At 43.7% G+C, this 258767-nt stretch overlaps 4 protein-coding genes, 1 long non-coding RNA gene and 1 other non-coding gene across 14 annotated transcripts; 3 read left to right on the forward strand and 3 right to left on the reverse strand.

Annotated features, from left to right (window-relative positions):
• Positions 1-2429: 2429 nt before the first annotated feature.
• Positions 2430-106315, reverse strand: VPS35L (VPS35 endosomal protein sorting factor like). Its single transcript, XM_060172866.1, has 31 exons — positions 106163-106315; positions 99634-99733; positions 99091-99258; positions 94478-94600; positions 93535-93559; positions 90391-90467; positions 86055-86183; positions 78110-78194; positions 77299-77358; positions 70797-70893; positions 70097-70144; positions 67978-68071; positions 63762-63839; positions 62686-62808; positions 52076-52122; positions 51105-51216; positions 49996-50112; positions 46085-46138; positions 45109-45189; positions 43731-43793; positions 43360-43445; positions 40419-40499; positions 38347-38410; positions 36049-36147; positions 31250-31327; positions 29905-30019; positions 15080-15219; positions 9779-9944; positions 8663-8781; positions 3655-3801; positions 2430-3068 (listed from the first exon to the last, which is right to left on the reverse strand). The coding sequence occupies exons 1-31, from the start codon at positions 106264-106266 to the stop codon at positions 2970-2972; spliced, it is 2979 nt and encodes a 992-aa protein (XP_060028849.1). The 5' UTR covers positions 106267-106315; the 3' UTR covers positions 2430-2969.
• On the forward strand, positions 31648-39667 carry LOC132533088 (uncharacterized). The gene is made up of 2 exons (XR_009544974.1): positions 31648-31844; positions 39442-39667. It is a non-coding gene; the product is annotated as an uncharacterized LOC132533088 (long non-coding RNA).
• A 2707-nt stretch (positions 106316-109022) lies between the features above and the next one.
• CCP110 (centriolar coiled-coil protein 110) lies at positions 109023-141599 on the reverse strand. Of its 6 annotated transcripts, XR_009544971.1 has the most exons (17): positions 141384-141598; positions 138408-138565; positions 134093-134245; positions 131076-131204; positions 124393-126022; positions 122507-122637; positions 121201-121372; positions 120496-120635; positions 119732-119848; positions 118615-118716; positions 117671-117787; positions 115452-115525; positions 114474-114536; positions 113665-113724; positions 113068-113153; positions 111939-112079; positions 109023-110344 (listed from the first exon to the last, which is right to left on the reverse strand). XR_009544971.1 is itself a non-coding variant. In XM_016185346.2 (16 exons), the coding sequence occupies exons 3-16, from the start codon at positions 134228-134230 to the stop codon at positions 110292-110294; spliced, it is 3009 nt and encodes a 1002-aa protein (XP_016040832.2). In that variant the 5' UTR covers positions 134231-134245; positions 138408-138565; positions 141384-141599; the 3' UTR covers positions 109023-110291. The 6 variants fall into 6 exon arrangements, 5 of the variants coding, with proteins under 5 accessions (XP_016040832.2, XP_016040830.1, XP_007516607.1 ...); XM_016185346.2 differs by lacking the exon at positions 111939-112079 and having other exon boundaries at positions 122507-122634; positions 141384-141599; XM_016185344.2 differs by lacking the exon at positions 111939-112079.
• A 3032-nt stretch (positions 141600-144631) lies between these two features.
• GDE1 (glycerophosphodiester phosphodiesterase 1) lies at positions 144632-169605 on the forward strand. Of its 3 annotated transcripts, none has more exons than XM_007516544.3 (6): positions 144632-145053; positions 151893-152068; positions 157604-157709; positions 160222-160314; positions 166128-166339; positions 168968-169605. In XM_007516544.3, exons 1-6 carry the CDS (start codon positions 144793-144795, stop codon positions 169113-169115), a joined length of 996 nt encoding a protein of 331 aa, XP_007516606.1. In that variant the 5' UTR covers positions 144632-144792; the 3' UTR covers positions 169116-169605. The 3 variants fall into 3 exon arrangements, with proteins under 3 accessions (XP_007516606.1, XP_016040820.1, XP_060028839.1); XM_060172856.1 differs by having other exon boundaries at positions 144915-145053; positions 151897-152068; XM_016185334.2 differs by lacking the exon at positions 160222-160314.
• A 637-nt stretch (positions 169606-170242) lies between these two features.
• On the reverse strand, positions 170243-215242 carry TMC5 (transmembrane channel like 5). Of its 2 annotated transcripts, XM_007516583.3 has the most exons (20): positions 214455-215242; positions 212111-212247; positions 209662-209751; positions 200951-201050; positions 198293-198380; positions 196320-196568; positions 195188-195339; positions 193946-194090; positions 192734-192889; positions 190588-190739; positions 190408-190486; positions 189071-189168; positions 185901-185996; positions 183428-183503; positions 182031-182164; positions 181505-181678; positions 179104-179182; positions 175495-175599; positions 174418-174460; positions 170243-172782 (listed from the first exon to the last, which is right to left on the reverse strand). In XM_007516583.3, exons 1-20 carry the CDS (start codon positions 215207-215209, stop codon positions 172736-172738), a joined length of 2955 nt encoding a protein of 984 aa, XP_007516645.3. In that variant the 5' UTR covers positions 215210-215242; the 3' UTR covers positions 170243-172735. The 2 variants fall into 2 exon arrangements, with proteins under 2 accessions (XP_007516645.3, XP_060028841.1); XM_060172858.1 differs by lacking the exons at positions 209662-209751; positions 212111-212247; positions 214455-215242 and adding an exon at positions 204643-204999 and having other exon boundaries at positions 170245-172782.
• Positions 194517-194624, forward strand: LOC132533224 (U6 spliceosomal RNA). Its single transcript, XR_009545130.1, has one exon. It is a non-coding gene; the product is annotated as a U6 spliceosomal RNA (small nuclear RNA).
• Positions 215243-258767: the final 43525 nt, after the last annotated feature.

The raw sequence follows: 258767 nt of genomic DNA on the forward strand, positions 1-258767 counted from the left end.
TTGGGAGCATTTGATCTGAGCTTCTGATGTGAGCTGAGCTCAAGAACAGCCCTGCTTCTCAGACTTGACTGTTTCTCCCTGGAGGGTTTCCCAAGCTGCTTCCCTCCTTTCAGTTGTCCTTATCTAGAAGTCTCCAAACACTCATTTTTTTTTTTTTGTTTTTAGATTTTATTTATTGATTGATGAGAAAGATAGGAGGAGAGAAAGAACCAGACATCACTCCGGTACATGTGAGAGTCAAGCGCTTTATCCACTGTGCCACCTCTCGCACCACAAACACTCATGTTTTATTTATTTTTGTCTGTTTTTTTTTTTTTATTTTTTTTTAAGGCAGTAACTAGGGTCAAAGCCAGGGCTAAAGGCTGGCAAGGCACATACTTTATCACTGAGCCACCTCCTTGGCCCCTAGCCCCCTGGTTCTTAACCTCTTGATTCCTTTCAATGATTCCAGTGCCTCAGCCCACCAGGCCCTGCCCTGAAACCATCATTCCATAGTCTGTCAAATAGATACTGTTCCCCCTCAAGAGAAACTGCACATACAGCTCTAACTAGTCAGGCTTGTGGTCTGCAAAACACACGCACACTCTTCTGTTTCATTGTGGCGGAACCTTGGAATGTTAGGTCAGGAAATAAAAGGAATTTAAGGTCACTAATCAGCACAGAGGAGATAACATAATGGCTTTGCTAAAACAATCTCATGCCTGAGGCTCCTAGGTTCCAGATTCAATCCCCCATACCACCATAAGCCAGAGCTGAGCAGTGCTCCAGTTAAAAAAAAAAAAAAAGTAAATAAGCTAACTAATCAGCTGGCCTTAAAATAAGATTGTCCTAGATTATATGGGAAGAGGGCAGCAGAGAATCAAATGTTAGATTTGTAAGAAAGTGTGGCCAGGGGGAAAGGAATCGCTGGTTTTGAAGATGAGGAAGGGGTCATGAGCCCAGAAACACATTAGGTCTCTCAACACTAGAGAGAGAAGGAAGCCTGTTTTGTTTTGTTTTGTTTTCTAGAAGGAGCACACCCTTGCTAGCACCATTTTATCCCAGCAGGCCCCTTTATAGACTTCAGCCGACAGAGCCGTAAACAGACGATGTAACTGTTGTATTAACAGTGAACCTCTGGCAATATGTTAAAGCAGCCACAAAATTATGAATACAGGTCCTCGGTTTTGCTCATTTACTTTATCTCCTAACATCTTTGGATTTTCTGCTCCATTCTTCCTAAGATTGTCAACTTCATCCTGTGTAGTTTTCAGAGCTTGTTAATGGTAATGGGCTGGAGGAAACCACACGAGAATGCACAAAATCCAAGGCTTCCCTGGGGCCCAGTGACAGGTGATCCAGAAGCTTCCTCTAGTGTAAGGTATAGGTGCCCTGTCCAACCTCAGATTACCATAAAGGCATTTCTCATACAGGCTGTCCAGTGGTTATAGCTCTCAGAGTAGAAGAAATCACTAAAAAGGCACAATTTAACATAGCAAGAGTGATAATGTGAAATACTTTCAATGGAGACAATTTGGTGAAATAAAAACTATTTGGGGTATTTGAGTCATACGATCATTGGTTTCTGAATTTCTCTGTTCAATTCAGTAAAGGGAAAAAAGGGCCATGCATACACACACACACACACACACACATGCATGTATGTATATATTGGGATGTCAGAAAAGTCATGATGTATTTTTTTTCTATGTAAAAAATGCATTTTTTGGGGGGGCTGGGCAGTGGTGCACCCAGTTAAGCGCTCATAGTACTATGCACAAGGACATGGGTTTGAGCCCTTCTCCCCCACCAGCTGCTGGGACACTTCACAAGCAGTGAAGCAGATCTGCAGGTATCTATCTGTCTTCCTCCCTGTGTTCCCCACCCCTCTCATTTTCTCTGTCCTGTCACTAAAATGGAACAACCTAATATATATTTAAATAAGAGAAAGAGAAATCAGAGCACTGCTCAGTACTAGTATATGCAGCAACAGGATTTGAACCTGGATCTGCATGCATACAAGTCCTGCACTCTACCACTAAGCAATCTCCACAGCTGTACCTGCTGTTCTCCAGAGCTCCTGATCAACAGGATTAAATTGGTCAACAAACAAACAAAACCATAGCCTATTTTCAATCTCAAATTATTTAATAACATGAGTAAATATAATTGATACTTAAAAATTATTTTATTCTCTCCTACTTCAAGATTAACTGCATAAACTATAGTCATGCCTTTCACAGAGCAGAGACAAAATGCCATCTGTACCCAGAGTACACCTTCCCCGAGTCAGTGATTCAGGCCACTTTCAGTCTATAACCTGGGTGCATTTTCCTGAGTCGGGTTCAGTCAACATATACGTGTTAGAACCACATGCTGTTTAGAAATGAGCCCTGCAAAGCTGCTCTCTTCTGGATGAAGCCGAGAGTAATTAACGAGCAGTCATGAACTTAAGTGCTCTTTCAGAGGTTTATTCATTTGCAATTTAATTCCCGTGGAAGCCAATGGGGATCCTTACATCTGACCTTTCTCCTCTGATCCACTGACATACTCCAAGCCCCATACCAAGGATGATTTTGATGGAAGGGGGAGTTTCGACTGAGCCAAATCTCCTAAGTGGTTTGGGCAACATTCAACCCCAGATTTGACTAAAGAGAGGGAATCATGAGCTTTGTAAGTGAGCTGGTTTTCAAGGTCTGTTTTTCCAAACTGGAAAATGGACACCTTCCAGAAGGATGGCACATGTGGTCCCCTGTCCTCTGGCTGAAGGCCCAGCACATCTCCATTCGCAGAGGTGTCGCAGGCCCCCATGTGAAGGTAACAGGCGCTGCTGCTCCTGGAGAGGCTGCCTTCGGTGCGCTGACACTTTCCACCTCAGTGTGATCTGAGCAGAGGCCAAAATGCAAGCCTATGTGTACATGTGTCAAAACAAAATAGAAAAATAGATCTTTCTGGACTTGATGGGCAAGGAGCACTGGACAGCTCTGGAGTCAGGTCCTCGTTTGCAGGGGGAGCCTGAGGGCCAGCTCAGTCAGGTGGCCCATGTCTGGCTGTTTGCTTTGCTTCTTGATGTATTCCAGAGTTTTCACCTAGGAAGAAAAAAAGACCATTTCCTTTCTGCCTTAAAATTCTTTATCCTGGGAGTCGGGCTGTAGCGCAGCAGATTAAGTGCATGTGGCGAAAAGCAGCGCAAGGACTGGCTTAAGGATCCCGATTCCAGCCCTGGCTCTCCACCTGCAGGGGAGTTGCTTCACAGGCGGTGAAGCAGGTCTGCAGGTGTCTATCTTTCTCTCCCCCTCTCTGTCTTCCCCTCCTCTCTCCACTTCTCTCTGTCCTATTCAACAATGATGACATCAATAACTACAACAACAATAAAAAAACAAGATTTAACAAAAGAGAAACAATTTTTTTTTAATTCTCTATCCTTGGAGCCCCAGGCCATAATAAATTGTCTATGAGTTTACATCATCTTAACAGACCAATTTGTCTTTAGGAGAGTAAAACAGGGGAGCAAGAGAACCCAGGTTCCATCCTTGGCACATGGACAGGGAAAAAAGAACAGAACTCTTGGGCCTGGCCTTTCTAGAATGGAAGTCTGAACTGTGGTGGCCAGGCCCTGAGGCTGTGTTAAGATCAGCTGTGCTCCAGCTGCCTCCCAGCCCCCCCGGCACTCACCATGGTCCGGGTGTCTGCACAGCCATGCCTCTGGGCCAGGTGCCACAGGTTGACAGACAGCTGGTTAAGTCTGTTGTTACGCAGGTCCCCGTGGGCCAAGATGCTGTTAAAGAATGAAAGACCCAGCAAGCTCTGGCGCTTCAGGGCCTGGAACACAAAAGGGAGGTCAGGTTATGCCTGGCACCAGCGGTGGGTCACACAGACTGAGCCCCAGCTTCTCATCTGGGAGATAGAGCAAGGCCCACCTTGCTCTATCGGGGGAGAGGACTCGGTAGATGGTGTTGGAAAGCACTTGGCTCAGTGCTTCCCACGTGAGCAGCATTCATGATAAGAAGCAGAAGTGGGTGAAGCTGGCACACCACCCCACGCACAGGCAGTCAAGGAATGAACCTCAACTCAGCTACAGTGAGGTGCCATCTTTACTGCACAGATGGGAGACGGAGGACTGAGGATGGAGATGCTGATGCAGGTCCTTCAGGTGTGACCTCAAATCAAGCAGACTGAAGCTGCAGTCCCTCTGGGTGCTGGTACTAAATGGCACAAAGCAGCCTCCGTGAATGAGGCCCTCATGCTTGGTGCCTGCACCTGGTTTGTCCAGCCCCCCCCCCCCCCCCCCCGGTATGGACAGGATGCGTGGCAATCAGAACACTTCCAGAGAACATACTCGAGCACCCCAGCTAGGAGGTGCAGGGCAGGGATCTGAGCTCCGTCTGAGTCCAGAACCTACACTGGTACCCTCCACCCCCACGCCCCACCCCATTCCCACAGTGCCACATTAGGAACTCTGGTTCTGAAGGCTTGCCAAAAAGCAGCTGTTGCCTGAAGCAGGCATCATCTGGTCTGGTTTAAGCTAAAACATTTTTCTTCTGGGTGGCTAAAACCAACCTACAAGTATTCACCCATCCATCCTTCATTCTACAATTATTTCACATGGAATAGCAGAACTTCTGCTAAGTGCTGAGTCAACATACGCCCCTCCTGCTGTCCTTCCCCCAAGTGAGAAATTAGAGCAAGCCTGTGCATGTACACTGCCAAAGCTTCGCACACGGCTGGGTGAAGCTGGATGAGTAACAAGGTAGAGACAGAGTCCCCTCGAAACTGAGCCTGCCTTGTCAACAGGCTGGGCCAGGCGGCAGTCACTGAGCCGACTGAGCAGTGTAACTCTCAAGGAGTGGGTCCATGTTGTGTGGAGCCTAACCCCCGGCTCCTTTGTCTAACCATGATGCAGTTCTGCTCAGCTGATCAGAAAACCTAGGCAAAGGTCACCACTATGCAATGGGTCCCAACCAATCTGAAAGGGCAGAAGGCCCCGTTCTCCTCTGAGATCTGGAGACCCAAGCCAAAGGGAAATTCACTTTCAGGATCAGCTAGGAGTCTTTCCCTGAGAGACGTATTTCCACTGCATTTCACTTGAAGTGGGGGAGAGATTTTCAAAAATAAAGAAGACCCAGTCAGGGCCCTGGCGTTGGTACACCTGGTTAAGTGCACATGTTATGATGTGCAAGGACCAGAGTTCAAGGCCCCGGTCCCTATCTGCAAAGAGAAAGTTTCATGAGTGGTAAAGCAGTGCTGCAGCTGTCTCTCTCTCCCCCTCTCTACACCTTCCACCCCTCTCAATTTCTGTTTCTATCCAATAAATAAATAAATTTTTAAAAAGACCAAATCTAACTGGCTATTTCTCCACCATGTTTTGTAGCTTCTCAATCAGCTTTTTTTTTAAAAAAATTTATTTATTTATTCCCTTTCGTTGCCCTTGTTTTATTGTTGTAGTTGTTATTGATGTCATCATTGTTAGATAGGACAGAGAGAAATGGAGAGAGGAGGGGAAGACAGAGGGGGAGATAGACACCTGAAGACCTGCTTCACTGCCTGTGAAACAACTCCCCTGCAGGTGGGGAGCTGGGGGCTTGAACCGGGATCCTTATGCTGGTCCTCAATCAGCTTTTTAATAGTAACAAAAAGCTCAATTCACGTGTGCTTGAAATGCACAGTCCATTAAAAATGCAAGTGTGTTGGGGGTTGGGCAGTAGCACAGCAGGTTAAGTGCACATGGTATGAAGTGTTCGAGCCCCTGGCTCCCTACCTGCAGGGGGTTGCTTCATGGGTGATGAAGCAGGTCTACAGGTGTCTGTCTTTTTCTTCCCTTCTGTCTCCCCATCTCTCTCAATTTCTCTTTGTCCTATCCAACAACAACAGCAATAAAAACAACAACAAGGGCAACAAAATGGGAAAAATGGCCTCCAGGAGCAGTGGATTTGTAGTGCAGGCACTGAGCTCCAGCAATAACCCTGGAGGCAAAAAAAAAAAAAAAAAGTGTGTTAAGCGCACAAGGCATGAACTGAAAGGACCGACATAAGGATCCCGGTTCCCCACCTGCATGGGGGTGGGGGGTTGGGAGGTGTCACTTCACAGGCAGTGAAGCAGGTCTGCAGGTATCTTTCTCTCCTCCTCTGTCTTCCCCTCCTCACTCGATTTCTCTCTGTCCTGTCCAACAATAGCAATGGCACCAATAATAATAACAATAAGGGCAATAAAAAGGGGAAAATGGCCACCAGGAACAGTGGATTTGTACCGCAGGCACCGAGCCCCAGCAATAACCCTGGAGACAAAAATGAAGAAAAAAAAAAAAATGCAAGTGTGGAGATGGGAGAAGTGTACCTGTCACTATACTACTCCCCACCACCAAGCAGTAATAAAAGCAGAAAACCAGAACCAAATCTGGAACTTGAATACACAATCATACCACCACCTCTTTCCACAGAGGCTTTAAATTTGAAAAGAGCGTCTTTCTCTTCCTCTGAGAACTGTCATTTCCAGGAAGCTCTAAAGGGCCTGGCGTGTTTCCTGGCTACACCACACCCAAACAAGCAACTTCATAAAGCTCCGGATAGAAATAGTGTTGGCCTGGCATGTGGACTTGGGGAAGCAGGGCTGCTATGGCTAATAGGAGAGGAGCCCCCCGGCCTCCAGGACTGGCATCAGCAATGAACTCTGGGTAGAGAGAAATCTAACTGGCTATTCCTGGTCCAGACTCTAGAGGACTCCACCTGTGGGGTCCCCAGCACCCCATGGCCAGCTGTGCTCTACCATATCTTGCACTGTGACAATGAAGGATGGCAGGTTCTTTCTGCTCAGCCCACCATCTTTTTTCTAACAAAGGAGTGTGTGTGGACAGACATTTCTGGTATCTATGGGAGGTGAGACATTCCTGGAAAATCTTCCAGCTGTGCTCTTCTTCCAGAATTCTATCTCAGAAGCACTGTCACCATCAACCCCCGCCCCCCTCCCCCAGGAAAAAGTTAAGCATTATATGAAAATAGTCCAAATGGGGAGTCAGGCGCAGGTGGCGCAAAGCACAAGGACTGGCCTAAGGATCCCAGTTCGAACCCCTGGCTCCCCACCTACAGGGGAGTCGCTTCACTAGCAATGAAGCAGATCTGCAGGTATCTATCTTTCACTCCCCCTGTCTCCCTCCTCTCTCCATTTCTCTCTGTCCTATCCAACAACAATGACATCAATAAAAACAACGATAATAACTACAACAATAAAACAAGGGCAACAAAAGGGAATAAATAAATAAACAGAAAAGAAAATAGTCCAAATGATCTAGTTCTTAGCATTGTTTTTCTGATGAGCTTGAGGGTTCTAGAATAGGTCTTTGAGGTTCTCAGTGGCCACCTCTGATTAGACCCAGCCTGTAAGCAGTGGTGAGGAGAGCTCTATTTGGAAGTGACACAGCAAGCTTTTCTTGGCTACAACTTGACAAATAGCGAGCACTTCAGGGCTAAAGGGTGGCAGCCAAGCCCACCTCACTGAATGCTGTGCAGAGAAGATGAACCAACACACGAGTATAATGAGGTAGGAGAAGCAACTGACTTCTGTGGTTAGACTAAAGTAACCGCACGCCACCTCCTCAAAGTGTGAAGGCCAGGGCTGGGCAGGGCAGTGCGGAGGTTGATTGTTGAGGCTTGGCAGGGCCCTGGAGGTGGCTGAGTGAATGTGTGAGGCCCTGGATTCAGTCCCCATCAGGTGCTGTCATAGCACCATGGACAGCGCCAAGGGAGAAACTAGAGCTCCACAGAAACTGGAGTGGTGCTGTGGTGTCTCTCCCTTGTTACTATCTAAACTTAATAACTGGGGTGGGGGAGATAGCATAATGGATACGCAAGAAGAGTTCTATGCCTAAGGCTCTGAGGTCCTAGGTTCAATCCCATTTACTAACATAGGCCAGAACTGAGCATTGCTCTGGTTTTTCTCTCTTTCTCTCCTTGTATCTTTTCTCTCTGTAGCTCTCTCTAAAATATAGAGAAAGAGCAGGAGGAGGGGGATGAGGAAGGAGAAGGAGGAGGAGCAGGAGGAAGAGGAGGAAGAAAAAAACTGGGCCAAGGAGGCAGTTTCGTGCCTGTGAGAGGCCCAGGGTTCATTCCCTGCGCATCTGGGTGGGAACCCTGCAGTTCTAGTGCCAGAGAGAGCCAGGGGCTCTGGAGAAACTTCTCTGAACCTGTTTCCCTTTCTGTCCAATGAAGACAAACATGGGACCTACATCTTGTAAAGCTGCTGAAGATATCAAAGAGCTGACAAAAAAAGGTGTGGCGAGAACATGCTACCATTCGTTCAACAAGCACTGGCTGGGCACCTGCCCTATGCCAGGCTCTGCTGGGGGAGCAGGAGGGGGAGGTCCTTGTGGGAAGTGACAGGCAGACCCAAGACCTGTCTCAGGTCTGGCTGTGCAGGCTGATTTCTGGGATTAATGACACAAAGTCTGTCTTCCTTGGAGCTGAGCTGCTGAGTGGAGAGGCAGATCACAGGCAAGCACACACTGACCGTCTTGGAGAGGCTCCTTTCAGGCAACCAGAGAAGCAGGAGAGGCCCTGAATACTCAACAAGCAGTCAGCCCATAAACACATTACTCACACCAGAGTTTGCCGAACAATCCAGTCTTCTCCCCACCCCACCCCCACCCCTGGAGTTGCTATGACAGGGGCGGGGACAGGCAGAGGACACCCACCTCATCCTTAGCCAGCATTTTCAGATGCTCCAGAATCTGAGCCATCACGGTCTCACACAGCTTGTTGTTTTCAGCCAGAAATTTGGCGTCTCCCCCATAGAGGCTGTCATTGGAGTCAACTGATGGAGCAAACAAGAACAGTGTGACACTCGAGCTCCCAGTCAGCCTTCATGGCAGGAAACCTTGGCTGGCAGGTGGAAACAGTGACACTTTCCCACTGGACTTGGGGCTTTGGGACTCAGAGCACCCTGGCCTTCTGGCCGGTGTGAGCCAGACACCAGGGATACGGATGCTGAGTGGCCCTATGGCCTCTGCATGGAGGAGGCAACGAGAACTCTAATGCCCCTCAGAGAAGCTGCCAACACCGAGCCCCTTGTGGGCCAGGCGGTCAGGTGGACTGAGCCCTTCACACCTGCCGGACCAGCACCTAGACATGAGTGACATTCTTATTGTCTTTTGATGGAGGGGAAAGCAAGGCTCAGAGATGGCCCTAACTCTGATCCCAAGCCATCAGCTATCATGCCAAAGCCAGAGCATCATGCAGCATTGAACTCAGTTGCCTGCCCTCTCTCCCCACCTCAAAAGTCCAAAAGATGGGCCATAGAGCTCTCCATGAGCATGGCTCAGAAGGAGGGACTAAACAGTCCACAGCTGGGTTATGAAAGCAAAGACTCAAACCCACACTTGCTCATGAATGTTCACGGCAGCTTAGAGGTGGAAACAACACACATCTCCAGTGACAAGTGAGCAGAGAACATGCTCACACAGTATATGCATTAACCAGGTGTGCCACCACCCAGCCCTGGCAGTTACTTATTTTTAAATTTGTTTTTCATTCTTTTAATTTCAGACAGAGAGAGAGGGAGAGACAGATGGCACATTTCAACCACCATGGAGCAACCCTAATGCAGTGGTTAGAAGACTCAAACCTGGGGCCTTGTGCAGGGTAAAAGCACGTCCTCTCCGGTGAGCCCCTCCCAACCCCACAGAATCTGTATTCATAAGGGCTGCCCCAGGAAAGCTCACACTAGGCAAATTTCAAGAGGCCCTGGATGAGTTCCCGGCATTTTCCACTGGGAAAGAGAAGGCTCAGCATTCGTGAAGCATGAACCGTACCTTTGTCTATGTGGTAGAGGTAGGTCTCCTGGCTCATGGCAGCCAGCAGGTGCAGGACGCAGGTGTAGATGCGGATCTTGTCATCACTGTGGTCCTCCCAGGTGTAGTCCTGGATCACGTTGAGGAGCTCGCGAACAAGAAACAGGACACCATACTCGGGATGATCCTAGCAGAGAACCAAGGAAGGATAAATAAGTTACTGGGGCCTCACACTATATGGCATCACCATTCCTGGGCCAACATTTCCATTCTGGACAGAGAGAAAGAGACTTCAGCACCATACTACCATCCATGGAGCTTCCTCCAGTGCTCTGGTGCTTTCATATGGCACTGGGTATTGAACCCAGGGCTTCACGCATGTTAAGGCATGTGCCCTACTGAGTGAGCTGTCTTCTGGCCCCAGATATGAAGGAAGGAGAAAATCAAGACAGAAACACAGGTCTCTCTCTTTAGCAGCTGTAGTGCCAGCTACTTGATGAAGTTAAAGTTCACTCGTAAACTGGTTAAAAATACCGAGGTGGGAGTTGGGCGGTAGCGCAGTGGGTTAAGCGCAGGTGACGCAAAGCGCAAGGACCGGCGGAAGGATCCCGGTTGGAGCCTCTGGCTCCCCACCTGCAGGGGAGTCGCTTCACAGGCAGTGAAGCAGGTCTGCAGGTGTCTGTCTTTCTCTCCCCCTCTCTGTCTTCCCCTCCTCTCTCCATTTCTCTCTGTCCTATCCAACAACGAACGACATCAACAACAACAACAATAACTACAACAGTAAAACAACAAGGGCAACAAAAGGGAATAAACAAATAAATATTAAAAAAAAAAATACCGAGGTACGTGACAAAAAGCTGACCGTCCCACAGTCAACAGGCTCCAGGCAGTGTTTAGAGCCTCTCTTTTTGGGCCCAAGGACTAAGAAAGCAAAGTCACCTGCAAGCTTAGTGGCCTGTTTCTGACATGACCCTCTTACGACTATGTACTTAGCCATAAAGACTCCTGTTCCCCCAATTAAGGGAGTGTAAGACTGCCAGCTCAGACCACAATGATTACTGTCACCACCAAAGGCACCAACTTTAGAGCTGTATGCTTTAAAATGTTCAGTGACATTAACAGCTAACTCAAGAATATTCTCTGAGACCCAGAAAATAGTCAAGGAAAAAGAAAGCACAGGGGTATGAGATACCACTGGCATCTCTCACAGCCCTGTGTTTTCTTTTCTGGCTAAGTGTAGCTGCTGAGAAACACTTAGACATCCCTTGACTATTCTCTGGGTCTGTCCTCAGAGGCACGTGTGAGCAGGCATGTGTGATACTGTGGAACACGTTCCCCCCACCCAGTTCAATGTTCTATTCTTTAGTATTTTGAAAGAGAAAGAGGGAGAGAGAGAGAGAGAGGAAGGGGAAGAGGAAAGAGAGAGAGAGGAGACATTATAGCACTGCTCCATCCACAGTACTTCTATGTGGTACCAGGGCTTGAACCTTGAAACTAGGCCTCAAGTACAGTAAGGCTTACACTCACCCTATCAGGGGAGCTATTACTCTGGCCTCAAAAGTGATATATATGTATATTAATTTTATTTGAACACTGCTCAGCCCTGGTTTATGGTGGTACAACGGATTGAACCTGGCACTTTGAAGCCTCAGGCATGAGAGTCTCTTTGCATAACCATTATGCTATTCCCCCCCCCTCCAACACCCCACCCTGCAGTGGTACTTTCAATGGGGGAAAATGAGGTTAAGAGTCAGGAGATGAGTACAGATGTAAATATTAACAGGGACTACTGTCATAATCTGGGCAAGAAAGAGCGTGTGTGACATTGGCATCTGCCAGTCTCAAATCATATCCATCAAGCTGCCCATGACGAGGTCTGCCTTCCATTTAAAGTCCACTCCGCTGCCAACTTCCTCCTGCTTCTCCTTGCTAACAGCTGTTTCTAACTAGCCTGTTTTGTTCTGCTGCATGGATGTTCAAAACTACTTTTTTGTTTGAGGATCTGCCTTGGAAAGAGACAATCATCTAAATGCTCCAGTTCTTTCATTTGAATATGAACACTACTATTATGGGAGTTGACTCAACGCACCTTCCAAAAGGTGGGCAGAGGGGGTAATGGAGATGTAAAGATTTATAGTAAACTATTCCCAGGAGCTTCTGCACAAAGCCCGAAGAGGAGAGAGATTATTTCTAACCTTCTGAACAAGGAAAACAGTTTCTACATGATAACCATGCTTCAGTGGCTATGACATTTGTTTAAAAATTCTACTCCGGTGACTCAAAGCCAACAACTGAAGCAAGGCAAGACAGATTTTTTTTTTTTTTTTTTTTTTTTTTTTGTCTTATGGAGGAGAAAAAGGTCCTAGGGAGTGAATGTTGATTTTCCCTGGTGTCCCTGGCAAGGTGGCATCACGAGGGCATCTGGGACAACCTCAAACCTCTCTCCAACCTGGGAGGATAGAGCACCCAGCACCCAACTTTGCAGTAATCCTGATTCTGTGTGTCATCACTAAAATAAATAAATAAATAAAGTTGGAACTCAGCTTTATAAAACAATGAAACCTTCTCATTTGCTACGACACTGACGGAACTGAAGGGAATCATGCTAAGTGAAAGGAGACAAATACCAGATGACCTCACCCCTAGAAAGGACGTGAGAAACAAAGCAAGAGAAACAGACCAAGCAGTGCACCAGTAAGCTAGGATCTATTTCAGCAGCTCCCGGGGGAGTCAAAAGGGGGGAATTGGGGTGCTGGTAGGAGCTGGGGGCCCAGTGCCCTACAGTGGAGCGTCAGAAAAATGTGGCAGAGGCTAAGGTGTGCTGTCACCTACACAGGGGAGATGTGAGACAATGGCCACTTAAAGCAGAATTTCTTCAACTAATAAAGAAAGGGGGGGGGAGGTCCGGGAGGTGGTGCAGTGAATAAGGCATTGGACTCTCAAGTATGAGGTCTTGAGTTGATCCCGGAAGCACATGTACCAGAGTGATATCTGGTTCTTTCTCTCTCTCCTATCTTGCTCATTAATAAATGAATAAAATATTTTTAAAAAGAGAGAAAGAAAGAAAGAAAAAAAGAAAGTAAGAACACAGGAAGTTGGAGGGAAGAGCAAGGAAGGTAAGAGGGCACTGGGGCAAATGCACGGAGGACAGGGAGAGGGAGGACTGGGAGGGCAGAAGATGGAGAATGGAAGCTGGTGGTGGCCAGCTCACTCTGTGGAGCCTACCAGGAGCTATGGTCCCAGCAGCCCTCTCTGTCTTTGCAGCCTCCTGGTGGCCTTCTAGCCTACCCTTTCCTTTGTACTAGTCACCGCCTGGGTCTCTTCCCAACAGGCTCTGCCCAGGCTCCCTCTATCCAGAATGCCTTCCTCTTCCCACCTCTGCACTTAGAAAGCCACCAATTAACTTACTTAATTACTGATGTTCCCTAGGATCTAAGCTCAAGTGGCACTTCCTCAGGAACATCCCTGACCTGTGCTCCTTCAGGATGGAGGGTCTCAGGTCCCTGTAGTTCCTCTGGCACCAAAATGACTGTAATTAGTATAGCACTGTTTTCTCCTCCTCCTCTTCCTCTTCCTACTTCTCCTCCTCCTTCTTCTTTTTCTCCTTCTTCTTCTTCTTCTTCTTCTTCTTCTCTCTCTCTCTCTCCCCCCACTCATTGAGGATATATTTCTCTCTTCACTCATTTCTCAGGTCAATAGATATTTATAGAGTGCATGCAATGAATGAAGCTTAGAACCTAGAGGCTTTGTTGGGCTCCTGGCTGGATCTCTTCACAGAGGTAAGAAGCGGGGCAGACCCTGCCGCCACAGTGCCCTGTGTGATTAGTGCCAGAAAAATGGATGTAATGGCACTTCCATGTCCTACAAATTTCAATTAAAAATTCTGTCAAAACTAGGCTCCCAAAACTGTGCCACTGAACTTGTTCAGTCAATTCTGCTTTACTTCTGCTACCAAATGTTGTTAACAGAAATGTAATAGTTCAATTACAGAAGGAAGTCTCCAAATACAAACAGCAAGCGGGAAGCTTCTGATGGCTGTAGAATCAGCACTGCTAGCTGCAGAAGGAGGACTGTCCTGAGGAATGCTTCCTTCTGCATCTGTAGGTCTGAATAAAACTGGCCAGGTACTCTATTTGGTCTAAAATAACTTCAGATTTGTTAATTTAAAAAATGAAAAAAACAAACCATAAACAGAACTACTGGAGGCTGGGAGATGGCTAACCAGGAGAATATACATTTTACCATAAACAAGAACCAGGCTTGATCCCCCAGATGCCACACAAGAGCACTTACATCTATAAACCACTATACACCTATTTGATAGATGAGGAAACTATAGCCCAGAAATGTTTCTTATTTGTCTGAGACTTAGGGCTGGCAGGAAGGGGATCTGGATAGAACTCCAACCTAGATAACCTGATCCTGAGTCCTATGCCCTTAATCACCTCATTGTATACACAGACTCAAGTAACATGCCCTAGAGGTAGGCTGAATAGAACATACATACTCTGGGGAGATGGGCGGTAGCACAACGGATTAAGCGCACGTGGCACAAAGCCCAAGAACCGGAGTAAGGATCCTGGTTTGAGCCCCCGGTTCCCCACCTGCAGGGGATTCATTTCACAGGCAGTGAAACAGGTGTGCAGGTGTCTATCTTTCTGTCCCCTTCTCTGTCTCCCCCCCTCTCCCCATTTCTCTCTGTCCTATCCAACAATGATGACATCAAAAACAACAACAACTACAACAATAAAACAAGGGCAACAAAAGGGAATAAATAAATAAATATTAAAAAAAAAAAGAACAAACATACTCTGGTCAAACAGTTGATGAGAAAAACATCTAGACACAGAGAGAATGTCCCTGCAGTTCTAGGGCTAAGAATGAACACAGAGCAGATCACAGAAGCCACCACTTAGATTTCTTTTTCTTTTTTTTTTTATTTAGATTTCTTCTTTTTTTTTTTTGCCTCCAGGGTTATTGCTGGGGTTCAGTGCCTGCACCATGAATCCACTGCTCCTGGAGGCCATTTTTCCCCCTTTTGTTGTCCCTGTTGTTGTAGCCTTGTTGTAGTTATTATTGCTATTGTTGATGTCGTTTGTTGTTGGGTAGGACAGAGAGAAATGGAGAGAGGAGGGGAAGACAGAAAGACAGACACCTACAGACCTGCTTCACCGCCTGTGAAGCCACTCCCCTGCAGATGGGGAGCCAAGGGCTCCAACCAGGATCCTTACGCTGGTCCTTGCACTTTGTGCCACATGCGCTTAACCCGCTGCACTACCGCCCAACACCCCACTTAGTTTTCTTGTGGGGAAACATACGTACCGGTACAATTAATAAAGTAGAGAAGAAGTTGCAGAGAAATTCCAGAAGGAATGATTCCGATGGCCGCATCTTTCCATCAATATTAATCATCTTTGGAACTTCTGGAACAAGGCTTATAGCAGCTTTGAAAAGTGCATCAGCTGCAAGACAAGAAAAGTCTGGGTATGAGAACTGGAAACTTTAGGGTGTGTTTCTGCTTCACACAGCCTGTAGACCAGTTCTCAGAAGCACAAAGAACCTTGGTCAACTTGGTGTATATAGTTAAGGGAGACAAGCAGGAGGCAAAGTCTTACAGAAATCACCAGCTGACCTGGATGGGGTGACTTAATCCTGCTCCCACATGAGGAAAAGTCTGTCACCAGGCCTATCCCACAGATGGCCCCGAAGGTGTACAAAGAGAAGAGACTGGTCCTGCGACAGCAGTGGGCCTACAAACCTACTGGCCCCAAGTCTCTTCAGGAAGTAACAACACGTCTATCTAAGGGAACACACACACACACACACACACACACACACACACACACACACACACACACACACACACACACACCCCTCTCTTTAATATTTCACTGTTTTATTGATTTTAACCATAGCACTGCTCAGTTCTGCTGGGGATTGAATCTGGCACACCTCTATATTGCCTCAGGCATGCAAGTCTTTTGCAGAACCATTATGTTATATATCTCTCTCTTTTAATGTTATCTCTCTCTCTCTTTCTCTCTTTTAAAACAAGAGCACTGCTCAGCTTTGGCTTATGGTGGTGTGGGGGATTGAACCTGGGACTTTGTATCCTCAGGCACAAGAGTCTGTTTGCATAACCATTATGCTATCTACCCCTGCCTGCCCCTCTCTCTCTCTCTCTCTTTCTTTCTTTCTCTCTCTCTCTTTCTCTCTCTCTCTCTCTCTCTCTCATTTCCATCCTGGTATCACAGGAGCTCAGTGCCTGCATGATAAATCCACCTCACCCATTTTGTCCTTTTTTTTTTTTTCTAACTCATTTGATAAGACAGACAGGAAATGAGAGGAGATGGGGAGATAGAGAGGGAGAGGGAGAGAGATACACCTACAGCACTTGCTTTATTGCTTGTGAAGCTTTCCCTCTACAGTGGGGAGAGGGTGCTTGAACCCAGGTCTTTGTATATAGTAATGTGCACACGGATCTGGGTGTGCCCATTATGTTATCTCTTAGTCAGCCCTTTAGAGACTGCTGATTGGGTAGCACTCCTGAGTCATCATTGAGAAATGAAGATACTTTAAAAACTATAAAGTACTCTGCAAAACAAGATGATTTCAAAGGGTTAGAGAAGGAAAGGTAGAGGGGAAGAAACTGGAGAAAGGGCAGAAAGAGATGGGAGGAAGGAAAGGGAGAGGCAGAGAGGTCTATGTTTGTCCTTGGCTTTTGCTTTCTGTTTTTCTTTTAGAGAGTTCCTTTAGGGGTGGGAGTAGATAGCATAATGGTTATGCAAAGAGAGTCTCATGACTGAGGCTCCAAAGTCGCAGGTTCAATCCCCCACACCACCTTAAGCCAGAGCTGAGCAGTGTTCTGGTTAAAAAAAAAAAAAAAAAAAAAAAAAAGTTCTTTTAGAACTGCCAAAGCATTAACCATGAGAAAAAAAAGCCTTAAAGCATACAGAACACCGACCTGACAAACAAAATGTTCAGCTACCAAACAAGATCAAACATCTGTATGGTCTAGACACACCTGTGCTGCAAAACAACTCCCAGTGGTGCGGAAAGCACTGTGCTGGAGGGCAGCACCCTGAATCAAAACTGGAACCGAAGGCAACTCAACAGCAGAGGCCCTCGGAGGGTGATGATGCTGGAGAGTGGGCCTCTGTGTTCCACCTTCCACACTTTTAATGGACTCTTCTCAGGACTTCCTAGATAAAGTCACCACACTCCGATTAGCCCTACTCACAGCTGGCACTTAATAATTCTGCTAATTGGAGAGTGTGGTGTGGTTTCAAGTCCATTCAGGTTTTAAGAGATAGCCCACAAAGGAAGTCTCTGGAACAGAGGTGACTTTATCTAGGAAGTACCTGGGTATTGTGGGCACACAGGATGATAGGAAGAAAGTCAGAGCAAGAGTTCAGAAGGCAGTGTGGTGATGAGAAAACAGTCACCACACTAACTCACTCCTACTTTCTGGGATCTTACTGTGCACCAAAGAGGACATGACACAGCTGGTGCCAATCTTTTTGGCTGGAAAGGCTGAATGCAGGGGGCTCTGGGAAAAGGTCATGGGCATCAGTTCTGGTGGATAAATTTAGCCCCCAGAGCGAGCCAGAGTCAGCAGGGGCTGCCGTGTCAGCCTACAGAGAGTGAAAGGGCACTTTTCATGGGGCCCATAGGAACTCCCAGGCCAGAGCCTGAATACCTTTCATCTATTTCTTATTTGAACTGTTTGTCTTTTCCTTATATATTAACAGGTCCTGGCTTTCAGGAGCTTAGATCCTTAGTCCCCACGCAGCCCTATCTGGAAGGTACCATTATTTCCATCCCCAGATAAGGAAATAAGCTCCAAAGGTGGGTGGCCAGGTTCAAGTTGCTGAGGGAGGGTGAAAGATTGAGTTGAGCACATTTCAAGGCCACCCCCGCCGCCACCACTGAAAAGCATCAGATCTGGGTCTCTGAAAAGACATACAAGCCTGCAAATCATATTATCTGCTATGGGGTTGTGAGGAACTTCTGGAAAAACAATAAACCAAGTAACCAGGTTTTAAAAAATGGACAAAAGAGTTTAAGTAGACATTTCTCCAAAGAAAATGTGCAAATGATCAATAAGATCTGACGATACAACAGATTTCAAGATGCCAGTCCTACACACACACACACACACACAAACACACACAAACACAGCTCTGTGCAAAGAGTTCTTTGAAAGCCAAGTGATAAAGAAAACTTTATGCAAAGAGACTCTCATGCCTAAGGCTCCTAAGTCCCAGGTTCAATCCCTTGTACCATCATAAACCAGAGCTTAGCAGTATTCTGGTAAAAAAAAAAAAAAAGAAAAGAAAAAAGAAAAAGAAAAGCTCACCTCAGCCTGCATTTCTGATCTAGTTCTTAACAACTTCACCCTGAGGTTTGTGATTTCTGGATCTGCCATGTTAACAAGCTTTGCAATACAAAAGGCATCTTACACTGAGTTGAGGAGTAGGTTGGGGAAGGGGTTCCTTCCAGGTGGGTTGGGTGGAGCCCCCCCCCAAATTGAAATACTGTACTCTTCCCACAGTGTAGTGCCCGTGAATATCACAGTACCCACTTTGAGTGGCCATGTATCTCAAGCAAAGAACATTTTGCAGCTTAGTTAAGTTGACCACCCTCATAAGAGAAAAAGGAAAACTGAAGGGCTCAAGAGACAGCAGAGCTGTTTAGCACACCCCCACCCACCATCACACACAAACCTCGGCCCTGTGTGAGCCACAGCAACTCTTACTTACTTGAAAGTGTCAGGCAAGGACCCTGGGAACTTAGACCCTCATACCAACTGGACCTCCCAGGTCTGGCTGTCTGCCTTGGCCCCTTGGCTCCCCAAGCCCTGAAAACACTCTGTCCTTAACAAAATGAGGTTACAAGTTCTTCTTTGCAACTATGAGAGAATTCTGCCCAGAACAACTTGGAAGACCATTTACTTATTCTATTTATGTGTTTGTTACGAAGTGGCTGGGAGAAAAGCACCTATTATCATGCCTCATTAGAGAGAAAAAGCTCGGAGCGGTGTTCAGTGCCTCACCCACTTCTCCTGGTTCTCAAGGAGGGAGAGAATATAAACAGTGATTTAAAGGCCAGGTAGGCAGTGCTCCAGAGCAAGGTTATTTCTATCCTCTGATGTGTCTCATATATAAACTCTTGATCAGGGGACTTCTCCACTGTATCATAGTAATTGCAACTCAAACCTTACTGCATCTTAGTTTAGAGGTCAGAATAATCATGTCAGCCTCACAGAACACTCTATTTTGTGGCTATTAAGAGCCATGATAGACAATCAACAAGGACCAAGGTTCAAGCCCCCGGTCCCCACCTACAGAGGGAAAGCTTTGCAAATGGCGAAGCAGTGCTGTAGGTGTCTCTCTCCCTCCATATCTCCCCCTTCCTTCTTGATTTCTGGCTGTCTCTATCCAATAAATAAAGATAAAAAATTTTTTTTAAAAAGACATTTTTCTATATTTTAGTAGGCACATGCTAGGTGGAAGACTTCATATTAAAGAAAATAAATTTAAAGAATAGCTTATTTTGGATTTCCAGAAAGCATGGTTTATGGAGTAGCCGCAATCAGACCTTCACTCTCCCAGAAACAACTATTGTGCACAAGAGATGGAATTGGACACATAATCTACAACTGAAAAAATCCACAGCCTCAGAACATGCCCATACTTCTTGAAATTCCTTCTCTACGATTCCTTACCACCATACCTACTTTGTCAACTTCAACCAAATCACTACGAGTGCTGCCACCCTGCATTATGCTGCAACTGAAATCCTACTGTGGACTATAACCAGAGATACCAGCCTGAGAAGTCAACCTCGCAACTCTTCAAATCTGGTGAGACCTTTTCTAACACATGGGACTACCTACATCCAAGTCATGCCACCTTCCAGACACCAAGTCACAGATGCTACCATGACTCCATCCCGACTTCTCTGGGCAGACAACCTCACCACCTCACCAATGTGTCCTGGACCCTCACGTCTCCAGAGTTCTGGTCCAGGACACATTGGTGAGGTTCTATCTAGGGAAAGATAGAAACAGGCTGGGATTATGGATCAACCTGTCAATGCCCATACTCAGCAGAGAAGCAGCTACAGAAGCCAGAACTCCTACCTTCTGCTCCCCATAAACAACCTTAATCCACACTCCCAGTGGGGAGAAGTGACAGGATGAAGATAAGAGGACTCTGAACTCCAGCTCCATCGGCACCCAGAGAGAGAGAAGGAAAAGGAGAGGGACATATGGAGGTAGCTTTGATGTCATGAGTGGCTTGGAGGGGAAGAGAGGATTGAATCAGAAAGAGAAGGGGCAACTATGTATAAATGTGGAGAGATAGTTGTAGAGAAGATGATTGGCCTATGTCCACACCTTTAGGGGAACTGTGGTGGATTGCAGCGGGGAGAGTGAAGATTCAAAACTCTGGTGGTGGGAATGGTGTGGATTCAAACCCCTGTCAACATGTAATTCTATAATATATATAAATAAATAAATAAAAAAAAAAGAAAGACAAAACAGTTTCACATTTTTAAGACCCACAGAGGGACAGGAGGTAGTTCAGTGGGAACAGGGCAGGACTAGCACCACTGAAGTCACTTCTGGAGAGCTGTACACACCTTCCAGGTCTGGGGGTGCTGCACTGTAGCCACAGGCATTGAGGCAGGAAGGTTTCACTCTGACTAGTCACCCCACAAAGTAGGTGATGCTGCAGGTTCTTTGCCAGGCTCTCGAAGTGTTTGCCCTGTGTACTAAGCCTTTCTGAGCTCCTACAGATTCTCAGAGGTCTGCGGGCAATCAAGGGCAGGGCCCCCTGGAGAGCCGAGTGTGTGTGTGGTGCTCTGCAGACACCTGCTTGAACAACAGGGCTGCGGGCCCAAAGAGACCAAGACATTGTCACCTGGATGCTGACTGGCTGTTGCCTGCAAGAGCAAAACCCCAGAAAAAGTCCAGAGACATTTTTCTAAAAGGAGTTTGGGGGGGGGGGGGAATAGAGGGAGGATGGAAATATAATTTGTAGTATTAAAAAAAAAAGAATGCTGAAGAGTCACTTCAAAGAATGGATGGTTCAGTGTGCAGACATGCTGGGTGGGAAAGAAGTCAAGATTTACTGATGAGTGAAAAAAAGCAATTGGAAAACCTTGTAGAAGATACAATCCCACCTCCACAGGGAGGAGATTACATGCATATATAAAATACAGATAGAGAGGCTGGGTGGTGGCGCACCTGCTTGAGTGCACATGTTACAATACACAAGGATCCAGATTTGAGCCCCTGGTCCCCACCTCCAGGGCGAATGCTTTGCAAGTGGTGAAGCAGTGTTACAGGTGTCTCTGTCTCTCCCTCACTATCACACCATTCCCTCTCAATTTCTGGCTGTCTCTATCCAATAAGATAAAAATAATTTTTAAAAATTAAAAATAAATAAAATACAGATAGATAGGGAAGGACGGACGACTGGCAGGTAAGAGAGGCAGAGGACTCGTAAGAATGAGTAAGTTTTTAAGATTCATTTATTTCTGAGAGAAAGAGAGAGAGGAGAGAACTTACCAGAGCAATGCTTAGTTCTGGTTTATGGTGGTGCTGTGGATTACATTTGGGACCTATGGGCATCATGCATATTAATACTATGCTCTGACACAATGAGCTACTTCCTGGGCTGGAAAGTGAATGAGAGAATCTATATATTCTTTCTTTTTTATATTATTATTATCATTATCATTATTTACCAGAACACTGCTCAGCTCTGGCTAATGGGAGTGCTGGGGATTGAACCTAACTTTTGGTGCCTCAGGAATGAAAGTTTTTCTGCATAACCATTATACTATCTCCCCAGCCCTGAATATGTTTTCTTTTTAAGTTTATCTATTACAGAAAGAGAGAAAGATAGGAGGAAACCAAAGCATTATTCTGGCACGTGCAGTAGTGGGGACTGAACTCAGGACCTCATGTCTGGGAGTCTAACACTATCTATTGGATAGATCCTCCTTATCTCAATTATGGTCCTTTGTTTCCTAAATAAGTCTATCTAGTATTCAGCCAATAGCAACTATTCTCCTGTAGCCACCATCACCCAGGATTAGAGATGAAACTTTTTTTTAATTATCTTTAAAAAATTTTTTTTTATATTTACCTATTTATTCCCTTTTTGTTTCATTGTTGTAGTTATTATTATTGATGTCATTGTTGTTGGATAGGACAGAGAGAAATGGAGAGAGGAGGGGAAGACAGAGAGAAGGAGAGAAAGAGATTCATCTGCAGACCTGCTTCACCACCTGTGAAGGGACTCCCCTGCAGGTGGGGAGCCGGGGGCTTGAACTGGGATCCTTATGCCAGTCCTTGTGCTTTGCGCCACCTGCGCTTAACCTGCTACTCTACCGCTCGACTCCCGAGATGAAACTTTCTCTTGTGGTTTAGAGCACTCTCAGCTAACTATGAGGAGGCACAGTGGTTGAGAGAACATTTGCTGATAGACCAGGGCTATGTCACTCATCTGAGCCTCAGTTTCCCCCTCTGTAAAGTGAGCCCGAGCAGCCTAACAAATAATACATAACAAAGCTAAACTGCTTTATAGTTTTCTCATTAGTTGGGCCCCAAATTATTCCTATTCTAGCTCTTAATCATTCCTTCCCAAAACATTGTTTTTTCCAACCTCCAGGCCTTTGCTTTAGCTGCTGCTTCCACTCAGAATGTTCTCTGCTGTACGTCAGCCTATATTGACACTTCTCCCCACAACCTTTACCTTCTAGGCTCTGCCAAGCCAAGCGTCATTTCTCTCTCCTCTAAGAGTCCTTGGTGCATTTGGAGAACATTGTGTAGGCCACTCACAACACTGCTGTGAAGAGCTACAAACATACTCACTCTCTCTGTAAACATGTCATGGCAGGCAGTGCATTCAGGGACTTGTCTGTAAAAACAACCAAGTGACGCTGACAGGAGGGAGGAAACTAGAGATGGCCACGATGATAAGTTAAGGAACTTTTGGGGGTTCCACTGCAGGTTCCACTAATAGTTCCCACCCACCAAGGGCCCTCAGGCTCCCTGCAGGGGACAGATCCTCTGTACTCAATGTTAATGTCCAACAAGTACAACCTGCTTGGTTCACAGACACATGGGGGTGGGGGGGTGTCATAGTTTGAGAAAAGCCACATCAGACATTCTGCAGAGGATGGTCTGCCCACAGAACTAGTACGTAGGACTTTAAGTATAAACCCCAAAGACTCAATAAATCAACAGAGGCCACTTTTCTTGTTCACAAGCAATTTCTTACTCTGCAGGAGGAGAAACTAAGAAACTCTACTTCTCTTTCATGCTGTCTCTTTGGCTACACCCAGTGCTAGGGTTTGTGGTGGCCAGGGGCTTCATTCTTCGTTCACCAGGTTTCAGCCTGTCCTGCGTGCTCTCAGTGCTCTCACAGATCAAATCAGCACAACTTCAACGAGCCCCAGCACTGTGTGATCCTAATTTGTTTCCTTTTATGTTAAATATGAAAATGCGGGCTTTGATGGCACTGTCCCCTAAACAACAGGGTGGCTTAGCAGTTATACCTACAAGGGGAAAGGCTTGGTATCATTCTACCTTTAACAACATCATTGATACTTACCTAGCATTGTTCCCATTCATTCATTCATTCACTCAAAGTCTGCTGAGTTTCCACATGGTAGGCAAGGTGCCAGGAAAGCAATGATAAGACAGATAAGAACTTGTGGAGTAAAGAAGACAATTCCTTATCTAGTTACTTGTTAAGTGACTACAGTGATAAGGACTAGGAGGCAAAGGGTAAGGTGTATAACTAACAGGTCTTACAGATTACCTGGGCAGCCTTTCTGTTTGTCTGGAGACAGGGAGACTAAGCATGGCTTTCTTTCTTCCTTCCTTTCCTTTCCTGTTTTGTTTTGTTTTGTTTTTTACTTATTAACATGGGGGGGGGGAGCAGAGTACCACTCTGGCATATGCAATGCTGGGAGTCAAACTCAGGACCTCATGCTCCAACTTTTTAGCTACCCTACCACCTCCAGGGCTGCCATAGAGGCTTCTGAACTGAGCTTTAAAAGTTGAAGATACAAATAAACAAACAAAAAGAAAATAAAAACTGAAAGGGTCAGGGAGCTAGCCCAGTGATTAGAGCACAGGACATACAGGCTTGAGGGCTTAGATTCTATCCTACCATGTACTTAAGCTGAACACTCTCACTTTCTTGTAAATAAATATGTAAATCTTTTTTTTTGGGGGGGGGTTCAGTAAAATCTTAAAAGGGAGGAGGAGAGAAAGCTGTGGAAGGGAAAAGCATAATGATTTTTTTAAAAAAATATTTATTCCCTTTTGTTGCCCTTGTTGTACTGCAGTTATTGTTGTTATTGATGTTGTCATAGTTGTTGGCTAGGACAGAGAGAAATGGAGAGAGGAGGGGAAGACAGAGACGGGGAGAGAAAGATAGACACCTGCAGACCTGCTTCACCATCAGTGAAGCGACTCCCCTGCAGGTGGGGAGCTGGGGGCTTGAACTGAGATCCTTCCGCTTTGCGCCATTTGTGCTTATCCCTCTGCGCTACCACCCAACTCCCAAGGGAAAAGCATTATTATTAACAGCAACAGTCCATGTTTTAACCACTATTTTGTTTTAACTGTTCTGTGGTTTTAATCTTTGCAAGAAGTGCAGACCTTTTATTTTCAGGATAACCCTAGCGGCTAATGTTGAAGCCAAGGGCAGTTTTCCTGCAGATTTCTCAAGCTTTTGTATGTGAGAAGCCTGTTGGCTTGCAGAACCCTGAAGCCCTGGAGTTTTCCCTGTATACAGTGAGCTCCTAAAGCCCCAGAGTGCACTCTTCTCTTCTGAGAGACAGTTCTGCTAAGTTAACATTCGCTGTGCAGCTACTGTGTGCCAGTGGACCAAGCAATCTCAGTACATTTTCTCATTCGGTCCACACTGAGAGGAGTCATTGTCATAACCCCTGCTTTACTGATGGGCACACTAAAGCACAGAAAGGCCCATTTAACCAAAGGCATCCTTCAGGTCTGGCAGAGTCGGGGTGGGAACCACTCCATCCAAGTGCAAGGTCTGGCGCAAGGATCCCGGTTCAAGCCTCTGGCTCCCCACCTGCAGGGGGGTCGTTTCACGGGCAGTGAAGCAGGTCTGCAGGTGCCTATCTTTCTCTCTCCCTCTTTGTCTCCCCCTCCTTTCTCGATTTCTCTGTCCTACCCAACAACAATGACAGCAATGGTAACAATAACAACAACAAGGGCAACAAAATGGTCCCCAGGAGCAGCAGATTTATAGTGCAGGCACCCAGCCCCAGCAATAACCCTGGAGGCAAAAGATACATATATCTTAAGATATATATATATATAGTATATATAAATGTACATATTTATATATATTACATATATTTTATTTGATTTGACAGGACAGAAAGAAATTGAGAGGGGAGGAGGAGATAGAAAGAGAAAGAGGGAAAAAAAAGAAAGAGAAAGAAAAAAAAAAGAACCTGCAGCACTGCTTCACCACTCATGAGACTTCTTTCCTGCAGGTGGGGGTGGGGGCTTGAATTTGGGTCTTTGCACATGGTAATGTATGTACCACCACCTAGTCCTTCCTTTTTTTTTTTTTTTTTTAATTTTACTAATGACTTAATATTGATTTACAACACTATGTGATGACGGGTGCACCATTCCAGCCACCAGAGTTCTGTGTCCCATTCCCTCCACTGGAAACATCAGTAGTTCTCCCTAGGTCACAGATATGTGTTGATTCCATAAGAGTCTCTTTGCATAACCATTATACTGCTCCCTACAGCTATCTCCTTTCTTTTCTAATTGAATAGAGACAAAGTAAAATTGAGAGGGAAGGGGGAGATACAGAGGAAGAGAGAAACAGACACCCTCATGATTGCTCTACCACTCCATGAAGCTTCCCCCCTGCAGGTGGGGACCAGGGCCTTGAGCCTGGGTTCTTGAGCACTTTGATACTTTTGCTCAATTGGGTGTGCCACTGCTTAGCCCCTCTCCTTTCTGAGGTTAGAAATTGTCAAGATATAAACAGAGAATCTGTTCTTGCTGTGCCCTGGTAATCATCTTCCAGAACCAGAATGAAAAGAACCACTGATAAATGAGGTCAAGAAGTTATTCAGTGAAGAGAAAGAAAGAAAGAAAGAAAGAAAGAAAAGAAAAGAAAAGATAGGATAGTCAGGCCTCTCTCCAGGCCACCTCTAGGTGAGAAAAACCAAGGAACCCTAACACCCACCCGAATCAAGAGCTCAGCCTTGGGCTGGACCAGTCCAGATAAAGAAGATACAACTGAGGTTGGACCAAGGGAGGCCACAAAATGAACAGGGGCAGGTGGGATTGGGGAGTGTTTTATAACCAGCTGATAAAGGGGATGTTCAGGGTGGCAAACAACAGAGGCTCATTTCCACATGCTTCATTTAATTTATATTTAGCCTTCCGATCCTCAGTAATTGAATGTATTATTAATTTTGGCCAACAACTGCTGTGTGTGGTTTTCAGGACAAGCAAAGGCTTTTAAGGCTGAGTACCATGGCAGTGAGAGACTTGAGTAAAAGTCATCAGATAAATTATTAAACATAAGTGGATGCTGCATTTCTGCACCTAAGCAGTAGGTTAGATGGAGGGGTGAGGCAACTGAGGAGTTGGGGCTCTAACATCAAGGGTGCTAACTTTAAGAGCACAGGGTACTGAGCTGTGCCTACACTGTGGATCTCTGGGTGTGGACTGTGGACTGAGGCCTTTCCAGCACAGACCATCAGGGAAAATGCCGTTCACACCTCTCCTCAAACAGTTCTTGGGAGGAGTAAATCCTTTTTGGGGGAGAAGATTTAACTTGAAATCTTTCATTGTTTTTACTAGCATGAGTGGTCAGGGAAATTACTCAGTGGTTAGAGCACAGGACTAGCATGCCTTGGGCCGAGGGTTCAATCCCAAGGACTACTTAAGCTAGAGTAGCACTCTGAACTTTCTCATGAAATAAAGTATTTTTAAAATATTTTATTTATTTATTAATGAGAGGGACAGGAGGGGAGAGAGAGAAAGAACCAGGCATCACTCTGTTACATGTTACATCGAACTCAGGACCTCATGCTTGAGAGTCCAACGCTTTATCCATTGCACCACCCCTGGGACCACGAAATAAGGTATTTTTTAAGTAAGGCTATAGAGGACAGAGAGATAGCTCCATTGGGTAGGGCTCGAGTCCTGATACCACATGGGAGTGTCACGGCACTGGGGGAGGCTCCTATGCTATGATGTTTGTCTTTCTCTGAGTGAAATGAAGTCAGCCCTGGAGGAGTAAAATCATGCATGCACAAGGTTGTGGCTCCTAAAATGTTCATTAATAAATACAAGTAAACAGTAGTTTGGGGGGGAGATAGCATAATGGTTATGCAAAAACACTTTCTTTCATGCCTGAGGCATAGAGGTTTCAGGTTCAATCCCCAACACCACCATATAAGCCAGAGCTAAGCAGTGCTCTGTTTAAGAAATAACCACTTTAAAACTAACAAATAAACAGCATGAACAGTAGAGTGTACACTTTGTATATCTGAAGGCCTGGGTTTGATCTCTGGTACACACACAAAAATCATATGAAGTCCTATAAGAAGGCATCATTACAATAAGCATGTCTGGGATCTACAACCTTTATACTCATAGGCCTTACTTTATAAAGCTGGGAAAATTAAGATCTAGGCTTCTAGAACCTCCACGTGCAGGTCAAAGCTGTTACCTGCCTCTCACACTCCTTTCCACACTGCAGGGAGGCACTCACTCCCATGTGGGCCAATTGTTCCTCAACATTCTAGAAGACACAGACACCCAGTTGATGAGAAGATTCCAAAGTCTAAAAGTCTAACTAACCTGACCAGTCTCATCTGCACTTCGCACAAAATCAGGTTGTCAACTATGGCCATTAACCTCTGTTTCTTTTTTTAAATGTTTTATTTAAAAGAGAGAGAGATACAGACACAGATAGAAAGCCATAGAGAGAGAGATCAAAGCACTGCTCTCAACTCTGGCTAATGGTGGTGCTGGGAATTGAACCTGGGACCTCAGAGCCTCAGGCATGAACTTCTGTTTTACTGTTTTTTGCTCACCCATCACAGTTTCTCAAAGTAGACACAGGAAGAAACACTACGGTTATGGACATCCAATCAATGAAGATAAATGCCTGCTTCCATGGGATCTACACTCCCGGTGAGAGAGGGGCATCCAAACCATAAGAACCCACAAGGAGGGAGCTGGGTGGTAGCGCAGTAGGTTAAGTGCAAGCGCAAGGACCGGTATAAGGATCCCGGTTCGAGCCCCCGGCTCCCCACCTTCAGGGGAGTCGCTTCACAGGTGGTGAAGCAGGTCTGCAGGTATCTTTCTCTCCTGCTCGCTGTCTTCCCCTCCTCTCTCCATTTCTCTCTGTCCTATCCAACAACAACAACATCAATAATAACAACAATAATCACAACAATAAAACAAGGGAATAAATAAATAAATATTAAAAAAAAAAAAAAGAACCCACAGGGAAAGGCACATGAGTGCGATGAGAACACGTGAGTTGGCACATGGACAGGAAAGGCGTCCCTAAAGAAGTGAGGTTTGAGTCTTGATCTCATCTGCCTGGCTAAGAAATAAATAAATAAAAGCAAGTATCTGGTAGAAAGCTCCCTTTAGAAGGAAGGGACGACGGATGCAGACTCAATTGGAAGACAGCTGACTATATCCAAGAACAGAAAGGGCTGGTGTGGATGACACAGCGTCTTTATGGGACGAGTGCATACAGCCAGCCAACAAGCTACAGACTTGTGGAAATTACAGGCAAGGTGTGAGGGTTAATTGCAAACACAGTGGGAAGCTGCTGGAGTCTCTAGGAGGCAGGAGCAAAACCGAGCAGAGTCTCAACAGGTTGTTGGAGAGCAATCCTGTTGGAAGACTTCAGGGCCCAGAGGTGCCCCAGTTGAATCAAGACACTGATCAAGATGCCCCACCCCAGAGGGTTCCACCCAAATCAGTGAATGTCGAATCGATGGCCTTAGCCTAGCTGAAGTCAGGAGTGAGGAAGGGGAGCAGGGGAGGACACAATCACTGATAATCACTCCCCGACTTGAAACTGTGCTCTAACCCTTGAATCATTTGCAGATGTTTTCTAACTGCTAGCACTCCACATGCAGGAAGTCCTCAACGAATCTGGTGGGTTCTAAGAGACTTTCAGTGAGACAGCTTATAAGGAGATGGATTTTCCCAAAGAAGCAATCTGCCCACCCATTTTCTGTTAGGCTCACCTCCCCATCACTCAAATGACCCTGGCCAGGGTCACCTCCAAAATATACCACACAAGCACTCCTGCCTCCTACAGCTAAGACACTGAGAAATGGGTCTTACGCAGAAATTTTACTCCCAACAACAGGCTGTCAACTATTCCTCCTTGACTGATTAGATTCTATTTGGCTGTTTCTGGAGTTTCCATTAAATATCAACAACGGAAAATGAGCGTGTGCCTGCTGTGATTAGTCAGCCCTAACATCTATCTTCCCTACACACTGAGCCTCAAACATCTCAGTTCCCCAAGTCTGGATTGTGGCCGACATAAGGAGGTGCTTATAGGAAAATATCCAAGTTCTATAATCAGATTTTACAAATGTGTACATTCCCAGTGTACTTCTTACTAAAGAAACATTTAACACTCATCATTTACTGATCACTTTTTTTTTTCTTTGCCTCTGGGGGTAACACCAGCACTATTAACCCACTGTGCCTGGCAGCCCCGCCCCATTTTGCTTGATAGAACAGAGAGAAATTGAGAGAGGAGAAGGAAATAAAGAGATAGAGAGGAAGACAGACACCCGCAGACTTGCTTCACTACTTGTGAAGCATTCCCTCTGCAGGTGAGGTGCCAGGGGCTTGAACCTGGATCCTAGCACAGGTCCTTGCACTTAGTACTATGTGTGATTAGCCAGATGCACCACCACCCGGCCCCTCACTTTTTTTTTTCTTTCACAAATTTTAAGAATAACAGTAAGAGTAGACACACACACACACACACGCACGCACGCACGCACGCACGCACGCGCGAGTTTTCCTATACAGCCAGGAAGGGCTCATGAGGAGAGAATGAAGGGCTTACCTTGGGAGAGGCACTGGTTCGCCAAGGCAACCTGGCCAGAATGCAGGTAGAGATTGAGGCGGGTGAAGATCCCCACCAGGGAGGGAATGGTGATGAAGCAGTAGGCAACACAGGCCTGGAGGAGCGGAAGGGAGACAAAGCAGGTTATGCTAGCAACACCATCACAGTATATAGGGACTTTTTTCATATTTATTTATTCCCTTTTGTTGCCCTTTTTTTTTTTTTTATGATTGTTGTTATTGATGTCATTATTGTTGGATAGGACAGAGAGAAATGGAGAGAGGAGGGGAAGACAGAGAGGGGAAAAGAAAGATAGACACCTGCAAACCTGCTTCACTGCTTGTGAGGCGACTCCCCTGCAAGTGGGGAGCTGGTGGCTGGAACCGAAATCCTTACGCCGGTCCTTGCCACCTGCACTTAACCCGCTGTGCTACCACCCGACTCCCTATATGGACTTTTTTTTCAGTTGTCATAGATTTCAAGCAGTAACCCTTCCTCCATGCCCCATTTAGAGCTGCAATTTCCCTCTCTTGTTTCTTGCTATCTTTTTGGGAGGAGGGAAGGCAAGAGCAAGCGATGGGGTATAAAAGATAACCCCTCAAACTGTACCCTGTAATCTAACAATCTTGTAACCCTCTATTAATAACAGATTTTAAAATGGCAGAAGAAGAGGAAGAGAAAGAAGGAGGAGAAGGAGAATGGAAAAAGAAGCCCTCATGCAACACCACTCAGGAAGTAGAGGTAACAGCTACTACTGACCAGTTAAGAAACAGCTATTTAAATCAATTACCTAAAAACCCAGCAGTTATTAGAAGAGGAAATAGCAAAAAAAAAAAAAAAAAAAAAAAAAAAAGTTTGAGTGACTGATTCTGAGGAGAGATAGAGACAGGAAGGGCAATGCTGAGAAACATCTTCTGCACTGCCATCTTTTGGATATGGTTTCATTTTTTAAATCTTGTGTGCGTATTATTTTGACAGCAGTGCCTCAAGAGTCTAAATGGTTTTTCAACATTGTGAAACTAGAGAAGAAAGAGGCAGCAGGCCTTCTGGTCAAACGCACAGGCTGCAGAGAGAGCTCTGTTGGCACCAGAACTGCAAATCCCTATCTTAACCATCTCCCCTTGAGATACAGCAAAAGTCAGACTCTTTTGATGGTTTCTTTTGAGAACATTAAGAAAGCTGGTTAGTCCAAGGGAAAATTAATCTGGAAAATCAATACTAAAAACCACCCATATCTTGTGGGTTTGTCTTTTTTTTTTTTTTTTCTGGGAATAGCAATTTAAAACTTGCAAACAAAACAGTCTACTGGAGTTCAAAGTCTGTATGTCTTATCTCTGGAACATACCCGAACAAATGCAGCGGTCTTTCTGGAATGATTTCCTCTCATTACTTTTCTTGTTTCCATTGCCAAGCGGTTTACACTCTGGATTTGACAATAAATAGAAAAGGTAGTAAAGTGATGGCTGATTAAGATTAACGTCATCCACAGAAATTTGGGACATTAACTGCATTGAAGTCAATGAGAACAAACAAATTGGGAACAAGACTGGTTAGCACCGAACCCTGAAATGCCAAAGGAGTCACGGGCCCCTGATTCAACCTCAGCTTGAGCAAATATCTTCAAGAGTTAAGGACAAAAGGTGCTCAGTGAGTTAGTCAGGCCCAATCCACTGGCAGAATAAATGACCATTTTTTTCCCTAGCTTAATGAATAGCCAGGGTTCATTGCCTCCGTTTCCAGAAATCCCACACACCAAGCTGAAGAATTTAGAGATCTTGAGAGAAACCTCCAGGTCTGAAAACATCACACCATTTGCTTCTGCAAATCGAACAAGAAACCACAAGGATGGAGACAAGAGTATCTACATCATCAGTAAGGAGACCAGGAGCTATTTAAGAGCTGTGTACTCACCAACTCATTTAGTCCTGCAGGCCTACGAGGTGGGTGCTATTTCCTCCTCACCTGGCTACTACAGAAGAAACCTCTCTCTTGTTTTGGTCTTCAGTTTGGTGTTCAGAGAGAACCAGATAACCAGATTGCTCTCAGGTTGGGGAGACAGCATAATGGTTCTGCAAGACATTCCCACCTAAAGCTCTGAGGACCCAGGCTCAATGCCCAGCACCATCATATGCCAGAGTTGAGCATTGCTCGGTCTCTCTCTGTATCTCTCTCTCTCTCATTAAAATAAAAATAAAGCGTTTTTTTTTTTAAATGTTCTCTGGGCTAGAGAGAGCTTACTAGGGAGGGTGCCTGTTTTGCCACGTGTGTAGTGCAGGTTCAAGGCCCTGTGGCACCAAGGAAAGCTCTGGTGCTGTGGTGTCACTAGTCTTTCAGGGGTTCTTGCTCTGTATTGTTTCTCCAGTGGAAGGGAAAGCAGCCCAGGACGAATGATACTGTGCATGTGCAACACCCTGGGGTGGGGGAGAACGCTCTCCATGAAGTTAGGAAGCAACAGAGCCTTTAGGAACCTTTCCACAAAAATGACAAGTCTGGACGTCTGGTTCCCAAACTGTGTCCCTTGACAACTCTGGGCATTGCAGCAAACTCGCGCACGTGCCAAGTTTTGTTGTTCTGTTTTTTTAAATATTTATTTATTTATTTCCTTCTGTTGCCCTTGTTGTTTTATTGTTGTAGTTATTGATGTCATCATTGTTGGACAGGAAGGAGAGAAATGAAGAGAGATGGGGGAGAGAAATATAGACACCTGCAGACCTGCTTCATCGCTTGTGAAGTGACCCCCCCCCCCCCCGCAGGTGGGGAGCCAGGGGCTTGAGCCAGGATCCTTACGTCCTTGCACTTTGCACCACATGCACTTAACCCACTACACTACTGCCCGTTTTTAAGAAAAGAGCAAAGCTGAAGGCAGACTGCTATAGTGCACCCGCACGAAGCCGCTCACAGATGAACACCAGATGCATGGCAGTCCCTGTGGTGACAGCTTATCTCTGAGAAATGGAGCTTTTGGCAGCTGCTGAGCAATTACTGTGCAATCAGCAAGGGGGAAGAAGCCGTCAAGGAACAGGAAATCGGGGTAGTCGTGTCTCATGAGGCTCCCAGGCTTGGGAAGCAGGACAGTGCCAGTAGGTAGGCAGAATTCATGAGGAAGTAATCATAGTTATTTAAGATCAAAACAAGAATTTTTTCCATTTCTGTGTGTTGCATGTTGCCAGGCAGAGATACTGTCTCAGCCTAATTTCTTCCCCCATGCACATTTTTTTTTTTATTGGATAGAGACAGCCAGAAATCAAGAGGGTTGGGGGGGGGGGGTCAGGCGGTGGCGCAGTGGTAAAGCGCATGTGGCGCAAAGCGCAGGGACCGGCGTAAGGATCCCGGTTCGAGCCCCCGGCTCCCCACCTGCAGGGGAGTCGCTTCACAGGCGGTGAAGCAGGTCTGCAGGTGTCTATCTTTTTCTCCCCCTCTCTGTCTTCCCCTCCTCTCTCCATTTCTCTCTGTCCTATCCAACAACGAATTGCGTCAGCAAGAGCAATAATAATAACCACACCGAAGCTACAACAAGGGCAACAAAATGGGAGGGAAAATGGCCTCCAGGAGCGGTGGATTCATGGTGCAGGCACTGAGCCCAGCAATAACCCTGGAGGAGGAAAAAAAAAAATAAAAAAGAGGGTTGGGGGAGATAGAGGAGAAAAAGAGATACCTGCAGTACTGGTTCACCACTTGCGAAGCTTTCTCCCGGCAAGTGGGGACCAGGGGCTTGAACTCAGATCCTTGTGCATTGTAATGTGTGCACTCATCCAGGTGTGCTACCGCCTGCCTGCCTTTTTTTGTTTTGTTTTTTTGGCCATTAGGGTTTCACTGAGACTCTGCACCTATGTGATTCCATGGCTCCTGCACCTATGTGATTCCATGGCTCCTTTATTTTTAATTTTTTAAAATTATTTACTTATTTATTCTCTTTTGTTGCCCTTGTTTTATTGTTGTAGTTGTTGGATAGGACAGAGAGAAATGGAGAGAGAAGGGGAAGACAGAGGGGGGTTGAGAAAGATAGACACCTGTAGACCTGCTTCACCACTTGTGAACCAACTCCCCTGCAGGTGGGGAGCGGTGGGGAGCCGGGGACTTGAACCAGGATTCTTATGCCAGTCCTTGCATATTTTTTTTCTTTTGCAGACAGGGGGTGAGAGACAAAGAGGGAGAGCAAGAGAGAAACGGCAACACATCACTGTCCCAGCCCTTGTGAAGACTCCCCCTTTGCATGGTGCTTCTATGTAGTGGCCAGAAGCACGAACCCAGGTCCCATGCATAGGAAAATATGCACTCTACCAGATGTGCTGTCCTATTGGCCCCCTGAGCCTGCAATCTTTATCTTGTGGTCTGGGGGCAGCATGAGGGTTACTGAAAGGTGCCTTGGTCCAAGGAAGTTGGGTCTCTGGTCAGGTGACAAGGGACTCTAGATGAGTATTTCTATAATCAGTGCAATTCAGTTCTTAGCAGCTGGTATACAGAAATGAAAATATAAAAAAAAGAAAAAGGCGTCAATAAAACCAAAGTAAAGCATAGGTTTGCCAGAAGAAGAAGAAGAAGAAGAAAACAAAAAACTTTAGGGTTTCGAAGACAGCATAATGTTTATGCAAAAGACTTTCATGCCTGAGGCTCTGAGGTCCCAGGTTTAATTCCCAGCACCATCATAAATCAGAGCTGAGTAGTGCTCTGGTCTTTAAAGACAAGCAAACAAGCAAACCCACTTTCCTCGGGAACAGGAACAATACAAGTCCAGAAGAACACTAGATAAAAACTGCCTAGATGGGAGTCAGTGGTAGCACAGCGGGTTAAGTGCACATGGCACAAAGCACAAGGGCCGGCATAAGGATACCGGTTCGAGCCGCCGGCTCCCCACCTGGAGTAGGTCGCTTCACAAGCAGTGAAGCAGGTCTGCAGGTGTCTTTCTCTCCTCCTCTCTGTCTTCCCCTTCTCTCTCCATTTCTCTCTGTCCTATCCAACAACAACAACAGCTATAACAATGACAACTACAACAAGCACAACAACAAGGGCAACAAAATGGGAAAAATAGCCTCCAGGAGCAGTGGATTTGTAGTGCAGGCACCAAGCCCCAGCAATAACACTGGAGGCAAAAAAAAAAAAAAAAAAAAGCCTGGTAGCCAGGGAGGCGAATAAAGCATGAGGCCCCAAATTCAATCCCTGGCACCACATGTGCTGCAGTGATTCTCTGACTCTGGTCCTTCTCTCTCACTTATGAAATAAATGAATCTTTAAAAATAAAAATCAAGGGGAGTCGGGCTGTAGCGCAGCGGGTTAAGCGCAGGTGGCGCAAAGCACAAGGACCGGCATAAGGATCCCGGTTCGAACCCCGGCTCCCCACCTGCAGGGGAATCGCTTCACCTGCAGGCGGTGAAGCAGGTCTGCAGGTGTCTATCTTTCTCTCCTCCTCTCTGTCTTCCCCTCCCTCTCTCCATTTCTCTGTCCTATCCAACAACAACAACAATAATAACTACAACAATAAAACAACAAGGGCAACAAAAGGAAAAAAAATCAATAAAATATTTAAAAATAAATAAATAAATAAATAAAAATAAAAATCAAGGGGCCAGGCAGTAGCTCAGCAGGTTAAGTGCATATGGCGCAAAGCGCAATGACCAGTGTAAGGATCCTGGTTCAAGCCCCTGGCTCCCCACCTGCAGGGGAGTCACTTCACAAGCAGATCTTTTTCTTTCTCCTCTATTTTCCCCTCCTCCCTCAATCTCTCTCTGTCCTATCCAACAACAATAATAGCAATGGCAACAACAACAACAAGAGCAACAAAATGGGAAAAATGTCCTCCAGGAGCAGTGGATTTGTAGTTCAGGCACTGAGCCCCAGTGATAACCCTTGAGGCAAAATAAATAAATAAATAATAAATAAATAAAATCAACCCTATTAAAGGAAAAAACAAAAGAAAAAAGCAAAACCCATGAGACAGGGAGCAAGTTCAGCTGGTAGAGCAGGACTGGCATGTTGGAAGCTCCTGGTTTGATGCCTGGAGTCACATACCGGAGGGGAGCTCTGGTATCATTTTCTCTCTGAGGTAAAACTTTCTCATATGAAATAATTCTTTTTAATTGGTGCTGGGAATCTATATAAAGAATGAGCAGATGTTTATTGAGAGAACCAATGAATGAAAATGCTTACATGAATCAACTGCACAAGGACCGGTTCCAGATTGCAGAACATCGACCTGGCCTCCACATAGAAACTTAGTTGTTGTTCAAAATCACGGCCAAAGGAAACCTAGAATCACGGATAAAGATGCTGATGTCACCATTAGACAAAGGTGCATACACAGCTGAAAAAAAAGAAGAATACGCTGAGGATGGGCCACTAATCACCGCAAGATCTCAAATGGGTGTCAAGGGTACACAGGCAAACACACACTGGAATATGCTCTAGCTTTCCATTATTTCACAAGGCCCATCAGTGAGATACAATTATCACCACCTCACCTTTATAGTATAAGCACTGAAGCAGAGATACAAAGACCAAAGGGTGTAAAGCAGAATTTCAGAACTTGAGTGGGGTTTCCTAAGCTGTAAGGAAACCACTGGAGAGGAAATCATGGAATTCTGGTTGTCATCTGGGGCCTTTTCACAGGACATAATTCTGGCTACTTGAAACCATTTGCTTGAAGGCTTCCCTAATAAAAGCCACACCTTCCTGCTTCCTGATGGGAATCCCAACCTCAGCAGTTCACTAGTGGCAGTTTCTCCACTGTTGAAAAGTCCCGTCTTTACCTTCTTCTCCAAATTTATGAAGATCTGGGAAGGAAGGACAGACTTTACTGCTGCAGCAATCACTTTCATCCAGAGGTGGTTTAACTTTGCTATTTCCATCCCAGCTTTCAGATTTCACAGCTTCTTCTTCTTCTAGCATTTGCCCTTCTTCCGTAGCCAGTCAACAGCGTCAGGTTGAGCCTGATGTAAAGTTTCAAGACCTCCTTTGAATCTGGAGAGGTGGCAGTCGTTGACTATGTGGGTCATAGTCTGTCTGCAGCCACAGGGGCAACTTATTTCACAGCTTATTCCCTCCAATTCTTTTCCATTACGGCTTGATGGTTTTCAGGCAAAGCCACAGAAGGATAACTACCATGTGTCCAACATGTAAATCAAGGGCACAGGAGCAGCACCTGGATTAAGCCGCAGGTACAGTTCCTGCTGCCGGAACTGAAAGGCGAAGCCTGCATGGCCTTCAAAGTTGAGTCTAATGACCCCTCCATTGTGGAGGAGACACACTGTTGGGAATATCTTCATCTTACCATTTTGGTAAGCCTTTGTTTTGATGTTTCTGTTGAAACAGGATGCTGGCGGCAGCTGGTCTTTCAGTTTTGTGGACTGACGGTGAAGGCAAGGAGTTTTTCTAGAGAGGCTTGGATGATGCTTTCCTGAGAAGGCTGCCACCACTCCTGCTCTGCTTGTCCTTTGGTGGTATCCCTTGGATGCTTCTCCTATGGAGGTGGAATCTACTTTCCCACCCCTCCAAGGGGCTGGCCCTGTGACTTGCTGTGACCAACGGCACCCAACACCTCAGCTATAAAATGTCCTGTAGCTTCTGCTGGTATCCGCACCACCTATGAGCTCAGCTAAGACACTGACTGGTGAGGGCACAGGAGAGAAATGAGCCGTGGGGATGAGAAACTAGGTTCCCCAGCCAACAGCCAACACCGAGCCCACCCAGACATGTGAAGGAGACTGGAGTGTCTTGGGCCCTCCAGTCTCAGTCCTACTACCCAGAGCAGCCTGGTGGATGAACCAGCCAGCGTGAGGAAGTCTGAGACTTAAAACACAGTTGATATTTAAAGCCACAAAATTCTAGAGCTAGTTCTTACATACACTGACTAGCTTGAATGGGTGGAGAACGGACATCCTGCTGTAATTTCACACTAGGGGCCTATTTGAGAGGGGCCTTTCCAGTTTGGGGGCTGCCCAGGTATACATGCTGTCCTGCTATGCCCACTTCCTTTTATATCAGCAGTTCCTTCAGGGATGGATCAGTGTCTGGTTTAATTCAGAAGACACCACCCTAGGACTTCTGCTAGTCTTTCCTGCTAGACTATGGGGGATGTGGGAACCTAGAGCCTTATAGGAAATAAGCTGACACCAAGAGACCAAAAGCACACAGACAGGAGGTCCCAGTGACACCACAGAGACTCCATGTCCAGCTTCTCCCCAGAAGCAGAACATACTGGACTTTTGATTATAGGAGCCACAACGTCACGCTGTGTGTCCCCTGCTTACTTTTTTCTTAATCCCATTTGTCTTGGCTTTCTTTCCTCCCAGGGGAATGCTGGCTAATGTAAGACCTTTTCTAATTTCATCTTATCTGGATAAAAATGAAAAGCACTAGGGAACATAATGTTAACCGCTTTCACCAGAATAAAGATAAACAATGACATCACATTTCCACGCGCCCTGAAATTTCTTCCCTAATACTCACCATTTTTATAAATCCATTAATCAAATGTGCCAGCATTCTTTTCTCATCCTCAAGAGTGAGTGCACTAAAATCAATAATTGTGCATAATTAAGACTGAGGTAGCAAATGAACGTTTCTAAAGAAAAAACTGCCTCAGGAAGAAGCAATATTTACCAAGGACATTTTGCATTTTCTAGATCAAAAAATTTCCGGCAGACTTATGTGCTTCTTTGGGTGAAAATATTAACATCTAAATTAACTAAGTAATCTAATTTAACACAGTTTAAATGTGTTTCTTTATCTCAAAGTTGATGGCCTTAAGATGCATTTATTAAAAGCAAAAAAGAAGGTAGGTAGCCTTCTCTTCTTGGAATCTGAGTAACAAGCTCAACATCTGCATTTCAGAGAGGCTGTGTTGAACATTATACAAAAAGTCAAATGTATCAGATCTGAATGATATTTTACAGTCTATACCGTCTCATCACCACTGGGTCTTCTTCCCATTATTGTTTATGATATTTGCTTTATCACACACATTCCATTCCCCTCCACACTCATCAATCCTTCTTATCTGGAGGATGTATATTAAAGGAAATAACAGCTCTCCATCACTTCCATTCTATAGCAATTTAGCATAAATACAAGTAAGGAAAGGTCAAGTTCTTACAGTTTTGTTTTAGTCAATGGGAGCCTACACACATTTCTTGATTTTATTTTTAAAAGATTCTAAGGGGTTCAGAGATACCTCAGCCTGTTAGAGCTCAAAATTTATATGGCCAAGTCCCCAGAGGCTCTAGGTTCAATTCTGGCACTGCCATATGTGAGAGCTGAGCAATGATCTGGTTCTTCCTCCCCACCTCCCAAATCATAAATCGATTTAAAAAAAAAAAAAGGTGCTAAGACTGTAGAGAAAATAGCAAAAAATGGTTTTTTTTTGCATGCTGGTTTATTACAGATGAAAATAACCAGGCAAAAATTATAAAACAATGTCCCTTTCACACTTTGAGACTCCTTTTCCCTAGCCCTCTTTGTAGTTAGGTATGGCCATATGACAGTTCCCAGCAATGGGATGAACATGTGGTTGATGCAGAACTCTTCCATATTGTGTCCCTATAGGGAAACTGCCCTACTTCAGTGCCTGCAGGTTTCAAGTGGACATGGGCCAGATAAGCATCTGGAGGACAGCATTCCAAAAGGACACCAGAGCAAAAGACTGAAGGAATCTGATCCCTAGATGATGCTCTAAGACAGAGCTACTCTCTCCCTACCTTCTGGTCTCACACTTCCAACAAGAGAAAAATAAATCTTTTTTACCCAACCTGAAAACCAGTATCCAACAATATGCATGTCTTTCTGAATGTGTCTTGTACCTTCATTTCTACTTTTTTGTTTTTGTCCAGCCAACATCTATTGGTTCCATTTATTAGGGAAAGTTTTGGTATTTGGGTTTTTGTAACTGTCCATGGAGCTGAAGCATGGAGTTATGAAAATAAATACGATTCATCTTGCTGATGATCAAGTTCCAAAACAATTTTCTCAATTCTTGTAACATTTTCCAGTAAATCAAATGGCTTTTATAAAAATTCTTTGGAGACTAAAATTAAAACAAAACAACTAAACAGCCAAGAAGTGATCATTTGATCTAAACATATAGCTAGAGGCTAGGTCTGAGCTCTGAGATGCTGAGCAAATAATGTCCTTCATGTGAGGAGTAGAAGCAATTTCATTTGAATTTCAAATAATCAACTAAGAGTGAAAAAGAAATATAACAGCTATGTCACTGGATGAGTGAACTCATTATTATACTATCTGCTGCTCTCTGGAAATCTCCAGGAAACACAGAGTTTGAGTTCACTTGGATAACCACCCCCCCTTTCCCCCCAACAGAAATCCCTTTGTCAAAACATCTGCCATCTCATTTTCTCAGCCTCCCTCCTTTCCTGGATTGGAATGTTCTCGTTAGCAAGAATGTTAATAGACCACGTAAAATAGTATTATTCATAGTGTCAGCTTAAGGCAGTGATTCCCTGATGCACAGCAGTGTGGTACTAAGATCTAATCTATGTTCTGTTCCTGCTGTAAGTGTGTCTTACTTCACAGAGTCGTGCATGGTCTTGCAAATGTGCAAAAGGGCATTCAGGATGACAGGGTCCTTAGTAGGCTCCTGCTGTTGCCTAAGAGATAAATAAAGACAGTGGTAAAAGCTACATCCAGTGAGAGCAGGGAAAGCACAGTTCTCATCTATGGAGCAGATGGGAGATGCAGCAAATTATCTGGTTGACATTTAACACGGCCCGATTCTCCAGTAATGAGCAATGTTCCGGTTGTCTCTTAATTCTTCTTTAAATAACGAGTTTGCCTTTCTATATACACTGCCACCTCGCCTAACTTCAGCATCATGGTAAACTGCTACACTTCCTAAGCCTGGCAAAGGGCAAACCTGTTTATTCACTGTGTTCCCAGAACCTTCGGAGGCTCTCCACAACTTTTCCACAAATGCATTGAGTACCAAGGAAAATACTTCATTTGGATTCCCAAATAATAAAAAGGAGAAGGTAACAAATCTTTATTTAGGTAAAATAGGTTTATTTGTTCCAAGCATAAGGAATGAATCTTTTAAAAAGATCACATAAGAAAATCTTAAAATACATATTCAAGTAACATCTAACTGAATTTTTCAAACTGTAGTTTTTTGAATTTCAAGTTTTTAAATTCATACACACAGGGCTGGGTGGTGGTGCACCTGGTTAAGTGCACACATTATAGAGCATAAGGACCTTGGTTCAAGCCCCCAATCCCCACGTGCAGAGGGGAAGCTTTATAGGAGATAAAGCAGTGCTGCAGGTGTCTCTCTGTCTCCCTCTCTATCTTTCACTTCCCTCTTGATTACTTTTATTTATTTATTTATTTATTCCCTTTTGTTGCCCTTGTTTTTTTTTTAAATGTTGTAGTTATTATTGTTGTTGTTATTGATGTTGTTGTTGTTGGATAAGACAGAGAGAAATTGAGACAGGAGGGGAAGACAGAGAGGGGGAGAGAAAGATAGACACCTGCAGACCTGCTTCACTGCTTGTGAAGCTAATCCCCTGCAGGTGGGGAGCCTCTCATTAAACTAAAATAAATCTTTAAAAATCACACCCACAGCCAACAACTATACTGTAAACTAGTAACCCCCCAATAATATGATAAAAGAAAAAAATTATGCCCACATATCTAATAAAGTAACTGCTTTTTCCATTTACATTGCTTATATTTAGTTATTGTGACAGCACAATAAAATTATTATTAGAAAAAAATTATTAGAAAAATTATACCCACATATCTAATAGTTAAAGTAGCTGCTTTTTCAATTCACACTGCTTATATTCAGTTATTGTGACAGAAACTGGAGCACTGCTCAGCTCCAGCAGGAGGTGTTATGAGGGATTAAGCCTGTATTCTAAAAGGCTGAGTTTTCTCCTTGGCCCAGAACTAATCTGTGTTATCTCTCTTGTTCACGCTCTCTTCCTCCCTTTCTTTGTCCAGATTAACCTTGTTCTGCAAAATAACTTACTACATGGCCCATAGTAAATAAAATTTAAAATATACAACTTAAAAAAAAAATAGGGTGGGGAGACAGCATAATGGTTATGCAAAGACACTGTCATGCCTGAGGCCCCAAAGTCCCAAATTCAATCCCCCACACCACCATAAGCCAAAGTTGAGCAGTGCTCTGGTAAAACAAACAAACAAATAATATTTACAGTAAAATAATATTTACAGTGCTCATTTGGACAGCACTGAAGGAAGCTTTGCTGCTATGGTCTCTTTCACTCTCCCTGTGTCTGTTTCCAGCTAAAAATAAATAAATAAGTCTTTTAAAATAATAAATAAACAAAAACATAAATAAATAAAATGTTCCATTCTGTGTACCACTGACAATAATTTCAAGTACCACCAGAAGTAGGCAGGTTGGAGAAATGGAGATTCAATCAATACAATAAAAGGAATTAAATTTTAAAACCCATCACAGGGTTGGGGAGTCAGCATCATGGTTATACAAATGGTCTTGATGCCTAAAGCTCTGAGCTCCCAGGTTCAGTCCCTAGCACCACCACAATCCAGAGCTGACCAGTGCTCTAGTCTCTCTGTATCTTTCTCTTTGTAGCTCACTTTCATTAAACATATACATAAATATAATTTAATATATAAATATTTTAAAAAGAAAACTGACCACAATTTAATTTTTTTTAATGACTTATTTATTTATTAGTAAGAGACAGAAAGGAGAGAGAAAGAGCCAGGGTATCACTCTGACCCATGTGATGCCAGAGATAGAACTCAGGACCTCCTGAGTTAGGGACTTTTCCTGTGACTGCTCTTTATTTATTTATTTATTTATTTATTTATTTTTGCCTCCAGGGTTATTGTGGGGGCTCAGTGCCTGCACCATGAATCCACTGCTCCTGGAGGCCATTTTCCCCCCTTTTGTTGCCCTTGTTGTTGTAGCCTTGTTGTGGTTATTATTGTTGCTGATGTCGTTCATTGTTGGATAGCACAGAGAGAAATGGAGAGAGGAGGGGAAGAGAGAGGGGGAGGAGAGAAAGATAGACACCTGCAGACCTGCTTCACCGCCTGTGAAGCAACTCCCCTGCAGGTGAGGAGCTGGGAGCTTGAACCAGGATCCTTACACGAGTCCTTGCGCTTTGCACCATGTGCACTTAACCTGCTGTGCTACCACCCAACCCCATGACTGCTCCTTTTCATATGGTTTTCCATTCTGTGTTACTTTAGGTGTGACACACACATACACACAGCCTCGAACTTCTTTTTTTTTTTTTTTTTTACCAGAACCCTGCTCAGTTCTGGCTTATGGTGGTGCTGGGGATTGAACCTCAGACCTCAGAGCCTCAGGCTTGAAAGGCTTTTGCATAATCTTTATGCTGTCTCCCCAGCCCAGCCTCAAACTTCTAAGAGCATCTACTGATTTCTTATCAACAGATTTCACAGGGGTATTAGGAATCAAAGCTTCTGATAACAGTGTGCTATACTTACTTGATAAAAACTTCCATGATGCATTTGCAAACCTCCACCCGCACACTCTCTTTTTGGAACATGTCCAGAAATGGGAGAAACTTTTCCTAAAAATAAAAAAAGCACTCTGCATGCAATTCAGACAACTCACTGGAAGAAATACTAAAGATAGTGTTTTCCCTTCAGTCTGTGTATGTTATTTTTTCCAATACTGCTTAAATTGTAAAGACACAAATTCTTAAGTGGTTTGAATCTAAAAGTGCCCATAAAAGAAAATGTAAAGTATGTCTTTTGGCCTAGTGCGCCATGAAAGAATTATTGAGACATTCAGGAATCTCCGATTCTGAGAAAAATTACTAAGAAAATTAAAATAATTAATAAATGTCACCTACCACTGAGAAAAGAACTGAGAAATCATGAAAGTGGGCAATCACTTTCTTAATTATTGACTGGAGCTGCAAAACAAAACAGACAACGTATCTCAGTTAATAAGGCATGGATTTCTAAGAGAGAGCAGTTCTTTTTAGTAATCTGCCATTATAATCACAATGAGGAACCTCTTATTGCTCAATGAACAGGGAAAGAATAGGTTAGGCTAGGTCTTGTCTCAATTTGTGATTGTCATCTGTAGTCTTGGGGAAGCAACCTATTAGCCAACGACTTCCTCTTCCGTAAAAGGGAGAACAAAGCAACAAGGCAAGTGTCATGTGGCAAAGTGACATGATACTTGCACTTACCCTTATATGACTGAAGAAAACATCCAATCCAAATGCATTTATTTATTTTTTTAAGAATTTATTTATTCATGAGAAAGATAGGAGGAGAGAAAGAACCAGACATCACTCTGGCACATGTGCTGCCAGGGATCAAACTCAAGACGTCATGCTTGAGAGTCCAATGCTTTATCCACTGTGCCACCTCCTGGACCACAAATGCATGCATTTCTATGCATATACGAATACAAACTGTAGTTATGACAAAGGTGACCTCACACATGCTAACAAGCAGATGATTTTGGTAAAGAATAAAATAGTGGGAGCTCTCTGACCTATTTTCTCTATGTCCCTGTAAGCCTGAATGTATTTCCAAAGAAAAGGTCAGTTTAACTGAGAAATGCAAGCAACCATGCTGAAGGGTGCCAACTAACTGTGCCAGGACTTCCGGTACCACACCGCACCCTCACAATCACCCTGAGGACAGGAACTTCTACCATTCCCAAGTTACAGGTGAGAAAACTAAATCCCAACAGGACTATGCAGGTGGGCAAAGGCCGCATGGGTAGGACATGGCTGAGTAAGGATTCAAACTCAGGGTGACCCAAACAATATGGCTGTTCAACTGACCACAACAAAGCCCCATGATACAGCACATGCCTCCCACGTGTGAGGCCCAGAGTTTGATCCCCAGTATAGAACTAAATGAATACATAAAATGAAATAGGGACCAGGAAATGACTTAGCTGGGAGAGTCCACACCTTGATATGGGGAAGCCCTGGGTCTGAGCTCCAGCACCACATGGGAGTACTGTCGACAGCACTGGGGATCTCCACTGATGTTAGACCAAAGCTGTGATATCTCTCCTCTCTCTTTTTCTCCCTCCCTCTCTCAGATAAGTATAGAAAAGTGGCTCATGGAAATCACTCAGTGGTACCATTCATATGTGAGGCATATGAGCCACACACACAAATAACAACACCACATACAGATAATAATTGATACAAAATATAAAAACTCCTCATGGTGTGTCACTGAGAAATGCAAGTCTGTTACCTGTGGGTAGGAGTCTTCAAAGGCCCGGTCTGGCGTCATGTGCTTGATGACATCAGCCAAAACAGTGTTCACCTCTCGCTTCTACACAGGGAAGAGAATTCAAGTCCTTGTTAGATGCTGACCTTTTTTCTAATGCTGTTCACACACCTTCCAGGAAACAGTTTCACCAAATTCTCTGCCACCCACCACAGCTTCCTAAGTATGGCTAAGTCACCACAAGTCAGGACCAAGACCCCATCCTCAAAGGCCCAGTGTCCTCATCCCACGCTGATTTCCCTGGGAGTTGGTAAAACTGTAAAGGGCTGTGACACATTCTGCCCGTTGGTCCCAGGACTCTCCTCGCAGACATCAGGGACTGCTGGCCACTTTACTTTCAAACTCCTGAATAGTGCTCAGCCACCCATAGCGCAGCCACAGCCCAGTGCCTGCGTTCACATGCCTGTGAGTGCTGAGTGGTGTCTGCATTCAAAGAACAGTGTTTTGTGATTACAAATATTTAGAGGATCACATTTCAGAGGGTCAACAATGTGCCCACTCACATGTTGTCTGTGGCTGTTCTGGTACTGCAATGGCAGAGTCAGACACATGTGTCAAAGGTCATTCAGTTATAAAACCTCAAACACTTCCTACTGGGTCCTCCATGGGAGAAGTGTGCTGGTTTCTAGTCTCTGTAAGGGACACAGCCAAGTCTCCTGGTTGGTACCTATGAGACTGGGTGGCTCATGGGGGGAAGTGCCTAGCACACAGCATACTGCAGCCTATGGTGAGAAAAACTACGTGCTCTACAAACACAGCACTTCCCAGATTTATAAGTGAACACAGAACGCTTACGTTTGGATATGGGTAATATAGTTCCCTCATTCGATATAACAAAGGGGCAATACTTATAAACGTCAGAACAACCATTGTTGTAAAATGCCCAAGCTGGCTATATTAGTATCAGCATAAAAACAAAGAATTCCTTCAAAATCCATACCGTGAAATGCTTGCAGGTATACTCTACCCACACTTCAGCACAGTTGACATAATCCTACAAAGGAAGACGAAAGATGCCATTATAACAAGAACACCATGGCTAGGGTGCAGGAGATAGCATAATGGTTATGCAAAAAAGACTCTTATGCCTGAGGTTTCAAAGTCCCCTGCACCACTATAAGCCAGAGCTGAGCAGTACTCTGGTAAGTTATAAAGAAAACCTAAAAAAAAAAAAAAAATTATGGTTATTTGAAAAGGCCAAATTTATTTATTTATTTAAAAAAAATTTTATATTTATTTTCCCTTTTGCTGCTCTTGTTGTTTTTCACTGTTGCTATAGTTATTGTTGTTGTTACTGATGTCGTTGTTGTTGGATAGGACAGAGAGAAATGGAAAGAGGAGGGGAAGACAGAGAGGGGGGAGCAGGAGAGACACCTGCAGATCTGCTTCACCGCTTGTGAAGCAACTCCCCTGCAGGTGGGGAGGCGGAGGCTTGGACCCAGATCCTTACTCTGGTCCTTGTGCTTTGCACCATGTGCACTTAACCCACTGCACTACCACCCGACTCCCTATTTATTTATTTATTTACCATTTTTTAATACCAGAGCACTAATCTGCTCTGACTTATAGTGGTGCCAAGGATTGAACTTGTGACTTCAGAACCTCAGGCATGAGAGTATCTTTACATTATGCTAAAAAAAAAAAATTTTTAAGTAAAAATAAAATTTAAAAAAAAAGTAATTTGAAAAAATACCATGTATGACCCGTGGCAAAGCTCACCAAGTTGCAATCCTTCAAGGGCCTCCCTAGTTAAAAGTTGACAAGTGTGGCCAGGAGCTAGCTCACCTGATAGAGCATGACCTGCAAAGTGTGAGACTCAGGTTCCAGTCCCAGCACCACATGGGAGCACATGGGTGGCACTGAGGGAACTCTGTGAATGGTGGAGCAATGCTGTGGTATCTCTTCTCTCTATCTAAAATAAAGAATGAAAAAGCTGACCTGGGGAAGCCGCTCAGTAGTGGTTGTTGTTCATGTGAGAGGTCTCAAGATCACATTAAAACAAGGGAGTGGGGGAGGGAGAGGGGGGATAAGTGATAGGATTTTTTTTTCCCCCTCAAGGTTAGGAATGATGAGGCTTGGTACCTGCGCCTACTTCATCATTCGTGGTGGCCACATTTTTTTTTTAAATATTTATTTATTCCCTTTTGTTGCCCTTGTTGTTTTTTTATTGTTGTCATCGTTGTTGGATAGGACAGAGAGAAATGGAGAGAGGAGGGGAAGACAGAGAGCGGGAGAGAAAGACACCTGCAGACCTGCTTCACCGCTTGTGAAGCGACTCCCCTGCAGGTGGGGAGCCAGGGGCTCAAACCAGGATCCTTACGCCTGACTCCCTCACTTTTTTTTTTTAATTATCTTTAATTGATAGAGATAGCCAGAAATCAAAGGTGTGTGTGTGTGTGTGTGTGTGTGTGTGTGTGTATGTGTGTGTGTGTATGTGTGTGTGTGTGAGAGAGAGAGATGGAGAGACAGCTGCAGCACTGCTTTACCACTCACAAAGCTTTCCCCCTGCAGGTAGGGACCAGGGGCTCAAACCCAGGTCCTTGCACATTGTAACATGTGCGCTCAACATGGTACGCCACCACCTCGCCCTCACCTTTTTTTTTTTTAAATGCAGGGGGGTGGGATAGAGAGGGAGGGAGAGAAACACAAAGCTGCTCTGCTGCTCAAGAAGCTTGGCCTCTACAGGTGGGCACCAGAGGCCTGAACTTAGGTCATCAGGTACTCTAATAGGTAAGTCACCACCTGGCCCCACGTAATAGGGAATTTAAAAAAAATGGTATTGAGGAGATTAATGGGGTACAGTTAATAGTAAATACAGTTGTTGGTACATGTGTAAAATTTCTCAGTTTTCTGTACATAGTAGGAATTTTAAGAGTGGTTTCTCTACACAGGAATCTAGCTTACTAGTCTATTCTACTCTGAAGGTGAGGTATGAAAAAAAAAAGCTAAGTTTCCTGAAACTGGTTACACCTCCATTCTAGGATTTCACTTGAGCCAAATGAGAAATCTGGAGGTTCTGGCATGCTTGGAGAACAGGAAGAATGCCAGGGCAGCAGAGCTGACTGTGGGGAGTCCACACCACCCCTCAGTGAAAAACCTGACAGCAGATCTAGTTAGGACTACACTTTGCCTCAAGTGTGATTTTTGCATGTCCTACAAGGGAAAAAAACAATGCAGATTCCAGCCTTTAAAAAAATAAACAAACCATTTGTCCTGTAGAGGGCTGATATGTATACTTGTAAAAAGGTTAAGAAAATTCAAGGCTTTAATGAAGAAATATGTTAGATTCCAGTGAGAGGGAGCCCATGGGGACAGAACAAGATGATTATGGAATTGATAATGACAACTTGGTAAGGCTGGATGCCCAGGGCAAAACTCAGCTGGGAAACAAATGATCAAGAAAAAAATGATACAGTATAGATATACCACTTCTGTTCTGCCTCTTCATGGAAAAGAAATAGAGGAGAAATCAGCTATCTCAATTACAGAGGCATGCCAGAAATACTGTAAGTTAAATGACATGCATATGAAGTTAAAGACTAGAGAAAGCAGTAAAGACTTCTGGTGTAAGGTTTTGCTTTGAACCACCAAAGTAAAGTTACCATGGATAGTCTCAGATGCTTTTGAATTAAGTATCCTTAATGGTATTTTCACTAGACAAACAGAGTTAGGTTAAAGGTAGAATTCCAGAACAGCTGGAATGTAGTGAGCATTTTGCTAAACTTGACCTAGGTATAGACTTTCAGAATGAAGTTCCTAATTTTCCTAAATCATACTATTGTTCTGAATATACCGTTGTTAATGTGGTGGTTTTGTAGTGTGTTTATAATTGAGCTCCTCTGCAATACTTCCTCCTCAGAAAACATCAAATGTTACATACCTATACTTGGCTACTTGCTATGTTATGCACTTACTGTGTCCTCTGCAAAATCTGTATGTTGAAATCCTAACCCCAAATGATGGCATTAGAGCTGGGGTCTACATGACTGGGATTGGGGTATGAGGGTGGAGCCCTCATGAACGGGATTAGGGCCTTTGCAGAAGTAGCCCTAGACAGCTCTCTTGCCCATGTGCTACCATTGGAAGAGGCAAAGTTCAAAGTCTGCACCTCAGAATAGAGCCCTTTTCAGAATCCAGCTTTAAAAAGATGCTAATATAAATTTTAAAATACATGCCTTTGAAGTTATCTCTAAGACGTAGTCTGCTGGAATAAGATGGTGGGAGGGTCAGAGAAGGCACGGAGGACCCCAGCACACAATGGCGGAGGAAGACTAGGTTGGTGGTGAGAATGGTGCATTTACACTTATTTTGGAAAGATGAGAAATTACACCTATATGACAAGTGGCTTATAAATCATTACTTCCCACATAAAACAATAACAAAAAGAAATATAACAGTTATCTATTATGAATCAACAAATATAATTTCTTTAAAAAAATTTTTTTATTATATATTTTTTTCCCTTTGTTGCCCTTATTATTTTCATTATTGTTGTTGATGTCGTTGTTGAATAGGATAGAGAGAAATGGAGAGAGGAGGGGAGAAGACAAAGAGGGGGAGAGAAAGACACCTGCAGACCTGCTTCACAGCCTGTGAAGCGACTCCCCTGCAGGTGGGGAGCCAGGGGCTCGAACCGGGATCCTTACTCCAGTCCTTGCGCTTTGTGCTATGTGTGCTTAACCGCTGCGCTACCGCCAGACTCCCAAATATTATAATTTCTAAAAGTAGATTTCTTAGGAAAAACAAAACAGAGTTATGGTCAGTTAACAGATTTTTTTTTTTTAAAGAAAGGACATATGAAACAACTTGGACAAAAAAGTCAATCTAAGGGATATCTAATCACTCACTCACCTGTGGATTCTTCAGCTTAGTGATAACTTTCCAAGCTTCGTTGAGAATCTGAAGTCGGTCACCCTCAGGAGGATCCGCCAAGGCCAAGTTTAACCCCAGCGAGCGAAAAAGAAGATGCTAAGAAAAATAGCAAGCCATTACCATCCTGGAGACTTCTCAGTGTAACTTGAGGCTTTAAGGAAAAGGTTGTCGCATCTAACTGGCCTTAAGCCCAACCTCCTAAGGACCTCTTTCTGAAGCTCTGCCACAGACTTCTGCAAAATACACTGAGAAGCTCCAACAACAACAAAAAAAAGCCTGCCTCTGTGCCAGTCTAACTTGAGAGCCCAGACATTCTGCTGGATGAAGCGTCTCATAATGACTGAAGTTGGGGCTGGGCAGTGGAGCACCTGGTTTAGCACAAACATTACCATGCGCAAGGATCCAGGTTCAAGCCCCTGCTCCCCACCTGCAGGAAGGAGGTTTCACCAGTGGTGAAGCAAGTACTGCAAGTGTCTCTGTATCGTTCCTCCTCTTTCTTCCTCTCCTCTCAGAATATCTCTCTATCCTATCAAATAAAGGGGAAAAATGGTCACAGGGAGCGGTGGATTCATAGGCAGGCACTGAACACCAGCAATAACCCTGGTGGTAGTAAAAAAAAAAAAAAAGCATATATATTTTTTCAAGTGACAGAGCATATATTGATAAAGGCTAGGGGCCAGATGGTGGTGCACCTGGTTGAGCGCACATGTTACAAGGTGCAAGGATCCAGGTTCGAGCCCCCCAGTCCCTACTTGGCAGGGTAAAGCTTTGTAAGTGGTAAAGCAGCGCTATAGGTGCTTCTCTTCCTCTCTATTTCTTCCTTCCTTCTTGATTTCTATCTCTACCCAGTAAATAAATAAAGATGATAAAGAGGCGAGACCATGATCTCTCCAGGATAATTTGGAGTGAGTGGATTTGGTGAAGACTCTCTGAGGCCTGACTCAAAGGCAAGACATGTATCTTAATAATCCCCAGTGATAACTCTTCCCAGTCTGTCCTTCACAGAGACCTCACTTGCTTTCCTGCTGCCCACACTGTTCCCCAACACTGGGATGAAGAGAGAGGGTTACTGGGGAAATACTCCCTACCTTGGGGAATCCAGACTCATCACATTCTTTAATCATGCCAATGAAATCCATGGACCTGGTGGCAATGAACTCAGCCCGGAAAGCTGACATCACGGAATTCAGCAGCAAGGCACTGTTAGAAAAGACAGACAGACAGAGACACACATAACACAAGACAGATTTTTCAGCAGGGCTTCCCAACAATGACAATCACTTCGGTTTCAGAGTCTGGAATGTTTCAGGATGGGGGTAGATAGCACAGTGGTTATACAAAGAGACTCTCATGCCTGAGGCTCCAAAGTCCCAGGTTCAATACCAGGCACCAACATAAGCCAGAGCTGAGTAGTGCTCTGGTTTAAAAAAAAAAAAAAAATGTCTCCAAGAAAGATGATTAAAGACCTTTAATGGTAGGCTGGGGGTTGGGAGGAGATGAGTACAGAAGACAGCAGACATACATAGACTTTTAAGAATATCTGAAATTTGACAAATGATGAATTGCCTGGATGAGTGGAGGATGGATGGATGTATGGATGTATGGATGGATGGATGGAAAGGTAAATGAGGGAAAGATCAAATCCACTTAAAAGTAGAGTAAGCCTTCAATGAACTGGTGCACTAATAAAATGAAACATTAAGTAACACTGATCCAAGTTGAAAATGCATGTCCATCTTTCCTCTGAAAAGCATGGCTCAGAGAAACAGGGACACAGGAATGAAATCCACCCACCCTAGGCTTCTCACATCTACTGCCAGGAGGAAGAAAGGAGACCAAGGGGTGACCCCCATCCACCCCTTGATCAAGTTCATCCTGGCCCTCCCATTATTACAGTGGAAGAGAGTGAGCATAGAAAGGCCAGGCGATGGCCCAGCATCACAAAGCTCAGAAAGCAGAGACAGCACCCAAAGCTCCCTGCTTCCTGCCCTTCCACTGGTCCTCCCATTCATGGAAGCAGGCAATTGTCATTGTCAAACTCATGTTTTCAAATACTTACTTATTTCCTAATTTCTTGCACCTCTCCATCATCTCAGTTAACAGAGCCTAGTAAGTAAATAAAAAAGGAAAATAATCAAATAATTAAGATGTGATTTTTTTTAAAGCACCAGTTCCATCCATTTTGTCCCAGAGGACACAATATCATCTTTTTTTTTTTTTTGCAGAATAGTGTTCCATCAAGTATATAGCCCATAACTTCTTGAGGCAGGCATCAGGTCATTATGCTTAGTGAAATAAAGAGATGGAGGATAACAATGTTTTCACTCATATGTAGAAGCTGATACACATCAACTTGCAAAAACAAACTAACAGCCTGAAGCAAACCACTTGTAAGACTTTGTGAGAACTCTGGTGGTTATCTTTGGGATGGTGGGAGGTTGGGGACACAGAACTTTGGGGTGGGTGCAGTGTGAAACTATCAAAGGATTCAGGGTGGGGCAGGTGGTGGTGGACCTGGTTAAATGCACACATTGCAGTGTGGAGGGGCCCAGGTTCAAGCCCCTAAACTCCATCTGAAGGGAGAAAGCTTCACAAGTGAAGCAGAGCTGCAGGTGTCTCTCTGTTTCTTTCCCTCTCTGGCTCCCTCCTTAATTTCTGTCTCTATCCAATAATGAAAGTTAAAAGGAGAAAAACTAACAAAATTTGAAGGAATAATATAATGTTTGCAAAATACATTATTTAAAAAAGAGTCTATGTTAAGTGTTGTGGTTATTTAAAAAAAAAAAAAAAGCATCAAGCTGGAGAATCTAAAACAACAATTTCCACAGAGAGGTTTCCAAAGCAATGCTCTAAAGTAAAAGTGACCTATGCGGTCTGTTTACATAATTCTCAGCACCTAGCACAGGAGAGTAAGAGGAGAAACTCTCTTTCATGGCACTTAGGATAATGGGTAAGAACTGGGGCCCTGGCATAAAGCATGCTTGGGTTTAAGTCCAGTGTCACCAATAACCAACAGCTTAACCTTGGGCTGGCCACCAGCCTTGGTGATTCCTGGGTTGCCTGGTCCTCAGGCAGATGATACAGGACAACCATCCCACCTGAAGTACTAGGCCAGGGTCCTTGTACTAGTCCTAGTGGGAGGAAGCTCTAGAACGCTGATGAGGACAGTTACTTTGCTCCCCGTCTCGCCTAGGAACTCCCTATCTTCCTCCCCATTTAGTGAGGTACCTGTGGAATTCATTCATTCACTCATTTTCTTTCTCTGAGGTAAAAACAAGAGACCAGAGCACCACTCAGCTCTGTCGTACAGCTCTGTCGATGGAGACTGAACCTGGGGCCTCAGGACTGTGAGTCCTGTGTTCTAACACTGGGCTATCTTCTTGACACTCCATGGCATTCTCAGTAGAAGACTGAGCCAGTCTTGGTGGAGACCTGTCACAGTGAGCACGCTCTGCCCTCTCCTGGTCACCCAACAGGCAGGCTCTCTATTCTCCCATTTCACAGACGAGAAAGCTACAGAACAGTGACCTGCCGAGACCAAGATGACACAACAAGGCAGACATGACCAAAGCAGCTGATAGCCAAAGCTGGGCTTTTCACATTTCTTCTCCATGCACTTTGAAACCCATTTTTCCCCCAAAGGAAGTAGATACTTTTGTGGTATACTAAGAATGGCCTTAGAGCTCTCTTAAGTCAATTATGTCTCTTTAAAAGAGCTCTAGTGTTTTAAAAATAAATCAATGACAGAAGAATTCTCTTGGGGAGTGGTTAGGAGAAGGTCCTGGAAGGTCCAGACAAAGTCGACCTCATGACTAGAGGTCTTATAACCACAGCCTTGACAGTTAAGTGTTCACCAGGCACTGGGCTCCATCCCCTCCTTTTAACCAAAGCATTGCTCAGCTCTGGTTTATGGTGGTCAGGGGCCTCAGGCATTTTGGGTTTTGGAGCCTCAGGCATGACAGTCTCTTTGCATAACCATTATGCTATCTACCCACCCTCAGTACTTCTCAAGTACTTCTCAAGTACTTTCCAGAACAGTCCATGGATCCATGGAAATTATTCCCATATGTGTATGGAGGGGTGGAGATAGGGTAAGCCACTTCTTTGTAAAATGTAGAAAAGATATTTATAGAGACTGGGCAGTAGCACACCGGGTTAAGTGCACACACTGTGAAGAGCACGGACTGTTTAAGGATCCTGGTTCAAGCCCTCAGCTCCCCACCTACAGGGAGGTCGCTTCCCTCTCTGTCTACCCCTCCTCTCTCAATTTCTCTCTGTCCTATGCAACAGCAGCAACAACAATGGAAAAAGGATGGACACCAGGAACAGTGGGTTCATAGTGCAGGCATTGAGCCTCAGCGATAACCCTGAAGGCAAATAAATAAATTAATCAAATTAAATAAAAAGAAATTTGTATAAAAAGAAAAATAAAATAAATATTTAGTATAATTCTTTCCTGCTGTGTCCCTTTGTGACTGAGATATTTACCTGATTTAAGGTAACAGTTGACTGTGGAGCTCCTATCATTGCTCCCCCCCAAGAATCCTGACTTGATTCATATTTCTGTCTCTTCTTCCCAATATCAGATTGGGTTCTATTGTGGAGTGAGTTATGTTTCCTTAAAAACTGATACATTGGGAGTCCAGTGGTAGCGCAGTGGGTTAAGGGCACGTGGCGCCAAACTCAAGGACTGGCATAAGGATCCAGGTTCGAGCCCCCGGATCTCCACCTGCAGGAAATCGCTTCACAAGCAGTGAAGCAGGTCTGCAGGTGTCTATCTTTCTCTTCCCCTCTCTGTCGTCCCCTCCTCTCTCCATTTCTCTCTGTCCTATCCAACAACGATGGCATCAATAACAACAATAACTACAACAATAAAATAACAAGGGCAACAAAAGGGAATAAATAAATATTTTTAAAAAAACTGATACATTGGGAGTCGGGCTGTAGTGCAGCGGGCTAAGTGCAGATGGCGCAAAGCACAAGGACCGGCATAAGGATCCCGGTTCAAACCCCGGCTCCCCACCTACAGGGGAGTCGCTTCACAGGCGGTGAAGCAGGTCTGCAGGTGTCTATCTTTCTCTCCTCCTCTCTGTCTTCCCCTCCCTCTCTCCATTTCTCTCTGTCCTATCCAACAACAACAACAATAATAACTACAACAATAAAACAACAAGGGCAACAAAAGGGAATAAATAAATAAAATAAATATTTAAAAAAAACTGATACATTAGAATCCCAACACCCAACCTGACTGTGTTTGGAGAAAGGGTTAAGGAATCAATGAGCAAGGAATGAATCATAACGATAAAGCCCTAACCCAACACTACTGAGTCCTTCCCTTGTCCCTACAAGCAGAAGAGAAACTAGGAGGACAGAGAAATGACCCTGTGACAGTCAACTCCTTGGAGTTGACTCACCAGAAATCAACTCTCCTGGCACCTTGGTTTTGGCCTCCCAGCCTCCAGACTGTAATGAAGTCTGAGTATTTGAGGTCCCTGCAAAATTCAAGCTGGAACCTAACTCCCAAGGTGATATTTGGAGGTGGGACCTTTGGGGGGGGGGTTTATGAGGTCATGAGTATGAAGCCCTCATAAATGACATCAGTGTCCTTATGAAAATGACCCAAGAATGTTCCCTTGTTCCCACTGACATCCAAGGACTGAGCAAGAAGACATGACTGTGAGGGGCAGGAAGTGATCTCTTATCAGATACAGAACCTGTATCTAGCCTCCACAACTGTGAGAAACAATTGCCTGTTGCTTACAAGCCATGCAGGTTGCGGTATTTTGTAACAGAAGCTTGAAAAATTAAGACACGTGGTGCAGGAGGTGGTGCAGTGGATAAAGCATTGGATTCTCAACCATGAAGACTTGAGTTCAAACCCTGGCAGCAAATGTACCAGAGTGATGTCTGGTTCTTTCTCTCTCTCTGCCTATCTTTCTCATGAATAAATAAGTTCTTTAAAAAAGAAAAAAGAAAAAAAAATTAAGACATAATCTGAGTTAATACAGAGCTAGATCAATCATGGTGGTCACCCCCCAGCCAACGGTGGGTAAAACATGGACATAAAATCCAGTTTTATGAGATCAGGCTTCAAAGAAAGCCTCTCATTTTTGTAACCAGGAACCCCTAGACCTGAAGATTCCCCTATTTCTGCCTTCTGTGCTGTCACACCAGGAGTGGCTGAGCCACTTTGCCGCTATTTGGGGACAATGGAGCATCGAGATAGACAGAACCCACCTGCTTTACAGCCTGCGCTAGTGTGATTAAACACTGAATTATTTTTGCAGGGGCAGTGACGTGTCTATCCCTTGCAGTCAGAAGCATCCCTGCTGCTGACAAAACTGACAGTGTTGCCAATGATTACCTTACCTAGTTATGGGTTATTTATATTTGAAAAGTCTTTTCTTTAATGTGGTGCTAGATAAAGAAGCCAAGGCCTCGTGTATGAGCCATAATGCTAATGAGCCAACCTGGCCCAATTTTTTCATTATTTATTTCTCAGAGTGTGTGTGTTTAGGGCAAGGGTGTGATGTGGGGCAAGGGGAGAAAAGGAAAGACTCCACAACACTGTTCTGTCATCCATGGAGCTCCCCAAAATGCTGTCCACGGTGCTGCCATGTGATGCCAAGGCTTGACTGAACCCAAGGCCTCACTTATGGAAAACACATGCCCTAGTAGGTGACCTATCTCCTGGCACCTAAAAGTCCTTCTTGAGGACCATTATCAAAGCAATTTCCAGAAGGACTGAGAAAGAGATATCCCGCACAGTATCATGTAGTATTTCCCAATACACACAATCAACACCTACTCATGGAGCGAATTCAATGTATGAATCACTGTTTGAAGCACTGCGGACATGGTGACAGGAACACCAGACAGAAACTCAGACCCTCATGTGACTTATTCTCTCTCACAAGCATGTACACACACATATACACAGAGAGAGAGAAAGAGAGAGAGAGAGAGAGAGAGGGAGAATGTCTTGATCCGCCACTTCTGAAAAGAAGAACCAGGGCAAATGCCAACATAAACATTCTGGCCATTAGATAACACAGATACTTTGAAAGCTCTTGATCTCACGAGAGGATAGCATTAAATATGCATTCAAGAATATAACTCCTGAAAAAGGCTCTCTTGCATTACAGGAATAAATACACCCAAAAGTATCCAGGGAGCCAGATGTTATAGATCTCTAGCAGGTCTGTTAAAGGTTATTAATTTTTTTTTTCTGAGAAGTGACAGAATTGATTATCTTTGGCAAGCACAAGATGAACAACAGCTCGAACCAGACTGAGATCGAAACAGGCCTCTTGGCAGAGAAAAAACAAGAAAAACTTGCAGCTCAGTGTCAGTCTGCAGACTAGCACTGGAATTGGAGCATTCAGAAGCTTCGTCAAGCCTCTACATTTCACTTTTTTATATAACATTCTTATAAAAATAAGAAAGGAATGCTTCTGGACAACAGTGACCATGCAGTAAGATGTGAATATTCTTGTCCCAATTCCCACTTCCAAGGGTCCCCCAGGGCCAACATTATGGTGCTTATCTTTTTTTTTTTTTTGCCTCCAGGGTTATTGCTGGGGTTCAGTGCCTGCATCATGAATCCACTGCTCCTGGAGGCCATTTTTTTCTCCTTTTGTTGGCCTTGTTGTTGTAGCCTTGTTGCGGTTCTTATTGTTGTTGATGTCGTTCGTTGTTGGATAGGACAGAGAGAAATGGAGAGAGGAGGGTAAGACAGAGAGGGAGAAAGAAAGATAGACACCTGCAGACCTGCTTTACCACCTGTGAAGTGACTCCCCTGCAGGTGGGGAGCCGGGGGCTCAAACCAGGGTCCTTACACTGCTCCTTGCACTTTGTGCCATGTGCGCCTAACCTGCTGCGTTACCGCCCGACCCCCGGTGCTTATCTTTCTAAACCTTTGTCTGCACCCTATGAATATATAAGCTGCTATTATAGCTGGTTCTATTTCACAAAAAGTGGACAATCTTACACCACACTGGCCTGAAACCTGGCTTTTTTTTTTTTTAACTCTGGAATCTAGTAGAGTGACAATTTACTGTGTGTGAAATCCTGGGTTTGAAGTCCTGCATCATGTTACAGCACAATGGATTGCATGGGGGAGGGGGGTGCTGGGGGAGCACCATGGATGGTGGTATGGTGTCTCTTCTCTCTCCCTCTCTTTTCTCTTGGAGGTGGGGGCTGGGGCTTGAACCTGCGTCTTTGCGCATTGTGACATGTGCACTCAACCAGGTGTGCTACCACCCGGCCCCCAAACTAGCTTCTTTAGCAAAGCTAGTCTCTCCTTATAATATCTCTGACCTGCCTGTTGGCACATGTCCCTTCCCTCATTGGGCCTTCATTGCCCGGCTTGTCTCCTGACCTGTCCCCAAACTCCCACCTCCTTTCACTTTACCAGGCCTAAGTCAGCCAGCACTGCAGTGCTAACCTTTTCTTCCTTCTGCCACTGATGGGACCAGGTGTTGATATACCCAGTAGAATTCCCATGTTACCATGTACAAAATCCTGGGTTCAAGTTCCCTGGTGCCCACCTGCAGGGGGAAGCTTCACAAGGGGTAGAACAATGCCACAAGTGTCTCCCTTTTTCTCTGTATCGCTCTGTCTCTCACCCTCTATCAGAAAGGAAAAGTAGAATGGTGGAGTCATGCAGGCACTGAGCCCCAGCAATTACTCTGGTGACTAAAAAAAAAAAAAAAAAAAGAACTATACTGACCTCAGAAGTCAAGACTTTTTTTTTTTCCTCCTCTGCCTCCCCTACCAGCCCCAACAATCAAAATGCTGCAGAAAATACAGAGAGGTTTGCCAAGCGATTTGTTTTCACAGCCCTCAAGTGGGTTTGCTTTTTGTCTGTGTGGAATGTGCCTGAAATACAGGGCATAAATCTGGGTCCTTTAGTTTTTGTCTTGCTTTGTTTTGTTTTCCCTCACTCTCCTTTCTGGAAAATGATGGAACCCAGTGTTGTATGCTTTATATTCGGTTCTAGTTCTCCCCCGCCAAGAGAATTAGATCAGTCCAGTTAATTTCGCGGGCCCGCTTGGCCCCGCCCCTAGAAAACCCGCCAGAGTTCCAGAGAGACAGCGTTCCTGGGTTCCTGAGTTCCAGAGAAAGAGAGAGTGCTTGTGCCGCCGCAAAGAGACAGCCGAGTTCTGTTTGGTGATTAGTTTGTCTTAGTTTATGAATCGTTGTTCCTGAATAAAGAAATACAGCTTCCCTGCCCAGCCGTTGTCTCCGCGTCTCTGTTACCCGCCTGTGAAGCTAACCCGGCCGGCAAGAGCCTACGAATTTTAACAACAACCCAGGATTGCACACAGACACATTACCACTGAGTCATCACCCCACCCAACTGTTTTCTGTTTTCAGTGTGGGGAAGGGGAGGGAAAACACATGTAAAGAGCACTGATGCACTATCTAAGGAGTTTTCCCTGATGTTCCATGAGGTGCTGGGGATAGAACCCAAAGCTTCACGCAGGTGAAGCAGATATTGAATAAACTTTACTAGTGAGCCATCTCCCCAGTCCAAGTCACTCTAAATTTATTTTACTTTACTCTAACAGCAATGAAAAAAATCCTTTTTGGTGGCCAGGAGATAGCTCCACTGGAGAACATAGAACTCACATGCTTGAGGCTCCTTCTGTGCCAAAGTAGTGCTCTAGCTTCTCTCTCTCTTTTCCCTCCCTCTCTCTCTCTTGAATCTATCTCATAAGGAATAAATAACATTATTCTTTTCTTTATTTTAAATTTTTTTTATTTTCCCTTTCGTTACCCTTGTTTTTTATTGTTGTTGTAGTTATTATTGTTATTGGTTACTGATGTCATCGTTGTTAGATAGGACAGAGAGAAATGGAGAGAGGAAGGGAAGACAGAGAGGGGGAGAGAAAGACAGACACCTGCAGACCTGCTTCACCACCTGTGAAGCGACTCCCTACAGGTGGGGAGCCGGGGGCTCTAACCGGGATCCTTATGCCGGTCCTTGCGCTTTGCGCCATGTGCACTTAACCCACTGCGCTACCACCCGACTCCCATAAATGACATAAATCTTAATCCATTAAAAAAAAAAAAAGCTTCTTCAAATAATCACTTCTTGATTTGAGGAGCAGAGAGAAATTTTGGATTTCAGTTTTGATTTAAAAGATTAGAAATCAGACATTGGAGTTGAAGGCCTCTCCCTTCTTCCTAGGTCACTCCCCACTCCTTTTCCCATCTCACTTGACTGTCCTCAAAGTTACCGACTGCTGCAGCCAAACTCAGCAATCCCATTTCACACACACACTCACACACACACACACACACACACACACACACACACACACACTCAGCTCTAACTCCCTGGAAGACATGCTCCGGCCACTGTCAAGAGCTCCTAGGCATCACACTTCATATGACTTAACACTCCTTTCCACACTGACATGAATTCTGCATTTTGAAAATGACAGAGAGAGAAAGAGTATGTGTGTGTGTGTGTGTGTGTGTGTGTGTGTGTGTGTGTGATGAGACACCATACATTTCTTACTGAAGTGCCCCAAGATTCAGAGTTTATTATTATTCAGGTGACCTAATTTTTTAATCACTTCTTCTCAGGCAGTAATGATTTCCTAGAGTCTTACTCCCCAGGAAAGCTCTCTCTGCAGCATCTGCCCTCCTCTGAGAGTACCGGTGCTTAAAATAAAAGGAAGACTATCATGTGACAAGTGCCTTTTGTTTTTAATCCCATTCTGTCTTTCATTAAAATGAGGGGGGAAAAAATAAGTGTTCTCGTTTTCATTAGTCCAGTGCATATGTTTCAGTCAGTCAGCGGAACAGGCTCTCTGGCTAGTCAAGTTCATGTTCCCACTTTCTGGGAGCTGAGATTCTGCTGAAGATAAGAGAGAATGCCCAGCAGACCTTCAAACAGCCTTCCATTCATTCTGGCCTGATTTAAAATCAGTTTACTTTGCAGTTGGGGAAAAAAAAAATGACCTGAAATATAAGATATCCCTCCTTTTCTGTTTTTACTTTAGAACTTGGAAAGTTAAACTGTAAGTAATACCTTTGCTGAAAAGCTATAAAATACACATTGGCCATAAAAGTAAGAGAAGATGAACCCTCATCTCTGCTGGCTGCCAGCAATTATTTTGTCAAATGGCCTTCCAGAGTCTCTTGTGAAGACAGAAGTCAGGTCTGCAAGCCTGGCCACCGAACAAACATTCCAGTACTGGGCAGAACACTCCACTGAGCACAGAAAGGGATCGTCCTGCTTAATCTATGCAACAGACCAGCAAGCAGGGGTGATTTCACAGAGGGAGAAGAGGACTCCAGAGTGGTCTGGGACCAGGGACTCTGCTGTGTATCCTGATGACTAAAGGCACCAGAGGTGAGATTCAGACTCAGCACCCGGCTCCAGAGCCCACACGAAATACTGGGTCACACTGCCACGTGGAACACACACAACATGTTTGACCTCCTTCTTCCCCTCAGCAATGTATTGTCAACTCCTGCATCAGTACAGACAGACCCTCATCAAGGGTCCCCACCATTTTAAATGGTCCCATAACATTCCATGGGAGTCACAGAGCATGACTTAATCAAGTCCCTTTTGATGGTTGTCTCCAAAGTTGCACCAGTGTGAACAAACCTACTCAGTGCACGTGTGCATGTGTGCGCGCACACGCATATAAAAGTGTACCTATTCATTTGATTTGTCCAATTGTTTCTATGGAATAGTCTTAAAAGTGGGGCTTCCTGATCAAAATGATGCCCTTTTTCTCTGTAGGGGTTTCCGATATGTACAGCTTACAGGAAGAGGCAGGTTGTGTCTGAATTCTGCTCTCCTCAATGTAGTGTGCTTTGCAGCAAGACTCCCTGTCTCTTCCCCACAGAACACATTCTCAAACATCAATGAAAAGACAAGAGATTCTCCTTTTGTCACAGTTATTATGACAACTTGAACTAGTGTTTCTGATGAAACTGCTGCTCAGTTTCAGAGAAGGGGGAAAGGGGAGTATTCTGCTATGATTCTGCTTCCACTTTAGCTGCTGACAACGCTTTGATCGTAGACAAAGGAAACAAAAGGAAAGCAATTACGTGACTGAGTTTCACTTTCCTTCTGTAAAACTTGAGAAATATCACATGATCTACTAATATGATTAGATTATTACAAACACAAACAGGGGCCAGTGAAGGTTAACAAAGAAGCAATGAAGCTGCTGGCCCTGCAGTCAAATTCCAGGGCTCCGGTCACCACTCCTTTCCAGCTGTGTGGCTTCATGTAGGTATTTGGTCTGAGCCTCCATATCCACCCTCAAGGATGTCAAACAGGACTATCTAGGAAAAGTGCCGAGCCACGACTTGGGGGCCCTCCTGAAAAGCTAGCTAGTTAGCATTTCTGCTGCTGATCTTACACAAAAGGCCCAGCTTTGCAGGGGAGGCTGTAAAGTGGGAGAGCACAGGACTTGCACATACAAGGTTCTGAGCTCAGTCTCCACATCTGCTAGACTGATGCTCTGGTTCTCTCTCCAATAAAGGGACAAATCTTAAAAAGGCAAGGGAAGTCCCTGTTTATGGTATGGAGCCTGCCGATATAAGATCACTATGCCAGGGAGGTGGGAGGAGACTGGGGGACCCCAGCATTCTGTCCCAGTGGTGAATGTCAACCTGAAGCCACCATGTAGTTACCTCTGGAGCATGGTAGGAAATGCACTGGAAGATCCAATCCATGGCGGGAGAGTACAAGGGGAGGTAGGATGGAAGTTCCACCCCCTGGATCACCAGCTGGTTCTGGACCGTGTCCCCATGGATCTGCAGGAGACCAAATAAACACTCAGCCACGAGGGCAAAGTCACTTAACAAACAGTCTGTAACTCAGAGTCGACTTGTAAACATTCAGATGGCCTCAAGAGAAATAGCCTAGTTTCTCAGCTGTTTTTTTTTTTTCCTGCTTCACCACCTGTGAAGTGACTCCCCTGCAGGTAAGAAGGCGGGGGTGGGGGGGGGGGGGGCTCGAACTGGGATTCCTAAGCCAGTCCTTGTGCTTTGCACCACGTGCACTTAACCCGCTGTGCTACCACCCGACTCCCTCAGCTGTTTTTTTTTTTTTTTTTTTTTTTTTTTTTAACCAGAAACACACACAGTTACCCATATCCCAAGCTGAGCTGTTTGGAGAATGTGGACCTAATAAAATGGAGGAACCTGGGAGTCAGGCGATAGTGCAGCGGTTAAGCGCAGGTGGTGCAAGCACAAAGACTGGTGTAAAGATCCCGGTTCCAGTCCCCGGCTCCCCACCTGCAGGGGAGTCGCTTCACAGGTGGTGAAGCAGGTCTGCAGGTGTCTATCTTTCTCCCCCCCCTCTGTCTTCCCCTTCTCTCTCCATTTCTCTCTGTCCTATCCAACAACATCAATAACAACAACAACAATGAAAAATAACAAGGGCAACAAAAGGGAAAATAAATAAATATTTTAAAAAAATTTTTAAATGGAAGAACCTGATTTTAAAAAAAAAGAGCCAGCAGCTGCTGAGAAGGAAGACAGATCAACAGGAGACACTTCCTGTTAACACATGCATATTAATTCTCAGGGCTCCTTCAAGACAATCAACACATTTTAATTGTTGGTAGCAGAAGTGTGGGTGTCATTTTCTAAGGTTCACACATTTCCAGAGCTTTCAGGCAACCTCAGCTTAGGAAGCCAACTGGTTTTACACATTCATGACCATGAAACAGTTCGGCAGATGAGCTGTTCTTGTGTTCTCTTACCTGCTTGAACGTAAGGAGGAAGTCGAAAAAGTTCTTATTTAGGCTTTCCTTGAGGTGTGGAGCTACCTCCATGCCCACCTACAACCAAAGCAGAATGTGGTTACCTTGACTGTGGGAAAACAGACGGTGAGCTGTTATTCACCCTGTAATGACATCTCTTCGAATTAAAAATATACTGAGAGAGATCTAGGTAGGGGAAGTCCAGAAAGTTAAGTTCCTTTCTTTTCTTTTTGTTTGTCTCTCTTCTGCCTCAATAATTATGTGCTGCTTTTCTAAAGAAAACCACAGACGCTATTTTTAAAGGGGGGAGGGGGAGAGGCAACATTTGCAGTAATCATCTCTGCAGTTTCCAAAAGGTAACAAAACTATTTCTGAATTGATGGCCAAGGGAACAAATCAATACCACAGTATAGGAGAATGTACTCCCCAAGACTGTCCACGCTATTCTTTTCTGCTCCGAAAAGCGGTAACACACACACACACACACACACACACACACACACACACACACACGGCTCTGCTTTTGATTAAATGAAGCAAGAGAAGATATTCTGGTATGCAAGAGACTCAGCCTGGCCTTGCTAAATCTACAATTTGCCCTGTGTTGGGCAGTCATGCAGACAAACATCAGTCTTAATATATTTTAGTCAACAGTATATAAAACAAGAAGGAAGGGTTAACAACACGATAATCCACCGGCTTCTGTGCTGTTTACAAAGCAGACAGTAACATTTCCAGCTGTAGAACTTTGCTCATCGTAGAGAAGGCTGGCTCTGGAAAAAGTAAAGGAGTGATACAGGGAGGCGAGCTTCTGTGTTTGAACGTACCATCAGGGGGGGCCAGGTAGTGATGCACCTGAGTGAGCACGCATATTACCGTGTGCAAGGACCCGGGTTCAATCCCAGCTCCCCACCTGCAGCGAGATGCTTCATAAGCGACGAAGCAGGTCTGCAGGTGTCGATCTTTCTCTCTCCCTCTCTAAATGTCCCTCTCCTTTTAATTTCTCTATCCTATCAAGGAAAATAGAAAGGAAAAAGGGGTGAGCACTGGAAGCTGTGGATTCCTAGTGTAGGATCCAAGCCAGAGTGATAATCCTGGTGGCAAAAACAATGAATGAATGAATGAATGAATAAATAAATAAAAGGTAGCATCAGAATGTTCCTTACAGTGAGACTCCTCAAACACTTCAAAGTCAAACTGCTGCCTTAGCAGAAAAACAACTTTGTAAAAGAAGTTGTTTCTTTTTTTTTTTTTATTTTTCAAAATTTAAAAAAATATTTATTTATTCCGTTTTGTTGCCCTTGTTGTTTTATTGTTGTAGTTATTATTGTTGTTATTGGTGTTGTCGTTGGATAGGACAGAGAGAAATGGAGAGAGGAGGGGAAGACAGAGAGGGGGAGAGAAAGACAGACACCTACAGACCTGCTTCACCACCTGTGAAGCAACACCCCCCGCAGGTGGGGAGCCAGGGGCTCAAACTGGGATCCTTATGTCGGTCCTTGCACTTTGTGCCATGTGCACTTAACCCGATGCACTTCCACCCAACTCCCATTTCTTCTTCTTCTTTTTTTTCTTTTTTTTGTCACTAGGGTTATCATTGAGCTTCAGCGCCCACATGACTCCACTGCTTCCTATGGCTATTATTTTTCTTTCTTCAAGTTGAGAGCTAGAGGCAGGGAAAGAGAGACAGAGAGGGAGAGGCACTCCAGCATACCTCCACCTCTCATGAAGATTTCTCTCTGCAGACACTCCGATGTGACAGCTCGAGGCTCAAGCCTGGGTCCCCTCACATGGTAAGCTCTTCTGCTCTACTGGGGAGTCACCTGCCAGCCCCTTGGAAGTTTCTTCAAAGGGGGTCAGATTTTTTTTTCCTGACATTCACTTGCCTCCTCCCACACACCTCCACCTAGAGGCTGTGAAAATGAATGATAATAATGCTTTTGACATGGCTGGGAAAAAATTCTTTTGGAAAGTCATGTGAAATCCACTGGGGCATTACATTCCAAGGGCTGCTCTATGGGATGCTTCCAAAGACAAGAGTGTAGATAAAAAATCAATAAAAAATGATAAAAAACAAAACTACCAACACCACATTGTCAGATCCAGTTCTACTGTGTTCCGATTCTATTGTCTTTCCCTCCACTTAATCATATTGTAGAAAAGGTCTTAATTATCCGTTAGGCGATAACAAAGACAGGCCTGGTGGACAAGCAGTGGAGATGAGCTGAAGGGGCCGTGACTTAGAAGAGGAATTAATCACACTTTCCTTTAATAAAACATTGTGAGCTCCCCCACACCCTGCCCACTCACTGCTTCTGGCTTGTTTATCTCTTTCCCCATCAAACCAAATGAGCAGCTTGGGAATCTGCTTGGATATGAAAGATTCCCACCCAGAGCAGCGAGGCCAGTGCCTCTGGATTTCCGCCTGCTGTTCCCACTTGCCTGGCATACACTCCTGAGCTCTGAGCTGGGGAACTGGACTTGTGTGTGTGTATGTTTGGGGGGGGTGGGGTCAAACCTTCTTCCAGGACCAAGAGGATCATGGTGGAGCTGGATGCAACCCCTCCTGAGTGCAGGGGTGGTGGGGTCAGCGGACAGGTCCCTTTCCCTGGCTAAGGCGATTGACCTACTGATGGACAAGTGACCTGAGGTGTCCCACTGAAAATCAGTGGGCTGCAAGGACTGGGGAAAAGCCTTTCTGCTGGACTTCCCCACTTGGAGGAGGGGGCTCTGGAGCTGCTGTAGGGCTTTTGATCTTGAGTTTGTTCTGAGCCTCTAGCAGGGAAGCAGCTTCTCATTTACCCTTGACAGAAGACCATCGTCTCTATTAGGGGAACGTCATCCTTTTTGAATGCATACAGTGCTATGAGAGGAACACAAAAGAGCAGCAAGGGCAGGAGGGGACACCTGCCTCACCAGCCAGATCCACAAGGGGAAAGGCCAGGCAGTGGCATACCTGATAGAGTACATATAGTGTTATGCATAAGGACCTCAGCTCAAGCCCCTGGGCCCCACCTACAGTAGGGATGCTTCACAAGTAGTGAAGCAGGTATGCAGGTGTCTACCTTTCTCTCTCCTTCTCTGTCTCCCCGTCTCCTCTCTATTTCTCTCTGTCCTATCGAATAAAATGGAAAGAAAAGAAAAAAAAAAAAAAGGAAGAAGAAATGGCCGCCAGGAGCACTGAATCCCAGCAACTGGAGGCAAAAAATAAGTAAGTAAATAAAAGGCCACTGGCTGGTAGAGTCACCATCTAGGCATGCAAGCCCCAGTGATAATCTTGGTGGAAAAATAAATAAAACAAAGGTGAGTGATACTGATGACACTTGCTAGCAGCACAACCAGGAAAACTGACAAGGCAAAGCCCCTGCGTGAACTGAAGTAAAGGACCATGGACCCAGGCCAGCTCGGCCAGGCCCTGGGTTTGAATCCTGACACCTCACAGGTGCCCCAGGGACAGCACTAGAGAGGAGCTTCATGGATGGTGGAGTAGTGCTGTGGTATCTCTCCCTCTCTCAGACACAGAATGAAAATTGGCCAACTTTGCCAAAGGGAGAACCTGGTTTCATTCCCTGGCATCCCACAGGAATTCTCCACGGGCTGCATTCTTCGTCAACAAGAAACCCAACAGCTGTTTTAAATAGAAGCTTTGCCGGGCTTCAAGAAGAGAAGGGCCCAGTGATCTAAAACGGGGAGTCCTTATCCACCACAGCAAGTTCTGTAGCCCTTCCTAGCCAGAAGATACAGACCCCTACGCTTGTCACCCCTATGCTGCCTCTCCCTGCTAGATAGCCCTCACCAACAGCACTGAGCCAACCCATTCAGACAAGGATGGGAGGAGAGAAAAAAAAAAAAAAAAAAAGCACCACTCAACGATCAAACTCCTGCTATGAAAGCAGGCAGCCCATCGGCAGAAAGGCCTAAGGGAGCCGCCTTCCCAACAAGACCCAAGAAACAATTAAGTTTGCAAACCAGTTCATTTGTAAGAAGATGACCTCGGACTCCACCTAATTAAGAGCACCAGTAAGTGGGTCTACTTTAAAATTATTTTGTAAAAGGGATCTGAAAGCTCAGCTTTCAGGGAAGAAGCCGGGCTCTAAAATTAGCAGCCAATAAGGGCCTTCCAGGTGGTGGATGGGGGCGGGGTTTCTGGGGTGAATAAGGAGACAAGAAGCATCCACATTTAGGGGAGCTTCTGGGCCACTGTGGGGTCCCTTACCCGGCACAGGTAGGCCCGAGCGTACACCGACACCAGCGGGTCTCCGATCCCTCGGATCATGCACGTCAGCCGGGGCAGACACTCCGAGATGCCCCTGTCAGAGAGAGACAAGGACAGTGTTACACCCCAGTGAGAGCTCTTGGCCCCAGGGGACAAAGCCACCTCCTAAATCCAGGCAGGGGAAAAGGTCATGGGCAAAACCGTAGCAAGAATGTCTCCTGGATAAAAACCCTTCATCAAAAGGCTTTCCTTCAACTTACCTACCTGCTCGGTGCTGGAGTCTTCACTGTGCTCATCTACCAGAACCCCCCACCCCAATGATTTCCCAGCCACTGCTCAGCCCAGGCTCTTTCTGATATCCTGCTTTCTTCCTCTGGCAGCAACTTCACCACCCCAGGCAAGCCCTCTGCTAGATTCTACCTCCTGGCACCACAAGTTGGCTCCTCTGTCACTGTGAATTGTGGTGGCTTTCTTTCTACAGTGACATGAGGCTTCCTTCTGCCTCAAGCTGACAGGGGTAGGGGGTGTGGGGCAAAGTAATTGGTTGTTCAGCATCCATGGACTGTCCCATCACACCCCCCACCACACAAACAAACAAACAATAACCCTAGGCATCCCTAGAGTTAACCTAGACAGATATGGCATACTTTGTAAATCTGATCCAAAAGCATGCCTGCAGAGCCCGGCAGGTCACTCCCTGGCTTCGGGCGTCCGTTATCTAGCAGCTAGCTCAGCTCAGCTCTGCAGGACCTGCCAGAGATGCTGTCCCCAAGCTCTGGCAACTAATGTCAAAACAAGGTCTGAGGTGACACAGAGTAAGTAGCATGTGCCTCAGGAACAAAGGCTTTTTTTGCTTCTTCTATTTCTTTCTTTCTTTCTTCTTTCTCTCTTTCTTTCTTTCTTTTTGTATTAGCTTTATTTGATAGAGACAGCAAGAAATTGAGAGGAAGGGGGATACAGACAGGGAAAGAGACAGACACCTGCAGTATTGCTTCACCGCTTATGAAGCTTTCTCCCTATAGGTGGGGACCAGGGGCTTGAACCTGGGTCCTTGTGCCTTGTAACATGTGCACTCAACCAGGTGCACCACCACCTGGCCCCCTTCTTCTTCTATTTTTAAAAAATATACTGATGCCTTTAAAAGATTTATTTCAAGGGTCTGGGCAGCGGCACATTCGGTAGAATGTACATGTTTCAATGTGCAAGGACCCAGGTTCAAGCCCCCTGTCCTCACCTGTAGAGGAGCAGCTTCAGGAGTGGTGAACAAGTGCTTCAGGTTTCTCTCTTTCTGTTTCACTGTTTCCCTTTTCCCTCTCAATTTCTCGCTGTCTCTATCCAATAAATTAGTTCAATTAAAAAGTTTATTTCCTATGAGATAAGAGAAAACTTCATAAGATATAAAGAGAACACCACTCAGATAAGTGCGGCACCAGGATCAAACTAAGAGCCTCAGGAACGGAAGTCCTAGGTTCTACTGGATGACCTGCGGAATTCCTCTGCCAGCTGTCATTTATGTTCATGGTCATCTTGGAGACCAGCAGCCAGCCCTGAGTGCAGAGCTGGGAGACAGCACATGACAGTGTTCAGGATTTACATGCAAGGGGTCCCTAGTTCAATCCCAGACACCACCAAATAGCCAGAGCTGAGTGGTGCTCTGGTTTGCAGGGGGGTGGGGAGGAATGACCTTGAGTGTGGACCCAATAGGCACCAGGTCCTGTTAGGTCTGTGTGTGCAGGTCAGTGGATACTCACAGACCTCTTCTTAGGGCCTGTGTCACAGATGAAGAGACTGAGGACTCTAAGAAGCTAAGTACCTTGCTCAGTAGCACGCAGCTACTAATTAACAGCAGAGCCAGGATTCTCCCCAGGGTTATTCAATTGACCTCCCCGGCTTTAATCTTCTGCATAAAATGGAGATTAAAGTGGCATCTCTACTTCATAAAGTTTTCATTTGGATTAAACGACAAAGCACATGGAAACTGCTTAGCACCAGATGTGCTCCCCACTAAGTACTCAGTGACTGATGGCCGCTGCTACGTTATCATTAGAGAGAGAGAGAGTTCACCTGTGTGAGGAAGCTTTGGAAATGTTAGGGTTCTAGAAATGAAGAAGAGCCTTACGTTTTGGACAGAAACTTGTTGCACTTCAGGATGGACGTTTCCACGTAACTACAGAAACCTTCTGTGAAGGAAAACAGTGTCCAGTCTGTCTGTTCCCTTGGGGGTGGGGGTGGCGACAAGAAACAATTCACCAACAGAACTAGGTGTGTCCTGGCAGGGAGACAGGGCCTGGCATGAAGTTAACAAGAGGCCTGCGGTTTCTCTATTTGGCTTCCAAGGCTCCCTGCTTCTTCAGAACGAGATTTGGAAAATGTTACATGCTGATTCATGCTTGCACGATGAAATGTAAATGGGGTTTTGAGCGTTTCCATCCCTGGCTTTCTAGGGGTGGGGGTGGGGGTGGGGATGGGGGTGGGTGGGGAAAGGAGGAATGACTTGAGATAACTGAGATCCCATTTGTGTATATGTTGGATTCTCAGTCTTTAATCTTGGCAGCCAAGTCCGCGCAGAAAAACTTAACTCTGTTCCTTTCAAGTTCCTGGCACTGTTTAATTGGGAGAATTACTGTAGGAATGTTCCACATGGAAACAAAAGCCTGGGACATGGCATCATGTCCGAAGTGAAAAGGAGTCGCTGTCTTGAGGCAGCAGGAGGCGAGGGGATGATGGGATGGAATTCCCAGGCATCCCACCACATGGCTCCTGTTAGTGACTCGACTCTTCCAGCCTATCTCTGAAACCATTGGACAAGCAAAGGATACAATCTCGGGATCAGTTCCCTGATGGATGCAATCTTGAAAAACCAATTCAAGCATGTTTCCTTGGCAGTGTCATTTACATTCTCTGGAGAGAAGTGATCTGGAAAATAAAAGCAATGCCCATCAGTCCCCCCCTCATCTTTGGGAACTGCTACAGCAGCTATGGGACCTGGGACAGGACAGGGCAGGACAATGTGACAAAGGAGCAGACAGGAGGGCTCTCCTAGCCTGCCTCTCCTTCCCGATAGTCTTCTGAAGACAGAGGCTTCCATGGTGCTTTGCAGATGTTCCCCCCCCCCAACCCCACAACAGCCTAGTACTTTTTTTTTTTTTTAACCAGAGCACTGCTCAGCTCTGGCTTATGGTGGTGTGGGGGATTGAACCTGGGACTTGAGAGCCTTAGGCATGGAAGTCTCTTTGCATAACCATTATGCTATACCCCCCACCCAGCCTAGTATTTTTTTTATTTGAAGTTATTTTATTCTTATTATTCATGAGAAAGATGACAGAGAGAGAGAAAGAACCAGACATCACTCTGGTACATGTGCTGCCGGGGACTGAACTCGGGACCTCGTGCTTGAGAATCCAACGCTTCATCCACTGAGCTACTCCCGGACCACACCAGCCTAGTATTTTTGTGATCTTTCATCATCATCTTTCACAGGTGCTGAGGCCAAGGCACAGAGAAGTTTAGTAACTTGCCTGGGACACACTAAGTCCATGTAGGAGCTAGAATTCAACAGGTGACCCACCAGCCCTGACCTCTTCTGGCTCTTGTCCCCAATCCTGATTTAACAAGCACTTTCAAAAGGAGGGGACGAGAGGCCAGGAAACAGCTCACCAAGTAAGTGCCCACCTTTTTATGCACTTTTTATGGAGACCCCAGTTCCAGCCCCACGTATAATGCAGGAGCACCTGCCTCAAAAGATGCTTCATGAATGGTGGAGTGGATTTGTGGTCTTGCTTATTCTCTCCCTCTCTGTGTCTCTGTCTGAAATTTTAAAAGGGGGGTGGGATTCAGCAGGAGTGCTGGAATCCTGCAGGTACAAAGCACGAGCAATGAAAGGAAAAAGGAAAAAGAAAATAGAAGAGAGTACAGGAAAAAGCTGGAAAAAAAATAAAAAACACCCCAACTCATCAGTACCAAGAGGGCCAATGCTGAACTCTTGCATAGAAATTATTTCTTGGGAGTTGGGCGGTAGCACAACGCGTTAAGCGCAGGTTGCACAAAGCGCAGAGACCAGCCTAAGGATCTCGGTTCAAGCCCCCGGCTCCCCACCTGCAAGAGAGTTGCTTCACAGGTGGTGAAGCAGGTCTGCAGGTGTCTGTCTTTCTCTCCCCCCCTCTGTCTTCCTCTCCTCTCTCCATTTCTCTCTGTCCTATCCAATAATAACGACATCAACAATAACAGCAATAATAACTACAACAACAATAAAAAACAAGGGCAACAAAAGGGAAAATAAATAAATATAAAAAAATTTTTAAAAAGGAATTATTTCTTTGGAAGGGTGTTTACAAATTATAGCCCAACCCCACTCCTCTGGACGTGTTTATATTCTGAGAGGTCATCAAACAAAGAGGAAGTTAATTGCTTTAGAATTCAGCAAATGCATGTGAGCGGTGTGTGTTCTCCTCTTGCTCTGCAGGAAACCATGCTTTGGCCTTGACTCTGTTCTCTGCATCCTGGAGGTGCCAGGGTCAAGGTGACCGTAACTCCCAGGGAAGCAAACCTCTGGGTACTTCTCCAGCAGAGAAGCCTCTAGTCCCGACTGCAGAGACTATGAACTGCAGACTAGGGTTTCTCTATTTGAAGGTGTTCAGGCAGGCTTCAGACATCAGAGAACTACCTGCTGGCCATCTTCTTTTTTTTCAGTTTGTTTTAGATAAAGACAGAAAGGTAGAAGTACGTGGGGGGGGGGGCAGAGGGAAGAGACCACTCACTGAAACTTCTTTTAATGTGCTGGGGGCGGGGCTCAAACTCCGGCGGAGCCCAGGGCCGAACAGTGAATTTGGCCAGCCCTCTCCTGGCCATTTTCAGAGGGAAGGAGATTACCTGTTTTCCCCAGCCTGGCCTGAACCCAGACACAGAAATCAACAGCTTTTCAAGTTCCCAGATTGGAGAGGCAAAGATAAGAGTTGTTCACTTTACGAGTGAGGGCATGGAGGTTCTCTGATGAGTGGGCTGGTAGGGATTTAGACTGGCTGAGAGAGCAGGAGCCACACCCAAGGCAAGATCACTATTGTGCAGCGCAGACTAACAACACCCTGCCTTTACCAGCATGGCAAGCTGCTCTCCCAGAGAGAGAGTGAAAGAGAGAGAGAGGAAGGAGGGGACTGAGTAAAACAATGATGTGCCGTGGGGCCTTAACATCTTACAGGCAGCCAAACATCCCAGTGATGCCACAGATGACGGTTCAGTTAACGGTACCTGCGACAGATGCTGACACTCAGTGGGGAAGAGGCCCTAGATGCAGGCAAAAGGAGTAGGGCAAGCAAACAAGTAAGAGAAAAATTGCTCATAGTCAAGACTCGGAGAGCTGTAAGAATAGGTACTGGAGTGAGAGTGACGTGTGTGTGTGTGTGTGTGTGTGTGTGTGTGTGTGTGTGTGTGTGTGTGTGTGTGTGGCGGGGGGTAAGTGGGAGATTATGAGAGACACTGGTCAGAGAAGGTTCTTGCACAGGTAGCATTTGAGCAGAACTCTTGAGTTATAAAAATATCTGAGTTATAGCTCAGATATGTAGGAAATGTATTCCAGGGAGAGGAGAGTGCTACAGTCCTGAGGGAGACCAAGGAACAGCAAAGGTAGCCAGCCAGTGTGGGGAGCAGGAAGGCAGACAGGCATCACGAGCCAAGGTGGCCCCCAGGTGAAGGGGTTGAGAGACTTCCTGGGTGCTACAGAAACTCCCCCAAAGCTTCTTACATCCTTACTGCACTGCTAAAAGGAGAAATAACCCTGAACTGGGAAATGACTCCAAAAGGTTCTTCACTGGAACAAAGGACCAAGGTTTCTCCTTCAAGTTTCTATTTTGTTTATTTATTTTACTTATTTCATTTGATAGGACAGAGAGAATTTGAGAGAAAAGGGGAGAGGGAGAAATACCTGCAGCCCTACTTCACTGCTCATGAAGCTTCCACCCTGCAGGTGGGGACCAGGGGCTTGAACCTGGGTCCTTGAGTGTTGTAACACATGCACTTAATCAGGTGCACCATCTCCAGTCCCTAGCACTTCCTTTTCTATAGGGTGCTTCTTAGGTAGACCTTGAACTTCTGTGGGCATTTGGGCAGGATGATGGAGACTCAGGGAGTCAGTTCTCTTCTTTTTTGGCTAAGTCTTTCCCAGGGTCTCTTTACGTAACTGCATATGGGAATGCCACATCATCTTGTTGTGGGCTCGAAAGGCCAGGTCACCTCGGGACACGTTTCACCCAGATGCAGCCTTCCTCAGCCAAGGCAGGGACTAAAGATGGGGAAACTGACAGCAGCAGACGAAAGCCATGACAGGACAAACCCAAGATACTGTTCCCAAGATGGAAACGAAATCATGCTATTCCTCAGAAGTCTCAGCACTCAGGCTGGATTAGGGCAGGCTGGGGAGTCACTGGATCTAGAGCTCTGCCTTTTCCAAGAGCCTGGGGAGACTGGCATCTTTCCAGTCCCGTGAGACTCACAGACCTAAAGGTAAAGGCCTTAAACATAAAATTCACTAGCCAGGATTTGATTGCCATGTACAATTTCTTTTTCCTTTTCTTCTTTTTTATTTTTAATGGTTTGTACATGCACAACATTTCTCAGTTTTCTTTTTTTTTAATATTTTATTTATTTATATTCTCTTTTGTTGTCCTTGTTGTTTTTCGTTGTTGTTGTAGTTATTGTTATTGATGTTGTCGTTGTTAGATAGGACAGAGAGAAATGGAGAGAGGAGGGGAAGACAGAGAGGGGCAGAGAAAGATAGACACCTGCAGACCTACTTCACCGCTTGTGAAGCGACTCCCCTGCAGGTGGGGAGCCGGGGGCTCGAACCGGGATCCTTATGCCGACCTTGTGCTTTGCGCCACCTGCGCTTAACCCGCTGAGCTACAGCCCGACTCCCTCTCAGTTTTCTTTTATTGCTGTAGGTATTGTTGTTGTTATTGATGTCATCATTGTTGGGTAGGACACAGAGAAATGGAGACAGGAAGGGAAGACAGAGAGGGGGAGAGAAAGACAGACACCTGCAGACCTGCTTCACCGCCTGTGAAGCGACTCCCCTGCAGGTGGGGAGCTGGGGGCTGGAACCGGGATCTTTATTCCGGTCCTTGCGCTTTGCGCCACCTGCGCTTAACCCGCTGCGCTACCGCCATACTCCCCTTCTTTTTTTATTGCCACCGGGGTTATTGCTGGGGCTCAGTGCCTGTGCTACAAATCCACTGTTTCTGGTGGCCTTTTTCCCCCCCTTTCTATTTTTACTTGACAGGACAGAGAGAAAATGAGAGGGAAGGGGAGACAGAGAGGGAGAGAGAAAGGTAAGACACCTACAGACCTGCCTCACCACTCACGAAGCATGCCCCAGCAGATGGGGATTGGGAGGGCTTGAACCCAGGTCCTTGCGCATAGTGTTATTTGCACTTAGTCAGGTATGCCACCACCTGGTCACTGTGTGACTTCTTTAGGCATTCTTGAAGTCATTTCTTCAAGTCAGTCTGCAGGGCGGGGCCAGAAATCAGTGCAGACGGTGATAAGGGGAAAGGGAGTCAGACTTGCTCTGACTTGCGCGGAGAGCACAGGCTGTGAAGAGAGCCGGCAGGCAGAGGAAACTGCTGCGGAGAGTCCCGTGTTGGCAGACACACCCTCATCATTTATCCAATAAGAGAAAGCCATAACCTGGTCGGCTCGCTATAACCCCGAGCATTTAAAATCAATTGGCAGTAAACTTAATGCAGGCAGGAGTCGGGCGGTAGCGCAGCGGGTTAAGCACATGTGGCGCAAAGCACAAGCAAGGACCGGTCTAAGGATCCCAGTTCGAGCCCCCGGCTCCCCACCTGCAGGGGAGTCACTTCACAAACGTTGAAGTAGATCTGCAGCTGTCTACCTTTCTCTCCTCTCTTGTCTTCCCCTCCTCTCTCCATTTCTCTGTCCTATTCAACAACGACAACAATAATACTTACAACAATAAAGCAACAAGGGCAACAAAAGGGAATAAATAAATACATTTTAAAAAAATGAAAAAAAACTTAATGCAGGCATCACTTGAATAGGCTGCATATTCAAAGTACCTGATATTATTGATATATTTGACTATATATACACACACACACACAGTTTCAGGATCACACACTTCAGTCTACCTGTTTTTTTCTTTTTTAAATATTTATATTTATTTATTTTCCCTTTTTGTTGCCCTTGCTTTTAATTGTTGTTGTAGTAGTTATTGTTGTTATTGATGTCGTCATTGTTAGATAGGACAGAGAGAAATGGAGCGAGGAGGGGAAGACAGAGAGGAGGAGAGAGAGATAGACACCTGCAGACCTGCTTTACTGCCTGTGAAGCGACTCCCCTGCAGGTGGGGAGCTGGGAGCACGAAGCGGGATCCTTACACCATTTTTTAATATTTTTAAATTTTATTTATTCCCTTTTGTTTCCCTTGTTTTTTTTATTGTTGTAGTTATTATTGTTCTTGTTATTGATGTCGTTGTTGTTGGATAGGACAGAGAGAAATGGAGAGAGGAGGGGAATACAGAGAGGGGGAGAGAAAGACAGACACCTGCAGACCTGCTTCACTGCTTGTGAAGCGACTCCCCTGCAGGTGGGGAGCTGGGAACTAAAACTGGGATCCTTATGTTAGTCCTTGTGCTTTGCACCACGTGCACTTAACCCACTGCACTACCACCCTACTCCCCAGTCTATTTGTTTTTTAAAGCAGTTTGCCTCTTAGAAAAACAGATAGGAAGATACTAAGATGTCAAGCAGGGGATGACCCGGTCAAGCACACACTTTGCCATGTCCAAAGACCTGGGTTAGAGCCCCTGGAATCACCTGAGAGCACCATGCAAAGGGGAAGGAAGCTTCATGAACAGTGAAGCAGTGCTGTGGTGTCTCTCTTCTCTCTCACCTCTATCTGGGGGAAAAAAGAGGGGGGGGTAGGTGGGGAGGCGTCCACCAGGAGTGGTGAACTCATGCAAGTGTGAAGGCCCAGCAACAAAAAAGAAATATCAAGGAGAGAGGAAATAAGTTGGTGTGAAAGTTTAGCTGAATCTATCGTGATCCCTTTTCATTCCTGTGAATGAGGGAATTCAAACTACCTGCCCAAACTCCCAGTTTGAAGGGGAAAAAAAAAAACAGTTGAAAAGAATCTCCTGACGCTTTTAGAAGTCGGAAAGGATCAGAAGCCAGCACAGGTGTTTCTTTTACATCAACCTGACAAAAAGCAGTAACAATGGCAGCCTTCTCTATCCTGCTAGAATGCAGGCTTGCTATGAGCTGAAGGCGACGCCAGAGCAGTGACACAGGAAAAAGTGGTGGCATTACCTGGTAAGACACTACGGTTATCCACACACATGGAGAAGATGCGCTCGTACACCAGCTTGCCTGCGGAGAAAAGGACATACCAGGTGAGCAGCCCTGAGTCAGGAGCAAATGCTAAACATGAGCTAATTGAAGACACAGAGATTATTTCTGGTATTATACTGCCACCTAGTGGCTAAACTTTAAGTCGCATATTTATCTCACTTTACTTTTTTTTTTTTTTTTTTTAAAGATTATTAATGAGCATGGAGGGAAGAAAAGAGTGAGCTTGAGCACCACTCTGGCACGTGTGATGCTGCTGGGGATTGAAGTCAGGATCTCATGCTTGAGAATTCAATGATTTAACCACTGCACCACCACCCTGGTTGCTAGTTTTTTTAAATATATATCTTATTTATTTATTAATTGAATAGAGACAGAGAGAAAGGGGAGGAAATAGACAGGAAGAGAGACAGAGAGACACCTGCAGCCCTGCTTCACCACTTGTGAAGCTTTCCCTCTGCGGGTGGGGGCCAGAGGCTTGAACCTGGGTCCTCCTGCACTGTAATGTGTGCGCTTAACCAGGTGCGCCACTGCCTGGTCCCCAGGTTGCTAGTTTTTGTAAAAGGGGTTTCTGACTTCCTGAGAGCCAGGAAAAGGGGTCATTCTCCTCCTGGCAGAATCTTTTCTGAAACTGAGGACTAGAGGAGCCTTAAGCACCTCAATTCATTCGAAAATCATTCTGCACAACCCCTATGCCATCTCCCAGCCCACAAGAGAACCTCTAGCCTCAGCGGCACACTCCCTAGATATAAATGAGGCTAACAGAACTTACCAAAGGTATCGAGTATGTCAGTGATGAGGACAAATTTGCTGGGGTAGAACTGGATAACACTGGTGTCTGAAAGAAGCTTGGAACACTGGAGAGAGAGAGAGAAAGAGAAGTACTTACTCTGCCATGTCTGACACGGCTAACAAGCTTCAGGCCTGGAGAACCAACGATTTCTTTTCTTTCTTTTAATCCTTTTATTTAATTTCTTTATTATTGGGTAAAGACAGAGAGAAACTGAGAGGGGAGGGGAGATAGAGAGGCAGTGAGACACCTGCAGCCCTGCTTCTCCATTCATGAAGCTTCCCTCTGCAGGGGGCCTGAACCCAGGTCTTTGCGCACTGTAACGTGTGCATTCAACCAGATGTGCCACCGCGTGGTTCAGAAGCAACCACTTCTATACACATCTAGGTGCCCACCCCACACCTGGCCTGGAGAAAAGAAGCAAAAGGCTGAGCTTTGGACCGAGGGAGACGGACGCCACTAGGGGAATGAGGGATGCCTCTCCTGACGGTGTGCTTGGAGGGCTCGAGATGTGTGCCAACTGCTTTACAGCTTGGCTTCTTCTGGTTATCTCAAGATGGTTATTCATTTTACTCCATGAAATCAGCCCATAAGTCAGTCTCCAAGTTTCTTTTTTCATTGTTGTTGTAGTTGTTGTCATTGTTAGATAGGACAGAGAGAAATGGAGAGAGGAAGGGAAGACAGAGAGGGGGAGAGAAAGACAGACACCTGCAGACCTGCTTCACCGCCTGTGAAGGGACTCCCCTGTAGGTGGGAAGCCGGGGGCTCAAACCGGGATCCTTATGCCAGTCCTTATGCTTTGTGCCACGTGCGCTTAACCTGCTGCGCTATCGCCTGACTCCCATCTCCAAGTTTCTTAAGCTGCCAGCTATGATTATTCACGGTTCCTTCTGAGTTTCCCTCCAAAAGGAGACATGACATGCCTCAAAGAGTCCGTGTTTCTCAGGGGCGAGCTTCACCAACGCCGGGAACATTTCGGCTTTGCAGGGAATTGTTGCAGCCTTTTTTTTTTTTTTAATTTATTGATTTTTCCCTTTTGTTGCCCTTGTTGTTTTTTATTATTGTTTTTTTTAACGTGCTCTAACATACCAACTTTAATGAGATGCTCTATGCTTATGTGTTTGTAAATAAAAATTGAAACAAAATTACAATTGAAATTTTTGAAAGCCAGGAGTATCTAGTTATAATACCCTATCAAGTGATGTTTCAAAAATAGTTATCCTATGTTTTTGGGGTTTTTTAATGTTTATTTTATTTATTTATTCCCTTTTGTTGCCCTTGTTGTTTTACTGTTGTAGTCATCGTTGTTGAATCGGACAGAGCGAAATGAAAAGAGGAGGGGAAGACAGAGGGGAAGAGAAAGATAGACACCTTCAGATCTGCTTCACTGCTTGTGAAGCGACTCCCCTGCAGGTGGGGAGCCGGGGGCTCAAACCGGGATCCTTAAGCCAGTCCTTGCACTTTGCTCTACATGTGCTTAACCCACTGCGCTACTGCCCGACTCCCTGTTCCAGCCTTTTGCCGTCACTCAGCCCAGTGGACCATCAGCTGGCTTGGAACTCATGATGCAAGAATACAGCTGTACAGCAAGGCTCCTAGGTACCCCAGAATCAACCAGGCTTAGCATCACCAGGGGAAGACAGCAGGGGTAGCACACAGAACTTGCATTTGAGAGGCCCTCGGCTCCACCCCCAACACTACAGGAGTTAAGCAGTGTGCTGGGCAATTGATAATATAATCAAAAGCAAACAAATAAGCAAAAACCAATGGCTACTTTGAAGAACTGAATTTGACATTCTCTAGCGTCAACAATGCCAAAAATCATATACAGAGCGAAGTAACATTGTCGTTTTATCATTCTAACACTGACACTCAGAGAAAAAAATGCCACTGAAAAGTGAAAGAAAAAAAGAGTGGCTGGAAGGTAGCTATGTGGCACACAGAACTTACACACACATGAGTTCCCAGGTTTGATCCCCAGCACTGCATAGGCCAGTGCAGAATCCAATTCTGGTATCTCTCTGACTCATGAAAATTTTAAAAGGATAAAATTGTTTCTAAAGTGAAGAATATCTAGACCTGTAGCAAGGGTCCAGCACCATGTCTAACTGTTGAGACATCCTCATCCAGCCTAAATGTCACCAGGGAGCAGGGAGGGGACAGAAAACTTTGGGGCTGACATCCAACGTGGCATGTGGATGGTGTGGCATTCTCATCCCCTGGTTCTCTGCTTGCAATTCTTCAGGTGTCCTTTATAGGAGCTCCAACTTCAACAAGGACCCCAGGAGACTCGGGGGCTGGGAAAAAGACAAACAACTCCAATCCCTAGACACTGTTTATAATCGGCAACTCTGGGTCCCTAAGGGCTGGGACATGGCCTGAGCTCTGAGCCTCTCCAAGAGGGAGAGGCTGCCCGCTGGTGAAGTGAGAGAGAGATCAAACCCAAGATGTCAAGTCAACACAGCTGGGGTTTCCAGACATCTGTGCATTGTCTTTTCTCACAGCACACATTATGGACAGGCAGAACCGATGGTATTTAAAAAAAAAAAATTTATCTATTTATGTCTTTATTTGGGGGAAGGGAGTAAGAGTTTAGCTAAGTGAGGCATGCAACAAAAAAAAGTAAAAGAGATTCAACTGCCCATATGGTGTTGGGATTGGGAAATTACTTAGAAGGAGAAACCAAGCAAATCAAAAGTCAAAGGAGTTTCTCTCTCTCTCTCTCTCATATTTATTTATTAATGATCTATAATGATCTATATGATTTACAATCTCTCTCATATTTATTTATTAATGAGAAAGAGGAAGAGAGAGAGAGAGAGAACTAGAGCATCACTGGCACACACAAAGCTGGGGATCAAACTCAGGACCTGAGTTTGACTTTTGTTGTCACATGTGCCAGAGTGCTGCTCTGGTCTGGTTCTCTCTCACTTTCACTAGTAAGCAAACAAGTCTAAAGAAAAGGAAGTCCTAAAAGCCAAAGCAAAAGACGAGTAACACAGTGGGAAATGAGCAAAAGGAATCAACAAGACATTTTCAGATGTGCGGCAGACAAAAAGATGCTCAGCCGTGTTCCAGTGAAGGAATTAACTAATTCAAATCACAGTAAAATGTGATATTCCTGCCTCCTAAATTAGAAAGGGTTAAGGAAGTCTGTGCAAACCACCTGGTGATGGGAAGCTGGACCGCACAGTCTCTCACGCCCTGCCAGGTATGTACACAGGCCCAACTTCACCACTCAGAGAGTGACCTGGAGCTTTCTGGTCAGTCTGAGAAGCACAGTGGGACCTTTACCTAGGAAAACACTGTCCAGGGGCACCAGCACACGGGTCTAAGAGGTTCACAGCAACACAGTTCACAGTAACAGAAACAGAATCCGAGTAAAGGTTACATACCATGGACTCACTGCTGTGAAGATGCCAATCTCTTCAGCTGATCTACAGTGTCAACATACTCCTAGAAAAGCCCTAGAGAAGGGCTGTTTGGTTTTCATTTCTTTTTTTTCTTCTTTTCTTTTAAGAAATTGGCAAGAACAGCAGATGTATGGAGGTAGAAGGCAGACCCAGAGTTTCCTAGGGCTGGGATGGCAGTGGGTTTGACTGCAGATAAGCTTAAGAGAACTGGGGGACATGGGGATGTAAAATGTTTGAAAGGGGGGTTGTCGGGCGGTAGCGCAGTGGGTTAAGCGCACATGGCGCAAAGTGCAAGGACCGGCATAAGGACCCCAGTTCGAGCCCCCGGCTCCCCACCTGCAGGGGAATTGCTTCACAGGTGGTGAAGCAGATCTGCAGGTGTCTGTATTTCTCTCCCTCTCTCTGTCTTCCCCTCCTCTCCATTTCTCTCTGTCCTATCCAACAACAACAACATCAATAATAACTACAACAATAAAAAAACAAAGGGCAACAAAAGGGAAAATAAAAAAATTAAAATGTTTGAAAGAGGGGCCAGGTGGTGGCACACCTGATTGAGCTCACGTTACAATGTGCAAGTATCTGAGTTCAAGCCCCCAGTCCCTACCTGCAGGAGGAAAGCTTTGCAAGTGGTGAAGCAGTGCTGCAGGGGTCTTTCTTTCTATCTCTCCCTCCCTCTCAATCTCCCCCTTCCCTCTACATTTCTGTCTTTATCTAATTAATAAAGATAATAAATTTAAAAAATTTTTTTTTTATTATTTATTTTATTTATTCCCTTTTGTTGCCCTTGATGTTTTATTGTTGTAGTTATTATTGTTGTTGTCGTTGTTGGATAGGACAGAGAGAAATGGAGAGAGGGAGGGGAAGACAGAGAGGAGGAGAGAAAGACAGACACCTGCAGACCTGCTTCACCGCCTGTGAAGCGACTCCCCTGCAGGTGGGGAGCCGGGGTTCGAACCAGGATCCTTATGCCGGATAATAAATTTTTTAATGTTTTGAAAGGCAGATTACACAACAGTTGGACTCTAAAAAAAATAATTGAATTGTACACTTAGTAGTGGATCTTATGACAGTTAAGTTATCCCTCTCTCTCTAATTTTTTATTTATTTCTGAGAGAGAGAGAGGAAAAAAAAAAACAGAGCAGTGTTCAGCTCAGGTATATAGTGGTGTGGGGGATTGAACCTGGGACTCTGGAACCTCAAACATGAGAGTCTGATTGTGTAACCATTATGCTATCTTCCCCCGCCCAGTAAGTTATATCTCAATAAAACTACAATAGGACAGCCCTAAGGCTGAGTGAATAAGAGGACCTGTGCTCATCATTTCATTGTACTCCATCCTTCAACTATCTCATTTAGAGTTAAAAAAAAAAAAAAGGGGAAGAAAGAGGGGGAAAAAAAGCAGTCTTTATCGTAAATCAAATAGTTACTATTCCCCAGATGTGGAGTTCAACACTCTCACAGTGATTTTCTTTGAGAAGACCCAAATTAAATCTTCTCCAGATGTAAAGCTCTCAGAAGTCACAGTTCTATATCACAATACTCTCCAGACAGATGTTGCCAATGTAAATATTTTGAAGAAGCGCTTGTGAGCTGAGCTATTTTCTCACTTGGGCTACTCAGCAAGCCACCCTTGTCGTGTGTATTCAGGATGAGAGGTTCCCTTCTTCAAGAATATTTACTTTGTAAATGAACAATAGTGATTGAAAGGAAATGGGCTGTCAGGAAACACATACACACACAAAGAATAACAACAAACAGCACCCCCCCATACCAAGAACCATCTTAAAAGACTTCATGTGTCCAGTGTAAAGATTCCCAGACTCTCTGAACCCTCTCTCTAGAGAAACAGGTGAGAAAACAAATGTCGCCATGACCCTGAAGAAGACAGGAATCAGCCCTTTTAAACACGACTATTCAGAAGTCTTTTACTTGCTCTACTCTGAAAATCACAATGCCTAACTTATTGCTTTAACTGTGTGCTATGACCACATTTGCCCAAGATAAGCTAACAATCAAGAAACTTGCTCTTCCAAGAGTGGTCACCAGATCAACAAAGATTCAACAACTTTACAATCATAACACTGCAAACAGGTATTTTTGTCATCTGATTATGCAGAATACGACCTACAAATGCATCTACAACTGTTAGTCCAAAAGACACAGGATTTGTTCTAGGAAACCCAAGAGACAGTCAACCTCTAGTCTATACAAATCATACATGTGCCAGGGCCAACCACACAGCCCAGCTGGAATCATTCATCCTATCGTCTCGAGTGAATTTCCATGAATTGTGCACTGTGCAATGTGTGCAACTGCATGTGGTGACCAGAAGATTAGCCAACTCAAAAGCACAACTTCATAATGATGGCCTTTCAAAGGAAACAGATAAAGATGGAACAAAATTTTAAAAAGTAGGGTAAGAAAGACCCTGACAGCAGGACTCTGAAGAGCCCTAATTATCTGCAAAAGTGTATCAGATAGAAAACTGTAAAAGGGGAGTCGGGCGGTAGCGCAGCGGGTTAAGCGCAAAGCGCAGGGACCAGTGTAAAGATCCCAGTTCGAGCCCCTGGCTCCCCACCTGTAGGGGAGTCGCTTCACAGGCGGTGAAGCAGGTCTGCAGGTGTCTATCTTTCTCTCCCCCCCTGTCTTCCCCTCCTCTCTCCATTTCTCTCTGTCCTATCCAACAACAGCGACATCAATAATAACTACAACAATAAAACAAGGGCAACAAAAGGGAATAAATAAATAAATATTTAAAAAATTAATAACGTCATCAAAATGAATATACTACCCAGAGCCATCTACAAATTTAATGCTGTCCCCATCAAGATCCCAAGCACATTTTTTAGGAGAATAGAACAAATGCTACAAATGTTTATCTGGAAACAGAAAAGACCTAGAATTGCCAAAACAATCTTGAGAAAAAAGAACAGAACCAAAGGCATCACACTCCCAGATCTCAAATTGTATTATAGGGCCATTGTCATCAAAACTGCTTGGTACTGGCACATGAATAGACATACTGACCAGTGGAATAGAATAGAGAGCCCAGAAGTGTGCCCCCACTCCTATGGACATCTAATCTTTGACAAAGGGGCCCAGACTATTAAATGGGGAAAGCAGAGTCTCTTCAACAAATGGTGTTGGAAAAAATAGGTTGAAACATGCAGAAGAATGAAACTGAACCACTATATTTCACCAAATACAAAAGTAAATTCCAAGTGGATCAAGGACTTGGATGTTAGACCACAAACTATCAGATACTTAGAGGAAAATATTGGCAAAACTCTTTTCCGCATAAATTTTAAAGACATCTTCAATGAAACGAATCCAATTACAAAGAAGACTAAGACAAGCATAAACCTATGGGACTACATCAAATTAAAAAGCTTCTGCACAGCAAAAGAAACCACTACCCAAACCAAGAGAGCCCTCACAGAATGGGAGAAGATCTTTACATGCCATACATCAGACAAGAGGCTAATAACCAGAATATATAAAGAACTTGCAAATCTCATCAATAAGACAGTAAATAACTCCATCCAAAAATGGGGGGAGGACATAGACAGAATATTCACCACAGAAGAGATCCAAAAGGCCGAGAAACACATGAAAACATGCTCCAAGTCTCTGATTGTCAGAGAAATGCAAATAAAGACAACAATGAGATACCACTTTACTCCTGTGAGAATGTCATACATCAGAAAAGGTAACAGCAGCAAATGCTGGAGAGGGTGTGGGGTCAAAGGAACCCTCCTACACTGCTGGTGGGAATGTCAATAGGTCCAGCCTCTGTGGAGAACAGTCTGGAAAACTCTCAGAAGGCTAGACCCTATGACCCTGTAATTCCTCTCCTGGGGATATAGCCTAAGGAACCCAACACACACATCCAAAAAGATCTGTGTACACATATGTTCTTAACAGCACAATTTATAATAGCCAAAACCTGGAAGCAACCCAGGTGTCCAACAACAGATGAGTGGCTGAGCAAGTTGTGGTATATCTACACAATGGAATACTACTCAGCTATAAAAAATGGTGGCTTCACCATTTTCAGCTGATCTTGGATGGACCTTGAAAAATTCATGTTATGTGAAATAAGTCAGAAACAGAAGGATGAATATGGGATGATCTCACTCTCAGGCAGAAGTTGAAAAAGATCAGAAGAGAAAACACAAGTAGAACCTGAACTGGAATTGGCATATTGCACCAAAGTAAAAGACTCCAGAGTGGGTGGGTGGGGAGAATACAGGTCCAAGAAGGATGACAGAGGACCTAACAGGGTTGTATTGTTATATGGAAAACTGGGAAATTTTATGCATGTACAAACTATTGTATTTACTGTTGAATGCAAAACATTAATTCCCCAATAAAGAAATTTAAAAAAAATTAATAAACAAGGGTAACAAAAGGGAAAATAAATAAATAAATAAATATTTTATGAAAGTAAAATAAAATAAAAAAAGAAAGAAAGAAAGCTGTGAAAGGAAAAAATAAAAATCACAAGATCTGACCTGGATGACTATTTTGAGAGCTTTCACTTTCTGGTCTGAGGCCCAGGCATCCTTCAGCGACTGGTTGAGCTCCTCAATGCGGTTCACATAATCCTGTTGAGTCAAATTCAACAGCTCTTTCTGGGATCCCTGTGGACAGAAAGTAAGAAGGCTGTAGGCGTTGAAAGAAAAACACTGTTTGGCCACCATCTCCACAAGCAATACCCAGTACTGACTGACCTTCCAAATCTGAGTTTTCTGCATGGTCCCACCAGGACTGACAGTTATGTTTTGTGATTAAAGAGGTTCCTTGAGTTTTCTGCAAAGTTGGGCCCAGTGTGGTGGCAGAGAGAATGGCTTCAGAGGGAAGTCAGACAGACCTAAGCCAACTGCCAGCTCAGCCACTTAGTAGCTGTGACAATCGGGGTGAGTTGCTTTCCCAGAGCCTCACCTCATGTGTGTTAAGAAGACTTAAGTCAGCAAAGTGATTGGGTCCACCTTGTGCCAGGATTGGTATACCAGATGCTCAGGATACAAAAGCAAGCAAAAAATATATTTGGGGGTTGTCAGAAAAGTTAAAATGCATTTTTGTATAGGAAAACATAGAAAAGGGGGGCAGGCAGTGGCACACCAGGTTCAGCACACACTGCCATGTGTCAGGACCCAGGTTCAAGCCCCCTCTCCTCACCTGCAGAGGGGATATTTCATAACTGATAAAGCAGGTATGCAGGTGTTTCTCTTTCTCCCTCTCTAGCTTCTCCTCCCCTCTCAATTTCTCTCTGTCCTATCAAATAAAATAAAAATAAATATAAAAGGAAAAATGACTGCCAGAAGCAATGAATTTATTGTGCAGGCACCAAGACCCAATGATAACCTGGTGGGAATAAAAAAATTAAAAATTAAAAAAAAAAAAACCAAAGAAAAGCATAGAAAAAGATGTCATGACTTCTTGAAAACTCAGTATTTCTAGCTGGGGAAATAAGCTTAACTGGTAGAACACAAAACACGCATGACTGGGACTTCCAGTTCAATCTCCTGCTTCACAGACACCAGAGTGGTGCTGACTGTCCCTCACATGAAAACCCCAATCACATATGAAATAAATGTGGAAAACAGCTCATGTTGACAGCGTTTGTGGCACTAATAGAGTTTCAGGTACGGAGTGAGATGGACACGAACAGATAAATGTTGAAGAGGAAACAATTCTATGAAAACACATCTAGAGCCTGTTGTAAGAAAAGATGGTTGTTTCTACACCACTGAGGAAAACAAATGCTGGTGGCCACTGTGCCACCGAGACGCACCCCTACTTCAGGGATATACAGATGTCAGGATGGAAGAGACAGATTAGCTAGGTGCATGGTCAAGAAGCGCTTCCTGGAGGAAGTAGTGTTTGATATGACTCTGATGGCTGTACAGGTGTTAACTAGCCCAGGGTGAGGGTGTTGGTGAAAGAGAGCAGACTACTGTCCTCAGCACTTTGTCTTCAGCATCTTAGCTTATTTTAATAACTTTTACTATTAGTATTGGTTCACAAAACCATAAAGTTGCCGGGGTAGAGTTTCACACCATAGACGTGTATGTGTGTGTGTGTGTGTGTGTGTGTGTGTGTGTGTGACTGCCACCCAAGTTCCTGTACCTTCCCCCTTTCACCTCTTTACTGACCTCACTCAGTATAATCACCTCCATTTCCATCATACACCAGATATACGGTAACTCAGTTAATCCTTGTCACTGCAACCCCATTTCACAATGGGGTAAACTAAGTCCCAAAGCTGCTAAGGACCTTACCCCCAAGTTCCAGAATTACCTAGCAGGTAGAGGTAGGAATCAAACCCAGGAAAGTCTGGCTCTAAGGGTCTGTCCTCTTACCCAACATGCTCTGCTGCTTATATATAACTGACATTCTGGAGGAGTCAGCACCCCTGTCTCCAGGGCCCAGGTTATCCAGGCTGCTGTGCTGAATCGCGACTGGGAGACCCATGTATCAGACCTGGTGAGAGGCCTGGATCTACACAAGAACTCAGTACCATACTTAGCAGGTAGGATCCCGTCAAAAGAAGTCAGGAGTCTGGATCTGCATGTTTTAATAGTTGGTATTGTTAAAACGTATGTATTGTTTCATTTATTTTTCTTCATGTATTTATTAACCAATGAAAGAGAGAATCAGAGCATCACCCTGGTACATGTAACACGGAATCAAACTCAAAACCTCATACTTGAGGCTCCAAGGTATTATCCACTGTGCTACACACCCAGACTATGACATTATCTTAGTAGACAAAGAACGGGCTAGAGTCGTACTCTGGTCATGCATGGTGCTGGGGATCATGCAAGTTGGAGCCTCAGACTTGCAAACCACACACTCTACCTATTGAATCACCTTTCTTGCTACAAACTTGATAAGTAAAAAATTAAAAGAGAGAGAGATGATATTTTTATGGGAGAGAGAGATAATGAGAGAGAAACCAGTACCACTCAGCTGTGGCATGTAGCAATGCCAGGAGTTGACCCTGGTATCTCTGGGGCCTCAGGAAGCAACCCCTGTGCTCTGGTGCTGAGTGAATGATCACCTGGCCCTGCATACATTTACCAACTGCCTATTTTTTTTTAAAGTTCTATTTATTCGTTTATTGGAGAGAGACAGAGAAAATTGAGAGGGAAGGGGGAGATAAAGCGGGAGAAGGGGAAACACTGCAGCACTCCTTAACACTTGTGAAGCTTCCCCCCTGCAGGTGGGGACTGGGGGCTTTAACTCGGGTCCTTGTACACTGTAACAGGTGAGCGTTTATAAACCAAGTGTGCCACCACCTGGCACCCCCAACTGTCAACTTTTTCAAAGATTAGTTCTTTTTTTTTCTGTTAAATATTTTATTTATTTATTTATTTATTCCCTTTTGTTGCCCTTGTTGTTTTACTGTTATAGTTATTGTTGTTGTTGTTGTTGTTGATGTCGTTCGTTGTTGGATAGGACAGAGAGAAATGGAGAGAGGAGGGGAAGACAATGAAGGGGAGAAAAAGATAGACACCTGCAGACCTGCTTCACTGCCTGTAAAGTGACTCCTCTGCAGGTGGGGAGCCAGGGGCTCATTGAACCGGGATGCTTACAGTGGTCCTTGCACTTTGCACCACTTGCGCTTAACCTGCTACACTACCTCCCGACTCCCAGATTAGTTCTTATAAGAAAGACCAGAGCACTGCTCAGCCCTGGCTTCTGGTGGTGCTGGGGATTGAACCTGGACTTCTAAGCCTCAGACATGGAAGTCTGATGTTCCACCATTCCATGATCTCACCAGCCCACCTGTGCCCATTTTTCAGAGCTGGGAAATGAGTCACTCTTTTTTTTTTTGGTCTCCAGGGTTATAACTGGGGTTCTGTGCCCGCACCATGAATCCACTGCTCCTGGAGGCTATTTTCTTCCCTTTTTGTGGCCCTTGTTGTTTTATCATTGTTGTGGTTATTATTATTGTTGTTATTGATAAGACAAAGAAATGGAAAGAGGAGGGAAGACAGAGAGGGGGAGAGAAAGATAGACACCTGCAGACCTGCTTCACCACTTGTGAAGTGACCCCCCTGCAGGTGGGGAGCCGGGGCCTTAAACCAAGATCCTTACACCGGTCCTTGTGCTCTGCACCATGTGCGCTTAACCCACTGCGCTACTGCCTGACCCCCATGAGTTACTCTTTTTTTTTTCAGTTAAACTTTTTTAATCCATGGGATGAAATATGTAATAAGAGATAATTTGGGGGTAATTAGAACTAGTTTAAAATGTAAGGTTTTTAAAAAATATTTATTTATTCCCTTTTGTTGCCCTTATTTTTTTTATTGTTGTAGTCATTGTTGTTGTTGATGTTGTCGTTGTTGGATAGAACAGAGATAAGTGGAGAGAGGAGGGGAAGACAGAGGGGAGAAAGATAAACACCTGCAGATCTGCTTCACCGCCTGTGAAGCGCATGAGTCACTCTTTTAAAAGCATTTGTAGGGTGTGAAAGGGTGTCACCCTGAGGGGGCTGCCATGTGTGACCTCTGCAGCAAGGTCCAAGCCCCGGATGCTGCCAGGATGCTGCCCAGGAAGACACTCGAGCTGGCTCTGCCCATGACTCCTGTCCCCAGACAACCCGGCTTTGCTCAGTTGTCCTAGTGAGCAAAAGATGCCTTGAGGAAGCTGGCCCTGGGCTGTGAGCTCAGCCAAGCGCACCACTGGCATCTTTCCCTGGCTGGGGGTGCAGCGTCTCAGGGGGACCAGCACAAGGTGCAGCTTGAGAATTAATCAGGGAGCAGCCACTGAGATTGATGTCACCTGGCAGAGGACTCGAAAGCACCGCCCCTCCCTGTGCTTGGCCAGCAACCTGCTCACCTCCTCAAAGTCATCCAATTCCTCTAGCCGCGTCCGCACTTTCTCTGACATTGCAGATGTGGTGGCTCCAGCTCGGCCTGCACAGAAGGATGTGTGTCACACATGGCTTTCCTCTGACCCCAACACCCCCTGAGGCAGGCATCTTTCAGGTTACACTTTATCACAAAGAAAGTGGCCAGAAGTGGTCCAGGAGGTGGCGAAGTGGCTAAGGCACTAGACTCTCAAGCATGAGGTCCTGAGTTCAATCCCTGGCAACACATGTACCAGAGTAATGTCTGGATCTTTCTCTCCTATCTTTCTCATTAATAAAAAAATAAAATATTAAAAAAAAAAAAAAAAAGAAAGTGGCCAGAAAACAGTCTCCTTACAGAAGACACCCTGAGGTTCTGAAAACCCATCCTTACATAATCCATGTCCCACCAGCAACACTTCTGCTTAGACGCTGGCCCTGTGAGCAGACGGGTCCCCAAAAGGTGACCAGTGCATTCAGCATTGACAAACCTTTTCCTGTACCACTTATTTATTCCTAAAGAAAGGCCTTCTAGAGAAGGATGCCAGAAATCTGTCATGTCTTTGTTGCCTAGGAACAAAAGGCCCTCTTAGACTCCTGCTCACAGAGTGGAATTGTGTCCTTACAGAGACAAAACAACAGCCTCACTGTCCGCCCAGAGGTGGGGACACTCGGGCTTCAAAGCCCTTCTCCAAGCAAACAGAACAAAGCTGTGTCTCCTTCTCCATCTGTCGGTGTCACTCTTCCCAGTGGCAAGGACTGGAGGACCGAGATGAAGGACTCCAGGCTCTGGTCCAGCCTCTGATTTCAGAACCCACTTCCAATAGTAAGGGGACTTGTGCTCTACATCTGAGTTCCCTTACTCCTGCCTGCCAAAGTCACCCTCACTGGCTGCAGCTGACTGTCTGTTGAGCACCGGTTTCTCGCTAGGATCAGCTGAGAACATGGCACAACTATTTAACTGCCAGCAACTACTAGAGTAATCTCCAAATAATTTGCTTTAACTTTAAAAAAAAAAAAATCTTAATTCTATTCTTTTCTTTATTCTGCAATGCAACACATAAATACGCACATGTTTAAATAAACAGATAATTGTAAGTTTTTGCTAGCCACTACCCAGCTCATATATTTTGTTTCTCTCATGTGCCATTTTCCGCCTTCCTTCCTCCCTTTATGTCTCTTCTCTCTTTCTTTCTTTCTTTCTTTCTTTCTCTCTCTCTCTTCCTTCCTTCCTTCCTTCCTTCCTTTCTTTCTTTCTTGTTGCCACCGGGTTATCACTAGGCTTGGTGCCTGCAAAATGAATCCACTGCTCTCAGTGGCTATTTTCTCCCCATATTCTTTTTTTCCATTTCATATGTAAGAGAAACTGACAAGGGAGAGGTAGAGAGGGAGAGAGAGAGACAGAGATAGAGTGAGAGAAACACTTGCAAACCTCTTCACTACTTGTGACACTTCCCTCTGGTAGCTGGAAATCAGGGACTCGAACTCGAGTCCTTGTGCATGATACCTGCATTCACACTGGTGTGCCACTGCCTGGCCCTACCATTTACTTTTGGCCTACAGAATACCACTTCCCAATTTCTGATCTAGGTAGTAACCTGGTAGTAGAGTACTAGGTCAAAGCGATGATCATCTTCAACTTAAAAAGATGATGTGGGGGAGTCGGGCTGTAGCGCAGCGGGTTAAGCGCACGTGGCGCAAAGCACAAGGACCGGCATAAGAATCCCGGTTCGAACCCCGGCTCCCCACCTGCAGGGGAGTCGCTTCACAGGCGGTGAAGCAGGTCTGCAGGTGTCTATCTTTCTCTCCTCCTCTCTGTCTTCCCCTCCTCTCTCCATTTCTCTCTGTCCTATCCAACAATGACAACAACAATAATAACTACAACAATAAAACAACAAGGACAACAAAAGGGAATAAATAAAATAAATATTAAAAAAAAAATTAAAAAAAAAAAAGATGTTGTGGGGGCAGGGGTAGATAGCATAATGGTTATACAAACAGACTCTCATGCCTGAGGCTCCAAAGTCCCAGGTTCAATCCCCTGCACCACTGTAAGCCAGAGCTGAGCAGTGCTCCAGCAATAAAAAAAAAAAAAAAAAAAATTAAAAAAAAAGATGATGTGGGCCTGGAGAGACAACAGAATGATCCTCCAAAAGATTTTCATGCCTGAGACTCCAAGGCCCCAGGTTGAACCCCCAGCACCATTATAAGGCAGAGCTGAGCAGTGCTCTGGGTCTTTCTCTCTACATCTCATTCTCACTAAAATAAGATAAATACATAAATGCATAATATTTAAAAATAAGATAATGTGTGTATGGGTTTTTTTTTTTTTTTCCCCATCTTATTAGATAGGACAAGAACAACTGAGAGAGAAAGGGGAGATAGGGAGTAAGATCAGACACCAGCAGACCTGCTTCTCCACTTGTGAAGCATTCCCCCTGCAGGTGGGGAGCCGGGGCTCGAATGAGGGTCCTTGTGCACAGTACTATGAGCTCTGAACCAGGTGTGTCCTGGTCAACCCCAGTACTGTTCTACACAGGGGTGGTGTCATTTTACACTCCCACTGGCAGTGTATGACAGCTGCTATTAATAGCCTCAGTGACAAGTGATAAACTGTTTTGATCTTTTGAAAACTGGTAAAGGTTTACTTTTTTTTACAGCTTGGAGTCAAAGTTACTCCCAAAACAGTGGTCTGGGAGGTGGTACAGGAGCTAAGGCACTAGACTCTCAAGCATGAGGTCCTGAGTTCAATCCCTGGCTGCACATGTACCAGAGTGATATCTGATTCTTTCTCTCTCCTGCTATCTTTCTCATTAATAAATAAATAAAATCTTTTTTTAATTATTACCAAAACAAAGGTGCTCCCTGTCCTGATTTAATGTGCTGTGTCAACCCGCAGAGAACAGGGAGGAGCCCTAGCGATGATTTGCATACACACCACGAAAAGACCTCTTCGGACAAGGAGAATTTCAACCGTTCCCCTCCCCAGCTGGTAAGGAAGCACTCGGAGGGGAGACCAGTGCTCTGTACCTCGAGAATAGAACCAAGCACTGTGGTTTTTTCCCTTTGTAAAATCCTATTAAAGGCCATGGGAAAGTTCTTTCATCAAAACCATGACAATGATTAAAACTTACCTTTTTCAGATCCCATAAACAGATTCTGCAGAAGCAAAAAAAAAAAATAATAATGACATTTTTTTCAGACTTTGTTGATTCTACAACAAGAAAAGCCTACGAGACACTTAAAGAATCATTCTACAAGCACTAAAGCAACACAGTCCACCATTTTCAAACCAGGATTTTCCAGCCAGTGATACAATGCCGCTGGTTGTAGAGCCCTGACTTAAAGTACATGCTATCATACTGATTCCAGTGCCATCTGCTTTGCTCTTTACTGCTTTACTCTGAGAGTTCTGACTTGCTAGCTGGAAAATCCTGTTGTGGGGTATCCTGTGTTTATTAGCATTCCTGGTCTCATCTGTGGGATGAGAATCACTACTCTCATGCACTCATAAAATAATAAGTAAGTGGGAGTCAGGCGGTAGCGCAGCAGGTTAAGCGCACGAGGTACAAAGTGCAACGACCAACATAAGGATCCCGGTTCGAGCCCCCGGCTTCCCACCTGCAGGGGAGTTGCTTCACAAGCGGTGAAGCAGGTCTACAGGTGTTTCTCTCCCCCTCTCTGTCTTCCCCTCCTCTCTTCATTTCTCTCTGTCCTATCCAGCAATGACGGCATCAGTAACAACAATAACTACAATAAAACAACAAGGGTGACAAAAGGGAATAAATAAATATTTTTTAAAAATTTTTAAAAAATAGTAAGTAGTCCCATCCTATTCAACAAACATAAGCCTTGAAGAGAAAGAGGAGGCTTCAGTGCATAACTTGACCTTGCCTTCTTTCATCCCTCCCTTCCTTCCTTCCTTCCTTCTTTCTTTTTGAGGAACTAATCAGCACACTTCCTCCTAGCAGTTACATGGCAAGTGAAACTTGTGGTGCCAAGGATTTGGTGCAACATGACAGAAGGTAATTCCTACTAAACCTGAAGTAGACTCGCGACAAGGTCAGCAGTACTCACAATAGAGAGCTTCTCTGTGGTGGTGTAGCGGGCAAGGATTTCTCCTCGTTTGCTGGCCCAAGGCTCAAAATCTGATCCCACGATGGAGTTATCGTCTCTATCACGTTTCTTTCTGGAGCTGTCCTGAAGAAATGCGAGATAGTCTCTTCAGTAGCAATGCCATGTCCACCTTTTAACAAACTTGTAACCAGGGGCTGGGCAATGGCGCACCTGGTACAGCACAGGCGTTACAGTGCAAGGACCAGGGTTCAAGCTCCTGGTTCCCGCCTGCAGGGGATGCATTGGATCGACCTTCCCGTGGTGCATCCCGTGAGGACCCATTCATTGGGGAAACTGACGATCCTTCCTAGCCGACTGAATCCACATGGATCCCAGTCACTTTCAAAGCTAGCAACAAACAGCTCCTGACAGCTTTCAACCTGACGCTGTTGACTGGCTACGGAAGAAGGGCAAACGCTAGAAGAAGAAGAACCTGCAGGGGGGAAGCTTTCCAAGCAGTGAAGTAGAGCTGCAGGTGTCTGTCTTTCATCTTTTTTATCTCCTCCTTTTCTCTCAATTTCTGTCTCTACCCAATTAATATATATATATACATATATGTATATTATAGTTAATATATATATATACATATACATATGTAAGCAAACATGGGAGGTCACAGCTGATAATAGTTAATGTGTAACTGAAATCTGCTGACATCAAACCTCAATACCTCCCAAGGCTGAGCACATGGGATAATAGATGGTTAGTTAATTTGATGAGAAAAATCCTCTCATAACATGCACGTATACCAAATAATGACATTGTACTTTTTAAATATCTCACAATTTTATGTGTCAATTATACTTCAAAAAAGCTAAAAATATCAAGTGTAAGCAGAAGGCAGTCCCACACTGGAGAGTAAAATAGAACTCTCTATAGGTGTGGTATGATGCCATTACACTCTAAATGGCATATATATATATAGATATAGATACACATATATATATACATAGACACAGACATAGACATATTCAAGCTCACTGAGACTCAAGGGAAGGCAAACTGAGAGACCACTGGTCAACAGTAAGAACAGCAAAATGGTGAAGACTTTTGGAGAACAATTTGATGGTTACCTCGAAACATTAAGCATGCATTTAGTTGTTTTTTTAAATTTATTTGTATTATTTTCATTTATTTTATGTCTCTGGATAGAGATAGTCAGAAATTGAGAGGATGGGGGAGATAGAAAGTGAGAGAGGGGGAGTCGGGCTGTAGTGCAGCGGGTTAAGCGCAGGTGGCGCAAAGCACAAGGACCGGCATAAGGAACCCGGTTCGAACCCCGGCTCCCCACCTGCAGGGGAGTCACTTCACAAGCGGTGAAGCAGGTCTGCAGGTGTCTGTCTTTCTCTCTCCCTCTCTGTCTTCCCCTCCTCTCTCCATTTTTCTCTGTCCTATCCAACAATGACGACAACAACAATAATAACTACAACAATAAAACAACAAGGGCAACAAAAGGGAATAAATAAATAAAATAAATATTTAAAAAAAAAAAAAAGAAAGTGAGAGAGGTAGTCCAGGAGGTGTCACAGTGGATGAAGCATTGGACTCTCAAGTGTGAAGTCCTGAGTTCAATCGCTGGCAGCACATGTACCAAAGAGATGTCTGGTGCTTTCTCTCCTTCTATCTCTTTCATTAATAAATAAAATAATAAAATCCTTTTTTTTTTTTTTAACCAGAGCACTGCTCAGCTCTGTCTTATGGTGGTGCAGGGGGACTGAACCTGGGACCTCAGGCATAAGTCTCTTTTGCATAACCACCATGCTATCTACCCCACCAAATAAATAAAATCTTTTAAAAAAAAAAAAAAAGAAAGAGAGAGAGAAAGAGAAGAAAGAGATACCTGCAGCCCTGCTTTAGCACTCGAACAACTTTCCCTCTGCGGGTAGGGACGGGGGGATGGGGGGCTAGAACCTGGGTTTTTGTGCATGGTGATATGTGCTCTCAACCAGGCCAGTTCTTTAAGCATGCATTTAGTAAAGAATGAAGTGATCTACTGTGTGTCACATACAGAGAGAAATGTGAATTTAAATATATAACACCCACAGGGAGACAGCATAATAGTTCTGCAAAAAAGACTTTTACGCCTGAGCTCTAAGGATCCAGGTTCAGTCCCTGTTACTTCCATAAGCCAGACTTGATCAGTGCTCCAATAGAAACAAATAATACAGTACCTATTCAGCAGACTACAAAGCAGTCATTCAAAATAACAAAGCTGTGCAGCAAATATTAAGATGGAGCAGAAGTTATAGAAGAGGCTGGGGGGGCAGCATGATGGTTCTACAAAAGACTTTCATGCCTGAGGCTCTAAGCTACATGTTCAATCCCCAGCACGCATGACAGGCCAGAGCTGAACAGTGCTCCAGTCTGTATCTCTCTCATTGAAGTAAAAAAAAAAAAAAAAGTGGTTGGCACATAATTTTTTTAAAAAGAAGTTATAGAAGTATATAATGTTGTTATTATTTTTTAAGTAAAGAGATGTCTGTAGCATCAGCACAGAATGATGATTACAAGTATGAACTCTGGGGTGAAGGAAGTCGAATAATGGTTCTGCAAAAACACTTTTATGTCCAAGGTCCCAGGTTCAGTCCCCCATACCATAAGCCAGAGCTGAGCAGTGCTCTGGGAGAGTGGGAAATATATGCTCTATAATTAAGGTTATTTCATGAGAGAAACAGAATTCCTTAACATCTCATGTGGTACTAAGCAGGGCTCAAACCTGGAATGTCCTGCATGGAAAGATGGGTTTTCTACCAGGTAATCATCTCCCAACCCAAAGCTGAGGAGTTTCTAAAATTAAAAAAATAACAATGATGATAATGTGTGAGAGAACAGATTCTAAAGTCAGCCGGCCAAATAATCTGAACTCCAGTTTAGATATAACTTACGTATGACTCAGCATCTCTATTCTTCTTCATCATCTCATTAACAGTTTTTAGTCATTGTGAGCAGCCGAAGCATGGCTCTGTCATATGTGAAGCCAGGGATTGAACCCAATGCCTTATGTCTGCAAGACACATGCTCTACCCCTGAGCCACCTCCTTGGCCCCTACATATCTACCTCTGTATTATTATTTTTTATTATCTTTTAAATATGTTTGATTTTAATGAGAGAGAGATACATTGATACAAGAAAAAAACAGAGCACTGCTTCAGCTCTGGTTTATGGTGGGGCTGAAGAGTGAACCTAGGACCTCAGAAGCCCAAGCATTAAAGTCTTTTTGCAGAACCACTATGCCATCTCTCCATATTCACCTATTTAAACTGACTATAATCCTTTTCTCAAAGTGAACATGAGACCTAAACTTGGAATGCACCTGGAAAATGCCACAGAGTAAGCTGATACTATTATGGTAGTTATTCTGTGCATTATGTAATTGCTGGCAGAAGTATCTATGGAGATACAAAAAAAAAAGTTATAGACTACACAGATAACACTAAGGACCTCATAGATGCAGAACAGAGAGGAAGTGGTCAACAGGACTTCTGTATTGTCTGACTCCTTGACATAAAGAATTAATGAATTACGGGCCAGGCAGTGCCGCACCTGGTTAAGTGCACACATTACAGTGTACAAGGACCCAGATTCAAGCCCCTATGTTCCCACTTGCAGGGGGAAAACTTCATGAGTGGTGAAGCAGGGCTGTAAGTGTCTCTCTTTTCCCCCCCCTCTCCTCTCAAATTCTCTTTGTCTCTATCCAATAGTAAATAAATAAAAATATTTAAAACTAGAGGCCAGGTAGTAGCACACTGGGTTAAGCGCACATGACACTAAGCACACATGGCACAAAGCGCAAGGATTGGCGTAAAGACTCCGGTTTGAGCCCCCCAGCTCCCCCACCTGCGGGGGGGGGCACTTCAAAAGCAGTGAAGCAGGTCTGCAGGTGTCTTTCTCCCTCTCTGTCTTCCCCTCCTCTCTCGATTTCTCTATCTTATTCAACAATGATAACAATAACAACCACTAACAATAACAATAAACAAGGGCAACAAAAGGGAAAAAAATAGCCTCCAGGAACAGTGGATCTGTAGTGCAGGCAACGAGCCCCAGCAATAACCCTGGAGGCAAAAAAATAAAATAAAAATAAAAAAGAACTAATGAATTACTTTAGTAATTATATAAATCGGAAAAGGAATTGTTAAAAGGATACATCCTTAAACATTTTCTTTATTTTTATGAGACACACACTCACATACTGAGAGGAAGAGAGAGAGATCAGAGCACGAATCATCTCTGCCTTATGGGGATGCTGGGGACTGAACCTGCGAACCTCTGAGGCCTCACATGCGAAAGTCTGGTATGTAAGCCACTGTGCTATCTCCCTGACCCAATGATGAAATTTTAAATGCTTAAAAAAAAATGCTTCCAAGTCTACATCAGCCTCTTCCTGGCAATGTTGTGCCATATCCTATGAAGACACATTACCTGAACTGTCACAATCAAGATGGATGTGTGTGGCCCACGTCCAACCCCTGGCGTCACACATGCCAGAGTGATGCTCTGGTTCTCTCTCATTAATAAATAAGTCTTAAAAAAACAAGGAAAACACCCATCTCTGGACCAGCAGGGGGTGTGTTACCATGGCAGCAGTCACGGCCACAGGGTCAGTGGTGGCTGCGAACATGGAGAGGGGATCGGTGCCATCCAGGACACTGCTCAGGGGGTCCACCATGGAGCTGGAGGAGGAGGAGTATGTGGAGGAAGTGCTTCCTTTCCGGCTCACTTTCTTTGTCTTTGATTCTGTGACCTAAGGGGAGACATGTGGAAGTAAATTACAAGATTCCCACGATTTTGCCCAATGAGACATTCCAGTGAATTTTCCCTTGTTCTGTTAACTGACTTGACAAAATGTACTATTTTTAAAAAGAATTTATTTATTTATTCATGAGAAATATAGGAGGGAGAGAAAGAACCAGACATCACTCTGGTACATGTGCTACTGCGGATTGAACTCAGGACCTCATGCTTGAGAGTCCAATGCTTTATCTACTATATCACTTTCCAGACCACAACAATATTTATTTATCTGTTTAATTAGTCATAATTGTGGCTTCACTGATTTAGGCGAACTTTTTCAGATACAGACAGGCAGCCATTCCAAGAAGGCTGCAATGAAACTTACGGTTATGGGCTTCAGTGGATGATAATCCCCAAACTCCAGTGGCACCGCCTCCAGCCTGCATGATGCAAGCTCGGCCTTGTAGTTCCTGTTCCTGGAATGCCTGGAGAACAGCAAGACCGAGACACAGTGAGTGGATGGAGACAACCAGCCAGTGGGACACTTGCTGCTGAGGCCGCCCACCCCCATGAGGAGTGTGTCTCCACAAAAAGTATCCCACCTGAAACAATGCAAATATTAACATTAAGGTGAATGGAGACAGTTTTCTCTGAGCACCTTCCCCAGACTGGTTTCTTGATCCTCCATTAAAAAAAGGGGGGGGGGGGAGTAGAGGATAAGAAAGAGGAAGGGAGAAGGAGGGAGGTCACAGCACTGCTCCACCATCCATGTTGTTCCCTGCTGGTGTAGAGGCTTAAACCCAGGCACTGAGCATAGGGGGTTCTACCGAGTGAGCTATCTCCCGGCCCCAAGTGGAGAGAATTTTATTTTATACTTTTTAAAATTTATTTATTTTCCCTTTTGTTGCCCTTTTTTATTGTTATTGTAGTTATTATTGTTGTTATTATGTCGTCGTTGTTGGATAGGACAGAGAGAAATGGAGAGAGGAGGAGAAGACAGAGAGGAGGAGAGAAAGATAGACACCTGCAGACCTGCTTCACCGCCTGTGAAGCGACCCCCTACAGGTGGGGAGCCGGGGGCTCAAACCGGGATCCTTACTCAGGTCCTTGCACTTTGTGCCACGTGCACTTAACCTGCTGCGCTACCACCCGACTCCCGTGGAGAGAATTTTAATCAGCCTGAAGGCTTAAAGAGCTGTCAAGGTACAAAGCTGGGGCCAAACAGTAGAGCAAAGGGAAGTTCAGCAGGTGATGTCAACTCTGTGGCCCAGGTCCCCCTCCTGGCAAAGGACAGGAGGAGAAAAACAGAAAGAGGACGGCTGGCAGGAGGCAGGGTGGGTCACAGAGCCGCGAGGAATTCCCAAGCATACAGGAACCTGGCTACTCTCTCCTTGCCTTAGCAAATCCCTGTCCAGAAGCCCACCATTCTCACCTCCAAGCCTGCCTTCATTCCCAGCTCCATGATTTCACTAGCCTCTGCATGAAATACTAGCTGCCCAAACCTGTTATGTCAAGCAACAATCAGCTGTCCCCAATATTCTCCACTAATTCAGGAGCCCAGCCCCCCAAACACACACACGCACGAACACACACACACACACACACACACACGCACATCAGTAGTTTACTTGGTCAACACACATATTACCATGTGCAAAGAGCGGGATTCAACCTCCTCCCCGCTCCACCTGCAGGGGGGGCTTCAAGAACAGTGTAGCAGGTTTGCAGGTATCTCTTTCCCTCTTTCCCTCCCCTCCCCTCCCCTCCCCTCTCAATTCCTCTATGTCTTATCAAGTATAATAGAAAGGAAAAGGGGAGAAAAAAAAGGAAAATATGGCCACCGGGCGAGGTAAATTCATATTGCCAGGTGATAGGAACTCCCACGTGCAAGTCCATGTGCTACCACTGTGCTATCTTCCGAGACTTCTTCTTTTTTTAAAATTTTTTTCTTATCTTTATTTATTGGATAGAAACAGCCAGAAATTGAAGGAGGAGATAGAGAGACACCTGCAGCCCTGCTTCACCACTCGCAAAGCTTTCCCCCTACAGGTGGGGGGCAGGGGCTTGAACCCGGGTCCTTTCGCACTGTAACATGTTGATCAACCAGGTGCGCCACCACCCAGCCCCGTCTCCCAAGAATTCTTTCCCAAAGAAAACTGGCTGTGAGTGTAGTAAAGGAGAGGCAATATGGACCAGCAAAGACTCTACATGGGGAAACCCCTCCCACCATCTAGTGCTTAGACCTTCTGAGTTACATACACCAAAATAGTGTCTTCATCTTACAAAAAAGATTACATTAGAGGTCACCTGTGACATACCCTTACAAACTTCCTATAATATGCTATCAGCCACTCCATGACTTAACAGACACATAGAGCACCCCCAGGGATAATCTGTAATCAATCACTCAGTCACCAGCAAGCATAATAAAAATTTATGAACCCAGTCATACTCTTCCTCCATTCAGGAACTTTATCAATTATCAGAAGAAACAATTGTTGAAAGGCCAGGAGGTGTCACACCCAGTTGAACACACGTGTTACCATGCACTAGAACTTGGTTCAAGCCCCCAGTCCCCACCCACCAAGGGAAAAAGCTTCATGAGCAGTGAAGCAGTGCTGCAGGTGTCTCTATTTCTCTCCTTCATCTCCCCCTTTCAATTTCTGTCTTTATTCACTAATCTCTTTTTTAGAAACCTAGAAAAAAAGCAGTCAAAAGGAAAGCATTCTATCAAAACAACAGCCTGAGTTGATATGCAACAACAGGTATTTATACTATGTCAGAATCCCAGCTAAGCCTTTGACCTTCCCTTCTTTTTTTTTTATTTGCCTCCAGGGTTATCTCTGGAGCACAATGCCTGAACCATGAATCCACTGCTCCTGGAGGCATTTTTTCCCCCTTTTGCTGCCCTTGTTGTTTATTGTTGCTGTTATCATTATTGTTGTTAGTAGTATTGTTGTTATTATTGTTGTTGGATAGGACAGAGAATGGAGAGTGGAGGGGAAGACAGAGAGGGGAAGAGAAAGATAGACACCTGCAGACCTGCTTCACCGTTTGTGAAGTGAGCCCCCTGCAGGGGGGGAGCCAGGATCCTTAGGCTGGTCCCTGTGCTTCACGCCATGTGAGCTTAACCCACTGCGCTACTGCCCGGCGCCCTTGACCTTCCCTTCTAACCAGCCCTACCGTGTTCATTTTCCAGTCTGTAAGAATGTTGGGGGGTGCAAGCAGTGGAGTAGCTGGATAATCACACATGTTACCAAACAAGCCCTAATCAAGCCCTGGATTCCCACCTACAGAGGGAAGCTTCACTACAATGAAGCAGGTCTGCAAGTGTCTCTCTTTCTCCCTCCTCTCCCCTCTCAATTTCTATCAGTTCTAGCAAAAAAAAAAAAAAAAAAAAAACTGGGCAACTGGTCAGGAAACAGCAAATGATAAAGCAATATAAACCAACATAGTCTAGCTTGAATTCATATCTGTAGGCTGTCAACACGTCATTGTGAGAGCTTCAAGGACTAAGCAACTGTCTTTAATTTTTTTTTAAAGACTACCCTTTAAAAGGATTTTTTTGTTGTTGTTTTGTTTTGTTTAAGTTTAAAGGAGGGAACTCACAGGGAAAGATACTACATCTGGGGAAAGAAGAAGAGGAGGAGGAGGAGGAGAAGGAGAAGAGGAGGAAGAATGAGAAGAGGAGGAAGAGGAAGGAGAAAAAGAAGAAACAATAGACAGGGAAATAGCTCAGCTGGTAGAGCAGAGGGCTTACACGCTTGAGGTTCCCAGTTCGATCCATGGTGCTGCTTGTACCAGAGTGATGCTCTGGCTTGTCTTGTGTGAAACTCTTTCATAAGAAATAAAAAGTAAGCAAGTAGGGGAAATGGCTCAACTGGCAGAGTACTGGACTTATATGCCTGAGGCTCTCGGTTCAATCCCCAGCACTCTGCATATACTGGAGTGGTGCTCTGGTCTCTCTCACTCTCCTTGTTAAATATGATAATCTCTGTCATATAAATATATATAGGAAATATATTTTTTTGCCTCCAGGGTTATTGCTGCAGATTGGTGCTTGCACTATGAATCCACTGCCCCTAGAGGCCATTTTTTTCCTTTTGTTGCTCTTGTTGTTTCTTTTTTTTTTTAATTTGAAGATTTACATTATTAATTTTTTATATTTATTTATTTCCCCTTTTGTTGCCCTTGTTGTTTTTCATTGTTGTTGGATAGGACAGAGAGAAATAGAGAGAGGAGGGAAGACAGAGAGGAGGAGAGAAAAATAGATACCTGCAGACCTGCTTTACCGCTTGTGAAGCGACTCTCCTGCAGGTGGGGAGCCACTGGCTCGAACTGGGATCCTTGCACTGGTCCTGGTGCTTCACACCATGTGCACTTAACCCACTGAGCTACTGCCCAGCCCCAGGAAATCTTCTTTAGTTTTTCTTTTTTTTTTTTTGTCTCTTTTTTTTTGTAAGTTTTTTAATAACAAGAGAGATACAGAAAGATACAGAGAGACACCAGAACACTGCTCAGCTGTGGCTTATGACAGTGGTGCTGGGGATTGAACCTGGGACTTTGGAGCCTCAAGCATGAAAATTTTTTGCAGAACATTATGCTATAAATATAGGAAATCTTCAACAGCCACAACAAAAATTAAAGAAAGAGACATTTACTGAAAGCCCAGGTCAAAGCATTACATTTGTCCCCACCACTTTTCCCATTGTTTCTTAAAATTTGCAGTAGCAGCTGTGTGAATTAAAGCATTTTCTCTTGATTCATTTTTTGTTGTTACAGCGCTTTCTTCAAAGCCCGAGTCTTTGGTAAGGCCGACAGTGCCCTCCAGTGGACAGTTTCTCAAAAACCTTTCCTTTTCCTTCTCAGTTAACACAGCTAGTACAGAGATGGTCAAAATCACCCCTAGGGAGTAGGGCGTTAGGGCAGCAGGTGGTGCAAAGAGCCATGACCTGTGTAAGGATCCCGGCTGGAGGCCTCGGCTCCCCACCTGCAGGGGAGTCGCTTCACAGGCGATGTAGCAGGTCTGCAGGTGTCTCTCTTTCTCCCCCCACCCCGTCTTCCCCTGCTCTCTCCATTTCTCTCTGTCCTATCCAACAACGATGACATCATCAACAACAACAATAATAACAATAAACAAGGGCAACAAAAGGGGAAAAAAATAAAGCCTCCAAGAGCAGTGGATTCACAGTGCAGGCAATCCTGGAGGCAAAAAGAAAGAAAGAAAAAGAAAAGGAAGTGGAAGAACCAAAGCATCACTGTGGCATCTGTGATGCTGGGAAATCAAACTTGGGATCTCAAGTCTGAGAGCCCAACACCTATCCACTGAGCCCCTTACCTGACTGCCTAAGTGACTTTTTTTTTTGTAATGTTTTATTTATTTATTCATGAGAAAGACAGGAGGAGAGAAAGAACCAGATAGCACTCTGGTACATGTGCTGCCAGGGATTGAAATCAGGACCTGAAGCTTGAGAGTCCAATGCTTTATCCACTGTGCCACCTCCCGGACCACATCCTAAGTGACTTTTGAATTGCTAGTGACAGGGGAAAGTATCTGGTAAGAATATTATCCTCCCTCCTTTGTCCTTTTTTTTTTTTTTTCACTTTTCCTTTTTTGATAGAGGTGAGAGATAGAGAAAGCTGTCAAGGGAGAGAAAGTGACACCTGCAGCACTGTTCTACTACTTGTGAAACTTCCCAGGTAGGGACTGAACCTGGGTCCTGTGTCCTCTACTGAGGGAAAAAAAAAAACAACAACTTTTATTCCTGAGGTTCTGATATCCCAGTGCCCTAGGTTCAATCCCTAGCACCACCATTATATAAAGCTGAGCGGTGCTCTAGTCAAAAATGTTAAAAACATAATAATTCCTAGTGACAAATTTTATGCCCATAATCATAATACATAGCCCATTCCCTATCAAATTTTCAAGTGATACAGAAATTCTGACTCCGAAGGGTGGCAGTTCTATTTGTATTTCTATTTTAATGTGGCACCAGAGCATCACACACTGACAATACTGTCACTCTTAGGCCACTTTTCTCAGACACACACACACACACACACACAGATAACAGCACCATTCCACCATCCACGGAGCTCCTCCTGTGCCATGGTGTGTGTGGTGCCAAGGCAAGTACCCAAGGTCTTGTGCATGGCAAGGTGCACACTCTTATTGGGCAAGTTATCTGCCAGCCTCCAAAAGGTGAGCTTTTAAAAAAAAAAAATTTATTTATTTATGAGAAAGATAGGAGGGAGAGAAAGAACCAGACATCAGTCTGATATGTGTGCTACTGGGGGTTGAACCCACGACCTCATGCTCGAGAATCCAATGCTTTATCTGCTTCGACACCTCCCAGGTCACAAGGAGTTGGGTCTTCCTCTGTGTCTATCCGAATGCCTTCCCTCTATTCTGACTCCGCTCCATTAAACTGGCAGCTCGTTGAACAAAGTAGTCTGGGTGGGGGCTTTGCTCCCCTGGGCCCAGGGCAGGGGTCCACACAGAGCAATGCAGAATCGTGGCTATTTTATAAGAAAAGCAAATGCTCAGCAAGCAGCCCGGTCTCCCCAAGACGTGCAGAGTCCACCAATCTCTGCACCCAGCCCTCCCCCGGCCCAGCTTCTCTGGAGAAGGCAGAACCCGGGGAGCCCCATTTCTTTAGGGAATGAATGGAGGCAGGGGAGAGGAGGGCGCGGGAAGGCTGCGGCTGACACAAGGGACCAGCACTGGATGAGCGCCCTCTGGGCCCGGCAGCCACTCGGGATTCTGCGGTCGAGACAGCTCGGGGGTGGAGTGCGGCATCAGCAGAAAAGGCAGGCTGGGTTTGCGCACGCACTCTCGCTCCCAGAGACACATGAGAGACAGATACAGAGACAGCCAACGACAGCCCGAAGCCCACCCGGCGCTTCTTCCTTACCAGGGAAAGACGGCCATCTTCTCAGTCACATGACCACTTATTGCTGGCGCCCGTCGCCCGGTTTCTTCCTTCCAGACCCCGCCACGCCCCACCCTGGCCGCCATGATTATGAGGGGCAGCTTCTAAGCCTCAGAATCCAGAAAACATCGTCCGCCGACGCCATGATTGTGAGGGGCAAGTTCCGGCCCGAGGAGCCCAGAGAGCATCGTCCGCCGACGCCATGATTGTAAGGGGCAAGTTCTGGCCCGAGGAGCCCAGAGAGCATCGTCCGCCGACGCCATGATTGTAAGGGGCAAGTTCTGGCCCGAGGAGCCCAGAGAGCATCGTCCGCCGACGCCATGATTGTAAGGGGCAAGTTCTGGCCCGAGGAGCCCAGAGAGCATCGTCCGCCGACGCCATGATTGTGAAGGGCAGTCAACTGCTTCGCCCACCTACATACACCCTCTAGAGGCGAAGACTTCGTACAAGGTGACGGCTCAATTGGGGCTGCAGTCGTTTTTTTTTTTCTTTTTCTCTTTTTTTTAAATTTATAAAAAGGAAGCATTGACAAAACCATAGGATAAGAGGGGTACAACTCCACACAATTCCCACCACCAGAACTCCGTATCCCATCCCCTCCCGTTAGCTTTCCTATTCTTTAACCCTCTGGGAGTATGGACCCAAGGTCACCTGATCCAACTTTCTGTTCCTTTTCCAGCAGTCAAGTTTTAACCGGCTTGTGGATTTGCAGCTCATTCTCTGTCTTGCGTAATTCCCGCCCACTGCTTCCCCTCTGTGCAATCCGGAGGTTAGCCTCTTCTGTATCCTCCTCCCTAGACAGCCTGGGATCTAAGGACTGCTCTAGACCTGAATATGACAGCTTTTACCTACAACTAAAGCAAGTGAGAAAATTAAGATTAGCATTTGACCTCACTTGGAAAGATCTGCCTTTGAATGAAAGTGGATACCCGTTTCCACCAGAATGCACAGAATTTAGGCGCTCTAGTGCTGCTTAAAATTAAATAAGTAGGGTCAGCAATATAGTTCATAAGGATACTTTTCATGCTATGTCAAGTCCACAATTCGGGTTCTAGCCCATTCCACACAGCACTGGGGCGATCTTCCGTGCTGCGGTGCCTTTTCTTCTCTCCATCTCTCTCAAATGAGAGCCACCAATCCCCAGCAACTAGATATACAGAATATTTTCCTGCTACCACTTACTAAATGCATATTTACGTGTGTGTCAGATGAAGACATCATTGATGATGCCCATCTTTTTGTATTTTTAGTTTAAATCATGTATATGCCCGTGATGATCCCTTAAAGATCAACCTCCAGCTGCCTATTTCTTTAAAGACTGATAACTTTGTATTCATTCATGGAAAAAAGATCATCCCCAGAATTGGCCCTTTTTTTCAGCTCAGTGTAAGTAATAAAAGTTTTTTTCCTCATATTCACTATTCCCAAAATACAAAATGAACAGGAGTTGAAGGGTGGCCACAGAAGTGAGGGTCCTGAGGGGCACATCCCAAATTGCCTTGAAGATTTATCAAATGCAACGCGCCTTCATAAGGAGGTGAAGAGAGACTTTTAATATGCTCACATTCGTGATTACGCAAGAGTCAGATTTTTCTTTTTTAAATTTTTTAAATATTCATTTTCCTTTTTTGTTGGCCTTGTTTTATTGTTGTGGTTATTGTTGTTATTGATATCTTCGTTGTTGGATAGGACAGAGAGAAATGGACAGAGGAGGGGAAGACAGAGAGGGAGAGAGAAAGACACCTGCAGACCTGCTTCACCGCCTGTGAAGCGACTGCTCTGCAGGTGGGGAGCCGGGGGCTTGAACCAGGATCCTTACGCCCGTCCTTGTGCTTTGCGCCACTTGTGCTTAACCACTATGCTACCACCAGGCTCCCAAGAGTTCGATTTTTTTTTTTTTTTAACCAGAGCATTGATCAGCTCTGGATTATGGTGGTGCAGGGGATTGAACCTGGGACTCTGGAGCCTCAGGCATGAGAGTCTGTTTGCATAACCATTATGCTATCTACCCCTGCCCAAGAGTTAGATTTTTTAAAGCTGTGCAAGTTAGTAGCTTTGGTGTGAGTTTCGACTTTAGCTTTCTCTCCCGTTACCTCCTTAGCGGGCTACAGAATAAGCTAAAGTGTGTTCAGCTCTAGTGAACTTCTGCGAAGGCTCAACTCCTGTGAAACCACAGGCTGAACTAAGTATTTGTATTGGTTACATATTAAATAATGGCTACACCTTCCATGAGACTTGTCAGTGTATGAACTATCATAATATAGTATTAATGTGTTGGCCAAATACTTTTCAATGTCCACCCCATAACAGTTCCTTTTCCTTGGCAAACAGAAAAAAGTCAAACTAGATTTCCTTTAAGATGAAAGTTTATTTTTTTTGTCTAGAAGCAAAGCTAGTGAAAAATTAAAGTATAAAAATAAATACAATTTACATTAATGGACATTCCATTCAAAGTAAAAATAACAAAAAAAATAATGTATATAAATAAAAATCCATTAAAGACACAAAGCAATGGCACTTTTATAAGAAAAGCTGTGGACACTAAAAAAAATGTCTAAAGCACAAATACTTTAAACTTTAAAAACACTCATCCTTAACCTAAAACTATTTTTAACTATATTTAACTATATTTTAACTATATTCAGAAGACTATTTGCTTGAACTAGTCTGCATTACTGTACACAAACCTCTCAGCATCAGTCTTTCTCACTGGAAAGATCCAAAATGATATAAGTAAGCTGTATCCTGAGTTTTTGAAATAATAAAGCACAATTTGTCATATGAAGAAGATAATCTGATAAACTTTTCCTACAAATAAAAAATTGGCAACTCAAACACTGTCTAATTTTTTGGTTCACTCATTTAATAAATTATACATTCCAATGAAGAAAATTAAATTTATACCCAGAGTAATTATTCCATGTCAATAGCAGGATATAAAAATTAAACTTTAAATTGAACAGAAAATTGAATAAGACAGGATCTCCATATTCTCAAAAGGATACTAAGAATAAATATATATAGTCTGCAATTTCAAAATACCAGTACTTTTTTAAAATCCAAGTTAGAAAGATTGAATGTACACAGTCCCAATTTTATGTGAGAAGAACAAAGCCCTTTTTGGAAATGTTATGATAATTAATAGTGACATTCTCTTTCATAAACTCGTGTTACTTTGATAATTTTTGGTTTATATTTTGAATGAATATATTCATAGTAATGACTTTAAACAATGCAGAATTTCAGCTAGGCAATATTACTCCAACCTGAAAGTCTGAATGTATTATAGCCCTTTATTCTCTTCTAAATTAAGCACACTAGAAAAAGCAGAAGCTGACGAAACAAAGTAATATACAGAATAAATGGAAAATAAAACTGCATGCAGTGTGTTATCCGTATTTTACAGAAATAGATGTAGCAATGCACTCCAAAGTGCTACTACGTTCAAGACAATTGTACTGTATTCCCTAAATTCCTTCCCACCACAGTAGATTTTATAGGCTAGTAGACATATTTCTAAGAATGCTGGGGTAACCCACATAAAACCTAACATTTCTGTTAAATCACTATTTATTGAGAGGAATGTGTACTTGTGACCAAAACCATGACTCCTGCTATTTCTGGGGTAGATTTTAGGTGGAGCGCAATCAGCAGGTAGGGGTTTTCTCCTGTGTAATTATACTGTTAAATCCAAATATATGGAGGCTGAGAGAGTAAGCAGAATTTTTAAATTTAGAAAATCAGAAAAAAAAATCTGCAGTAAGTTCTCCTTAAATAGAACGGTATCTAGTATTTTTTTAAATCAAATTCACCAACTAGTGTGCAGAAATCAATGAAATTTCTACTTCAGGACAAACACAGGTTTTAAGCATAGAGAAAAGGCAATCACTAAACATTAATTTGTCCTCACCCAAACCTAGTATTATACGGAAAATGGGAGTGTAGGAAAGGCCTTCGCCAGACAGACCAAGGTAGCCAGGTAACTGCTCAGTCCTTTGATGTCACTTTGCCTATGTAAACAGAGCTGAGGGTTAAATAAAAGTTTTAAACAGGAAAAATAATATGGATTGATACCCTCCCCAACTTTTTTATCCTAATGAATGCTGTCTTCTTAAATTGTCGCAACATTTGGCCGCTTTCTTTGGATTTTTCCTGCATATACTCCTAAAAATAGAGCAAAGCTAATATTATTTCTCAATGTTAAATTTTCTATAACATTACTATTTAATGAGCGATTACTATGTGACCAGAAGCTTACCTAACAACTTATGTTATCCTATTTAACCCTTACAGAAAATAATGCCACGGTAGAAACTGTTCATAGTTTAAGAATAATGCAATGGAGACAAGAAATTCAGCCACTTTCCTAAAGTAACTCAGAATCTAATTCGACTTGATGTTTTACTTGACTAGTTTGCAATACTGCCCACCACCATCCCTTGCTTTATATAGTATTTTCTAAATTTCACTGAGTTAAGACAAAACATTAAATAAGCACATGTATTTTAAAACTCTGTCTGTGATCAAGGGCTACAACGTCTGTTGTAAAAATTATGAACAATGTTAAATGCTTTGCAAATGTTAACACCTTAGAATTCTACTTCAGTCTAACAGTACAAACTGGGTGGTGGCACACCTAGTTGAGCGCACATGTTACAATGCACAAGGACCCAGGTTCGAGCCCCCAGGCCCCACCTGCATGGGGAAAGCTTTGCAAGTGGTGAAGCAGGGCTGCAGGTGTCTCTCTGTCATTCCTCCTCACTATTTCCCCCTCCCCTCTCAATTTCTGGCTATCTCTATCCAATAAATAAATAAAGATAACAAAAAAATTTTAAAAAAGAAAACTTTTTAAAAAAAAGTACAATATACTATCATCATAGTAAAAACTAAACTTTATATTAGTTGCTTAATAAAAGGGCTGTTCCTCATTTAGATCAAACCAAAGCATAATTTCAAACTGAAACACAGTCTAAGTCACTGAAAATCTGAGTAGAATGGTCTTTTTAAATATGTTGAGATTCATAGTTGCAATTTTAATCAGTCATACCCATATTTTCAGTATATTTAAGAGGATAAAATCTTTAGTCTTTTTCACTCATCTAAGTATGCACTCATGTATAAAAAGCATGAATATCTGTACTTAAGTATATATATACATATATATAAATTATTAAATGTACATGTTAGCTCAACATTAAGTCCATTTTTATTAGTAATTATATTGAATGCAATTAAACCACAGTAGTTCTAAACACTTTATGGTCATGAACTTCATTGTAATTTTTTTTTTTTTTTACATTTTTTGTTAACAGGGTTTTACTGCCCAAGATAACTTCAGCAGGTAGAAAGAGAGAGACAGAGAGAAGGAAAGATACCACAGCATCAAAGTTCCCTCCAGTGTGGTGAGGGGTAGGCTTGAACCTGGGTTGCTCATAAGGCAAAGCAACTAGCTACCTCACCTGCCCTCACCGTACATTATTAACTGCATGGCCTCCAGTTCACCCTTTATACTGTTAAATATTACTTCATAAAAACAATGGTTGCTGTTTTTCTTAACAGGTTCAGTCTAAGGCCATACCACCCCAAACACACCCAATTTCATTGTAATAGGTTCACAGGAAACAAATAGTGGAAGATGAAATGCATGAGAAAAGAACATGGAGAGTGTCACTGTACTAATTCTTTACTGACTCGCTGGCTAGCTAGGGTTTGTCACAATATCTAACACTAATGTGGGAAAAGACTGAAAAAGTCTTACAATTTCACACAATGTCACAAGCAGCTTCCTAGTAGTTAGCTTCCAGGCCAACTGATTCTGAACCTCTGCAAGAAGTTCTGGAATAAGCTCTTCAGCTGTCACTCTCACAGTGACTTCCAAAAGATGACCTTTTAAAGGACCCTATATATGCAACATTATGAATCAAAGTCACTACATACATGCAAAGGGTCAAAACATTTCATAGCTATGACTGATTTTTTTAGTACCTCATTTAACATATGTGAATATATAATGATACCATGAAAAAAGGTATGCTGCTTGTTCCCTCCCAATTTGGATGAAATTACATAGTAATTAGAAGCTCTAAAATAAGCCTACCTGTGTATTAATGGGAACATTAGATCTGATTCAAGATTTAATCTCCAATGCCTGGTGATTGATTAATTTGGATTGATAGCAAATGTTTACAAAGCAGTATAGTTAAAGCATTTTGCAAGTATTTTTAACAAATAACAATTTGGGGGATTCATCAGAATATATTAACAAAGATACCTTAAAATATGAAATCATTAGCTTGAAAGTTTTGCATTAGCTCAACATTAAATATGTCTTCTTGCCACCATAAATAGAATCTTCAAGCATATTTTTGATCTCATCTTTTAAATAATCCTCAAATACTGAATATATAGATTTAGCTCATTTCTTATTGAGCAAAAGAGAAGAAAAACAAAAACTTACCCCCTCCCACCTGGCATATTCACATGTGATCTTGTGGTCTGGGGGAAATATTTTCCATCCCCTTATATTCCAGGGTAACAGACTTCCCCAAAGCTGAACAAACATGCATAGATTCAGGCATCAGCTCATTGTAACATTACACTCACTTATGAAAAGGTTTTCTGAATTAAGCAGATATTTCAGATCAGAAAAGCAGTTGGTGTTTCTATGAAATTATTACAGAAATCAAGATCGAAACCAGCTTTGCTAAGGTCTCATGACTGCCACAAGACACTAACACAGACGATCACTGGCAGGAATGCCTATGAATATGCCAAACTGATGGTGGCAAGGAAAGACAAGCTGTTCCACGTCTGTGGCCTGGTTAGAAGGAGGCAGCTTGGGCAATTCTGGTGGTTGAATGGGCTGGGGGGATGCGTTTGCTACACACCTGAAACAGGCGCTCTGTTGGGCACTCTGCTCTGTGAAGACTTCTGTCTACTTTGCACAACCCCCTTCACTGATGTCTTAGGGGTTCTAATTGAATATAAAAAAATTAATAAGTCACTTGCATTAAGATCTAAATGTTCAACATTCACAGTCAGCAACCATACTGCATCAACTGCTCAAAACAAAAAGAAGCTTGGAAAGAATTACAAGCTTGAGAAGAATTTAAGTCTCATGCAGCGCACAGGAAAGGAAGAAGCAATACTTTTGCCACAGCAAGAGACTATACCTATGGCTCACACTTTGTTGGACTGTCAAGGTGGTGATGCCAAATTTATTTTATGAAGGTTTGTAATATTTAATGAGCAAAATGGAATGAAATGAAAAGTAAAATCATGCCAACGTAACAATTTAAATGTTATATACAACAGGTACAACAAAGGTTATTTTTTAACATAAATGTCAAAAGATATCCTCAAAACTAAAACATATCACATTTGAAAAACACATTCTCTATGGAAAGAGCACTAAATTAAGTTTCCCTCAAAAAGCTAATCTTGGTTTGAAGATTTGAAAATGCCCGTATGTATACTATTCTTACCCTTGTCTACTAAGGAGCCTGTGAACAGGTGCATTTTGTCCTTGGTTTGGCTGAAGGATTCTGTCAACAAAGCAATTAAAAAATTAACTGAAGGTAAATCCAGTTTCCTCCCATTTTCTTTCAACAGAGGAAAGATAACAATGTCAGCATGAAAGTGATATATAGAATGATAGTCTATATACTAGCACAAAGCAAAGCAAATTGACTAAAGCCTATGAATATGGCATTTTTTGAGTCTTGGTTGCCAAGAACTCAAACCATAGAATTTGATCAGCAAAGCTAATACCCAATGTAAGTGTTCATCCATGTGCTTTTAGATGACTTTTCAATAGTCATCTTTTCCTTTCAAAAAATCTGAAAGAACCCCTCACTTTGTAAGAGCAGGAATCAGGTCAGAAATATTAAGCTAGCTTTCAAAGATTTAAAAATAAGCATTAAGAGTTCCTGGACTGCAGGCTGAACTCGGGGCATATGGTGTTCAAGTTCTGCCAGAAACAAAATACCCTACAAAAAACTCCTGGAACACCTGTTGTGACATGTGACTTGACTTATGACCAGGTGTTAATATGAATCCTGACTCTATGATCCTCCAGTTCCACAGGGAATAAATACTTTACTGGTAGAAAGAACACCAACAAAAGTAGGCTTGGGATTTATAAAATTCTCTATTCTTTAAAAATAACCATCATGCGGAGCTGTAAAATGAAGCCCATGTGTAGATGATTGTTCTATAAACCACTAACTGCCTAATAAATTGGGGGTAGGGAGAAGATAAACCACACAACCTGAGGTTAAGTGATTTTTCTCACCTTGTTTCAGAAGGATTTTGTTTAACCAGAAATTTCTTATTTGGCATTCCCATTTCAGCAGCTCTAACACAATACAAAAATAAGGACATACAATGTATTTAGAAAGAGGGGAAAACATCCTTTCAAAAGTACTAAAAGATGACAGGAACAAATCATCTTTTTAAAAAATATTTTATTTATTCCCTTTTGTTGCCCTTGTTTTATTGTTGTAGTTATTATTGCTGTCATTGTTGTTGGATAGGACAGAGAAATGGAGAGAGGAGGGGAAGACAGAGAGGGGGAGAGAAAGACACCTGCAGACCTGCCTCACCACCTGTGAAGCGACTCCCCTGCAGGTAAGGAGCCAGGGCTCGAACCGGGATCCTTACGCCAGTCCTTGTGCTTTGTGCCACCTGCACTTAACTTGACAAATCATCTTTTAAAAGATCTACTACTAGAAGACCTGGACAGACTAAGCATATTAAAAGGCATCTTCCAGCAAGAATTTGGGGGCCTAGGGAAGTATCTCAGTGGTATAGCACATGCTTTGCATGTATGAGGTACTGGGTTTAATCCCTAAGAGCAGCCCCCACACACCTCCCCCCAAAAAATTAGGATTGATTTTTGCACTACATATCTAGGGGTCTTTGGGGTATTAGAATATATATATATAACACACATACACACATATATAGGAGAAATAAATATAAGGATTTAAGGTTGTCTATCAATTATACAAGGTGAACACTGACAAGCTTAGTACTTAATACATATATCTAAAGATGCTTAGAATTCACCTGATTTTAATCAAATACTATATAAAAAAGGGAGAAGCAAGTGAAGTGGGTCAAAGGTAGAAAAGATAAAAAAAGGATGTCTATCAGCTCAGCTACAGAAAAATTGTTATTTTTAATTTGAATATACAAACATGCCAAAAGATGACTAATAATAATTGGTTTGATAATAAATTAATCTAACATGACATACAAAAAAACTTACTTCATATACTTCTTCCTATCAAGAGATTTCTGTGTTGCAGCAGAAAGAGCCACTCGTGGACTTTTCATCTTATCCTGTGAAATACAAAAACAACTAAGTTCTTGTGGTCCTGGTGTTTCCACTGAATTACAGCAGAGTGATCGCAAATTGCATGAATGGATTCTCTCACTAAGCATACCAAAAATTAATTTAGTCTTTATAATTTAAGCAATTTTTTAAAAAATAAAAATATTTTCCCCAACAAAATAATATATATATATATTTAGTAAAAGTCACTGTTCAAACCAGAGACTTCTCACACTCTGATATATTTCAAATTAACCTTGAGTCTGTTTTCTAACTCTGATTTCCTCCAAAGTTTACATCATAGAAATTCAACCAGAGGGAGTCGGGCTGTAGCGCAGCGGGTTAAGCGCAGGTGGCCCAAAGCACAAGGACCAATGTAAGGATCCTGGTTCGAGCCCCAGCTCCCCACCTGCAGGGAAGTCGCTTCACAGGTGGTGAAGCAAGTCTGTAGGTGTCTATCTTTCTCTCCCACTCTCTGTCTTCCCCTCCTCTCTCCATTTCTCTCTGTCCTATCCAACAATGACAACAACAATAACTACAACAATAAAACAAGGACAACAAAAAGGGAATAAACAAATATTAAAAAAGATTAATTAAAAATAATTTTTAAAAATGTTTTTAAAAAAAGAAAGAAAGAAAGAAAGAAATTCAACCAGAGTGGTCTGGGAGGTGGCGCAGTGGATAAAGCATTGGATTCTCAACCATGAGATCCCAAGTTCGGTCCCCAGCATGTACCAGAGTGATGTCTGGTTCTTTCTCTCCTCCTCTCTCTCATGAATAAATCAATGAATAAATAAATAAATAAATAAATTCTTTAAAAAAGGAATTCAACCAGAAAAAGCTGATAGTTTTTGTTTGTTTGTTTGTTTTGTTTGGGTTTTTGTCAAAGCACTACTCAGCTATGGTTTATGGATTGAATCTGGACCTTTGGAGCCTCAGGCATGAGTCTCTTTGCATAATCATTATGCTGTCTCCTCAGCCTGCTGACAGTTTTTAGTAAGCCATCCAAGCAACATTCTAAGCATTAACTCCAAAATCTAATTATAAAAGAGTATGGAATGTTTTCACCAATTTCTATTAAGATCTATCTATGATGTAAATGTTTTGCTGATAATACTGGAATTTTATTTTTGATAGAAATTGATTTTTGCACTACATATAAAGACGAGATAAAGGGATCGGGCAGTAGCGCAGCAGGTTAAACGCATGTGCAAAGTGCAAGGACCTGCTTAAGGATCCCAGTTCGAGCCCCCGGCTCCCCATCTGAAGGGGAGTTGCTTCACCGGCAGTGAAGCAGGTCTGCAGGTGTCTCTTTCTCTTCCCCCTGTCTTCCCCTTCTCTCTCCATTTCTCTCTGTCCTATCCAACAAGGAATAGCATCAACAATAACAATAATAACTACAACGAGGCTACAACAACAAGGGCAACAAAAGGGGGAAAATGGCCTCCACGAGCAGTGGATTCCTGGTGCAGGCACTGAGCCCCAGCAATAACCCTGGAGGCAAAAAAAAAAAAAAAAGATGAGATAAAGATGCCTGCAGCACTGCTTCACCACGCCTGAAGCTTCCCACACAAGTGGGAACTTGGGACTTGAACCCAAATCCTTGCACACTGGAATTTGTGGGCACTGTAACATGTACACTCTGTCAAGTGTGTCACTGTCCCCAAAATTGCCTGTCCTTGAGAATTATAAGGAAGATATTAAAAGTGTATGAACACACACACATAAGTCTCTGACCCTAGTTCCTACTACTTTATGGCCTCTGACCCCAGTTACTGATAAAGAATATACTCCTAAAATCCTTGTAACCTCCCAAGTGAAAGGATAGTTGAGCATCATTGTTCCAATATTTGGTCTTTGGTTTCAGTTGCTGATACAGAATTCTTTTAAGTCCCTTAGGATTTCATAGATCATAGAAGTACCTTTTGTTCTAAGGAGGCAGCTTTGGGGCAGCTCCTGGGTAGAGCTACTTATCATCAGACAGAATAAGCAAGGTTAGAAGCTTGACACCCAGCTAGTATAGCAGAATTGATCAGAATGGGGAAAAAAACCCACACACCTGGCATTAGAAGCCTTTTGTGTATAGAGAAGACAAAAAAAAAAGTCTTCCTTTTTTCATTTTAGTCATTTAAAAACCATTTAGCACAACATACCATTTGCCTGAGCATTTTCTCTTTGCGAACTTCTCGATCATGATGTAGAATAGACATTCTTTCAGCTGCATCCATTACAAAGAATATGTCATGAATACCATAAAGGGCAGCTCGCAACTAGGTTTAAAAGAAGAAAATATTATACCTGTTCAGAAGGTGAGGTTAGTATTCAGTAGTAACACTATGTACACTTTGTTTTTGTCATCACCTGGGCTTCATAGCTATGGGCAAACAATATATATAAAGAGGGGGAGCAGAGAGAGAGATGGGGGAGAAAGAGAGAGAGAGAGGGAGAGAGGGAGAGAATGAGAGTGAGAGAGAGAAGTGGCCCAGTGATGAGATCATGGGACTTAAGAGCATGTGGTCCCAAGTTTGATCCCTAGCATCACATGTGACAGAGTGATGTTCTGGTTTTCTCTCTCATATTAATGCTTTTTTATTTTTTTATATAAGAAATAATTTTTTAAAATTTATTATCTTAATTGATTTATTGGATAGGGACAGCCAGAAGTCGAGAGGAAAGTGGGGGACAGAGAGGAAGAGAAGCAGAGAGATACCTGCAGCACTGCTTCATCACTCGCAAAGCGTTCCCCCTGCAGGTGGGGACCGGAGAGACTCGAACTGGGGCCCTTGCGCATTGTAACATGTGCGCTCAACTAGGTGCGCCACCACCCAGCCCCATTAATGCTTTTATAAAAGAAAGAGAGGGAGGAATACCACAGCACTGATGTGTCCTCCAGTGCTGTACTACTCCCGTGTGAAGTACCAGGGGCTCAACCCTGGGTCTCATACATGGCAAAGCAGGCACCTTCCCAGGTGAGCTATCTCCCCAGTCCCTTATTTTTATTTAGAGAAAAGGGTTAAAAGTTTTCACTGAAATCTATTTTCAGCATTTAAGTGCAGAGGAAAAAAACATCTCCATTTCTTGGACTACGTGCCCTTACCTGAGCTAACACTCTTTCCTGAAGAGATGCATCTTGCACCGACACAACTCCTCTCTTCAGTGGAGCTTCTGACTGAAAATTTCTTATGAACTCCATTGTATCCTGAAAGAAAGGCTCCTTCAAAAACCATTTTTCTAGGCTGATTCATAATCATTGAAGTTTGTCTCTGTTTGTTCTTTTTCTCAGTTAATCCAAAATTATCAACACAAATTATTACTTATCTAACCAGCACTCTCATTAAAATGAGACAAAAATAAATAAATACATAATTTACATATTTTTTAAAAATTATCTGAGTAAGATTAATGATCAAACTTTTAAAACTTCTTATATTGGGCATGGGAGATAGCACAATGGTATGCAAACAGACTCATCCTTGAGGCTCTGAGGTCCCATGTTCAATCCCTCACACCACAATATTCCAGAGCTGAGCAATACTCTGGTAAAAATAATAATAATGGGAGTCGGGCGGTAGTGCAGCAGGTTAAGCGCAAGTAACACAAAGCACAAGAGCCGGCATAAAGATCCCGGTTCGAGCCCCGGCTCCCCACCTGCAGGGAGTCCCTTCACAGGCGGTGAAGCACGTCTGCAGGTGTCTGTCTTTCTTTTCCCCTCCTCTCTCCATTTCTCTCTGTCCTATCCAACAATGACGACAATGATAACAAGAATAACTACAATAATAATAATAACAATAATATAAATAAAATAGTTGCTTATATTACCCCACAAGTTTAGAGAGAGTAGTGTACCTGATAGGGCACACACATTACCATATGCAAGGACCTGGGTTCAAGCCCCTGGTCCCCACCTGTAGGAGGGGAAGAAGCTTCATGAGCAGTGTAGCAATGTTGCAAATCTTCCCCCACCCCTGCCTTCTCTATTTTTCTCTGTCTCTACCAGGAAGAAAAAATAAAAAAGGAAAATAATAATAATAATGGCCACAGGGAATAGTGCACCAAGCCCCAGAAATAACCCTGATGGCAAAAAATAAATAAGTAAAAATAAAAGAACAAATCTGATTTTCCCAAGATCTGAACCAATTTGTCAATTTAGCTGCCTCAAGGCTGAGAAATTAAGATAAAAGTACAGTACAAATGACCTCTAACAATCTACTTACTTTTACAGTTTGCCGGAGTTGCTTTAGTTTATCTGTCTGCATAAGTCTTCGAGTAAGAAATCCCTTTGCCACTGCAGTTATTTTGTTAAATTTTGCTTGGACTTCTGAACTCACAACCTAGAAGAAAGAGACACATATTTTAAGAAGTTGAGCATTATGCTTGATTTTTTTTTTTTAATTTCAGTTTTGAGAGAGATGCAGAGACACACATACATAGAGAAACTTTTTTTTTTTAAGAGCGATATACAAAGACAGAGAGCAGAGAGACAATAAAGTTCTGCTATGGTAGAATTTCTCTTGGTGCTGTCCATGGTGATGCCATGTGATGCCAGGGCTCAAACCCAGAGTCTCCCACGTGATAAAGCGAGCACTTTAATAAGTGAGTAATCTCCCAGTCTGAACATTATTTTTCTTAATTATAATGAACTGAATTCCTTGATGTATTTATCTAGTGTCATCTCTAGTAAAAGCTGAACATTTTGATATATGGCTAAAATAATGATGCTGATTTATACAAGCTAAAAATGCAGCCCTTTAAAAAATAAAAAATGTGGTCCGGGAGGTGGCACAGTGGATAAAGCATCAGACTCTCAAGCATGAGGTCCTGAGTTCAATTCCCGGCAGCTCATGTACCAGAGTGATGTCTGGTTATTTCTCTCTTCTCTTATGTTTCTCATTAATAAATAAGTAAAATCTTTTAAAAAAATAAAAAAAATATGAACGGACATATATACAGACATAGAAACACCATTAAGTTTGCCCACCTGACACCATTTCATTTTGGCTCTTCCAAGAGGCCGTGTTACTGAGTGTTTGGTCAAGCCACTAGTTGAGGACCCCCAGAGGTAGAATGGTGCTTCATTTGCAGAACCAAAGCTATGTTGTAGGGCAGAGTTTGTGAATGCTGGAGAAAAATATAGATAGCATTATACCTGATGGTACAGAATCAGAATATGCAGAAAATTCAAACATATGCTCTTAGGCATGTACTAAAAACAACAATTGCCTCTAAAACTGATCCACATTGAAACTTAAAATATTTATGGACTTTATTAGTTAGGCACCAGATGGATCTTTCAACACAAACGGCATCTCAGGATAACTGAGGATGTGAAGATAAGCTCCTCCTATTGTGTCCAGAGAATTAGATGTAATTGAAGCTCACCAGGGAGAGAGCAAGCTGTGTTTTTCTTGAAGCTTATCACCTGCTGCATGAATGAACAAAGACTGGGCTTGGAGTCAAGTTTCCTAATATTTCCCTTGCAAAGGTGGCGTTTCTCGTGAACACCTGCTCAGGGGCCATCATTAATCTGCTATCACTTCATTTTTCACGAGTTACTAAGCAGTTGGCAAACAGCGGTGAGTTAGACCTGGAATTACTCAAAGAAAGCAACTACAACTCTAAAGAGTACCAGATAAATATCTTACTATAGTATTTTTCAAACAGAAAAGGATTTTCAAATATTTACCAGAACTGTTTGCACTGGAAGTATGGAGTGAGTCCAACTGAGACAGCATTGTTTCTAGCAAACCAGAGTCACTTATTTTTCTCCATTCCAAGTCCACTGCCTTGTCCAGTTCAGAAGTTTCTGCTGTAATCATCTCCTTCTCTTTTAGCATTTTCTCCTGTTCTTCTATTTCCTACAGATGAATAGTTTATAACAAGCTAGATCTTTTAACTAACTTTGCTTCCTAAAAAAGGATATCAGCTTTTAAAAAGGGACAATAAATAAATAAAACCTCCTAGGGTTGGGGAATAACATAATGGTTATAGAAATAACTCAATTCAACCTGAGGCTGCCAGGTTGAATCCCCCATACCACCATAAACCAGAATTGAGAAATACTCTGGTAAAAGAAATATATAAATAAAACCTCCCTACAAATACACAAACATAAATAAGTTTTTTAAAAAAGCATATATAATTATCAATAAATAATTTCAAAGTTTTTTCTTTTCTCAAGATGAACAAAGTACTCACGAATGTGGTCTATTATAATAACCTTGAAATAAATGTTTTATGCTTGATAAGAGTCTTCCAGAATGTATAATGTAAGTTAAAGTATCAACCATTTTAAATCAAGGATTCAACAATCTAGTATTTTTAACTTTGCCATCATGATTATCACTGGGCTTTGTGCCTGCATGATTCTACCAGTCCTGCCAGTCTTTTTTCTTTCTTTTCATTTCTTAAAATAGAGAAAGACAGAGAAGAGACACCAAAATCCTGCTCCACCACCCATGAAGCTTCCCCCATGCAGTGGCCAGAGGCTTGAACCTGGGTTCTCTGGAATGGCAAAGTGCATGTTCACCTGGATGAGCTACCTCCTGGCACCCAATAAATTATGAATATAAAAACTAACCACTTATCAAATCAGTGACCCCCTCAGATTACAAGTATCCTATGCATAGTCACAATTCATAATGACCCCAGATAAATTCCACTTACCAGCTTTATTCCCCTAGCATTTTTTTAAATAGTGATTTATTTTTTAATTTATTTATTCCCTTTTTGTTGCCCTTGTTTCATTGTTGTAGTTTATAATTGTAGTTATTATTAATGTCGTTGTTGTTGGATAGGACAGAGAGAAATGGAGAGAGGAGGGGAGACAGAGGGGGAAAGATAGACACCTGCAGACCTGCTTCACCGCCTGTGAAGTGACTCCCCTGCAGGTGGGGAGCCAGGGTTCAAACCAGGATCCTTATGCGCTTTGCACCACCTGCGCTTAGCCTGCTGCACTACTGACTCCCTCCCCTAACATTTTAATTCCTCACCTTTTGCAGTCTTTCCTGTTCTTTTTCCTGCTCAGCGATGAGTAGTGATAATTGCTGGGCATGCTGTTCTTCTAATCTTTTCCGCATTTCTTCAAAAGCTAGCAGTTTGCTTTTTAATATCTCCTCACCTTCTGAAAACAAAACACATTCCCTTAAATTTAGAAAATTCACTGATGGGGTGGGGGAGGGGGGGGAGGAAGGAAATTCACTGATGTCCTATACCATCAATATAAATAATGCTCTCCCTCTCTATCTCTCCCTTCTTTCTCAATTTCTCTATCAAGAAGGAGAAGAGAGAGGGAAAAGAAAGGAAGGAAGAAAGGAGAGAATGAAAGGAGAAAGGAAAGAAGGAAGGGAGCATTGTTACCACACAAGTAGTATTGTGGTACAGTGGATAAAGCACTCAACTCTCAAGCATGAAGCCCCAAGTCCCAAATTCAGTCCCCAGCATCCCATATACCAGAACAGTGCTCGGGTTCTTGCTCTCTCCTATGCTATCATAAGTTTTTGTTTAAATAGTTTTATTTTACTTTTTAAATGTGTTTTTATTGAGGGACTAATAAAAACAGTAAATATAGTTGTTGGTACATATTTTACTTATTTTAATGAGAGACAGAGACAGGCACCAGAGTAACTCTGGCTTATGATGTTACCATGGATTGAACCTGAAACCTCAGGCTTGAAAATCTGTCTCCTCTATTAGTATACATTTTTTAAGTGCCATTATTGAAACATCACTGACAGAGCCTTATTTGTGATAATTTGTCTGATTTTTGTTGTTGTTGCCAGGGCTTCACCACTCTAGGCAGCCTTTTTTTCAGATAGAAAGTGATACAGTCAGAAGGAAAGCAGGAGACACCACAGTATTGTCACTTCACTCAGTGCAGTGGCGGTTAGGCTCAAAACTGTGACCCACACATAACAAACACCCACTCAGGGGAGCTATTTGTTGGTCCAAGTCCTAGAGCTCATGTTCAAGTACTTACTGAAGTTATCCATACAAAGATCCAAATGAAAGAACTGATATTAAAGAAAAAACTAGAAACTATAGTCCAAAAGTAAGACCTGATAATAATACACTGGATTAAAAGTATAACTTTTTTATTTTTATATTTATTTATTTATTTTTCCTTTTGTTGCCCTTGTTTTTTTGTTGTTGTAGTTATTATTGTTGTTGTTATTGATATTGTTGTTGGATAGGACAGAGAAATGGAGAGAGGAGGAGAAGACAGAGAGGGGGAGAGAAAGACACCTGCAGACCTGCTTCACCGCCTGTGAAGCGACTCCCCTGCAGGTGGGGAGCTGGGGGCTTGAACCAGGATCCTTACGCCGGTCCTTGTGCTTCGTGCCACCTGCGCTTAACCCACTGAGCTACCGCCCAACTCTCAAAAGTATGACTTTCATGCAAGAGCTCTTCTTCCACTCAGTAACATTCTGTATGACACCAAGTGCAAAAGCTTCATAAGACCAATTTTAGAAGCCCATAAAATGGTAATAAACTGTCCCTCGTTATATCTTTTTTAAAAATATTTTTGTTATTAAATAGGGACAGAGAGAAACAGAGGTGGGGAAAGAGGGAAAGAGACAGAGACACTTGCAGCCCTGCTTCACTACTTGTCAAGCTTTGCCCCTGCAGGTGGGGCCCAGGGGCTTGAACCTGAGTTCTTGAATACTGTGATGTGTTGCTTAACGAGGTATGCCACCACCACCTGTGTACCCCACCCGTTATATTCTCTAGTAAGGTAAGTGAAACAAAGAATGTTGAAGAACAGAAATTATATATTTTACAAAACATCAACTACAAATAATAAAGTTAACATCTGCCTATCTGGCAAACGGTTTAAAATTAAAGAAAAAAAATGTTAAATATTTCCAAGTTTCTTTACCTTTGAAACTATTTTCTAACATTTTATTCTTGTTAATGTAGACAGATCCCTTAGGGTATCTTTTTTCTGGCAAAAGTTGTCTTTCCTGTTCAACTATCCCAGCTGTTATGACATAAGGGCTGTTTTCTTTTTGCAAACTGTCAATATCTAAATCAAGTCTCCGTTTAACTTTCTCAAAACTGTTATCCAAAAATTGTTCATGTCCACAGGAGTGTGTAGAGGTGTCCATCTGTTGACTGGTATTCTGGTTTTGCATTAGTAAAGGCGAGGGGTTCTTTACATCGTAAGACTTATTCAGTTCCATTTGTAAATTGCAGCTTTTCTCTAACACAGTGGCTGACTTGCGTCCACTGACAGTCCCCAAATTTTGACTTGCTGTACACTGACTAGTGGCATAAGGCTCTTGCAATCTTGGCACTGCAGTACCCGTGCTGCCCATTCTGTGTGGGCCTCTCTCATCAGATGCTAACTGATCTTCCATAATATCAAGTCCATGACTATTTTCTGACAGATTTCCTGAAGGCTGACAGGCCAGATTTGATTTACCTAACACCATTTCATCAACAACTTCTGATGTGTTTTTGCTAACATAAACCTTGTTTGAACAAGCTCCTGTTAAGTCAATGGGTGGTTTTGGCACAGTTTCAGAGACATTTGCTTTTTCATCAGTATTTTGAACAACTGAGGCCACTGCCTGTACTTTCCCTCTAGGACTTAATTCACAGGCATTTATTGGGTTATTTATAAGTATGTGACATGCTGATGATGGCCTAGAACGCCTTCGATGAATTTTAGGACTCAGGCTTGGCTCGGGACTAGGTAATTTGGCATATGGACCAGTAAGACTTTTGAAAACATTATTTTCAGTAGCAAAAGTAGGAATGGCTTTGAAATCAGAATCAGGATCTACAACATTGGGGTGGCCAGTTTGTACAGGTATGTCCATTTTAGAAAAGCTACCCAAAACTGACACATCATTCGTGCTACTTGCCTGAGTGGAAGTACCCTGGAGAAGAACATTGGATTTATTAAGGCTTGGTTTGTCTGGAATAACTGAACCACAGTGTTTGTCCATCAAGGGGGTCTTCTCCTTTACACAATCGGTCACTTTAACATCATTTTCTTTGTCTGAGAGACTCTCATTAATACTCCTCTTTGTGCTCCTCAGACTGTGCCTAGATTGTTTTTCTATAAATTCCTTTGACTTTTTCATCAGGTTCTGAAGGCTTATTACATAGGGATCTGGAGTGACTTCCAAAAGTGATAAATTCTGTTCCTCATTTGTTGGAAGGAGACCATCAGAAATAAGAGTCTCCTGAAGTGTTGCTGTGGAGGTCTTTGGAGCAGCTTCATTTTCTGTGTGGCTGATATTGGAACTAGCACATTGTTTCAGAGAATTAAATTCCGAGTCCCTAGCTATAGCTATCCCATTAGATTTACATTGGTCTCCATTTGTCAGTGGCAAAATTCTAGTTATCTTTTCAAACTTTGCTAAAGGAAAATGTTCAATAGGGCTTGGCAAGCTATTTGGAGATGTAACAGGAACATCCAAGTCTCTGACTTCTGAATTAGAGTAAACTGTATCAGTTTCCCAGTGATCAAAATCACTGGTGTTAGGAGCTTTTCGAACCTGGAAAAGGAAATATAAAAATCAGTATTTCCTTACAGCACAAGTCTTTATTATTTTATTTTACTGCCATCAGGACTATTGCTGGGGTTCAACGTCTGCACAAAGAACCCACCGTTCCCAGTAGCCACTTTTTCCTTTTAATTAACTAATTTATTTTTTTATTTAATAGGACAGAGAAATTGAGAGGGGAGGGGATAAAGAGAGGAAAAACAATTTCAGACCTGGAGCACTGGAGCACTGCCTCACTGATCAGGAAGCTTCCCCCTGCAGATGGGGAGCCCTGATCCTGTGCACGGTAATGTATTTGCTTAACCAGGTCTGTCACTGCCCAGCCTCTGCACAAGTCTTAAGTTTTACTATTTTCTAAAATAAAACAAACTGACAATTCAGAGATTTGTGCTTCAAATACTGAAACACAAATGACCTTTTTCTATGGCGCACTACATCATAGAACTCAATTTACTAAAAAAAAAAAAAAAAAAAAAAAAAAAAAGGGAGTCGGGCAGTAGCGCAGTGGGTTAAGCACACGTGGCACAAAGTGCAAGGACAGGCATAAGGATCCCGGTTCGAGTCCCTGGCTCCCCACCTACAGGGGCGTCGCTTCATAGGCGGTGAAGCAGGTCTGCAGGTGTCTTTCTCTCCCCTCTCTGTCTTCTCCCTCCTCTCTCCATTTCTCTCTGTCCTATCCAACAACAACAACAATAAAACAAGGGCAACATAAGAGAATAAATATCTTTTTTAAAAAAGTATGTATTGTCCATCCCATCAATAATTAAAATAGAATTATCTAATCAGATACAAATAAAGAAATGTATATGAGCAGGTTTAAGTCATATATATACACATTCATTTATTCCTGTGTAATTTAATCTTGGAAAGGATACATTTTCCTTAAGTTTTTTCTTTTTATTAACCAACTATTTCTCCAAGGAGAGCTTTTCTTTTTTTTAATCGGAGCACTGATCAGCTCTGGCTTACAGTGGTGTGGGGGAATGAAACTGGGACCTTGGAGCCTCAGGAATGAAAATCTCTTTGCATAACTATTATTATCTCCCTGGCCAAGAGCCATTATTTAAAAATAATAAAACATGAAATACTGAGCAAGCAATTAAATATCATTCATAAATGATTCCCTAACAAAGACTTGTCTTTCCCAGGATAATTTCAAGGAAACAAATTCAGTAATAAGATTCCTGTTTCCTACATAGTCACTTTATAATTTTAACTAAAATTCCTCTATAAAATCAAGTAATTTGTAGTAAATGATAGCTCAAGCATGTGTCTTAAAGTACTTAAAAATAAAAAACCTTGGGAGATGGGTTTAGGGAGGCAGGTGGTAGCGCAGCGGGTTAAGTGCAGGTGGCAAAGCACAAGGACCGTCATAAGGACCTCGGTTCAAGCCCCCAGCTCCCCACCTGCAGGGGAGTCGCTTCACAGGTAGTGAAGCAGGTCTGCAGGTGTCTATCTTTCTCTCCCCCCACCCCTGTAACCCCTCCTCTCTCCATTTCTCTCTGTCCTATTCAACAACAATGACATCAATAACAACAATAATAACTACAACTATAAAACAACAAGAGCAATAAAAGGGAATAAATAAATATAAAAAAGAAAGTGAATTAAAATAAAATAAAATACCTTGTTCACTAGAGAAAATTTCAATTCAACTGATTAGAATTATTGAAACAGCAACCTCTTAATGAATTTTAGAACCAGCAAAATAAGTAGAAACAATTAAACTATATATACACCCACCAGCATGGGGAAAGCTTCACAAGTGGTGAAGCAGGGTTGTAGGTGTCGAATTTCTGTTTCTCTCCCTATCACTCCCTTCCCTCTCTATTTCTGGCTATCTCTGCCAATAAATAAATAAATGTAACAAAAAAGAACACTTTAAAAAGAAAAGAACTATATATACAAAAGATCCAACAGAAGAAAAAACAAAAGTAAAATTTTTAGTTTCAATCTGAAAGAGAATAAAAAGCAAGCAAGGATGCTTTCACGTATGTTAAACTGTAGAAATCATATGAACATATAACCTGAAACATTAATATTTTAGGTTGTTTTTTTTCCTTGTCTATACTCCTGTTTTACCTTACAAATCCCAAGACATGAAATGGTTTCCAGGCACTATGCAATAAACAATATAACAAAGTGTACTTAGTCACAACTTTAGGACCAAAATAAAAGGGATGTATGTTCACTATCCATTAACACACTAATTGGTTTAAGTAAGAGATTGTTTCTTAAAATATCTCATACTTCATATTTGTGAAATTCAAATAGCTACGTTTTATTATACACCAATAAAATGAGCCTTTGGTTAGATGGGTTAAATGGCAATAATACATCTATTATAAATTGTAGGTTTTATAGGTAAAACATCTTAGAAATTTATCTGTAGCATGTAAAATATCTATCTGCATAATTAGTTCATAACTCTACAGTTCAACACTGTATATTTTCTTTCAAACAGATGTTTTCAAAATCAAAACTAGTCTTATAGCTGATATATTCCCTCAACAGACCAAATATGAAATGTCATATGTGCTTCAGTAATGGAAACTATCTAGTGAGTAAACAACCCATTTTCTTAACTTTATTAGTGATTTAATATTTACAAAATTATGAGATAAAAGGGATATAATTCCACACCTTTCCCACCACCAGAGTTCTGATTTCCCATTACCTCCATTGGAAACTGCGTTAATTCTCTCAAGATCACAGACAGTTGACTATTACCTCTATTAATTATCTATATTTATATGTTTCCTCCCCCCCCCATGGTCCTACCTTCTCTTTCTAAGTCACACCTACTATTTCTGAGTGTCCTACTTTATTTTATTTTTTTTACTCTTTTCTCTCTGGGTCCTGATGGAATTGGAGTTCAGAGGCCTCTGGTCATCTTCCCCTACCATTTATCCCCTGGGAGTATGGACCAAAGTTCTTTATGAGGTGAAGAAGGTGAAAGGTCTGGCTTCTCTAACTGCTTCTCTACTGGACATGAACATTAGCAGGTTTATCTAAACAACCCATTCCTAGTGTTGAATAAACACTGTATTTTAAGGTCAACATGGGTAATGATTATAATCTTCAAACTGAAATCTACTCGGCTGAGCAGTAGAGCCTCAGTTCAGTGCACATATCACCATGTACAAGCACTGGATTCAAACCTTCAGTCCCCACATGCAGGGAGGAAGCTTTGAGAGCAGTGAAGCAAGTGTTTGAGATAACACCCCCCCCCCACTTCCAGGGTTATCACTGGGGCTTGATGTCTTCACTACGAATCCACTGCTCCTGGTGGCCATTTTTTCCATTTTTTGTTGGACAGACACCTGCAGACCTGCTTCACTGCTTGTAAAGTGACCTCCTGAAGCTGGGGAACCGGGAGCTCGAACCATATCCTTGCACTTCATACTATGTGTACTTAACACAGTGCGCTACTGCCCCCCGAATGAGGCATCTCATTCTCTTTCTCCCTATCTTCCTGTCCCTTTCAATTTCTCTCTATTCTACATAAAAAAAAAAAAAAAAAAAGATAGCAGATTTGTCAAGCAAGCACCAAGCCCCAGTGACAACCCTGGTGGCAATAAAAATAATAAATAAATAAATTGATATTTACTACCCACAAAGATAAGGAAGCAATTTCTTGGAAGATATCCTGGAACTCACTGTACATGTGCCATCTACTATGACACAGATTGCAAACTCTTGAGATTTTTTAAATAAATAAATTAATTAAATAACAGCAAAGTATTGTTGGATACAGAAATCATTTGTTCAATCGAACGCACTATCTCTTCATGAGTCTGATCGTAAAATAAACTGTATAAGCTAACTTAAGTTAAACTGCATAATATATGAGCTTGTCTAAATGGTTTGAATTTAGATCTAAGATGCACCTAAATAATTCTATTCATCTAGTATAAATTGCATTTATGTGCTATGAGCAAAATTTTCGCCAAGAAATAAGTGAGAAGCAATTGCTTTCTTTAGTAGAGAATGAGAATAAGATCACTGCATATTCCGATTAGTTCAGGGATAAATCAAAATGGTCAATCCTATCACTTTGTTACTGAGAATTCAATGTTTTGAGAATCAGAAGCCAAGAACAATAAACAATTATACCCAGTGTATTGCTCCATTGTCTAAATACCCTCTGATTCAAGTACTGGACATCACAAACAAACAAGTGCATCTTCTTTGGAGTAACTAAAATAAAACAGCAAACTATGATGCTTCTCAAATGTAATGGTCACATATATTGGTAATCCACTAGTAAGTGCAAATATATTAATAAAAAAAGTATGGTCAATGCTTACCTCGTGATCATCACCACCATATAACAGGCCCCCTTCACCTGATTTGCTCATCCCCTCTATTCTTCAATGACCACTCAACGTCTAGTATCTATCCAGCACTACCTGTTTTACTTAGCCCTCCCACCCTCTATGCCCTCTGGTGATCACCAAATAATTTTTTTTTTTTTTGCCTCCAGGGTTATTGCTGGGGCTCGGTGCCTGCACTACCAATCCACTGCTCCTGGAGGCCATTTTTCCCATTTTGTTGCCCTTGTTTTTGTCATTATTATTACTGCTGTCATTGCTATTGTTGTGGCTGGGTAGGACAGAGAGAAATGGAAAGAGGAGGGGAGACAGAGAGGGGGAGAGAGAGAAAGACAGTCATCTGCAGACCTGCTTCACTGCCTATGAAGGGACCACCCCCAGCAGGTGGGGGGCCAGGGGCTCGAACCAGGATCCTTATGCCAGTCCTTGCGCTTTGTGCCTTGTGTGCCCAACCCGCTGCGATACCGCCCAACCCCCCACCAAATAATTTTTTTTTTTAATAATTTCTTAATTATAGCCTGAAAGATTTTAAATTACAGTGATCTAGGAGGTGGAGCAACAGATAAAGCACTGGACTCTCAAGCAAGAGGTCCTGAGTTCAATTCCCGGTAGCACATGTACCAGAGTGATGTCTGATTTTTTACTCTTTTTCTCTTCTCCTTTCTTATTAATAAATCAAATATATTTTTTAAAAAGTTTAAATTACACACCTGAACATTTTCAAGAATTTCCTGGACACGAGTCAGTAAAGCTTTCTTCCTATTAACCTGCTTTCTTGCTTCTACATCAAGTGCTTTCTGCTTTTCTTGCTGCATTTCCTTTCTTTTTTCAGTGTCAAGCTGTAAAACATCATATAATTATTCCTCATAAATACAAAATAATCACAAAGTTAAGAAGCACTGAATCAGTAGAATTAAAATATATACAACAGGTAAAATGAACTATCTGTAGTAAAGGAAATCTGAACCAAGTTCAATCCACAACACACTACGTGCCAGAGTGATGCTCTAGTTCTCTCTATATATAGATCATTAATAGATATAAAATCTTTTATTTATTTTCCCTTTTGTTGCCCTTGTTTTTATTTTTTTATTGTTGTTATTGATGTCGTTGTTGGCCAGGACAGAGAGAAATAGAGAGAGGAGAGGAAGACAGAGAGGGGGAGAGAAATATAGACACCTACAGACCTACTTCATCGCTTGTGAAGCGACCCTCCTGCAGGTGGGGAACTGGGATCCTTACATTGGTCCTTGCACTTTGCGCCATGCGCACTTAACCGGCTGTGCTACCGCCGACTCCCTAGATAAAATCTTTTTAAAAAAATAAGTAAATACTATTTTCAAATTGAGCACAGATGGAGAAATTTGAATATGAAATATTTTAGATGCTACTAGAAGTGATATTTTCTTCAGATGTGTGGTTATTAGGGTTTAATATAGAAGAGTTTGATGTTTAAAATAGAAGAATAGGGAGTCAGTCGGTAGCACAGAGAGTTAGTTAAGTGCACGTGGCGCAAAGCGCAAGGACTCGCAGAAGGTTCCCATTCCAGCCCCCGGTTCCCCACCTGCAAGGGAGTCCCTTCACAGGCAGTGAAGCAGGTCTGCAGGTGTCTATCTTTCTCTCCACCTCTCTGTCTTCCCCTCCTCTCTCCATTTCTCTCTGTCCTATCTAACAATGATGACGTCAATAATAACAACTACAACAACAATAAAAAGACAACAAGGGCAACAAAAGGGAAAATAAATAATAAAATTTTTAAAAATAGAAGAATAAAATATTTAGGGAAGAACATGTCCACAGCTGCAATTTTAAAACAGTTGGCTCAGCAATAAAGCAAAGGAAGTGTGAATACACATACACTTATAAAGTCACAAACATGGTAAAGCAAAGATGACATAAACGTTAAAAATTGCTGACTCCAAATTGCAGATATATGGGTGGCCACTGTACTACCCTTTCAACTTTCCTATATATTTAAAAATTTCATTACAAAAAGTTGGCAGAGGGGCTGGGTGTTGGCACACTGGTTGAGGGCACATTACACTGCACAAGGACCCAGGTTCAAGCCTCTGGTCTCCACCTGCTGGGGGAAAGCTTTATGAGTGGTGAAGCAGGGCTGCAGGTGTCTCTCTGTCGCTCTCCCTCTCTATCTTCCCCCTTCTCTCAATTTCTGGCTGTCTCTATGTTGTAAGTAAATAAAGTTAATTAAATACAGGTTTTGTAATTTTCATCAGAGCCCTGCTCATCTCTGGCTTATGGTGGCACAGGAGATTGAATCTGGGACCTTGGAGCCTCAGACATGCAAGTCTAACCACTATGCTATATCCCAGGCCCCAGAAATGTAGAACCTTTAACTCCTGTTATTAAAATAATAATAATTAATGCATTCTTCTAATACTATATGATTTAAAATAAAGCCACATGTATTTTTTAAAAATTCAATCAGTATTGAAAGGCATACATCTCATGCCTGAGGCTCCAAAGTTCCTGGTTCAATCCCCTGCACCACCATAAACCAGAGTTGAGCAGTGCTCTGGTTAAAAAAAAAAAAAAAAAAAAGCCATACATACAATGACAAATGTATCTTCCCACTTTCCCACTCATCCTATGCCTTCTCCTCCTTTCCCAGAAAAGGAACATTTTTATTTATAAATTCAAATAGTTGACACATATTGAGTATCACCTATGATTCAGGTAGTAGTCAAGCACTTAGCATATATTAGTCCATGTAATCCTCAGAATAGACTTGTAAGATAAGTATGCACTTTTTTAAATTCCCGAAATGAGCTTGCAAGTTAACACAACAGGGGAAGTGGCAGAGAGATGATCGGAATATAGAGCTGGGTTTTCCAGCACAACTCACGCTGCCTCTGAAAGCATGCTGTGTGCAGTGGTTTCCTGAGGCTGGACAGGTTCTCCCACATCTGCACATTTAGATCTCCTGTACCCAAATTTTAATAGCATGCTTGAAACTTTATAACATGGATCATAGTCAATTAAGCTAGGGCACTGCTGATGGACATTTAAGTTGCTATGCTCATCAATCTTTTAAATTTTAAATGATGTTACTATAATGTTCTACATATTTCTCTGAGGATATAGACAGGCATGATTATAAGATATCAATAGTTCCAAAAAATGGAATTGCAGGGATCAGGTGGTGGTGCACCTAGTTGAGTGCACTTTTGTGTGTTTGGGTTTTATTGTTTATTTTTGTTTTTAACAGAGCACTGAGCAGCTCTGGTTTATGGTGATGCAGGGGATGGAACCTGGGACTTCGAAGCCTCAGGCATAAGAGTTTCTTTGCATAACCATTATGCTCTATGCATAACCATTATGCCCCTGTCCTTGAGTGTACTTTTCATGTACACTTTTCAATACTGATAAGCACTGCCAAACTAAAAAATAAAAGCAAAAGATTTCTCATTTCTCTCAGTAAAAGTGCATCATTAAGTGCTTTTCCCTCACAGTGTAAGTTTGTGAGGTAACTGCCAATCAAATCTTTGCCAATCTAGTCAGTAAAAACGGCTAACTTGTGAACAAGGATTAGGCATCTTTTCAATGTTGATAAAAACTTCTTTTGCTTTTCTGTGAACTACCTTCATCTATCTTTTTCTTTCCTTCCTTCAGTGTTTAGGATCCAGTCTGAGGCTTCTTTCATGCAAGTCCCATGTGCTATAACTATTTTTTTTCAAGAGAAGGATGATTTAAAATCAAGGAAACTTACCAGTGGAGGAAGCACAGCCACTCCATGGAAATGAATAAGAGAGATGCTTTCAGACTGGATAGGTAGAAAGCTCTCTGTGGGTGATGCTTCTTGGATTCTGGCAAGACTTTTCTCACAGAACTTCTCATATTCCTCCATCTTCCCACAATCACACTACAAGAGAGAAATAAGTATCACTTTTAAATGTGTTAAGAAAAACAGATCTTGGGGCTGGGGAGACAGCATAATGGTTATGCAAAAGCCTTTCAAGCCTGAGGCTCTGAGGTCCCAGGTTCAATCCCCAGCACACCATAAGCCAGAGCTGAGCAGTGTTCTGGTTAAAAAAATTAAAAAAAAAAAAAAAGAAAAGAAAAGAAAAACAGATCTTAATTATCTGGAGAGTAATGAAATATTCCTAGAATTCACAATTCCTAGAATTGATTTCCCAGAATGACCAGGTATTAATTTTTTGGAAACAAACAAACACCTCAAGATCCTACACACTTAATTTTTATACATTTCTCTTTGTCTTTTTTTTTCTTTCTTTTACAAGATGACTGCTCTCTGGCTTATGTCTGATGGTGCCAGGGATTAAACCTGGGACTTTGGAGCCTCAGGCAAGAAAGTTTCTTTGTATAATCACTACGCTCTCTTCACCACCTATATATTATTTCTAAACAATTACATGTAAATCAATCTTAGAAACAAAGTTCTTTATCACTTTACTAAGTTTTTATTCTAAGCACAACTATATTTTATATTTTCTTAGCAGGGCTTTATCTACACAGCCAGAAAAACTAGATTATGAAAGATAAAAATGTCCTATAACAAAAAAAGAGCTAAGTTTTAAAAGTTGATTTATTTTTAAGACTCTAACAGAGTTCAAAGTCTGTTACTTGTATATTGTAAGAAAACATTTTGGGAGTCAGGCTGTAGCACAGCGGGTTAAGTGCAGGTGGTGCAAAGCGCAAGGACCAGAGTAAGGATCCTGGTTCCAGCCCCTGGTTCCCCACCTGCAGGGAAGTCACTTCACAGGCAGTCACAGGCGGTGAAGCAGGTCTGCAGGTATCTGTCTTTCTCTCACCCTCTGTCTTCACCATCTCTCTCAATTTCTCTGTCCTATCCAACAACAAAGACATCAATAACAACAACAATAAAACAAGGAAAACAAAAGGGAATAAATAAACATTTAAAAGAATAATAAAAAAAAAACATTTTGATTCCATTATCACTGGCCAAATGCATCACACTCTGACTGGCTCTCATATTAATTTATTTTATTGTTGGCAATTAAAACTATCAACAAACCACTTAAAACAATCAATCTAATAAATTTAAAGTTTCTGGGAAACTGTGATTGTGCCTATGAAAACACAAGGTAATCAGGATTTGGTATCATATTCATTTATCAAGAAATCATTAAGTACATGACCAACTGTTACTACTGAATTGTGTTTAGTATTGTCTCCTTTAAGTGAAAAAAGAGAAAACAAAAACCTACAAAGTAAAGGGTATCATCAAATCATAACCAACAACTGTATGGAATGTGAAGAAAACCTAACAAATAAAAAACATGAATCAAAAAGGAGAGGGCAGAAAAATTAAATTCATGAAGTAGGACATACAAAGATAACGTAAGATAGAATATGACACCATCTTAAGCTTAAGATATTTTAAATTGTTGGTTTGATGCAGTGTAGAACTATACCCTATAATCTTATAATGCTATAAGCCATTATTAAATTGCTAATAAAAAGTTTTTAAGAAAGGTATTAAAAAATCATTACACCACGGGGGCTGGGTGGTGGCACACCTGGTTGAGCTCACATGTTACAAAGCGCAAGGACCCAGGTTCTATCCTCTGGTCCCCACCTGTAGGGGGAAAGCTTTACAAGTGGTGAAGCAGGGATGCAGGTCTCTTTGTTTCTCTCCCTCTCTATCACCCCATTCCCTCTCCCATTTCTACTTATCTCTATCCAATAAATAAATAAAGATAATTTTTTAAAAAATTTAAAAATCATTACACCAGGGGAGCCGGGCGGTAGCGCAGTGGGTTAAGCGCAGGTGGTGCTAAGCTCGAGGACTGACTAAGGATCCCGGTTTGAATCCCTGGCTCCCCACCTGCAGGGGAGTCGCTTCATAAGCGGTGAAGCAGGTCTGCAGGTGTCTATCTTTCTCTCCCCCTCTGTCTTCCCCTCCTCTATCCATTTCTCTCTGTCCTATCCAACGACACCATCAATAACAACAACAATAACTACAACAATAATAAAAAACAAGGGCAACAAAAAGGAAAATAAATATAATTTTTTAAAAAAAAATCATTACACCTAAGTGTCAGAACAAACTATAGTACAACTACAGAAAGATTAAAGAAAAAGTATATCCAAAATGTTAAAAGATTATGAAAAATAATCTTGACCAGTAGGTAGTCTTATTAGTAACAAAATGTATTCCTACCATCATCATTCTATTTCTGTATTCAATTTATATACACAATGAGAGTTTAATTCCAAAGCAGTTCTCTACACTGTGAGTGCTATTATTCATAAAAAATGGCAAAAATTAAGACCATACTGTATAATTAGCATGGCTTCAAATTTTTGTCTAGATTTCAACCCAATAATCAAAATATGAAATAACAAAAATGCAAGAAAAATTCAAATGACTTCATTTCTGTTAAAACTTCAAAAAAATTTTTTTAAATATTTTATTTATTCCCTTTTGTTGCCCTTGTTGTTTTATTATTGTAGTTATTACTATTGTTGTTATTGATGTTGTTGTTGGATAGGACAGAGAAATGGAGAGAGGAGGGGAAGACAGAGAGAGCAAGAAAAAGATAGACCTGCTTCACCGCTTGTGAAGCGACTCCCTACAGATGGGGAGCAGGGGGCTTGAACCAGTATCCTTATACCGGTCCTTGCACTTTGCACCACCTGCGCTTAACCCGCTGTGCTACTGCCCAACTCCCCCAATTTTTTATAATATTTATATATTAGAGAGAGAGATGAGAGCAAAAGAGAGAACCAGCGCATTGGCTGGCATATAAGAAGCCAAGGAATCAGGACCAGATCCTCTACCCACTGTGCCACCTTCCAGCCCCCCCTTTCTCTCTCTCTCTCTCTCCATATATATATATCACTGGATTATCAATAAATCTACCAGTCCCAGAAGCCATTTTTCTTTCTAATAGATGGTGATACAGAGAGAGATGATATCAAAAGGGAGAGATAAACAGAGAAGATACACCTGCTGCATCGAGGTCTCCCCAGAAGAGAGGAGGTGGGAGGAGGGTTTGAATTCATTCAAGTCCTTGTGGATGTCAATGTGTGTGCACTCTACCTGGTGCACCAACCTGACCCTCAAAATATTTTTTAACATGTACAAATTATTGTATTTACTGTTGAATGTAAAACATTAATTCCCCAATAAAGAAATTTTTAAAAAAAAATTTAAATACAACTGATATAGGCCATGCAGTGGCACACCCGGTCAAGTGTACATGCTACCTACCATGTGCAAGGACCCAGATTCAAACCCCTGCTCCCAACCCCCTACAGGGGAAAGCTTCAACACTGGTGAATCACATCTTCAGGTGTCTATCTTTCTCTCTCCCTCTCTCTCCTTCTCTCTAACCTCTCTCAATTTCTCCCTGTCCTATCAAATAAAATAGAAAGAAAAAAAAAATACAACTGAAATATCCAGCATTATAGCAACCGAACCATAGATAGTTTACCCAAGCAATTACTGTAATATCCTCAGGGACAGACAAGTACAGAATTCTATTTTAAAGATCTGGGGGGCCTGGTGGTGGTGCACCTGGTTAAGTGCACAAGGACCGGGGATCAGGACCCTGGTCCCTCCCTATAGAGGAAAGCTTCATGAGTGGTGAAGCAGGGCTGCAGTTATCTGTCTCTTTCCCTCTCTGTCTCCACCCCTCAACTTCTCTGTCTCTCTCCATTAATAAATATTTTAAAAAATAAAGATGTGGAAAATTCAAGGAAATAAAATGATTTTTACAGTAACAGTCTTTTTTTTCCAGCAACATACAGATGTCTTAAGTATAGCCTTCAGAAAGTTAAATTCACACCCCTGGACAGTATACCATACATGTTACCACACATACAGGAGCACTTTACTATTACAGCATATGATACTACACTAAACAATACACATGCTAATATAGTAACTATGGAAACTTCCAAATGATCCAGGAGTGTGGCTGGACCCTTCTTATTCTTCGGTCCCAGTTTCGATGCCCCACCCTTGACTAGCCCATCTAAATTAACCCTATGTTAATCACATGATCCCACTGTTTCTCAGTTTCCAAAGTACTTACCACTGTCTGAAATTGCCTCGTTTATTTTCCTGGTTTTTGTTTGTCTTCTTCCACCAAAATGCAAACTCCATAAGCAGAGGTACCTTCTCAGTTTTGCTCACCAGCAGTTCCTTGTTACACAGAACAGCTCACCAGGCAGTAGGCACTTGACAACAGTACTGAATAAATGAATTAGGGTAATTAGCTTAAAAAAAACGGGGGGGAGTCGGGTGGAGCGCAGCGAGTTTTAAGCGCAGGTGGTGCAAAGCGCAAGGACCAGAGTAAGGATCCAGGTTCGAGTCCCCAACTCCCCACCTGCAGGGGAGTCGCTTCACAGGTGGTGAAGCAGGTCTGCAGGTGTCTCTTTCTCTCCCTCTCTGTCTTCCCCTCCTCTCTCCATTTCTCTGTCCTAGCCAACAACAATGACATCAATAACAACAACGATAAACAACAAGGGCAGCAAAAGGGAAAATAAATAAATATAAAAAATTTTTTAAAAAAAGGTGGGCTATATAACAAAGAAGCCAGCAGGGAAGAAAGGAATTTAGAGAGCAGCAGTTTCCTAGATGACACTGTTCTCGGAGATACTGGTACCTGTAGGCCGCAGAATCAACCATTCAACAATAAGCTTTCGTATTTCATGTGAGTAAGCAAGAGGGAACTTTCTCACACCAGAATTACCTTTGTCAGCAGGTTTTTATTTTTTAAGGGAATGTGGAATACTAGGCCACTCCAACCACAAATCTACTGTCCCATACTTTACCATGAGGCATCACTGGACCACTTGAATTAATAAATTGTCAGCAGCATCAAGTTCAGACCTGCCTTGTCTTCTCACCAGATATGACACTTCATGACATGAACCTTTTTGCAAACCCCATAGATTTGTGGCCTTGCTTCTTGCTCTTAACAAGCACTAGATCAGAAATATAACTGATCAAGGGCTGAAGAGACTGCATAATGGTTCTGCAAAAGACTTTCATGTCTGAGGTTCTGAGGTCTCAGGTTCAGTCCCCAGCACCACCATAAGCCAGAGCTGAGCAGTATACAGGCAGTGAAGCAGGTCTGCAGGCGTCTCTCTCTCTCCCACACTCTGTCCCCTCCTCTCTCCATTTCTCTCTGTCTTGTCCAACAACGAGATATCAACAATAATAACCACGGCAAGGCTACAACAATAAGTGAACAATATATCTATGGCAATTAATACTTTGTGGGACATGCTGAAAGCCTCAACAAATAGCTGTCTTTATTATGAAGAGGATGATGATGATAACGACTTTATTATTATTAAATTACTAACTTCTGCAGGGCAGGAAAGATTCAAATGTAACTTCAAAAAGACGAGAAGGCGGTGCAGATCTGGTAGGAATCGGCCTGTAACCCATTAAAGTAAAATAAATGTAACTCCCTGCCCTCAAAAAAAAAAAAAAAAAAAAAAAAAAAAAGACGAGAAGGTGACTGGCTTCCTCACTTCGCTGTTTCCAGCATTATATTTCATTTATTTATTTAGGTAAAGGCAGAGAGAAACCGAGGGGAGAGGAGGACAGGGAGAGAGACAGAGACAGAGAGGCACTTGCATGGCTGCTTCATTCCTTGGGAAGCTTTCCCCCTGTAGGTGGGGGCGGGGGGGGGGGCTTGAACCCGGGTTCTGGTGCATTTGTCCCATGCGCGCTCAACCAGGTGCGCCACCACCACCACCACCCCCCAAAAAAAAAAAAAAACAGGGTATTTTCTACCAGTGGGTCAAAATTAAACTGTAGATTAAGGGAGTCGGGCGGTAGTGCAGCACATTCATTGCAGGTGGCTCAAAGTGTATAAGGATCCTAGTTCGAGCCCCCGGCTCCCCACCTGCAGGGGAGTCGCTTCACAGGTGGTGAAGTAGGTCTGCAGGTGTCTTGTCTTTCTCTTCCCCTGTCTTCCCCTCCTCTCCATTTCTCTCTGTCCTAGCCGACAACATCAATATCAACAACAATAACTACAACAAAAAAACAAGGGCAACAAAAGGGGATATATAAATAAATATTTTTTAAAAAAAAACCTCTAGATTAGGGAGTCGGGCGGTAGCGCAGTGGGTTAAGCGCACGTGGCGCAAAGCACAACAACCGGCGAAAGGATCCCGGTTCGAACCCCCGGCTCCCCACTTGCAGGGGAGTCGCTTCACAGGCGGTGAAGCAGGTCTGCAGGTGTCTGTCTTTCTCTCCCCCTCTCTGTCTTCCCCTCCTCTCTCCATTTCTCTCTGTCCTATCCAACAACAACAACAACTACAACTAGGGCAACAAAAGGGAATAAATAAATGTTAAAGACAACAACAACAACAAACTTTAGATTAGTCTGCCAGTTGCATAAATTGGGGTGGGTGAGTATTGAGGGACTGGAATCTTGCAGCCAGATACAAGCAGCCACCCAGCAGCAGCTGCAGCAGCGACGGTCAAGGAAAGAGAAAGAAAGCGCTTTATTATTAGTCTCCAGCTAATGCTCCCGAGAGAGGCAAGAGCAGAGTCAACAGAGCTCCTAGGGCTTCGGTTGTGGTAACCGGACTTGCAAAAAGGCCAGGCAGCCATCGCCTTGGAGACGCTCCCCCTTCCTCTCCCGTGTGCGGCGGGGGCCGGGGAAGAGGGTGGGTGGCTCAGTGGTTAGTGGTGGTGAAACCTTCGCCCCCACCAACCGCTCAGTCAGGAGGGGATGGTGCCCAGGCCTGGGCCCCGGTCACTTCACCACCTGGAAGCCTCTGCCCTCGCCCCACCACCTCCCCCGGCTCCTCTCACCCACCAGGCTCCGTCCATCCCGGGTGCCCGCCTCCGAGCATCACCTCCCGGGCAAGAGACCGCTGGTTCCCGGGTATCTGCCTTCCCAGACCCCGCGCTGTTCCAGGGGTTCGAGGCCCCATCCCGCCCGGGATGCGCAGAATCCGCCCTGAGCTCCTCCGGCGCCAATTCCGCCTCCCGGGATGGCTTCGCAGCCCAGACCCGCTGAGGATCCAGCCACCTGCTTACACACCTGCTCTCCCACGGCGCTGTCGGCTTTTCTTCCCTTGTGCCAGGCCTTGTCAGGAAGCAAAACGCTCAGTGGGTACTGACAGAGCACAGCTCGGTCCGCCGCCGCCTTCTCCTCCTCCTCCCCGCCATATTACGGGTCTCCGGCGGCAACGCGGGATCCTGGCAACGGCCGCCGCCCGCCCCGCCCCGACTCCACCTTTCAGGGCCAGGACTTCCGGTGGCTGCGTCCACGGCGGTTGAATCTGTTGCAACTCCAGAAAACTACCATTCCCGAAATCCATTGCGCAAGGCACTAGGCGCCCGGACCTTAGTGAAGGAGCATGAAGGACGTCTAGAGCGCGGTGCATGGTGGGAAACGTAGTCTTCACTGGAAGCTAGCGCCGGTCAAAATGTCCTTTACTTGGAACGTTTTTCAGGTCTGAAGCTCCCAGAACGTGTTCCTTTAAGTCGCTACTTTTTAATCAAATGCCGTCTTTCTATCTAATCTTTGGAAAACATATATTCACCGTGATATTTTCTCCGTAAATAAACAAACTGCTGAATCCTAGATGTTAACTGTAATCCTTAAGACACCCCTGATGCTTTTGACAATTAGTAGGAAAGTGCATCCAAGAAAAAAAGGTAGCAGAAGAAGTACAGAATCATTTGCCAGCGTTCACTATCTAAACAGATCATGGCTTTTCTTTGCTTTTTTTTTTTCTTTCAGTGAGAAAAAGAAAGAGAGAGAGAAAGAAAAAGAGAGAGAGAGAGAGAGAGGAACCACAGTACCAAATTTTCCTTCAGTGCAGTGGGAAAGGGACTCACACCTGGGTTGCACACACGGCAAAGCAATACACTATCCAAATGAGTTATTGTACCATCCCTACCTTCTGCCTCTCACTGACTTTTCTTCCAGTGCCTATTTTGGAATATATAAAAAGAGCTTCAAAAATGCCTATCACAAGGGATGGCCTTCAGGAACAAATCATTGCTGTATACTGTCTGGTACATAAGGCCCCTGTTTTTGTTTTTGGGTAGAACAGAGAAAAATCACGAGAGAACCGGAAGACAGAGAGGGGGAAAGAAAGATAGACACCTGCAGACCTGCTTCACCACCCGTGAAGGTGGGGAGCCGGGGGCTCGAACCGGGATCCTTATGCGGGTCCTTGTGCTTCATGACATGTGTGCTTAACCCATTGCGCGACCGCCCGCCTCCCTTAATAGAGTTAAAGTTAGACAGGTTAACCCTTAATAGAGGGAAAGTTAGACAGAGATGTAGCAGTGAAAAGACCTAGGGGAGTTTGCTGTCAATTTTTTTTTTTTGCCTCCAGGGTTATTGCTGTGGGATTGGAGAGGGGCCCAGAATATTGAGAGCAGCTATTGACCGGAAGCCAGTTGTTCCTTGTTCCATGTGGATATTTCCACCTGTGCCCACCCTGTGATAACTATAAAAAGGTGGGACGAGAAGTGATAAGAGGTCGCAGACTCTCCCTTTGCTTGGAAGGGTGTTGGCCTAAGCTTAAGCTTCCTAATAAAGGCTCTTGCTATTATTGCATGTGATTCTGGTCTTCTTTGTGTGAGATCGGGACTCTAACTTCTGGGCATAACAATTGCTGGGGCTCAGTGCCTTCACCAGGAATCCACTGCTCCTGGAGGCCATTCCCCCTCACCCCCCGCTTTTGTTGCCCTTGTTGTTGTAGTCTTGTTGTGGTTATTATTGTTGTTGTTGATGTTGTTCATTGTTGGATAAGACAGAGAGAAATGGAGAGAGGAGGGGAAGTCAAAGGGAGGAGAGAAAGCCTCCTGCAGACCTGCTTCACCGCCTGTGAAGCGACTCCCCTGCAGGTGGGGAGCCAGGGGCTCCAACCGAGATGCTGTCAATTCTTAAGCAGCTATTACAGCTCAATTCACTTCACCTCTCCTGAACTCAAATTTCCTCATCTATAGAATGAGAGGTTCTTTAAAAACCTCTTCCAGCTTTATATATGCTCTTTCAGGCAGACGGTAGATAGCATAATGATTGTGTAAACAGACTCTCATGCCTGAGGCTCCAAAGTCCCAGGTTCAATCCCCTGCGCCACCATAAGCCAGAGCTGAACAGTACTCTGGAAAGGAAATATATATATTTCCTTCCCTCAGAATCTGAAAAGGCTGGGGGTCAGGCTGTGGCGCAGCAGGTTAAGCGCACGTGGCTCAAGGCTCAGGGACCCGCGTCAGGATCTGGGTTCTGGCCCCAGCTCCCCACCTGCAGGAGAGTTGCTTCACAACCTGCGGTGAAGCAGGTCTGTAGGTGTCTTTCTCTCCCCCTCTTTGTCTTCCCCTCTTCTCTCCATTTCTCTCTGTCCTATCCAACAGCGAATGACATCAACAACGACAATGATAACCGCAGCAAGGCTATAACAACAAGGGCAACAAAGGGGGGAAAAGATGGCCTCCAGGAGCGGTGGATTTATGGTGCAGGCACTGAGCCCAGCAATAACCCTGGAGGCAAAAAAAAAATCTGAAAAAGCTCTCCAAAGAGTCTATGGAATTCTGTATCCTGAGATAATACTCACTGAGGTTGTTGAGAATAAATGAAACAATGCCTTTAAAACATCAGCTGGGGTCTGGGCAGTGGCGCACCAGGTAGAGCACAATTACAGTGCACTAACACAAAACCTGAAACATGGTAAGTACTCTATAATAAAGACTATCAAGACTTAACGCTATTACTTTGCCCCCTTGAGAATGTAAATTCAGAAAGAGAAGACTCTGGGGGGCCAGGTGTTGGCACATCTAGTTAAGCGCACACATTATGGTGTGCAAGGGCCCAGGTTCAAGCCTTTGTTCCCTACCTGAAGGAGGAAAGCTTCACAAGTGGAGGTGTCTCTTTTTCTCCCTATATCTCCTGCCCTCTCAACTTCTCTCCGCCTCTATCCAGTAATATTTATATGCAGACTCTGTCGGTCCTGTTCACTGCTGTGTCCACAGCACTTGGACTACTGTTTGGTACATCTTGAATTGAATTAAAGACCTGCCTGTCCAAAGCTCCCTGGGCAGTTTCTTCGCTGGCAGAATGAAGGTGTCAACAAGATCCTTTCCAGTGCGACACAAGCTCCCACATCCTCTGCTCTGGAGCCTGAAAGTCAGGCTTGAAGTTGTGACCAGAGAATCCCCCAGAGCCACTTTGGAATGCTAACCTGGGTTCCAGACTCAGCCTCTGTTGCTTAGGCAACAGCCCCGCCCCTGAACGCTGACTATCCCCGGTCCTGATTGGCTGAACGTCCGGCTCCCTCTCCGGATGTGGCCGGTGCCGCCATTGTGCGGCGCTGGTCTCCTCTGAGGATTCTTTGTGCTGCCAGTGGCTTGGGCTCCAGCCCTTGCTTTTTGTTCTCCTGTCGCGGGAGCCCGGCGGGTCCGGGACTCCCGTGCGTGCCGGTGCGGGCGCCGGCATGTGGCTGTGGGAGGAGCAGGGGGGGCTCATAGGGCCCTTCTCCTTCCTGCTAGTGCTGCTGCTCTTGATGACGCGCAGCCCCTTCAATGCCTGCCTCTTCACGGGCAGCCTCTACCTCCTGCTGCGCTTCTTCAGCTTTGAACCCGTGCCCTCCCGCAGGGCCCTGCAGGTGCTCATGCCCCGGGACCGGGTTTCTGCGATCGCCCATCGCGGTGGCAGCCACGACGCGCCGGAGAACACGCTGGCGGCCATTCGACAGGTGAGCCCCGCAGACCTCGCGGCCTCCCCCACCAGCTCTGGGGGCAGCTCCGACCGTCTGTCTTCTCTGCACAGCCCTCCTCATCTGCTTCCCCATCGGTCTACATACAATCGAGTTTATGCAGGAAGCCCTCGAACCCTCTGAAGGTTGGAAAACCTCCCAGCCTCGAGTATTTATAGAACACACCAAATGCAACCATATTTGTCATGCACGCCACTGAGGACTCAGTCATGAACAGGACCGAAAGGGTCTGTCTTTGCCGTCCCAGATCTAACACGGGTGGGACAGGCCATAAACAAATAAACACAGACATGAGATCTGTATGTAAAAGAGCATACAGTGCGGTGACAACTAGAGCAATTGGGAATGACCAGGTCGGAGAGGCTGTGCTGTGTTGGTCAGAAAAATCCTTTTTGAAGAAGTGACTGAGCTAGCTTTGGGGAGGGTGGTGGTGGTAGGGCTGTGGTTTCCAGGAAAAGCCGGTGCTGGCAATGATGTTTACATTGTTAGAATAGGTCTTATGTGGCCTGACTTCAAAGGACAGAACAAAGACTGGTGGGTGAATGAAGTATAGAAAGTAGGCCAGGTTAAGTAGAGCTCTGGGCAGTGGTTCAGTCTAAAGGGATCAGCTTCACAGGACTGCCTTTGTCCACCAAATTATCTAGGTCATCTCCTTACCAACTTTTCCCCTCAAACACACATTTCATGCTGGACAGTAGGACTCGTTTATCAGTGTCCGCCTCCCTTCTCACAAGGCTTTACTGAGACTCTTGACCCTTCTCAGCGTGTGGCAGTGTTCTGTCTGATATACACACAGCTTTTTCTAGAATTCAGCCTTCTGATTCCAAACCCAGAGCTGTGAAGACAGCATAATGGCTATGCAAAAAGACACTCATGCCTGAGGCACCAAAGGTCCCAGGTTCAATCCCCAGCACCACCATAAGCCAGAGCTGAGCAGTGCTCTGGGAGAAAAATTTAAAAAAATAAATGGAAATTTTTTAAAATCTGGAGGTGGTGTGTAATTATACCCATTATCTTGTAATTTAGGAAATTAACATTAAACCACTACTAAAACTAATAATACTACTAAAAATAATAATACATTAAAACCTTATTCCAAACTCAGACACTGTTTGCCCTAGATTAGATGTAAAAACATAGACTGTTGGGTAATGAACAAGTTACTTAAGCTCTCTGTGTCTCACTGAGAGTCATGACTGGAATGTGGCAAGCAGAGCACCCCACCTCACTCCAGTCCCAGCCCTGCCCTACGTTTCCGCGTCTGTAGAATGCCCACTCCATTATGGCTTGTGTTTCATTGACGTGGCCCACATGCAGGGCTTGGCCTTCTACAGATGTGAGCTCCTGGTGAGGGTTGGGCAGGTGTCTGAGCACAGAGAATTGTCAGGCTCACTGCTGAGTTATCACACCTTCCCACTCCTCCCTCTCTGCACGGGGAAGAATATAGGCTCAAATAAGCCTTTAAAGCTACATCATCAGCTTCTTGAGAGAACAAGATATCCAGATCTGGGCAAAGGCAGCACCTGCCCCTCCTTCTACAAAGGCAGAATGGTGCTGGTCGCACCTGCTTTACTAGTTCTTAAATCCTTCTGCTTTGGTACTTAAGGAAATGACCTTAACTTTGACTTCTACTCCTGGGTCATTTACTTCAGCTTGTCCCAAGCCTCCTACTTTAAGGCACACCTCTCTGCCCCGCTGTATGTGGTCCCCTTCCTACTCTTCACAGAAAGTTTACACTAGTCTTTCCAACTCTTTTTCTTCCTCATCCTCCATCTTTTTCCCCAACTACTACAAGATCATCCCCTGCTGTGACCAAAAGTGCAATCCAGTCCACATTAGGCTAAGTAAGCACATACAAAAGAAAATAATTTAGAGGGAGTCAGGCAGTAGCTCAGAGGGTTAAGCACAGGTGGCACAAAGCACAAGGACCATCCTAAGGACCCAATTTGGAGTCCCTGGGTCCCCCCCTGCAGGGGGGTTGCTTCACAGGCGGTGAAGCAGGTCTGCAGGTGTCTCTCTTTCTCTCCCCCCTCTGTCTTCCCCGCCTCTCTCCGTTTCTCTCTGTCCTATCCAACAACGATGACAACAATAATAATTATTTTAAAAAAAGAAAATAATTTAGAAAAAAATATAATAGGGCTGGGAAGATAGTGTAGTGGTTATGCAAAAGGCTTTTTCCCAACAAAATTCCAAACTTCTTCTTTTTTTTTTTTTTTATCATATATTAGGAGGTTAATGGTTTATAGTACAATTGCTGGCAAGTGAGTACAATTTTTTAAAAGTATTTATTCCCTTCTGTTGCCCTTGTTGTTTTACTGTTGTAGTTATTGTTGTTGCCATTGTTGGATAGGACAGAGAAAAGTGGAGAGAGGAGGGGAAGACAGAGGGGGAGAAAAAGAAAGACACCTGCAGACCTGCTTCATTGCTTGTAAAGCGACCCCAGCCATGGCCGGTGCGCCGCTATGTTCCATCACTGGGGAGCAAGAGACAACCCGAACTGCCCCTGCGGCTACAGACAGACTATGACCCACATAGTCAACGACTGCCACCTCTCCAGATTCAAAGGAGGTCTCGAAACTTTACATCAGGCTCAACCTGACGCTGTTGACTGGATTCAAAGGAGGTCTCGAAACTTTACATCAGGCTCAACCTGACGCTGTTGACTGGCTACAGAAGAAGGGCAAACGCTAGAAGAAGCAGCAGGTGGGGAGCCAGGGGCTTGAACCGGGATCCTTACGCAGGTCCCTGCGCTTTGCACCACCTGCGCCACTAGCGCTTAACCCACTGCGCTACTGCCCGACGCCGGACAAATGAGTATAATTTCTCATCTTCCCATGAGAAGGGTCTACAGACCACTCTGACCCCCACCATAGGTCCTTATCCATTATCATGTACCAGGACTCCATGAGCCTCTCTCCCTTCCCCAGAATATTTTGCTCTGGTGCAATACACCCCATCTAGTCCAAGTTTTGCTTTGGTTTTTTTTTTTCCCTTTTTGATTTCATATCCTTTCAGAATGTTTCTTTTTTCTCTAACATAACTAAATGCTATTATTCACACCTAAAGCAATTTAATAATGATTTCTTAATGTGATCTAATTTCCCAACTTGTTTTTCTGGCAAAGGGCTTTTAAAACATATGTATTGGGGGTCGGGCGGTAGCGCAGAGTTTAAGCGCACATGGCGCAAAGCTCAAGGACTGGTGTAAGGATCCCGGTTCAAGCCTCCGGTTCCCCACCTGCAGGGGAGTCGCTTCACAAGTGGTGAAGCAGGTCTGCAGGTGTCTGTCCTTCTCTCCCGTCTCTGTCTTCCCCTCCTCTCTCCATTTCTGTCTGTCCTATCCAACAGCAACAATGGCTATAACAACAATGACAATAACAACAACAAGGGCAGCAAAATGGGAAAAATAGCCTCCAGGAGCAGTGGATTCGTAGTGCTGGCACCCAGCCCCAGTGATAACCCTGGAGGCAAGAAAGAAAAACAATATGGGGGGGGGGGGGCGGGCAGTGGCGAACCCAGTTAAGTACAGGTGCATTTTACCAAGTTCAGGAACCCAGGTTTGAGCCCTAACTCCTTATTTTCAGGGAGTTAAGCAGATCTGCAGATGTCTGTCTTTCTCTCCCTCTCTGTATCTCCTCGTCCTATCTCAATTTCTCTCTGTCCTATCTAAAATTTCCTAAAATCAGGAAAATGGCCACCGAGACTGGTGGAATTGGTAGTGGTGGCAATTAAAAAAAAATCTTTGGGGATCGGGTGGTAGCGCAGCAGGGTTAAGCGCGCGAATCACAAGGACCGGCGCAGGAATCCCTACCTTCAAGGGGGTCGCTTCACAGGCTGTGAGGCAGGTCTGAAGTTGTCTTTTTTTTTATTATTATTTATTTATTTTCCCTTTTGTTGCCCTTGTTGTTCTTTATTATTGTTGTAGTTATTATTGTTATTGTTGTGTAGGACAGAGAGAAATGGAGGAGGGGAAGACAGAGAGGGGGAGAGAAAGACACCTGTAGACCTGCTTCACCGATTGCGAAGCGACCTCCTCAGGTGGTGGTGGGGGGGGGGGGGGGCTCGAACCCGGATCCTTATGCCTGTCCTTGCGCTTCGCGCCACAGCGCTTAACCTGCTGCACTACTGCCCGACTCCCATAGTTGTCTATCTTTCTCTCCCTCTTTCTGTCTTCTCCTCCTCTCTCAATTTCTCTCTGTCCTATCCAACAACAACAACCCATCAATAACAACCACATCAACGATAAAACAAGGGCAACAGTGGCCTCCAGGAGCAGTGGATTCGTAGTGCAGGCACCGTGCCCCAGCAATAAAAAGAGGCAAAAAAAAAAAAAAATCCTTGAGGGTATAGATCAACTGGTCCAACGCCCATGCCCATGCCCAGCAGAGAAGCAATTACAGAAGCCAGACCTCCCACTTTCTGCATACCATGAAGATCTTTGATCCACACTCCCAGAGGGATAAAGAATAGAGAAGTTTCCATTGGAGGGGAGGGGATGGGATACAGAACTCTGGTGGTGGGAATTGTATGGAATTGTGCCCCTCTTATCCCACACTTTTGTCGATCACTATTTAATCACTAATAAAAAAAATCCCTGGGGCAGGGGTAGGTAGCATAATGGTTATGCAAAGAGACTCTCTTGCCTGAGAATCCAAAGTCCTGTGTCCAATCCCTACACCACCATAAGCCAGAGCTGAGCAGTGCTCTAGTTAGAGAAAAAAAAAAAAAAAATCCTCCCTGAAGTGACAGAAGAATGAAAATAATAATAACAAGGGCGGGAGGATAGCATAATGGCTATGCAAACAAACTCCCATGCCTGAGGCTCCCAACTCTCAAAACCACTAAGCCAGAGCTGAGCAGTGCACTAGTAAAAATAACAACAGGGTGGAATGTTTTCTGGGAACATAGTAGCATTCTTTCTTTCTTAAGAAAAAGATTAATATGCTTGTGAGGGAGTAGAGACAGAATCAGCATCACTCAGGCACGTTCAATGCTAGGGCTCATCCTTGGAACTTCATGTTTGTGTTTCCAACACTTTATCCACTGTGCTGTCTCCCTGGCTGTCAGTAGCACTTTCTTTATGCCCTTTAAGTCAGGTGGATTTTTACTAGTTAATAAGGATAACCTCTTCGCCAGGGATTCAGTTCAATCATTTGTCTGCTACCCTCCAGGAATGTTTGTTACCAGAGTACAGCTTGACTCTGGCTTAAACTTGGGTGACGGATTGAACCAGAGACTTTAGAGCTTCAGGCATGAAAGTGTTTCAAATGATTATTATCTTATCTCCCATGCACACCTTCACCAATATTAAACAGTGAGAGTAGGAGTTGTGAAGAACTTGTTACCCTCCATGACTGTTCTTAATTACAGTAGAAAGAGGGGATTATTGCCAATGCCCCTGTTTCAGGCATGAGCTTCTTTTTTTCTTAACCATCTAGTCTTTCCCAGGCCAGCTACGCCCCTGAGTATGCTCTGGTCCACATACCTGAAAATCTTCTCTGCCAGCCTGCTGTCCATGGGCACTGGAGCCCATCTGACAAGCCCTGAAGTTCCACCAGATTCTGAAGAACACAAAACAGAGCTTTGGGGACTTAATGAGTAATGCTCTCTGCCCTAGGAGGTGGTGCCTGGCTTAAAAGCTTGAGGTTCTGAGTTCAGTTCCCAGTACTGAATGTGATGCTCAGGTTCTCTGTCTGTATCACTGTCTCATTAATCATTTCTTTAAAAGAAGCACTTCTGTGCTTCTCTTGTGTTGTCACTGTTGTTAATGATAAGTTTAGGGGGGAAATGGCCAGAGAATTAAGGGAGTAAGAAGTTTAGCCCCTCTTTGTCGTGTTGATAGGGGTATAGTCTCAGCAGGATTACAAAGAGTGGAGGCTGTCAGGTGGACTACGTGATGGCGGATGTGCTAGTGTACATTTAGAGGTGTGAGCTTGTATACAGTGCATTCCGTTTGTGACTAGCATTACCTCAATTTGGGGGTGGAGAGGGTGGCAGCTATAGTCTCTACCACATGCTAGTTTATGCAACCCAGAACAAGTTTCCTAATTACTCTTTGTGTCAGTTTCCTCATCTGAAAATGAGACCACTAAATATCTTTCTCCCTCACTGCCTCCCTTCCCTCTCAATTTCTCCACAGCAGATTGAAAGTAATAAATAACTTTTTTTTTAAATCTTGATCATAGTGAGTTACATTTTCTCTGTAACAAGGAAGCAGTGATAGTATTCTCACAGGCGCATAGCCCATAAAATTTAGTATCTAAATTCTCTCTCTGGACAAGTTCTAACATATCCCATCAAGCTTACCAACTTGCTGGACCCTCCAGTGCTGCTCACAGAGTAAAATGTAGCATTTCCTAGATGTAACCTTGGGGTTTCTCTGTTGAGGGTGGAACTAAATAAAAGCCTGGCTCACCCTGCTCATTCTGGAGTAATGCAATATCTAACTAATCAACATCACGGGAATCATTAGGGATCCTGTACCAGACAGACAGTGTAGGCTAACAATAGAATTTGTAGATATTTGTAATTGTAAACCATTAGTAGCTCAATAATTAAAGTCACTTAAGAAATAGTTCAAAACTCCTTATCTGTCTCTCTGCGGGTGGGAAGAATGGGGAAATTGATTCTGAAGAATCATTAAGTGTAGAAACCAAAGGGTAATGTCCATGAAAAGATAGAGATTGGCTTGCTATTTGGTACAGGAAGGAATCAGTGAGAGCATTTGTCTTAACCAGACTTGTTGATCAGCTGAGTGTTTAGATTGCAAAATGGCATTTGTGGCTGCTTGACATTAATATTGTGGATGCTTTTGTTAAGGCAGCTAAGAATGGAGCAACAGGCGTGGAGTTGGACATTGAGTTTACTTCCGATGGGATTCCTGTCTTAATGCATGACAGCACGGTAGATAGGACTACTGACGGCACTGGACGGCTGTGTGATTTGACATTTGAACAAGTTAGGAAACTCAATCCTGCAGCAAATCACAGATTGAGGTAAGTGGTTCATTGTCGCTTAAATGTAGCTTTCAGCTTCTGGTAGGGATCACAGAAAGACTGGCATCTTCTAGTTATGTCTGCTCTAGGAGAATTGTTAGTATGTTTTATTGAAATGAGATACTGGTTTCCCAGGTAAAGAGCAGGTGCCAGGAACAACAGGCTTATGATATGGGTGCTCTTCATCCTTCCTTCATCAGGCCAGCTTTGACTTTGGAATTGTTCTCAAGGTAGTACTCTGTCTGATCAGTCACTAGCATGAGATTCGCTCTATACTGTCATATACACTAGAGAGTGAAGGTGCTGAAAGTAATTGTAGAGCTTTGCTTGTTAATCTTCTACCTTCATAAACATCAAAAAGTAAATTATGGGGTAAAGGTGGTCAACAGCTATAAACTTTAGTTATAAAATAAAGAAATCTAACATACAGAGATACAGCATGGTGACTATAGTTTATAATACTGTATTGTATTATATATATTTGAAGGTGGCTTAAAGAGTATATTAAAAGTTCTCATCACAAGAAAATAATTGTAACTTTAAAATAATTGTAACTCATCTTTTGTTGATGGTGCCATAATAGATGTAAACACTTAGCCAACTAAAACAAATGTGATATCTTTCAATTTTATCAATAAAAAGTTAATGCATCCTTTAAGATCATCAAGAAATAATAAGGGCTGAATGGTGGCCCACCCAGTTAAACTTATGTTACCATTTGCAAGGACCCAGGATCGAGGCCCACCAGCAAAGGGCAAACTTCACAAGTAGTGAAGCAAGTACTGCAGGTGTCTCTCTGTCTTTCTCCCTTTTTACTCCCCCTTCCCCTCTTAAATTCTGGTCTATTAATAAAGAATAAATGAAATTTATTTTTTTAAAGAAATAAAACACCTTTTAAAGTATCACCTTTTAACCTAGCCCTTTTAACTCTATAGATCTTTAAAATAGACATCTAAGGAGTCCTGGAATTCTAGGAAATTAGAAAGGACCCTAGAAATCACCTAGAATAGTACTGCCCCATAGAACATTCTGTAGTGATGGAAATAGTGTATATATGTCAGTTATCTAATATGGTAGCCACTGTGATTGAGGACCTGAAATGTGAGATTAGTGCAAGAATCTGAATTTTTTATTTTATTAAACTTGAGTAGCCATATGTGCCCACCATATTTGGCAGTACATATGTAGGTCAATCCTGCTTGTAGAGACAATTCCAAAAAAGTCAAATTACTTACTCAGTCCTCTCACTATAGTTTATATCAGTATGTTCCAAAGTGTGTGTATATAGGGCTGGGGAGACAGCATAATTGTTATGCAGAAGACTCATGCCTGAAGCTCCAAAGCCCACTGTTCAATCCCCTACACCACTGTGAGCCAGAGTTGAGCAGTGTTGTGTGTGTGTGTGGGAGGAGTGTGTATACTTTAGATGTGTTCCTTGTTGGTAGATAGTTCATGCCAATCAATTCTTGCTATTAAGTTAATGCTTATCAAATGGATATGACTACAGCAGACTACATCCTTCCTCCCTACCAGCAGCAGTTATAAATATCTTGGAATTAGTATACTGAATAATATACTTTGAGTTATGATCATTTAAATCCCTCTCCTATTGTTTATAATAACTGAAAAGTATGTGCTTACTGTTATCCATATCTTGTCAGTTCTCTGAACAATGTCTATACTCTCCAAGTATTGAGTATTTGATCCAATGATCATGGTATGGTAATCTGAAATTAAAAATCAACCAAAGAAAATCATACTTTCAGAGAGAATGTTGGCAACACTTGAAAGTTCTGAGTACAATCTAATGGATTTGTTCTTTACTGTCATTAGTTTTATTTATTTTGTATTTATATTTTTGATTGCCACCAGGGTTATTTTTTTATTGCCACCAGGGGCTTGGTGCTAGCACTGCGAATGCACTGCATCCAGTGGCCATTCCCCCCCCTTTTTTTTTCTATTTTATTTGATAGGACATAGAGAAACTGAGAGGGGTGGGGGAGATAGAGAGGGAGAGAGAAAGAGAAACACCTATAGACTTGCTTCACTACTCTTGAAGCATCCCCACTGCAGGTGGGAAGGTGGGGCTTGACCATGGGTATTTGTGCATGGTAATGTGTGTGTTTAATCCAGTGCACCACTGCCTGGCCCAAAAAGAGTTGTGGTTTTTTTTTTTTGCATCTGTATAAAAGTTTTTAATTTTAATTTTTAAATTTTTTTTTATTGGGGAATTAATGTTTTACATTTGACAGTAAATACAATAGTTTGTACATGCATAACATTTCCCAGTTTTCCATATAACAATACAACCCCCACTAGGGCCTCTGTCATCCTCAAAAAGATTTTTAATAATACAGTGACATGTCAGGTTCAGAGACAACCCTGAAAGCAAAAATTGCTTCAGGTTAACTTTACCCTTTAAAATTCATTAGAAAGGAATGATACCAAAGTCAGTGTGTCTCTCACCTTTATGTCTTTAACACAACTAGTCTTTGTCCCATATGAAATCAGTTCTGTTTTCTTTGCTGGAATACCAGAAAAAAGGATTGACATGTGCTTAGAGACCATGTTGTAAGAAAAATAGATATTTTCTTTAGGATTAAGCTCAGTGTGGTAAGATGCTTATCCTAAGAGGGGAACATGGGAACTAAGGCTGGCCAGCAGCTCACGTGTCTTATCTCTTACTACCTAGGATTAGGCACTGAGTGGAATGGCTGACAATTGCCTGCTCTACTTAAATAATAATTTTATTATAAAAAAAACTTCAGGAAGTTGGGCTGTAGTGCAGCGGGTTAAGTGCAGGTGGTGCAAAGCGCAAGGACAGGCATAAGGATCCCCGTTCGACCCCTGGTTCCCCACCTGCAGGGAAGTCACTTCACAAGCGGTGAAACAGGTCTGCAGGTGTCTTTCTCTCCCTCTCTCTGTCTTCCCACTCCTCTCTCCTCTCTCCATTTCTCTCTGTCCTATCCAACAACAATAATAACTACAACAATAAAACAACAAGGACAACAAAAGGGAATAAATAAATTAAATAAATTTTTTTTTTAAAAAAAATCTTCAACAAGGGCAACAAAGGAAAAAATAGCCTTCAGGAGTAGTGGATTTGTGGTGTAGCCACCGAGCCCCAGCAATAACCCTGGAAGAAAAAAAAAACTTACAATAAAAGTAATATATTGAATAGTTGGATTAGCATAAGTTAAATTCCATAGTGTGATATTTCATTGAGAAAAATTGGTTTCAAGCCAGGGAGATAGATCAGCCTGGTAGAGCACCAGCTTTACACTTGAGGTCCCAGATATTCCAGCACCACCTTAAGCCCAGAGCTGAGTAGTGCTCTGGTTCTCCTTCTCTCATTCTGTCTCTCCTAAAATAAATAAAGCAGAAAGAAAGGAGGAAGAAAGAAAAGTTGGTTTTGTATCTATTAACTCCTTAATTTATGAGAAAGTTACAGGTAAAATTTTATTTTAACTCTTGATAGTTGCACTTAAATAAATGTATAACAATATAATAAATAGAATTGTATATTGCTAGGACTTTCTCCTGCATAGAGTTCTGTCAGAGCAGTAGCAATTCTTTTTAATTTTTTTTTTCTCATTTGTTGCCTTTGTTTGATCATTGTTGTGATTATTGTTATTGTTATTGATGTCATTATTGTTGTATAGGACAGACAGAGAGAAATGGAGAGAGGGAGAGAAAGACACCTACTTGTGAAGCGATCCCCCTGCAGGTGGGGGGGGGCTCAAACTGGGATCCTTGCCGGTCTGCACTTAACCCACTGCGCTACCACCAGACCCTCATAGCAACTCTTTTTTTTCTTTTAATTGATTTTTTATTTAAGAAAGGATTAATGAACAAAAACATAAGGTAGGAGGGGTACAACTCCACACAATTCCCACCACCCAATCCCCATAACCCACCCCCTCCCATGATAGCTTTCCCATTCTCTAGCCCTCTGGGAGCATGGAGCCAGGGTCGTTGAGGGTTGCAGAAGGTAGAAGGTCTGGCTTCTGTAATTGCTTCCCCGCTGAACATGGGCGTTGACTGGTCGGTCCATACTCCCAGTCTGCCTCTCTCTTTCCCTAGTAAGGTGTGTCTCTGGGGAAGCTGAGCTCCAGGACACATTGGTGGGGTCTTCAATCCAGGGAAGCCTAGCCAGCATCCTGGTGGCATCTGGAAACTGGTGATTGAAAAGAGAGTTAACATATGAAGCCAAACAATTTGTTGAGCAATCATGGATCCCAAGCTTGGAATAGTGGAGAGGAAGTGTTAGGAAACAATCAAATACTTAGAGGAAAACATTGGTAAAACACTTTCCCACATACACCTCAAGGACATCTTTGATGAATCAAACCCAATTGCAAGGAAGACTAAAGCAGAAACAAACCAATGGGACTACATCAAATTGAAAAGCTTCTGCACATCCAAAGAAACTATTAAACAAACAGAGAGACCCCTCACAGAATGGGAGAAGATCTTCACATGCCAGACATCAGACAAGAAACTAATCACCAAAATATATAAAGAGCTCAGCAAACTTAGCACCAAAAAAGCAAATGACCCCATCCAAAAATGGGCAGAGGAAATGAACAAAACATTCACCACAGAGGAGATCCAAAAGGCTAACAAACATATGAAAAACTGCTCTAGGTCACTGATTGTCAGAGAAATGCAAAGTAAGACAACACTAAGATACCACCTCACTCCTGTAAGAATGGCATACATCAAAAAGGACAGCAGCAACAAATGCTGGAGAGGATGTGGGGACAGAGGAACCCTTTTACATTGCTGGTGGGAATGTAAATTGGTACAGCCTCTGTGGAGAGCAGTCTGGAAAACTCTCAGAAGGCTAGACATGGACCTTCCAGTAGCAACTCTTTTTAAGCCTGTGTTTTCCAGAAGTGGCATATACTCTGCCCTTTGGTGAGTAGAGTTACTAATTATGCTACTAATCCAGTAGTTATAATTATCCTTTTAAAAAAAAATATTTATGTATTTATTCCCTTTTGTTGTCCTTGTTTTATTGTTGTAGTTATTATTATTGATGTCGTCGTTGGATAGGACAGAGAGAAATGGAGAGAGGAGGGGAAGACAGAGGGGAGAGAAAGATAGACACCTGCAGATCTGCTTCACTGCCTGTGAAGCGACTTCCCTGCAAGTGGGGAGCCATGCTCCAACCGGGATCCTTAAGCCGGTCCTTGCGTTTGGTGCCACGTGCGCTTAACCCGCTGCTACCTCCCGACTCCCCCCCTTTTTTTTTTTAAATAGTGCACTGCTCAGCTCTGGTTGATGGTGGTGTGAGGGGGGTGAACCTGGGACTTTGGAGCCATAGGCCTGTTTTGCATAGCCATTATTCTATCTACCCCCGTCCATTATAATTACCCTTTGGTCAAGAATATCTGTAATTGGACTCTGATCTCGAAAGGAAGTTGGTGAAAACACTTTTCTTTTTTGTTTGGGAAGCATTTGTCAATTACCTTTTCTATTAAACTTTCATCTTTTCCTTTTTCCGACCATGCACTCCTCCTTCTCTTATAGGAATGACTTTCCTGATGAAAAGATCCCTACCCTGAGGGAAGCCGTTGCAGAGTGCCTAAAACATAACCTCACAATCTTCTTTGATGTCAAAGGCCATGCAAATATGGTACAGTTTATACCACAGAGTTTACTTTTTCTAAGAAGGCATGATTAATTATTTTCAAAAGTGATGGTCTATTTATTCTTATTTTTGCAAATTATATTTGCTTAATAAATATGTATAGTGTAAAAGATAACATTTTTAAGGAAATTGTAAATTATGGGAATAAGTAGAAATCTCTTTATCTTTATGGGATCTTTTAAGGACTCCTTATATTCTCCCACTGGCACAAAGTAGAATCAGGTTCCCTTATTTACTTGACAAAACATATTAAGTAAGCATAAGAGCAGGATACTTAACCTTGTGAAAGAACTCTTTTCTCCCTCTGAACAACTTAGGTATCCCCCAAGCAGTAGTTATTGTTAGTACAGGGTGAGAATTCCAATAGAGTCAGAAAAAAAAATGTTTTTTTGTTAACCACAAGAAATAGAAACTAGCTGTTACAACATGAACTATGAGCCCAAGTATATATTCTCACTTTTAGTGCAGTGAATTCCCTTTTTTTTTTTTTTTTTGAGGAAATAGGAGATCAGTGCTCTGGCTAATTTCCTATCCTGTTAAACTGATAGCTGTATACAGCTGGGTCTTCCAACAAACTCTCTATCAGAATCATCAGGAATATTTATTGAAGATAAGAATTCCTGGGCCGGAAGTTGGGCGGTAGCGCAGCGGATTAAGCCCATGTGGCACAAAGCTCAAGGATCAGCTTAAGGATCCTGGTTCAAGCCCCGACTCCTCACCTGCAGGGGAGTCGCTTCACAAACGGTGAAGCAGGTCTGCAGGTGTCTATCTTTCTCTCCCCCTCTCTATCTTCCCCTCCTCTCTCCATTTTTCTCTGTCCTATCCAACAACAACAACAAGAATAAGTACAACAATAAAACAACAAGGGCAACAAAAGGGAATAAATAAATATTAAAAACAAAACAAAACTGTCCCACATTACTTATTAAAAAAAAAAAAAGAAAAAGAATTCCTGGGCCATATCACCTAGAGGAGACATTCTGTTTCATTAAACAAGGAACATGTGCTTTTAATAAGCACCTCAGGTTTGGTTCATGGTGGAGCCCATGTTTGGTCCCAAATTTCACCCCATGTTCTGTTCTTCATACTTCATCTCCCAGAACAGGGAGTGGACGTGGTGAATCCTGTAGGCTACTAACAACTGTCTGGGCAGCACTGGGTAGAACATAGTGATCTGATTCACCAGAATGGCAAGATGAAGGAACAAGAAAGACTTGGCAGCAAAATCAGACAGAAGAACACAGGGGCTAAGATCATGGGCTTTCAAGTCCAACAGATCATGATTAAACCCCATCACTCACTGCACTACAACTTTAACTTAGCTCATCTTCAGTTTACTTTTGGACAAGGGAGTTGTTACGGAAGTAAAATACTATATAGATGAGGAGTTACAGTTTTTATTCAAATAACATAAGGAAAACCGCTTTGGCTCTAAAGCTCACATCCCATTATATTAGTGAAGGGGAAATAATGACCTGAATAAGTTCTTGTTATTATTTTTTTCTTCTTTCAAATGCATGTTGTTGCATATATTTGGTTATGTGTGTGCAACTTTCCACGTATTTGTGGTATTTCAAGAGCTATGCTGTAGCAACATTGCATTTCAGCTTATTCTGTGGACTATGCTATTAACAGCTACTAACTGGCTACTTCTGATCAGTCAAGGAGATTACAAAATCTCACTATCACTTCTTCATTCATAGTTCTCAGGCCACTTGGCTCATGTTTTAGCCAGGAAAGTCAGTGTTAAAGAGTTGTGGGTGTAAAAAAAACTTTTTGTTAGCTACATCAGAGTATAACCATAAGATCTCAAAATTTTGTTTGCAATCTTCACTTTCCTTTAATTATATATGTAATATTTATAATATTTATTAATTTCTACCAGAGTACTGCTCAGCTCTGGCTCATGTTGGTGTGTGTGGGGGGGGCGGGTATGGATTGAACTTGTTGGGACTTTGGAGCCTCAGGCTTGAGAGTCTCTTTACATAATAACCATTATGTTATCTACCCCTACCCACAACTTTCACTTTCCAAGAGCATGACAATACGGGTGAACGCTCACCAAGACAGTAAAATATCAGTGCCCCAGTTTCTTCCTGATGTGCTATAGATGTGAGTTTAAGGTGTCCTGGTAGGGGATTGGGAGATAGCTTCCTGACAGAGTGCATACTTAACCATGCCGGAAGCGTCATTCTCAAGCAATGGAGTCATGCTATGGGGTGAGGGCTGCTCCTTCCATTCTTTCTCTCCCTCTCTCCTCATCTTTGTCTTTCACCCTCTAGCTGGGGGGAAAAAAGTCTGTGGGAGCGATGGAATCATGACGCCCCAAAGAAGCCCTGGTAGCAAAATGAAAACAAAACCAAAACCGTAGGTAATAGAGTCTATCAATACTTCAGCTTCCCTTTGTATTAATACATTTCTGATTTATTGGATAGGGTCATCCTTAATACCTCATTTTAAGAGTTTAAAGTACACTTTTTGTTTGTTTGTTTCACAGGCTACTGATGCTCTAAAGAAAATATATATGGAGTTTCCTCAACTATACTATAATAGCATCGTCTGCTCTTTCTTGCCAGATGTTATTTATAAGGTAAAGTTCAGAACTCTTGTTGCACATAATAGTATGCTAGATCGGGCAGGGGTAGATAGCATAACGGTTATGCAAAGAGACTCTCATGCCTGAGGCTCTAAAGTCCCAGGTTCAATCCCCTGCACTACCATAAGCCAGAGCTGAGCAGTGCTCTGGTTAAAAAAAAAAAAAAAAAAAAAGATCATGATGAAACCAGCAGTGGGCTAACTAACTAAGCCTGAGAGCCTGTTAAATTAAACTGGATCACTTAAACTTGTCTCTTAAATTAACAAGAGAAATATAGTTAGGTTTATGTACGCAGACCCCATTTGAAAATACTGTGATTCTTTTTAATTTTTTTTAAATATTTATTTATTTATTTTCTCTTTTGTTGCCCTTGTTGTTTGTTTTTATTGTTGTGGTTATTATTGGTGTTGTTGTCGTCATTGTTGGATAGGACAGAGAAAAATGGAGAGAGGAGGGGAAGATAGAGAGGGGGAGAGAAAGATAGACACCTGCAGACCTGCTTCACCGTTTGTGAAGCGACTCCCCTGCAGGTGGGGAGCCGGGGGCTCGAACCGGGATCCTTACGCCGGCCCCTGAGCTTTGTGCCTTGTGCGTTTAACCCTCTGTGCTACCGCCCGACTCCCTCTTTTTAATTTTTTAAAAAATATTTATTTATTTCCTTTTGTTGCCCTTGTTTTATTGTCATAGTTATTATTGTTGTTGTCATTGCTGGATAGGACAGAGAGAAATGGAGAGAGGAGGGGAAGACAAAAAAGGGGAGAGAAAGATAGACACCCTCAGACTTGCTTCACCGCTTGTGAAACGACATCCTTGGGGAGCCGGGGGCTCGAACCGGGATCCTTAATACCAGTCCTTGAGCTTTGCTTTTTAATTTTTTATTATCTTTATTTAATAGAGACAGCCAGAAATCAAGAGGAAAGGGGGTGATAGAGAAGGAGAGAGTGAGAGAGACACCTGCAATACTGCTTCACCACTTGCAAAGCTTTCCCCCTGCAGGTAGGGACCAAGGGCTCAAACCCAGATTCTTGCACACTGTAATGTGTGCGCTCAACCAGGTGTACCACCACCTGGCCCCTAAAATATCATGATTCTTTAACTCCTTTTTTGTTGCTTGTAGGCTCATTCAGATTACTTTGGTAAATGTTCTCTTGACAAAAAATTATATGTCATTAGGTCTTGTCTGGTAGTTAGTTGTAGGATACCACCTTGGGAAAAAAAAACCCAAAACTCTTAATTATGGAGAATTTGAGAGGTGGGCAGGTAGAGGCACAGAACCTTGGTGGTGGGTGTAAATATACCCTGTAATATCTTATAATCTTGTAACCCACTGTTAATCATAAATAAAAAATGGAAAAAACATGCATAAACATGTTTATAATACAATGAGAACCTTTGACCATGATTTTGTTTCAGCTATATTTATAATCTATTTTGTTATTTTGGAGCAAATCCAAGATAATAGTAACACTTTACCCTTAAAAATTGAAAAAAAAAAAGCAATATATATATATGTGTGTGTGTATATATATGTATGTATATATATACTTTTTCCCCCTCCAGGGTTATTGCTGGGGCTCGGTGCCTGCACCATGAATCCACTGCTCCTGGAGACCATTTTTTCCCTTTTGTTGCCCTAATTGTTTATCGTTGTTGTGATTATTATTATTGTTGTTATTGATGTCATCGTTGCTGGATAGGACAGAGAGAAATGGAGAGAGGAGGGGTAGATGGGGAGAGAAAGACAGACACCTGCAGACCTGCTTCACCACCTGTGAAGCAACTCCCCTGCAGGTGGGGAGTCGGGGGTTCGAACCAGGATCCTAAAGCCGGTCCCTGTACTTCGAGCCACATGCGCTTAACCCGCTGCGCTACCGCCTGGCTCCCACATTATATATTTTTTAAACGATCTGAGAAGGGGAAAATAATGCACAGACTAGCTTTATTTATTTATTTTATTATGATAGAGACAGAAATAGAGTGAGAAAGGGAGAGAGGAGAGAGATACATACAGCAGTGCTTCACTGCTTATAGTTTCCCCTTGCAGGAGAGGGCCAAGGGCTTGAACTGAGATCCTTGTGCATGGTAATGTGTGCTTAACCAGGTCTGCCACTACCTAGCCCCTCTCCCTCTCTGTCTTATACCCTCCATCTGGGAAAAAGAAAGAAAAGTGATTTTTTTTTTTTAAGACATAGCTATAATACCATTATCTCATCTAAGACTATTAATATCCTAAAATTACTGACTAGCCAGTATGTAAATGATCATCATAATAATAATCACAACAACAATAAACAACTAGGGCAACAAAAGGGGAAAAAATGGCCTCCAGGAGCAGTGGATTCGTAGTGCAGGCACCAAGCCCCAGCAATAACCATGGAGGAAAATCAATCAATCAGTCAATCAATCAATCAATACATCATAAGAAATAGAGAGGCAGGTGAGAGAGGGAGAGAGGGAGGGAGAGAGAAACTTCAACCAGCCACACAATTTTAAACCTTAATACATTGCAGATTTTCTTTATTTTCTTCTATGATCTATTTTTTGAAAGAATGCTTCATAAAGTTTGTCCCCAAGTATTTGTACATTCCTGTCCTCGGTATATTCCCAGTAAATTGGTCATGAGCTCTAAAGACTTGATTAGACTATAGGTTCAGTTATTCTTGGCAAGATCACTTCATTGGTGAGCCTATCTTTCCATTGGGAAGCACATAATGTCTAGCTGACTCTTGTTAGCAGTTGTGTTTGTTGCTAGTTGCAGTTCTGTTAGTATTTTTATTCTATCATGTTTTCTTCAGGTATTAGCTATATAATAGTCCTATAAAATTGAACTTTTGTGCCAGTGAAATAGCTCACTTGGATAGTGCACAGCATTGCCAAGTGTGCAGCCCAGGTTTGAGCCCTTCCCCCACTACACTGAAGGAGGCTTCAGTGCTATGATGTCTCTCTCTTTGTGTCTCTTTGTCTCAGGACAAAGGAAAAAAAAAAGGAAGAAGCTCCTTTATAGTTTATTCAACAGATAAATAAATGTATTATCATTCCCTTTATTTACTGGTTTCCAAAATAATGAGTTGGTTTTATAGCATTCTCCACCAGTAACAGACAGCATACATTTGAATTTTCACTGTAACGGCAGAGCATGCTCAGAGAAAAGTAGTCATTGAGATGAGTGAGGTCATGGGACTTTCAGATACTTTGATCAGTGCTTGCTAAACTTGACCACAGAGACCTTTAAAATGTATGATACATTCACATGGGGGAAGATAGCGTAAAGGTTATGCAAAGAAAAAATATATATATATAATGTATTTTTTTTTCAATTTTTAAGGGTGAAGTGATACTATGTCTTGGACTTGTTCCAAAATAACAAAATAGATTTTTTACATATAGCTGAAACAAAATCATGGTCAAAGGTTCTCATTGTATTACTGTTTATGCATATTTTTTCCATTTTTATTTATTATTAACAGTGGGTTACAAGATTATTTGCATGTATTAAGGTTTAAAATTGTGTGCAAAGAGCCTCTCATGCCTGACTCCCAAGTCCCAGCTTCAATCCCATACACTACCCTCAGCCACAGCTAAATAGTGCTCTGGTCAAAAGAAAAAAAAAGTATGATACATTCTCTGAAAGGATTTCATCCTCATCTCCCATCTTCCTCCCTCCTTTCTTTCCTTCCTTTTTTCTTTCCTTCCTTCCTTTCTTTTCCTCCAGGATTATCACTGAGGTTTGGTTCCTGCACTATGAATCCACTACTCCTGGTGGCCATTTTTTCCATTTTGTTCCTCTTGTTATTGTTGCTATTGTCATTGGCTAGGACAGAGAGAAATGGAGAGAGGAGGGGCAGACAGAGACGGGGAGAAAAAGATATACACCTTAAAACCTGTTTCACCACTTGTGAAGCATCCCCCCTGCAGGTGGGGAGCCAGGGGCTCGAACCAGGATCCTTATGGGGGTCCTTGTGCTTGTGCTTTGTTCCATGTGCACTTAATCCGCTGCACTACCGCCCAGCCCCCTTCTTTTTTTTAACCCTTTCTCAACTGTTTTTTTTTCACCTCTTTTTTTGTACTTTTTAAAAATTTTATTTATTCCCTTTGTTGCCCTTGTTGTTTTTATTGTTGTAGTTATTATTATTGTTGTTGTCATTGTTGGATAGGACAGAGAGAAATGGAGAGAGGAGGGGAAGACAGAGAGGGGGGAGAAAGATAGACACCTGCAGACCTGCTTCAACACCTGTGAAGCGACTCCCCTGCAGGTGGAGAGCTGGGGCTCGAACCGGGATCCTTATGCCGGTCCTTGTGCTTTGCGCCACCTGCGCTTAACCCGCTGTGCTACAGCCCGACTCCCTCTAAACTGTTTTTTAAAAATATTTATTTACTTACTTATTAGCTGGCGACAGAGGGAAGTTAAGAGGGAAGGGGGAAAGATAGGGAGAGAGAGACACCTGCAGCATTGCTTCACCATTCATGAAGCTTTTTCCCTGTAGGCGGGAACCCAGGGGCTTGAACCTTCGTCCTTGTGCACTGTAACATGAGCACTAAACCAGGTGCACCACTGCCTGGCCCCTCAGCTGTTTTCTTTAAAGATGCTCAAAGTTAATCAGCCCATCTTGAAAGGATCATAGTTCTTCTCTCTCTCTCTCTCTCTCTCTCTCTTTTTTTGGCCTCCAGGGTTATTGCTGGGGCTTGGTGCCTGCACCATGAATCCACTGCTCCTGGCGGCCGTTTTTTTCCCCCTTTTGTTGCCCTTGTTGTTGTAGCCTTGTTGTGGTCTTTATTGTTGTTGTTGATATCGTTCGTTGTTGGATAGGGCAGAGAGAAATGGAGAGAGGAGGAGAAGATAGGGGGAGAGAAAGATAGACACCTGCAGACCTGCTTCACCACCTGTGAAGTGATTCCCCTGCAGGTGGGGAGCTGGGGGCTCAAACTGGGATCCTTATACTGGTCCTTATGCTTTGTGCCACATGCGCTTAACCCGCTGGTGCTATCGCCCAAGCCCCTTTTCTCTCTCTTTTTTTTAATAACTTATTTGTTACTTGTTGAATAAAGACAAAGATAAATCAAGAGGGGATAAAGGAAAGACATACACCAACCTGCAGCACTGTTTCACCACTCATGAAGATTTCCCCTTGCAGGTAGGGACCAGGGACTTGAGCCCGAGTCCTTGTGCATTGTAATGTTTGTACTCAACTGAGTACATCACCACACCGTCTGGCCCCTGAGGTCTTGGTTCTATCCTAAGTTCTAGTTGTTTATCTGTGGCCAGAATTTTTATCATTATCCAATTGAAAGTTTATTCTTATGACAGTATTAAAAACTGATTCTGAAGTTGCATTTTTTTTTTCCCCATTTCAAAGGTAGAAGTGTAGGGACTGGAAGACAACTCACCTGATAGAATCTGTGCCTTGTCATGCACAAGACTCAGGTTCAAGCTCCAGTGCTACATGGTTATGTTACAGCACTAGGGGCAAGCACTGGTGCTGTGATGTCTCTCTCTCTCTCTCTCCCTCTCTCCCTGAAATAAGAGAATGAAAGGTCAGTCCAGGAGCAGTAAAATCATTCATGTGCAAGGCCCTTGCACCAGCTAAAAAGAAAAAGAATATAAAGGTAGAGTCATAGTGCTTTCAGAATTAATAAAGAGATGTTTTCATTAATGCTGCAAATGGTAAAGTACTTAGTATTCCAGAAAGGGGCAGGGTGTCAACTATGATGGATGATGACCTTGTCAGAATGAACATATTGATTCCATCTAGAGAAAAAATGATATTGAACTCAGGATGTGATCATTCTTTCCCAAAATTCCTTTTTAGATGAGACAGATTGACCAGAATATAGTCACAGCTTTAACTCACAGACCTTGGAGCCTCAGCCACACAGGAGATGGGAAGCCACGCTATGACGCCGTTTGGAAACAATCTGTGTTTGTGCTATTGGACATTTTGCTTGACTGGAGCATGCATAACATCTTGTGGTACCTGTGTGGGACGTCAGCCTTCCTCATGCAAAAAGATTCTATATCTCCGTAAGTTAGAGTCTTTCCTTTTCCCTTTCCCCTTCTCCCCTTTTCCTTTCCTTTCTCCCTTTCTCTCTTTCTTGCTTTTGGAAACCCTGGATGGGTTCTGACCCACAAAAAGCCCACCAGGACTATACTGAAGTTGGAATACCTCTAGCTTATTAATGGGAAGCACTCAGGCAATATTTCAGTTTCCAAAATAAATTGGCCAAATATTCTAGCTTTTTAGTACATTTTAAAGAGAAAACAGATATGTAAGATCCTGCTTCTCCAAAAAGTAGAAAAAAAGAAAAACCTGCCAAGCTATGGTGTGAGCAGTATTACATTTCCCTTGGAAAAGCAACATCATCTCCAAGGCCTATTACAGTGAAGACATCTCACAGCCACCCACCTCATCTCACCCACTTTTTCCTTTGGTCCTATATATTGCAGGTAATGTTCCATTACTTGCAAGATATTTCCTGTTTCCTTGTTAGCAATCTGAATTTTTCTTTTGCCAGTTTCATAACTGTACTGTAATTGGTTGTGGTTGTTAAGTTTCATTATTACAGGCATGCCTGCATGCACTTCAATTCAGTAAATATTTGCTGTATGCCGTAGTGTTGCAAGGTACTATATGACATTGAAAACGTAGTGGCAAAGAATCAAATGAAAAGAGACCATAGTGCTCCCTTCAGTGCAGTGGGGACCAGATTTGAACCTGGGTCATACACACGGCAAAGAAGCACAATCCTAGTGAGTTATTCCCCTGCAGCAATAGATGCCAAATGAAAAGCCAGTTGGTACAAAATGACATCTAAGCTAACTAAGTGCTGTGTAGAACAGTGTGCAGACACCATGTGATTTGACCTGGTGAGGCTAGGGATGTGACAGCTAATCTCACATCTGGAGAGTCAGTAAGAATTGAAGGGGAAGAGGATAGAGATCCAAGTCAGAGGGGAAAAGATATGCAAGAGAATTATGGCAGGAAAGAGCCAGGCTTTTCCAAAGAAGTAGAAGAAGCTCAACATTCTGCAATGCAGGAAGAAGGAGAGAGAGAGAGAGAGAGAGCCCTGGGGGGTAGGGGGTGGCACACCAGGTTAAGTACACATATTACAAAGTGCAAGGACTCATGCAAGGATACCAGTTTGAGCCCCCAGCTCCCCACCTGAAGGTTGGTTGCTTTGCAAGTAGTGAAGCAGGTCTGTAGGTGTCTGTCTTTCTCTCTCCCTCTCTATCTTTTCCTACCTTCTCAATTTCTTTCTGTCCTATTCAATAAAATGGGGAAAAAATGGCCACAGGAGCAGTGGATTCATAATGCAGGCACCGAGCCCCAGTGATAAACCTGGAGGTGAGAGAGAGAGAGAGAGAGAGAGAGAGAGAGGGAGGGCTGGTGCACTTGGTTGAGCACACGTTACACAGCTCAAGGATATGGGTTTGAGCCCCCACTCCCCACCTGTGGAGGGTAAAGCTTCCCAAGTGGTGAAGCAGGGTTGCAGGTATCTTTCTGTTTCTCCCTTTTTTTTTTTTTTTAAGATTTTTAAAAAATTAATATTTATTCTCTTTTGTTGCCCTGGTTGTTTTATTGTTGTAGTTATTGTTGTTATTCATGTCGTCGTTGTTGGCCAGGACAGAGAGAAATGGAGAGAGAAGGGAAAGACAGGAGGAGAGAAAGACACCTGCAGACCTGCTTCACCACCTGTGAAGGGACTCCTCTGCAGGTGGGGAGCCGAGGGCTCGAACCGGGATCCTTACGCCGGTCCTTGCGCTTTGCGCCACCTGTGCTTAACCTGCTGCACTACCGCCTTACTCCCCTGTCTCTCCCTTTCTATCTCCCCTTTTCTTCTGGATCTCCAGCTGTCTTTATTCAATAAAGATAATAAAATAATAATAATAATAATAAAAGAAAGGACCCCGAAAGATAGGTGGGGTAGTCTGGGAAATGGTATAGTGGATAAAGCATTGGACTCTCAAGCATGAGGTCCAGAGCTCAATCCTCAGCAGCATGTGTACCAGAGTGATGTCTGGTTCTTTCTTTCTCTCTCTCTCTCCCTCCCTATCTTTCTTTCTCATGAATAAATACATACTTAAAAAAAAAAAAAAAGGTGGTCCGGGAGGTGGTGCAGTGGTAAAGCTTCAGACTCTCAAGCATGAGGTCCCGAGTTCGATCCCCAGCAGTACATGTGCCAGAGTGATATCTGGTTCTTTCTCTCTCCTCCTATCTTTCTCATAAATAAAATTTTTTTAAAAAGTGGGACTAACCCAGATCCAGCCTCCAGTGTGACTTCTGAAGGTCGGGGCTGGATGTCGGCCACTGAAGCATTCTCAGCTAGAACAATGTAAAGGAGGCTGTTGTGCTGCATTTTGAAACATTGTGATTATAGTGCAGAAACCATGTAAAAGACTCTTGTTTGTTTGTTTGTTTGTTTGTTTTTTACCAGAGCACTGTTCAGTTCTGGTTTATGGTGGTGCAGGGGATTGAGCCTGGGACTTTGGAGCCTCAGGCATGAGAGTCTCTTTGCATAACCATTATGCTATCTACCCTTCGCCCCATTTAAAAGACTCTTTCTGGGCACTGTTAGTACTTAGTGAATACCACACTTAGTGACCTGGGACAGCTGGTCATTCTGACAGGGTTGGTTTTCCCTCTTTCTGCAGGGACTACTTGAAGAAGTGGTCTGCTAAAGGCGTTCAGGTTATTGGCTGGACTGTTAACACCTTTGACGAAAAGAGTTACTACGAATCCCATCTTGGTATCAGCTATATCACTGACAGCATGTTAGAAGACTGTGCATCTCAGTTTTAGATTTTTTTTTTTCCCCCAAGGAGGAAACATGGGTACAGAAATGCCTGTAGCCTCATGCAGGGCTATGAAAATACCCTTTGTGCTAGCCCTAGCTCTGGGGATCAGGTGGTTCACACAAGCAATAGCCAGTGGTTGCATTTTTACTTGAACCCAAAGCGAAACCCAGTGTTGCTGCCATACTCCATGGAATGTGAGTTCAACACCATCATTCTTGAAGTCTGGGTCTGCAGAAAGACACAACAGCTCGGCACTGCCCTTGCCGAACATACAATATAGCAAGACCCACAGAAAATAATAAGCACAGATTGATCTGTGCCCTTAGAGGGTACAGATGCAAATGCATGGAAATGCATGATCACTCAGTTGACCTTTCAAAACCTGCCACACTTGTGCAATTTACTTATGTAAAATATCTGCATTTAACCATATTATTATCAATCTACTATAGATGTCAAACTTGTGACCGTATTAATAAAAACATTAAAAGAAACACTAAGGGAAAACAGTGTGCTGAGAATCCTATCCTAAGACAAAGGAAGTCAGGGAAGCTGCTGCATGCAGCCCAGTGACTGCCTCTGGTGGGGGGAAGGCCCTGGTGTGGAAGTGGCAACAGAGTGTTGAAACCAATCTGAGCAATTGTTGGATAGAAACTTACAAGAGTGGGAGTCGGGCGGTAGCGCCTTGGGTTAAGCACACGTGACGCAAAGCCCAAGGACCGGCGTGAGGATCCCAGTTCGAGCCCCTGGCTCCCCACCTGTAGGGGAGTCGCTTCACAGGCGGTGAAGCAGGTCTGCAGGTATCTATCTTTCTCTCCCCCTCTCTGTCTTCCCCTCCTCTCTCCATTTCTCTCTGTCCTATCCAACAGCAACAACATCAATAACAACAACAATAATAACTACAACAAGAAAACAAGGGCAACAAAAGAGAATAAATAAATAAATATTTTAAAAAATACTTTAAAAAAACAAGAGCTACACACCACTAGGGGGAAGAATTGCACTCTGTAAGCTGCTCCACAATGGGTAGTCCTAGACCATTCAAATTAAAGGAAACTTCCAAGAATGAGCTTACTCCCACTTTGCACATGAGAAAACCAGTACCTTGGGACAGGGGCTTTCCCTCTGTGGGAATAACAGCTGATAGCATAGCAAAGCTTGATGTCATAACTAGAATTTCTTGTTCACTGCTTGCCAGAAATACTGGTTTAATATGTCTCATCTTTATTAAAACGGCATGAAAATCTTAGATATTTTTAAAAAATATTTAATGATTCACTTTAAAACATTTATTTCTTCATTTATTAGAGAGAGAGAGAGATACCTGCAGCACTGCTTCACTTGTGACGCTTCCCATTCTGCAGGTGGGGACAGGGGCTTGAGCCTGGGTCCTTGCGCACGATAACTTGCACGCAACCAAGTGCACCACCACCTAGCCCCAGGATTTACTTTCTTTTTACAGAAGAGGAAGGCCAAGGCACTGCAGGGTGAACGTCACTTCCCCAAGGCCTCAAATCCCTCAATATAGTGGGGACCCAAATCCAGGTGGGTCAAGACTCCTGCCTGCTCCTAGCCACTCCCTGTCTGCCTTGACAATGCAGAGTCCTTACCTCCCAGCTCACTTGCTCTTGTCCACATGAGTGTTAGTGGACTTAAGTAGCAATGTGTCTATTCCAGGAGCAGCAGGGGCTGCTCTACAGTGAAGAGGGAGGGGGCAGATGGTGGCGCCCCTGGATGAACAAATGTTATAATGTGCAAGGACCCAAGTTCGAGCCCCTGATCCCTACCTGCAGTGGGAGGAACTGCAGAAGTGGTGAAGCAGAGCTCGGTGGCACAATCGCTTAGCACGGGTACTTATACAGAAGTGGTGAAGCAGGTTTGCAGGTGTGTCTATCTCCCTCCCCCCTCTCAATTTTTGTCTCTATCAAATAAATGAATCTCTAAAAGAGAAATAAAAAATAAGGTGAAACATTCCAGACAGAAGCCTGAGTGTGGTAATTGGATGATGCTCTCACAGGGAGTTCACATCTCAATACAGATACCAGAGCAGCACAAGTAACATTAAGATTACACAACAGGAGAAAAGAACATCACTTTTATCGACTCTGCAGACAAGGCAGGTCCCCGTGGTCCCCCAGGTTTCTCCTTCACAGCATCTAAAATTAGCATTACTGTTATAATTACTTTTATCAAGTGCCTGTCAATCCATCTGCCAGAATTAAGTACCTGTGGGCAAAGGCTGTCTTGACCCATTCATGATCCTGTCTACCACTATTTGGCTTATTTATTGAATGAGTGAATGAATGAATGAGCACTATTAACAACCAATCCTAAAGATAACAGAATAAATTTATTCAGTTGATAGAAAAGTGAATCAGTGAGCACTGATTGGATGCTGATGTTTCAAATGCTCTTTAAACAAAGTAGATTTGGGGCTATGTGATGGCACACTTGGTAAATCACACATTACCATGTGCTAGGATCCAGATTCAAGCCCCAGGTCCCTACCTGCCGGGAGAAGCTTTTACAAGTGGCAAAGCAGTGCTGCGGGTGTCTCTACTCTTTATTTCCCTTCCCTCTCAATTTCTGTCTATATTAAATAAATGAATAAGATGTTTAAATTAAATTATATATATATATATATATATATATATATATGTTATTTATTAAGAACCAAAGCATTACTCCAGTACATGCAATGCTGGGGATCAAACCCAGACCTCATGCTTGAGAGTCCAACACTTTATCCACTATACCACTTCCCGGTATAGTGCTCAAATACTCTTCAGTGTTTTCTAAACACAGTTCCATGACACTGATTATTCAAGGGGAGACTTTTCTCCTTAGTAATTTGGCAATAGGCCCTTTTTCTGAACCTTTACCCTTTTAGTACAGTCACAGGCCATATGAGTCATTTGGCAAATCTGCAAAAGAATATATGTATGTATGCATACCCCTCTCTATATATTCATTCCACATGTTACTATACATACATACATATTCAGTTGGGAGAAATATATATATTCTCACGGGGCAAAGTCTCAATCCCTAAGCCCTCAGCCCCAAAGACTCGTGTACTTGAAACACTATAAAGTTCATAGATGATGACACTGGCTATATTTCACTGTTAGGTAACCTGGGGATGTTCTTAGTTCAAAGTCATTCTCAAGTGTAGGTTCCATAGTTCAGAGACTTCACATCCCTGATTGTGGATCACACTTTTATTCTAGCTGCGTGACTTTTCTTAGCACCAGTTTCCAAACCTTTGCCAGGTCTGGGAGATTTGAGAGGAGAGATTTCAAAAAAGACCCAGCATTCATTCAAATATCTCTTGAAGCTAAAACACGTCCCAGATGATCTCTTCCCAGGTTTCTGTGAACTAGTTTTTTGACTGTAGCAGTCTTTATTATAAACGTTCTGTCTTGAAAAATTAGCAATTCGGGTGTTTAAAAAACAAAACCCAGCAGGGAAGGCCCACTTTCACTTAGGTGTTCTTGGAGGTCAGTTTCCAGTCCTGGTTAATACCTTGAAATCCCCTTCCAGAAAGTTAAAAGAACCAGTATTGTGGAAGTAATTCCATCTTTGTCTTCTCTCCTGAGATTGGTGTCTGGCCTTCCAGTAACTTCAGACCACTGGGTTATCTTGTTGAGCTGGTCGTCTAAATCGCAGGTCTAGGTTTAAAGCAGAAAAGAGAAATTAGCACATATCCAGAACCCTATCTCTCCAAGAAAAAGGCCAAGCAGGGTCCTGGCGGTAGCACAGTGGGTGAAGCGCACATGGCACGATGCGCAAGGACTGGCATAAGGATCTGGGGTAGAGCCCCCATCTCCCCACCCACGGGGGGGGTCGCTTCACAAGCAGCAAAGCAGGTCTGCAGGTGTCTTTCCCCCTCTGTCTTCCCCTCCTGAATTTCTTTCTATCCTATCCAACAACAACGCCAGCAATAACAACAATAATAATAACAATGATGAACAACAAGGGCAACAAAAGGGGAAAAAATGGCCTCCAGGAGAGTTGGGTGGTAGCACAGCGGGTTAAGCGCACGTGGATCCTGGTTTGAGCCCCTGGATCCCCACCTGTAGGGGAGTTGCTTCACAGGCGGTGAAGCAGGTCTGAAGGTGTCTTTCTCTCCCCCTCTCTGTCTTCCCCTCCTCTCTCCATTTCTCTCTGTCCTAACTAACGACAACATCAGTAACAACAACAATAATAACTACAACAATAAAAAGGGCAACAAAAGGGGGAAAAATATATATATATGGCCTCCAGGAGCAGGGGATTCATGGTACAGGCACTGAGCCCCAGCAATAACCCTGGAGGCAAAAAAAAAAAAAAAAAAGGGAAAAAGGCCAAGCTGCTCTTTGAGAATCTTTCCCACAGCTTCTTAAGCCAGCCTTCCTCCTCTTTGATGTTGACTTCAACTCTTCCCCCTTAAACACTCCAGCAAAGATGAATGGGTTTGTCTTCTCCCCCAGCACTCATTCCCCTGCTGGCATCAGCTGCAGACCTTCCTTGGGAAATCTTCCCACTCGAAACCCCTGTGGTCTGACTGGTTGGACCACCTGTATCTATGGCTGTGACTCTGGTCACATTTTCATGACCATGTGGGTACGTCACCCATTCCGATCCAATGAGGCCCAATGAGAGTTACTCTTCCCCACTAGACTTGAGCCTGAGAAAATACTAAGAAGCAAATAAAGCTATCTTATAATGATAAGGAAACGCCTGTTGGAGAAAGGTGCTGATGTGGTTGCAGATGCTACATGACACCAACCTGACATTCCCCAGGCAGATGACCTCACCAGTGTGTCCTGGAACCTAACCTCTCCAGATCCCTGTCCCACTAGGGAAAGATAGAAACAGGCTGGGGGTATGGATCGACCTGCCACCGTCCATGTTCAGTGGAGTGCAATTACAGAAGCCAGACCTCCCACCTTCTACACCCCATAGAGAATTTTGGTCCATACTCCCAGAGAAGGATAAAGAATAGGGAAGCTTCCAATGGAATGGATGGGATATGGAACTCTGGTGGTGGGAACTGTATGGAATTGTACCACTTTTATCCTATAATCTTGTCAATCATTATTAAATCACTAATAAAAATAAATAAAAATAAAGGTGCTGATGTGACAAAGAATGGCCTTTAAAGGTTCTGGCACCTATTCAGAGCCCAGCTTCAGGCCACACTGTGAGAAAGAAGTAGTCTTGGTTGTTTGCTAAAGCAATTGGAGAACTACTCTGTGAGCAGTTCTGACTCTTAATTCACATGGGTCAAGAAGGTCTTTGTGCCAGGCAGTTCAGTTACTTACCGTGAGCATACTTGTCTTCCCTGCTATGCAAAGAGCCCTGATGCTGAAAAAGAAGAAAACACACAGCCTCATCACTGGAGGAGAATACAACCAGGCGAGCCAGGTGGTGACACACCTGGTTAAGCACACATGGTGCTGTGCACAAGGACTCGCCCAAGGACCCAGGATCAAGCCCCTGCTCCCTACCTGCAGTGGAGAAGCTTCACAGGTGGTGAAGCAGTTCTGCAGGTGTCTATCTTTCTCCCTCTCTATCTTCACCTCCCCTCTCAAGTTCTCTCTGTCTTATCCAATAAAATAGGCAAAAAAATGACCAACAGGAGCTATGGATTCATAGTGTTGGCACTGAACTGCAGCGATAAGCCTAAAGACAAAAAAAAAAAAAAAAAAAAAGGTCCTGTTGCATGGCCAGCAAGGCTGGTGAATCACCTCACACCCTTCTCTCCCCATCACACACACTTTATAGTGAAGAAATGACCACTATCAGGCTCATGGTTGGGTTTTTATTTTCTTAGAAACTGATTGCATTCAGGTTCTCATTCATTTCACAGAGGTTTACTAAGCATTTTCAACAGGCCAGACAACAGACTGGGACATAGACTGTGAGCATATAGGCATGTTTCCTGTCTTTACAGGATTTAGAGTTGGTCCTCGAGAGCCCCTTCCAAAATTGTGCTGATGGTATCAGTTTGCACAGATAGTAAGTGACGCAGCAGTCTCCTCTGACTGAGTTTTAACTCCCCCAAACCAGTAGCATTTGAATGAAGGTGGGTTTACTGTTAATGTCCCAAGACACCAAGGAAGCCAGCATGGGCTTGGGAATCAGAATAGGGTTTCATACTTGGTAGGAATGAAATCAACCATCAGCAGGCACACTCATAAGGACAGGGTCTTAGGTTCCCTACAGTAAAACACCAGCACCAAGAATAAGGCCAGATGTGAAGTGTTAAATGCACTACTAGTTGTTAGTTATAAACCCTGGGCAGTAGTGTGCCTTGTGTGGTCCTGATGTCCTGAAAGGCTCCCTTGGGGTGGGGGGAGCAGGTCTGAGGTCTGAGTCACAGAGAGACAACCCCTCACCTCCATGTTTCTCCTTTCCAACGAGAGTGGGCTGGGGCTTCCTTTCTTCTCCGCTTCCTGCAGCTTGAGCAACTTTTCTATCAGGAACATTTTATCTTTGCCCTCCTGCCAAGAAGGAAAACAAGATGCCACAGAGGGTGAATGATGGTGTGGTCTGAGAAGATAGAGAGGAGACTGGTTTTCAGGTGGGCATGGCCCTGGGCACTGGCTGGAGACTGCCACCATGCTTCCTCTTGAAAAATAAAAAAATAAAAAAGTGCTTCCCAGTAAAGTTGATGTATTCACAGCCTCTCCAGACTGTCGAGTGTTTCCTCTAGAGCAACCTGCTGGAACCTCTGAAGACTCAGGGTAAAGGGACCATGGCCACCCTCTTCTCAGTAGGTTCTCTGTCCCAGAACTGTGTGAGCACTTGGACTACCCCGCCTGCCTATGAAGAATGTTAATAAATAAATCTTTACTATATAAACGCAGAAGGAATTCTAGACTTAAAATTTCACTGCTTTGAAATCCTTGGTGAAATAAATTTTCTAGCGGGCCAGGCAGTGGTGCACCAGGTTAAGTACATAGTATGAAGCACAAGGATCCCAGTTTGAGCTCCCCACCTGTGTGTGTGTGTGTGGGGGGGGTAGCTTCACAAGCAGTGAAACAGGGCTGCAGGTGTCTATCTGTCTCTCTCCCTCTCTCAATTTCTCTGTCCTATCCAAAAAAAAAACTGAGAAAGTGGCCTCCAGGAGCAGTAGATTCATAGTGTAGGCACCAAGCCCCAGTGATAACCCTGGAGACATAAATAAATAAATAAATAAATAAATAAATATTTCTAGACACTGCTCAACAAAGGCTGCTCAATCCATTCTGTGAAAGGCTGACATGGAGTTTTATGAAGGATGAGTCAGACTCACAAAGTTTGGAACCAATGTTCATAATAAACATCATAAAAAAGATATAATCAGATGTTTTATGTCTCAAGCAATGTCATAAGCAGCTGTACCAACACCATCTATGAAGTGTTCACTGGCTAAAGAGTTGAATCTGGAGCTAATTTGGTCTCTAAATGTCACTGCCAGTTTATAGGAAATGAAAAGAGAACAGGAGCAAGATATCTTCGCAAGATTGTAAATCAAATTAATTCAGAATGTGGGAAGTACCACAATGTAAATGACTTGATGTCTTCAATAATAAATGCCAGGTGGGGAGGGGTGAAAGGTTATAGATTAAAGGACACATAAAAATTATCACTCAGAACTCAAGGAGTTGACTCAGCAGTAGAGCACAGGCTACATGTTTGAGTCTCTGGGCCTATCCCAACACCATACATGCTGCAGCAGTGCTCTGGTTTCTCTCAGTCTCTCTCTCTCTCTCTCTCTCTCTCTCTCTCTCTCTCTCTCACACACACACACACACACACACACACACACACACACACACACTACATAATTAAATGAGAAAGACAGTGACATCAACCAAATGTAATGTGTGGCACTTTCTTCAGATCTTGACTCAAACAACCCTACTGTAAAAATTACTTCATGGGGACCGGGTGGTGGCACACCTGGTTAAATGTACATGGTATAGTGCACAAGGGCCCAGGTTCGAGCCCCTGGTCCCCCACCTGCAAGGGGAAAACTTCATTAGCAGTGAAGTAGTGCTGCAGGTGTCTCTCTCCTTCTCTTTCTCCCCCACCCCTCTTGATTCTGGCTGTCTCTATCCAGAAAATAAAGATAATTAAAAAAAATTTTTTAAATTACTTCATGGTGCTGGGGGAGACAGCATAATGGTATGCAAACAAACTCTCATGCCTGAGGGAAGCTCTATGGCCCCAGGTTCAATCCCCCAACTACCATAAACCAGAGCTGAGCAGTAAGCTGGGAAAAAAAGAAAAGAAAATTGCTTCAAGGATGGTACCTATACTTTTTTACCCAGTGGATCATTCTAGCCTAGGGATTACTTGTGGAACATTCAGAAGTTAATTCTTTTCATAGGGGTTTGCTGAGTGGAAACAATAATAAATAGAGTTTTAAATATTTAATAGTTTAATAAATATTGAGAGAGTACCAGATTTTTAAATATGTTCTAGAACACAATTTACCTCTGGTTAACTACTTCCTTGGTATTGGTGACCTTGTTATATGGGATATAACCCCTGCCAGCAGTCTTTCTGAGATTGTATTACCTGTAGAACTTAACACTGTGCATCTGTTTTCTGAGTTAAACCTATGTTACTGTATTTTTGTCATGTTTATTATTGTACAGTTTCTTTACCTTCCAAGTATAAATGTGTACATAAAATGTAAATATTAGAAATTCACTAAAAATAAACCACTATTAACAACTACTATGTAAATAAAAGTTGTAAGCAAAGGGCCAGGCAGTGGCACACTTGTTTAAGTGCACACACTACAGTGATCAAGGACCTAGGTTCAAGCCCCTGGTCCCAACCTTCAGGGAGAAAGCTTCACAAGTGGTGAAGTAGAGCTGCAGGTGTCTCTCTGTCTTTCTCCCTTTCCCTCCCCCTCCCCTCTCAATTTCTCTGTCTCTATCCAATAATAAGTAAGTAAAGTTTTTAAGATAAAAAAAATTTAAGCGCACATGGCGTGAAGTGCAAGGACTGGCCTAAGGACTCCCCACCTGCAGGGGAGTCCCTTCACAGGCGGTGAAGCAGGTCTGCAGGTATCTATTTTTCTCTCCCCCTCTCTGTCTTCCCCTCCTCTCTCCATTTCTTTCTCTGTCCTATCTAACAACGACGACGACATCATCAACAACAACAACAATAAAAAGCCACAAGGGCAACAAAAGGGAAAATAAGTAAATAAAATTTAAAAATAAATAAATAAAAAATTAAAAATAAAAAAGTTCTAAGCAAAATAAATTTAAAAAGTAAAGTACTTCATGGGACAACTGGACAAGTTTGGCCACTAACTTTTACATGTTTTAGAGCTAAAACTATTAGATGGTATCAAGAAAGTGCTTACTAAGCCAGAAGACTTAATAAGGTTTCTTTAAGGTATGGTGATTTTTTTTTTCCTCACATGCCTTTACAGTTCTGGGAAGATTTTTTTGACAGAGAGACGGAGAGAAAGACAACAGAGTATTGCAGCTTCCTTCAAAGCACTAGGAGCTAGGCTCAAACCTGAGCTGTAAGCAGGGCAAAGCAGGTGTCCTATCCAAGTAAGCTATGTTGCTGGTCCTTGTGGGTAAGGCTTTTAGAAGTCTCTATCTTAGGGCCGGGCAGTGTAACACTTGGTTAAGTGCACATAGCACCATTCATAAGGGCCCAGGTTTGAGCCCCTACTCCCCACCTGCAGGGAGGATGTTTCATAAGCAATGAAATAGGTCTGAAGGTGTCTTTCTCTCTTACTCTCCTCTCTCAATTTCTCTCTGTCCTGTAAAAAAAAAAAAAAAGTAGAAAGAAAAAAAAATGGCCTCTAGGAGCCATGGATTTATAGTGTTGACTCTACGGAGGTCCCAGAGTGGGGGTCTGGCTTGCTTCTCTTTTCCCTGTATATGTGTGTCTCATGTGAAACTGTCTCACAGGTAGCAAATACAACAAACATTAAAAATAATAAAAATAAAGTGCTTCTGAAAGTGGGGGAATAGCTGAGGGGGACTTACATTGATGATCTGTTCATGGAGCAGTCTGATCATAATCTTCCTTCCCTCTGTGATCTGCCAGTAAAGGTAGGTGATGATTCTGGAACAGAAGACAAGGCAATAAAGAATGTCAGACAGCCTTGCACTTGTGTCTGTAGGTTCTGGATTTCAGTGGACTGCAGAGAAACTATGATTCTTGCTTGCAAATGGATTTTGGCTCCATGATGTTCCTAAAACTTATGTCTGGGGAGTTGGGCGGTAGCGCAGCGGGTTAAGTGCATGTGGTGCAAAGCGCAACGACCATAAGGATCCTGGTTCAAGCTATAAGGGATATAACCCCTTGGGATTATAAGGGATATAACTCCCCTTGCAGGGGAGTCACTTCACAGGTGGTGAAGCAGGTCTGCAGGTGTCTGTCTTTCTCTCCCCCTCTCTGTCTTCCCCTCCTCTCTCCATTTCTCTCTGTTTTACCTAACAAAGACGACATCAATAACAACAACAATAAAAAAACAAAAGGGAAAAAATATATATATGTCCATGCCAAAGGGCAAATTAAAAAAATGTTTTATTATTATTTTATTTGTTATTGTATAGAGACAGAGAGAAATTGGGAGGAGGGGAAGTAGAGATAGAGGAGAGAAACAGAGAGACACCTGTAGCTCTGCTTCACCACTTTTGAATCTTTCCCCTTGCAGGTGGGGACCAGGGGCTTGAACCCATGTCCTTAAGCACTGTAGTGTGTATGCTTAATCAGGTGTACCACCGCCTAGTCCCTTAAAGATATTTTTTGTACACGTATAATTTTTCTTTAGTTGTATTTTTTATTATCTTTATTTATCTGATAGAGACAGCCAGAAATTGAGAAGGAAGGGGGTGATAGAGAGGGAGAGAGACAGAGACACCTGCAGTACTGCTTCAACACCCATGAAGCTTTACCACTGCAGGTGGGGACCAGGGGCTTGAACCTGGGTCCTTGTGCACTCTAACATGTGTGCTCAACCAGGTGTGTTACAACCTGGCTCCATTTTATTCGTATTACTTTTACCAGAGCACTGCTCAGTTCTGGTCTGTCAAAGTTTATTTGGGATCTCTGAACCTTAGAAATGCAAGTCTGTTGTGTAAACTGCTGTGGTATCTCCCCAGACAACCTAACACCTACCCAACTAATCTTTAAGAAGGAGCAGGGTGCCTGGCAGTAGTGCACCAGGTTAAGCCCACATAGTTCAAAGCACAAGGATCCCAGTTTGAATCCCAGGCTCCCCACCTGCATGAGGGTCGCTTCTCAAATGGTGAAGCAGATCTGCAGGTGTCTATCTCTCTTTTTCCCTCCCTGTCTTCCCCTCCTCTCTCAATTTCTCTCTGTCCTATCCAACAGCAATAATGGGAAGAATGGCCCCAGGGGCAGTGGATTCATAGTGAATCTACTATGCACCGAGCCCCAGTGATAACCCTGGAGGCAAAAAAAAAAAGGAGGAGGAAGAGGAGGTGGGGGGCCATGTGCTGATATACCCAATTGAACACACATGTTACAATGCACAAGGACTCAAATTTGAGCCACCGGTCCCCACTTGCAAGGGAAACGCTTTGTGAGTGGTGAAGCAGTGCTGCAGGTGTCTCTCTGTCTCTCTCCCTATCACCCCTTCTCCTCTCAATTTCTGGCTGTCTCTATCCAATAAATAACAATAATACATTTTTTAAAAAAGAATCATGTTAAGATAAGCCAGAGAGAGAAGGATGAATATGGAATGATCTCAAAGACAGAAGTTGAAAAATAAGAACAGAAAGGGAAACACAAAGCAGAACTTGGGCTGGGTTTAGTATATTGCATCAAAGGACTCTGGTGGAGGGCAGGCTTTCAGGCCCTGGTGCACGTAGTGGAGAAGAACCTAGCTGGGGGGGAAAGTGTTTTGCAGGAAACTGAGACAATTTAAAAATTTTTTATTTATTTTCCCTTTTGTTGTCCTTGTTTTTTATTGTTGTAGTTATTGTTGTTGTTATTGATGTCATCGTTGTTGAATAGGACAGAGAGAAATGGAGAGAGGAGGGGAAGACAGAGAGGGGGAGAGAAAGATAGACACCTGCAGACCTGTTTCACTGCCCATAAAGCGACTCCCCTGCAGGTGGGGAGCCGGGGACTCGAACTGGGGTCCTTACGCTGGTCCTTGCACATTGTGTCACATGAGCTGTCCTACCACCTGACTCCCGAAACTGAGAAATTTTACACATGTATCAACAATTGTATTTACTATATGCCATTGATCCCCCCCCCAACCAAGAACAAAATAATTTAAAATTCCAGGGCAGAGTCAGGAATTTATAGAAAAAAGGAGCTTTCCTTCCCACCAAACACCCCAGGGGCTGGCTGAATCTAGGGCTAGTGGACTGATTCCCCCACGAGCTTCCCCCAGCACACCCCACTTACAACACAATGAGGGTGAGGATGAAAAAGAAGTGCACACTTCCAATGAGGTTGTGGTAGATCCACACGACCCACAGGTAGCTGGGCCTTTTACTCAAGGTGTCAATCCAGTCATAGATGGAGTCAATGAAGGAGGGCAGACCTCGGAACGGGCCACAGTTTGCTGAAGGTTTCAACCTGGCAACCAACACAAGGGACAGAAAAACAACTCAGCCTGAGATCGGGTCTGGTTAGTCCTTTCTGGGCTCTGAACGCAGCAGTGCTTGCCAATGCTTTAGCTGCCCTGTTGACTACACCATGCCTGGATACTAATCAAACCTGCACTTTATTTATTTATTTTTTACCAGAGCACTGCTCAGCTCTGGCTTATGGTGGTGCGGGAGATTGAATCTGGAACTTTGGAGCCCAGGCACAAGAGTCTCTTTGCATAATCATTATGCTATCTACCCTCCGCCCCAAACCTGCACTTTAAAATATTCGCCTACCCCATTTCTAAGACCTCACCAAGGTCAAGGCCACTGTGTCTCACCTCCAGATGGTGATGGCCAGAGTGCACAAGACCCCTGTGAAGGATGGGAAGAAAAGCAGGAAGATGAAGAAGGTCATCATCTGGGAGGCCCGCCAGGCCTTGCTCGGGGGCTGGAAATTCATCATCAAAGTGATCTAGAGAGAGAAAGGCAGGGTCAGGAAGATTGTATAGTGAGTGGTTCTGCGGAAGACTCACGGGTGAGGATCCAAGGTTTTAGGTTCAATTCCTGATGCCACCATAAGCCAGAGTTGAATAGATAAGAATATCCATCTTCCTTTCTGCATTCCATTCTCCTTAAGATAAACAGCAGTAGTGTAGCGGGTTAAGTGCAGGCGGCACGAAGCACAAGGACTGGTGTAAAGATCCCCGGCTCCCCACCTGCAGGGGAGTCACTTCACAGGCGTCTGCAGGTCTGCAGGTGTCTGTCTTTCTCTCCCCCTCTCTGTCTTCCCCTCCGCTCTCCATTTCTCTCTGTCCTATCTAACAACGATGACATCAGTAACAACAACAACAACTACAACAAAAAATAAAAAACAAAGGCAACAAAAGGGAAAATTAATGAATTAAAAAATTGTTAAAAAATCAAATAAATAAGGGTAGGGGTAGATAGCATAATGGTTATGCAAACAGACTCTCATGCCTGAGGCTCCAAGATCCCAGGTTCAACACCCTGCACCACCAATATGCCAGAGCTAAGTGCCCTGGTAAAATAATAAATAAATAAATAAATACTTTTTTATTGACACCAGAGTCATCACTGGGCCTCGACCTTCCCGTGGTGCATCCCGTGAGTACCCATTCATTGGGGAAACTGACGATCCCTCCTTGCCGACTGAATCCACATGGATCCCAGTCACTTTCAAAGCCAGCAACAAACAGCTCAACCTGATGCTGTTGACTGGCTACGGAAGAAGGGCAAACGCTAGAAGAAGAAGAAGAAGAAGAAGAAGGAGGAGGAGGAGGAGGAGGAGGAGGAGGAGGAGGAGGAGGAGGAGGAGAAGAAGAAGAAGAAGGAGAAGAAGAAGAGTCTGCATAACGAATCTACCACTAATCCCAGCAGCCATTTTTTTCCTTTATTTTTATTTGATAGGACAGAGAGAAATTGAGAGGGGAGGGAAAGTTAGAGGGGGGAGAGAAACAGAGAAACATCTGCAGCACTGCTTCACTGCTCATGAAACATCCCCCTGCAGGTGGACATTGGGGGCTTTAACCTGGATCCTTGTGCATGTTTGCTCAACCCAGTGCACTACGACTTGGCTCAGATGCACCTCCCATCTGTGGCTGGAGAAGTGGGGGACCCAGTCAGATTCTTAATATCCTCCTCAACTCCCCAACACCTACAATAGCCCAGTTCCAACCACCACTGGGCCACTGGTGACTGAGCAAAGTTGACTCACGTTTTTGGCGTAAAACATGATGAAGAGAGTAATCATTTGGATAAAGGGCAGCAGAGGGCAGAAGAAGGTCCCAATCCTATGAAGGAGAGAAGGAGATCATCAAAGATAATGGGAGACAGGGAGCAGGTATGGGGTGTGGAGAGGAGAGGAAAGGGTGTTATCAGCTGACCTATGTCCCTCCAAAATTTCTCTGTTGACATCATGCTGATGCCCCATGTCTCAGAATGGAATTGCCTTTGGAGGTGAGGGAGAGGGGGAGGGGAAGGGAGAGGGAGAGAAAGAGAGAAGGGGGGCACAACATCATCTTCCCAGACAATATTTTTAGTTCACCTATGTGTTAGATATCAAGCTTAGGAAAAAAATTATATATATATGTGTATATATATATCACTTGGAACATACCTAAAATGGGCTTTGGAGTTTTCTTTCCACCCCAACACCCTTAATCTCATCTGCTCTATTCCTAATTTTTGGCTCCTGTTTACTGAACACTTTTCTCTGATTTATAACTTCAGCCACCAAGTTGCAGATGCTACTATGATTCTATCCTGACTTCCCTAGGAGGAAGACCTTACCAGGGTGTCCCAGAACTTCACCTTTCCAGTGCCCCACCTCACTAGGGAAAGACAGAAACAGGCTTGGAGTATGGATCGACCTGTCAATGACCATGTCAAGTGGAGAAGCAGTTACAGAAGCCAGGACTCCCACCTTCTGTACCCCATAAAAATTTTTAACCCACACTCCCAGAGTGGGAGAAATGTTAAGGAAAGATGATCAGAGGGCTCTGAACTCCAATTCCACCAGGACCCGGAGAGAGAAGAGGAAAAAAGAAGGACATTCAGAAGTGGCAGTGGGTATAGTTTGACTTAGAGGTGAGGAGAGGGCAGGACTGAGGAAGAAATGGGCAAATATATATAAATATAGACAAATAATTATAGGAATAATAGTCAACCCACATCTGTGACCTTGGGAGGCCTATTGCAGTTTCCAATGGAGGACATGGGGACTTTGAACTCTGGTGATGGGAATGTTGTGGAATTATATCCCTGCTGTTTCATAATTTTGTAAATCAATAATAAAAAAAAAGAGAGAGAGTAAAAAAAAAGAGAAAAAAGCCCACATAAACTAGTTTTTAAAAAGTGTTTTTAGGGGTCAGGATGAGAACATGGTGGTTATGCAAAAGATTTTCATTCCTGAAAATCTAAGGTTCTAGGTTCAATCCCTACTGTAAGCTAAACTGATCAGTGCTCTGGTTAAAAATAATCAGTTAATTATAATAATAAATTAAAATTGAATAAATTTTATGGTCTGGGAGGTGACTGGGTGACTATGGCGTTGGACTCTTAGACATGAGGTCCTGAGTTCAAACCCACATGTAAGAGTAATGTTCTGGTTTTCTATTTCTCTAACTTCTTTCATTAGTATATATATTAAAATAATTTATTTATTAGGGGCCAGGCAGTAGCGCAGTGGGTTAAGCGCACACAGGGCAAAGTGCAAGGACTGGCATAAGGATCCGGGTTCAAGTCCCTGGCTCCCCACCTGCAGGGGGTCGCTTCGCAAGCAGTGAAGCAGGACTGCTTCACCCCCTTGTCTTCCTCTCTCCATTTCTCTCTGTCCTATCCAACAACGACAGCAATAACAACAACAATGATAACCATAACAACGATAAAGCAAGGTCAACAAAAAGGGGGGGGGGATAGCCTCCAGGAGCAGTGGATTCGTGATGCAGGCACTGAGCCCCAGCAATAACCCTGGAGGGAAAAAAAAAATACAGTACCTATATATAAACAACTGTCCTGTAAATCATTATAGCCCCAATAAAATTATTTAATTTAAAAAAAAGAATTTATTTATTCATGAGAAAGATAAGGCTGAGAGAGAGAGAGAGAGAAAGAACCAGATATTACTCTGGTACATGTTCTGCTGGGGACTGAACTTAGGACCTCATGGTTGAGAATCCAATACTTTATCCACTGCGCCACCTCCCGGACCATAGTAAATATATATTAATTTTTTTAAAAAAGTGATATGGGCTCTCTTCCCCTCTTCTCAGACTGACTGGATTTGGCATCCCTATGTCATTTTATTTTTTGCCACAGGATTATCGCTTGGGATTTGGTGCCTGCACTACAAATCCACTGCTCCAGGTGACCATTTTTTTTTCTTTCTATTTTTATTTGACAGGATAGAGAGAAATTGAGAGGGGAGGCGAGACAGAGAGGGGGTGGAGAAAGATAGACAACTGCAGACCTGCCTCACTGCTCATGAAGCGTTCCCCCTACAAGTAGGGGAGCAGGGGCTCAAACCCGACCCCTACGCATGGTGATACGTGTGCTTAACTGGGTGCACCACCACCCTGTTTCCTCCCTTATGTAGCTTTAAAAGCAAAATATTCTGGGACTCACCACCCAAACCCTGAATCAACAGTCCCTGGAAACCACTGGATACAGTGAAGATCCTCAAAACTCACCACACCAAAGTCTGTGCATAGATGAGTTCCAGAACATTTCTGGCAATGTCAAACTCCTGTAGACCAAGACTTGTGATAAACCGCATCCCAATAATTCTGTGAAAATGTAACAAGCCTGTCAGTACACAAACTGTCAGCTCCATTCAGGTTTCAAGATCGTTTAAAGACAATCCACAGGGAGTCGGGCGGTAGCGTAGCGGGTTAAGCACAGGTGGCGCAAAGCACAAGGACTGGCATAAGGATCCCGGTTCGAGCCCCAGCTCCCCACCTGCAGGGGAGTCGCTTTACAGGCGGTGAAGTAGGTCTGCAGATGTCTATCTTTCTCTCCCCCTCTCTGCCTTCCCCTCCTCTCTCCATTTCTCTCTGTCCTAGACAACAATGACGACATCAACAACAATAATAACTACAACAATAAAAAAGGACAACAAAAGGGAATAAATAAATAAATAAATATTTTTAAAAAGACAATCCACAAAAGAGATCCTTTTCCAATTAGGAATAAAGTCATAACTCCTCTTCAATTTTTTAACACTTTTTCTTATTTATTTATCTATTTATTTTTGCCTCCAGGGTTATTGCTGGGGCTTGGTGCCTGCACTATGAATCCACTGCTCCTGGAGGCTATTTTTCCCCTTTTGTTGTTTATCGTTGTTGCTCTTATTATTGTTGTTATTGCTGCCATTGTTATTGGATAGGACAGAGAGAAATGGAGAGAGGAGGGGAAGACAGAGAGGGGGAGAGAAAGATAGACACCTGCAGACCTGCTCCACTGCCTATGAAGCCAAGCCCCTGAAGGTGGGGAGCTGGGGGCTCAAACAGATTTCTTTTTTTTTAGTTTTTTAACAGAGCACTAATCTGGCTTATGGTGGGGTGGGATATTGAATCTGGGACTTCAGAGCCACAGGCATGAGAGTCTCTTTGCATAACCATTATGCTATCTACCTCATCGCCCCTCCTCTTCAATTTTTAAAAAAAGATCCAAGTACAAGCATGCTTTTGAACATAAATTAAAAGAAAAATGCAATATGTTCAAATAAGAGTACAGCTAAAGTGATTTTAAAAATTCTAGGAGCTTGGGGGTCGGGTGGTAGCGCCATCAGGTTAAGCTCACATGGCGCAAAGCTCAAGGACCAGCGTAGGGATCTCAGTTCTAACCTCTGGCTCCCCACCTGCAGTCATTTCACAGGTGGTGAAGCAGGTCTGCAGGTGTCTATCTTTCTCTCCTACTCTCTGTTTTCCCCACCTCTCTCGATTTCTCTCTGTCCTATCCAACAACGAACATCATCATCAACAACAATAATAACCACAACAAGGCTACAACAAGGGCAATAAAAGGGGGAAAACAATTCTAGGGGCTGTGGAGATAGCATAACGGTTATGCAAAAAGATTTTCATGCCTGAGGCTCTGTGGATTCAGATTCAATTCACATCACTACAGAAGCCAGATCTGAGCAGTGCCCTGGTTAAAACAAACAAAAATCTAGAAAGGCTGGAGAAATATCAACGGAAGAGCAGTTTATGCAGCTGACTCTCATGCTTGAAGCACCAGAGATCTCAGGTCCAAGCCCCAGAACCATCATAAACCAGAGCAGAGCAGAGCTCTGGTCAAGAGAATAAAAGGAGGGAAAAATCTAGAAAACATTTCTTACCATAACTATTTAAAATTATCCCACCCATTTTCCTATTTAACCACTCTTGATTTATTAAACATTGGTTTTCCACAGATCAGATAAACCTAGCACATGTCAGTCCAAGCAAACTGAAAAATCTTCAGCTCTGTTTATAGAATTGATGATATTTTCCTACCTAAACCTACAGGGAGGAAAGCCAGATCTTCAATTACTCTGACAGAGTGGAGGCTACTTTGATTTCTTCATACAGAGAAACACACACACACACACACACACACACACACACACACACACACACACACCCTATTTAAAAGTCTCAGGCTAGGAAGATAGTGCCATCAGTAATGCTACATAATTTTGTGTCTAAAGCACTGGAGGTCCCAGGTTCAAACCCTAGCCAAAGCTGAGCAGTGCTCAGGTAAAAATAAATAAATAAAATAAACAAATCTCATAGTTATGTCCTGACTCTGGACAGAAGTTGGGATAAAAGTAAGTTTGGCAGATTGAGTGAGGAAATTTGACATTCAACTTACTCAGTGAGGAAGAAATCAATATGTGTCATGCCATCTCATCACTGGAGCTAGAAATACGAAAATGTCTACAGGGACTGAAATAACTTTCATATTATTAAAAAATAAATACGAGAGTACAAGAGGACCACAGTGCAACTATGGTAACATTGCCTCCACTTTGTACACTTAGGGTCTAAAATAAAAATGAGCACATTAACTTAATGTACTTAAAGCAATGAGATAAATCTTTACACAGTGGTGTGGAAAGATAGTACTCAAGGTAGTGAGTGACCCAGGAGGTGGCACTGTGGCTTCAGTGCTAGACTTTACAAACATGAAGCCTTGAATTCAGTCCCGATTCACATGTGCTAGTGATGTGACTGAAGCCTTCCCCCCCTTCTTTTCTCTCTCTCTCTCTTTCTCTCTCTCTCCCCCACTTTCTCCCCCCTCTATCATTAAAAAATAAATGTTAAAACTTGGCAAGGTATTGTGGTGTGATTAGTCAGAGTAATCTCCACAATGACTTTGCAGCGAGACCCCATTTCTGTCTTGGAGAAGCATACAGTACAAGTACACAAAGCAGTGCGTAGACAGAAAAATGTGGATAAATATACAATAGATATCAGGTTTATCAGTGGTGGAGAGATCTCAAATCATCTCTAGATGAACTTTGACAATGGAGTTGCTAGATTAAGGTGAAATTTCAGTTAATTTAGAAGAAATCAATATCCCAAAGGGCATTAGGCAGACAGAACAATGCTCATTTTGCCTGCTTAATCAAGAGACCAGCTCTGGTCTCTTGCCAGGTGTGCCAGGTGTGAATTATAGCCCTACTTCACTTAATCATGGTGTACAAAATGCATATATGGGTGGTTTTGCCAGTGTTAAAACATCATCAGCTGACAAACTGAGATACCCTGGTCCACCACACATCCAAGCTAGAAGGCACCACCTACTGGGACCCCCTTCACTGACCCAAATGTCATTAAACAAAGTGTCACTGTACTCAAGACCAACAACCATTTACCTCCTTAGGAACTCCCCCAGCAAGGAATCAGCTAAGGAGAACACGAAATCCATCAAAAGGAGTCGGTAGATTTCCTGGCCAATGAGGGTTTCCCAACACTGGAAGGCAAATAAAAGTCAGGATGTGGGGTGAGGCTATGGCTTCCACTCAAGCCCCATCTATTGCTGGCTTTCTATGCTCATTGGAGTTGGCACAATAGCTCAGCTGGACCCAGCTCATGTGTACCAAGAAAACCAGGTTCACCTTCAATAGAAATGAGTGATTTGGTTGCATTTGTTTTTATTTATTTATCATGTTTATTTTCTTTCTGGGGCCCTTCATCCCCCATGAATCCTTGCCCTCCACAATCTTCCCTTCTCACTATCTCTTCTGGTAGTTTTTGGTCACCGGCAGGCAGAGAGAAGAAGAGAAACATACTACAACACTGAAGCTTCTTCCAGTGAGGTAGAGGCCAGGATCCTACCTGGGTCATAGGCACAACAAAGCAGATATATTATCCAGGTAAGCTACTTTATCTCTCCTCAATTTTTCATCTCTGGATTCAATTTCTCTGCCAGGACTAAACAATTTCTTCAGGAGAGCAGGGGATATCAATGGACAACAATGCCACCACTCTTGTTTCTTACTAACCTTATGAAAAACAACTAAGAACTGTTTAAGAAAATGCCCTAGAGAGGCCCAGAGACAGCGTACCTGGTAGAGCACAGACGTTATGCTCAAAGACCTGGGTTTGAGCATATAGCCTCCACATGGCAACACCATGCACAGGGGAAGTTTCATGAGTGGCAGAGCAGTGCTGTGATATCTCTCCTTTCTGTCTCCCATCTCTCTCTCTCTCACTCTCCCTTTCATGCTCTATATAGAAAAATTCATTGGGAGTGGTGGAGTCATTTACTAGTACAAATACAAAGCCCCAGTGAAAACTGTGGAGGCAAAAAAAAAAAAATAAAATAAAAATAAACAAAGGAAGAAAGAAAGAAAAGGAAGCTGGAGGGAGGATTAGAGGTTAATCAGTCTAGCACACATAGGAATAAGGTTAAACGAGTCCATTTACAAAACTTGTGATCAGGAACTTCAGCAGGAAGACAAGACTATAGGTTGAGAAACACAGCTTTGAGATATGCCTAATGGAGGAGAAGTAATGTGTGTGCACACAGCTGAGGATGGATGGATGGATGGATGATTGGTTGGGTACAGTAGATAGAAGGAAGAACAATATAATACATATTCTAATATCATGAGTAGAAATGTACTTCTTCCCCAGTGACCAGAGGGGAGGGAACCAAAGTGAAGCCAAAGTGAAGGCAAACCAGTATAGGAAAACAATAACACCTCACCTCTTCACCAGCCAGGGCCACCACATTGAGCCAGTAGTAGCAGAGAATTCCAATGATTGATATCTTCAGGAAGATGTTTCTAAACAACAGAAGGGAGAACAACCGTCATTTCCCTCCAAGGTCATCACCTGTGTCTGGGACCAGACATTCCTTTTGTCATGTGACAGAGAGGCAGCCTACCGGATGAGGAGGGTGTACACCTCATGCCTCGGCAGCTCATAGCGCTCCACCAGTCGGAACACGGAGTAGAAGCGAGGCACTACCAGGTTCATGCAGGAAACCACGAAAGGCAGCAAGAGTACAGCGCCGGGGTCCTTGTGGTTCTTCAGAAACTGCCGGGGATGGAGAAAGGGAATTAGGGTGCTGTGTGGGCACCCTCTCTGTCTCACTCAGAAGCCCCCTCAGGGGAAAAGAAAACCTAGAAGTGCCAATATTGAACACTTGCCCATGCCAAACACCACAGCAATTATCTTTAATCCTCACCGAGGCACAGCAGGTGGGTATTCATAGACTTAATTTAGGGGCACACCGAGTCTCAGAGAGGTGAAGCTGCTGGCCCAGGGTCACATAGCCAGCAAGGGGCAGACTTGGAGCTCAGGTTTATCTGATTTGGGGCCTGAGCCCAAGTAGCCCCTTAGTGACTCCTTTTTTATTTTTATTTTTATTTATTTTTTTATTTTATTTTTATTTTTTTTTGCCTCCAGAGTTATTGCTAGGACCTGGTGCCAGCACTGCGAATCCACTGCTCCAGGAGGCTATTTTTTCCCCTCACTTTTGTTGTTATTATTATAGTTATTGTTGTTATTAATGCTGTTGTTGGATAGGACAGAGAGAAATGGAGAGAGGAAGGGAAGACAGAGAGGGGGAGAGAAAGAGACACCTGCAGACCTGCTTCACCGGCTGTGAAGCAACTCCCCTGCAGGTGGGGAGCCGGGGGCTAGAACCGGGATCCTTACACTGGTCCTTGCGCTTAACCTTCTGTGCTACCACCCCACTCCCCCCCCTTTATTTATTTTTTTAAATCATAACACTGATCAGCTCTTGTGTATGGTGGTGTTGCTGAGGATGAACTTGGGACCTCCAAGCCTCAGGCATGAAAATCTACTGTAGGTCAGGGGAGACAGCATAATGGTTCTGCAAAAAACTTTCATGCCTGAGGCTCTGAGACCCTAAGTTCAATCACCAGCACTCCATAAGCCAGGGCTGAGCATCGCTGCCAGTGTGTCTATCTCTTTCTCAGAATCTTTCTCTCATTAATATAAAACAAATAAAATGTTTTTTTAAATGTGTATGTGGTTTTTAAAAAAGATTTTATTTATTTATTCATGAGAAATGATAGGAGGAGAGAGAGAGAAAGAACCAGACATCACTCTGGTACATGTGCTTCTGGGGATTGAACTCGGGACCTCATACTTGAGAGTCCAATGTTTTTATCTACTATGCCGCCTCCTGGACCACCAAATAAAATGTTTTTAAAAGTCTATTGCACAAACTACTACTGTGCCATCTTATTAATTCCTTTGACTATTAAAAAAGTAGTAAGGTAACATTTTTTCATCACCCAGAGCATCAGGAAGAAACTCCACAAAATTTTTGTCCCTGGTCCTGACCACTCACTTGCAAAGCCAGGTATAATCATTCCTGTTTTACAGGTAATGAAGAGTCTGGGGTCTCTTGCCAAAGTCCATTAGCTCACAATACTTATGAGTGTCTAGTTTGTGCTTGGATGGTTTGTAGAGACTTGGGAGGTGATGACAGAGCAAACTTTGTCCCCTCATTAGCCCAGAGCTTATACTCAGACGTGTGCCCATACATCACCTGCACACGGCGTTAAAGATGCAGAGTCTGAATCCCAAGGCTGTTGGGGCCCTGGATTCTTGCATTTTCTTCTTTTTTTAAAATTTTTTTTACATTTCTTTCTTTCTTTATTTTCCCTTTTGTTGCCCTTGTTGTTTATCGTTGTTGTTGTTATTGCTGTCATTGTTGTTGGATAGGACAGAGAGAAATGGAGAGAGGAGGGGAAGACAGAGAGGAGAGAAAGACAGACACCTGCAGACCTGCTTCACCACCTGTGAAGCGACTCCCCTGCAGGTGGGGAGCCGGGGGCTCGAACCGGGATCCTTATGCCGATCTTTGTGCTTTGCGCCACCTGACATTTTCTTCTTTTTAAAAAAACATTTATTGGGGAGTCGGGCTGTAGCGCAGCAGCTTAAGCGCAGGTGGCGGAAAGCACAAGGACTTGCATTTTCTAGCAAGCTTTCTGCTGCTAGCCACAAGGCCAAGTCTGAGTATCGGGCTCCACATCACACTGCCCCTCCAGCATTACCTCTGAGTTGTTCTCAGCCAGGTAATACACTGCAGCACAACAAGCAACGGCCACTCCAGTCGACAGAACCCAGGCTGCCAGGTGAGCAGACAGGCGGACCAGCTGCTGCTTGAGTGTTAACTTGATGTTCTCCTGACGGATTTCTGACAGGTTCTCCTATAAACACGAGGACATCAAATTACCCATAGACCCCTCTCCACGGTTAGCAAGAGCCCCCCTCCTATGATGCCAGAGACAAACCTATTCTAGATCCAGGCAAGAAGGGAAGTTTGTGGTGACCATGGCTAATGAGAGACCTGTGGAGAATCTCAAATGGACCAGGAACCCCCATCCTGGAATTGTTGAAGAACAGGTGGGACTGTTAGTTTAGCGGTGAGCTCTTGAGGAAAGTGCTTTGAGGCCACAGAGCTTTCTTGAAGAGCAAGAACAAGGCTGTACATCTTTGTTAAGGAGGAGTTGAGCACCTGCAATTCTCTCACCAAAGTCCTTGTGTTTATAAATTCTGGTTGTTCTCTTTTATTTTAGTACTTTATCCTTTTTCTTTTACTTTTTTGCCTCCAGGGTTATTACTGGGGCTCCGTGCCTACACTATGAATCTACTGTTCCTGGAGGCTATTTTTTTCCCTTTTTGTTGTTCTTGTTTTTTTATTGATGTTGTTATTATTATTGTTGTTGTTGTTATTGCTGTCATTGTTGTTGAAAAGGACGGAGAAAAATCGAGAGAGGAGGGGAAGACAGAGAGGGGGAGAGAAAGATAGACACCTGCAGAACTGCTTCACCACTTGTGAAGAAATCCCCCTGCAGGTGGGGATCCTGGGGCTCGAACCGGGATCCTTATGCCAGTTCTTGCACTTTGTGCCATGTGCGTTTAACCGTTTAACCCACCGCACTACTGCCCAGCCCCCACTCTCTCTCCTTTTCTTTCTTTGGTGTTATTACATAAGTAAATCATTTAAAGAGAGATATTTACACTGAACATATAAATTGTTCAACTACCTGCTTGTAAGTGTGTGTGAATTACAAAGCCACCATGTCATGTGAAAGTGTCTATGTCCCTGCACCAGCACTTGCACTGTGCATTATGAATAGATATCAACTAATGTCATGGTCAACACACAAGTAATTCATTATTATTTAAAGAGAAGTTACAGACATATAGCAGTAGGAAAGATTGGCCATAGGGAGGTACTGTTTAAAGTGGGCTTGCCTTACCCGTATTTCAGTGCTAAGATTCTTCTGTTTCAGTTTTACAGCACTGTCATGAGTGACGGTGAAGTCCCAGCAAAAAATCAGCTTAGCAATCCCTCTGGAGTAAATGTGCGGGTTAATGAAGTTGTTCCGGAAATACCTGGCCATGCTGGGAAGGCGGAAACCAAAACACCCAGGGGGTTATTAGAACAGATACTGGGAGGACAGAGATTCAAACAAATAAAACAACACGATCATTAATGGTGAGAGGCAGCATGAGAATTAGTCTTAAATTCCTCTGGAACAAAGAGCAACAAATGTAGTAGCTAAGAGTATTTAACAAACTTGGTTCACAGTCCTAGATTAGCTAGCTGGAGGTGTCTTTGTCATTTTATTTATTTAAAGTTTGTTCATGAAAAGGAGGAGAGAGAATCAGAGTGATGCTGAAAACCCGGGGGGAGGGGTCAGGGGTAGATAGCATAACGGTTATCTCATGCCTGAGGCTCCAGTCCCCAGGTTCAATCCCTAGCACCACCATAAGCCAGAACTGAACAGTGATCTGGTAAAAAAAAAAAAGGGGGGGGGCAGGGGGGGCGTGCTTGCTTCAACAGCACATATACTAAAAGTTGGAATGATACAGAGAAGATTAGCATGGCCCCTGCACAAGGACAATGTGCAAATTCATGAGGCATTCCATATTAAAAACAAAAAACAAAAAAACAAGGACCCAGTGGGGAGCTCAGTGACAGAGAACATGGTGCAATCTCCAACATCATAAATAAAATGGGGAGTCGGGTGGTAGTGCAGCGGGTTAAGCGCAAGTGGCACGAAGTGCAAGGACCGGCGTAAGGATCCCGGTTCGAGCCTCCAGCTCTCCACCTGCAGGGGGGTCACTTCACAAGCGGTGAAGCAGGTCTGCAGGTGTCTGTCTTTCTCTCCCCCTCTGTCTCCCCTCCTTTCTCGATTTCTCTCTGTCCTATCCTATGACAGCAACAACAACAATAACCACCACAATGATAAAACAACAAGGGGAACAAAAGGGGGGAAAAAATGGTCTCCAGGAGCAGTGGATTCATGGTGCAGGCACCGAGCCCCGGCAATAACCCTGGAGGCAATAAATAAATAAATAAATAAATAAAATAAAAGCTCTTTTTCCTCTCCTTGGTCATATTTCACATGATGGGATAAGAGGTGCTTCTGAGTTTCTCAGATGTTGCCGAAATCTGGACAAAAAGCACAGAAGCAGGTCATCTCCCTAGGCTGTACCTGAAGAGCAGGCTGAAGAAGCAGACAACCAGGCAGGCGGCGATGGTGAAAAGATAGGCCAGTTGCATGTCGTAGGCAGCCCTGCCACCTCCATGCCGGATTGTGGCGTTGGTGTAAAAGCCATAATACATCACTGTGTGGCTGAAATAACCCTGCCAGCGACAAGAAACCCCAGGTCAGAACAGTCTCTTGAGAATACAGTGCATGGTTGGTGGTGGGGTCACAGTTGAACCTTTTTAACCTTCGTGTTCAACGAGAAGCTTAGAGCAGGTTAGACTCCATGTGGTACAGAGAAAAAGCACCCAGGGTCTCTGAGAACACAATCGTCTTCTCCTCTTTAGGCTCCTAGAGTTGGGAAGGAATCCCAAACAAGCTTATATTTTAAAGGGTAGAGAGAGAGAGGCAGAAAGACAGAGAGACAATGAAAGATCATAGCACCAAAGCTTCCTTCAGTCTGGTGGGTGTCAGGTCTTGAACCTGAGTTGTGCAAATGGCAAAGCAACACACTAGCCTAGTGAGTTATTTCACCAGCCCCCCGCACCACTTTACCACAGAGGGATCCATGTCACCATGGGCATCTAGTGAGCACAGGACAGTTGACTACAAGTACAATGGCCAGTCTTAGATGTCTTTGTCACCAATTATGCAAATGTGCTTTCTGTGAAACAAATCCTACCTTTAGATTCCAAATTTCAATTTACAGGAAAGAAAAAGTAAAGTGGACATAGAAGACATCAGAGGAACCATGAGGAAAAAAAGCGCAGACAGTGGCAGAAGGTAGAACTGGAATCTGACCAACTGACCAGGTTAAGGTTCAAAACAAAGGAGGCCAGATTTTTTTTTTTTTTGAGTTTGTGGGCATTCTAGATCAATAGAGCTGAAATGATAAAAGAACCGGATGGCTGAGTGTGTGACATGCTGGTCAACTCCCAGACAGAGTGAAAAGCTTTGATGGTGACCAAGTTCTTGTCCCAGGTTTAAAGGTGGTGATGGGAAGTGAAAGAGGAGGAGGAGGAGGAAGAGAAGATGGGGGAGGGAGGAAGGGGGCAGGGGGAAAGGAGAAGGAGGAGGAAGAGGAGGAGGAGGAGGAGGAGCAGGAGGAAGAGAGGAGAGAAAGAAGCAGAGGACTTACTGCTCCGGTTAAAAACTCCAGCCCCGTGAACCAGAGGGTGTTCTTTTCAGCCACGGTTAACTGAGGGATTATGATGAAGCTGAAGGTCACGATGAATGAGAAAATGTTGAACTTCAAAAGCCACCTTAGGAAGTTAAAGTAGGAGAGGACGCTGGTTCCGAACTTGCCTCCAATGACTTTGAGTGTCTTCTGCCACAGACTGAAGGAACTGAACAGCTCAGACAGGCTGTTCCTGGATCTTCGGCATGCCTGTAGAGGGGCCAAAGCACCAGGCTTGACACTTAACAAACGTCAAGTGAACAGGCGCAGAACTGCCAAGGAGAAGTCTTTCTAGAGCAGAGCACTGATCCAGGCCGAGTGCTGGGTGTGTGTGCAATGGTTAGCTCAGAGGAGAGCCAGCAGGTGGCTCACCTACCAGAGAGCACATGTTAGTATGAACAAGGACTTGGGTTTAAGGCCTAGGCCATCACATGGTAGCATATGCAGTGAGGAAGCTTCACAAGTAATGGAGCAGTTTTGGGATGTCCTTCCTCCTGCTTCTCCATTTCTATGCCTGTCTGTCTCTCATTCTCTATCTAGAGGAAATGGGGGAGAGTCAGGCTGGTTGAAGTTTCTCCCTCCCTCCCTCCCTCCCTCCCTCCCTCTCTCCCACCCTCTCCCCTTCCCACCTGCCTCTCTATTTCTTAGGATGTATTTATTTATTTTATAGAGAAAGTGAGAGAGAGAGAGTGTGTGTGTGTGTGTGTGTGTGTGTGTGAGAGAGAGAGAGAGAAAAAAAGAGAGAGAGAGAGAGAGAAAGAGAGAGAGAGTGTGTTTGTGTGTATGTTGGAGGGATAACTCATTGCCATGTCCCTTGGCCCAGACTTGAAGTTCAGCACCACACGGAAGGTGCCAAGATGCTGGAGCAAATCCACTGTGTGATTTATCAATATCTCTCCCTCTCCATTTCCTTTTATTTGTCTTTTCTTTTTCTTTTTTTTTTTTAACACTTTGATAGGAGAGAAATTTAGAGGAAAGGGGGATAAAGAGGGAGAGAGACACCTACAGCACTGCTTCACCATTTGTGAAGTTTCCCCCTGGCAAGCGGGGACTAGGATCTTGAACACACTGATCCTTGTGCAGTGTAACGTGTACACTTAACACCACTGCTTGATCCCCCCTTTCCTATATCTGTCTGAGTGGAACAGTGGCCAGGAGAGGTGAAAGTGTGCATACATGAGGTTTAAAAAACAAACAAACAAACAAACAAACAAGAAAAGACAGAAAAAGTGAGGGAAACCAGAGCATCACTGTAATATATATATGCTGCCAGTGGACAGAAACCAGGGCCTGCAAGTCCTGTGTTCTCCCCATTGAACCTGTGTCACCTTTCTGTTGACAGATTGATCCAGTTTCTAAGGTTTTCAATGAAGCATCCATGAACTCAGACACTCCTTTTCCCCATGTGAACCACACCTCCCAACCTCTGGTCTTTTTTTTTTTTTTTGACCCAAGCATTGCTTAGCTCTAGCTTATGGTGGTGTGGAGGACTGAACCTGGGACTTCAGAGTCTCAGACATCATAGTCTCTTTGTTGCATAACCATTATCCTATCTCCTCTACCCCTCCAGTCTTTCTTTTTTAAATATTTATTTATTTATTCCCTTTTGCTGCCCTTGTCTTTTTTTATTGTTGTAGTTATTGTTGTTGTTATTGATGTCATTATTGTTGGATAGGACAGAAAGAAATGGAGAGAGGAGGAGAAGACAGAGAGGGGAAGAGAAAGACAGATATCTACAGACCTGCTTCACTGCAGGTTGTGAAGCGACTCCCCTGCAGGTGGGGAGCCGGGGGCTCGAACTGGGATTCTTATGTCTGTCCTTGTGCTTTGCGCCATGTGCGCTTAACTCGCTGCACTACTGCGTGACTCCCCCAATCTCCAGTCTTTACTCTCTCAATGTGCCCATTACACTCATGGCAGTGAGGCTGACTCACCATGGAAATAGAGTTCACACACTGCGCACAGCAAGTGAACTCCAGGCTGCTGTGGGTCTGCTTACTTTTCTCTTTGTCGACCATCTTCCTGTGGGGACAGAAGAGGGAAGTGAGTGACACCCAGGCTACAACACATTTATTGCAGAAAGAGCAACTGAGCACCTATGACTGTGTGCCAGATATAAAGAAACCAATCTTGGGAGTCGGGTAGTAGTGCAGCGGGTTAAGCACACATGGCGCAAAGCGCAAGGACTGGTATAAGGATCCTGGTTCCAGCCCCTGGCTCCCCACCTGCCGTGGGGGGGGGTCGCTTCACAAGTGGTGAAGCAGGTTCGCAGGTGTCTGTCTTTCTCTCCCCATCTCTGTCTTCCTCGCCTCTCTCCATTTCTCTCTGTCCTATACAACAACAATGACAGCAATAACAACAACAACAATAACCATAACAAGGTAAAACAACAAGGGCAACAAAAGGGGAAAAAAGGGAGACCAATCTCCTTGCAGAGAAAGAACATCCACAGTGAATTAACAAGATGGTGATTTATTTGTACTATGGGAAAGAAAAGGAAAGAAAGTGGGGATTGCTAGGTAGAGACCACATTATAGTCTGAAATGAGGTGACATTTCAGCAAAGACTGGACAGGAGGGGAGGGCTTGTCAGATTGGATAAAGGACTGTCCCATGTCTAGGCAACAGCTAACATGGAGCCCCACAGGGAAGACCAGCAGGGGGCAGTATGTCTGGAGTGGATTGAGCAGGGCAGGGAGGAGGTGGTGCTCACGATAAAGGAAGGGTCCGTTAAAATCAGTAGTGCTCAATGTTGGAACAATGATTCTCAGCCTTAGGTGACTTTGATTGTAGGACTAAAATGTGGGGTTTTGTTGGGAAATGAGGATGTGGTTGAGCTCGGCAGGGCTCACAAAGCACCCTGCATTCCTGATACTATGGCCTATCTACATAATCATTGTTTTGCCTGAAAGATCCCCACCCATTTCGTTCCTTTGATCTATCTTCTTTCTGTTGGGTAGTATGCCAGCTCCCCCGGCTTCTGTCTCTAATCCTGCTTAACTAAGAACCAGCATGCCTGCATGGCATTGGTTTGACCCCACTCAAAGCTGCGGTCTATTTACATAAATCACTAACTAAGCACCACCCTCCCTCCAGGGCATTGGTGGTTCAGTGGTAGAATTCTCGCCTGCTCTGCCCCCTCTCCTTGTCACACCCTGATTTTCACCAGTCACTTTTCTCTCCACCCTCTCTATGTTACATCCTGTTTACACCCTACTTGGCAAATATATATATGGACAGGTTTGTGAGTTTTCAGTTTAGTTTAGTTTAGTTTTAGCATAGCTTGGTTTAGATTGTGCTGCATTCTGCATGAATAAAGAGATACTGCGTACAACCCAACCATGAGTCCCTGGTCATCTGTCTCGCGAAGCTAGTCAGACACTTTCTACCCTCGAGACCCTCCCTGCCTGCAGGATAATATTAATCCTACCAGTTAAAACCCCTGAAACAGTTGCTAAGGAAGTTTCTACCTTCTCAGCCCCCTTTTGCCTCTCTCTGCCCCTTTCCTAGAGATTTCCATTTCCGACTTGCCATTTCTGGGTCTGCCCTTTAAAAGCTTGGGCTCTCTGATCAATAAAGATATTACATTGCCTCACCACCACATGTTTGGTTCCTGAGTCATCTCCCTCACGTCCCTAAGTGAGCAGCAGTCCAGGCTAGCTCTGGTCGAGTTCTCTCCAACCCAGAGAGTACGCGCCTGGGGAAGAGGCACCCCCCACGCTAGCCCGGCAGGATTTAATTTATATAGTGGGTTGAAGTCAGTGAAGCTGCTAAACATGCTACAGTGAGCAGGCCAACACTCCCACCCCCCCAAAAAAAAGAGCCCCAATCCCAAATGGCAGGAGACAGTCAAAAGCCCCTGCTCTAAAGTGCTTTCAATCCAGCTCTGTGGCAGAGGGAGACACACCGGATTTGAAGTGGAAGAGTGTTTTCAGAAAGCTCCTGCCACAGATGGTCCATTCGTCCACCCAAGAGCTCATCACACCTTCATCCTTGGCTCTGTTCCTTTTGTGGAGTTTTAGCACCTTCAATGACCCCTCCCCACATCCCCAACTTTCAAGCATCCATTCAAATGAAAGCCCCTACCCCTAGCCCCGCTCTAACCAAGTGGACTTCAGTGAAGAAACAGCAGAAGGGGTCAGGCGGTGTTGCAGCGGGTTAAGTGCACGTGGCACAAAGTGCAAGAACCAAAGTAAGGATCCTGGTTTGAGCCCCCGACTCCCCACTGTAGGGGGGGGTCGCTTCACAAGTGGTGAAGCAGATCTATCTGCAGATGTCTTTCTCTCCCCTCCTCTCTCCATTTCTCTCTACCTTATCCACCAACGACAGCAATAACAACAATAATAATAACCACAACAATGATAAAACAACAAGAATAACCCCAACGATAAAACAACAAGGGCAACAAAAGGGAAGAAAAATAGCCTCCAGGAGCAGTGGATTCGTGGTGTAGGCACTGAGCTCCAGCAATAACCCTGGAGGCAAAAATAAATAAATAAATAAATAAACAGATAAATAAAACAGAAGACTGAGGTTTGAGTACAATCTGGGGAGGAAGGAAAGAAGGAGGAAAGGAAAGCTCTGGGTACCTACCTGAGGATCCTTTTCTCCTCCATGGTCCTTGGCTGATTCCTGATGGCTTTTATTCTGTCCCTAGAGGTCATGGGTGTCAGAGATGTGATTAACTTTTGTACTGAAAAATAAAATAAGTAGAGGATTTTTTTTCTTCTTTAGCAAAATAACAGCATTTTAAAATATGGTGCTAAAGCTGGAGCATGCTTTTATAAGAGCATGAGGGAAGAAGAATGTGTGGATTCAGCAATCCTAAAAAATCACAAGTAAAAACAAAATGGTGTGTCTGTGTGTCCAATCTGAAAACCAAAGCTGGTAATGTTTGCCTGCAAATCCAAGTCAGCATTTTTATTTTTTACAAGACCAACAACAACAACAAATAAACAAATAAACAAACACATCCTGTGTGTTTGTCCACTGACTCTCTTGCCTCACTCTGGTATTCCTTGTCCCGCCCACTGTCCTCCTAGGTTCAAGCTGCAGCTCTGGCCTTGAATGTGGACCTGTGTTCTTATGCTCCCCGGAGCCAGGTCCACTGCTCCTCCCGCTAACTGCATTCCCATTTGCCATCCAAGCCGTAGACGCTGTTGGTCACCTACGCAAAGTCAGCTCTCCTTTCTAATGGAGCCCCAGTGTGCCTCCCACAAGGGCAGACACACACACACACACACACGCACACACACACACACACACACTCCCAGCATGGGGATGAGGGTTCTTAGTTCAAGTTCATCTTCATGATCTTGTCCCCACAGTTCTTGCAGATGACAGAGCTGAGCACGAATTTATGACACAGAATTGGGCAATATCCTTGTGAGTGTGGAAGGTGGTCACTAAGCGGTTTCTCAGAAAAGTGTTTTCTCTCTCCAAAAAAGAAAAAAAAAAACTCAAAAAAAAAAAGGGGGGGGGGAAGTGGATTCTTCTTTCTCTGAATACAACTGTGTCCACAGATGCCACCTAGACACCTGTTATGTGAGGGAAGCCAGGTGGGGGAGCTGGTTGGGGACATGACAGAGGGAGCAGGTGGCTTCCTGGTCACATTACTGAGCTCAAGTGCCTCACTTTAATGACTTCATTGAGGGGGAGGGAGAGAGGACTGCCAAGTCACTCTGCTGAACTTGTCTCTTCTGAGAGGGAAGAGGGGAGTGACAGAGAGGAAAAAAGGAGAAAGAGAGAACAACACAGAGACTCAGGGAGAGGAGATTTCATCATGAGAGGTGAAGCCTCCAGTGTATCTTCATAAAAGGTGTTACACCCACAAGATACACTGGCATGAAAAGATATTTTCTCCTTCCAGAAATCAGAATCGCTGGGCTTCATGGCTCTAGAATATTGTAGGATAAAACAGAAACAGCCACCACATTTGGCCTCAGGAGCAGAGAAGTAGGGAGGTCTCGGCTAACACCTAGTTTTATGTGGTCCTGTGTCTCCAAATGCATCGTGGGGAGGAATGGAACCAAAGCAAGGTGGTGTCTAAGGTGTCAGGCCTGGGAGTCAGGCAGGGATGCTGTGGGTCCCAGATCTTAAACGTGACACGTTTCCCTGATCCTCAGTTTCCTCCTCAAGCAAATGGCAGTGATATGAATCTCTGCCTCAAAGGTGTGAAATGAGGGAGCAAATCAAACTACGTCAGGGGGCAGAGAGCTAGCTTACTAGGTAAAGGGCCTGCCTTGTCATAAGCACAGCCCAAACTGTGGCAGACACCACAGAGAAGATGCTATGGGATAAGAGGGAGCTCTATACAGTACCCAGTATCTTGTATATAGCTGTGCTATTGGAAGCTTCTAATCTACTTGGTCTAGGCTTTTGAGAGAGTCCGCATATCAAATACATAGCCTATATATTAAAAAGATTCAGTTTGTCTTTTGAGAAACTTTGAGACACACAATTGATAACAAAGGGACTTTTCAAAGTTAACCCAATTAACAAATAATGTGATGATAATATTAACTATTGATTGTCTTTTTGAACCCTAAGACAGCAGGAACCTCACATCTTCACTATAGAGCCCCTACTTCCCCCAGTCCTGGAACCCTTGGATAGGGCCCACTTTCCCGTATGCATCTCCCAATCCAAACCAAATAATATTGCATCCGCCGATCACAACCTAACCAAAGCAACGATTGCCATCTCAACATGCTTCACCTCAGACTGTATCCAGAGACTTCACGTGTGGAATGACAACCCTTCAGCTTCATTACTCGGGTGAGACCTTTCCTTTAATAGTACACTCTAATTTCATCTCAGGTAGTTCACTTTCTAACAAAGTCCCATAACCTAGATATACACCAGTTTCTGTGAGAGAGAGCTTATGTGCACACGTATACATAAACTACTGCAAAATATATACCTGAAAGCAGGATTACACTAGAGTTTGCAGTGAGTACCTCCCAAACACTTCCTCTCCACTATTCCAAGCTTGGGATCCATGATTGCTCAACAAATTGTTTGGCTTCATATGTTAACTCTCTTTTCAATCACCAGGTTCCAGATGCCACCAGGATGCTGGCTAGGCTTCCCTGGATTGAAGACCCCACCAATGTGTCCTGGAGCTCAGCTTCCCCAGAGACACACCTTACTAGGGAAAGAGAGAGGTAGACTGGGAGTATGGACCGACCAGTCAATGCCCATGTTCAGCGGGGAAGCAATTACAGAAGCCATACCTTCTACCTTCTGCAACCCTCAACGACCCTGGGTCCATGCTCCCAGAGGGATAGAGAATGGGAAAGCTACCATGGGAGGGGGTGGGTTATGGGGATTGGGTGGTGGGAATTGTGTGGAGTTGTACCCCTCCTACCTTATGCTTTTGTTCACTAATCCTTTCTTAAATAAAAAATTTAAAAAAAAAAGAGGGAGCTCTAAAGCTATTCTCTCCCTCTCTCTCTTTCATTCTCTGAATTAAAAAGTGAGTTAACTGGTGAAATCACACATGCTCAATGCCTGAGATCTGAAAAACAAAATAAAAAGGGAAAAGGCTGAGAAGTGGCACAGTGGATGAAATATTGGACTTGCAAGCATGAGATCCTAGGTTCAACTTCTAACATTGCATGTACCAGAGAGGTGCTTGGTTCTAAATAAATAAATATTAATTTATTTATTCATGAGAAAGATAGAAGAGAGAGAGAAAGAACCAAATATCTAGTACATAAGCTTCCAGGGATTGAACTCAGGACCTCATTGAGTCCAATGTGCCTTATCCACCATGCCATCTTCCAGATCACAATAAATAAATATTTTTTAAAAATGAAGCTGCGGGGATGGGTGGTAGTACAACCCATAAAGTGCAAAGCTTACCATGCATTAGGACATGGGTTCAAGTCCTCAGTGCTCACCTGCATGGGGGGGGGGGAGGTCAAATTTCATGACTAGCGGAACAGTGCTATAGGTGTTTCTCTTTCTCTTCTCACCCTATTTCTGTCTCTATCATAATAAAAAAATAAATTTTTAAAAAGTATTGAAAGAATAACCAAAAGGAAGCTATCAGGAGAGCACCAGGTGTCTGAGATAAGCCTGCTAAGGGGGTGCTCCTTGTAGGTATCAGACTCTCTCAATCGGTGTCCAGCATCCTCAAGTCGTTTGCCTCACCTTCAACATACTTGGTCACAAAACTAAAAAAAAAAGCAACCCCTGGGGGACCACATATCAGCCTTCTTTGCTCCTCCCTAACTCCTTCCCCAGTGCCTCACGACCTGGACTGTCTTCCCATGACTTACAAGAGGCGTCAACACCCACACTCTCCGGGCTATGAAGTGTCTGAGAAAAGGACTCATTCAGAGCCATGGAGAACTGTAATACTCGATTGTTCCTCCCAAGGCTCCGCTGGCCAGACACCTGTGAGCCCACCACGTCAATGTCAGAAGCCAACGTAGCCATGCTGGAGTTGGCCTTCACCGGCATCTTCTCTGGGACAATGTGGTTTGAGGATGGCTGTCTCTGCAATCCATCCTCAACCTCCACAATGATTTCTTTCACTTTGTCACTGGGTAGCATCTATCGCCTTCTCTAAAACTTTGTTCTCGCCTTCTCCACTTGGAGTGGACTGTTGGAACCAGTCCAAGAGTGGTGACTGTCACAGAGGCAGGGACCCCTTACATCTTCCTAATGCCAGGACGGGCCCTAGAGCCATCCCCCTCCACCCCTCCACCCCTTCACCTCTCCACCTCTCCACCTGAGAGGGCTCCTCAGGAGTAGGTGGGCTCCCCTGAGAGAGTTCTGCCTCTGTATCTAGGCAAGACACTCAAAACAGAATCCTTCACTGGTGGGATTCTAGAAGCGGAAGGCGGAGGCTCTCCCTCGATAACTCACAATCACTGGGCCAGAGCTTCTTCTAAACTTGCTGCCTCTGCCTGGAAGTTAGACTATTATTGTCTATCACTTTTATGCCACTAGAGATCTAAGTGGGTTTTTACTAAAACAGTTATCCCCTCCATCTTGCTCACAGCAGTAGAATCCAACCTCGGTTTCTCTCCACCTTTTGAAAATCTCTTTTATTTTTGTATCTTATATTATTACTATTTATTTATTCACTTATTTATTTAGGCCACCACAGTTATCACTGAGGCTCGGTGCCTGCACAATGATTCCACCATCCTTAGCGACTTTTTTTTTTTTCTCATTTTTTCTTTTGATACAGAGAAATAGAGGAGGAGGGGGCCAGGAAAGGGCTGGGCAGTGGCGCACTGGGTTAAGCACACATAGTAGGAAGCACAAGGACCCACACAAAGATCCTGGTTTGAGCCCTGGCTCCCCACATGCAGGCTTCCCTTCTCCTCTCAATTTTTCTCTATTACAAAAAAAAAAAATCGAAAAAATGGCCACAGGAACAATGGATTCGTAGTGCAGGCACCAAGCCCCAGTGATAACCCTGGAGGGAAAGAAAAAAACAAAAACAGAGAAACAGAGAGGGAGAGATACAGACAGGAAAGACACATGAAGCACCAGCAGATGAAGACTGAAGGCTTTGACCTGGGTCTTCACAAATGGTCATGTTTGTGCTTTACTGGGTATGTCACATCCAAGCCTCAAAATCCTCCTTCTTAACTGCTCGATTAAAAATTTCCCAGCTAGGGGGTCGGGCGGTGGCGCAGTGGGTTAAGCGCATGTGGCGCAAAGCGCAGGGACAGGCGAAAGGATCCCGGTTCGAGCCCCCGGCTCCCCACCTGCAGGGGAGTCGCTTCACAGGCGGTGAAGCAGGTCTGCAGGTGTCTATCTTTCTCTCCCCTTCTCTGTCTTCCCCTCCTCTCTCCATTTCTCTCTGTCTTATCCAACAACGAATTGCATCAACAAGGGCAATAATAATAACCACAACGAAGCTACAAGGGCAACAAAAGGGGGGAAAAAAAATGGCCTCCAGGAGCGGTGGATTCATGGTGCAGGCACCGAGCCCAGCAATAACCCTGGAGGAGGAAAAAAAAAAAAAAAAAAAGAAAAAAAATTTCCTAGCTTTAGGGCCCTGGGCGGTAGTGCAGAGGGTTAAGCACACACGGTGCAAAGCGCAAGGACCGGCGCAGGGATCCGTGGGTAGCAGCCTGGCAGCATCCGGGGCTTGGACCTTACTGCAGAGGTCACACATGGAAGTCCCCTCAGGGTGACACCCTTTCACGCCCTACAAGTGCTTTTAAAAGAGTGACTCATGGGGGTTGGGCAGTAGTGCAGAGGAAAAGAGCAAATGATGCAAAGCGCAAGGACCAGGCATAAGGATCCCGGCTTGCCACCTGAAAGGGGGTCACTTCATAAGTGGTGAAGCAGGTCTGCAGGGGTCTATCTTTCTCTCCTCCTCTCTGTCTTCCCCTCCTCTCTCCATTTCTCTCTGTCCTATCCAACAACAGCTATAACAACAATAACAGTAACAACCACAACAAGGGCAACTGCAACAACAAGGGCAACATAATGGGTAAAATAGCTTCCAGGAGCAGTGGATTCGTAGTGTTGTCACTGAGCCCCAGTGATAATCCTGGAGGAAAAAAAAAATCCCAGCTTTCATGGTGGTTTTCATGGGTGAAGATAGGACCCTATGTGGTTTCTGGGGTTCACATTTTACCCCTGACCATTGCTTCTTTCTCCTGAAGAGAGGCCACGTTTTTCAAATTAAGAAGACAACCATTCACCTGTTAAAGATGGTGACTCAAGAAGCTGTAGAAGAAGGGAGTTAGAGATACTCACTTGGTAGAGTACATGCCAAATTAGCTGGGAAGCCTAGCAGAAAGGCCCAAAGAAGACAGATCCCAAAAACCTAATTCTGGCTGGGCTCAACAAATGTTAATCAATGTCTAAACAACTGAGAGCAAGTCTAAGATCATCAGATAAAGAGAAGACTACAAAAGTTGGATAAAGGCAAGAGACTGGCCCACTTAATAATGGCCCTTTTGGTCAATATCACACCACCTCATCATCTGGGGCCCTAGTCAGAGAATCCTTGGATTCCCACACACATATGATGGGCCAAGACCCTAAGGGATCCATCCCCCTCTCCACCACCACTGGTCATTTCCATCAGGAACGGCCCTCACAGGACCTTGTCCTCACTAAAAAGCAACAACGGCAGGGATAGCTCTAGCCTCCCTTCCTACCCTGCCGCTCAAGAAATGAGCGCAGCCTATAATGTTCCCAGCTGTGATCATGAGCTGCAAGCTCACACCAACAGGAACTTAGAGGTTATACAGGCTCTGGTGCTAAATATAAATATATAAGTATAAATATAGATATGGGCCCTGGGTCAGATGGATGGAGGTAAATAGTTAATTTTAGCCAGAGATTTTCTTTTTTTCTTTCAAATATGGGAGCTATTCTTTGCCCCAATACAACTTTCTAGCCCTTTATTCTCTCCAACAATATTCTTATCCAACTTCAGGCTAGCTATCAAACTCAAGCAAAACTACCATAGCTGTGTGCCCCCAGGAACATGCCTAAAATGGACTTCCTATCTTTCTTCTACCCTAAAATCCCTAATCTCATCTGCTCTAATCCTACTTTTTGGTTCCTGTTCATTAACCATTTTGTCTGAACTTAGGTCATGCCATGGGAAGACACCAAGTTACAGATGCTACTGTGACTCCATCCAACTTCTCTGGGCAGACGACCTCACCAATGTGTCCTGGATCCTCACACCGCCAGAGCTCTGGACCACTAGGGAATGATAGAAACGGGCTGGGAGTATGGATTGACATGCCAATGCCCATGCTAAGCAGAGAAGCAATTACAGAAGCCAGAATTCTACCTTCTGCACCCCCCAAACAACCTTGATCTATACTCCCTGAAGGGGAGAAATGATAGGATGAAGATAAGAGGACTTTGAACTCCAGTTCCATTAGCACCCAGGGAGAGAGGAATAAAAGGAGAGGAACATATGGAGGTAGTTACATTGTCATGAGTGGCTTGGAGGGGAAGAGAGGATTGGATCAGGAAAAAAAATGGGGCAATTATGTATAAGTGTTGACAGATAGTTGTAGAGATGATGGTTGGCCCACGTCTATAACCTTAGGGGAACTATGGTGGATTGCAGTGGGGAGACTGAAGATTCAGAACTCTGGTGGTGGGAATGGTGTGGAATTAAACCCCTGTTGATATGTAATTTTGTAAAATAAAAAATAAGATAAAATAAAATTTGCTAAGAGTTCAAAAAAGAAAGAGAGGCTACAGGGCTAGCAGGTGAGAAAGAGTATTAAGTTTTAGGAGCCTTCAATTTGCATTACAGGCATATGTTATTTATTGCAATGCCTCTTATAGTCCATCAGACCTTTTGTGTGTTTTGCAAATTGAAGGCTGGTGGCAACCTTGTACTGAGTAAGTCTATCAGCACCATTTTCCTAACAGTTCAGATGTCATGTTTTTTTTTTTTTTTTTTTTTTTTTTTTTTTTTTTTTTAGCAAGGAAGTATTTTCTTGCTTTTTTTTTTTTTTTCCCCTCTAGGGTTATCGCTGGGGCTCGGTGCCTGGACCATGAATCTACTGCTCCTGGAGGCCATTTTTTTCCATTTTGTTGCCCTTCTTGTTGTCATTAGTGTTATTGTTGCCACCGATGTTGTTGTTATTGGATAGGACAAAGAGAAATTGAGAGAGGAGGGGAGACAGAGAGGTGGAGAGAAAGACAGACACCTGCAGACCAGCTTCAATGCTTGTGAGGCAACCTCCCTGCAGGTGGGGAGTTGGGGGTTCGAACTGGGATTCTTTTTATTTATTTATTTTTTATATTTATTTATTCCCTTTTGTTGCCCTTGTTGTTTTATTGTTGTAGTTATTATTGTTGTTGTTGTCGTTGTTGGATAGGACAGAGAGAAATGGAGAGAGGTGTGAAGCGACTCCCCTGTAGGTGGGGAGCCGGGGTTCGAACCGGGATCTTTACGCCGGGTCCTTGCGCTTTGCGCCACCTGCGCTTAACCCACTGCGCTGCAGCCTGACTCCCACGAACTGGGATTCTTAAGCCAGTCCTTGCGCTCTGTCTCCCCAGACTAGATTCTAAAAAGTAATTCCACCATCTTTATTTGTCCCACATCACCCAGTAGCTTCTCCTCTGGTAAATACTTATCCCTCATAAGCAGATGAGTCCTAATACACCTTGGCACCCAGTAGACAGAATGCCCAGCTGCATATCTAAAAGAAAACCCAACATGAGAAATTAAGCGGGGGACTGTAGTAGCCTAGCCAACATGCCGGAAGTTGAGAGGGAGTTGCATTGCCTTGAATAACTTCCCGAGCCAGGGTCGAGTTTCTGATCACTGTCCAGTTAAGCCTTACCTTGGGGGGACTTTTGCCAATCATCTCCGGACAAAGGTGGGTTTCCATAAACCTGGCCAGGGTTGATATCGCCCACAAAAGCAGGGTTCTCTGGAACGAGGAGGCAGGCGATATCTTCCATCAGTCCCACCACACTAGATATTACTGCACACATATCAGTACACAGAGGTTTTCTAAGGGCAGTGAAAATATGCTGCATTGTGGTGAGGGGTGGAACATCCAGTTGAGTGTGCACATTACCTACCATGTATAAGGACTCAGGTTCAAGTCCCCAGATCCCACCTGCATAAGGGAAGCTTCATAAGCAGTAAAGCAGTGCTGTAGGTCTCTCTCTCTCTCCTTCTCCCTCTATCTCCCCTTCTCTTTGCTTTATCACATTAAATAAATATTTAAAGAAAATACTCTGCATGACACTAACATAGATACAAGCCATGAGTTATACACTTGTCCAAATCCAGAGAGTACAACACTAAGAGAAAACTGTCCTTTGGATAGTGATGAGAGAGTCTATGTAGGTTCAGAACTACAACAAATGTGCCGTTCTTGGGAGTGTTGTACATGGGGGGAGGGTTTAGGATGGCTTTTTTTTTTTTTAATTTGAACCAAACATGGGTGTAGAAATTGTTTCAATTTTTTTTAAGCTCGGAAAAAAAGAAAGAAAAAACCTTGTCTAGGTATTTACAGAGGGCTCCTTCCAGTTATAGCATTTTACAGTGACAAATACATTTAAAATAGAGTCAGGAAAGTCACAGTGGTATGTAAAACGGACTTTCATGCCTGTGGCTTTGATGTCCCAGGTCCAGTGCCTGGCACCACCATAAACCAGAGCTGAGCAGTGTTTCAAAAAAACAACAAACAGGGAGTCGGGCAGTAGCACAGTGGGTTAAACACATGTGGCGCAAAGCACAAGGACCGGTGGAAGGATCCAGTTTGAGTCCCAGGCTTCCCACTTGCAGGGGAGTGGCTTCACAGGTGGTGAAGCAGGTCTGCAAGTGTCTGTCTTTCTCTCCCCGTCATCCCCTCCTCTCTCCATCTCTCTCTGTCCTATCTACAAATGATGACATCAATAACAACAACAACAACAATGACAAGGGAAACAAAAGGGAAAATAAATAAATTAATTAATTTTTAAAAAAATGATTAAAAAAACAAAAAAAAGATACTTAAAATATGGCAAAATTTTCATAGGGATGGAGTCCCTCAACATAGTAATGTCACATTTTAATGTATTTTTTATTCAAATCACAGTAAAACATCCAAGGCTAGAGATCATGGAGCAGCACATTTTGGTGGGAACAAGGCACAAAATTATAGGAGGTTCTAGAACATCTAGTTAGGGATCAGTTCTCAGCTCTGTGCTCTCAAAGATGATGCTTAGCCTCTCTGAGCTTCCATATGCTTAGTGTTTAAACAGGGATAATACTAGCTCATCTATGTATATGCATATATATGTGTATGTGTGTATATATATATATGTATATATATATATATATTACTGTGGTTGGTTATTTATTGTCCAGGAGATATTTTATTTATTTATTTATTTATTTTCCCTTTTGTTGCCCTTGTTGTTTAACATTGTTGTGGTTATTATTGTTGCTATTGATATCGTTATTGTTGGATAGGACAGAGAGAAATCAAGAGAGGAGGGGAATACAGAGAGGGGGAGAGAAAGACAGACACATGCACACCTGCTTCACCGCCTGTGAAGTGACTCCCCTGCAGGTGGGGAACTGGGGGCTTGAACTGGGATCCTTAAGCCAGTCCTTGCGCTTTGCGCCACCTGCGCTTAACCTGCTGCGCCACCGCCCGACTCTCTGTCCAGGAGATATTTTTATCCCTCCCACCTTGTCTCCTCCAGTGAAGTTGAATTAACTCATATGACTTTCTTTGCTCATAGAATATGGCAGAAGAGACAGCAGGTCAGTTCCAGTTCCAAGATACAATTTTCTACTCAGCACTTTTTTTTTCCACTTCATACATGAGAATAAAATGTCCCAGATGGTTCATTTGGTCAAGAAGGATATTAAAACCAAACAGAACCCATGACATGGAGCCAAGTGCTCAGTCCAACTCCAAGCCAAGAACAGTTCAATTGCAAGAAAAACTGCAAATGAGTAAGTGGGAAGTGCTGGGATCATTTCACAGCACTACTGTGACATCTTAAATTCATTACTGAGATTCCAGTTAGTGATGCTTAAGCACTTACTATGTTAAGCACTGTGACACCAGGAAAATAGCTTGGAGCTGTGAAGATACATGAATGAAATTGGGTTCCTCATAAGAAGCCCATAGGCTATATGAGGATTTCTGAGGTGAGTGTTAGAAGTGGGGGAATAAACCAATTTTTCTAATGCTAGGCTTCTTTCATGTTGCTCCCCTAGGTCCACTGAATCATACTTTCTTCTAAGTCTATGATCCTGCAGGTCTCTGACTGACAAGTGCTTACCATAGCTAGTTCTAGGCCCATCAGGCACAGTGTGGCCATATGCATCTGTCACCTCCATAGGTCCCATTTCAATGTTTTCAGGGTAACCAGCTTCACGATGAAATGAGGGCTGGATTGAAGATGTTCTCCTCAGAACCCTGGAATCCCAAACTGGTTCAATATTCCTTCAGTAACATGAGAAAGATAAACACCTGTCCATCCATCTGTCAGTCCATCCATCCATCCATCCATCCATCCATCCATCCATCCATCCATCCATCCAGTCATTTCACATGGGTCAGGGGGTGAGGACACACACAAAAGATAAAGTATGTTTCTGTACTGCACCTAGTGAAATATGTCAATAACCAAAAACTTGATAGAAGATTAAAAGCTTTTGGACAAGATTTAAATCTACAGAAGCTGAACCAGAAACACTGGACTTAAAAAGAAACCTCAGGTGGTCCGGGAGGTGGTGCAGTGATAAAGCTTTGGACTCTCAAGCATGAGGCCCCGAGTTCGATCCCTGGCAGCACATGTGCCAGAATGAAGTCTGGTTCTTTCTCTCTCCTCCTACCTTTCTCATAAAAAAAAAAAAAAAATCTAAAAAATAATTAAATAAATATGGGTTAACCATTATTTCTAAAAAAAAGCAGTCTCGGGGCCTGAAAGATAGCTCATTTGCATAGTGTGCTTGCTTTGCCATCAGCATGGCCCAAGTTCAAGCCCAGCTCCCACTGCACCGAGGGAAGCTTTGGTATCTTTCTCTCTATAATTCTTTTTTTTTAAATAAATTATTTTTATTTATTTATTGGATAGAGATAGTTAAAAATTAAGAAGAAGGGGGAGTTAGAGAAGGAGAGAGAGAAAAACAGAGAGATACCTGCAGCACAGCTCCACCATTTGTGAAGCTTCCCCACTGCAGATGGGAACCAGGGGCTTGAACCTGGGTCCTTGAGCACTGTAACATGTGCGCTCAATCAGGTGCGCCACCACCTGGTCCCTTCTCTGTAATTCTATCTATGTCTCTGTCTTTCTACCTGGAAAAGTCAGCCTGGAACAGTGAAGGCTATGAAAACAAAATGCCAAAACAGACACAAAAACCCACTACAATACATAACATTTTATTAAAACATTTGAAACATTTGCTGTAGATATAAAAAAGTGATCAATCCTGATAATTTCAGTAAAAAAAAAAAAGTTAAAAAAATCAGGATAGGGAGTCAGGCGCTAGCACAGCGGGTTAAGCACACGTGGCACAAAGCGCAAGGACCGGCTTAGGGATCCGGGTTTGAGACCCCAGCTCCCCATCTGCAGGGGAGTCGCTTCACAGGCAGAGAAACAGATCTGCAGGTGTCTCTCTTTCTCTCCCCCTCTCTGTCTTCCCCTCCTCTCTCCATTTCTCTCTGTCCTATCCAACAACGACATCAATAACAACAACAATAATAACTACAACAACACAACAACAAGGGCAAAAAAGGGAATAAATATTTTTTAAAAAAATCAGGATAGCTTCAACCATCTTATATAAAGAAGTGAACTGAGAAATTGATTTCATAGAGTCAGACCATGAAAAAATAGCCTTGATTGGACTGGAGAGGTAACATAGTGGCTATACAAAAAGACTTCATGCCTGAGGCACGGAAGGCTCCAGATTCAGTAGTCAGCACCATCATAAACCGGAACTGAGCAGTACTCTGGTGAAAGTGTAATTCCGGTTAAAATGTTGGAGCTCACAATGATCACTATCATAACTCTAACCTCAAGACAAAATCACAAGGTCAACAAATAGCATCTAAAAGTAGTAGGACTAGAAAATGTCAATGACTAGGGAAGATGTTATCTAAGCATATCTAACTAGAAGGTGGTGAAAGATTAAGTTCAGGTAAGGGCTTGAAGACTCAGGTTGGGAGTCCATGAGCCAGGTGAGGCCTATAGGTAGATGTGAAAGTTTCACCACGGGAGTCGGGTAGTAGTGCAGCAGGTTAAGCACACGTGGTGCAATTGAGCTCCCGGCTCCCCACCTGCAGGGGAGTCGCTTCACAGGCGGTGAAGCAGGTCTGCTGGTGTCTATCTTTCTCTCCCCGTCTCTGTCTTCCCCTCCTCTCTCCATTTCTCTCTGTCCTAACCAACAGTGACAACAACAATAATAACTACAACAATAAAAAACAACAAGGGCAACAAAAGGGAATAAATAAATTAAATAAATTTAAAAAATTAAAAAAAAAAAGAAAGTGTCACCACAATTTCAGATCACAGATACCACCATACAGGTCCCAAATCCAACAATACCAACCAAATCCCACTGACTCAATCTAACACTCTCAGTCCCTCAGCCCTAATGGAAGGAGATGTCTGTACTTACTTGTTAGCCATTTCTCGGCAATCAGAAGAGCCATGATCACCACCATCCTCAGCACCTGGGTAATCAGGCTCCCCCCAGAAGTTGGGAGTCTTCTGATAGTTCTCAGCACCAGGATAGTCTGGTTCTCCCAAAACATTTGGAAATCTAGGTTGATTTTTAGCCCCTGGGTAATAAGGCTTCCCCAGAGAGTGTATGATTCTAGAACTGGCATACTCTGTATTATTTCTGAAGCCTGAATAGTTGGAATTTCCCTGAGCTCCAGGATAGTCTGGTTCTGCCAAGGAATCAGGATAACCTGGATTTGTCCTGGAGTCTGCATAGTTTCTACTGCTTCTGAAACCTGTCAAATCGGACTTCCGTTGAGATTCAACATAGTCTGGTTCTCTGGATGAGTCTGGATGGTATGGATTACTCTGGGATCCTGGATAATATGGTTCTGAGAAAGATCCAGGATAGTCAGAACTTCTTCTGGAACCTGCAGAGTAGGGGTTGCTCCTGGCACCAGGATAGTCAGGGTAACTTTGAGATCTAGGATAATCTGGTTCTACTAAAAACCCAGGAAAATCTGAACTTCTTCTGGAACCTGCAGAGTAGCGGTTGCTCCGGGCACCAGGGTAGTCAGGATCGTTCCGAGGACCTGGAGAATCTGGATAATCCTGAGTTTCCAAATTCTGCCTCACACCATTCCGGGACCCTGAATAGTCAGGGTAATCAGGATCTTCCTCATACCCATAGTTCCTGTGGTAGGCGGACATGCTTATGCAGCCTCTTTACCTTGTAAAATGTCCCTGCATTTGCAATTACTCAGATATTTTGTTTATCTGAAAGAGAAAAAAGAAGAAGAAAATCACAGATCATATTTTGTGATCTGTGAGGTGGTGTCGCGGATTAAGCACTGGGCCTTCAAATATGAGGTCTTTAGTTCAGTCCTCAACAGCACATATGCCAGAATCATGCTCTGGTTCTCTCTCTCTCTTTCATTAGTAAAATAAAACATTTTTGAAAATCAGGTTTTTTTCTCCTCCCCACCTCACAGAGATTGCTGGTGTTTGCACATTATCTGTTCCCCTCACTTTCACAGTTTGATACATAGCTGCCCAAAATAAAAATTCTGTTTTCCAACTTCCATCTAGGTGTGGCCATGAGGGTGGTCAATATTATTTATTCCCTTTTGTTACCCTCGTTTTATTGTTGTTGTTATTGATGTTGTTGTTGGATAGGACAGAGAGAAATGGAGAGAGGAGGGGAAGACAGAGAGGGGGAGAGAGAAAGACACCTGCAGACCTGCTTCACTGCCTGTGAAGTGACTCCCGTGCAGGTGGGGAGCCAGGGGCTCGAACCGGGATCCTTACGCCTGTCCTTGCGCTTTGTGCGACGTGCGCTTAACCTGCTGTGCTAACACCTGACTCCCATGTATTTATTTTTTATAGAAAGAACTTGAGAGAGAAGGTGAAAATAGAGATGGAAAGCGAAAGAGAGACACCTGTAGCACTGCAAAACTGCTTCACCACTTGTGAAGCTTCTCTCCTGCAGGTGGGAACCAGGGGCTTGAACCTGGGCCCTTGTGCATAGTAATATGTGTGCTCTGCCAGATGTATCACCACCCAGCTCCTGGAGTCTGAATTTCTAAATATGAGTATCAGTCCACTAGGCCTTGACTAGATTGAGAAGAAGACACTGGGATTTCACTGGGGTTGCTGAGGTGATAGAATGTAAGCCTAGAACTAAATGCCAGATTAGTGTCGGTGTAAACACGGAAGAAAGCCTTAAATGGGGCAAAGTTTCAAGAATCAACAGGATTAGTGGCTTAAACCAATATGCGAAGGGTGAGAGGTAAGGAAAATAAAAGACAAAAACATCTCCACAACTTTAAGCCAACGTGATTCAATGAATGGTGATGATTTTGCAAGAAGGAAGTAACCTAGTTTTAAAGTTCAGCCAACATTTACAAGTTTATCTCTATGCCAACAGAATGGATAAACATTGTGTTGAGTAATCAGTGCTCAATAATTAATCTTCTATCATCACCTATAGCCTTACCATATGCCACCTCAATTCCGTAGTTCCCAGTACAATGAAAATACTACTAAGGGGTGGTCCGGCAGGTGGTGCAATGGATAAAGCACTGGACTTTCATGCATGAGGTCCTGAGTTCAATCCCCAGCAGCACATGTACCAGAGTGAATGCCTGGTTCTTTCTCTCTCTCTTTCCTTTTATCTTCCTCATTAGTAAATAAATAAAAAAAAAATTTTTTTTTAAAGAAATACCACTAAAGGCAAGGTGGTGGTGCATTTGTTGGGCGCACACCCAGGTTCAAGTCCCCAGTCCCCACCATCAAGGGGGAAGCTATATAAGTTGTGAAACAGTACTTCAGGTCTCTCTCTCTTTCTCTTTCTCGCTCCCTACCTACCTTCTTCTGATTTTTCAATTTTATTGGAACGTTTGTCCCTGATACCTCTCCCCCACTCCTAGTCCAGGTGGGCTGAACATGTGACCCAGTCAGTATTATTTTCCTTCTTGTCCCAGTGACTGATTGGGTCCTTTATATACCCAGTGATTGCCAATAAGATTATCTGGAATTTCATCAAAAAACACTGAAGAGAGAGAGAGAGAAGCTCTCTCTTTTGGCTGGACTGGAGTTAGGAAGTTATAATCCCAAAGTTGCTGGGAGTCACTATTGGAGAAAACTTGTCTGAGAATGAAGGTAGGTGAGAGAGCAACATAGAAAAAAATAGAAGAGGTTAACAAAAAGCAGAATGAGATGTTCCACACAGACTCTCTGTAGAATGAATCCACAGGGACCATAACTGTATATGTGATCATCCTGGACAAAGCATTGTTAAAAGACACAGGACTGGATTTGACTTCCGGAGGCGGAGCTACGAGCAGCAGATCGCTTTCTCTCCTCTCCTCTCCTCTCCTCTCCCGGATCAACTAGGAATACCAAAGGAGACCACCCGGACCGAAACAAGACAGGACTAGAATGACCACAGAAACCCAGTAAATCACCCTCACCAGGTTCCAGGTGTCATCAGGATGCCGGCCAGACTTCCCTGGATTGAAGACACCACCAATGTGTCCTGGAGCTCAGCTTCCCCAGAGACCCATCCTACTAGGGAAAGAGAGAGGCAGACTGGGAGTATGGACCGACCAGTCAACGCCCATGTTCAGCGGGGAAGCAATGACAGAAGCCAGACCTTCTACCTTCTGCAACCCTCAATGACCCTGGGTCCATGCTCCCAGAGGGATAGAGAATGGGAAAGCTATTGGGGGAGGGGGTGGGATATGGAGATTGGGCGGTGGGAATTGTGTGGAGTTGTACCCCTCCTACCCTATGGTTTTGTTAATTAATCCTTTCTTAAATAAAAAAAAAAAAAAGACACAGGACTAAGGGCAAGGTGATGGTGAATTTACTGGGAGCAAACACTGGGAGCTTCAAGTCCCTAGTCCCCACCATCCAGGGGGAAGCTTCACGAGCTGTGGAGGAGTGCTGCAGGTCTCTCTCCCTTCCTCCTTCCTTCTCTATCTCTCTCTTCCCTCTCAATTTCTCTCTATCCTATCAAATATGGGGCAGGTGGAAAGACATGTGACTCCATACTGCTCTTAATTTTAAAAGGAAAATGAAAAAGACCTAAACCAGAAACCATACAATAAAGCCTCCTATCTCCTCAAAGGGATAGAATATCAGTTGAAACAAAGGATTCTGGCCCACAAACATTTCCAGTTTTTGCATATGTATATCACAAAAATCTGAATAAAAACTAAGACTAGGGGCCGGGTGGTGGCGCACCTGGTTGAGCACACATGTCACAATGCACAGGACCCAGGTTTGAGACCCCTGGCCCACCCTTCAAGGCAAAAGCTTTGCGAGTGGGGAGTCGGGCTGTAGCGCAGCAGGTTAAGCGCAGGTGGCGCAAAGCACGAGGACTGGCGTAAGGATCCCGGTTCGAGTCCTGGCTCCCCACCTACAGGGGAGTCGCTTCACAAGCGGTGAAGCAGGACTGCAGGTGTCTATCTTTCTCTCCCTTCTCTGTCTTTCCCCTCCTCTCTCCATTTCTCTCTGTCCTATCCAACAACAATGACAACAATAATAACTACAACAATAAAACAACAAGGGCAACAAAAGGGAATAAATAAAATAAACATATAAAAAAAAAGCTTTGCAAGTGGTGAAGCAGGGCTGCAGGTGTCTATCTTCCCCTATCCTCTCAATTTATCGCTGTCTCTATCCAATAAGTAGATTAATTTAAAAAAAAAAGGCTAGGTGAAGCCAGGCCACATGACCTGAACTGAATTATCATCTAAATTCAGTTCCCCACACCACCATAAGGTAGAGCTGAGCAGTGTTTTGGTAAGAAAAAAAAATGAAAAATGGTCCAAGAGCACTGCTCAGCTCTGGTTTATGGTGGTATAGGGGACTGAACCTAAAACCTTGGAGCCTTTGGCCTAAGAGTCTCTTTGCATAACCATTAAGCTATCTCTCCCCCATTGGGGCTAATTTCTAAACAAAGGGAATTGAGAAAGGGGGATTATTTGATAGCATAATGGTTATACAGACTATTATGCCTGAGTCTCCAAAGTCCCAGGTTTAATCCCCCCATAGGACCATAAGCCAGAGCTGATCAGTGCTCTGGAGAGAGAGAGAGAGGAAGAGGAGGAGGAGGAGGAAATAACTATTGATACAAGGAAATTGTATTGCCAAATGAAGTAGAAATGGTCTTCTGAGAATCTTTCTCATAGTTTCCTTTTAACTATTAGAGTTAATTCCTACTAAGCTATTAACAAATTTCCTGCCTTCTCAAAGAAACCATTTTACTATGTGCCTTGGAAAAATCTGAGAGACTACTATATATTTTCCCCCTCTACACTTTGTTTCTTTAGTACTTTCTGAGTAAGAGCCAGTATTTTATTTATTCTGAGTCCTTTTGACATCTCATGCAGGGTTTCCCAAATTTGTTCCTAGAGTTTTTCATGACCTTTCCAAACAATGATATAAGCCTTTTTTTTTTTTTTTTTTTCCCTCCAGGGTTATTGCTGGGCTCGGTGCCTGCACCATAAATCCACCGCTCCTGGAGGCCACTTTTTCCCCCTTTTTGCTGCCCTTGTTGTAGCCTCGTTCTGGTTATTATTATTGCCATTATTGATGTTTTTTGTTGTTGGACAGGACGGAGAGAAATGGAGAGAGGAGGGGAAGACAGAGAGGGGGAGAGAAAGACAGACACCTGCAGACCTGCCTCACCGCCTGTGAAGCGACTCCCCTGCAGGTGGGGAGCCGGGGGCTCAAACTGGGATCCTTACGCCGGTCCCTGCGCTTTGCGCCACATGCGCTTAACCCACTGTCACCGCCCGACCCCCATATGCCTTTTTTTTTTTCTGCCTCCAGGGTTATTGCTGGGGCTCAGTACTGCTACTACAAATCCACGGCTCCTGCTAGCCATTTTTTCTTTTATTCCTTCCTTCCTTCTTTTCCTTTTTTCTATTTTATTCAATAGGACAGAGAGAAATTGACAGGGGAGGAGGAGATAGAGACAGAGACAGAAACAGAGACACATGCAGATCTGCTCCACCATTCATGAAGTGTCCCTGCTGCGGATGGGGAGCATGGGCTTGAACTCTGCTCCTTGTGTGCTTAACCAGGTGTACCACTGCTCAGCACCCAGATACATATGCTTTAAATCTATTCATATGGGACTCCTGTTTGATCTGCAAGTCTCTTGGTTTTAATGGGTCATTGTAATGATATTTTAATTTTTAATATTTATTTATTTATTCCTTTTTGTTGCCCTTGTAATTATTGTTGTTATTGATGTCGTTGTTGTTGGATAGGACAGAGAGAAATGGAGAGAGGAGGGGAAGACAGAGAGGTGGAGAGGAAGAGAGACACCTGCTGACCTGCTTCACTGCCTGTGAGGCGACTCCCCAGCAGGTGGGGAGCCAGGGGCTCGAACTGGTATCCTTACGCCAGTACTTATGCTTTACAACACGTGTGCTTGCTTAACCCACTGCGCTACTGCCTGACTCCCCGTTGTAATGTTCTTGGTTAGGATGTCTGAGTGATAAATTCCATTCGAGAACCCCTTAAAATATTTTAGCTTTTGCCGGCCAGACTTCCCTGGATTGAAGACACCACCAATGTGTCCTGGAGCTCAGCTTCCCCAGAGACCCATCCTACTAGGGAAAGAGAGAGGCAGACTAGGAGTATGGACCGACCAGTCAACGCCCATGTTCAGCGAGGAAGCAATTACAGAAGCCAGACCTTCTACCTTCTGCAACCCACAATGACCCTGGGTCCATGCTCCCAGAGGGATAGAGAATGGGAAAGCTATCGGGGGAGGGGGTGGGATATGGAGATTGGGCGGTGGGAATTGTGTGGAGTTGTACCCCTCCTAAAAAAAAAATATATATATATTTTAGCTTTGGCCCAGGAGGTGGCATTGTGGGAAGAGTGTTGGACTTGGGAGGTATAAGGCATCATATGTGCCAGAGTGATACTCTGGTTCTCTCTCCTTCCTCTCATGTTGATAAATAAATAAATAAAGATATATACAGACATATATGTATATAAATCTTAGGCTGGTTTGCAAGGCTGTGTGTCTTAGAGGTATAATTACACATCTCTTTCTGAGGTGTGTTTCCACACTTGTCCACTGCTCAGTATTCCTCCAGTATAGTTTACTGAGCCCTTCACCCTTTCAGCTCACTCTTTCCTTAGGGAACCTTGGTTTTGCAGTCTGAGTTTTCATTTGACAATGTTTCCTTATTTTGCTTCTTTATACACAACATATGTAGGAGATCACTTGGCACTTTCATTTTATGAAATTCCTATGGTATTACTTGGAAGGTGGCAAACGCTAGAAGAAGAACTTGGAAGGTCAATTTAGTGTTAATGATGAGAGTTATCACAAAGAATCTCTAGAGCTACATGTCTCAGCAGGTGATGGCTGGTTATGGTTCTTCTGTCTAATCACCTTTCCCCAGCTTTTGTCTCAGATCCAGGATGGATCATCCCAGCATGCACAGGGTCATGCAGACATGAAGTGTACAAAGGTTAGTTTTGCTAACTGAGGCCATTTATTACCTGGAAGACAAGGCAAGAAAAGCCAGGATTTTATAAAGCAATAAACCTGATCACCTTCAAGGAGTTGCCATAAAAGGCAAGACAAGAGCATAAATTCTAATATTAACTATGTATCTTCTGTGTTACAGAGGTGAACTTTGTTTTGCCAGCACAAGGTAACCACTTCAACTCTGATGGAATCAATATTCTTTTTTTTTTTTTCCTCCAGGGTTATTTCTGGGGCTCGGTGTTGGAGGCTATTTTTTCCCCTTTTCTTGCCCTTGTTGTTTTATCATTGTTGTGGTTATTATTATTGTTGTTATTGATGTTGTTGTTGGATAGGACAGAGAGAAATGGAGAGAGGAGGGGAAGACAGAGAGGGGGAGAGAAAGACAGACACCTGCAGACCTGCTTCACTGCTTGTGAAGTGACTTCCCTGCAGGTGGGGAGCCGGGGGCTCAAACCAGGATCCTTACACCAGTTCTTGTGCTTCGTGCCATGGGCACTTAACCCACTGCACTACCGCCCAACCCCTGAATCAATCTCCTTTATGCTTGTTATAATCCTGTGGTTATGATGGTCATAGGCAACACTGATACATGTTTAACCATCAATTTAAAAATGCAGTGGTCCGGGAGGTGGTGCAGTGATAGGGCTTGGACTCTCAAGCATGAGGTCCTGAGTTCGATCCCTGGCAGCACATGTACCAGAGTGATGTCTTGTTCTTTCTCTCTCCTCCTATCTTTCTTATTAATAAATAAGTAAAATCTTTAAAAAAAAATTTAAGAAGCATACTTAAAGCTTACATCCCAAAGTCTGAAAGTGACCCTATAGAAACCCCTAACAATTGAGCTGTTGAAAAAGTCATGCCATGCTTTTGCATAGAAAAAAAAACATAAAAAATACGTCATAACTTTTCTGACAGCCTAATGGATCTAGTGAGCAGCTATCCATTTGATTCAAAGTAGTTCAGCCATTGGTGGTGGGGATAGTGAGGTTTATACACATATAAGAGGTGTGACACTGTACTCCCAAGATTTAGACAGCATTGTAAACCAGTAACAAATTAATACAACTTTAATTAAAGTAAAAAAAAAAAGCATAATGGTTATTCAAAGAGACACTCATGCCTGAGGCTCTGAAGGTCCCAGGTTTGGCCCCTTGGACCACCATAAACCAGAGCTGATTAGTGCTCTGGTTAAAAACAAAATCAAAATTAATTATTATTATTTTTTTAGAAAGGGGGTAGAAACCTTTCACATTGCTAAATAAGATCAGTAAAAGCAACAACAGCAGGAGCCAGGTGGTAGTTCACCTGCTGAAGTACACATATTACAGTGTACAAAGACCCAGGTTCAAGCCCCTGGTCCCCACCTGCAGGGTGAAAACTTCATGAGCAGTGAAGGAGGGCTGCAGGTATCTTTCTGTCTCTTTCCCTGTCTATCCCCCTCCCTATTCAATTCCTCTCTGCCTCTATCCTATAATAAATAAATAAAAACATTTTTTAAAAACTTAAAGAAAAGCAACAATACCTCTCATGATCTACTAACACCATCATTTCATAAAATGTCTCATGGGCATTTAGAAAATGGAGAACCAGTGGCTGGGAGGTGGCTCATTGGATAAAGCATTAGACTTTCAAGTATGAGGTCCTGAGTTCAATCCCCAGCAGCACTTGTACCAGAGTGATGTCTGGTTCTTCCTCTCTCTCCTCCTACTTTTTCATTAACAAATAAAATCTTAAAAAGAAAATGAAAATGGAGAACCAGATGAAAGTGGGGGCTCAGATATAAAGACTATGCCTTAAGTGCTTGAGGCTCCTATGGGACAAGTGGGACACTGTGGATGGTGAGTATGCTCTCCACTCCCATAAATAAATTAAATAAAACTTGTACCAGGACAGTGGCTCAGTAGTAGGGAACACGCACTACATGGATGAGGCCCTGGAGTAAAAAGTAAGACTGAGGAGATAGTTTAAATAAAAAAAAACGGTCCTGCTTTGGGCAGTCCATTTAACCAAAAAGATCTAGCTTCACAAACGCTTACTCCTCTCTCTTGACTCTTCTCACCTTGTCCCAAACAGATACCAACTTTAAAGAAACCAGCCTTGTCTGAAGATGTTACTGGGAACCACGGGTTACAATACCTAGGGTTTCTCTTGGTCTGGTGTTTGACAGGAGCTGGGTGGCAGAAGGTTTCCAGAAGATCAAAACTACTGACACTGGTCTAGTCTGAGTATTCTGAGTTGATGACTGCAGGAAGAGCCACAGGTCCTAGAAAGGAGAAGAGAGGGGACTTTGACTTGTATAAAAGGTTAAGTCACATTGCATGTCCAACTCGGGTGTGTACACAACTGAGAAATATTGATGCAAATACCTTCTTGGTTTCTCTTGATAAAAATTAAACTGGACTGCAGTAAGAGTAATAAAAGAAGAAATATTAACCAACAGACACATTTCCATATTAATATTGGACTTATGCACGCTTCACCAAGGTCATTCACAACCAATTTCCTGCAGGGATCAAAAATATGGTGTGTGACTTCCCAGGTCATACATATAGTCTGCACTGTGACCACAATTAAGTATGGATTTGTATCTCCAGAGAAAGAGTCTTCATCCTGGGCAGGGGTAGATAGCATAATGGTTATGCAAACAGACTCTCATGCCTGAGGCTCCAAAGTCCCAGGTTCAATCCCCTGATGACTACCATAAGGCAGCGCTAAGCAGTGCTCTGGTAAAAAAAAAAAAAAAAAAGGAAGAAAGAAAGAAAGAGTCTTCACCCTTGGCATCTCAGTATATGGCCTGATTTGGAAATAGGATGTTGACACAGTGAAATTAAAATGAGGTCATTAGGTTGTGCCTTCTATGTGTCTGGTGTCCTTGAAAAGAGGCAGAAGGACTGGGCATACTTTCAGAGAAGTAGGAGTAGGTGGTGAGACTTTGGGAGAATGCAAAGTGAAGATTGAGACACTTCTTAAAATTTAATTAATTAATTTATTTATGGATAGAGACAGAGAGAAACTGAGTAGGGAGGGGGAGACAGACAGGGAAAGAAATAGATATCTGCAGCCCTGCTTCACCACTTGTGAAGCTTTCCCCCTGCAGGTGGGGACCAGGGGCCTGAACCTGGGTCCTTGACCACTGTAATGTGTGTGCTTAGCCAGGTGTGCCACCACCTGGCCTCCCAAGACACTTCTGCCACAAGCAAAGGAATGAAGTTTGAGGCTCCCATATGTTAGAAGAGGCAGCAAGGAACCTTCTGCGTGTGACTGCTAAAGCCATAGTATTTTTGTGTTCCGTGAAATGAACATACTACACTGTGGTCCATATTGCCTTTTATGGCAACCCATTGGTGGTGGTCAGGTCTATTGTGTTACAAGGCCCTGGCTTCTCTCTCCTTGTCTTCCAGGTAATAATGAATCTTTGCACACTTCGTGTCTGCATATCCCTGTACATGCCAGGATATTCCAGCAAATAATATAGTTTTCTTTGACTTGGGTGTTTTCAGTTCCACCAAAGCTGGGATCCAAGGAGCTGTGTTCTTCTACAATGGTCGTGAATAAAGAGCCATTCATTTTACAATGTCATCCCAGAAGGAAGGCAGGAAATAGTCCCTACAAAACTTTCCTCTTTTTCTGTGAATTACACCCAGTCAATGACCTGTGCAGCTTACAAAAAATGAGGACAAGAATCTAACAAAGAACAGGGAGAAAGAACACAAAGTGAAACAGACTGGATATGGTGTATTGCACCAAATCAAAAGACTCTGGGAAGGAAGGGAGGGGAGGAAGAAAACTTTGGGGGCCTGGTACACAATGAAATTGTAAGTGTGTGTCAGTGACTGCACTGCAGAACATTAACCCCCTTAATGGAGCAAAAAAAAAAAAAACATAGAAAAATAAGATTGGCAGGATCAGCCCTCAATCACATTAAGTTTTCTCTTTCTCAGTACTGTTGACTTTGGAGGCAGGAGAATCTTTGTTGTGGGTGGGAGGTGGGGGGGCATCCTTAGCATCATAGGTCATAAATCTGTGCCTTTCTAGATGCCAGTAGCTTCTCTCCCAAACTGTGACCACCAAAGAGATCCCAGACATGGTTAAATGTCTTCTGGGACACACTCCACCCAACCCCTCTGTGTCAGAAAAGCTCACTGTTCCAGTCAGTGATAGTAGCAAGACAAAAATTACTGGGGTGGGGGGGAGAAAAGGGTAAGAAAGCAGAGGCGAGGGGGCTGGGTGATAGCGCAGCAGGTTAAGTGCACATAGTACAGAGAGCAAGGACCCACGCAAGATCACGGTTTGAGCCTCAGGCTTCTCATCTGCAGGGGGTCGCTTCACAAGAGGTGAAGCAGGTGTTTGCGCAGGTGTCTTTTTGTCTCTCTCCCTCTCTACCTCCCTCCCGCCTCTCTCCCTCCCTTCCCCCTCTCAATTTCTCTCTGTCCTATCTAATAAAATGGGGGGGGGGTGCAGCAGAGGAAATATTTTTTCATGATGAAAGTAAAAAATAAGCCTGATGAGACAGCTCAGTGGTAGAGCACAGGACTTGCAAACCTAAGGCCCCAGGTTTGATCCTGGCACTGAAAATGCCAGATCTGACAACGGCACTGGTCACCTCTTTCATAAAAATACATAAATAAATCTTTAACAAGAAAGAAATAGAGGAAGAAAGAAAGAAAAGAAGAAAGAGAGAAAGAAAGAAAGAAAGAAAGAAAGAAAGGAAGGAAGGAAGGAAGGAAGGAAGAAAGAAAGAAAGAAAGAAAGAAAGAAAGGAAGAAAGGAGAGAGAAATTATTTGGGGGCAAAACAGCATCAATGAAAGTGAAGCCAAGTAAGCAAATTGAACTGTGATAAGAACTGCTTCAGGCACTAATCACACATGTCCTCTCATTTACTCTCCCCTTTAAAAAAATTATTTATTTATGTATTTATTCATTTGTTTATTTTGGATAGGGACAGAGAGAAATTGAGAAGGCAGGGGGAAATAGGGAGAAAGAGGCACCTATAGCACTGTTTCATCACTCAACGAAGCTTTCCCCCTGCAACTGGTGGGCAGGAACTTGAACCAGGGTCCTTGTGCATGGGAACATGTGCACTCTACCAGGTACACCAGCACCCAGAGAAGCCCCCACCTTTTTTTTTTTTTAACTCTCACATGACTTGGCATATGGACCTTCACATCCCCATTAGACAGGTGAGGAATGTGAGGACTCCAGTGAATTCTCAGACAGCAGGGTCAGAGATTTCAGTGGAAGTTTCTTAGCTACTACACTTGACATCTCCAGGTAACTGACTTCTTTGTTTTTAATGGGATAAGTAATTGTGTGTTCTCAGTCATCAGTGATGTTTACTCAAACAGAAAGGGAATTAGGGGCGGGGTTTTTCCCCAATCCAAATGAAAGAAGGTCTTCTTTGCAGAAAGATAAAGAATAAACAAAGCTGAGTGAAGGGAGACACATGGGCCAATGGATTAGACTAGACAGCCCAAAAAATAAACCCTTGTATACAGGGTCAAATGATTAGTGATCCATCTATTATATGTCTCCAGGAAACACACATTCGAAGAAAAGATAGATAAATAGAAGCTTCATGTAAGAGGATAAAGAAAAGTGTTCCAAGCTAGTAATGCAGAAAGAAGGGCAGGAACAGCAATTCTGTTCTCAGATAAAATACACTTTCAGGTAAAGAAGCTAAGTAGAGATAGACAGGGATACTACATAATGGTCAAAAGATCAACCCAGCAAGAAGACATAACCATTATAAATATATATCCTCCAAATTTAAGTGACCCAAATATATAAGTTAAGTATTCACTGAACTTAAGGGAGATATTAATAGAAACACAATAGTAGTAGGAGATCTTAACACACTACTCATAGCAAGAGACCAATCATCTGGGCAAAAAATCAACAGGGAAATAGCAATTTTAAATTAAACCACAGATGAAATGGGCCTAACTGACATATACAGAACTTTCCATCCCAAAAGAAATGAATACACATTCTTCTCAAGTGCACATAGATCATTCCCAGGATTGACCATATGCTGGACCACAAAGACAGCCTAAACAAATATATGAATATTAAAGTCATAAAATGCATCTTTTTTATTATTGTAGTTATTGATGTCATCATCATTGTTGGGTAGGACAGAGAGAAATGGAGAGAGGAGGGGAAGACAGAGGGGGAGAGAAAGACATCTACAGACCTGCTTCACAGCCTGTGAAGCGACTTGCCTGCAAGTGGGGAGCTGGGGTCTCGAACCAGGATCCTTACGCCAGTCCTTGGGCTTTGTGCCACCTGCGTTTAACCCACTGCGCTACCACCCAACTCCCTATAAAATGCATCTTATCAGACCATAAATCAACCACAAAAAGACAGGAAACTTCCCCAAAGTCTGGAGAATAAACAACATGCTTTCTGAATAACAAGGGCAACAAAAGGGAAAAAAAAAGTCTCCAAGAGCACTAGATTCATAGTGCATACACTGACCCCAGCAATAACCCTGGAGACAAAAAAAAAAAAAGGACATTCCGTGTTCATGGATTGGAAGAATAAATATTAAAATGGAGTCAAGCAGTAGTGCATTGGCTTAAATGCACATGGCTTAAAGCGCAAGAACTGGCCTAAGAATCTCGGTTCGAGCCCCTAGCTCCCCACCTGCAGGGGGGTCCTCTTCACAAGTGGTGAAGCAGGTCTGCAGGTGTCTATCTTTCTCTCCCCTCTCTGTTTACCCCTCCTCTCTTGATTTCTCTCTGCCCTATCAAATAACAACAACAATAATAACAACCACAGCAAGGATAAAACAAGAAGGGCAACAAAAAGGAAAAAAATAGCCTCCAGAAGCAGTGGACATGGAGCCTCAGCAATAACCCTGGAGGCAAAAATAAAATAAATAAAATAGGTCCGGGAGGTGGTGCAGTGAAGCACCGAACTCTCAAGCAAGAGGTCCTGAGTTCAATCCCCAGCAGCATGTGTGCCAGAGTGATGTCTGGTTCTTTCTCTCTCTCCTCCTATCTTTCTCATGAATAAATAAAATGTCAAAAAAATAAATAAATAAAATAAAATTTAAAAAATATGGCAACCCCACAATCTATAGATTAAATTCAATCCCTTAAAAGCCCAATGACAGGGGCCCAGGTGGTGGCACACCTGGTTGAGTGCACATGTTACAATGTGCAAGGACACAGGTTCGAGCCCCCAGTCCCCACCTGCAAGGGGAAAGCTTTGCAAGTGGTGTATCAGGGCTGCAGGTGACTCTCTGTCTCTCTCCCTCTCTCCCACCCCCTTCCCTCTTGATTTCTGACTGTGTCTATCCAATAAATAAGGATAATGAAATTTTTTTTTAAAGCCCAATGATGTATTTCAAGGGAACTGAACAACTTATTCGTATGGAACTATAAAAAACCATGAATAGTAAAAGCTCTCCTGAGGAAAAAGAAGAAAAGTGGAGGCCTCACAATTCCTGACTTCAGTTTATATTACAAAGCAATAGTAGTTAAAAACATTGTGGTGGAGGCCAGGCAGTAGAGCAATGGGTTAAGCGCACTGGGTTAAGCGTACATGGCATATAGCGCAAGGACCAGAGTAAGGATCCTGGTTTGAGCCCCCAGCTCCTCACCTGCAAGGGAGTCACTTCACAAGCAGTGAAGCAGGTCTGCAGGTGTCTCTCTGTCTCTGCCCCTCTCTGTCTTCCCCTCCTCTCTCCATTTCTCTCTGTCCTAACAATGATGACATCAATAACAACAACAGTAACTACTACAACAATGAAAAACAACAAGGGCAACAAAAGGGAAAATAAATAAATATTAAAAAAAACAATTAAAATAAATAAATAAATAATAAAAAGAGAGTTTCACCTCACACCTGTGATAATGGGCTCCATCAATAAAACAAGAGAAGAGAAGTGCTGGAGAGGATGCAGAGAGAGACAGGAACTCTACTACACTGCTGGTGGAATGCAAATTATGTAGCCATTATGGAGAATAGTATGGAGAATCCTTAAACAAATACAAATGGAAATGTCTGGACCTGGGTGGTGACGCACCTGGTTAAACACACACGTTACAATGTGCAAGGACCTGGGTTCAAGCTCCTGGTCCCTACCTGAAGGGGGAAAGCTTTGTGAGTGGCGAAGCAGTGTTGCAGGTGTTTCTCTGTCTCTTTTCCTCTCTATATAACCACCTTTCCTCTTGATGTCTGGCTGTCTCTATCCAACAAATAATTAAAAGATAATAAAAAAAAATTTAAAGGAAATGCCTTCTGATGCAGCAATTCCACTACTAGGAGTATACTCAAACACTAATTCTAAGGGATATATGCACCCTCATGTTTATAGCAGCTTTATTCACAATAGCAAAAACTTGGAAACAACCAAAATGCCCATCAACAGTTGACTGGATAAAATAGCTATGGGACAGGGGCTGGGTGGTAGTGCACCTGGTTGAGCGCACATGTTACAATGCTCAAGGACCTAGGTTCAAGCCCCCAGTCCCCACTTGTCAGGGGAAAGCTTTGTGAGTGGTGAAGCCAGGGCTGCAGGTGTTTCTCTCCCTCTCTCCCACCCCCTTCCCATTGATTTCTGACTATCTCTATCCAATACATAAAGATAATAAGAAAAGTTTTTCTAAAAAGTTATGGGAAATATACTCAGAGTATTATTCAGAAATAAAAAAGATGATATTGTGTCTTTTGGGATAAAGTGGGTGGAATCGGAGAAGACTATGCTTAATGAAGCAATTAAGGTGGTGAAGGACAATACAGGATGGTTTCACTCATACGCAGAATATAGAGAACTGAATATATAAGTGTGAAAAAAATGTCAACCTATATCTAAAACTGTGGGAGAACTACAGTGGTTGTCTATGGGGTTGGGGATGAGGATGGGGGATGGGGACACAGAACTTTGGTGGTGGGAGTGGTGCAATAAAAATCTTAAGATAACAAATAACCCCATCCAAAAATGGGGGGAGGACATGGACAGAATATTCACCACAGAAGAGATCCAAAAGGCCGAGAAACACATGGAAAAATGCTCCAAGTCTCCGATTGTCAGAGAAATGCAAATAAAGACAACAATGAGATACTATTTCACTCCTGTGAGAATGTCATACATCAGAAAAGGTTAACAGCAGCAAATGCTGGAGAGGGTGTGGGGTCAAAGGAACCCTCCTACACTGCTGGTGGGAATGTCAATTGGTCCAACCTCTGTGGAGAACAGTCTGGAGAACTCTCAGAAGGCTAGAAATGGACCTACCCTATGATCCTGTAATTCCTCTCCTGGGGCTATATTCTAAGGGACCCAACACACCCATCCAAAAAGATCTGTGTACACATATGTTCTTGGCAGCATAATCTGTAATAGCCAAAACCTGGAAGCAACCCAGGTGTCCAACAACAGATGAGTGACTAAGCAAGTTGTGGTATATATATATATATATGAATACTACTCAGCTATAAAAAATGGAGACTTCACCGTTTTTAGCCGTTCTTGGATGGACCTTGAAAAATTCGTGTTAAGTGAAATAAGTCAGAAACAGAAGGATGAATATGGGATGATCTCACTCTCAGGCAGAAGTTGAAAAACAAGATCAGAAGAAAAAAAAAACCACACAAGTAGAACCTGAAATGGAGTTGGCTGTATTGCACCAAAGTAAAAGACTCTGGGGTGGGGGGGTGGGGGGGTGGGGAGAATACAGGTCCAAGAAGGATGACAGAGGACCTAGTGTGGGTTGCCTTGTTATATGGAAAACTGGGAAATGTTATGCATGTACAAACTATTGTATTTACTGTTAAATGTAAAACATTAATTCCCCCATAAAGAAATTAAAAAAAAATCTTAACTTATTCACATAATGTTCTGAAGGTTTGTTCTGAAGGTGTGGTCGGGGCCAGGCAGTAGAGTAGTGGGTTAAGCGCACTGGGTTAAGTGCACATGACATGGAGCAAAAGGACCAGAGTAAGAAATAGATTTCCAACCTATTTCCTAAATGCACATTGTATGCATGGTCAAATTCAATACTGCAAATATACCTTATGTTCTTATTTATAAAAACAATGATAAGTTAAAAAATCGCTCAATAAATAACTAAAGAGCTTCCTTTGTGAGCCTCTCTTGTACCATTCTGTTCCCCCTTCCCAACTTGTAATCATATACTAATTTGCAATTAGAGTCGATATTTGTCTTCTGTCAGAAGTCCTGTGGTGGCAGGGATTATGCTACTTTGCTCACTGGATCCCCAGCATCTAGCACTATGCCTGGCACATAGGAAGAGTTGATGAGTATTTATTTGTTGAGTGCATGAAGAATGAATAAGTGAACAAATGTCCCATAGAGTCTTCATGACAAGGGTGTCAAAACCATCAACTGAGTGGAAAAGAGCCTTTTAAACAGATGGTGTTGAGAACACTGCTTACCATATACAGAAGAATAAGTCCAGCATGCTATTTAGTCAAGGAGGGTTTGTTAAATGAGTGATTATAGGTTTCAACTTCACATGCTATTTACATAGACTGTGTTTCCTTGTTCTAAACATTACACACCACAGATAACAGGACCCAAGACATTTATTTGTAATGGCATTATGCTGATGGCCAAAGTAATCATTAAGTAAAAGGACAAGGCCAGAAAGAACTTGGAAACCAACAGAACCAGCACCCTTGTTGAAATGTGGGTGTGTCTGAGTATGTGCCTAGGTACCCAGGTAACTACTTGGGGACCTTTGTGTTAGTCTTTCTGAGACCAGGTGCCTGAGAAAAGAATTGAAACTTCCCGAACACAAAAGTTTGGTTGAAATCAGATTCCTGAGAGCCATTTCTTTTTTTAAAATTTACTTTTTTTCTTCCTTTTAGGAATTCTTAGAATTATAGGGTGTGTGTGTATTGTCCATTCTTTCCTAAAATATCACTGTCACAAGAAAATAAAAATGTCTAGATTGTTGAGTATGCAGGAAAGACAAACTAGAAAAATTAGCATGAGCTTTAATCTCCTGAAGGGCATCACCCAGACTGGTGAAGTTCATGCAGAGACTGGCCTCCCAGGGCTGTGTTAACACCAAGGAGCTTCTCTAATGTTAAAGAAAGATGAATTCTGATAGATTTTTCTAGATAAACATTAGGAAACTTGATAGAGTTGGCAAGTGTCAGCAGGATATTTCCTTAAGGAACTTGAAGGAAAATCTACAGGAAACTGGAGATAGCTCACCCACTAGGGCATATGCCTCTGTGGTGGCATAGGTGGCACTGAGGGTCAAACTCAGGACCACATGCTCACAAGTCCCGTGCTCTACCACTGAGTCATCTTCTGGTCGCAAGCCTCCATCTACACCTTTTGGGCTCATCTCTGACACCAGAAGCTTAGTTTTTTTTTTTTTTTAAATGTTTTATTTATAAAAAGGAAACATTGACAAAACCATAGGATAAGAGGGGTACAACTTCATACAATACCCACCACCAGACCTCCATATCCCACCCCCTCCCCTGATAGCTTTCCTATTCTTTAACTCTCTGGGAGTACAGACCCAAGATCATTGAAGCTTAGTTCTTAGACTAATTCAGATCCTACTAATATAAACATGCTTATAATTCCTGTTTAAACACATCCTATATAATGCAACCTAAATATTGTTGTTCCAGAGTTGCAGAGAGGAAAACAGAAGAAGAAAACTATTAGAAGAAAAATAATGGCAATGTATGTGGCAAATACTATTAGGAGAATCTGACAACTGTTAACCCATTAAATCCTTCCCATACCATCAGGAATAGGTGTTTTTATTGCCTTCATTTAACTGGAAGCATAATAAGACAAAGAGGGGTTAAGTACCCTGGCCAACAAACACAGCTGATAAGGCGTAAGGCTTGGATAGCCACCCAGTCTGGTTTTAGAATTTGTACCATTGTCCTTAATAGTTTCCAAAGACAAAGTCCTTAATAGTTTCCAAAGGAACTAGGTTGAAGTGAAGTAGCTTTGCCTGCCCAGAACCAAGGCCTGAGTCTAGAGAACTCCCAGTCCTAGTGCTTTCATTAGGCCATATGATCAGTTTGATTCGTTTCTGATTCATCACCTGACAAATGTCTCAAAGAGATTCAGGATGAAGGAATAAAATACTAAATACCACCTTATATTCATCAAGTAACTAGCTGGCAAAATTGAACTGAAGAAACAATGTTTTTCTTCAGATTGAATACCCCCCCCCCCCAAATGTGGGCAAACATGAGTGAGAAACACCTGTACTCAAACACTTCCTCCTGAGATTTTAAATGGTAAAAGTGAAGAGGAAATCTTGTAAGGCATAAGAAATAAAATTGTTTAATTTACTGTGGAAGTCTGACTTAAGTCTGACTTTTTTTTTTTTTTTTCTCCAGGGTTATGTCTGGGGCTGGATGCCAGAACTATGAATCCACTGCACCTGCAGGCTACTTTTTTCCCCATTTTATTGGATAGCACAGAGAGAAATTAAGTGGGGAGGGAAGACAGAGAGGGAGAGAGAAAGATAGACACCGCAGACCTGCTTCAACACTTGTGAAGTGAACCTCCTGCAGGTGAAGAGCTGTGGCTGGAACTAGGAGCCTTGTACTGGTCCTTGTGCTTCACACTATGTTCACTTAACCAGGTGCACCACTGCCCAGCTTCCCTAGTCTTCTTATTGTGAATAGCTACCACATATGCTATTAGCAATGGGACCAGGCAGTGGCACATTGGTTAAGCATACATGTTACCATGCAACGGGGTCCTGCCTTCAAAGTCCTGGGGGGGGGGTGTGACCTTTAACATAAAATCCTGTACCCAAAGTACTACATCAAGTCTGAGGGTAAAACAGAGATGTGTAGTCATACAAAATTAAGAAAATTGCGCAGCGGGTTAAGTGCAGGTGGCACAAAGCACAAGGACCGGCCTAAGGATCCCAGCTCGAGCCCCCAGCTCCCCACCTGCAGGGGAGTCCCTTCACAAGTGGTGAAGCAGGTCTGAAGGTGTTTATCTTTCTCTCCCCCTCTCTGTCTTCCCCTCCTCTCTTCATTTCTCTCTGTCCTATCCAACAATGACGACATCAATAACAACAACAATAATATCTACAACAATAAAACAACAAGGGCAACAAAAGGGAATATGTAAATAAAAATTAAAAAAAGAAAGATCATTTACCTCCCTCCTGGAACCCCACCTCCCCAGAGCCCTACCCTACTAGGGAAAGACAGAAACAGACTGGGGGTATGGATCAACCTGTCAGACATTCTACCTTCTGCACCACAGATCTTTGGTCTGTACTCCCAGAGGGATAAAGAATAGGGAAACTTCCAATGGAGGGGAGGGGATATGGAACTCTGGTGGTAGGAATTATATGGAATTATACCCCTCTTAAACCACAGTCTTTGTCAATCATTATTAAATCACTAATAGAAACAATTTTAACAAAAAGGTAAATAAAATATTAAAAACAGTCAAAAACATTTTACTTCCCTTCTACCTGTTTGTCATAAATTGCTTGAGGCCCAAACAAAGAGCATATCTGAGAGACAGAACCACATAACATTCATGACACAATGGAAAGAAAGTCCAGCCTAACAGCCACTGGGCCTGAGAAGCAGTGGGTCCAAGTGACAGCAGCCAACGAAAAGAGTGATCAAGATGCTACATGACCACGGAGACATGGCAGAAGCTGAGTATTTGCTCTGTCAATAAGAAAGAAATTAGGGGCCAGGTGGTGGCGCACCTGGTTGAGTGCATATGTTACAATGCTCAAGGACCCAGGTTCAAGCCCCCCGTCCCCACCTGCAGGGGGAAAGCTTTGCAAGTGGCAAAGCAGTGCTACAGGTGTCTCTCTGTCTCCTCCCTATCACCCTTACATCCCTTGATTTCTGGCTGTCTCTATCCAGTAAATAAATAAAGATAATTTAAAAAAATTAAAAAGAAAAAATATTAGACAAACAGAAGCCCCAGGTCATCTGCCCAAAGCTGAGGAAGAAACTCATGACTCAGATATAACTAACTATACTCTGGTCAGACAATGAGCAGTTAAGAGAGCCTCCTTCTGTAATTGAGCCCTGGGTCTTTCCCTGGATCCAACTTTCCAAATACTCACAAAATTCCAACCTTGTAGCCATGTACACCACCTCCCTCCCCTAATTCTTACACTCCATCTAGAGCTAGTTGCTAAGACAGAACTGGACATGCTGATAAACCACACTGTATATAGGGAAGGCACAGTTTCTACAAGTGGGGAAATGGATGGAGCTCTTTATGAGAGGGAAGAGTAAAAGGGCTGATATCCTTGTCTTAGAAAGTGAGGAGTCAGAAAAGACCTTCCAGCAACCAGGAAAATGGCTCAGTTAGCAGAGAGCCAGACTGGCAGTCTTGGGGCTCTGGGTTCAATCCCTGTGGCCACATGTATCAGAGTGGTACACTGACTTCTCTCTTCCCTGTGAAACTCGATATATCTCACATGAAATGAAGAAAATAAATTTTGGGGGGCTGGGCAGTGGCATACCTGGTTAAGCCACACAGTACAAAACACAAGGACCAGAGCAAGGATCCTGGTTTGAGCCCCCGGTTCCCCACCTGCAGGGGGAGGGGGGTCACTTCACAAACAGTGAAAGACGTCTGCAGGTGTCTTTCTTTCTCTCCTCCTCTACCTTCCCCATCTCTCTCAATTTCTCTCTGTCCTGTCAAATAAAGTGGGGAGAAAAATGGCTGCCAGGAGCAGTGGACTCGTAGAGCTGGCACTGAGCACCCTAGAGGCAAAAAAAAAAAAAAAAGAAAGAAAGAAAGAAAGAAAGAAAGAAAGAAAGAAAACACTTTCCAAAGTTTACAGAGCTATAGTATATTGGTAGTAGCAGTGATGCTCATCTAGGGATGACTTGGTCTCTGAAGGGACAATTATCAAAGTCTAGGAAAGACTTTTGTTGTCACAACTACTGTGTATGTGTGTGCACGTATATGTAAGTGTGCTACCAGAGCTTAGTGGAAAGGCCCAGTATGTGCCCCAGAATGGTTCCGTAGCCCCCATGTCCACTTGGTCGATTCCAAATTATATTCCTCCATGAGGATCATTTCTGGAACCATCTGTTCCACCCTGGTTCCATGGCTGCCAGTTCTTAGCAACATCGCCCCGCCAGATATCCATCGGGATGCGGCATCATCTAAGTTCATTTCCCACGTCTACGCTCGACTGGACCTGCCAATATACGCGGATATCTTCGCCCACCCTGTTCAACGCTTGACGTCTCGTCACCCAATCTGGTCCCCTACGCCTACACTGAACTTCTCTGTTCCAGTCTCTTGGAAACAGAGCTGGCAGTCAGCTGAGGTAAAGAACAAACACCTCATCACAGACCCCTGCAAGCTTCAACCCGGCTTTGACCTAGCACGTTATGATTGGGCCCTCCTCAATCGCTATCGAACAGGCTATGGCCGGTGCACCGCTATGTTCCATCGCTGGGGGGCCAGAGATGACCCGAACTGCCCCTGCGGCTACAGACAGACTATGACCCACCTAGTCAACAACTGCCACCTCTCCAGATTCAAAGGAGGTCTCGAAACTTTACATCAGGCTCAACCTGACGCTGTTGACTGGCTACAGAAGAAGGGCAAACGCTAGAAGAAGAAGTGGAAAGGCCAGGGATCCTGTTGTACACCCTATAATCCCCACAGCAAAGAATTACCCCACCCATGAGTGAATGGCATAACAGTGGAGAAGCCATGAATGCAGCTACAAAAAGAACACAGTTAAGAATTATAAATTGAGGGTTGGGTGGTAGTGTATTAGGTTAAGCGCACATAGTGAGAAGTGTAAGGACAGGCATAAGGATCCCGGTTAGAGGCCCCAGCTCCCCACCTGCAGGGAGGGGTCACTTCAAAATTGCTGAAGCAAGTCTGCAGGTGTCATTCTCTTCCCCTCTGTCTTCCCCTCCTCCTCTCTCAATTTCTCTCTGTCCTGTCTCACAAGAACAATAGCCAGCAGCAGCAACAACAACAATAAGCAACAACAATGGAAAAAAGATGGCCTCCAGGAGCAGTAGATTCATGGCACAGGCACTGAGTGCCAGTGATAACCCTGGAGGAAAAAAAAAAAAGGAGAAGAAGAAGAAGAAGAAGAAGAAGAAGAAGAAGAAGAAGAAGAAGAAGAAGAAGAAGAAGAAGAAGAAGAAGAAGAAAAAATATATATATATAAATAGGAGAGAAGGAAAAAAACTGGAGAAGGGGAGGAAAGGGGGGATGTAAGTGAGCTGGTTGTATTCCCCAGCTACAGGAAAAAAAAAAAAGGCTTAATTCTGTGAGAGAAAGAGACCATGGCTCAACTCTAGTGGGCTTTCCTGGAGCAGCTGAACCATCTCCCTGGCTGCTGGAAGGTTCTGACTCAATTCCTAAGACAAGGATATCAGCACCTTCCCTCTCACAAGTCTTTTGTACAACCAGTATGCTAGCATCTCAGCCCTCTCTCTAAATTTAAAGAATAAAAGTACAAGGTGACTGGGCTGAGGAGAAAGCCAAGCATGTTAGAGAACAGAATTTGCATGCCTGATGGTTCCTGGTGTCACTGTCCGCTAGAGTTGAGCCATGGTCTCTTTTTCTCACAAAATTAAACCTTTTTTTTTTTTTTTTTTTCTGTAGCTGGGGAATCACTGCTCTGATCATACATTTTCAGAAAAATGACAGAAACAAAAAGATAGAGAAGGAAAAATACCACAGCATGAAATCTTCCTCCAGTGTGGTGGGAGCTGGACTCAAAGCTGGGTCGTGCACATGGCAAAGCAGGTATACTATCCAGATGAGCTATCTTGCCAGACCTCATAAGGGTCGTTTTGTTTGTTTGTTTTTTAGGAATATATAATATTGAGAGAACGCTGGTAGCATCATACATATGCATGACTCAGTTCATTTGCCTGTAACACATACAATATAAATCTTCCCAGTCTCTAATTTCTTTTCCTATGAATAAGGAGTGTCCTTCTCAGTAATGGCCCTACCTCAGGCTGAACATTCTATCATCTGGGTTTATCTTGGGGAACATTGGACCTCAGGTGGCAGGAAAGCATGTGAGCAGTCTGTTCCGAGAACTTGTAGCCAGTGTGATTCATCAGAGCTTTATGGAGCTTTCAAAAAATGTTTGTACCTTCAATCTAGTTTTGCTTCTAGAGATAGGACCCTTCCTGGCCAACTTTGACTCACAAACCCCGTTTCCTTGATATCCATCTCCACTGAGCAGTTCTTCTCCTTTTCACTACTGGCTAACAGCAAAAATAGTAAGCATAACGACAGCTCCATTTATTGAGCAAGCATTGAAGTGACCATGCCAGAGACAGTGCTTACCCCTTCTCGTGCACTAGCAACTGAATCTTCAAACCAGGCAATGGAGAGGAATTATTGCCCCCCCCCCTTTGTGATGATTACTTTGAGGCCCAGAAAGTCACTTGCAAAGGTCACATAGCAGGGAGCCAGCAGTGGTGCACCCAATTATGTGCAAAGAGAGGTGCAAGGGTCCAGAGTCGAGCACTCGGCTCCCCACCTGCAAGACGGAAACAGATCTGCAGGTGTTTATCTTTATCTCTCCTCTCTCTCTCTCTCTCTTTTTTAAAAAAATATTTAATTATTTATTGTATAAAAAGACATCCAGAAATTGAAAGGGAAGGGGGTGATAGAGAGGGAGAGAGACAGAGAGACACCTGCAGCCCTGTTTCACCACTTGCAAAGCTTTCCCCCTACAGGTGGGGACCAGGGGCCTTGAACCCAGGTCCTTACATATTGCAACATGTATGCCCAACCAGGTGTGCCACCACCCAGGCCCTCTCTCTCCTTCTCTATCTCTCCCTTCTCTTTCAATTTTTCACTGTCCTATCCAGTAAAAGGGAGGAAATACGGCCACCAAGAGCAGTGGATTTGTAGTGCCAGCACTGAGTCCCAGCAATAACCCTAGAGGTCAAAACAAACAAACAAACAAAAGTAACATCAGAAGCAGAATGGGATTGAAAGCATGCTTCTCTTGCTGAACTTGGCTCATCATCAGTGGCATCATTGTTGTCAAGTGCAAAGAAAGGAAGGAGTTGGAAGAGAAGGAGCTTGAAGTAATGTTTACAGAGTGCAGACAGGGCACTCTATGTACTCACTAGCCAGATCTCTTCCCATGGAAGTGGAAGGTCTTCCCATTCAGCCTGCTACATGTACTCAATAGTGACAATTCTGACAGCGGGGCACTGTAATGACCCCAGCTTATGAAAAAGGTGTGAATAATAGTCTTTTACTATCAATCGAAGCAGATAGGTGAGCGACAAGAACAGATAAAGGCCTGGGTGTGTGAGAGCCCCTAAATTAAAACAAACAAGTGGTCCCGTTAACAGCCCTCTGAAGCAGGACACAAGTTCCACCCTGGACATCCGTTCCACCCCGGTTCCATGGCTACCAGTTCTTAGCAACATCGCCCCACCAGATATTCGTCGGGATGCGGCATCATCTAAGTTCATTTCCCACATCTATGGTCGATCGGACCTGCCAATATACGCGGATATCTTCGCCCACCCTGTCCAACGCTTGAGGTCTCGTCACCCAATCTGGTCCCCTATGCCTACACTGAACTTCTCTGTTCCAGACTCTTGGAAACAGAGTTGGCAGTCAGCTGAGGTCAAGAACAAACACCTCATCACAGACCCCTGCAAGCATCAACCCGGCTTTGACCTAGCACGTTATGAATCAATCGCTATCGAACAGGCCATGGCCGGTGCACCGCTATGTTCCATCGCTGGGGGGCCAGAGATGACCCGAACTGCCCCTGCGGCTACAGACAGACTATGACCCACCTAGTCAACAACTGCCACCTCTCCAGATTCAAAGGAGGTCTCGAAACTTTACATCAGGCTCAACCTGACGCTGTTGACTGGCTACGGAAGAAGGGCAAACGCTAGAAGTAGAAGAAGGACACAAGTGTGAGGTCAGGTAGAGACATCTGGATTTTCTATCCCTGGCCCTGAGACCTCCTTCAGGGAGGACCTCCCAATGAGAAGAGGTACTTTGCCCCCTGTGAAGGGACAGCTGAGAAGGAAATCTCCAGAATGCCACTGCTGTTGGCCAGATGGTCTGTTTCCAAACCCCGGTCTTGAGTGCTTCAAAGCCTTCTCTCCTGCTTTCACTGCTAACTGACTTGTATGCTGGCACTGTAATGTGGACACTCTCTTCACCCCCATAAAGTCATGCTATCACGATAGGTAGCTGGCTACAGCCGTTAAGTGGAACCTGTCCGCTTCATGGTGGAAATGAGCACTCTTGAGACCCGAGCTTGAGCTGACACTGCCCAAGCTATAGAGAAGGAAACTGGGGGTAAAAGAGGTCACAATCACGCATCCAGAGTCTCACAGTGCAGACCAGACAAGCCCAGACTGCAGCCCAGGCATACAGCTAGAGAGCTTGCAGTGCTAACACACAACCCTACATTCTATTCTAGCTCACGGTCATTTTTTCCCCTAATACCTAATGTGTGTCTGGCTTCTGCTGACAAGCAACAAGGCAGCCTCACCTCCTGTACTCCCATTCCCAAGGGTCCCCCATCCTTTCTGTGTGCCCTGCCTCTCCTTCAAAGTGCCTCTTCTTACCTGCCCTTGGTTCTGCAGGACCATAGGCATTTCCTCTCTTCTCTGATGTCGCCTCCTTTTCTCTGCTTTGTTTGTCTGTTTTACTAACCCAGAAAGCTCATCTGTTCCCACCTCTGGGTCTCAAACCCTTGTATGCAGGGTCACTTTCTCCGTTGGTAGTCACTGGGCTGGGTCACCTAACTCCCAGAAAAGAGCTATTGTGCCACCCTGGTTATCATCTGTCTCCTTGCTGACTGGCCAATGAATAACTAGGTCTCCAGGTTGTTCCTTGGATCAGCCCTTAACCCCTAATATCTTGGCCGGGCTACAGCCTTTGTGGGCTGGATATACAGAGAGACACCCCAGGCCAGGAGCCCAGAGTGTACTTATTCTAGTTTCTTCCTTTTTCTCCTTCCTTCCTTCCTTCCTTCCTTCCTTCCTTCCTTCCTCTCTCTCTCTCTCTCTCTCTCTCTTTCTTTCTTTCTTTCTTTCTTTCTTTCTTTCTTTCTTTCTTTTTTACCAGAGCACTGCTCTGTTCTTGCTTTATGGTAGTGATGTCAGAGATTGAATTTAAGAGCCTCAGGCAGGTTTAAGATTGAATTTGGAGCCTCAGGCATGACAGACTTTTTGCATATCCATTCTGCCATTTCCTCAGCCCTCCTATGTTTCTTTCTTCCCAGCCCCCAGCCCCCCTCCCTCTCACCATTGTTCCTTCGTCATCAGTGCAATAAAAAGAACAAAGTCCTCTCTACAGCATATTTCATTTCTCAGGTGCCATAAGGAAGCAAGCAGGTTTCTGTTTTGTTTTGTTTCCCCCAAGAAACTAAAGTGGTAAAGGAAAGAGGCTATATTTTCCTTTATCCAACAAAGCTTTCTTCTGGAATGCCATCTCCACTGTCAATGTCAAGTGCTGGCTTCTTGATTCTACAGATTCAGTCCCTGGTGTTACTTTCAGGACATAGAGGCTTATTTAACGAGAGACAGACACACATGTGCACTCGTGCTTGCACCCCCCCCACCCCGTGACCCACAGAAGATATAAGAGGGAGGGGTTGGGAGATAGCTCACCTGGTAGAATGCATACATTGCTGTGTGTGAGACCTTGGATTTGAGTCCCAACATCACATGGGAGCATCACAGATGGTGGACTAGGCTGTGGTGTCTCTCTTCTCTCTCTGTCTCCTGCTTGCTCCTCTATCCTTTCTCACATTAAAATAAAATAATGATAATAAAATAATTGTGACACTATCAAGGAAACCACCTGGTAGTGTCACATACTTGTGAGGCCCATTCTCTGGCAGCACATTTTAAAGAAATAGTCATTAGTGATATCTATCCATCTATATCTGTATCTACATATGTGTGTGTGGTGCATGTATTGCCCATTTCTATTCACTTCTGCAGGCCTACCTTCACTGTTTATTTATTTATTGCCTCCAGGGTTATCACTGGAGCTTAGTTCTGGCACTATGAATACACTGCTCCTGGTGGACATTTTTTCCATTTTATTGGATAGGACAGAGAGAAATTAGAGAGGATGGGGAGATAGAGAAAGAGAGAGAATAACAGACACTTGCAGACCTGCTTCACCACTTGCAAAGCTTTCTCCCCTACAAGTGGGGATCCAGGAACTCGAACCTGGATCCTTGCATGGGTCCTTGCACTTCGTACTATGTGCACTTAACAGGGTGCACCACCACCTGCCCCCTTCACTTCCTTTCTAAGTCACACCTATACTTATACTACTTCTAAGCATCTTTCCAGTTTTCTTCTTCTTTCTTAGATAAGTGAAACTGTTTTGGCAGCACTTTTTTTTTTTTAATGAGAGACTATGGCTGGGGAAATAGTTCAACTGGAACATCAGACTTCTGTGCTCAGGTTCCTGGTATAATTCCAGGTATTGCACATACTGGAGTAGAGTTCTGGCTTCTCTCGCTCTCTACTTCTCTCTGATTCATGTGAAACTCCCTCTGTCATATATAATAAATAAATAAAATCGTTTAAAAATGAGAGTGAGAGCAGAACATATGTAGTGCCTATGCTCTACTGAGTCATCTTCCTGCTGGCTTGTCCTTGCATGGATAAAGGACCAAGATACACAATATCTCGTTCCCAGAGTGAAGCCCTGCTGGTATGCGGCCAAAATGCTATTCTCCTAGCACACCGATCTCTGGGAAGGAGACTTTGATCCAGAGCAAAAGGAAGGAGGAAGTAGACCATCCAGGGCCTGATAAGGTTTCATGAATGCCAGAACAAACATGTTCCACTTCCTGTAGACTTGGGGGCCTAACCTCTCATGTATCACCACACCCCCTACACCATGCACAACAATGGCTTTCCAAAGAAGTAGGATTCTTTCCTGGGGTGGAAATAGAACCTGCTTCCCAAACTGGACGGTCAGAGGAAAGATCTGCACATGAGAGAAGGAAGGTGATGATTTCTAAGAGGAAGGTGATGATTTCTAAGAGGAAGGTTTCATGTGTGCCTGGAACTGTCATCTCAGGTGAGCTGACATGTATCTGGCAAGCATGACTCATGGGATACCAGGATGGCCTGCCATCAGTGGGGAGCTGAGCCAAACTGGAGTCCCAGGCAATCAGAAAAATTAGTGTTGTCTTTTTGTTTTGTTTTTTAAATTTTTTAAAAGCAGAAAACCGCTCAGCTCTGGCTGTTGGTGTTGTCAGGGATTGAATCCGGCATTACTTAAATGCAAGTACTGTGCAGTACTGCTGTGCAGTCAACCTGATACCAGCTTTTTTTTCTTTCTTTCATTTGTGTGATTATGTCAGCCTTTCTTAACCTCAATACTAGTGACATTTGGGTCAGATAATTCCCTGTGGGGGAGGAAGGGGATGATTCTTGAGTATGGTAGGATGTTTAACAGTATCTCTGGCTTTTACATTTACATTTACATTTTTGCTACAACCAAAAATGTCTCCACAAATGGGCGAATGACCCCTGGGAAGAAAAACTGCTCTCAGTTGAAAACACTGTCATGATTGACAGAATTATCTATGATCTTCAGAGAGTATCTGCCAGCATCCCACTGCTTATGATATTTTTCTCCTCAGTCTCCTCACTTTAGTAACAATTCCATGCTTTTACATATTGTGGTTTGGCCTGGAGACAGCTCACCTGTTTGAGAACATGCTCCCCCTGGATGAGGCTCGGGGTTCAAGCTCAGTACCACATGCGGGCACCATGGACAGACAGCATCAAGGGAACTTCATGGATGAGGGAGCAGTGCTGTGGTATCTCCCCTCTAAGAAATAAAAAATGAAAAAAATTGGGTTGGGGAAGTCATTCAGGAGCATGCATACGCAAGGCCTGAGTACATTCCCTGGTTCCACATAAAGAAATAAACATTGCGGTTTATGCCACAAATATTCTGCCCTATTAGCTATAACAATGGGGATGACCTTCTCGTGGTGCATCCCGTGAGTACCCATTCATTGGGGAAACTGACGATCCATCCTAGCCGACTGAATCCACATGGATCCCAATCACTTTCAAAGCCAGCAACAAGCAGCTCCTGACAGCTTTCAACCTGACACTGTTGACTGGCTACGGAAGAAGGGCAAACGCTAGAAGAAGAAGAAGCTATAACGATAACTCTTCTTTGACTGCTGGTGTATTGTGACTGGCAATAGCAGTTGTTTCTGGAGTGAGGTAAGGATAGCTGGAGACACTTCTACAGGCTCACTATTTGTTTAGATGTCTTCTGGATCTTTAGTCTACTTGGAAATGCAACATTCACACAATAAGTTAGACTTTAAAAATTTCCTGCTGGGGGAGTCGGGCGGTAGCGCAGCGGGTTAAGCGTAAATGGCGCAAAGCGCAAAGCGGCAAGGATCCTGGTTCGAGTCCCCGGCTCCCCACCTTCAGGGGAGTCGCTTCACAGGCAGTGAAGCAGGTCTACAGGTGTCTTTCTCTCCCTCTCTCTGTCTTCCCCTCCCCTCTCCATTTTTCTCTGTCCTATCCAACAATGACGACATCAATAGTAACTACAACAATAAAACAACAAGGGCAACGAAAGGGAATAAATAAATAAATATTTTAAAAAATTCCTGCTGGGAGTTAGGTGGTAGCGCAGCAGGTTAAGCGCATGTGGCGCAAAGCGCAAGGACTGGAGTAAGGATCCTGGTTCAAGCCCCCGGCTCCCCACCTGTAGGGGAAACGCTTCACAAGTGGTGAAGCAGGTCTGCAGGTGTCTTATCTTTCTCCCTCTCTACTTCCTCCTCCTCTCTCAATTTCTCTTTGTCTTATCCAATAAAAAAAATTTAAAAATGGCCACCAGGAACAGAGGATTTGTAGCTCCTGCACCAAGACCAATAACCCTGGAAGCAAAAAAGAATAAAAAAAGATTCTTCCCTAGCTCACTAGAGAAACCTGTAACATTTTGGAGAGAAGGGGGAAAGAGAACCTTTCAGAAGCAGCTGATGTTTGGGAGCCCCAGAAATTGGAAGCAGGGGTCCCAGGCAGGGGCTGAATGGCATGTGGAAAGAAAGAGGATTGAATTAGGAAGAAATAAATGTGCAGTTTCAAGAAAAGCATGTCCATCCTGTGTCCATGGGCTGCCTTGATTTCTGTGAGCCTCAGTTCCTCTGCTGGAAAATGGATATAATCATAAGATATAAAAATATCTATCATATCTCATACCACCCTCAGTTTAAAAGAAAAGTGGCAAAGGGCAAAAGTAGATAGCATAACGATTATGCAGAGAGACTTTCACTCCTGAGGCTCCAAAGTCTCAGGTTCAGTCCCATGCACCACTGTAAACTAGAGCTGAGCAGTGCTCTGGAAAAAAAAAAAAAGAAGAAGAAAGAAATAAAGGAAAAAGAAAGAGAAAAGAAAAATAAAAGGAAAGAAAAGTACCAGCGGCAGGATTTGAACCCAAGCCATCTGGTTACACGTACATTACTCTTGCCAGCAGAGTATGCAGCCAATGTGAAGCACTCCAATTCTATGAGAAGGCCAGGCACATGGATGGGTGTGTGTCGAGCAGACAGCGTGATTCCCTCCCCCTCACATGCCAGACTTCCAGTCCCCAGAAACATCCCTGACACCCTTGCAGGGCAGCATTGTCCTATCAGACACCAAACTCTCCAGGAACTGAACCACACTATCCCTGGAAGAAGACTCTCCAGTTAAGAAGTTAAAAAAGGGGGGGGGCATTCATTTAGTTCTCCTTGATGATTCCTACAGGCACAGGAGCAGATCTCAAGGCTAGGAATAAGAAATGAACAGCAGGGGCAGGATGGTGGCACACCTGGTTGAGTGCACATGTTACAATGTGCAAGGACCAAGGTTCACGCCCCTGGTCCCCACCTGCAGGGGGAAAGCTGTGCAAGTGGTAAGGCATGCCTTCAGGTGTCTGTTTGTCTCTGTCCCTCTCTACCTCCCCCTACCTTCTCGATTTCTGGCTGCCTCTATCTAATAAATGAAGATAATAATAAAAAATGAACAACAACTGTTAAAGTGACAATGGCTAAGTGACTGGGCCATGGAGATTTTTCTTTTTAGACTTTTGTGCCTGAGGTCCCACATTCAATCTCTGGCACAGTGGAGTGGGGCTCTGGTCTTCCTCATAAATAAATAAATAATCCGCTTTTTTGAAAAAAGAGAAAGTGACCTCACTCATAGGCAGAAGTTGAAAAACAAGATCAGAAGAGAAAACACCAAGCAGAACCTGGCCTGTCGTTGGTGTACTGCACTAAAGTAAAAGACTGTGGGGTGGGTGGATGGGGGGAGGGAAATACAGGTCATGGAAAATGATGACAGAGGACCTAGTGGGGGTGTATTATTATGTGGAAAACTGGCAAATGTTATGCATGTACGAACTATTGTATTTACTGTCGAATGTAAAACATTAATCTCTCAATAAAGGAAAAGAGAGAGAGAAAGAGGAAGTGACAGTCTAGGACAGTGATCTTTCATGCCTCAAGTCCTGAGGTCCCGTGTTCAATCCCAGGCACCAGCATAAATCAGAGCTGAGCAGTGCTCAAGAAAAAGAAAAAAAAAAAAAAAAAAGAAAGAAAGAAAGAGAAAAAGAAAAGGACAAAATAACTCACCTGGATAGTGTGCCTACATAAGTCAGGTCTTCAATGCACTGGAAGAAGCCTCAGCATGGTGTCTTACCCCATCCTATCAGACCCAATAGGTGAAACTCTAATGACAACCAAAAATAGATACAGATATATAGATATACAAATATAGTCCAGGGTTAAATAAATTGAATGGCAGGAGTTGGGCGGTAGCTCCTCAGCGGGTTAAGCGCACGTGGTGCAAAGCCCAAGGAGTAAGGGGCCCGGTTCGAGCCCCCGGCTCTCCACCTGCAGGGGAGTCTCTTCACAGGCAGTGAAGCTGGTCTACAGGTGTCTATCTTTCTCTCCCCTTCTCTGTCTTCCCTTTCTCTCTCCATTTCTCTCTGTCCTATCCAACAACGACATCAATAACAACAATAATAACTACAACAATAAAGCAACAAAAGGGAATAAATAAATATTTAATGACAACAAGTGTGTCAAGACACTTGTAAAAGCTTTCAAGACACGCGTTCAGATTCTCCTCCCAACAGCCCAAACACGGCCCCCATTCTACAGAAGAGGGCTCTGACATGTCACGGTCCATGAGCTGGGAGTTACACAAGAGTTGCTTAAAAAAAAAAAAAAGAGTTGCTAGTGGCCAAAGTAGTCAAGACTCACGGACCTCACTCCCTGAAACCCTTCCCTGGAGTCGCAGGTGCCCCCACGGGAATGCTCTAAAGCGGAGAGGGGACCCAGTGCCCTGGGTGCAGAATCAGAGGGGGTCGATGTCTGGAGTGGAGCAGGTGTCTCCAACCCCTCACTTCCCATTTGTAACCCGCCCGGGTTGGCTGGCTGGCTCCGCGTTGCTGAGCCAGAGAAGTCACCTCACCTGAACTTCCCGCAGCAGTTCTGCTAAGTCTGTGCGTCCTCCCCCCCCCCCCCCCCCCCCCCGCGTGGCGACCCCCGCCACCTGCAAGTCCTGGCACTGGAGCGCGACTTCCTGCCGGCGGGCCAACGCGGGCGTCTCGGAGCCGAGCGGATTCCAGGCAGCGCTGCGCGGCTGCACCTGTCTGCGGCTTGGAACCAGCCTCTGCTCTTTGCTTCCCCACCGCGAGCTTCTCAGCGCCCACCTGGCGCCTGCACCCCAGCACCCCGAGCCGGTGCTCCTGAGCGCAAACTGTGCCCTTAGGACACGCTGTTTTTAAGCTCTTGAGATTCTGGCTCCAAAGGAGCTGAGGGGTTTTCAAGACCTGAAAGGAATGTTTTTAAAATCCATTAACAAGGAGCCAGGAGATAATGCACTTTACCTTGCCACTTCAAGCAGCCACCACCCCGGAGAGCATGCAGGGGGCCAGTTTCAGGAGCGGTGGAGGAGTGGAGGAGTGTTTCTTCTCTCTCTGCCTCGCCCTCCTTCTCTGTCTCTATTTAGAAAGAGGAGAAGGAGAAGAATTCGCTCAGAGAGGTGGAACGGTGCAGGCTAAGAGGCCCAGAAGTAAACCTGGTGGCAAAAGTAAGTAAATATTCATTAACAGATTTTAAATTGAGGGCACGCCAAAAGTACAGTTGTGGCTGTTGTTGGTTAAATAAAACGGTAACGTTCATGCCACCTTTTCTCCTTTTCCGATATGTAGCTGCTAGAAATTTTAAATTAGATTTCTCCGGTTGGTGGATTCCACAGCATGAAGTCCTGAATTAGATCACCCAGGAGTGATGCTTGGTTCCGTGTGAGTGTCAGAAAACAAACAAACAAATAACAAATCTTTACATTTGTTTTCTCCTGTGATACTGTTAGTGGATGATGCTCTTCTTGGGCAAGAACTCCCAGCTGGGTGTTGTTCCTCCTGGCTCTTGGGTCTAGAATTTGCTCCTCCCTCTCTTCCTCCATTCCTTGGGGAAAACCAGGTGTGCACCAAACATGGCACTAAGTGCTGGGAGAGGAGAATACTGAGTCTACTCAGTATACTGAGATACTGCCTTTGAGGCAGGGATGCTGAGTACAGTGTACAATGACAAGGAAAAAGAGCCTGATGTGTGTGTGTGTGTGTGTGTGTGTGTGTGTGTGGCGGGGGGACTGAGTACTTGAAAATCATACATCTGGTAAGGGATTAATTCATAGCATGTATAAGAAACTTCTACAACTCAACAATAATTAGATTTTTAAATGGGTAAAGGATTTGAAAAGCCATGTCTCCAAGGAAATATACAAATGGCCAATAAACACATGAAAAGATGTTCCAACATCACTAGTCGTTAAGAACTATAAATCAAAGCCTTAGTGAAATGTCATCTCATACCCATTAATCAGAAAACAGTGAATGTTGGCCAGGATATGGAAAAATGAGAATCCTAAGCATGATGTTGGTGAGACTGTCAAGTGGTATAGCTACTATGGAAAGCAGTATGGAAGTTCTTTGAAAACTTTAAAAAATAGAAAAAATTGAAACAGAGCTGTTGGGAACCAGGCCACTCAATAGAGCACATGGTTGACCAGAAGTGAATAGTGAAACTCCAGATCACGCATAGGATCATCTGCACAATGGAAGCACTGCTATGGTGTCTCTCTCTCTCCTCTTTTATCTTTAAAAAAAGAAAGAAGGGAAAAAGAATGAAAGAAAGAAAAAAGGAATTTACTGGGAGCAGAGAAATTTGCAGGCATGCCCAGAACCCCAGTGGGCTGGGAAGATAGCATGATTTTCTAGAAAGAGTCTCATGCCTAAGATTCTGAGGTCCCAGGTTCAGTCCCCAGCACCATCATGAACCAGAGCTGAGTTGTGCTCTTGTCTCTTCTCCTTCTTCTTCTCCTTCTTCTTCTTCTTCTTCTTCTTCTTCTTCTTCTTCTTCTTCTTCTTCTTCCTCTTCTTCCTCTTCTTCTTCTTTCTCTTGTTCTCTCATTAAGATAAATAAAAACTTAAAAATAGATCAACATCTCTATTTTTTTGTGTTTTTTAATGTCTTTATTGGGAGATTAATGTTTTACAGTTGACAGTAAATACAATAGTCTGTACATGCATAACATTTCTCAGTTTTCCACATAACAATACAATCCCCCCTAGGTCCTCTGCCATCCTGGTCCAGGACCTGTACTCCCCCACCTCTCTCTCTCTCTTTTTTTTTTTTAATTGTACGTGTTACTCTATGTTCATTCATTCAAGAACTCTTTCTGGAATGACTCCTAAATCTACCTAGTTTCTCCATCTCACCTGAGAGAGAAAGACAGAGAGAGAAAGAGAAAGAATGACTGGGAAATGTGGTGTCTTCTGTTTTAAATATGGTGAAAGTGAGGCTGTTGGGCACAAAAGGGATTTACTCATGCTCTGGGGAAGAGTGGCTGTGAAGCTTCCATAGAAACCAGAAGGTACGCTCCCTAGAGGCAGGGCAAAGCTGCTGCTACGCCCTGGAACACTCCTTAGAACCAAGGTACACTTTAATGGGCCTCTCTGGAGAGGGTGTTGTTTACACACTCAGAGATGCTTGCAATGAATACAAACATGGACCAAGCCGACTTAGCTGGGACTGCATGCTACCCTAGTGTCTATTAATTCACGCCCCCTTGTGGATAGTCCTGCAGGTACAGTGGCTGGAGAGGAAATTACAGAGACACAGCATCTTGGATTACTCACTAAACCTCTCTGTGAGCTGGGTTTTCGAAGATGGGGACTGAAGGATGGAGATTAATACAAATAAAGGAAACCAAAACTCACTGGTAAGCATCAGAACCCAGATTCAAATCTAAACCTGACTTCAGAGCCCAGGATTGAACGTGGGATTTCCTGCTTGTAAGTCCAGTGCTCTACCTCCTGAGCCTTCATGCCATTTTAATTTAGAAAACTTTTCATAGGAATTCTCTACTTTTAGATAATCCAGGGAACCTGTAGTAACAAGAGCTAATGTTTATAAGCACTTACTATACACAGAGCATTGGTCTGGAATCCTGTTTACACTGCTCTATATTCTCCTGAACTGAATACCAACACCAGGAGAAATCACATAGCGAAGAAAAAGAACCTTGCCATGTACTGACATAACACTTCACAGAAAATATGTATTGCATTTAACAGACACTTAAATAGCACTCACCGTAGGCAGGCACCTTTCTAAATGTTTTACAAAGATGACCTCATACACCCTCCCAACACTTTAAGAGCTAGTCTGGATAGGGGTTGGAAAGAGAGAGGCTGGAGGCTGAGACACACTTGCTCTTGGTGCTGACCTGGCACTTGAAAATTCATGAGAGTGTTTGCCTAAGTGTTGTACCCGGGCACCTGCCTGCCTTCCTCTCATCCCAGCCCTATGTTGGATGGTGTTCTCAGTATTGCTGTTAGGAGTATTTGATAGTGAGAAAGCAGATGCACAGAAAGGTTTAGCATCTTGTCAGATCACACAGCTACGGGCAGAACAAGGTTGAAGCTAGGGTGTTTGGTTTTAGATTCCTTGCTCTTAATCTCATCTCGGCAGTTGAGACGTTTGGACATGAAAAAGAAAGGGTCTGTATTAGAATCAAACAATCTCTTCCCAGGAAAAAGGGTTTTGTAGTTGGAAGCATCCATTAAAAATAAGCGAATCATGGGTGCAAGAGGTTGTAATAAAAATGTAATGTGGATTCTGTCCCTGGCAAAAAAAAAAAAAAAGAACCACAGTGGGTAAAGGGGTCAGTGGTAGAGCCCTGTGAGACTGTGGAACAGCCTTGGCACACACTTTCCCTGTTTCCTGCACCCCCCCCCCCCCATAGGAAGGCAGAGATAGGGTTCCCTGGTGCTGAGTGTTCTCTGACACAGCTGGCTTTTTTACCTTGTGCCTGCCCCAGGGGACCTCATCTCTGTCATTCTTAGGAGTCAGCTCTTGATTGAATGGGATTAAATCTGGATCCTCGGGGCTGGGCGGTGGCTCATCTGGTAGAGCATACAAATTACCATGGTCAAGTACCTGGACTCAAGCCCCTGGTCCTCACTTGCAGGAAGGAAGCTTCAAGTGCAGTGGAGCAATATTTCTCCTCTTTGTCTTTCCCTCTGTCTCCATCTCTATCTCTCTGTCTCTTACCCTCTGTCAAAAAAAGAAAGATAAAGAAAAAAGTCTACTGGGGCTGCAATTGTGTAGATATCAAGTCCCTATGATAAGCCTGCTAGGAAAAAAAAAAGAACTTTCTATCAGCATAGAGAGATAGAGGTGGGCACTGAGTTGGAGGGGGACAGGGAGAAGTTTAGAACTGCAGTTGCTGTGTGTTTTCCAGATGAGTGAGTGATCTGAGCCCCCACCCCACCCCCGTGTGAGTAAGGTCACAAGTACCTGTCTTTTTTTTTTTTTTTTCACTTTTTCCCTTTTGTTGCCCTTGTTTTATTGTTGTAGTTATTATTGTTGTTATTGATGTCATTGTTGGACAGGACAGAGAGAAATGGAGAGAGGAGGGGAAGACAGAGAGGGGGAGAGAAAGACAGACACCTGCAGATCTGCTTCACCACCTGGGAAGAGACTCCCCTGCAGGTGAGGAGCCAGGGGTTTGAACAGGGATCCTTATGCTGGGTCCTTGCGCTTTGTGCCACGTGCGCTTAGCCAACTGCGCTATAGCCTGACTCCCTACCTACGTCTTTTAAACAGCAGCTTAGCAAGTGGGGAGATGGTGCAGCGCGGGGGGGGGGGTGTGTGAGATACTATTTTCACTCTACTGCATGACACCAGAGTAATGCACTGCTTCTCACTCCCATTTATTCATTCATTCTTCTCGATAGATACATAAATACAGCTTTTAAAAGTATAACAGTGGCTGGACCTGCAGTGAACCATGCTAAGTGAAATTATCCAGAAGGGGGAAGGATGAATACTGGATGCGTCCCCTCATAGGATTTAAGCGAGGGAATAAATCAACATTTCCTCAGTAAAGCAATAAAATAAAGCAGACTCTGAGCTCTCAGGAGGGAGAGAAATTATATAAAGCCCTGGAAAACTAAAAGTGGTCTGTGGCTGACCAGAAGGAGAGAACTTCCTCCCACTCCACCCCACCCATCCCACCCCAACTCCAATTCTGTTGGGGGGGGATCATTAATATCAGACAGATTGGTAGGAGAAAACCCAAGTGTAATCATATACCTTTGGAGAACTTCTGTAGCTGTGGATTCTGATCCCAGATAAATGAGAACATTCATATCCTGAGCCAGGAATGGGATGTGGGTCTGGGGCTTCAAGGTGAGAGGAGGGGGACTCATTTGACAAACACCAAGTGCTCTATACTTAGATGTTGACCTTGCACTGTTGACAGGATTTTCAGATAAGATAGAAAGGTTATTCTGAGTAGTAGTCCCAATTTTTTCTTCTCCTAAGTAGTTATAAATACAGAAAGTTTCTCCTGAGCCTGCAGTACCTCTACTGGCCTTAGCTCGAAATACTCCACATGCCAAAGTGACACATCTTCAGGAGGCCTGTTCTGAGTATCTGGGACGTCTGTCATTCAACCTCGATTGGCCTGAGGTGTAATCTTCCCTGAATTCCTCTGTAGTCTGCCTTAGCATCCATCACCTCTTAGATCCTGGGTAAAAACTTATTAGGGGGCCGGGAGGTAGTGCAACGGGTTAAGCACACATGGCGCAAAGTGCAAGGACCAGTGTAAAGATCCCGGTTCGAGCCCTGGCTCCCTGCCTGCAGGGGCATTGTTTCACAGGTGGTAAAGCAAGTCTGCAGGTGTCTATCTTTCTCTCCCCCTCTCTGTCTTCCCATACTCTCTCGATTTCTCTCTGTTCTGTCCAAGAACAATAAACAACAAGGGCAACAAAAGGAAAAAAACAGCCTCCAGGAGCAGTGGATTCGTACTACAGACACAAACACCTCATCACAGACCCCTTCAAGCGTCAACCCGGCTTTGACCTAGCACGTTATGATTGGGCCCTCCTCAATCGCTATTGAACAGGCCATGGCCGGTGCGCCGCTATGTTCCATCGCTGGGGAGCCAGAGACGACCCGAACTGCCCCTGCGGCTACAGACAGACTATGACCCACATAGTCAGCGACTGCCACCTCTCCAGATTCAAAGGAGGTCTCGAAACTTTACATCAGGCTCAACCTGACGCTGTTGACTGGCTACGGAAGAAGGGCAAACGCTAGAAGAACTACAGACACCGAGCCCCAGCAATAACCCCGGAGGCAAAAAAAAAAAAAAGAAAGAAAGAAGGAAAGAAAGAAAGAAAGAAAGAAAGAAAGAAAGAAAGAAAGAAAAGACTTACTGGATGTAAATATCATGGAATAATTTCTATCAGAAAGGATCTCTCCTGCTCCTCCCTCCTCATTGTTTTCCACCTTTATCAGGATTCAGAACAAGGTGTTCCTTTTGTTTGCCCAGGTACTATCTGCCTGCCTTGACTCCAGTCTTCAAACAAGAAGATGGAAATTGAAATCACGCAGTGCTGAGGAATGGACTAAAGACCTAGGGCATTTTTTTTTAATCTGTAAGTTTTTTTGAAAGATTTTCTTTATTTATGAGAAAGATAGGAGGCGAGAGAAAGGACCAGACATCACTCTGGCACATGTGCTGCCGGGGATCGAACTTGGGACCTCATGCTTGAGAATCCAAAGCTTTACCACTGTGCCACCTCCCAGACCACAGGACATTTAAAGAATATATATTTATTTATTCCCTTTTGTTGCTTTTGTTGTTTTATTGTTGTAGTAATTATTGTTGTTGTTATTGATGTCGTCATTGTTGGATAGGACAGAGAGAAATGGAGAGAGGAGGGGAAGACAGAGAGGGAGAGAGAAAGACAGAAACCTGCAGATCTGCTTCACCGCCAGCAACTCCCTTGCAGGTGGGGAGCCGGGGGCTTGAACCGGGATCCTTGTGCTTTGCGCCGCCTGCGCTTAACCTGCTGTGCTACCGCCCGACTCCCAGGACATTTTTTAAAAAATATTTATTTTATTTATTCCCTTTTGTTGCCCTTGTTGTTTTATTGTTGTAGTTATTATTGTTGTTGTCATTGTTGGATAGGACAGAGAGAAGTGGAGAGAGGAGGGGAACAGAGAGTAGGAGAGAAAGATAGACACCTGCAGACCTGCTTCACCGCCTGTGAAGCGACTCCCCTGCAGGTGGGGAGCCGGGGGTTCGAACCGGGATCCTTATGCCGGTCCATGTGCTTTGTGCCATCTGCGCTTAACCCACTGCTCTACAGCCCGACTCCCTAAAAATCTTTTATTTATTACTGGATAGAGACAGAGAGAAATCGAGAGTGGAGAGGGAGATAGAGAAGGAGAGAGACAGAGAGACACCTGCAGCCCTGCTCCACCACTCATGAAGCTTCCCCCTGTAGGTGGGGACCAGGGGCTTCAACCCGGGTCTTTGTTCGCTGTGACACCTGCGCTCAGTCAGGTGCGCCACTGCCCAGCCCCAGGACATTTTTTTTTAAAGAGGGAGGAAGAGACACCTCAACACTGCTCCACTACCCAGGGAATTCCCCTATGGTGTTCCCATGTGATGTGATGTTGGAATTCAATATGCTGAGTCATCTCCCAGACCTGATTGGGAACCTTGGTTTTTTTGGTGTGTGTGTGTGTGTTTTGTCTTTTCCAGGGCTTCACCCTCTCAGCTTTCTTTCAGATAGATGGAAACAGAGATAGAGGGAGAGAGGGAAAGACACCAAGTACTAAGCCTTCTCCAGTGAACTCCAGGCTCAAACCTGGGCTATACGCATGGAAAAGCAAGCACTCTTCTAGGTGGACTGTCCTGCCAGTCCCATGGTTTTGTTTGCTTGTTATTGTCACCAAGGTTATTGCTGGGGCTTGATGCATTGCTCCTGGTGGCTTTTTTTTTCTCTTTCTTTCCTTTCTTTTTTACTAGGACAGAGAGAAACTGAGATGGGAGAGGGAGAGTAGGACAGAGAAAGATAGGCACCTGCAGACCTGCTTCACTACTCATGAAGTTTTCCCCCTTCAGATGGGGACCAGGGACTTGAACCTAAGTTCTTGTGCATGGTGATGTGTGTGCTAAATTAAGTATACCACCACCAGGTACACCCCATGGCTTTACTTTTTATTAGTATTACTTATTTATTCCCTTTTGTTGCCCTTGTTTTATTGTTGTAGTTATTGTTCTTGGTGTTGTTGATGTCGTTGTTGTTGGATAGGACAGAGAAAAAGAAGAGAGGAGGGGAAGACAGAGAGGGGGAGAGAAAGATAGACACCTGCAGACTTGCTTCACTACCTGCACTACGAATTCACTGCTCCTGGAGGCCATTTTTCCCCATTTTTTGTTGCCCTTGTTGTTATTGATATTGTTGCCATTGATGCTGTTGGATAGGACAGAGAGAAATGGAGAAAGGAGGGGATACAGAGAAGGGGAGAGAAAGACACCTGCAGACCTGCTTCACTGCTTGTGAGGTGACTCCCCTACAGGTGGGGAGCCAGGGGTTGAACCGGGGTCCTTAAGCTGGTCCTTGCGCTTTGCACCATGTGCACTTAAACCTGCTGCACTACCACCCATGCTTTGGTTTTTATACCCCATTCCAGACCCCAAATCACACTCAGTCCTCATGTGTCCTTACTGACTCTCACTGTCTTCCAGCCTTTCCTAGTTTCTGATGACCTGGACACTTTGGAGGAATGTCCCATAGGATGTCCCTTGATTTGGGTTGGTGTGATGTTTTTCTCATGGTTAGGCTGGGGTTGTGGGCTCAAAGGAGAAAGGTCTTGCAGGGAAAGTGTCATTTCCATCACATCATAGCAAGGGCCATGCCCTCAAGGGGTCTTCTTAGCACCTTGATCATTTGTCTTATGAAGTGTGGAGGTTTTTTTTTTTGCCTCCAGGGTTATTGCTGGGGCTCCGTGCCTGCACCAAGAATCCACTGCTCCTGGAGGTCATTTTTTCCCCTTTGTTGCCCTTGTTGTTCATCGTTGTTGTTGCTATTATTATTGTTGTCGTTGTTGCTGGATAGGACAGAGAGAAGTCGAGGGAGGAAGGGAAGACAGAGAAGGGGAGAGAAAGATAGACACCTGCAGACCTGCTTCACTGCTTGCGAAGCAACACCTCTGCAGGTGGGGACCCAGGGGCTTAAACCGTGATCCTTTGTGCTGGTCCTTGCGCTTTGTGCCACCTGCGCTTAACCCACTGTGCTATCGCCTGGCCTGGAGTGTGGAGTTTTATCAGGTAAAATTACTAGCTGCCTTCTCTTTCCTTCCTTCCTCCCTCCCTTCCTCCCTTCCTCCCTTCCTCCCTTCCTTCCTTCCTTCTTTCTCCCCACCCTCTCTTATACCCCTCACCCACCCTCACCCCCACCAGAGCACTGCTCAACTCTTTTTTTTTTATTTAATTTTTTAAACTATTTATTGGATAGAGACAGCCAGAAATCGAGAGGGTAGGGGAGATAGGGAGAGAGAGAAAGAGAGACCCTGCAACCCTGCTTCACCACTTGCAAAGCCTTCCCTCTGCAGGTGGGGACCAGGGGCTCGAACCTGGGTCCTTGTGCACTGTAACGTGTGCTCAACCAGGTGCACCACCACCCGGTCCCTTTTCTTAAAATTTATGATCTTTATTTATTGGATAGAGATAGCCAGCGATTGAGAGGAGGAGGAGAGAGGGAAGGGAGAGAAACAAAGAGACACCTGCAGACCTGCTTTACCACTCGCAAAGCTTTCCCCCTGCAGGTGGGGACCGGAGGCTTGTGCACTGTAACATGTGCGCTCAACCAGGTGCACCACCACCCAGTCCCTTAGCTCTGTCTTTGGATGGTCCTAGTGACTGAACCTGGGAGTTTTGAGCCTCAGCATGAGAGTCTTTTTGCCTAACCATATGGTATCTCCTCTGCCCATGTCCTCTTCCTCTATGGAAGGCAGTCACTATGTGCAGCTCACTTTTTAAAAAATTACCTTTATTTATTTATTGGATAGAGACTGTTAGAAATTGAGGGGGAAGGGGGTAATAGAGAGGGAGAGAGACAGAGAGACACCTGCAGCACTGCTTTACCACTTGCAAGGCTTTCCCTCTGCAGGAGGGAACAAGGGGTTGAACCTGGGTCTTTGTGCACTGTAACATATGTGCTCAACCAGGTGTGCCACTGTCTGGCCCTTATTTTATTTTAAATATATATGGGGGACCAGAAAGAGAGAGACCAGAGAACTGCTCATCTTTGGCTCATGGCGATGTGTGGATTGAACCTGAAACTTCATAACCTCTGGCAGAGTCTTTGGCATTACCATTATGCTATCTTTCCCCACCATGGTGTTTATTTATATTTGGCAATGACTTTTATATTATGAACTGCACATGGATAGATGTATAGAGATGAAACTTGGGAATGGTACAGCATTTAAAAGATAGCCATTGGGCTGGAGAGAGAGCTCACTTGGTGGGTGCCTGCTTTTCCATGACCCAGTTTGAACTCCAGTACCACATAGGAGTGCTATGGTAGCAGGGGAAGCTTCAGTGCTGTGTCTCTGCCTAGTGGTGAAAGCAGTATGTGTGTGTGTGAGAACCTGTGGGCTGGGTGGTACAAAGCATACAAGTTATCAAGTGGGAGGATCCAGGTTCAAGCCCCTGGCCCCATCTGCAAGGAGGAGGCTTCACAAGTGGTGGAGCAGTGCTGTAGGTGTCTCTCTGTTTCTAACATAATTAAAAATAAATGATTTTTTTTTTGCCTCCAGAGTTATTGCTGGGGCTTGATGCCTGCATTATGAATGCACTGCTTTTGGAGGCCATTTTTTATATTTAAT

Source organism: Erinaceus europaeus, chromosome 15, assembly GCF_950295315.1.
Source record: "Erinaceus europaeus chromosome 15, mEriEur2.1, whole genome shotgun sequence".
NCBI lineage: Eukaryota > Metazoa > Chordata > Mammalia > Eulipotyphla > Erinaceidae > Erinaceus > Erinaceus europaeus.

Bases quoted from the DNA above. Each gene is read 5' to 3' on its own strand.
- VPS35L (XM_060172866.1), bottom strand. From the start codon at position 106,266: ATGGCGGCCAGGGTGGGGCGTGGCGGGGTCTGGAAGGAAGAAACCGGG. The intron at 99,259-99,633 runs GTAAGTTTCATT...GTCTCCCCTTAG, and splicing joins ATCCACTGAAGCCCATAACC to GTCACAGAATCAAAGACAAA. The intron at 70,894-77,298 runs GTAATGCCACCA...TTTATTTTCCAG, and splicing joins TAACCGTAGTGTCTTACCAG to ATCACTTCTCTCCAGAGAAT.
- CCP110 (XM_007516545.3), bottom strand. From the start codon at position 134,230: ATGGAGGAATATGAGAAGTTCTGTGAGAAAAGTCTTGCCAGAATCCAA. The intron at 121,373-122,506 runs GTGAGGAATTAA...ATTCATCTGTAG, and splicing joins AACAGGAAAGACTGCAAAAG to GAAATAGAAGAACAGGAGAA. The intron at 113,154-113,664 runs GTAAGAATAGTA...ATATTCAATTAG, and splicing joins AGGCTCCTTAGTAGACAAGG to AACCCCTAAGACATCAGTGA.
- GDE1 (XM_007516544.3), top strand. From the start codon at position 144,793: ATGTGGCTGTGGGAGGAGCAGGGGGGGCTCATAGGGCCCTTCTCCTTC. The intron at 145,054-151,892 runs GTGAGCCCCGCA...GCTTTTGTTAAG, and splicing joins CGCTGGCGGCCATTCGACAG to GCAGCTAAGAATGGAGCAAC. The intron at 160,315-166,127 runs GTAAAGTTCAGA...ATTCCTTTTTAG, and splicing joins TGCCAGATGTTATTTATAAG to ATGAGACAGATTGACCAGAA.
- TMC5 (XM_007516583.3), bottom strand. From the start codon at position 215,209: ATGTCCGCCTACCACAGGAACTATGGGTATGAGGAAGATCCTGATTAC. The intron at 192,890-193,945 runs GTAAGGCAAGCC...TCGTGTTTATAG, and splicing joins ATCTTAGCACTGAAATACGG to GAGAACCTGTCAGAAATCCG. The intron at 189,169-190,407 runs GTGAGGTGTTAT...TTTGCCTTCCAG, and splicing joins TGGCCCTGGCTGGTGAAGAG to TGTTGGGAAACCCTCATTGG.